The sequence below is a fragment of the Pituophis catenifer genome, unplaced genomic scaffold (genome assembly GCF_029215685.1).
Source record: "Pituophis catenifer annectens isolate HBS135680 unplaced genomic scaffold, rPitCat1.0.hap2 SCAF_6, whole genome shotgun sequence".
Lineage (NCBI taxonomy): Eukaryota > Metazoa > Chordata > Lepidosauria > Squamata > Colubridae > Pituophis > Pituophis catenifer.
The window spans coordinates 41,992,711-42,281,068 of record NW_027256886.1 but is presented as its reverse complement, the minus strand read 5'-3'; the positions used below and the strand labels follow the sequence as shown (position 1 = coordinate 42,281,068).

The following is a 288,358-nucleotide window of genomic DNA, read 5'->3' as shown; positions in this document are numbered from 1 at the left end:
GAACCCTCCACAATCTCACCTCACTTATTTTAAACCTCCTTGCCCCTATGCTCCTTTAATAGTAATTGAGAATTGGTGGTTCCATAAAAAGTGCTGGCTAATAGGATAGTGCATGGCAGAGGAATTTCCAGTCCCCTATCCTATTCCAAAGTCTTTGCTAACCTTAAAGCATCAGAATCTTTATAATAAATCAACAGAGCAACCGCATGCTTACAGTTTCTGCAAAGATATGGTCTAAAGTTGGTTCCTCAGCAGAATTCATCCTTTGTGCACACACATGCATGAGCACAAGACAAGCACAAAGCAAGATACAAGAGATGTATGCTTCAAGAAGCTAGGATTAAGATCCTTGAGAAAGCGAGAATCATTTGAAAAATGCACACCAAGTGGCATATTCTATTGATCTCATTATAATGCACTTCCACAAAAAGTGTGCTTAGAAGACGGCAGCCATGGACAGTTACTTCATTGACTGTTTCTGTCTTTTTTTACACATTTTCTTATTTCCTTTGCAGCATCCAACAGTAGCAGATTCAACAGGCAATTATGTACTAACCATAATTTTAGAATTTTCAGGGGAGATGATCAGATAATCTCCTCCGTTCCATATCCTATGGATTCACAAATAAATATTCTCTATGGAGCTACAATGTCCCAACATATTCTGGGTGTGCCCCAATACGTGTTCTGGTGGCCTTGGAGTAAATAATCCACATTACGCATGCACTCTGGCATTACTCTTAGGAAGAGGGTACAGTGCTGGTGTAAATGTGTAGTACTGTAACACTGCTTTTAACTATTCTCCTCCCACCCTATCTTTCTTTTGTTGTTGTTGTTTGTTCCACCTTAGCCTGTCTTAATTGATCCATTCACATTGACTAAAGTTTGGATTTAGAGATGTCCCTCTTTTATTTCTTGGGTTAATTGGATAAAAGTGTCAGGCATATATACGACCACTATGTTTCCTTAGTTGTTCCAGGCAATCTTCATCCCATCCACCCCCTCCACACCTAATATTGTATTGAAGCAAAAGTTGTTGCAGATAAAAAAACATCGAAATACACCCAAATGGAGTAGTTATATAAATTTTAAAGCAGATGAGTACCCTTATCCCATTTAATTTGGTCCCTCTACAGGGTTATGCAAAAGGACAAGTGGGAAGGGAGAGATTTAAAGCAGAGAATGGGTGGGCAGGTATGCGTGGAGCTCTACCTGGGCCTTTTCCCTTAAATTGCTTTTTCTTTCCTGAAGCTAGTTATTTTCAGTCATTAATGGCTAAAATAATTTCAAAAGGAGATTGAAAAGAAAGAGAGATGTGATTATGGGGGTGGAGAGGTTACATGCATACACACCTGCTCATGTTGTGCTTTGAATCCTCCACTTCCTGCTTTGTGAAAATTCAGCAGCATCTGCTGCCACATTTTTTTGGTTGTGGCCCCAGTGTTCAATCTATTTGTCCCAGCATCCCGGTCTGGGTGCCTCTGAGTGCAGCCATGCATAGACTCTTTCATTACTTAGCAGAGGGCTCTCCCCCCTACCCTTCCAGCCCAAGTCCAGAGCCCTAGAAAATTGCAGCAATGTCACTTCAGCCCTGCCGGAAACTAATAAAGCAGGAGAGTAACCGAGTGAATCTCTATACCTTTAATATGCAACATTAAAAGGTAATGGGAAAATCAATCCCAGCAACAGCAGGGTTCCCTCTGTTGCAAGTGCAAGACACAAGTAGCGTTTGTTGGGCCCTGCCAAGGGAGCTAGAGGGGCCAGGTGCTGTGTGTTTCAAGCTGTGCCAAGTTTTGTATCCCATGACTAGCTGGATGTTCATGTAGTACCACCCCTTCAAAACTGTGAACAATGAGGTACAAAGCAAAAAAACATGTACCCGTTTATCATTATTTTAAATGCAACTTTTTTCCCGTTTACCATCACCTGTTAAATGGTGGATGCCATCCTAAATTATACCCAGGGATGTATATTTGAGGGGGTAGCACTAACAGGTGTTTCTGCCTTTTTGGAGGCACAAAGCTCCAATTGCAGGGTAGATAGTAATTCTGCAATCCTGGCCAAAGTAAGGAGCTAGGTTCTCTTTACTCAGCCCACCTCCTACTTTATAAACTTAGCCTGGTTTTTGAGCATAGAAAGTGCCTGTCTGACTGCTGCTGTTTGGGAGCTGTGGTTAAGGTTGTTTATTGTTTAACAACTAGCAGAATGATACGGACTGAAAGTGGACCATTCATTTTTGCCAATTTCTTCCCAGAGAACCAGAAACTCCAAATCAGACATTCAGCAGTTCAGTTTCAGACTCATTCGAATTAGTGCAGAATTTAACCACAATGGAAGCCAGGATAAAAAGTGAATTTGAAATGAACAGGGGTGACCAGAATATTTTCTTTCCCTCTGTCAGTTCTCCTCTTCCCCTTGTAGGAATGCATCCATGTATCCTTGTGTCCTGACAAGCATTTGAAAATGCAAAGTTACAAAGAATAGGAAGTATATTCATCTTCCAGGAGTGAAGAGCAGGAATTGTTACTGTTATTACATCTTCCCTGGCCTAGAAGAATAGGCATCAGTAAAACTTCCCTGCTTAGTAAATTAAACACAGCAGAGAGCAACACACCAGCTAATATCGCCTGTGCTGGCTCCTGCCAAAATATAAGGCACAGCACCTGGTACCTACTGCTGTGTGCCCAGAGTGAAGCTTTTTTCTCCTATTGTGCATATTCTGTATATCCTCCAATAATATAAAGGAGTGTTAGATTGGCAATTCAAAAGAAATAATTGAATCCATCATAATGATGCTGTCTTTGTTGTCTCAGCTAGTTGCCTACTTAAGACTTGTTTGTCCCACCAAAGCGAAATTCTTGGAGGCATTCTGCCTATCCTTATCAAAAAATAGGGCAGGTGAATATCTCCAGCTTTGATAAATTGATTATGTGCCAGCAAGTCATTTTTAATTTTTAGCATCCATATAGATAGATTCTCTTCATAATGACCTGTCCCTAATCTGGTCTTTTAGGTCTTCCTAACAGTGCACCTAATACCTCTGTAACTGAATCCACCCAGCTTGCTGCTGGTCATTCTCTTGTCTTTCCTTTCACCATTCCCAGCGTTAGAGCCTTCCCCAGAGAGCTAAGTGTATGTACCATGTATCTAAAGCAGTGTTTCTCAACTTTGGAAGCTTGAAGATGGGTGGACTTCAATTCCCAGAATCCCCCAGCCAGCGCTGCTGGCTGGGGGATTCTGGGAGTTGAAGTCCACCCATCTTCAAGCTACCAAGGTTGAGAAACACTGGTCTAAAGGAAGGTAATTTGAACTTGGTCATTTGTGCCTCCAGTGAGAACTGTGAGTTGATTTGTTTGATGGTTCATTTGTTTGTTTTCTTGACTGTCCAACTGTATTCTCAGGAGTCTTCTCCAATCCCAAAGTTCAAAATGTCAATATTGTTCCTATCCTATTTCTTTATTCATTTCTATAGTGTGCCTCAGGGGACACCATAGTTTGCACAATTCTGATCTTTGTAAGTTTAGACATATCACAACATTTGAATGTCTTTTCCAAGGCCTTCATGACTGCTTTACCAAGTGCTAATCTGTGGTGTATTTCTTGGCTGCTTGTTCTTTCCTTATTGGTGATTGGTCTTAAAAGGCAGCAGCTATACACCACATGCCTGTAGCGATTCTCAGTCATCCAGGTCATGGTTATCCCAAAAGTGCTTTTTCAGGAGACAACTGGACTTTCTTATTTTTTCTTTGAAGACTTTTCACTTCTCAGCCAAGAAATTTCTTCCACACTATCCAGTCAGAGCTGAAGAAGCTTCTTGGATGAGAAGCGAAACGTCTTCAAAGAAAAAACAAGAAAGTCCAGTTGCCTCCTGAAAAAGCACATTTGGGTTATACACCACACTGACATCTTCATTATCAATACTAACACTAGTTCTTCTACCTATTGTCATTAGTTTGGTCTTCTTTATATTGAATTTAAGTCCCATTTATTTCACTTTGCTTCTTGATTTTTATTACTAGAGCTTGCAGATCCTTTGAATTTTTGGCTATCAATACAGTATCATCAGCACAGCACAGATTATTGATGTTTCTTCCTCCAATTTTCTTCTCATCTTCTCCAATCCAGCTTTCCTTAATATATATTCATTATAGAGATTGAATAAATAATGGCAAGTCTGCAGTCTTATCACACCTCTTTGCCAACCTGGATCCAGTCTATTTCACCATGTTTTCCCTGAATTTTAATTTATTTAATTTAATTTATGACAAAAATGACAAAAAAATTTAATTTATGACAAAACCCTGATTGCAAAAATATCGCACATTTATACCTATGAATTAAAAGAAATAAATATTTGACCTCTACAGGGAGGAGTCATAAAATATGGGTGTGTCTGGCTGAAGAGGTCCAAGAAGGCCGAAATAGTGCTATCCCAGTCTCCCATAAGTCTCAGAAGAAACAACATAAAATATCCACCATCCTAAGGAACCCCAAAGACAAAATTGAGTTAGAAAATCAAGGAGTATATGAAATCCCATGCACCGCCTGCCCCACTACATACATCGGACAAACCAACAGACGAATAAGTGCACGCATAGAAGAACACAAGAACTCAGTCAGAAAAGAGGAACCAACTTCTTCCCTGGTCCAACACCTTAAAGCCACAGGACATGATATTGACTTTAAAAAGACCAGAACTATCGCCAAAACTGAACACTTTAACAACAGAATAATCAGAGAAGCCATCGAGATAGAAAAACGCCCACACAGCATGAACAAACGAGACGATACCTCCCGCCTACCAGCCATTTGGAAACCCGCCCTTATTGACAAACGAGTCCCTAACACGACAAATGACACCAGACCCACACTCACGAGAGCCACACAGGATGTCACCACCACACATCCACGCAGAAAGCAGACTCAAACCCACACTGATAATGAGCCACGACCAAGGACCAGAAGCCAGACCGCAGCTGCATCATTAGCCACTTTAAACCCCTCCAATCCATACATGAAGCAGACTGACACCCACCATGAAGAGCTCGCACGGCCACAAACACGAAGCCAAACAACAACAACGCAGCTCACCAGCTCAAATCCCCCTGCAACTCAGACTAAGCTGAGCACAACCAAGCCCCCACCCAAACAGAACACACCCCCAGCCAATCAGAGCACAACCAACCCCCCATCCAATCAGAGCACAGCCAAGCCCCTAACCAATCAGAACACACTTCCACCCAATCAGAACACAGCCAAGTCCCCACCCAATCAGCTCACACCCCCACTAGCAGTTAAAAGGAAGAGACAGCTGAGATCTCACATTGCTCCTGGAAGCACGAAGCCGAGAACACCAGCCTGAAGATGACGAATGAGACTTCGTCGAAACGTCGCCAAGACACTTCCAATTCTACGTGGGAGAAGACCCGAATAACCAAAGACCTACATATTTATATATATATATATAAATATATATATATATTTCTCATGAGGACAATGAGATGTACTGGGATTCCCATTTTTCTGTGACTGGCACAATCAAGGGCCTTTCTGTGATTAATGACTTCTTTTTGGCATTCTTCGGCTTTCTCAATTATCCCCATGCATCGGCAATAAAGTGTCCCTTGGCCTTTTCTAAAGCCAACTTGAACATCTGGCATCTCTATTCCCATTTCCTCCTCTAATCTATGTTGGATGATCCTAAGCACTATTTTGCTAGCATATGAAATTAAAAATATTATATAATATAGGCTGCACCATCTCCAGTTTTACTTTAATTCATATCCAGAATAAATAATTGGCAACATTCCTGATAGAAAAGTGAATTGAAGTACAGTTGCAGAAAAGTATTGAACGGTGTTGGATACATGGGGCATGCTCAGGACTGTGATAATTACTCTTTCATTACCTGAGAGACAGATTAATTAACTTTACTGCCTCCAGGAAAACTAATATGTACACATCTTCTTATCAATAGATCCTTCGATTTCAGTGATCCAGTTCATTTTTTTTTAACACTGTTGTGTAACTGGACTGAACAGTTTTGGGACCTGACATTAGAATACTAAAGGACTTGTAATAACAAAGAAGTGGAGTTGTACTTGTCTATCCTCTCTGATGAGAAAGGGGAACAGGGAATAACATTTTACAATTTAATGATTTTTGACCTTAGCTACTGTCTTGCAATTGCCTCTGGTCGATGAATCAACAACATGATACAAGATTATTCTTGTAACACAGGAATAGGTCCAGTAATTAAGCATAGGTGGAGCCAATTCATGCTGGTTTCAAGGAGCATTAGGACTTTATGGAATCCTGGGCACTAGAGACTATCAGACATAATCATATAGCAGCAGCCCTACATTTTGCTTAGGACAAGATAATATCTCTTTCTCCACCATGCCACCATCCTTTCCTTATTAGTTCTGATGTGATCTTGTTGGCACCATTTCACTGAGGCTAAATACTGTTCTATAGTTGTGATTAATTTACAGTTAAAATTAATAAAATCAGAATTGTATAACACCAAACAAGAAGTTAATAGAATAAGAGCCAAACAATTAGTAAAATGAATAAAATTAGAAAATGAATAAATCAATGATTTCCAGTATTAAACCCGAAACCTTCTTGTGGCTATTACAATCACACAAACCTTGGCAACCCTCCTGCACATTTCTGAAGATGGTTCCACTAACAAGAAGAAATTTTTGCTTTTTCTGACCAACTAAATGATTGGCTAGCACAGAGGTCATTAATTCAGAGTACTAGGCTTGATACAGAGAACAACATATATGGTATCAATTGTCTTAATCCAAAGGGAGATAGGCAAACTTGAGATAGAATGTTACATAACTCCCTCTCCAAACCATTTTTATTTTATTTTTTTCAGGAGTAGGCATGAACACAGTCCCCCATTACCATAAATTATGTAGTCAAGTTTTTTCACATTTGGAGAAATAACATGGGTCGGCACACCCACATTGTAATGAATGAGTCTCAAATGGAGAAAAAAAACCCCTTCTTGTTCATGGTATCTCCCTTGTCAGCTAAGTATCTCCCCAATCATTGATGTGTAATCAGTGTAAACAGGCAATGTGATAGATCTACCCCATAGGCTGCCATTTCAAGTGCAAGAACTTTCCTTCTCTTTCACTGTAAATCTAGGCCAAGAACTTGTTTCTGGTCTCTAAACAAGCTCCCTCAAACTTCAGTATCATCAAGGACTAGGCTATATACCATAGTCATGCTTTGCTTCTAAGAAGAAACACATTTATCAGATAGGACTAGCTGGGCTAAAGATTCCTCTATAAAGGTTTACTCCATACTTTAACTGGCAAGATCTTTTATAAGTGTCCACAGAGGAAAAGCCAAATTGCAAGTGCAAAAGAGCACTTAACATATATTGGGGAGATACATAACACAGTTCTTGTGGATTGAATTACCTCTAAGGCTCTCATGTCATTATCATTATAAAAGCAGGACTACACTGCACAGAGCATAAGGCTCAACATCTTACATCTGAACATTTTGATTTCAGAATGATACCCACTACAGCTAACAAACTGAGTTATGGCATTCCAGATCTTGGGGCTTGAACTATTGTGGACCTAGACAGTTTTGGTTTCTTCAAAGTTGAGGATGTTTAGATGAAGGTATCTAGATATTTGACAAATCTTTGACTTGTTCAGTTCAGATACTATTATGTGTACTTCAGTAGTGGATTTCAAATCCTGGCGCTACTGGTTTGCTATTGGTAGCGTGCGAGCATGCAGTGCTTCTGTGCATGTGCAGAGTGTTTTTGATGATGTCTGGGTGGGCGGGCGGAGCCTCACACCACCGCAGCCACTACCAGTTCACCCAAACTGGGGTGAACCAGGAGCGACCCACCACTGGTGCACTTGTAAAAGCAGCTAGCTTGATTTTGAAGTTTGAACAAAACTTCTTCTGAAAGTGGGTGGTCAATTTTTCTTCATTGCAAATTGTTGCCAAGGTTGCAAGACAAGCTGTGGCTGAGACTCTTGTGTGTCAGGGATAAGATGCCTGCATCATCAGCATAGAGAAAGAGAGTTAGCAGTTTATTTTCTAACTTCCGGTGAAATTTATCATTTATTTATTTAACAAATTCATATAGCTGCCCAACTCACACATAGGTGACTCCAGGCATCTTACAATGTTGATTGACTGTAGTGTGCCATGACTGATTCTGGACACCTTACAGCCTTCCAAAATGATAAGGTTACAATTAAAATTAGCAATATAAGCATAGCAATCTAATAATATAACAGGATAATAAATAACAACTTACTTGCCAAGTAACAAGAAGGACTAAAATGATTCCTAGAGCCCCAAAAGGTCTGCTAAAACAGGCCTTAATGACTTTGCGAGAAACCAATAAGGTAGAGAAATGAAGTTCCAGAGAAAGGAGTCAGTGATAGGGAAACTTGGTTTTAGACAGAGCTTGAAGGATAGAATTGATAGAAAGTTGAAAAAGGAGATCAAGCATATCCTTAATAACTTTTCCAGTCGGTATTGCCAAACCTGCCAAAGGGGTGCTTCTAACCTGCATGTAAACCACGGTACTTTACGGTATATAACATTACAGTTCTTTCTGCCAATTTCAACCATACGTTCTCTGTAGCTATTTAGCTAAAGACTGCCTTCAAATTAATGAAAGTGGCATACACTGGGGTTGGCTAGAATACCCTGCTGAATACTGAGAATTTATCTGAAACCTTTTCCACAAAGCTCTTCTTGTAAACGTATATGAGATCTTATAGAGCCAGGTTAAAAGCCAGGTTCAGCTATACCAGGGGTCTGCAACTTAAAGTCTCAAAGAGCCATTTGGACCCATTTCCCACAGAAAAAAAAACACCGGGAGCCACAAAACCTGGGTGGGGGTGGCCAACTCGATGTCACTCACTTCCACCGGTCACATGACCCTGTAGCCACACCTACCCAGCCGGTCATTAGGGCAGAGAACCAATTGTTAAAAAACACCGGTAACCACAAAATCCTTTTGACATATCTCTTTCTCCCCTCCCTCCCTCTCTCCTCCCCTCTCTCCCTGAATCTCTCTATATATCTCTCTCTCCCCCCCTCTCTGTATCTCTCTGTCTCTGCCCTGGCTGCTTCTCCATCCCCCGCCGTTGCCCTTACCTTCTCAGGCCAGGTGAAGAGTGATTGGGAGGGGATGGGAGGGCGAGGGGTGGGGCAGCGGGGTCAGCCAGTGTTGGGATCACTTGACAGGGAGCCACAGCAGAAGGTCCAAAGAGCCACATGTGGCTCCGGAGCCATAGGTTGCTGACCCCTGAGCTATGCAGTGTTAAGTTAGGCAACTACCCCCTCTACAAACATTTCTCAGAGGAAACTGAAACTTAGTTCAGTCATAGAATATTTAGAAGACCAAAATATGCTGATAAACTTGGAAAAGATTATCCCCTTGTAAGGGGAACAAAGTTCTGGGAAAGCAGAAGAAAGTAACTTCCCGGAAGTAAACTATGTTCATGATATACTACTTCTGTGTTCTTTCAAAGCTGCAGTGCCTTTGTAGTTTACCCCATTATCTCATAGTTATACCTAATAGCCTCAAATGATACGCGTTGCCCAATGAAATTCCAGTTTGCTCTATTGCTCAATCACATGTATATTCTAATTTACATAAGATTGTAAGGAAGGACTGTCACTCCGCTTCTCTTTAAGCCTGTATTTGCCTCTAGGGCTGTCAATAAAGTTATTTGTGTTGCACTGTAATGTATCCTAGTCTCCAGTTCAGACAGAGATCATGACAATTAGATATTTTATTATAAAGGAAAGCTGAACTTAATCTCTATTTATTGGCATTCAATCCTTCTGACTGAAATATCAACATATTTTGGGTAGAGAAAAAGAGAAGAAGAAGCAGAAGCAGGAGGGGGAGAAAGGGTGGGTAGAATGGTAGCTACTACCGCTCATTGTGTTGCCTTAATAGTCTTCATTGCTCTACATCATATTTACCCTCACTGTTCCTAATATTATTATGCTTTTATTAATTGCTCTAGCTGAGAGGTGGGCTACCTATGAATCCTCTAAAACCCTAATTATTGGTCCTAAAGGCTGAAGTTGGTGGGAATCATAGATTAACAATAATTGTAGGGCACAGGTTTCCCAGCCCTGTTTCAATCTGAGCTGCAAGTTGTTCTTTTGTTTTTGTTTTTTTGGAGAGCCAAGTTTTTCCTTCCCTGCATAATTTGTATTCCAAATCTACAACTCACCCTCAAATGATGTACCACTTGTTTCCAATTATGGTAATTTAAAATTAGTTTACTGATGATAGAAAATGTAATTGGATAGGATAAGAGAAAACCAACATTAAGTTGCAATGTAGAATGAAATAAAAATCCAGAATGGGACAAGTATGCAAATCTTCTGGTCTGCTGACAGAGAAAACAGTGAAAGCTTGAATTTCTCATGCTGTAGATGCCTACTTCACTGCACTTCTGTTCCATCATTGGAAAGCATACAGGGCTTTTAACCAGGCTTTTGTTTTCAATTGAAATATCATCCCTGGATTTGTAAATGTTACCCATAGTACAGCCTTCCATTTCTTAGCTTCAGGTGAGTCTCATTGCTCCCTCGACTAGCACAAATAAGTCACTACTGACCTTCCTCTAGTATTCATTAGCCTGACTCCAGATTCTGTGAGACACAAACAAAGGTTGACCCAAGACATGGCTGCCAGAGGAAAGGACAAGATGATTTTCTGTCCTTCGATTCCATTTCCAGGAGACAACGACACTGGCAGCTCAATCAGAGTTCAACTCTAACAAAAGAAACGGATCATTCCCCACATCTGACAATGACAGCAGGCTATTTTAGGGGATGAAGGCTAGACCATGGGGCATACACTGCTTGGTGATCCAAGAGATGAAAATGGCCTAAGACCACAGAGAGGCCACAGAAGAATCACCTCCGTGGATTTCATTGTTGTCCTCCAATATCTGCCGCCTGAAGCAATAGTTTCACTTTGTCTAATGGCAGGATGAATTTAGAAGCAAGAATTCAGGACAAGCCTGTTAACATCTTTTCCGATTAACACAATTTATTAAAAGGCATATGTTTTTGTGATGCTCATTATGATAAAGGGAACTGCAAATTATAAAAATCTGTTGCTATTGCATGATGCCTCAGGAGATTGGCAATAGGACAATTAATATATTTATAAACTTTTAGAAGTGGTTGTGATGGAGAAAGGTTAGGGTAAAAAAAGCTTAGGTTTCAGAAGATATCCCAATGCATGTTGGCTTCTTTCTAGAGGCATCTGAGTCTCTGGAAAAGAAAATAACCCATCAGGGCATCAGCTAAGGCAGGCATTAGACCAGGATGCTGCCTGCCAGAAAGTTAATGAATTATGATATAATGACAGTTTTATTGCCTTCTCTTTGTGATATTTTTGATGAACATGCCAGAGAGTCAATCTCTTCAGAAACAACAGTCTGACAGTGATTCAAGAATAGAGGCCTAAGACAGGGCTGGCTCCTGACAATAAGGCAGAAATGGGAGGTGGCAATACAAAATACAGTCAAATAGATCATGTTCAATCTAATGGCAAACCAATATTGCCCATAAATTGATTTATGTTCACCAACATCCTAACACAGAGATTTTTGTTTAATTTTCACCTTAACCATTAAGTGGAAATGTCAATTAGTTTGAAATTTAGGACTTCATACTTATTACCATTTTTTTTTGGCCACAAATTATAGAGATTCTTATACCATGATGAGAACTAGGATTGTTGTTATGTATACATGTGAACCAGTGGTGGGATTCAGCCAGTTCGCACCTATTCGGGAAAACTGGTTGTTAACTTTCTAAGCAGTTCAGAGAACCGGTTGTTGGAAGAAATCTTATTTTGTTTATATCCACTTTACAGGGCTAATCCTGTAAGGAAGGCAGGAAGGAAACATTCTGGTGTTTTTTCTAGCCTAATCTTTATTGCCCTGCTTACAGAAACTGCCTCTCTGGTTAACCCTTATAACATTGTAATTGCTAGGCGAAGCACCTTGCGTAGTCCACACCTACATGGCCACATGACCACCGAGCCACGCCTACCCAGCTGGTCATTAGGGCACAGAACTGGTTGTTAAATTATTTGAATCCCACCACTGATGTGAACAAGCAAAATTCAAGACCAGTGCTTGTTATGCTGTTACATCTTTTCACAGACAAAAGAGAGTTGTTCTTAAGTTGAATTCAACTCCTAGCAACCCTATGGACACAAGCAGACAGTTTTCTTGCAAACAATCCAGAAATGGATTTCCATTTCCTGCATCTGGATTTTTTTTTACTTCCCAATCTAGCTGCAGCCCTAGAATTATTTTGACTTCCTTCTTCAACTGCTACCAGGCAAGCCCCAACTTCTGAACCCAGGGAAGATCAACCAGTTGCTGTCACTTCTTTTGCCGTAAGTGCAACATAGTTTCTGCTTTGTACTGGGCTGAATTAATCAAATTCCTTGATTTGCTGTCATTCCATTGGTATACAGTACAATTAGCTGCATGTTCTTAATGACACTGATTTTTACTTCCTTCAACTAAATCTTTGCAACAGATGAACTTCTATGATTGCCATTCCATCACTATTTGCATATCTTAAAATTTCTTTGTCAGTTTTCCCATATTTATTTCATATTGTACTCTGGTGCACAATTTCAGCAATTTGCTCTTGTTCTTTTTGGCACTATTATATAACATTTAATTATTATTTGCATTTTCTAGTAAAACAAAACTACCTTGGTCTTTGATAGGTTAATGTTCAGATTCATCGTTCTGCTTGCAAAAGCCGTGTGGCGCAGTGGCTAGAATGCTGTATTGAAGGCTAATTCTGGTGACTGCCAGGGGTTCAGTCCTAAACGACTCAAAGATGACTCAGCCTTCCATCCTTCCAAGGTCAGTAAAATGAGGATCCAGATTGTTGGGGGCAATATGCTGACTCTGTAAACCACTTAGAGAGGGCTATAAAGCACTGTGAAGTGGTATATAAGTCTAAGTGCTATTGCTATTGTTATTGCTATTATACATTTGTTACAAATCATTGAGGTTCTCAGATAATAATAACAATAAAATTTCCTGCTCGCCCCTATGGGTACTATATGTCTTCCTTAGTCTCAGGTCTTCTACCAGAGGTCTGGGAGTTTGACAGTTCTATGCCATAGCTTAGCTGTTCCTATCATTGCACTCTGCTGGACAGCGACCTCTCATGTGGTTCCAGGAATGTGTTGGAGTCACTCTCCCATCTTATGAATCATAGCCCCAAGTGCTCCTACTTCCTGATCTTGCTGTCACTTGGCATTGCTACATCTATCATCACCACAGTCTTCTGCTCTTTGTCTACTACCATGATATATTGCTAATTTGCCAAGCCTTCTGGATCTGCAATTTTCACAGGATCACAGCCAGGGGTGAAATGCTCCCGATTCGGACCGGATCGTCCGATCCAGTAGCGATAGCGGCGGGTCGGAGAATTGGTAGCAAAAATCCCTGGGCCCCCCATGCCCAACTGAGCCGCGCGATCATCAGAGGCTTTTTTTTTTACTTTCAAAAGCATTTTTTCTAAAATCTCGTTGGGTTGAGGTTGAGTCTTAGGCAACTACTTTATCTATGAGGAGCTAGTATTTTGAGCCTCTGGTGTGTTCTCAATTCCATTTTGAGCTTATACTGGCCCATGTAGTCCTAAAGCTTGGCCACTATGATGCCTGATAGGACTTACCATATTGAGGGGAGGCAAGTTATTGGCCAATAGATGGGTGATGCTGTTCTCTTGGGGGAGGGGCTTTAATAATCAGCTCTATCCTTCATTGGATTAACCAGTCTGGGTAGGAACCTGCTCTAGCACAGGTTCATCTTTGCTTCTAGGCATTTGTGCATTTGTGCTACTAGCTTCTTTATCCAGTAGATGTGAATAATGTCCAGGCCATGCTGTCCAGATCTTTATGTTCTTAATCTGCTCTTGGATGTCTGCTACTGTGAAGGTGACTGGTTCCTGTTCTGCGAGATTGTTGTAGTCTCCTCTCAGGATCTGCAGACACTTTGTATTGGTGTTATGTGTCTTCTGTTTCTCCTATGATTTTTCGGTACTTTTCAGTGCCTGCTGTTGGTGACTCTGTGTTGTTGTACTGCACTTGGGAGTACACCTTTGGGAAACAGGGCATTTATCTTCCTGGCCCCTGCCTCTCTAGTGTATTTCCTTAGCTCATAGCTGTGCTGTCTTTATTTAGCAGACTCTAGGGTTCAGGTGGAGTCAAGGATTTTTTTTCAGTAGCTGAGTCTTATCCTTAATCTTCACACTCTTCTATAATTCCACCATCTGATTAACCTCTCTCCAAGTTGCCTTCAACTTAATCTCTAAACTCATTTTCTGGGGAGGGTACGTATTGCTGTTTCTATTGATTGGGTAGCCAACCATCTCCAGAATAACAGCAACTGTACTGTATACCAGTTCATTGATTTGAGTTATGGTGGTAGTAGAGATTGTCATGAGGCCCCCTACTGATATCAACTAGCATACTATCTGATGGTACTTCTCCACTGAACCTTGGTAACCTGTCTCGAGAGTTGATTTTAGCTAGTTTATCCATGAATTTATGTCCCATGTCATCTGTGCTCTATAATGGAGAGGATAATAGTGATTGTCCAGCTTCAGGGGCTGGCTGTACATCTAGTTATCCTTCTGGATCTTCTTGAATATGGGATGTAATGTGTAGTTGGTCTATCTCAAGTTGTGAGAGCAGCTTCCTTTTCACGATGTTGAAGCATTAGATAACTAGCTGTTTCTCAGTTAGTGTGGATGCAGGTCTTCTGTCCATGCATAGTTCCTTCATACATTTCATATATCTCCTCTTGTTAGGTCTGCTGTTGTGGTAGCATTCCATAAATTCCAGGTTCTCTTGTCTTGTCCATGTGTGGTCTACTCAAGTAGTGCACTTATCATCAGATTATCATAGTTCCCCGATATCTAATACGATACTTGTTAATTTGGGTGATGTCTGAGTCAATATGACTCTCCTAATTGTATCACTTATATTTGAGAAAGGCAGGTAAAGTGTTAGGTCATCTTTACTCAAGGGCTTCTAGTGATAAGGTAGGTGCCAACTAGAATTTGAATCCGTCCCCTTGTACTCTAACCACTATGTTATCTATCCACATACAGTATTTCTGTAAGTGTGTGTGTGTGTTCATCTCTCCATTCAAAACATTTCTAATGTCATCACAATATTTTTTATTCATTTATCCATAAATACATTTAACAAACAGGGATGCTCCATATGAACCATTTGCTATGCATGCTACTTATTTTTGTGCATGATTTACTTCCACTCTATAGCATTCTTATCAAATTCTGCAACCAACCTTTAACTTTATCTTCATGCAAAATATTCCATAATTCAAGCCTATTTAGTTAAGCATACATTTTCTTCACAGAAATGGATATACAATGGAATGTCTTTCTTATATTCACAAGTTTCTTAATGAGCAGCAGAAGAGCAAAAAACTAGTCTATACCCCAGCTTGCCATTTAGCTACAATGAACGTCCCAAACTTTGCTCAATGATGCGGCTCATACCATTCTCAGGCATATTTAAATCAATTCCTGCCTTCCACCATATCGGTGAAATTACTTTCAGGTAAAGCCATGTGAGATAATGAACATGTGCTGAAATCTTACTAGCCATGCTGCTACTATTTTAAAAGCAGATCTGAAACTGAACTTAGCAGTGTAATATATGGTCCACAATCAATAATCATTTGCTAACCACCATATAAATAATAGTTGATAATTGTTTTCCATATTTAAATTATTTGGCTCTTTATGCATTTCTATTGCCTTTCTAATAATTATGCAGATTTGTTACAGTGTGCCAAGATGCTGACATTCACAAAATCTATTTTGGATTTGGCTCTTGTTCATTAAGTCAAATGTCCTCTCATGTTCTTTAACTCTTTAAGTCTCATTTGTCCAATGTAAGTGTTCCTACACTGACCAATTTATTTTATATACTCTCTCAGTTCTTAGATGACAATTTATCTTTATTAGAGATAACTGTTGTTATAGCTTGCCCATCAACCCAAATCCTATTGCTATACTTTTTTGTATAACATTTCTAATCAAGTTAAACACATCTGAGATGTGTGAATAGTTTGCATGCTGTTCATACTTCTTTGGCTAGTCTGATATTTTTCTTGCTCTAATAATGTTTTTAAGTGTATTCATTATTTATAAGGGCATTATACAGGTGTTGAATTTCTTTTGGTTTGATAGCTACATTACTTATTCTCAAATGCAAGTCATAATATATACAGCCAACTACAATGAAAACATTCAGAATAACAATAGCAATAGCACTTAGATTTAGATACATCTCAATAGTCCTTTATAGCACTCTATGAATGGTTTACAAGATCAGCATATTGCCCCCAACAATCTGCGTCCTCATTTTACCAACCTCAGAAGACTGGAAGGCTGAGTCAACCTTGAACTGCTCAGGATCGAACTCCCAACTGTGGGCAGACTTAGCCTGTAATACTGTATTCTAACCACTGTGCCACACGGGCTCCTACTTCTAAAGCATGACATAATCACCCCCTTCTCAAAGGATTCCTACAACCCATTTCAAAAACTGAGGAACAAGCATTATCAACTGTTCACATATTTCCAAGAAATGAACAGTAAGCTCCTCTATCTACATCACCCAAATCAACAAGAATCCTAAGATTCATAAATCTACCTTTTCCATTGTGCTCATTGTCAGCAACATCAAATCACCCATCTATAGACATCACTGTATATTGAGAAACTAATATCTATTTGGAAAATAGCCCTGCTTGTTAAAAAGAATAACTAACCAACCTCAAAGCATTTCAGCTATGTCTTTATAAAACTGAAAATGACAGTCTGGTGTGGTTTACATTCTTATTTATCAGCAGATTTAAAATCCCTGAGCCACCAGATATACACATAACAAAGATATCACACACTGGTAAAATAACACATTTCCCTTGGATGTGAAAAACGTTATGAACAAAAATCTAGAACAGTTGTGGGAATGCTGTTTTCACCAGACTACCAATGCCTTTATAGAAGATTTTGAACAGTTGGCTTGGAATGTAATGTAAGTCGTATTATTGGCTTACTGTGATACATAGATGATACTTTCATTGTCTGACAACATGAAAAAAAGAAGGTAATGAAATTTCTAGACCACCTAAATGAACGAACCAAGTCAATAAAATTCATATAGAATTTGAAAATAATGGGATTTTATTCTGGAATTTTTCTAATGAAGAAGATAATGATGGATATCAAATGTATGGAAAGGAGATACGTACAAACAATTGTTTTAATGCTTCAACACAACACAACCCTGTATAAAATGGCCTTTTAGTTTCATAAACAGCTATTCCCTTCCCTTCCCTTTTTATCATTTGCTATTTTAAGTCATAATTTTCCAAACATCATGCTTGTCACTGGATAAGCCCATAGATCTTGACTATTACCACAAATTATAGCTTTTGTTAACATAATTCTTTTTATTAAACTATGTAAAAAGTAAATAAAATTACAGCTTTGTCATGCCTAGATCATAATACCCAATCAGATACTGGAACATTTTGACTAATATGGCAGAAATGCAACGAAGGTCCAGTTTTACGCTAAGGAACTTCACATTATTCTGTTCAAACTAACATCTTTAACCTAAACACTATGCTTTACTGTATTGTGCACATCTCATCAACTGGGCGGAACATGCGGTATACTGATAAACCCAGGTATTTGGATATTGCAGAAACACAACAGTTATCTCTGTGTGGATACAAAATACATGCCATGTTATAGCAATGAAGGAAAAAGCTCATGTTGATTATCCCAAATTCTACGGGAAAAGATTTTGCTACTTGTGTTCCCAAATTAAGTGTTCACCAATTAACTGTCTATGGACATTTGATCAGATGTATTTACATAGTTTTCAGAATAGCCAATCGTCTATACATATACTGGATAAGCAAATTAGAGTATGAGACTAACAGTTTTAACATTGTTATTTATAACTCCCAGAATTTCTGGGAAAATTATATGGCAACTTTCTACTGACTTAATGACAAAAATCTTCTACCCAGAACCCTAACTATAGTAAGACCCTGACAGCAAATTTTTACCAGACATTATTTCTTTATCTTTCCTCCCCATTAGTTCTAGCTTTACTCAAAATATGTGCATTTTCAATTCGGTCAGTGTCTTGTTATCAGCACCAGCCTTCTAGCATTGGCATTTCTCAAGAGATCCTGCTGGTTGGTATTTCTGACATTGCAATGTGGTACTGCCATTCTTCAGTACCACATGAATACTCTCATCACAATCAGATAAGCAGCATCAAACAGACACATTCAGACAGAAAAGAAGTCCAGACAGAGCTCCTCTTCTGAACATGAATACCTAGGGATTTAATAACCCAGCTGGGTCAATCTTTTATATCCTGGTTTCTATCACCTATGCACTATCATGAAACTATCTAGACTGATTGCCTGCGAAAGACAGAACACCAGTCTTTGACATATAAAGTCAAAGTCACTACTCAACTCCAGCATCCAAATTAAAATCTCTCAGACATATGCTGCCTGATTATAAGAGAACACTTTTGTGAAGGAGAAGCAGCATTTCCTTGTGTAAGTAGTTCACTACCAAATTCTCTCATTATTAGGAAGTTTTTTCCCCTTATTATTCCACCTTTCCTTTAACTTCTCCATTATTCCATATCCTGAATTCTGGAATTATGTGGAACAGATTTCCGTTTGCTATATTCCATCCTTTCAGTTATTTGAGGATTGCTATCCTACTACACCAATATAATGGTGTTTATATTTGTTATCCCTCTCCATTCCTATACTTCCATATCATGTTGCTTCCACCATATCCGTACATTACCTCATACCTTGACATTTCTTGAGGATCTAATCAACTCATTCCAACAATGACTTTTTGGGTCTTTCCCTTTTTCTCAACCCTTTTTCCTATATTTCTTCTGAGATTCATTTGCTACTGCATGACCAAATTACCTCAACATACTTTTGGCCTGGTTAGTTACCTTTGTATTTAGTCCACATGCATTCAACACCCATTTCTGATTCTATATTTTCTTGTTCTGTCAGACACACTTCTTCATCACCCAATTCCCAGTGTACCCATCTCATATTTATATATTTTTCTGATATACCAACTGTCATCTTCATATAATGAAGTGGGAAGGAGCACATTCTAATACCAGCCATTTTTCTTTCAACAACATATTTCCTTGCAATAGACTGTGTAGTACTCACTATCTGTCTGTGTAATACTATCTCTAACTATATCTATCTATCTATCTATCTATCTATCTATCTATCTATCTATCTATCATCAGCATTTTCACTTTTTTATTCTTAGTAAGCATTCTACTAAATTAATCTACTTATTGGGGTTTTTTTTGCCATCCATATATAACTTGCAATTGCATTTTTCAGATCCATACTCTTTGTTGCACTATACAATCTATTCAACTTTTGCCACAAATAATTCAGATTGTTATAGGGCATCATTGGAATGGCATTATCTGTATACAAAAATATGTACATGTTCATGTCCCCAACAATGTATCTCTAACATTACACAAACTTTCCTTATACATTTATCCCTAAAAACATTAAACAACCATAGGGAAACAACCTTGTCTTATCATTTGCTCAATGTTCAACCATTCACTAAGCATTCCAGGTAATTTGATGCATGCTTTACTTCCATGTTATATTAACTTTATCATGTTCAGCAACCAACTTTAAGCTGCATATTTTATGAAAATGTTCTACAATTCAAGTTCATCAACAAATTTACAACAAATGATGTTTCTCATACAGATATCTCACACAAATATCCAAAAGAGAGAAGTGATAATAATATACAAAAAAGGAGTTTCAGTGGGATATCATTCCATTCAATTTCCAGCTCTTCACTATTGAAAGATTTCCACTGAAGAATATTCTTGATCAGCAAGTTTTTCCAAAAATTGTTAATACACAATTGTGTACATAAAATTATTCAAGTGAGAAATACATTCTTAATCCTGGATTTTTTAAAAATGATATAAAATGTAGTTTTAAAAAGCCATTAAAATGCAGTGAATGAGAAATCATACATAAATATAACCATAATTATTATCTTGCTTGCCAACAAAATGTAAAGGCTTACAGAAAGGTTGAAAGTCTAGCCTACCCTATCAAGATAATTTGAATTTTATTTCTACTTTACAGGGTACTAGCCATCTTGCCCAATTAGGGTCAAACACTAATGTGATAAGCAATCTGTCTACTGTACAACTTCAATAACAAGTCATTAAAAATGGTGAAGAGTGCAAGATGCAGGACTGAACTATGTTTGAAGATTCATTGATTAATATCTGAGTGTAATTTTTTTTAGCCGGATATGCATTACTTAGAATCACAGAATCAAAATGGTTTACTTTGGTCACTGAGTTCAACTCAGTTTAGTGAGAGAATATGAATATGAGGTACATATCATATAAATTTTAAAAAAATTCAGCAGATGGCTGCTGAATTTGTGCTTCAGTACTTCCAGTCAAGAAAACTCATACCTTCTTTGGAAAATTTGTTCCACTGTTGACTTGCTCTGTAGTGTGAAGTTTTTCTAACATTTTAAAATATTATTTAGAATTTTATTTTATTTTTTTAATAAGGAGGAAACAAAAGTAAGAAGGACTAAAGGTTTATATTGTGAGTGCAAGGTGGAACATAAAAATAATCAATATCACTAAAAGTAATCCCAGATGCTTGTTGAACTTAAGAGGATTCAAAGGTATGTCTCTAAATCATCAAGTTGAGCGATATGTGAATGCATCAATCTCAGTGTAGAGCAGATTAACCAAACGTTCTTCTGTAACTTGAACCATTGCAAAAGATATATCACAGAAAAGCATATTCACTTCGTTCATTTGGAAAGTATTGAGGCAAACAATAAGAGTATATTGAGAGCTTTTTAGCATAGATTGTCTCAACAAAACACAGCTGTTATGCCATTTTAAGATCTAGCAAAGATCTAGCAGTTCATCTATATTCCATGACTCAAGTCATCCAATAATCCTTGGGAAGAATAGAGGTGAAGCTTGGATACCAATAAAGGAGAATATTTGTAGCTCAGAGTTGAAATGAGGGATTCCTGAACTTGTCTGTTTTCTTCCAGATATTTCATTACCCAAACTAGATAACATCATCATTGCTAGTAAGGAGTGAAGTTTGCTCTCAGTATATATTCTACTATAGTTGCTTGGCCTGTCAATGCTGGTGGGGGTGGTCTTAGAGGTTTTTTAGTTGGGCTGTTTTCTGTTGCCTGTTTGGCAGTTCCTTGATTGAGGTACTTTTGATTTGATTGTTGGTCTGATGTTAATCTTGGAGTTAATGTATGCTCTTCTGGGTGCTGATTGTTGATGGGGAGGTGCTTTGTTCCCTTTTTGGTTTATTGATTGTCATTTTTGCATAGTATTTGGATATTATTTATGAGTCTATGGGTAGCTAATTTATCATAGTGCCAGGCATTTTTGGACTTAGTCTACAATGATCACAGTTTCCCAGTTGAAACTATGGTTACCTCTGTCCATATATTGTGAAATTAGAGTTTTCATCATGTCTTCTGACTTCTAGTTGGTGTTCATGGAGGTGTTCTGCCAGTCTTCTGCCTGTTTGCCCTACAGTGGCTATATAAGCTGATTCCATGTGGTTGCAGTAGTCTGTTGGTGGTTTCTGAGCTATTCTTGATGTGTTGTAGTGTTATTCTTTTTAGAGCTTGTGTTGGTTGTGCTGTATTGGGTTGAGCGCTCAGGCACTTTTGATAAAATTGTGTGGTTATCCATTTTGTTGGAAGATGTTGTATAGATGCTCTGTTCTTTTTCTTGCTGTTCAGAGTTACTGCAGTGAGTTTATACTCTTTAAATAAAGTTCTTACAGAGCACCTCTTCTTGGTACACTTGTGTTTCTACTTTGTGGTCTCTACTTTGTGGTCTCTGCTGATCAGGATGTCTAGGAAGGGTGTGAGTTGTTGTTTTCTTCTTCTCTGATAAACTGGATTCCTTCAAAGATGTTGTTGATGGTTTTGTAAATGTTTTCTAATTGGTCCTTTTTATTATGGTGAAGGTGTTGTCCACGTATCTGATCTGTATTTTGGGTTGCATTTGTGGAAATGCTATGGCTTCTAGATGTTGCATAATGACCTCCACTATAAGTTATCTTGAGGTAAGATGGGTAGCCTATAACTTTTATAAATACGGTAAATAAAAAAGTCCTGAAAGTAGTGACTTCATAGGTGTATCTTTAATTTGTCTGTAAGTTTGTCTGTCAAATTGGAACTATATACATAGTTAGGCAGAGGTTTATGAAATCCATAATCCTGAATGTTTCAATCTTCATGTTTTTGATTTAAGTCAAGTGTGCTGTGGAGCAATGTAGTCATAGACTACGGGGTTAACTGGGCTAACTGGATCTAGGAAAATGAAAAGGGCTATGACATCAAATGGGACTATGGTTTCGTCTCTGTTTGAAGGCACTGTAGTAGGGAGTTGATGAAGTGTTTGCTTCCTCTTATGAGGTGCCCAAGCTTTTTTGTTAATTCTTTTGTGATGTTGTAGGTAGGGGTTCTTGGTAATGATACAATTGGATGGAGAGGTATGTATCAGGCTTGTGTATTCTGGGACCTCTATAGAAGTGTGGAGGATGGATCCAGTGCTTCTCATCCATTGGTAATTTGGCCTTTCTTGGTGAGGTTGGATAGATCAACACTCTCCCACTGTCTTCCCTAAGAATCCATGTTCTAGGGGCATACTGAAGATAATGTGAGTTTCTTAAACAAAGAAAATGCAGGGGAATAAGAGGAGGTAGGAACAATTGCTAACTTTCAATTGATAATTTTTAATAAATTTGTTGAGTTCCTCAGCTTGTGATTCTGAATTCTACACTTTGGCTTGGGTTCAACTATTAGGAGAAAAATGCACAGAACATGCAATACTCATTTCAAAATGGAAGGCAAAGAATTTTTTTGTATGTATTTTCTATTTCACACGGGTCAAACAATGGATGGGGAGATAAGATGAGCTACTTCGGAATGTGTTGATGGCATCCATGCTATCAAATTTTCTCAAAATTAAAATACGTTTGCTGATTTTAGAATGTGGCACTTTATCAGCGCAAAATAAGAAATCGATCTTTTCCTTCCAATTCAGTTATATATGTGTGTGTGTGTGTGTGTGTGTGTGTATGTATGTATATGTGTATGTATGTATGTATGTATGTATTTCTCTTTAGCCAGGTTCTTCCTACGTAAACCAAGATTTTTATGCATCTTGGTTTACTTAGGAAGAACCTGTCTAAAGAGAAATACACATAAAGGCCTACAAAAAGAAAACAAATATCTATCTATCTATCTATCTATCTATCTATCTATCTATCTATCTATCTATCTATATTGTTGCGCATGTGCAGAGCAGAGAGCTTCTATTCCTACCACTAAGTACATAACGTTGGTAAAATTCAAGGACAAAAGCAGCCCGTAAACTTTAAGCAGTCGCATGGCGCGCTTCTTCAACAAGGTTAGATTATGTCCGATATTCACCGGATGAACGTCAGCGACTATGCAAATCCAAAAGAAGAATTTCTTCAGGCGCTTAATCGTGACTTTTCTTAGGACAACTAGATCGGGGAAAGATATTTGAAGGAACGCCAAATTTAAGAGGGTGACTCACGGTACTACATTTCCCAGCGGCCCTTGCGGCGAGAACGCATAAAACAGGATAGGGTCGGACGGAAGTAGTGAAGGCGGAAGCAGCTGCGGTGGAGTGGTCCTGTTTGTACTCGGTAACTCTTTCTTTTCTCCCCTTCCCGTGTTGGGCTTTGCAGATCTCTCTCTCTTCCTTTGCTTTCCACCCTCGTCCCTTCTTTTTCTGGTAGATCTATGGGGTCCTTAATGCCGTTCTCTTCCTTTTCGCTTGTTCCCCATAACCACAAATTAGTTGGTATGATAGTTGATGGTCCCCACCAATTCTGATGGCTTTTTTTGGGCTGGCGATGCTACCGCTACAGTAGTTCACATTCAAGCAACAGGTGGGCAGCAATTGATCTTTGGAAAGAAAGACGCTATATAATTTTCTAATATAGAAAATTAAAGTTCATTGTCAGATTACGCTGAAGAACCATGTCATAAATCAGGCTCAGTTTTCTCCAACTCCGCGCGACCCTGGTCTATAATTCAGTCTAAAGTACATTCGTAGTGCGGATGTGTTGTATTTTGAAAACATGCAGCATATTGTACAATAAAGGTACAATTAAAAAAAATATTTGGAATCCTTAACACTGTGTTGTTGAGGGTATTCCATTTTTTTGGACTTTGGGAACATTCATCCTTTTCCTACAGGGTGCATTTCTCTAATGCTAACGTTTTTCAGGGTAGTCTTAAATATTTTTGTTACATATTTTTATGACACGCTTCAAGAAGGATAACGCTTGTTTAAGGATTCCTAGCTGAACCACATTATGCATAAAATTTACATTGCTTTGATTCATTTTTTTAATCAACAAATTACCATCTTCCTTCCCTCTTTCAGTAGAACTAAAACTATAATTATATATAAGTTAATTGAAAAAATATTATGGTTTGATCCTGTGTGGAAACTTCTTTCCACTTCAGAAATGTTGCATGGCTTGTCAGTCTGCATGAAGCAGTAAAAAAAAGTACCGTATATTTGAGGGAAAATATTGAAAGACAAAGGGCTCTTAAATATATCTTTTTTAGGGTTTCAATTTTTAAGGGATGAATCCTGACATTCTGATTTCATTTCAAGGCCCAAACTAACTCTTTACTGTTACAATTATAAATATTGTTAGTTTTATTATTTAATATCATTTTTAAGAGTATTAATGCACAATGTTAGTATACTATCCTACATAACTAGTGCTTTTGGTTGCCAAAAGAGCCTTGCAAATACCAGTCTATACAAGAATTAGAGAGAAACTGAGTAATTTTTCTTACGGTTCAAGGATAAAACTTCAACTTTTAAAATTTGATGAACTTTTAACTTTCCATGGTTTGAAGGCTTGGTGACATACTTTATACATAAAAATAAAGATATATAATTCAAACTCAAGTAAAACACTAATAATGTGAGAAGTCTAAAATGCTTAAAACTTCCAATTCTTTTCATTGATTACAGGTATTCAAGTGCTATTGAGTTTTTAATTAATAAGTTCAAAAGCTGTGAAAACATGTAATGTTAAAATGCAAATTTAAGGAAATTATATTACACTTTTTTCTTAATATAGCTCAAATAACTAATAGTGTACATTTTATTAAAAATGGGAATTTTTTTTGCAATGTTGGCAATAGAAAATAGTATTATAAAACCTAACTCTACTCAGTGCAGATATTCAAGGTAAAAACTTTCAGACAGATGGTTATCCACCCTCTGTTTGAATACATTCAGTGACAGGAAAACTTTCACCTCCCCAGATAACTGATTCCCACATCAAATTGCATTTACTTTGAGGATGTATTTTCTAACATTGTTAAAAACTTTCTTAATGCATTATTAAGGGTCCTGCAACTTAAACGTATTATTCTAGGTCCTGCACCTTAAATTCAGTACCTTTCAGGTATTTTGAAAGTGCTATCAGATTTCCTTAACTTTTTCCAAGGACTAAATGTATCCCACTCATTCAATACCTTTTATATAGGTTAATTTCTATTACCCTGACCATCTTCACTGACATTCTGTGAACCTAATCCAGTTTTTCTGATTTTCTCTGTGTCAAAGATCACTGTTAACTAGACACAGTACTTCATGGTGGGGTCTGACCAGTTAAGTACTGTTACTTTCAATAACTTAATACAGCCTATAATTGCACTTAACATTTTGTACTCTTATCACACTGTTTACTTATATGTTCTTTGCAATCAATTACTATTTTATTTTTTTTCATAAATATGAAATTAAGTTCCCCATATCATGTTTTATTTTCTAAATAAAAACTTTGCTGCTCTCTTAAATTTTATTCAGTTAATTTCTCCAACCTATTAAATTCAATTTCAATTTTATTTCTGCTTTCTGGGGAATTGGCAATTTCATCCATTTTTAAAATTCAATAAATATTCCTTGGATCTCCATGTCATTGATAAAAATATTAAAGAGTATAAAGCCCAGAATTGTTACGTATGACATCCTATTTGATACCTCTCTTCAGTTTGATGAACACCCTATTGAGTATGACTTTTGAAACAGCTACATTCCCATTTAATTGTGATGCTATCCAGCCCACACTTAAGTACTTTGTTAATCAGTATTTATCAAATGCACTTCGGATGTCAGGATATATACTGCTCAAAAAAATAAAGGGAATACAAGCAGAAGACATCCGAGATCTGAATGAATGAAATAGCCTTATTAAATACTTTGTTCTTTACATACAGTAGTTTATACACTGCTCAAACAACTAAAGGAAACACAAAACTACTGTATGTAATGAACAAAGTATTTAATAAGGCTATTTCATTCATTCAGATCTCGGATGTCTTCTGCTTGTGTTCCCTTTAGTTTTTTGAGCAGTGTATTATGTCCACAGAAATATATCCCACAATCTGTTAAGGAACTTACCCACTCAAAAATGAGATAAAATTAGTCTGGAAAGCTGGGTAATATTGCTTTGATAGATAAGAACTTTGGAAGCAATCTCAAAGTAGCTGGTCTATAGTTTGCTGGATTTTTGTGAATTCTTGCTGCTTCAAAAAAGCCACAGTTTGCTTTTGAAAGGTATCCGCACCTAATTGGTTGGATGACCCATCCCATGGCAGATGTCAACAATATTGCTTTTATTTCTTCCATTAGTTATTTTAATTTAGATGCTCTCTGCAGCATTGTTAAGTTGATTTCTTTAGATTTCTGAGCAGAAGTTGACATTTTTAACAGATAGTGGAACTCCTCCCCTTTCTATAGTTTCTATTCCTTTTGAATAAATTGTTTTCTTTACTGCTCTTTTTCAGTTGGGAGTCACCCCACTAGGTCTCCATTAAAATTAATAAAGCATATTAGCTTTTCTATATCGAGAGTTCATACTCACCTTGCTTATATCTTATATTTTGAGTATTAGTGTATAGTCAATGAAGGTCATGAACTTCATGAACCAGTGATCTTGCTGACTTATTTGAATGGTTTAAGAGGCTCCATTGCAGAAACACTCCCACTTTCTATAGTGCATTTTTCCAGTTCTTTTACTTTTGCTTGCCATAGGATTCAGTTAAAACCCTTCTAATCAAGTTTCACATGCTTTGGACAAACACTCTTTGGAAATATAAAGCTTGTCTTGTAACAGTGGTTCATCACCTAGATTACTAAAACCATCATCCTGGAAACCAAATCTCTCCCATTGACCCAATTTGTGTAGCCAGTTATTGAATTGCAGTATCTTTCTTTCTCTCTTTCATCTTTTTTCCATGAACTAGAAAAATAGATGAGAATACCACCTCATCTCCCAGAGTTTTGTTCCAAAGTTTTCAAAGCCATTCTTTGCAATATTATTTGTCCCCTCGTGTATTATCAGGAAAAAAAAAATAATTGGGGGATTTTTTTGGTAGATCTTGGAAGTTACTGATTCTCACTCAAGGCAATTGATGGGTCCAGTTGGCATATATATGTTTCAGTTACTTATTGTGCTGAGTCTTCTGTTTGGCTTTTTACAGGATACAGTTGCGTCCTCTCTACCTTTTAACTTCCACCATCCTGTCTTCCATTCTTCAGTGTTTTTTTCAGCTGTAAGAATTTGAAAATGGTTACTGAGTTCCAGCAAATAGTACATCTTTTATATCTCTTGCTATTGCTCGGATCCATTGAGGTTATTCCTCTGTTTGGCTGTTTTCTTCATGGTGATTTGTTTCCACTGTCAATTTCTTTTGTAGCCTTTGAATTGATAAATCCTTAATTCGCTGCTCCTATTCTTTAAATTTTCCTTCAAGAACTGCTACCAGCTTGCGTTTATTGTTAGAAAAAGAAGGGGATACTATTTAATACTCTTTCCTCTTATATAAACAGCACATATTCTTAATATAATTATACCCTGTTAAAACTATACCCAGGTAAAATTACTTCTCTCTCTTGCATCTAGCAGTCCACTAGTTTGATACCATTGAAATAATGTCCCTAGTGAAAAGGCATTCTGTAGTTGTGATGAAAGGATCAAAAGTATCTGCTCATCCTTCAGTTGTGTTGTTTAATGGAGAGTGAAGAAAGAGCAGCTCCCTGCCCCCAGCAGATATTTGGTGCACATTAAGACTGGACCAGTTTATCTACAAAACAAAAGACCTCAGCTCCAGGGTGATGGGATTAAGACATGACCCTCCAGGACATAATAGGATTATCTAGCTCACCACATGGCACAACCAAGCCCCTTCATTACATCACCCAGCAAGGTTCAACCAAAGTTGATTCAGACAAACATGACTCCACATGGGAGTCTGCAACCAATAAGATACATGCCCTTGCCACAGGAACAGGAAGCTCAAGTTCAAAGCCCAAGAGGGGGTATAAATCTCCATTCCATGTGCTCAGCTACCCAGGACTTCAAACCCATATGGTCCTGTTCACCATTAAACCATCCTTCCAAGCAGCTTCCCTATTTTCAGTGTCTTTCTCCCCATTGGAACTGAACCCAGATGGGCATTTCTTCCAATTTAGGTAATTTGCAATAATGCATAGATAGGTGCAGATGTGGGCTCAATTTTTAAAGGCCTTATAAGCATAAATCAGTCTGGAACAATATTTGTACCTGGTAAACATGTAATATCACCTAATTAGTTTTACTTGAATCTTCTAAACAGTTTCAGGAATAAAACCATGTACTATGCACTATATGAACCAAGCTCAGTTTTCTTTACTTTTGGGCATGTGATACTTGATTTGTTGAAACAATCACTTTTTCATTCTATTTAAGTACACATACACACTCTGGATTCACTGGATAAATGCATTTTCTATAAGAAAGATAAATAAGATTCTCTCTTCACATTTTAGTAGTCTTAGATTGGTGTGCTATTTCCACAGCCTTGTGTGTTCCATTTTGTGTGGGATGTGAAAAGAGAAATATCTATGACCAGCTCTTGTAATATATTAGATGTAATGAACTACATCTTGAAAAAAATGTTGAAAATCTTTGTGTTATTTTACAGATTCTTCTTTTCACATGTTCTAATGAGGAAAGGGTTGAGACAACCTAGAAATATAGTAATTTGGAAAGTTTCTTTTTCTTTCTTCCTTCATAACATTTATAAAACAGTTCTCAATATGAATTGTTATTCCATTACAGGGAGAAAAACTTTCTCATTGGTTGCAAGCCATACCTATGTAACTGTTAGAGGATACGAAATGTTTAGTATAAGATTACATGAATTAATTAATCTATTTATAAATTGCATTTTAGGATTGAATCATTCCAAAGTGATACGCACAGAACAAATAAAATAGTGATATATTCTGTATTAAGAAATTACTTTGGCATATACAGCCATCCTAAGAAAGGGAGCAATAAAAAGTGAAGCACTGAATGTTCTCTTGGTCCTCTGCTAAAAGTCCTTAATAGAAAGGGATTGCACAGTGGGCACTGGCAGTGAAATTGTCCTGGCTCTGCTTGTGAACAGAATTGATTATTGATTACAGGCAAAAATATACAGGTGAAGTCTGTGCTTACGAATATCCTGAAACCAAATTGATAGTTCTTAATACCAACAAACTAGACGCTGTAACGTGCCTCTTACATAACTGGTGCAAATGGTTTGTTACCAAAAAATTTCAGAGGGGGCCACATGGTCCCTCATTGTTAATCCCTGCCCTAGTTTAATTTATCTGAGACAGTATCAAACTATTATCACAGGTTATGTAAAAATAATTTATATTCCCATCCCTGACCATCATGTCATGTGGCCTAGAGCAATTAAAACAAAATGATTAAATATAGCACTCAATAAAGAAGACATTTTTTTTTTGTAAAACTGACAAGCAAAACCTATCTAATAGAACATTATTTGTAGGACAAAATAAATTGTAACTATTTGGCAGAATGTAGAGGGCTTCCTTTGAATTCCAGTAATGCTTTATTGCTGCCCTCAGAATCTGGGAGCTGATGCTGCATTTGGGGAGGATCACTAGTGCCTACCATCCAGTAAGTCCTTTACTTGTGCATATTGGTCTGGAAAATTTATGTGAGCAGCAGTTGGAGTCTTCTGGGTACGATGGATGAACCACAGTAACTGCTGGGACTTTATTGAATTACAAAGAGATTCTATTTATCAGAATCCGTGCAGGGGGAGAAGTTATATGGTGTCCCTTGCTAGTGCTGTGCAGCATCTCCTTCCTCTCTTGGCATACTTGCAGTCCCAGGCACTTGACGCCTCATTAAACATATATCCCTTCATTTCCAGCCTCCCGCAATGTTTTTCACTATCTACTGCCAAAAAATGCCATAGCTGCTATTCTTCATCACGGTTGTTTCAATTTCCTTGCCTATGCGCATATTGCTGCTAGTGACCAATAGTGTGATGTTCACTTTGGAGCAAGAACAACATTTGTCCTAGGATTTTAGAAGGGTAGAGGATTTGGGGTAGGATTAGGAGTAAAATGATAGCTATACTTGAAAAAAACAGGCCTGGTGGCTCAGCAGACTAATAGCATTGTGATTAACACCAGCTGTCTGCAATTACTGTAAGTTCGAATCTCACCAGCCTCAAGGTTGACTCAGCCTTCCATCCTTTCTAAGGTAGGTGAAATGAGGACCCAGTTTGTGGGGGCAATAAGATGACTTTGTATAAATATACAAAAGTATGAAGGCTATTGCTTAACGCATTGTAAGCCGCCCTGAGTCTCCGGAGAAGGGCGGCATATAAATTATTATTTTTTTTAAAAAAAATGTTCTGTTCCTTTTACACCAGCAGCATATTTATATTATTATTTTATTTATTTTATTTTATTATTTTATTAAATTTGCTATCCATCTTGCCGCATACGATCCAGGTGACCCAGTTAACCAAGTAGTAACCATTTTTTAAGCCATTCTAGCTCTTGCAGAGGAAGATGGAGAACAATATTTTCTGGTTGTTAACTTCTCCTCTCTGAAAAATAATCTGCAAAATCCATATTGGTGACAATACCACAGCAGGCACCTCTTAGGAAGGAGGCTTATCTAATTCCACCCCTTTCCTCCACTTTTCTATCCTGCACGGAATTATGGAGGGAAGATTTGAAATGTAAAAAATACACAGAGTCAGACTTCCTAGAGAAGGCTTTTTTGTGGGACCACTTTGTCATCATATTGGCAGCAAGGTTACCTAAGGGACAGTTGGTTTGGGATTAAAATTAATCCTGTCCTTGCTACTTGACTGAGCTGTGTAATCATAGGTCACATCCTATGCATCCACATGCATTGGTCATGCAAACAGAGCCATTCTTCTTCAGTAGAGGAATTCACATGATTAGAGAAAGATATGAGAGTAGGAAGATTTTGGAAAATGTGAAGTGGGAGAAGTTGGAATCTATTTTCAGTTTTCTGCTACATTTATTTAAAGAGAATTTTTTGAATGCCAATAATTGAGAAAAGTTTAAAGAGGATGTGCTACCAGGATTTGGCATATTGAAAGCAAAGAATACTTTCTTTTTATTTTATGGATATAAATTATTTTTATGAGTGTTAATACTGAGGAGAGGAGAGCTATGCAGTCATTCTACCTCTTATTCTAAAGCCGGCTCTTTTCCCCACAAGCTCTTCTACTGATTGTATTATTTGCCCAGTTTGAGGCCTTTTGTTTAGGCTTGTGGTTTTGAGATATTTATACAGACCTGTTTACAAGGAGGTTTCTTCTTGAAGCACCTTGATTGAACATAGAATAATAGAGTTGGAAGGGACCTTGGAAGTCGTCTAATCCAACTCCCTGCTTGAGCAGGATACCCTATACTATTTCTGATAAATGATTCTCCGGTCTCTTTTTGAAAGCCTCCAGTGATGGAGCACCCACAACTTCTGAAGTCAAGTCATTCCATTGGTTGGTTATTGTCACAGGCAGGAAATGTCTCCTTTGTTTTTTTCTAGATTGTGGAATTCCACTTTGGATTGAATGGAAGGAATTGCGATCAGAGAGTATTGTTTATTATTTCCTAGACTAGAGGAAGAGTTGTTTGGGAGAGATCACGCTGCTTCTTTTGGCTTCTACTTAATTTTACTCCAGTGTCATGTCATCTTTTCTCAGCTCCAGCCAGGGTGCTTTGGGCAACTGATCTTCCTGATCATGGATGCATCCGGTCTGCCATTCCCCCTTCCTTTGGGGCGTGATATTTCTGCAGACTGAAATAGTAGCAGCTCTTTCATCATTGTCAGCTCATCTCTACTTTGCTCTCATCCTTTCCAGGTTTCTGTCCCTGTTCAGTGTCTGCATTTCCTGTCTCCAGAAGCTATGTCTTGCTTGCCTGAATTGTATTTTATTTCTAACTTCACTCACTTTCTTTGAATTATTTTCTTGTTCTCTCAGTTCTTGATGCAAATTTAGTATTATCTGCAAATGTAATTGCCAAGCATTGGAAATTAAAATTTGAAAAACTAACCTCAAAGATCAGTTGCATTGAATTGTAATGCTGCTTTTCTCCCCAGCATCATTTGATGGCAGTTTTTGATAAAGGCTTATACTTTTTAAATCCTGATCATAGATGATTCCTTCACTGTCTAGGATGAATGCAACCTTACAGTCTTATATTCACTTTTCCTGATATACTTTTTCTTTATAGCAATCCTAATTTGGCAGGAGAAACTTTCCAACTTGCATAGCTACAAATGCTGGAAATCAGACCATATTTGTGGACAAGCTGCCACAAAAGCAACCAAATCTACCCTTTGCTAAGTTTTCCTCACCAATGTCTTTTAAAATTCATTAATTATTCAGAATCAATATATTAATTAGTTAAACTTGCTTAGTTTACTCTGGAATGCTTATGGTTGTAAGTGGCTAGTTTTAGTAGCGTGTACATATATAGCGCTATTTTCTCAAGGCCATTCCTCTCATCTTTTTTTCCCTGGTTTTCAAGACAGATTTAAATAATCTTATTCCTATTGGACTCCTTGTTAATTTCATCTCTTTTGTTATTTATTGATGTGCTCTCTAGCAGGGCTTCTGCCCTTGATATATCTATACAATCCTGCCTAATTCCCTTAGTTCTTTGGTCAGACATTAATTCACTTTTTTTCTTTGTTGCCTTGTCTTTTTTCATGCAAGTTTAAATGAATATCATTGACTCCAAGCTTCCTCCTGGCATTGAACTGGTGTTAGGAGCTGTGCTTATTCCAAAGAAACTGAAATGGGAAAAAATGAACTGTTTCCTCTGTTGTATGTTCATATTTTTTTTAAAGTGTTATCTTTGCATGTTTGGAATTTCCTTTCGAAGTGCAGTTGATTCCTTGCTCTTTGTGTAGGTCTTTGTATTCTATTAGAGAGAAAAATGTTGTGTGAAAAGGTTTTTTATTTTCAAGAAGGGGCCGTAGAATTTGATATCCTGTAGTTATTGAACTGGAGAAGGGGTTATTGGTCAAATAGATGTGAATTTCTATGGTTATAAAAGATGAAGGAGGATTAGGGCAAGGGTGGGATATGGATTTCTTGCTATCCACCTGGCTGGATTCAGAGCTATTTACTGGCTTATGACAAGTGTTACAAGCATGCCTAAGGTGCAATTTCTTCTTTTGGTTTTACACAAGAGATGTGTTGAAGTTTTGAAGCAGCTTCTGAGAAGAGACAGAAGGACCATGGGCTGACACAGAAAATGAAAATAAATCAAATTTTGGGGTAGTGTTTAAAGAGATTAAAGATCAAGATTGTTAAAAGGAAAGGAAAGGAATATAAAGTTGATTTATTAGATCAAGATTAAAATATATATATTGTTGTTTCTGGTAACTTTTATTGGATTTTTATTGACCAGGCCTGGATGATGAGGCTGTAAAAATTTGTTTATAGACAAGAAGAGATATGGGAAGAAGAGAACTTTTATGGCAATATCAGAGAAAGTGATGTTACTAAAATTGCTTATGCTTGTCATGATGAAGAGAAAGTCATTTCTTTATATATCTCTTTTTTTTTTAGCATCAGGAGTTTTATCCATGCCTGTAGCTACCGACATCCTGGTACAGTGGCATATAATTGGCCTTGCTTTTACATCTTAGGGTTAAAACCATACCCCTACCTCCTAAACTGGAACATATTTTACTGTTTGGGATGATTTAGGAGTGAAAAGATACCTTTTTTGCCTCGTAACAACTCACAGATCCCATCTGAAATAATTGAACATATTGCTGCCCATTCTAAAACATGTTCACCGCCCTGAGTCCTTCGGGAGTAGGGCTGTATATAAATCCAATAAAATCAAAATCAAATCAAAATCTAGGCATGCCCCCATCCCATGCCTAATGCCCCTGGGAGGTCAAAAAGAATTAAACTGCAAACCCTGATTATAATACGTTGCTTATTCTTGGCTCACTGTCCCAACTTTAGATGTGTAGCTGTTTGGAGAACAGTCCTTAATTTGCAGGAGATGAGGGATCTGTGTCTGGGGAGGTAGGGTATGGGACTTACTACTTTGAGCTATATATATTATTGAGAACAACAGAGACATTTGGGAGACATGCAGTCCCAGTCATATTGTACCAGTTTAGTGTCTTGGTGGGGGGCGGGGAATGCAGATGGATTCTGGATCTCTGTTGGCAAAGTCTTCTATGGATGCTCTGCAGAGAGGGAGAGGCCCTGTTTTCATGTGCCTGGAGATAAATGAGTAGACCATTCTAATTCAAGTTGTTTGGAGTCTCCTTGCACCTCTCTCTTGTTACTAATACTGTTATTTTATAAGAAGTTCCAGTTCTACAGTAGGCCATAAAGAGTGACATTGCGTATGTATGAGTGCTAAATGACACATGGTGCTGTCATGCAAGGGCACTTTGCTGCTCCCTAAGCACCAATTGAGAGCTGTTCTCTTTGTGCAAAATGAGTGGAGGCAGGTGGAAGGAGAGATGGGGTTTTGGTCACTGCCAACCCCAGGGAGGGTGGAAGCTGAATCCCTAGGGCCAGGAATAAAATTGGCATATGCCCCACCTACGCAGTACTGTGGGGCAAAGATCTAGTGCTTTTGTCAAGCTAAACGGGTTGTTATTTCTCTCCTAAGTCTGAGGCTCTAAGGTAAATATGCTATTGATGGAGTTATGGATTGAGTGGAATCGGAAACCTCAAAAGCTAAAAATACAGTTTGCTGCCAGGAAGCAATACCAGCTGCTAGAAGCTCATAGGTGCCACTACAGCCTTTACTACTAGCAGCTGTGTTTGTGCAGTTATTGGAGAAGGGTTTTGTGCTCTTAGGGCACAAACTCTTAGAGCTCACGCTCTGACATCTCACTTGACTCTGTTTCCCTTAAAGGAATGGACACTTTACCCATAACTAATTGCTGAAGCCTTTCCCTGTGAACACAATTCATTTGACATGGCTGTTAAGACTAGAGCTCCAACGGGAACATATTCTAAAGTTGTCTATAGGAAGAGCCCAATTGCAGTTATAGTAAAAAAAATAAAAATAAATAAATAAAGGCAAGTTACATTTTGATGGATTGGCTCTTTTAGCACAATTTGGGGATATTTCCCCCTCCCATCTTTTACCATCATGCCACTATAATTGTTCTGGGTCTTGTTTCTCAGTAGGCTCCCTGTATTGCACTTTTTCTTGAATCAGGCAGAGCAACATCTGGATCTGAGCACTGATTGCAATCTTCTCTTTGACCCTTTGTGACTAACTGAGGGATCTCAGATTTCATTTGCTTAAGGTCCTTTCCAACCTTTTGTAGATACATCTAGAATAAGGCTTTAAGATGGAGGTGAAAATGCAGAATATCTAAGTTGTGCTTTTCTTTGTAGATTCAACAACATGTGGAAGAGTTGTTACCGTCTCTAGGTTTGCAGAAAATGCTAGACTAGACGAAATTGGAGCTCAGTTACTTACAGTTCTTTGTCTTGTGCAAACCTAGTTATTATCTTAATATATCATTGAACGATATCACATTAAGCCATAATATGGTTTAATTTGGGAGGTGGCATAGCATATTATGTAAATACAGCTGTCAAATGAGCCAGGTTTCCTGTTTAACCATCTTGTACAAACCCAGTTTCTCAATTGTATAAATTGCTAGAAAAGTGGTAATGTAATAAAATAAAGCAATGAAATAAAGATACACAGGGCGAGGGGAGCAGACATACTTTTGATGGTGGTGGGGAGAGAAGGATCCACTGAAGCATCTTTCAGACAAGGAATGAGAAGAAGAAAGAATAATGAGGGGACAGAGAATATCCTGTGGACTTGGGGAAAATTAATATGGAGCACTAGAACTTTATTTCAGGTGCAGAAAAAGTGGATAAAATGGTGTGAGAGAAATGGAAAGAAAATGAGGCTATGTGGGGAAACTGCAAAAAGAGCTGCATGCCTTGAAACAGAAAAAGAAGAAAAGCTAACAGATGTTTAAGAAATATAAACATGCAGAAGAATAGGAGAGCCTGCTGCACAATACAGAGAGGAAGAAGGACCAATAGATAGTGAACACAAAACATAGCTAAACTTGAAATCAAATCTTTGTGTCATACTTTGGCATTATTAAATCATTGAAAGTGTTCCTCAGAATAAACTAAATATCAGGTCCCTGCTCTAGAAGCTGTTATCTACTGATCTCTAGTCCCAGGCTTTTGTTTTTGGCTTGACATCCTGCCTAGTTTTGAAGTTAGATGATTCCTTGGGTTGTTTTTCAGTTTCCTTGTCTTGTGGTATAGATTAAGGGACTTACTACAGAAGTTAGAGAACAAGTTAGAAGTTGTGTTGTTCAGCATAGTGTGAAAAGGAGACACGCCAAGGGACACTGATTCAATTCTCTAAGCATGAAATGGATTGGTGCCGAGGCGTGGCGGGGGGGGGAGGCATCTGATGGAGTGTGTAATAGACTGCGGATACAAGGGAGATACAAGATCTTGAGAAATAAAATTTGTGAGCTGTACTTCCTCCTGTTCTTTTTGTTTTGCATCTTGTTCTGAAAAAAAAAAAACCCAAAATCTCTGCAGAGGCCGATGCAGTAGTTAGAGTCTAGTTAGACTTAAGATATCACAGAATAAAGCTTTTGAAGGATATCAGAAGTGGATCAGACTAAAGGCACATCTAGTCTTGTCTGTAGTTTGCAGTTCCCAGACATAATCTCAGAGACACATTAGTTACTAGTTTTTCACTATTTATAACTTACAGCAGCTGATATCTTCTAAATTGCCTTGTTCAATATTTTTGACTCTTTCAGTATCCTTGATCTGAGATATGTTAAATTATCTCTAGCCACCACAGCCATTGGTCCAGTTATGCTGTTTGGGAATGATGGGAACTTCAGTCATAGACATCTAGAAGCTATATGGGAAAGGTCGCTTTAGTCTTTCAAAGCCAAAGACGAATGCTACATCTTGTGACAGTGAATTCTATGAATAAAATGGCATGATATAAATAACTTTAGTGTGTTCTGAATCTGCAGCTAATTAATTTAATTATGATCAAATATGTCTATTCTTTCCTCGTCTCTGCAACTTTCAAACTCTTTAATTGAGTATTTGAGCATTAATTGCTCCTTGCTTGAACATTTTGTTTCAAAATTAAAAGTCTCATCAGTGAGGGTGTTTTTTATTTTGTTTTTTGCTGTTCGTTCCTGCAGTACCATTTTTTATATGTAACCCAGATAAACATCTATGTACTGGGTTGCCCTTGAATCCTTGTATAAGAGATACTTCATGTTTTACAATTAGGTTCATATTGCTTAAATACTATATAGTCTTAACAATAAAACTATAAGATGTAAATATTGTGTTATTCATGGGAACCTGTCTAAAACATGATTGAGTTAGATATCCGCACACTGGTAGACAATGTTCACACATAGCTGATGCTCACACCTTACATGGAACACCAGCATCCTAGCCACAACTGCATTTGCTGTAGAAAGTATGGATCTTCTAAGGGTGGCAAGGAGAATCAGAGGTTGTTGAAACGGCTGCAAATTTTGACAGCAAGAGAGGTTTAATAGAAAGTGTGACTGGCTGTGGCTTTTCAGACCGTGGCACAGTGCAAGTTGTGCTGCTTCATGATGACAAATTGTGGAAAGATTGTCTCGGCACAGATGAAGGATGGCTGAATGGCTGTCAAGGGAGGGTGGTGGAGTGGACACACAAATTGTTCTCAGGAAGACTTATAATTTTCAAATCCAGTCTTGCTCAGCACAGGACTTGTTGCTTCAAGAGTCTAGAAACTTCTTTTCCTTAAGGCTATATTCTCTGGACTCACCTTTCCAAGCCAATGCCCTGCATTCAGGTTGGAATTGATTATGATTGATTATGTACCATCAAGTCACTGTGAGGACTCTTAGCGACATGTATAGATTTTCTCCATGACAATCTGTCCCTAACTTGGTCTTTCAGATCTTCCAATAGTGCACCCATTGCTGCATAACTGAGTCCTCCACCTTGCTGCTGGTCATCTTGTTATCTTTCCTTCCATCTTTTCCAGCCTTAGGGTCCTTCTCTAGGGAGTTAAGTCTTCATGTAATGTGTACAAATCAAGTTGGAATATAGCTTCCATTTAAAGATTGATCATGTTAGCTGGGAAGACTGTAGTTCTGCACAAATGGAAGGCTCTAGTCTGGGAAGTCCATTCCAAATGATTAACTCATTTGGCTTCTTGGCCTCTTCATGCCTGGTCAATTAAATCAACATCATCTGGTAAAGAGGGCTTCACAAACATGGCACACGCATCATCAGATGATGCAATAATTTTAAGAGTGACAGATTGGCAGTGAAACCAGTACATCTGAAAGTTTTTATATTTTAATTTTTTTAAAAAAATAATACCATTTTGGCAATGTTCCTGGGGTCTTAAAAAATTCTAGTTCCATCTCTGCCTTCCAGAAGGTCCTTAAAACTTGGTTTTTTTCCCATCAACTTTGGGGATCCCATTGTGAGGTTTCAGGATGGTTATATGTTGTCAAATGATTGTTGTATTCCTGCATTCTTGGTGTTTTTTTATATATGTTCAAATTTTTTTTGTTTTAAATGTTAATATGTTTATATGCCACCTAGAATAACATTGTGTGGGATTGATGGCTATATAAATCTAACAAATAAATAAATGTTTGTTTTTTGTCAGTTCAGGCTGCCAGTGGGTTAACTCCAATTTTTGGAAGAGAAACTGTCCCTAAATTAATTAAAATCCTGACACAGAACCAGAGATGTAGAATATGTAGTTTATGTTTACTTGAGGGGTTTTTTCCAGGGTCCCTGGTATTCATTTTTGAGCAGTCAGATTCATTTAAGTTTCCCCCCTCCCCTCCCTCCCTTCCCCCCCTCTCTGAATATGATCATGAGCTAAAAAGCACTGAACAGAATCTGAGAACCTCTTTGTTTCAGCAACTGTGGTTGAAAGGAAGCACTGAAATCTGCAAATGTCAGCAGGTTTACAATAATAAATATCCCTAAATTTATTGTTGTCATCATGCTTTTGGACTCTGATTGGCTTGAAATCAAGCTCAGTAAACTTCCAATTCTAAAAATTGCAATTATATTTTTAGAAGCCAAATTGCATAAAACCAGTTATACATCAAACTAAGTGCAGGGTGGCTGAACAGTGAATGTGATGACATATTCTTGTGAGCAGATACAGCCAACCAGAATAACTTGTTGGTTATTCTGGTTGTGTTCTGTTTCTTTAGAGCATATCAGATATCCTAAGGTTGGTTAACCAAACAACAAATGCCTTATTAGCTGTTTCACTGATGAGTAAGTACAACTGGATGAATAGGGTATGTTTATAGTTTATTTTCATTTAAATGTATAACTGCTATTAATTTCTAAGGACAAATATACATTTTTAGGGATCAAGGCAACTTATGGGTGAAATTTTTACAATTTTGTCTGGAAGGCAACCATTATTTCATTGGAACTGCAGAAGAGGCACAAATGATAGGTTTAAGAACAGACGTAAGTTGCATAATGGGAAGTGCTTTAAGGAGGCTTCTTGTAGAAAAAGGAAGTTGCAGAATCTTCTCTGGAGGTTTGTCAGAGAAGGCTGAATATATATATTCCATGCATAGTAAGCTTCTCAAAGGATTGCTAATTGCAAGAGATTGATACTTGAAGCATTAGGTTATTTTGATTTTCTGACTACTCCTTATGGAAGATAGGATGAAGAAAAACTCAGTGGGCTGTATAATCCTGGAAAATATACGAAGGAAATGCAGGGATCTAGAGCTGATAAAAGTTTGAAGTGGAAGAAATAGAACGCTCTGGATATATCCATGACAAACGTTAAGACTTTCAGTTAATTAATAATGTGATATTCAGGAAGACTCACATATGTATTCATTTTGCAGGCACACTGGCAAGGGCATATTTTCAGCTTTCCCAACATCAGTCCAATTATCTTCACAGTCCTGCTAATTTTCTCGTAAATTGCTTATTGCAGTCTTCTCCAACCTTGCACCTCCCAGATGCATTGGACTATAACTCCTCCTTCCTTACCTGTCATAGCTGTGCTGACTATGAATGATGGAGGTGGTAACCTGACTTATCAAAGTGTAGGCTGCCAGGTTAGGGGACGCTCTTTTGTGGAGTCATCAAAGATACACTGGGAGAGCCTACCTGTTCTTGTGGTACTCCTTGGAGTCCCTATTTAACTTCTGTATTATTCTGTTTCCTTCTCGTGAAACTGCTGTTTACCATAATGCTGAGTTTACAGCTTCTTTTTATTGTAACATTTGTGATGTGTTGCTCTACTTTATACTTGTTACACACATGATATTTGAGAAGTAATTATGAGTGAAGCTTTTGTTTGCTGTCATTAGTGTTGTTGCCATGAGATACCTTGAGAGCACCCAGTTTGTGGAACACAATTCTTCCTTCACAGTGGGTGTGACTATTCTGAAAGAAATAGATTATACTTAGAGCTGAAAAATGACTCCTTTGGGCTGAAACTGTCTTGATGATACCTTTTCTTCTCACTGAGTCAATAATGATGAAGGGGATCATTCTGTTGGTTAAAGTAGCTTATTGGAGAATTTAAAAAAATGCAGTTGTTCTATCTGTATCATAGTCATGAAACAGTCTGTGGACTCTTTATAAAATTTGCCATGCATACCATGGTTTCTTAGAGCTTCAAATAAAACATTTTATTTTGAGGATGCTTTTCTAGTTCAAAACATTGGCTGGGCTCTATAGAGGAGAGCATGAGTAGAACTCTTGGCCCTATATTTATGCTCTTTTCTAACCATGGCACTCTGACAAAAGGCTCCTCCCCAACAACACAGCCCAGCTTCATGTTTTTAACCAGTTAGATATTTAATCATTTACCTGTCTGTGGTAGATTGCAATGCTGTTTCAGTAGGCATCATGGTTAATTTAGTAGCCTTCCTTCTATTCAATACAGGGATGTCAAACTTGATTTCATTGAGGGCCACATCAGGGTTGTGTTTGACCTCAGGGGGCCAAGGTGGGTGTGGCCATCTTAACATCAGTCATGTCAGGGGCGCCTGTGGTGGCCCGAGTGCTCTGCCAGCGAAAACAGGCTCCCAATCTCTGTTTTTGGCTGGGACGGCCTCCTGCAACCCTCTGCCAATGAAAACAGAGCTCAGGAGGGCCTCGTGGCAGAGGGTTGCAGGAGGGCATCCCAAACGAAAACAGAGATAGGGAGCCTGTTTTCACTGGCAGAGGCACTGCGGGCCAGTCCTTCGCTGCGGGCCAGATCTAAACACCCTGCGGGCCAGATGAGTTTCACACCTCTGTTCTATACCTTTTGAGGGCATCTATGTGCCTAGGTGACACCGAAAGGCTTTTCTTAGTTCTTTTGCTGCAGGCCTTTTCTTCCAAGCCCCATGTCATCCTTTAGGTTATTCTGGGTGAATTGACTGGTGATTTTATTGCAAATCAAGGATGGGGAGAAATGAAAAGAGACGAGCTGGGTGGAAAAAGTAAAAACAGCCTCATGTACCGGAGGAGCTTCGGAAATGAGAACCTTGGATGAATTTCTGGTGCTATTGATTGGTAAACAGTTTATACATCCTGACATTCATAATCTTGGTGTGCTGCTGATAGTCCAGATTAATGGACCCAGGGGCTGTCCATCCGTCACTTCCCATTAATTACTAGAGAGGTGTTTTTTCCAGTGATTTACCTGACAGCGGGCCATGATGAATACCCCTAAACCAAGTGGGCAGTGATTAATCATGTGGCCACACCCTTCTCCAACTCTTTCTTCACCTTTACCAGAGGACAGACCCTGAAGCCATCTGTCTCTATAAACGTGACCTGATGCATATTTATAGGGGCCTGGGGCCTAGCAGAGAGCAGCCTTGGCTGTTTGTGCCAAAGCTTATGAAAAATAAATATCCCCTGGCAGAAGGGGGCTTCAAGTACCTGGGGCTGTGGGGTAGCGGTTAGGTTTCAGGTTGAGGGGAATTGAATAAGAGGAAGCAAATATAGCTGTTTCGGTCTTGGAAGGGAATATGGATTTATGATGAAGGGAGACTGTATCTTGCATTTTTTCTTGGCTTTGAATCATGGGAAATTTTTTAAACTTAAAAACAAAGAGCCAAGATTGGTAAACCGAGAGTGGTAAACCAGCCTGCCGTAATCTGCTGCAAATGTAAATTTGGCCATTCATCCATGATTAAACTAATCAAGGAGAAAACCAACCTAGAATTGAGGAGAAATTTCCTAACAGTTAGAACAATTAATCAGTGGAATGACTTGCCTCCAGAAGTTGGAGTGCTCCAACACTGGAAGTTTTTAAGAAGAGATTAGAATCTCTTGGTTTGGAAATGTAAAGAGATTTTCTTTACATTTCCAATACTTTGGGAATCTTCAAAGCATTTATATTAAATTCCCTTCATGTCCAGAGTTCTTTGCTCTCTTCCTTGTTTGAAAATGGGTTTGATCCGGTATTCTTATAGATAGCTGGCAAATGAACAAGATTCTGTGTGGGTGTACACTTTATGATGAGTGTATTTCTAACATTTGTGTATGTTTCCAAACCTTCAGATGTAGCAGAAGGAATGGTAGAATCTGAGGGTGGAGTCAAAAGACGAATCAAGTTAGAGTCGCTACATAGCCACAAATGGACTAAGTCCAACCCCTCTTGAATTCCATTGACCCTTATCTACTGCCAAAATATTGCTAACCATTAGTTGAGTAGATTCCTGTGCATAGGCATGAATAGTAATACTCAGTTTAATGTGGACCTGGTCTTTTGCATCTGACATATCGTTTTGCGTTGGTATGGCTGGGATGAACTAAGGTAGGCTTAGACTATCACCACCTGTTTACTCTGAACTTTGTCAACAAAACGAGTGCAAGGGTAATTGTATCTTAGATAATATTGATATCCATTGATCTTTCTAAGAAGTTAATCAAGCAAGGTTTCGTTTATTTTATTAGTTCTTCACTATTCTCTAAAGAGCTCCAATTCTTTCTTGGAGGACTGATTGGGTTGGATTAGAAAACCTCCCCATTTTGACTGGGTTATGGTGTTCACATAACCAAGCCCTATGCCAAATAGGGATTTACAGGTGATAATCCAACATCTTGAATTGCTTAAACCAGAATAAACTCAGGGCTTGAGAGATTAAAATGAATCTCCTCCTGCCCCACTCCTTTCTGAGCTATAATATTCTCACAGCACACTTACCCCATTGTTGAACCAGAAAAGCACATTGTGTAAATACCGCCATCCTGCCATAAATCCTGTCTCGCTCAATAACTGTTGTTAGGAGATACAGATAAATGCATAAAACCAAGCTCTTTGTATACCTGTGGTATGTTCAATACAGTATCTTTGCTCTTGCCTTATTAATGTGTAAACCATCATTTAATACCATATATGCTATATATTTTTGGAACATGTGACATTTTATAGTCTGTCGATCTTTTGCTTAAGGGGCTTAGATCTGTCCCTTAGGAACCTGTCAGATTAGAATATATATACTGTACTTCTTACATATCCAGGGGAATGCAATTGCAAAAGAGAAAAGGGCACAGCAAAATCCCCTCCATGGCATTTGGAGAGGAGGAGGAGGGGAGGGGGAAGGAGGAAGAGAAGGAGGAGGAGAAGGAATACTCTGATTCCTTTTTCCTTTGTAAAGCTTAGTAGATTTAAGTAAGACTAGACTAGACTAGACTAGACTAGACTAGACTAGACTAGACTAGACTAGACTAGACTAGACTAGACTAGACTAGAATAGAATAGAATAGAATAGAATAGAATAGAATAGAATAGAATAGAATAGAATAGAATAGAATTTTTTATTGGCCAAGTGTGATTGGACACACAAGGAATTTGTCTTGGTGTATATGCTCTCAGTGTACATAAAAGAAAAGATACGTTCATCAAGAATCGTAAGGTACAACACTTAATGATAGTCATAGGGTACAAATAAGCAATCAGGAACAATATCAATATAAATCGTAAGGATACAGTTTCCATGTATGTTTTCCATGTTTTCATGTATGATAAGTATCCATTTCATCTCCATATTAGAGGCAGAAAGGATAAAATGTGTTAGAGACTGGTGCTCTTTTTAGATCCACACAGCATCCGAAAGCTTACACTTAGTTCTTCAGATGAAATAGGCAAGCGAGCCATGGAAAACTCCTCCTTCAACTCAAAGACTTATATCTTTTTCAATTTTTTATACAATACTATCCCGCTTGTATAACTTGTTTCCTGTTTTCCCCAAAGAATGCTGGATTCAATTTTTTTTTTTAAAAAAAAAACAACCTTGGGCAAGGATCTTCCATTGCTTCCTTTTCAGAAGTAGCAAAACAGGAAATTTAATCTGTACCTGGCCATTTTACACTGTATCCAGCCAGTATTGTCCACTGAAACTGAAGGGATACTTTTGACCAGAAGAGCAGAACTCTTTCCTATCACTTTCTGCATGCAAAACATGTAGTCCTATCATTGAGTTGTGGTCTGCCCCCTAGTCTCTTGGGCAGAAAATATAATAAGGCAGGTTCTCTATTGTTCCTGAACTTTGTGGGTGCTCTGTGTCATGCAGAATTTGGTAAATACTTCCCCAGCCTTCACTGACCCAGCAGAACATTATCTTATCACCCTCTAGAGATAGTTCTGCTTCCTTTCATTAATTGCTCCAAAATTTATACAATTGTCTATACATCTATAAAAGCAATTTTCTTCAGATCTACTAGTTTGGCCAGTCAGTTAATATACAACACATTTAAAATGTGAGAGGGTAAATAAAAAGTCTTATACATGAGCAAGAATTGGTGTATTAATTAATAGAAGAGAATCTTGACTGGAGAAGAGAATTCAAGATTCAAGAGAATCTTGAATTTTATCCTGGAGATTTGCACATATTCTTTAAATAAAGAGAATTGCCAGTTGTGCAGAGTATAGGTTAATAAATCTGGGTCTTTTTTTAAAAAAAAATTTTCGCCTCCCACTCTAGAGCAAAGACACTGAATGATATTTGCAGCAGCTTGAGCCTTGAGGCTAGAGACCAGAATTACAATATAGAATAAAATTGCATACCTATTTTACTTGCTGCTTCACCTATCCTAAAACATACTTTTCTGTAACTGTCTTATTCTCAAAATCTTTTTGAACAAAAGTATTAATGTGTATTTTAAATGCAACATAGAAACTTTTGGTTTTGGATAGAGTTTGGGGTATTGTAAGGATAGCTGATCTTATGACAAACACCATTGTGATTTCCTACAGGATAGTGGCAAAGCTGATAAAAACCCTGAGAGGAGTTTGATTAGAGTATGAAGCAGCTGGGATTAGATGCAGGAGGCAGCAGGTTGATGCTTACTTATACCAGTTTTTAAAAATAACAAGCTATACTAGGTTCCATCGGATGAGCATGATTTATATCTTTCTCTTTCTTTTTGTGCCTAGTGCAAAATTACTGTGGTTTATTTAAGCATGATTATCCTCCTTTCTTGAGAGCAATATCAGAAAATGTTTAGCAGTAAAGAAAGAAACCACAAAGGAGATCTGTTGGCCTCAAAATCTGATGCAAGACCTATAAGAAATGCTCAAGTAGTTCATTGATCAAAAGAATAATCAAAATGTCAAAATATTTAAGCAGTAGAGCTTTCTGTAGAGGAATGTCAGTTACTGATGCTGTTTTGTGTACACTATCGTGCACAACTAGCTCTGCTTTACTCTCTATGTTTTCCTTATCTCAGAACAATTTTTTTTAAGTACTACAACCTCAAATCTGCTCTGATGAATTCTATTTTAATTAGTACATTGTGCTAATTTACATAACTGCTGCTGCATTGAACTGATTGTCTTTCTCTCTTTCTTTCTCTCTCTCTTTCTTACAGATATTGATAACATCATGCAGCCAGATACAGACAAAACCAGGGTACGAGTTAGGAAACCGGACATGGTTCTGTATGTCCCAAGAGCAAGACGTGAGATGGCAGTCTCAAAAAGTGGCACTTCTGTGGCCACCAAATGCGGGAGGGAGAGTCACGGCTCCACCACAGAGAAGGAGAGTGTTAAAGCGTGTGAGGCAGGACAAAACCCTAAAACTAGGAAAGGGCTGCTTCAGAATGATCAGGAAAATGCGAGGTCTCCTCAGAAAGAGAGAAGATCTTTTCCCCAGGACTCAAGCCATAATGATGCATTCTGCCAAAGAAACCAAAGGACAAAGGCTCAGGGAGAGAAGAGTCCAAAGTTCCATCAGAAGGCCACATCACAACACTTGTTCCCTTCCTCCAGCTTCCCGGACCCAACTCTTACTGGAGTGAGCGAAACAGAGACATATGAGTGCTGTACTGTACAATCTGCTGCCTCAGGGGAAAGAATGGCAGATTTCCAGCCAGAGATTAGTAGCATCAACATCTCAAGGAAAAATGAGCATATCTGCCCATCAGAAAGGCAGGTCACCAGCAGGACCAAGAGGGCAGCAGTTGTGTCACAAGCAGTAGGACCAGGTCAAGGTGGTAGGCAGAATTCCTTGGAACAGAAAATGCTAAGCGAAGATAGTAAAGGTGGTTCAGAATTGACCGGAATAAGTGAGAACAGTATATCTGGAACTGCAGACCAGAAGATTCCAGATAACATAGAGACATATAAGGGTAGTTCATCCATCTGCACAGAGGAAGGAAACTCTGATTCAGCACACATAAGTAACTGTGATTTGCTGGAGCACATTGATAAAAGCAATCTGTTTCCTAAGGAGATAACCATGCATAATAGATGCAAATGTATAGAACAAAACAACTCCAGTCAAACAGCAATGAGTAACAATAGCATCTTAGAATGTGCTGTGGTAGAGCCAAAGGAATGTAGTAGAGTTGAAGATGCAAAGGAGAGTGTTCCTGCTTCAGCACAAGCAAGTGACTATGGCGACAAGAATGTGAGCTGTATCTCCCACCGTTCAGTTAACTCTGATCAGGTTGGAGTGGCTGCTGATAGTCGTGAGAACATTTTAATTCAGGTGGAGACACATAACATCTTGGAGAATGCAGAGCAACTTCCAGATAATTCAAACGTGTCTATAAGTTTTAGTTGTTCAGACAGGACTTCTGAGAAGATAGATGATCTACCCAATTGTGTCTTTAAGATAGCAGGTGATGAAAAGTTACAGGCAGGTGATAGTGAACACGATAAGGACAAAAGCCTGTGTGATGAGACAGGCCAGTATAAATTTGATACATTTGAGGCAAAGGCTGCACTGGCAACAGAGGAAAGCATTTTGGACTTGGTTGACCAGAGCCCTGAGAGTAGAAGTAGTGTGGAGCCAATTTGTCCTTCTAAGGAGACTGCCAGCTGGTCTCTGAAGTCTGCCTCTGAGAAGATGGCATCTTGTCCAGTAAGCATATTGGAGAGAACAGGAACACCCTTAGAAGTGACAAAGCCAGGTTTCGGGGAACTAGGTACAAGCTTGCATTATCCCTCTGAAGGCAAAGGAGAAGAACCACCTACAAATCGTGTGCCATCTAGTTCGGAAGAGACCACTAACACCAGCACTGATTCAGTAAGTCACAGTGAGGCTGACAACATGGCAGATGAGAGCTGGGATGCCCTGTTTAATGATGATGGGGATTGCTTGGATCCACAATTACTGGAGCAGGTGAGTATTCTGGATTTTTTCCCTCAGAGCTGAAACAAAATGGTAAGAATTGCATGCATGTCAGAGACATGGCCACCTCGAATCTAGAATCTTTGTTTATATCAAAGCTAACTCAGTCTGGTCACTTCCTGCTTTTTCCTGGAAGATCAAACCATAATCATCACACACTGAATTATCTGCTGAAAAATTCAAACCGTGATGCTCAGAGTAAAGTGGAAAACCATTCAAAATACATATGCATGGTTTTGTAATTTCATATTGTTTCTAAATCTTTTTTTTTTTAATTTTTGCATTATCTGCATGTTATTGGGAGGCGAAGAAGAGTTGATACCATTGGAAAATGGTATACGGGGGTAGGAAAATTGGCAATTGCCTTCATAGGAAGGAAAAAACAAAACCGGAGACCAATAACCCCTTTTCTGGTAGACTTTATTAGAAGGCATAGACTCATGCCTCGTAATAAAATATGTTAATTGGAAAAGGTGACTCCTGATTGTTTGCTGTCATATACTAACATGGCTCTCCTGCTGCAGTACCTACAAGAAGCAAAAGGAAATTCCAGAAATAATAAAAACTGCAAAGCTCCAACTCTGTTGGTGAAAATATACCCTATTTCTTGAACGTTTAGTAGAGGTTTGTATTATTTCCCCCATCCGCTGCCCATGAGGGTTAGTAGTTCACCCAGAAAAACTCTTATCAGGGATGTGCATTAAATAATATTTTCTCGCGACGTGCTTCCTGTTCTCTTTGATAAATTGCAGGGAGGATCCTGTATGGTCTGCAGTGGGAATTGGAAGAAAATTCTGCTTCCTGCATGGCTAGCTTGTAGCACAAACATTGGCGATGAAATCATAAAACAAAGAGAAGCAACGTGAATGATTATTTATAAATCCCAACACCTGCAGTGGGCTAAAGCTCAGCAAGGCCAGGCCCTGGAACGCAATAAAGAAATGTCCTCCATTGACAGTATATAAAATGCATGTAATCAAGCAGGAGGAAGTGCTGTGCGCGGGGCCTGCGTTGCCATCGAGCAGCTTCAGCATGATGAACACCAGGCATGGAAAGATGGACTGTGAAGCTTCATGAAAATGGCAGTTTTTTAATTGGCTTTGGCTTGTTAGCATATTGCCCTGTAAGGGTAGTGCTGAGTGCGTGGCGATGAGAAGCACAGCCCAGGGAATGCGCTGCCTTGCCGTCAGTTTACGAGGAAATCTCTGTGTTGGCTGGATGGCTGAGGACCCTTATTAAAGCTTAAATCAATATCACGGCCTTGTACTTTCGGAGTGACGCAAAGGTACCTAAAGTAACAAAGTATCCTAATATTGCTGCAAACGGCATATAGCCTGCTCAGGAGTCAGGGTTGATCTGAGTTGATTCAGCTTGCTAATAGCTCCTGCAAACCACTGAAATTAACTAAGCAGGCTCATTACCAAGGTTTAGCTCATAGGCCGTCCATATAATGGAACCTGCTAAAACTCTACAGGGCCCGCTTTGACAGGAAATGGCTGTGGATTCACTATTGCTTATTCCACTTTTTTACGGTCTAGAAATTAAATCTCTCTTACTAAGCAGGTAACCTACCAACCCAGATCACACAGGTGGCATATATGGCCGAAAAGAGCTCTCTACCTTCCTATGTTTTCAGCAGACATGACAGCATCTCAAGTGCAGTCTTTCTTTCTCAGAACTGGAAGAGCAACAGGAATGCAATGGCTGTGAACAGATCAGTGGCACTGGATGTCTGTTTCACAATATAGGCAGGCCTCAGAGGCACAAGGCATCCTTCACCCATGCCCAGCAAATGCAAATGAATGCTTGTGCAAGTGAGCATCTTACCGCATTTACATTTTTTCTGCAGCTTCTGTGATAGCTTGCTTGGTGCTTTGGGCTGAAAAATGAGCAGGAGAATTATTTGCATTCATTCATTCGTTCGTTCGTTCATTCATTCATTCATTCAATTACTATAGCCACCCATCTCAATCAATGACTCTGGACAGTTTACAGTTCAAAAATTATATTGCTACTGGTAGGCATTGGAAAAGGAAAAACATTTTAGATTATCTCTCCTAGGGTTATGTCCTTTGCTTTCTATAAGGCTTGGTCTGCTCTGTTGGATTTGTCAGAGGAAATTGTTGTCTACACTTAACCAGGAACAATAAGGGTATCTCTTGCTCCAACCACAAAGCTAGTGATCACTTTGCATTACTATGAATTCAGCATTGTAGAATATTTGTGCTTGGTTGAACGAAGTCTATGTCTGCTTTTATAAGAGAAATTATATCAGTACACATTGTGCATTAAATCTTAAAGTTAGGGATAGTTTCTTTTTTCCTACATCTTTCTTTTTGCTTGGCAGAAAGTGCATCTTCCATAGCTGGGAAAGTGGAGGTAAAATGTTCTTTAATATTTTGATTCTTTGATAAAAACTGGGCGATATAGCCTGTCAAGGAAGCAAGCTCTTGACCCTTTCTCAGTAGGCACCTCTTATAGCTCACAGATTTCTTCAACTCTAGTAACTACCATTGCACTCAGAAGAGAAAAGGCCCAGCAGTTCCATGTGCCACAGCCACTTCAAGGAAAAGCAAACCAAAACAGGAACATAATCTTTTAACCCTGAAGGCAGGATCCAAATGAAAACAATCCAGTGATCTTTGTTAGGAAGATCTCATAGGGGAATCTTATGAAGTCACTGATTTAGGGCAGCTTTCCCCCAAAACTCTGAATTGCAGCTTTCTATGACCAATCATCAAAAATGGCAGAGGGAGAAGTAGAGCCCAAAACATCTGGTTGCTGGAAGTTTGGGTTGCAGCTTATCCAGACCAAGATTTTTGTCACATACATATGGCAGTAAGTTCCACTGTGCCAGATCCACTCCTTTGAGTGTCTCTACCACCATTACTTGCTTACCAAATAGGCTATAAGTGTGTGCATGTGTATGTGTGTGTGCAGTTTGGGATTCTCATATTTCCTTTCATGAACATGGAGCTCTGTGTGTGATTGCATCAATAAGACACTTCCCCAATCCATGTTATTAGATTTGATTTCTCTCCCCCTCTGCTTACCAGAAAGGACCTTTCATCAGGCTTATGAAATAACAGGGCTCCAGGATCATGAAGCAGGTGGATTTACAAAGGTTCTTTTAAGAGGGCCTCACAAAAAGGTGCAATGCCACAAATTTACCTTAACAAAGAAAAATGTTGTGTTAATAAAAAGAGTGAATATGGGACAATAGCCAGAAAAACGAGTTCGTGTAAGATTTCTGTTGAGACCAATTACCCATAGTATCACTTTAATGAGGTACAAGATTTTATGTGGATAAAACAGGACTTGAGATGCACACAGTGACAGATCTTGGGCTGTGTGTGAGCTGTATTCCTTGTTTGTGTGGGAAAAATCAGTATTCAAGCATTCCAAAAATTCTTAGGGCAACCTAATTGAGCAAAGAGAGTTCACACTAGCAAGCACTACCTTGGTGTTATATTCATTGTGAGATGCGCCCCTACTTTAAATGAGTTTGCATATGTTACTGTATGAGATCTTTGCATACATTAAAATGCAATTCATTTAATCCCCAATGGAAATTTCCTGTAAAAGGTAGAATTTGGCTTTTCTGCAGCGGCTGTAGCCTTGTTAATGCAGAGGTGCATTTATTCATATCTTTCTGTTTGTGCTGAAGAAAGAATAAGGTGAGATAAAAAACAGGATGGAAAAAAAAACAATTCTTCACAAACAACTCATATCTAAATAAAGCAGGATCTGTGCTATTATTTGCCCCAGTGAGTTTTCTAAGGTCAGTCTAACTCATTTTGTTATATAAGAGCAAGGTTAGGGAGAGAGGGTTAGACATGAGAAAAAGAGAAAAGCGAGGAAATTTTGGCATATTCCAGAGAAAATATTTCTAATGTGATTATAGGTTGTTTCTTAGGGCTCTAATGTTTACACATGAAGATAGGAGCATCATGCTTAGTCTTCATCTTTGTGAGTATTGAAGTCAAAGGAAGGAACACAAATAGGTGTGTTTTTCTTTGGAGTGAGGCAGGAGGTATATGTGTAGGTGATATATGTGAAATTAGGATTTGTGCCCTGTACTTCTCAAACCTTAGCCTTTCCTATAGTATTGGATCACAGTTCTCATCATTTCAAGCCACTTTGCTTAGTAGCTGTATTGAAAGGACTGAAAGTGGGGACGGCTCATGTATGAGTTTAAAGGCTGCAGTGATCTTATCTGTCTGGTGAAAGCAACAAGATTTATTCACTTAATTTAGCATTTGGTAAATGTTTTCATTTAGCAAGGAAAATTAGGATTTTGCTCTGATATTAGACCACTTGATTCTTAACTCTAAAGTTTTGGGTGGATTTTTTAAATTATTATTCTACAATCTGCATTTGAAAATTAATCTAATCTTGTTTCTTTTGGCTGCCAGAAAATCATTTTTCCGTCGAGAAAGATAATTTATATCAAGTGATACCAAAATCTTTAATTTCCCAATGAGAGTGAGGTTTCTGCAGCCTCTGCTACTCAGTTCTTTACCCTACCCTTCCTTCCTTCCTTCCTTCCTTCCTTTTCCTTCCTTCCTTCCTTCCTTCCTTCCTTCCTTCCTTCCTTCCTTCCTTCCTTCCTTCCTTCCTTCCCTCCCTCCTTCCTTCCTTCCTTCCTTTCCCTCATTGCCTGAACATCCACCTTTCTCGCCACAGGCATGAGTACTCTTTGGAAAGCAGACTTTCAACCAAAAGCTGAGGCTGACTTTATGCGCAGTTAAGTTCACAGTTCTTTTTGCAATTCATGATAGGAAGTTCCAACACTAATGGGTTCACACTCTCATTATGTATGAAGCTTTTTAAACATACTTGTAACAATACAAAGCTATATACACACACCGCATTACCTGATGCACATATGCATGAGCAGCTGTCTGTCTGGCTCATATTTCGCAATTAAAATTGCAATTTATACACATGGAAAGTTTTAAGAAACTTTGTCTTCTATTTCCAGTGGTCCCTGGAGGCAAATTCTAATCTTCGCATTTTGTGAACTGTCCTGTTTTGACTTGTCATCCTCCTTGCACCCAGTGGTTTGTGAAGGGCAGGGGTGCTCATGCAGTATGCATTCCACAATCTCAGATAATCTTCTATGCCACTTGATATTATGAGCACTCTGCTCCATCAAGCATGTCTGAGGCCCGATCCTGCTGGGCTGTAGTGTTGTTCATTTGAACTCTGGATGCTCAGGTTCATGCCTTAGTTTTATTAAACCCAGCAAGATGCATCCTTCTTTATGTTCCTATTGCGACAGTTCCACCTCTTCCTCTCTGGATTGCCACCTTTTTCTTACTTGCTCCTACTGCAAATCCACTTTCCAGGAAGAATTATCTGAATTATTGTCTTCTATTGACTCAAGAGAGGTGAATTTATAGTCTCCCTGTGGAATCGTGGCTTGTCCTGGTACAGATGCTTGCAAAAACAGAAACCTGCCTGAGTTATAGTCTTCCTTGCCAACAGGGTATGTGCTGATGTATGCCATTAAAAACCCAGGACAAGAGTTCTGTCAACAGATCAGCAGCAGCAATAGTAATCAGCATCCATCTGTCAATCACAACACAGCCAAAATGACTTGGCATCCTTATTGGAAGAGACATGTCTTTGGAATAGAATGGAATGGCCAGAACAAGGCAATTTGGTGCAAGATCAATGTCCGTTCTGTTACCGTGAGGCGGGTTTGGTGGCCACATCAAAGATTTCCTAAGAAGAACCCTGCCAATTCAAAGGTGTTTGTAGAAGCTCTGCTTCCTTCCCCGCAGAAGTAAAAGTCAGGCTTGGATGACCTTTCTGATTTAGGGTTGAAAACCATATCAAACATGTGGTTTCTTTGTGAAATATAATCATTTTATGAATTTATTTACAAAACATTATTTTGCATTGCGTTTAAGTCCTGAGAAGATCACCAGGCAAAAATTAGCTATGATCGAAACTAGAGCGCATATAAAAAAGTAAAGCAAAGCCGATCAAATACAGCAGCAGGCAAGATTTTAAAACACTAAAGACAACTTAACTCTCTTTTTGAAAAAGAGTCTGCATTAGGCGTGGGCTCCATAGCCAGGTGCTGCCACTGATAAAACCTTGTAATGCATCTCTACCATTTGCCCTCTCTTGGCAGCAGAATAACTGGACTTGACAAGTAAGTGCAAGGATAACAAAGTGTTCTGGTCCCAAATCATTTTAGACTTGAAAGATAATAATCAGCAGTTTGTATTAGACCAGAAACAGTCAGAAGTCAGTGGAGTTTAAACAAGAACAGGACAATATTTTCAAAAAAGCAGGTCCAAGAATTTTTTTTTTTTTTAAATAGCTATACCTTCCAATTGCAAAATAAACATCTTGTGTTACATTTAATTACCACTGGCTGTAATTGCCATTAACTGTTAATGCATTAATGTGTTAATTTATTTGGACACATCTATTTAAAGATGTTCACTAGGACATATTCCAAGGAATACATGGGCTCAGATTTTCTCCTTTTGCCACAGTCTTTATTTAGCATTTTATCTCCTATCTATTCTAGCCATATCCAGTCACCATGCGGCTTGCCATAGTTGCTTTACTAACTGCGTTTTGCAACTATCTCAGGTATTGGTTTGGATGCAACTAATGCCTTCCTGCCGGATGGATGCTTACTGAAGCAGATGTTCATTCCAGCTTCCTCCTCTGGAAACAGTGAGGGAGAAATCCGCCTAGATCTAGGGAAAGAGCATGCAAGCAGCAGGAGGCACCTAATCAATAACTCCCAATCTCCCATGGATAATCAATCCTTTTCCAGAGCCGAGTCTCTAGCCCCATCAATCAGCTAGTGCACCCATTCCCAGGCTGACATAAAGGTTTGCGATGAGACAAGACAGAGGCTAACGTTTCAGGGTTGAGAGATGAAATTGGACAATGGAGTAGATCCCTGAAATGACATCTGGAATCTACCTGTGGCCAATCTTGCTTTCAAAAAAAGGATTGAAACAAAAGACAGTTTTGCTGTGTATCCTGCGCTTCGTGCTTATAATTAGTCTCTGCCCTCCCTCCAGCTGTCTACCTGCACTCTCCGTGGCACAAGGCTACAGGAGCCGCATTTTGATTATTACAACTATTCTCCAGCTGATCAGGACATGAGTGACTCTGAGCTGCCACATGTCATTGAAATCTATGACTTCCCACCAGAATTCCGCACTGAGGATCTGCTGTGTGTCTTCTGCCATTACCAGTAAGCAGTTTGGTTCTGTTTCTCACTTGTGTTTTCTAGTGTAGTCTATCCTCTGAGCTGAAGTGGCTGGGATGTAGCATGTTAGAACTGCACCCTTTCAATGACTTCTCTAAAAGTCACTGACCGACTGCTTGCTTGCTTGCTTTTATTGCAGCCACCCCTGCCTCAGGGCCATTATTATCAGCTTTTTCTAATGATGCTCAGGTTTGGTATGTTATTGCCACTCATCAAGGGAATATTTTATTCCTCCCATCCTCTAAGAATTCTTCCTGCCCTGCAGTGAGAAATTCAAGAAATTCAACACACTTCTATTTCCTAACTGTATATTTTCTTTGAAGCTGCACGTAATTTGATGGTTTTTGTTGTTGTTTTTTTGGATCACTGCCAATTTTCCAGCTTTGTTTTTTTCCTTTCATCAGGAAAAAAGGCTTTGACATTAAATGGATAGATGACACACATGCTCTGGGTATCTTCTCTAGTCCCATCACAGGTATGACCTGCTTTTGAGAACCAGACCTGCTGGGTGTGTCCTTGGATGAAAGATGCTGGATGACAGCATTTGTTGAGTGGAGGGACTCGGGGCTCCTGTCCACTCACTTTCATTTCTCATCTGACATTGCCTTTATTCACCATAGCACAGGATGCTCTCAATACCAAACATCTGATGGTGAAAACCCGTCCCCTGTCACAGGCTACACGAGCTGCAAGGACCAAAGCCAGAGCTTATGCAGGTAAGTCCAGAAAGATTCAAAGAATCGGCCAGGTTAACCTTTTTCTAGCTGCTGAGTCATACTTGTAATATATATTGTCTTCCTATACCGTGTTTCCCCAAAAATACAACCTACCCCGAAAGTAAGTCCTAGCCTGATTTTTACACGTGCGCTCAATATAAGTCCTACCCCCAAAATAACCCCTAATTAAGACCTTGCCCACTCCAGGGTACATGGATAAAAATTAAGATGGGGTGCAGCTGCTGCTACTACTACTTACCTTCGGACAGTTGCAGCCAAGCCTCGCACATCCCGACACCTGCCTTGCTGGCCTATTTCTTCTGCAGCCGGCATGGCTTTCCTGGAGGCCTCTGTAGCCAATAACAGCTTCGGATCGATCTGGAGCTCTGTTTTTGGCTGCAGAGGCCTTCAGGAAAGCCTTGCCGGCCTTTTGCCAACCTTACCAGCTGCAGAAGAAGTTACTAAAGGCCTCTGACAGCAAAAAGGAGGCCGGGACATCGCACGCACATGAGGTGAGTCAATGGATGACATCTCCCCCGAAAATAAGACCTGGTGCCTTTTTTTTGGTGGCAAAAAAAATATGACAGGTCTTATTTTTGGGAAAATACGGGTAAGTATTAAGTGAGACCATCTGATTTTATACCAGGCGTCAACTGTTCTATCCACCTTTGCTCTGCACATGTCATAGATTGATTAGCTCTGGTTCTCAGTGCTGATAAAAATGCCTCCTGATCAAGAAAACTGTTCCATTGGAAATATCCATCATTCCCTCTTAAACTTAGCTTTTAGAATCCTGTGCACGCTTCTCCAATGAAAGAGCTACGCTAACAGTCTATTCATGGTGTTCTCTTAGCATTGAACAGTGCTTTTTGTAACATTAACAAGGATCAAGCCTATGAAATGCTGGTCATCCTCTCTTGAGTTGCTGTTGGTTAAACTAATTCCCAAGACTCTTTTCAGGCAAATATGATATGCTGCTGCATGTTTTAAGTAGTAAACACAGCAAATATTTTTTTTAGTTTTCCAATCCTATGTTGTCCAACATCTGTGAGACTGAAAAGTGAGTAGCACAATGGTAACACTGCCATGTATCATGATCTGTTTTCAATACAGTATAATGGGGATAGAATTAATGGAACTGAAGAAACAGCAAATGTATAGCTCTGCTAGTAGTTGTATATTTGGCCAGTAGTTTCTTAAGTTCATTGCAACGTGCCCTCTTTATTATTCTTTTTTTTTTTTCTAGTTTCATGGGAAGGTCTATTAAAGTTGCTACCAATCTTTCACTCTGTCCTGTTATTATTTGAAGTAGAAAGGAATGCCTGTGTTCTGGGGAAGGGAGCCATATGTTAATACTTAAATATGCTCGTCTTCCCATCCTATCAATGGAAACAATAACTCCAGATATTGAGACATCTGCTTTTCCCTCCTCTTAGAATTCCTGCAACCTGCCAAAGAGCGTCCTGAGACCTCAGCTGCTCTGGCCAGGAGACTGGTGACAGGTGCCCTTGGTGTGCGAAGCAAGCAGAGCAAGGCCGAACGCGAAGCTGAACGCAAGCAGTTACAAGCAGCTCGAGGTAAGCGTGAAGGAGCAGAGACACTGCGGTGTTGGAGGTGTGTGTGTGTGTGTGTAAGAAGTCGGGAGAGATATGAATGGCTATTCTACTTCTAGGAGTACCAAGTGTCTAAGATGAAAAAGACGCAGTCTGAAGTATCATAGGTAGCAATGAAAAAAATTACATCATTTCTCTGTGTCTCGGTTTCAAGCTACCCTGCTCTCATTTACTATCCACATTCAGGAAGTCAATCTGGTCCAAGTGTCTGCTTCAGTGCAGAATGGTAAGTGAGCCAAAACATTTTTGTTATCACTCTGCCAGATCAACCTGAGTACCCTAGGGAACTTCTCAATGGCCAGTGATTTCCCTGTCTCGGGTTCAGCGGAGAAACTTAACTGTGCTCTCCTGAAATATACAGGGATAAACAAAAAAGAATCAACTGCACTTCAGTCCCCTTTCTTTAACGTTACTAAGGTACAGCACCTCACTCTCTGCCTAACCTTCATGTGCATCAACCAGAGAGCAGTGATAAAGCTATTGGCCTGGCCGGGGGAAGGAGAGTTTTTCATCCTATCTAGGAAATTGTAATGAAATCAACAAAGTATCTGTAAATTCCTACTGTGCCCTTGTCTGGTAGAAGTAGAAAGAAGAAAGAGAACCAGCCATTTGCTGCAGAATGGCTTGTGGATATTTGGAAATGAATTCCCCCGACCTGCAGTAGTGTAATCTCTTGAGTAAAAGGTTACTTTACTCTTTAGTTGATGTCGGTGTGTATGGTACTGTCAGTCTTCTGTTTATGGTGGGCATCTGGATGCATTTTAGTCTTCAAAGATTCTACCTAGCTTATCTTCAACTCCTCACCCTCCTGGATGGCCCAAAACTGAGATTGAACCCACATGTTCGACAATGCAGCTTTTTGCCCATAGGGATGTAAAGGACAAATCATGTTGAATGACTAGAAAATATAGCATAATAAATGTATTAGTTACAAAAGCTATCAGAAGTGTATTTCCTCTTGTGAAATGATAAATCTTCTGAACAACCTCTGTTCCATCTCATAATCACGGGCTAGAAAATTATGTAACCAGAAATTCAACCTGTACACTTGTTTTCAATTTAACCAGAGTTTCTGAGATTTTGGAAGAAATGTATTTATTTTATTTATCTGTTAGATTTCTGTCCAGCTTTTCCATAGTGGCTCAAATTAGCTTTCTTGGATAAATCTTTTCTGGGTTTTTTTTTAAAAGAAATTCTGCAAGCTAGATTGGACTGAGAATTAAATTTGATTGTGTGACCTGAATCCAGATCTTTGCAGTCTTAGATAGAACCACTGAGAAGGTGGTTTGGGTGGTTTTTTTTTGGCCAGAGCTGGAGGATATGGAAGGCAGAGTTGAATCTTGTCCAGATGGACCAGAAATGATAAAAAATGAGGATGAAAAAATTAAATATAGAAGCTATGGACTCCCTCTTGGAAAAGAAAGGGTAGAAGTTAGTTCTACCGGCACTGTGATCTTTTATGAAAGTGCTATATTTCAAGCTCACATTATCATTCAGGCAGCATTGAAAATCAGATGAGAAATGCAGGTCATTAACAATGCAAATATTTTATTTGTAGTATTTTTCTTTAACAACACACTTTGCACTTCGGGAATACGCTGACAATTTTTTGTCAGTTCAAATGATAAATCTCCAGGTGGTTCCATTTTGTAACATTGCCTCTTCTCTCTGGTAAACTCAACTCCTCTATCTTTCCTTTTCCGTACAGTCCCTCCCCTCCCCCATTTTTCTGTGGCATATTCTGAAGCAGCTATTTTGTAGAGTATTTGTTGACCTTCTTCAATTGTTCTTTTGAAATTGGAGTATAAGTATTGATTATTCAAGTTTTTTAGACATTCTTATTGTAATTAACTGTTAAAGATTGCTTTTCTCTACTGGTTTGGCTTTTTGAATAGGATATGCATCCAATAATCACTGCCATTTTTCCAGCAATAATATTGGGATCAGATATACTATGAGCTCCATGCAAAACACATTTTAGGGAGGGGAAAGCATCAACATTAAGCATGTGATGTCCAGGTTTATGTAGCCTTGTTAATTGAATGCCTTCATTGTACTTACTAAGGTGTGCCTCTTTGAATTCATGCAAGGACTAGGAATTCTTATTTTCCTATCCTTTTTCTTTAAGGGCATTGGAAGAGAACAAGGATTCCCCCGAGCAGCAAGAGCAGTTTATAGCTCTAATTAAGTGCCTTGAGGGAAGAAAGCTGTGGTATATTCAGTCCCTCTAGGAAAAAGATATATGGGAAATGCAATTGTGTCAGGTCTTCAGTGTTCACTAGTGGACACTAGGTGGTGCTCCAGTTCTGTTTACTGTACTGAACAATAGTACTACTCCGGAATACAGAACCTTGAACCAGGCTGAGCTTCAAAACAGTGAGAGCAAGCCGTGCATAAGAATAGCTTATTTTAATTTAATTGCAGCTACCAACTCAGTAATTTGCTACTTTCCTCTGCTGAGTAGGCTTTCAAACAGATTACAAGCAAATACTCTAGGCTGATCTCAGGTGAAATGCAGCTTCATAATATGTTTCATGGATGTGTAGGAAGGGATAGGATTCAGGCGTACTGTGCAGGGTAATTGAGTGAACACTTCCAGTGTGCAATGATGTGAGCATGTCCACAGTTTGCTGAGGTGGCTCTTGATCTCTGCACCAACTAAGCAGAGACAACAGCCTCCTATGTCACGAGGGATATCGAGAGAGAATGCATGCACGCCAAGGCTGCATTAAGGGTCACCAAAGCCCTGGAAGTTGCTGCTATGATCAGCTCTGTTTCATGTGACCGCTACTTCCCTAATTACATTTTGTCTTGCAGAGCGGAAGCTCTTGGAGGCCAAGCAAAAGGAAGATGCCTGGGAAGGTCGGGAGTGAGTCAGCAGCCAGTACAAGAAGAGGGAAGTTGATCAGGCCTGCTTGAAAACCTCATGGAGTGGAACTGACAAATGGCAGCTTGTGCTTACAGCATTGAGAGACTCTACCATCCCCTTTGGGGGAAGCAATAAGATATGGGGAGTTGGGAGTGCATTGGAGTAGCCAGACATGACAGGGTGAGTCATGTGAACCCAAGCTACTGGGTTGGCTGGAAGGCTGTGAAAGAGCGGGACTGGAGTCTGGCAGTACCACAGGAAGAGCTGCTGTATTGTTAACAGTCCTGCCAGTGCTGTTCTGAATGCCATAGAATGTTATCCAAATGCACTCATCACATTAGTTTAAAGCAGCCTGGATGCAGGGCCTATCTGTGCTCTGGGTCACTGAGTTATGTTGTGCTCAGTGGGATGGGACTGAACCGTGATAGCTTTTAGATCAGGCCCGCTAGGATGGCCAGGTGCCCAATGCTGAGCTTGCTATTAAAGTTGATTTGATTTTATATGGTGTCGTGTGATGCAGGCAGCTTTACTGCCTCCAAGTAACTCTATGAATCTTCAGCACTGGAAAGTAAGCAGAGGTATGACAGCAACTCAATGAGTTACTAAGGTTGGACTTGACTCAGACCTTCCTCTTCCAGATCCTTGAGAATGGAAGTCAACATAAGATGCCCAGAAGAAAGGGGCTTCTCTCTTACAAACCCATTCCTGATGGGATCCTCGTAAGTTCATCTGAAGAGTTGAGATGAAAGCAAGTTTTCCCCTACGGGGAAATCAGGCTCCTGCTGGGAGACCCTGCTACCCAATCAGATTCTGGACCTCCTAGCAGAACCATTTCCTAAGAGGCTCTATGCACTTGTGTGGGATTCCCCTCCTTATGGCAGGAATATGTTGGCAGCAGTCCTTGCAGTATGTCACTCACATCCTGTAAAAACAGGCACAAGTAAAAAGCAAGCCAGCTCTGGCCTGTTGGATTTTACTTTACAAGCATTCCTTCCCCACCACCACCACCGCCCACTCCCCAGGAATGTATCTCAAAGACTGGCAAACAAGGTCCTTTCTGTTCTGAGCAGCTGCATTACCACCACCCAAAAAGCAGGCAGATTGGCTGCTTCCTGAAAATGTACATCAACAACACACCTTTGCCAGGCTGGGCCGGAGATTCCTGTGGTCAGACACTCCCAGCTGTGTTTGGGGTCAAGCCCTCTAAGCTTGGACCAAGAATTTTGGTTGTCTCCGCTTAGTTGGTGCAGAAATCAAGATCCAAACACATCAGTCTGATCTTGCTACTGCACAGCAGTAGACACAATTGCTGCTCAAACTCTAGATCAACACAATCTGTTCTAGTCCAAGTTGTGGGTCAAGACAGTGCATCAGAGGTCATGTTGGAGGTGGCATTTTGGAAGTGGGGGGAAGCAGAGTTCACTAGGGGTGTGTGCCTGGCATACCACATTGATCTAGCCACAGGGAGACTGGAGATACTCTCTATGGGACATTCCGCTTGAGATTGTTTGGGGTCAAATCGCACAGAGTAAGCCAAGGCAGCTCTCAGAGCTGGAATGCTCTGGCAAGCTGCCTGTTGCTGGCCAGCCATACTTACAGCCATCTCCATACCTGGAACAGCAACCGGTTGTGTCTCCATTTGAGCAGGGTGGAGTGCTTGCCTGTGATGTGGGCAGTATTCTGGAATAGGAGCGGATGGGTAGTGACTGCTTTTCCTGGCAGTTCTAATAGTCTAATTCCCTACTCTGCCAAGCAAGTGATACCTGAACCAAGCCCTGTCTATTTGATCCAACTAAATACTCTCCAATCTGATACACCAGAGTGGCTAAATTAGGTTTCATTCCCATTTATAGTTTCTGGCAGTTTGCAGAGCCTTCCTGCGTGAAAGGCCATCAGCATTTGCATCAGAGTAGACTAGCCATCCAAGTAATTTCATATTTACTTAGGAACAATTGCATTGAAGCTTATTGAAGAACTGTATTTAATTCTTTTGTAAATGTGGCTTTAAGGCAAACATGCAGATCATTCTTTAAATTGGCATACCCCAGATCCTATGCTTAGCTGGTCCCATGTCTTATTCCAGACAGGATTTGTCTTTTCGATCCGTTATTGGCCTCTTTTCCTGTACTCTTGCCATTTCTGCTAGGATTGCACTGTTGCAAAACATGCCACAGAATTTGAGAACTATTTTAATTATTTCCAGAAACAGATTTAAGATTTGTCTCCTCGATGTTGCTTTAAAATCTAAACACCAAAAGCGTGTAGTGTTCAGTATGCAAAGAGGCTTCAGATCTAGCATAGAGACCCCTCTTCCCCCCTATCAGCAGTTCCTTAAAGGAGAAAGGTCCTTTCCTGGTCTTTCATACTAATCTCTATGCTCAAGAAAGAACATGAGTAAGTTGATTTCAGAAGGCATTAAAAGCATTTGTGAGCGCTCATGTTCTGGTGGATGATCAGGGCATATCAGATTCCCTGCCTCATCTGGCTTTCAATTTTTTTCTAGTATCTCTTAATTTTAGAAGAAGCATGCAGAACATGCTTGTATCCTTTAAGCTCATTAAAATAGTTCTGCTCTGGGACATTTGACCAGAAAGTGAGACTTTAAATGAAGATCACAACACACTCCAAGCTCAATTGCCTTTCCACAGGGGGTTGCAGGGCGGGGGGGGGGGGGTGTTCCTCTGGATTTCTTTTTCTTCTGCAGCCCCTGGCTTGATCTGGGTCATACTTGAACACAATTTTTCTTCGCATGTTTTATTTCCAGCACCAAATTATTTTGCTTGCTTTATTTCCAGCACCAAATTTGGCCCTGGTCTGTTCAGTTTTCAGTTAATTATTGTGCTGAGAAGATGCAGTAGGGTCCTGGGTCCCTCTGCATAATTTCTTTCCAATATTTCCATTGGATTGGAAATAATAAAAAGAAAATGGAGCTTGGTTCTTGTCTGTTTTTGTCTTCTGCTACTGATAAAAATCTTCTGTCCCAAAAACTTTTGCAAAGCCAAAAAAATTGAACAGTACATTCAAACACATGTCAGTGACCATTATACTGACCAATGGTAGCTAAATTAAGACAGGTTCTGCTCATTTTTATTAATCAGCAACTCTGTTACATAAATATGGCACAGATATACAGTATTATGTAGAAGTCATTCAAAGATACCACTTATTGGAGTAACAGTATGTATGCGCACAGCAACAATCCAAACTCATGGGGAGTGGAGGGGGGGGGAGGAATTGGCAGGCTAAAAAGAAACATGAGACATTGAGCCCTCTAAAGTACCAGCCTCCAGCATCATCTTTATTTACAATAATTCCTCTGGGCCTCATAGGCATTCTTAGAAAATACAAGTGGTGGGTTACTGCAGCCCAATGTTTTGTTAAAAGGCTGCCTATCTGGCCAGAGAAAAGGCTAGCTAAAAGCTACTTATTTATTTTGCAATATTTGTAAATCACTCTAATCTCCGACACTCTGGGAACTGTAGGAGTATCATGGGAGCTGGAGGAGTTAACAATCAGCAATTTTATAGAGTTGCCTTCTGGTAATGGGCTGTTTGTGCTTGCTATAACAGCCACTTGGGGAAAAGTCAAGTCCACCCACTCTTCTCCCCCTCACGGCAACCTGTGGTGTGCATGCTTGCAATGCACTCACAAAACTCATGCCTGGCTCTGACTCAAATAGGTTGGAGATCCCTGATATCAATTATGGGCTGGTCAGTTGGACATTCTTGGAAGCGCTAGAGGAACTTGTTGGGCTCTGACTCTCCGTCTCTTCTGATGGTTTAATACAACCTCCCTCAAAGGCTTTCCTCTGACTACATACCTGTTCTCACAAATTTAAGCCCACATTGATTCTTGAGGGTTTCTGGATCCTTTGCAAGATTCAGTGGCACAAAGCTAAAACTGCCAGCAGCCGATTTATTTTTTCTGGGCATTGATCATTGGTAACCATATTTAGATTTCACATGCTGAATATTCCCTCACTGCAGCCCTCCTGAAGTGGAGAGAGGAAGAGCAGAAATGTGTTAACAGAGAGTCAGTAATTTGGTTCAAAGCAAGAATAATTTTTAAAATGGCAGAATGTTTCTAGGTGTTTTCATATCAGAACTGCAGTAATCTAAGGAATACCTGACCGTATTGATTGCAGAATACAGTTATTGAATGTGTTTACTGCACATTTCAAGATAGAAACTTGGAAAATCTGATCCGGCCAATTCTGGCTTGGGCATCATGCCCATTCCCCTCTGCAGTGATCCTATTGTGACTCACGTACTTCTTTACCAGGAAATAATGTTTTAGCTAAATTCAGCCCTGTTGGGATTTTGAAAACATTTAATACTCAAAAGTAGTATTGAAGCAGTATCATAAAGGGCTATGAAATAAGTATCCTCTGGAGTGATATGTTTGATTCCTTCTTCATTTCTTAAATCCTCAGTTTAATTCAGTTTAGTTGGAATGAGAGTTTGGATTTTTGCCCTCTATTAAAGGAATCATTGTAATCCATTCCAGTATATTTCAGTTCCCCCTGTTTGTTGCGTGATAAATTTCCATTTCTAGTTCATCTGTTGTATATATAATCCTCACTTGTCTTTTCATGGTTGCATTTCTCTTGGGAAAACATGTGCATTTTCCAACTATTTAAAATGTAGTGCTTTCTTTCTGAGAAAAAATAAGTATTCTTTCCTGTCCAAATATACATATAGTAGTGTAGGAATTGCTTTTTGAGGCATGAAAGTTGGATGGAAGTTGCCTCACCATCCTAAGAACAGTCAGTGTTTTTCAACCTTGGCAACTTGAAGATGTGTGGACTTTAACTTCCAGAATTCTGGGAGTTGAAATCCACATATTTTCTATCTGACAAGGTTAAAAACACTGGTCTAAGTGTTCTTTGCAGAAGTACCAGGCACATAGGAACTTCTAGAAGAGATTTTTCTGCCTGATCAGCCTGCCACACATTCCAATTTTTATGGGACAATAACATCTTGTCTTCCACTAATTGTGGGTTTTGGTCCTCAGAAAATATATAAAGACGGAATAACTGTATGATATCTCTTGATTGGTAAAATTGGGAAGTATCTGGAAACAGCACAGATGTGACATAGTGTAAAGTTAATGACACCAAAAGACTCACAAACTTGTACTTTTGAAACAAGAATTTTGATTTTTGAACACTTCAGTAAGGGTCAGAGCAGCATCAAACATCTTCGGTGAAGCCATTCGGACAGCCATTTTGAGTCTGAAATGAGGTGTTTCAACCACAAATAATTCAGACTAGAAATCTTTTGCATACTCTAGTCTAATGCCTTAAAATGGAAAATTAAATGGGTAAGGTAAATGTGAGTGTATATAACTAAGAAGAGGCTGTGCAAGAAGTTTGGAAGTGAAGGAGAAATGACTGAAGAAGAGAGAGAATTTATTGAGATTATGGTGCATATGAAAATTTAGGGAAGGAGCATATTGAGCAAGTGAAGATTTGAGGTGCTAGCCTTTTTTTCCCCACATCAACATGAAAAATGGCATTAAATTAATAGATGAGGATTTTATGTCATAAAATGAATACGAACTCGTATGTTCTTCCATGCCCTTTCTGTTCTATGTAAGCCTCAAATATGATTGCCTTCTTGCCTCTGCACTCCATTAAACCATGAAGGTTCTTTTCAGCTTCCACTCTGTTAAATCTATCCTGCAGATTGCAATCAATTTCTCTTTTGCTTTTCCTGTTCCCCATGTTTCAGTTATTTCTGCTTCCCTTATGCCTGTCTGGTCCATCTAGCAGAGATATTTAATCTTCAGAGCGAAGATCACATAAATTACTTGATACAAATGATGACAAGGAGAAAAAAAATCAAAAGAGATGAGGAGTCTAAGAAAATAGAATCAGTCTCATATTGCAGAGTTAGCATAGCACTGAGTTGGAAGATGGAGGTCTGTAGTTGTACATACAAGATATTTCATGAAAAATGACTCTCCCCATGAATTGCGAGCTGGTGAGAAAATTTGCTGAAGAAGCTTACTAAGAATGTAATCACTGTTGGCCGCACAAATAAATATTGAACTTATATTATACTCACAGCTAAAATAATGTGTACAAAAGTGTTGAAATTGCTTTCCAGAAACTCCTGGAATTTCTCCATGAAAAAAACGGGAAAGATATACGTGTTTTCCAGGAAGAGAGTTTAGGTCTCATTTTTTACTGTCTTCTTCAGAGTTAAGAGAATTCTTGTCTGTACTCTAAAGAATAAAGACCATATCAAGAGTCTACTTGAGATGAAGAGCGTGATGACCCTTTTCTCCATTCCATACAGAAAGTATTTCTTCAGTGTGACAGCAACTTCTATAGTTTCTAAAGACACCAAAAATGCATACTTCTGTTCTATAACATCTTACCACTGCTTCCTGTCAAAGTACATGAAATGGATTTCTCCCTCTACCCAACAGAAGACTGGTCTTCATACTCCTTGATGCTGAACATTTTGGCTCCTTGGTACACACACACACAAATAGTTCTGGGACATATTTGAAGAGATTAAAGAACAAGATTGTGAAACATGAGAATAAATATAAAGTTAGTTTATTTGGTCAAGGTTAAAAAACATTTCTATTTTTTACATCTTTTTTTTTAGTTTGTATTAGCTTTTATCTTCTGAATTATAACATTTAATAAAATTATTACAATTTTTTCCACTCCATTTTCACACCCAAATTGAAGCCAACCTTAATTTTTTTTTTTCACTTCTGTTGGTCTTGAACCCCAGAAAACCCAGTGAACCAATCAGTTCTCTCTCCGGTTGAGAGTTCAGATAATGAGAATCAGTGTCCCACTGCCTGAATTGTCCCAGGTCCCAGAGAAATTAAAAACCTCCTGACCCTCCCTACTTCACCCAAAATAGATTACCACCAGCCCAGTAACATTTTTAAAGGAATTGTTCCAGAGGAGGAGTCACACTGTTGTGAAGATTCTGTTTCAGCTAAAATACACTTTTGCTAGTTGTGAATTTGGAAGAACTGTATATCAGCAGGTACAGTGTGACCAGGTACTTTTCCCAAGGAGTGGAACCTCTGATGGGGCATTAGAGGAAAAAGGGGTTGGCCTCTGCTAAGCTGTTCCTATCTCCCACTGCACCCCACATCCTTCCTCCACTTTTGAAGGAGAGAATGCTTCTCTTCCCCCCTGGTTTCCTTGGATTCATTATGAAATAAGCTAAACTCCATCACCAAGAAGGCCAGGCAGATTAACATATTTCTGGCTGCTTGTTAATCCATTGCAGGATTACCAGTGAAGTGAGTGCTCCAATTGAGCTCAGTTGTAAGAGAAAAGTAAGCTTGCTTTGGGGTGGGGGAGATTACAGTTCTAGTACGACTCTACTGTGGTGCTGGAGATCAATGGGGCCGTTGAGTCTTGGCTTTCCTGGGGGCAGGCATAAATCACTCCCATCCATTCCTCTTCCTTCCTTGACGTGAGCTTGAGAGATGCCCTCCCCCTTCCACAGTGCCTGATCTATTGCAAGCTCCTGCCTATAGCTAGGCTTTATTTGTTGCCTGGATGAACACTGCAGTGGGGCTGCTGAGGGAGGCAGGTGCCATTTTGTTATGATCAACTCTTTCTGCCTGACTTCTCCCTCATAGGCACATTGGCTTGCCTCACTCCTACTGGGAGATCTGTGGGTATTCCCTTTGGATTTGAGGCATTACTGCTTCCACCCATTCTCTGCTAGCATTATCCTCTGCTATCCTGAGCCAGTTTAATGCTGCTGCTTCTGAAGCAATGCTTCCCTGCTCCACACAGGTGGGCAGACAAACAGACTGGCCGTGTGCTGTTTCCAAGCTTTCTCAGCTGGACTTCATCATTGGAACTCGTAGCAAAAAAGTGGATGGCACAAGAATCTGCCCCTGATTTCTCTCATTCAACCATGAATATTATTATGTGGTTCAAAAAGCCTTTTATTGGCAGGGTCAAACTCTATAAAATGTGGTACAAAATGGCACTTTTTGTTTCTCTTGGGAGAGGCTTGTGATTCTTCCCTGAGCAAGTGATCCCCAAATCGTATTTTACGCTTCCTGAAAGCCACCACGGTTCATTGCACATTACTGACTCCATAGTTAATAATATTGTTCCACTTCCCTAATCTCTCAATATTTAAACTAATAGCATGGCCCAACTAATGCCTTCTTACAGGAGGGCTCATAGGTGCCTTTTCTGCATCCTTTGGTCTGACTTGAATTCTTGGATCTGGAGGTATCTGCATCCATGGCAGGACGAAGCTCTTCTGCATCAGAGGTAAGGTGGGTGTGGATGCTTGGGCCTACTGGCATGTTGCATGTGTATGCCTTTGTGGCAAAGGGGGGATATGGGGCTGAAAAGAATGATATATGTCTTGAGATGAACCAGCTCCTGAGATAAAAGCTTGTCAGCAGATAGTGCTGGCTGAGGTAGTTTTTCTGGGCTGTGCTACTCACGCACCCCTTCTGCCAGCAAGGCAAGAGCATGGTCCTTTTTGCCTCTGAATTATTCTCTTAGCTGGACATGAGAAAGACTGTAGTGTCCCCCATCAGGTCATTTCAGTCCCATATTTGACCATAGTTGCCAAGCTGAATAAATAGAGAAAGCAGACCAGACAAGCTGGACTGTGTAATGGAAGGCAAAGTAGTGATAGTCACAGTATGGCCATAAAGTCTGTATGTGGTGCCGCTGTGTGTGAAAATCCTGGACAAATGACCAGGAGGGAAGAGGGTCTTGGAAGAATCTGTCTGCAGAATCTAGTTCTTGTGCTAGCCAGCAGCTGCTTGGATTCTACCATAGCTCGTGTTGGGTTGCTTTGGGCCATGAGAAGATCTAGATCCAGGTCCTTGGGAATTCCAGCTGCTTCTGGAATATTTGCCTTAGACAAAGTTGGTGCTCAGTCTCCGTTGTGCTTCCTCATCCCACTCTATCCTGGCACCATACTCGTCACCTACAAACAAGACAGAAGAAGAAAGGAGAGCTATTAACCCAGCTGGCAATGCCAAAGGGCAGGATATATCTCCAGGCTGTGGTACACAGTTTATCTTCTGACCATAGTTAAGGCTTTCTGTTGTGTTTATACCTGTATGGCATCCATGCAACCAAATACGTTGTCCCTCATACTGGCACTGACAGCGAAGGGCATTGTTGGAAAAGTCAGACTCTGCTACCTCCTGCTTAGGGTTCACTATAACCTGCCAAAAAAAGCGGGAGAGCGGAAGGGGAAAGGATGGCTTGTAGTTCAGGTTGCTTGCTCTCTTCTCATCTTCTCTGTGCCCCTTCCCAGTTTTAGTTTTTTTTAAAATCCATGACAAAGCAACTTACAACAAGGGCCAAATTTATGCCTTTCTGCTAATACCTCTGTGCTCAGACCAAGTCAGATTCCTACCCAAACTTACCTGGAATATGTAACTCCCAGGGGGCACATCAGTGATATCTATCCACTGGCAGTCAATATCATGTCTGTATGTGTCCCAGCAGCCTACACTGACACCCTGCTCTCCAAAATTAGCACAGCCAAAACGCCGCTGCATTCCTATAGGGAAGAGAATAGACTAAGTGGGAGAAAGTAGGCCTTGTGTCTCTCACAATAGGCTTCTGATGAACATCTGTAGTATTTTGTACTGTTCCCTTTTGAATGTCATGAATTTTCTCTTACCCTCTGGGCAGTTGGTGTCCTCCAGACAGAAACTGGCCTTGTGTCCCTCAGCCACCTTGGATCCATTGAGTGTCAATAAGTCATAGTGTGTGAAAACCTCAATGCTGTGGAAATGTCTGTGGGATGATGAAAATGAGGAATCAGAAAGCTACAATAGGTCAGGATAAAACTACGGCTTGGAAGAAACGGGCTTGTCTAGGCAATAGCCAAACAGTCATTCTTGCTACTTGTGGCAACGAAAAGCAAAGATCTGCTGAGCCATGAAACAAAGCAAAGTAGACGAATTAAGTGGGGCTTTTGGCTCAGTTGCTATTATAGCTCTTCATCCATGCTCAACCATAATGATAGCTTTAGCATAAACATTGCTATTTTCCCAGATGCAACAAACTGAGCTCCCACCATAAAAGAGCTGGCTAGGGTGGATATCTTTCAGTGGGATACGTGAGCTTTAACTTACAGGGAGATGAAAAGGCTAGGTTTAGAAAAGGAAAAGTCTGGATGTGATTTTAAAAAAAAAATAAACAAAAATACCAACAGGAATTAACAACAGCTTTCCGTTGCAAAGTGCATCAGATAGAAATAGCACTTCATATGACAAAGAAGCACATATTACTGGCCATGCTGTGTCAAGAACTACCTGTGGCATTCATGCCATATCCATGCATGACGCCCAATTTTTGGAAGGAAGTCAGCCCGGCCCAGATTGTGAATCTGAGAAGAGAAGCGCAGCAGGCGTCGATACCCCTCTGGCCAGTTCATATGGTCAGCAGAGGCAGAAAGGCAGCCTTCCTCATGGGCACAATACAGCATGTTCAACGGGCGGTCCTCAAGATAAGCTGTCTCCTCTACCAGCTGGGCACTCATTACTAGATCTGGAGCATCTAAAAAGACAAGTGGAGCATGAAGTCTTAAACCCATACAGTGTGAATTCTAGGCCCATAATGATAGGCAGTTGATATCCCAGTCCAACTACACCACATTCTCCAGATTTGTCTATCATATTATATCCCAAAGGTGCTTTTTCAAGAGGCAAGTGGACTTTCTGGTTTTTCGTTGAAGATATTTCGTTTCTCATCCAAGAAACTTCTTCAGCTTCTTGGATGAGAAGCGAAACATCTTCAACGAAAAACCAGAAAGTCCACTTGCCTCTTGAAAAAGCACCTTTGGGACAACCATGACCTGGATGACTGAGAATCTCCATAGACATCATACTATATATTTTGCACTCTCAACATTTCTTTCTTCAACCTCAATATAACAATAAATAAATAAATAAATCTGTCTTTGCCCTAGGCAAAAAGGTGGCTCTCGTAACTGCTGTGATGCCTACTATATGTACAGGGCCGGATTTAGATGAAAAGAGGCCCTAGGCTATTCCACTTATGAGGCCCTTTCACCTATAGTGAAAGTGTAATTTTAATTTTGCTAACAATTTGAATGTAGGCCCCTCTTGATCTTGAGGCCCTAGGCTGAAGCCTAGTTAGCCTATAGGAAAATCCGGCCCTGTATATGTAGCTGCTCTACTATATGTGATCCCATTGTCTTAGCTTTAAACACCCTCAGGCCAGGCCAGGCCATTCCTATTTCCACTTACTCTGGGTGCAGGTGACTCCTGCAACAAAACGGCCTCCTCCATTTGGGCAATGCACGGGTCCATGGTGCTGACATTGTAGAATAGACAGTTCTGTGCCTTTACAGCGCACACCACTCAACACCACCTCAGAAGCATCTGTATTGCCCTGCCAGTACCATGTTTCCTGGAATAGGAACAAGGGAGTAGGATCCAAGTAAATACAGGCTCTGAATTTGAAATCCTTGTCTTGGGCTACATAAGCTCCCAAGCTGCCTTTAAACCCTTGCCCAATCATGATTAACTTGAAAGCTTGGGACATCAGGTACCATATTTGCAACTGAGTAAGCAAGCCAGAATTGTGCTGGTGCACTCAGTACTTAACATTATGAGTCAATAACATAGGCAATCACTTACCTGGAGAGCATGGCTTGCAAAGCCCAGCCCCATCTGTCGACAAACAACCATGGCCTCCTTGAGTCCCCAGTGTTCCCCACACACAGCACCCCAGCGGAAGGCATTTCCTCTGGGCACCAGTACTTCTACAACACCTTCCTCTGAAGTGCGTCCACCAGCCAGACGGATCTGAATGGATGAAAACTGACTTAATAGAACGGAAGAATAGTGATGTAATGCAATGCATGTTACATGTTATGAATCCAAAACTATGTCGGCATCATTAGAGTTTTTGACAATTTGGATACAAGTTTCCTTAGAAATGCATAATGGATTGTATGAAGGCCATTCAGATTGGTCAAGTGGCAGTGGCTTTTTTTTTTTTTTTGCAGCCTGCCAAGTTGTGGTACCCTATATTTTTCCAAGTAAGACATGGCCCCAACAACTCTTTATTCATTCCAGTTTACTCTTTCTTAGGTCAGTTACACTTTCTCTTCTGAGGTGTTTAGCAAAAGCAGCCCATCTCCTTGTATTATTCATTTTTCTCCCGGTTTTGGTTTTTAGCCAAAGAACTGGATCTTACTTGACGTTGGACATTTGTTTGGGGCACATTGCAGCGGACAGCAACATCATTGTCATGCCGGCATCCTGTCTGAGCTGCTTTTTGGGACCTGCAGTCCATCAGTGATCGTTCATGTCCCCTGCACCGCACTCTTGTTAAATGGATAGGACCTAGGCCTGTAACATGAATTATTCTTGATAGGATGGAGTCCCATCACATTGCATGTCACACACGCTACACCCCAAATTCTTCCCCACATGCACAGTTATCAGTCTGATTCTTTCTCACTAGGGATACATGGATCTTCCTAGTCTCCATTCTTTTACTTTAGTCCCACAACTCACTCTTCTCCAAATTCATCCTCTTCTTCCTATTCCTGAAATTTATCTCTGTTATTGCAGAACTCTGTCACCCTTTCTGGATTTTGTTTGCTTCTGAGAAACTCCATGAAATGTTTCTTAGAAGTAACTTATCCAGAGTCTTCCTTCTCCTTTCATATTTATCAAGGATGCAAATTTCCTAATTCAAGCCTTACGTCACCCACTTTATGATTTCCCTCATCCCTTCCACTCACCTTGGCCCAACTGTGCTCCTGAAAGAGCTTCTCGTGCAGTGCCATAACCTAACTGCCGACACACCACACTGGCAGCAGGTAGATTCCAGCCTTCATCACACACAGTGCCCCACTGGTTACCTATTAGCACTTCCACACGCCCTTCACCTATATGTGCACCTGCACGGAGACGCACCTGGGCTTCCTTCTGGAATGGAGATAGAGATTAGGGACCAACAAACAGAAGGGTGGGTTAGTGATATTTATGAAAGATGGACTTTTGTTCTCTGTCAACAGCAAAGAGTGAAACCAGTAGGCTTCCATCTAAGGTTTTTAACATGCAGTTCTCCTCTTTCATTCTTAACCTGTTATGAAAGTTCTAAGGCCACACAGATATCTTTCTGTAACCCTTTGGTCTTTCCACTGCTATTCTAGGATGGAACAACTATGGTATATAGGATTGATTCAGTGAAGCACTATGAACTCTTTGTCTGAAATCATCCTGACAGAGAATTAGACTGGTCCTTGCCCTAGTAGATCCTACAGTTTTGCTATGGTCAGTGCTCTTCACTGTGAATATTTTGAGCCTACTTGTAAAGATATATGAGCCTCTATTAATATTCTTTGGAAAATTGTCTTCTTTTTACCTGCTTAGGCTTGCTATGGCTGGTTAGCTTGGCTTTCTTGGGCTGGAATTCAGGACCTGCTATACAGCTGACCAAGGCATGCATACCATGTGGGCAGGCACTTTGATTCTGAGCTTTTGGAAGCACATGTAGTTTGCATTCACCCAAGTGAACCTCAGTGCCCAGGCATTTAATCTGATGGATCCAGAAGGTATTCTTCTTACTCAGTTTTTTTAGGCTGCAAAACAAGGGAAGAAATTATTGTCTTTTGTCAGATAATAATCCCTCTGGCAATCCTCCAGAAGGCTTTTTCCACGGCTGAATTGCAGTGCCATCCACCCATCCTTGAGTTCGCAGAAAACTGTACTAGCGTGAAATTTGCTGTCCTCACTTGCTATCCTGTTTCTATTGCCTTAGTTTCAAGTTACTGGAGTCACCTGACTTTGCTTCAAGGTGACAAAGCCTGGCAGAATTTATACAGCTTGAGTCGGTCCTTCAATGGTGTCATTATAAGGAAGAAAATAGTGCTTTAAAACTGACACATGACTTCAACCTGTCCCATTCATGGTTGGTAAAGAAAGGATGGCAACATTATTGGAACACAGCAGAAAAGGGCCAGGTAAATACCATCATTAGGCACAAATGGGGAAAGGCTTTGAAATTTGGTGAATTAACTGCTTAAAGGCCCAGGAAGCAATCATGCAAATAAATTCTAGAGGCTCCAGAATCCTCTTTTCCCAAATATTGACTATTTCAAGGCAATAAAAAATGAGCCCACTCCTTACCTGGACCTTGGATCCTTTAGTTTCTGATTCCAGAGTTTCCTGAAATAGATGAAATAGAAATTAGATTATCTAATATAAATGCACTTTGGCAGGAGCATTAAAAATTCCACTGCAGAAACAGTAGATACATAACTCAGATCCTTCACTGCGTGTTGACAATTTTTTTGTTGACAATTTTTAGATATATATATATTTTAAAAGAACTCATTCTGAACTCTCATTTCCATGAATTACCAAGTACACTGAAGTTATGGTCCTTCGTATTCTCATTTGTTCTTTTAGGAAAGGTGACAGCACTATCCACGAGAACTAAATTACCTAAAGCCCCTGCCACTCCTGAATCAGTACCTGCACAGATGTTCTCATAAATAAACTGCAAGAGCTATGGCTATCATCATAGAAAAAAGAGAGTACTTGACGATGATGGAGACCAGAGCTTTAAGTACATCTTTACCTATGTGGTCAAGAAAAAAAATGTGTCCACAGATCCTGTTGGCATTCAGAGAACATGTTCATCTTCCTCAACCTGAGCACTCTGCCACTGCCCCATCAAACATGGCTGTGCTTGTGATCTAACACTTTGAGAGGACACCGCACCAAGTTAGGACAGTCTAGACATTGACCCTGGGGTGCTAGTCCCACAGCATTGAGGCATAAGCCAGAGCCAGAAAGTGCAGGTTCTGCTCAGTCTCTGAGAAGCGCAGTCTTCACTATATAATTACCCCACTGCGGTTTGGCTGGACCCCATGGTAAAATGGCCCTGGCATCCACAACTGCTTATTGCAGGACTGTATTTAGCAAGAGAATAGTGGGTGGAGTGTAGAAGATGGACAGAAGGAAACAAGTACATGGAACTACCAGTCTGTGGAGAGAAAAAGAACCCACAAAAAGGAATTGGGACAGGCCTCTTCATGAGAAACAAAAGGAAATTTTAGACAAGACAAACAGAAACAGCCCTGTTTTCTTTACTAAAGAACGGCCTGATGCTTATGCTGAGCCTTATGCTGCCGTTAAAAGGTCGACCCTCCAGTTTATATTTATCTCTTTCTTCATCGCAAATATAACATTGCACACATAGCCCTTGTACTTCTCACTTGTACCTGTAGAATCCTGTGGCCACCTGTCCGTCATAGGGGAATCCCAGCATCCCACACAGTACACGAGTATTGTTTCGAGTCCAGCCAGCATCGCACACCTGGCGCCAGCGCCCCTGGAGCTTTACTTCTACCGCACCTTCTGTGACCGGGGAGCTCAATTTGGCCCGGGCCAGTATCGGCTTGATTTGTACCTCTTCTACCTTTGAACCCTACCCAAGAGAAAGAATGGATATTACTCCGTTTTGGGATTGCTGTTAATGAAAAGTGAAATCATCACATGCACATGCTCAGCAACGGCGCAGGGACAAAACCGGCTGATCTTCATTTCACCGTAAGATTACATTCCTACGGCCATTGATCTCAGCAGGGCTTCCAAATGTGCACACATAGGATGCTCCAGATTATCATTATAGAAAGGAAACAGCTCCAGACTCTAATCAGGTCCTCACCTGCAGCTGGATATGTGAAGCAGCAGAATTGAGTCGGCGGGGCCCTGTGCACACCACGCCGCTATCTTCATTGTGGTTGCAATCAGTCACCCCCCAACCATTGGAGGCACATTCAGCCAGAGAGCTTTCAGTACCTGAGCAGCGCATATTGTCCAGCCAGATGGGACCTGTAGATACATAAGATCAGAAGCCCTGGTTGCTCTTTTCAGTGTTTCATTTTCCCCAGCCTGATCTCACTGCCTTTCCTAGGAAATACCATACTATTTTCTGTTTATACTTTGCTAGTCTTTCAATTTAAACATCACTTGTAATATACATGGAACATTTTGAGAAATCAAGCAAATATTGTTACATCAGAACAAATAATTTTACTTCTATATCACCAAAAAGAACTTCTTGTTAGGTATATATTTGGTGAGGAATAGGAGAAGTGTAAGAAAATGGGGAACATCTGGATAGAGATCAGACTAGAGTAGTCTTCCCCAACTAAATACCCTCCAGGTGGAATACAATCCCCATCATTCCCCATCAGAACAGCTAATAACACTCGTATTCCAGTGTATCTGAAGAGCATACATTGAGGAAGGCTGGATTGGTAGACAAAAAAGCCCAGCAAATGTGGGGAATCTGGTTCCATGAATTCTCATCCTAAATACAAATGTATTTAATTTAATTTACATTAATTTAAGATGAACTCACTATGGCCAACATGTTACTTTTTATTAGACTTTGTCCCTATCTTCTTTTGGCAATGTTTGGCACTTACAGATTTTCACCTGAAGTTGAAGTGAGCATAGCCCAAAGTACCCACAGTATTGTAAGACCCCCACTTGTTATACAGAACTGTTTTGCTATTTCTTGATGGAAGAGAAGAATTATTGTGAAATGTGTGGGATGCAATCTCCCCCATCTTTCAATTAATGGTGGTTTTGAGCCAAGGAAAAGTAAAATCTGGCTGGTTCACATAATCCCAGTATTTAGAACAGGAAGATACATAGCCCACTTACTTGAAAGCTACTATAGAGCTTAAAAACCTAGACTAACAATTTGAATGCTTTCATAGTAAATACCACCTTTATTAGTGAGTTTCCAGCTCTTGCACTGAAAATGGGTGTTGCAACTCAGGTCTGCATTAAAAACTACTTGAGATGAACAGAATTCTCCATTCCTGCCCGTCCTTACCATCTCCTGAGCCATATTTGGCGCTGTGAGCCCAGTTTATGGCCTGATCATAGCCCAGCTCTCTGCAGGCCACATTTGCCACGTGGATGTTGAAGTCATCATCGCACACTGTGCCCCACTGTCCTTTGTACAGCACCTCCAGACGCCCTTCACCTGCTTGGCTCCTGGGCCCCACCAAGCGCAGCTTAATTTTGGGGTGCTTTGCCCAGCTAGGTACTTGAAGACATAGGAGGAGGAAGAGGAGGAAGGTAAGAGGATACACCTGCAGAGGGAGCATCTCTGGTCCAGTGCTGGTGGAGATCCCTGGGAGGCAAGGAAATTTGATAAAGGAATATAGGAAAGGAAAGGGTCAGTGGCACTTCTTATCAGAGGATTCCTTTTTTTTTTTTAAATGGACAAGACAATTTATAACAACAATATAAAAATAACCAGGAGGAAATGTTTTCTTTTTTAAAAAAAAATCAGCAGTAGCAAATAATAATGCATTGTAAATTATTCATTAAGCACTTAGCAATGTGGACTCATTTTAAGATGACCCAGGTTCTTCCCCCACCCCTACCTCACCAGAAGGAGAATGACAAAGGGGGAAGCAGGCATAGACGAGCCTGCCAAAGGCATAGCACAGCAGCCCAACAACCCACAAGAGTAGGATGGGACCTTGCCATCTCCTCCAATATCCTGCCACATCAGTAGAGTGAAATGATTGGTTGCTTTTCTATATTTGTGACCAGGATTTTCTGAGAGGCTGCAGAGGATGTCCAATTTCTACCTGGACACACTGACGCCTTTCCATGCAAAGCACAGCTTATGAAGAGGGGACAGCCATGCAGGCACAAGTCCATCACCATCTCCCTGTGCCCACTGATCTCAATCTAACATACTTCACTGAGGGATTTGATTTATCCATTCCACACTGCTGTGGACTGTGCTAAAGGACAAACTGGGCCCCTTCCTCTACATTCAGTGCCAGAGGAGCTCCAGGGGCACTTAACCAGGGCAAGTCAGAGGTGTAGAGTATTTTATCAGTATTTAGCATTTAGTAGCCTTTTTTAAACGGGTTTTTTTTTTTTCCCTTGGGAAGGGGAGGGGTATCTGTTTTACGATTCTAGCCCATCTTCAACTTTTGACTCAGTCCTTCCAAGTTAAAGAGATTATGTGAAAGCAGACGCCCCCCACTCTCCAATTCCACCTCCCTGCGCCCCCAGACAGCAGCATCCAGAGTCGGGCTTGTAGTAACTTACTCACGTGCAGCCGCTGAAGGTGGGGAAAGAGCTGCTCTCCGGAGCCCGACAACTTCTTGTCAGGAGCTGGACCTCAGGGGGAGGGGGAGGCTGGTCGCCCGCTACAAAACCCTCTGGCTGACAAGAGACCCTGGCGAAGAAAGCGGCCAGCGCGAGTTTTGCCAGCAGCCCGTCCCGTCCCACCCTTTTTATCCGCGGCATCCGCCCTTCGGCTCTGGCTCCTGCACGAATCTGGGCAGGGCGGGCGAGCGCCTCACAGTACCCGAAAGGACGCCTCCCCCAGAGGGTGAAAAAGGGGCCCCCGGCCCCTCTGCTTTTGGGTATGCCCGGGCAGGCTTCTCTTCCCCCGCCACCCTTCCCCAAAGGAGCCGCAGAACCTCAACAATAACGCGATCCTATCGCTCTTTACCGGGGGAGGGGGTTCAGCAGGCTTCACCTGTTGGGTTTCTGCAGTACTTAAAAACGTTAGCAGCAGGAAGGGCAAAGAGGCATTTTGCAAGAGGAAAGGGTAGGAGCAACGTTGGATAGGAGGGACGGTTCACATTTCAAGGATGGAAGATTTGCAGGATGCAGGTTCCCCGATGGGTGGCCCTCAAATCGGGGACCTCATGGGCTGATCAGGCCATCAGAAATACAAAATGGATGGTGAAAGGCTCTGGCAAGGTTTAGAAGATGAAGAGACGGCCTTCCAAGACGCAGCCACCAGATCTGAACTGCGGAAATCTAGATAACCACCAGAGGACATGAAGCACTACCCTAGTGGTTTCTGGACCTCTTTGCTGCCACCTAGGGGTCATCTGGATCCTTACGTCTCTGATTCGGTGGATCCGGTGAAGTGCTTCTTTTCAGCGACGCTCTTGCACCCAAAGAGTGTCCAGCGCTTTGCATTATGGTCTGAAACAGCTCCACTTCCATCTCCAACTTCAACTCAATAATGGAGGATGAAAGTTGTTTTCAAAAACCTGTGGGAGTGTCTTGTTCCTCTATGGCAGTGTTTCTCAACCTTGGCCGCTGGACGATGTGTGGGCTTCAACTCCCAGAATTCCCCAGCCAGCAGAGCTGGCTGGGGAGTCCACACATCGTCCAGCGGCCAAGGTTGAGAAACACTGCTCTATGGTCTTTTCAATGGATATAGTCCTTAGTTTGTAGTAGTAACCTGTAGTGGTCCATCCCCACCATCACCATCACCACCACCTGCTTTTCTGGTGACTTACAATGTTGTGCAATGTTCAGCCTGTTTGTTACATTATTACTTACTGGATAAATTCAGTGTCATGGAATTCATGTAAACACAGCTATACTTATTCTCCTTAACAAAGAAAGTTCTGTCATCTGTCACTGATTTTTCTTTTCAAATTATATCTTGCCCCATAATTGAGGAAGTCACACAACTAACACACAATAGATATATTTGAAATAGGTGTGAACTCTTATGGATTTGTTTTTGTTTGATCCTGAACATCGAATGTGCACACTCATAAGCATAGCAATGATAGCTGTACTTCTTCGGAAATTGGAGATTGGTCACTAGACAGTTAAGAACCACTAAATAAAGGATCTGAGAACACTGATATTCTTTGTTTAATTCTTGCTAGCAACTTTCTTCTTTATGCTGTTGTTTGGTATGAACAACTCATCTTCAACAACAATAAAAATTAACCACAATCTGTACTACAATCAATCTTGAAAAGAATTATTATTCCGCTGAAAGGAGTGGCTATCATTTGAACCATGGTTTGCATTTCTCAACCAAAACCAGCAAAGATGATCCATGGCATCTGTTCTGTATCAGGATGAAGCTTGTTTCTTTTTAAATGCATTGAGAAAAACTTGAAGAAAGAAAAATGTAGACAGCTCTGTCATCTCCAATCCAATCAGAGCCTGTCTTGCCTTAAATAGAACCTGTTTAGGATAAGAAGAGGCCATCATGCTATCCTTCAAATATTTTAGCCCCCATATTCATTCAGCCTTATCCAGAAAGGCCAGTTCATGGAATTACATGAGTTATAGTCCAAAACATCTGGAGGCTCCTAGATTGCCTACCATCCCTTTAGTGCATGTACTGTTGGTGCCATCCTTTCCAATAGTACCACCAGGAAAGGGCTCTGAAATAGATGTCCAAGCAAAATAAGCAACCCAACAATTTTTTGGCAGGCTTACTGAGATAAAGTCATAAGCAACCATCAGGATATTTTGGTTGTGTTTGAGTTAGTATCATGGGCAATAATTGGATATTTCCATGATGTTACTGAGATGTCACAAATGCATTCTAGCGTTAAGCAGAGCTTTTTAATGCTTTGCTAACATAAACTGATTTGCCTATGATGACTGGAATTCTCCTTAATTGGTATATTAAAAAATATCTATCCCACCCACAGCAAATATGTCTCTGGAAAATATGGTTAATTTCCCCCAATCTTCAGTTTCTTGGAGGTGGTAGTATTATTGGGTGCAACAAATATTTTTAACATGCTAAGAATATGTGTGGTTCAGTGGCAAAATGTAAACTTTGGATGCAGAATATTCCAGGTTCAGTTTCTATAATAATTTTGTAGGCATATTCAAGTCTCTTCTCAGATTCTCAGAGAGCTATTCTCAGTTAATGTTAACCATGGGTAAATGTGTCCTGTAAACATGGATACATTTAAGTTCTTTTTGCATTGAGGGATTTTCTGGTTATCCTGCTGAGTGAAGCCCTAAATTTCAGGTCTGACATTTAGCTTTAATGGCATTGCTGCCTATTCTCTCCAGGTTTCTCTCTTTTTAGGATCAGGCAAATGATCAGGCTGTAGCCACTACACCGCCCTCAACCTGCAACCTGCTAGATGAGTCAGTCTTGCTCCACATTCCTTGACCTTGAGTTCGTCCCACAGCTCCCTGTAATCCAGTTCCACCTTTGCTGTGATTTGTTGGACTGCTGACTCCTCCAAGTAGCAACACATTCGCAGCACCTCCTGGACACCTGCTACTGGCTCATATTCTGTGGCCTCATCCTGGCAGCAGCTGCTCCCTCCCCACTGCCCAGTGGAGCAACGAGCAGTAAACAGGAAGCTTGTTGCCTTGGCTGTAGCCCGCATCCCAGGCAAAAATGTGCTAGTGGCAACTGCCTGTTTGCTTAGAAATTAAAGAGTAGGTTGCTGACATGAAGAGCCGGACGGAGAGAGGGAAGCCTCAAAATAGCCCTGAGCTCATCATTCTGGCAAGTCCTTTTCTCTCTCTTTTCAGGGAAAGACCCATCCGGGATGAATAATTTTTTACCAGTCCCAAACTCTGCCTTCCAACTTGAGTTCCCATAATTGGAGTTAGCCCCACCCATCTGCAGGGCCCAGCTGAGCGAAGATGCCTTATAGGATGAGGCCAGGGAACTTCTTGATTTCTTTCCTGGTGAAGTCTCGGGGGCTTCTCTTGTCAAGCTAGAGCCCAGCCACACAGAGCTCTCTCTGCTTCTCTCCCCAGCACATGGCTTATGAATAAATGATGTCAGGGGACTTAGCAATTGCCAAAGTACCAGATTTTTCCAAATGTATTGCTATGACCCAGAGCAGGCAAATTATGATCGATGGGGCAGACTGAATCATGAGAAGAGCTGTTACCTTCCCAAGAACCCTGGAAGGGCAGCTTGTTTTCAGGCCACAATGTCAACTCTGGAGAGATTTGCCAGGGCAAACCAGCGCATGGAGATTTGTAAATATTATGGTTCCCTCTCCTGATCGAACTGAGCCAGCACATTTCTTATAATCAAAGGCCCAACCTCTAGGTGTGATTTGAAGTATGGAAAAAATAGAGTAGATTAATCAAGTTCAAAATGACACTTTAATGTACTGTAACTGCTTTCACTTCATCACTTATTTATCCAAATAAAATTTGTTTAACACAACCTTATCCAAATTAGCAGCTTTCAAATGGGACTGCAGTTCCCAGAATTCCTGTGCTGAGTTAGCGCAATTAAGTTAGTAACTTAGTTATAGTTAAATTTGGAAAAAATCGAGGAATGCAAACAGTATCCATTGCTTTGCAATTCAAGGAATTCAAAGCTCAGTTCTCTCTCTATCCCCAAAAAATTATGAGACAAGTTACACTAAGTGAAACTAACTGGTCCAATATTACATTGAGAGCTTTGACAGTAATTTTAGATTTGATCCATAGTCTTTCAAGTCTTGGCCATATTTTTCCTGATGGTATGTCCAAAAAGTTAGATTTTTTTGAATAAACAAAGGGAATAATATAAATAAAGGAATGTTTATTTGGGAATATTAAAAAAAATCTAAAATTATAAATACTTTAGTTTACTTGTGCTTACAATTAATTTCAGAGATAGAAAAAAAATGCCAAAATATATTATATTCAATGTTACAAGAAGACATGTTTATATAGCATTTTTTTTCTCCTTAGAATGAGTGAGAGGAATTTTGCCCACTGCTGAGTTAAATTGCTTTCCATCCATCCTTGAGTTTCTAGCATAAATCCAGCATAAAATTATACCCCATTGCTGATCCCTATCCTGCCTCTAATGTATTCCAAATAATGCTGTCCCGATTATGTATATGCAATGCAGGCAATAGTTATGGCCAACTCCTCCAGCTTTGCCATCCTCCTTTTCAATATGCCATCACACAGGAAAAACATCTGCCACCCAGGGCCCTGCAGCAGAAATTGGCTGGGTCCAGCACCAGGATTTTGCCAGGATCTCCAGACGGCATCATCTGCTGCTCCCTCCTAAGCTCCATTCTGTCATCATAAAATCAAAAAAACAAACCAAGTATCACAAATGGAGTCAAGTTGCTGGCAGAGGTTGTAAGGGAATATCACATTCATTTGAAATTTATCTCCCCCTTCTCTCCTTTTTTTACATAGTAACGGTTCCTTTGTGTTCTGGAAGTGAATGCAGAAGGGGGAAAGAGGGAGGGCAGCATTTCACTCTTCCTATTTCAGTCTGTTACACTATTTCATGTTATATTATTTGGGCAGCAGCAACATATCAAGTAGGCTTCATGTTTTGTGTCCAGGGAGTGATTGGCAGAAGACTCTGACCATGAACCAGCAGAAAAGGGATGCACCTGCATCAATCTGGATAATAAGCTCTTTCTGATCACTTATTCTACTTTTCACCTTCCTTTGCTTCCATGTTGCAACTGGAGAATTGTAACAGAAAGAACACGTCTTGAGGAGGAAGCTGGACGTAAGCCTGCCTCACTGGTGGACTGGGAAACAAGATGAAGGCAACGTGGTAGGGATGAGTGAGAATGATTGTTGTCAAGGAATGACTATCAAGTACAAGTAGGGACAGAAATAATTTCTCGGTTCAGGTGTATTCACTGAACTTAAAAGGACGTCCTTTTCTGAAAAAGTGGTTCTTTTTCATGTCTTGGAGATCCATGCATATCTCACAGCACCTTGTTCTTTAACTAAACATATTTGGTTGGGGGGGGAGGTGATTAGAAATAAGAATTATGGTGCAGCAGCAGGAAACTGGGGTGGGGGCTGAGATTAATCTTTTTTCCCATGTGGATGCCTTATTCCAAATTCCTCTCCCGCATGCTATTTGTTTGGGGGAACATCCATTACTGTAATACTTTCACCATGCTCTACTTTTCTTCCTTCTTAGAGCCAAGAGCCCAGGGATAAGGCCTGCATGGGAGTTGTGGCAAGAGAGTGGGAATTCATCTGTAGCCTATCCCCAAATCACTTCTTTCACCCACAGCTTCTTTTCATCCAAGGAAAGAGATGGGGGAGGGGGTTAGATATCAATTTACTCACATCATGACTTGTTTGGACTTGACGTTAAGAGCTGGTATCAACATACTGTACATTTTAGTCATGTGCTCTAAAACAATATTAAAGGTAAAGGTAAAGGTTTACCTCACACATACGTGCTAGTCATTCCCTGACTCTAGGGGGCGGTGCTCATCTCCGTTTTTAAGCCGAAGAGCCAGCGCTGTCTGAAGACGTCTGCATGATTATGTGGCCGGCATGACAAACAGCACGGAACGCTGTTACCTTCCCACCAAAGGTAGTCCCTATTTTTCTACTTGCATTTTTACATGCTTTCGAACTGCTAGGTTGGTTACTGTGACACTAGGGATTCGAACCGCCAACCTTTCCGATTGACAAGCTCAGCGTTTTAGCCATGTCCCAAAAACAATATTGGCTATGACTAAATGGTCACCAAGAGTAGGCCTGCACCAAGTATCATAAATAAAAGGGTGGTTTCAAGTATATGGTTCAGATCAGCAACTTGGTTTCAGTATCAGAACTGAATCCCTCATCTTTCCCAAAAAAAGATGTCATTCTGCTTTCTCTCAGGTGTCCTAGTTGAGAATATGAGGGAGCCACTTACGAACTCATCGTGCCTCACATTGCTATGCCCAAGCCTTCCCTGGGAGTTATGTTGAGATCCTTCCCACGTCTGCTTTCAAAAAAGGTCTTCAAATCTTCCATAATCAAGACCCTCCTTTTCAACCAGGTCCCTTCCCTCTAAGATACCCTGAATAATGGTTTTTAACACTTTTCCTTTGTTTTACTTTTTATTGTTAACTGTCTTGAAGTATCCTAAGGATAAAGGTATTAATCACATAATCAATCCCTATCAGCCTTCTCTCTCATTTCTTAGAAGAAGTGAACTAGCATTAATCAAACATTAACAGGTAGGACAGAATGGGGAAAATGTCTCTAATTTGGTCAAGAGGAATATCAAAGCAATAGGAAGAAAAATAAATCTTGCTTCCTCCCTACCCTCCAAAACAAGCCAGGTTTGCTGCTCTGATCCCATCCATCAAGAGCAGACATGCCTGCACCAATGCCCATGCAAAGAAAATATCTTGGGGGCCCAAGTAACCTATGGAGTTCTGCCACCCCACTGAATTGGTCCACTTAATTTTTTCAGGCAAGGTATAAAACGAGCCTCTTTCCTCCCCAAGTCGCTTTTTGTCAAATGGGCGACCCGGCACCCCATTGATCGCCAGGATTGATTCGGCTGCACTCCCCAACTAGAATCTCCAAACCAGTGGTGGGATTCAGCCAGTTCGCACCACTTCGGGAGAACCGGTTGTTAACTTTCAAAGCAGTTTGATGAACTGGTTGTTGGAAGAAATCCATTAAGGCAGGGAACCGGTTGTTAAATTATTTGAATCCCACCACTGCTCCACACAAACTCAGGCGCTATTGGGAGGATCAAGCGATCCTCCTGCTTAATGAGATTTTTTTCACTGGCTCAATTATGCCACACATAGCGGCATCTGTCAGGCTTTTAAGGGGAGAAAGGACTGCCCCTGGACGGCCCTCCGATCGGAAACGTCGAGCCAGAGCTTAAAGCTGGGATTTGCCCTTCCAGGCAGGCGGGAGACGCCGACAGGGGCGAAGCTGCTCTTCCTTTCCTCCGGCAACAGTTTCTAGCCTCTCCGTTCTTCTGCGCAGTCCCCGACAGGCCCGTGGCCCTTCCTGCCCCGCTGCCGCCTGCGGGGGCGGGAGGCTGCCCTGAAGCGCTCGCCTGGACCCAGGGCCATTCGCCCGGCCGACGTGGCAATGGGAGAGGAGCAGGCGCTCCTCCGCCTTCCGAGCGCCAGGCGCAGGGCGAGCACGTGTCAGCCCCTCGGCTCGGGATGCATCCTGTGGTTAAGCCTGGGGAGCAGTTCAGGCGGCGCTAAAAACAGCTCAGGCGGGAGCTATTCTCAGCCCGTCAATATTTATATAGCTGTCTCAGGTGCAGCACCTCGCGCCAGGGAAGCTTTTATTTAAGGGCTGGTGGGAGTTCCAGCGGCGGGGGCGACGGGCCGGAGCGTCACACGGCGGAAGTGGCTTCGGGGCCGAGCTAAGGTGTGGGAGCCCCTGTTTCGCCGCCGCAGCGGGGAAAAGTGAGGGGGCGAGGGGGGGGGCGCTTGCGCAGGTAGGGTGGGGCGCCGACGAAGGCGAGGGAGGGGAAATTGGCACTAGGGGGCCAAAAGAGCCCCAGGGCCAAAAGCCAAGAAGGGGCTCATATCCAACGCTGCCCCTCACACCGCTCTTTTTCCCTCCGCTCTCCAAAGCTGCCTTTTAGCGCAGTGCTTCTCGAACATGTCATCTTTTAGATGTGTGGACTTCAACTCCCAGAATTCCCCAGCCGTCAGTTTCAGAAAGGATGTTTTAAAAATGTGCTGCCTGCGAGTGTATGGCCTTTCGGATTAGTAGCCCAATCCTCCGGGAATGTGTCCAGTTCCCCTTGAACGGGATATATAATATATATTAGCAGCCAATACCAGATCTGATTGCAGTGAGTTCCACAGTTTTATTATGCTACAAGAGGACTTTCATTTATTGGTTATGGACTGCCTGCATTTATTTTTAAGGTGTAATTCTGCTTTCTAAATTATGACTGAGCGTTATAAAAAGCCTATATCTCTCCCCCTTTTCCTTAATTCCTGCATATATTCCTCTAATCTGCTCAAACTGTAAACCACTTAGAGAAGGCTGTAAAGCACTATGAAGCGGTATATAAATCTAAGTGCTGTACGCTAATGAAAAGTGCTTGAAAATTATAATATTACTTTGAGATAGTATGTGGTTTCTAACGGAAGAGAACACTTTCCACGCTACCTCTCACACTGCCAATCAAATTGCAGCCCAACCTACTGCCCGAAAGGATGCAAAAAAGGCAGATTAGCCAGATTAGGCTGTAGTTTCACCCTCCTTTTTGTCATAAGATTATGACACTTCCTCCCTCCAGAGTAATCATTTTCTTCCTAACAGAAGCTGGGGGTAAGAAAAACCTTTAAGTCTCTGCTTCTTACTTCTCAACCAGAAATGCCGCATTAATAGTCCATCTGTATTCATATCCATCTATCCATGAAGCATTTCTGGATAATGTTGAACGTTTATGTGCTAACACTGTGACTCTCCTCTGCCACCATCACTGCAATCAGAGGAGGTCAAACACATGAGAAACCCTTCAACCTGAAGCAGAATGCCAGGACAGTCTCTTGAGATTGGAAGAAACCTGGCAGATAACAAAATGGATAATCTCTGGTGTGTATAGTAAACGAACTGGTGCTGCTTTTAATTTTTATTCATTGTCCCTGGCGAAAGAGACTGCCCCCCCCCTCTAAATGGCATGTGCAAATAAGAAGTCTCAAGAAATACACAAAGGGATGAAAAATCAGGAAAAGCCTCCTGTTTTCAACCTACTGGGTGACATGACCAAGGAACTCTGGCTGCACTCATGAAACTCACTTAAATTGGTGAATTCGTTTTATACGTTGGGACAATATATAAACTACCCAAAGTGGCTGGATTTACACATGTTGAGCCACAAGGAAGCCTAACCAGTGATAAAATTTGCCAGCTTTTACATGATGTGCAAATGCAGTTATTTAAAGCTTTAACAGACCTGGTTAAGCATGTTGTACAAACACAGCAGTGGGTTTCATCACCCAGTCTGATTTGGAATGGGAAGGCACAGGGAAATAATTGCTGCTGTCAGCTACCCTCTTAAGCAGCTTCTTCAGAAAACAGCACGGCCTTTTGTTTCTAAAGGGAGGGAAAATTCCTGCAGAGTGCTCTGTGCATTGCTGTGGCTGCCTTTTTCAGCCTTTCCAGCAGTCAGCTAAGAAGCTTCTGCAAATGCAGTTTAACAAAAGCATATGCAACAAACCACATGTCATCAATAGCAGCACAGTGATGCAAATATGACATATATTTGCCTCAGGGTGTGGAATGCAAATAGAAAATTCCATGGTTTATGTCAGGGGTCTCCAACCTTGGCAACTTTTAAGACTTGTGGACTTCAATTCCCAGAGTTCCTCAGCCAGCTTTGCCAGTTTTGCTGGCTGAGGAACTCTGGGAGTTGAAGTCCACAAGTCTTAAAGTTGCCAAGGTTGGAGACCCCTGGTTTATGTGATTACAGCATCTCTCCCTCTCCTGGGATGCCAATGGCAAGTAGGGCAAAATGAAACACCTTAATAAAGCACTTAGGTCTGTCTCCATGCCTTGATGAAACTGACTTGCACAGGCCTGTTTTTGTCCTCTCTTATACCTGTGCTATTTATGGCAAGAGCAGCACGAGGGATCATAGCTCAAAAACAAAGCTGACCTGGAAGTTCTGGATTCAACTCTTGATATCTCTAAGATAAAGGGATCAAATCAAAGATAATGAAAAAGATGTTCTCTGCCAGAAACCCTGGAGAGTTACTTCCAGAAGAAGTGAAGGATGACACTTGAACCTGGTGTATATTTCCTAAGTATATTAAGATTTTCATCTTCATGGGGCAAAACTGAAGGCAAAAGGAAAATATATTTAGAGAATGAAGTCAGACATTGCTGTGCTTTATAAATCATGACTCGGGGTTTATCATACTCTGCACTAACCAGTTATGTAATTACTAAGCCGTCATTAGTCAACTCATGGCTTAGCAGTGTATGTAAACAGATATATTCTGGGAAATGTACTGACAACTGGATTTTGCTTTTCCTTGGGACATCAGCACCAACTATTATTTTCCATTATAAATGTTTCCATTATTAGCATTTTCTGTTTATGGAAAAGGGGTGATGGCAGATGACCCATGTTTTAGCTCAGGCTAGGCCAAATCTCATATGTTGCAAGCTAGATGGCATGGACACAGCACTGCTAGATACTACCAGTAGTACCAAAACAGCTGTGCAAAATGTGAACATGACACCAACAAATGAAAAATACAACTGCCTTAGTTAAGACTATGGAACTGCATTAAAATAGGGCTACTCTGCCCTTGCTCTTTTAAACCCTCTTAATTTAAGCAGCAATAGTTCCCTCTTGTGGCTATCATTGGTCTAGCCAAAAAAGGAGTTCCACAGACTGTGGTCTGTTGGGTTATGATGAAATAATAGTAACTTGTGTAAAGCAGTGATGAACTTTCAGGCTGAATGACCTTAGGAGCTGTGCCATATAAGTTGTGTGAATCCATCCACTTTCAGTTTATTCAATTAACTGTGGTTAAACTAATCATGACTTAGTAGAAAAACGAAGCCCAGCTTTTGATTCTTTCCACTGTGCTGTTTGTTCTTGGTTCAATTCAGTTCTGAAAAGTTCCTCTGCTAAAGCACCCACTCTTGACCAGATACCACACAAGATGATTGCCACAGGATACGATATAAAATGGGGCCCTTTACAATCTTCATATAAATGAATATTTACAAACTCATGTTACTATGAACCATCAAGAAAAGTGCAGGAACAAGAAATTGTTCCTGCACTAATTCCTGTAACTGCAGCTACTGCGATATACAGGACATTGGGGGGAACTTAGATTTAACAAGGAAATATTTCCAATGCAAACCATCAGGGGTGATAATATAAGGATTAGTTGCCCTGGGTTGCATTACAACCGAGACCGGATATTTGGGGTTGACAAATGTTTGGGAAGTAGAAGGCTCTATTATTTTATGTAACATGCTTCCTGTTTCCTAAGAATAAAGCTGATATTTCATCATTTTGTATGATGTCTCAGAAATTATGTGGCTTTACATAACTACTTTGTCAGCCTTTGACAATTTCCTTTTCCTTGGAAAAATCTACCTACTGCCGCATACAATTTCAATTTATGTCAGTCGATGTTTGTGCCAGTTCCTAAGGAAGTCACATCGAGATGAATGGCTGTTGCTCATAAACTGCAGTTGAGAAAGTGTGAGACCAATGGCAACCCCCATCCACAAACCCCACAACCAGCATTGTCTGTGCTTGCTTTGAATCCGGCAGCCAGTGACTGATGTGCTCCCATAAAACAAGAGAAACATTACAGTACTACAAAAGATGATTGGAGAAAGGAAGGCGTTTTTCAAACTCTTTATTAATCTCTGGATATTTTCTAGTAGGCAATGATTTTATCATCAGTTCTTCATATGAAATTCATTCATCACATACAGGGAGGGGAGCTACTGACATTCCTCACTGTGTCAACACATTTTGCTTGTAATCCATGTGGAAAACTGAGGTGGAGTATTAGATTTAAACTGATTTATTCCCACTGATTTCAATGGAATGGAACGGATAGCAGCCAAGTATTCTGGCTCCCATGCTTTGTGACTGAGATTAGCTGGTGCAGAAAATCCAACCGAGGCCGAATCAGCAAGGGCAGCTGGCTTCTGGCCATTTCCTGACTGGATTTGCAGTCAGATTGCAGAGAGGTGTTTGCAAGCAGCTGCTTTTTGCTAGTGAGAAATATGACTCTTTGGGACGCTGGCTCAGTCAGGCATATCTGGCTTTGGATGGGGAGCACAAGGTTAGATGACATGAATGGCAGCAGACTCTCCTTAACCCTCTGCTGAGGTGATTTTGTAACAACCTGGCCTTGGTTTTGATCTTCTGGAAAACATGACTCATCATCTATGTTATAAACTGGTTCTCAGGAGCAGCATTTCAGAATGGCCGTATTTTCACAGGTCAAGAAGCAAAAAGCAAGATAAATAGCACCGCTGGGAGTTTTGGAAGAAAAGAAATTGCTAAAGAGCAGTCCAAGACAATCTGAACTAAACGAACCTCAGTATAATTGGCTTATTCAACCGGAGAGAAAGCTACCCCGTGGGTTCTCCTTCCTGCATGGTCTAAGCGTTCCTCTAACTACAGGAGAACTATAAGCTGTGTGCATTCCTTCAATGATCCAAAGAAGATGAATAAGTTGTTGAACAAGATAGAGGGACAAACTCCTGGTTAAATAATACAACATGGGAAGCATGTTAGTTGATTATAAAGTTGAAACAAATTTGCCAGAAAAGCTCAGCCATTGTGTTCATAGCATGTTTTGTGTCCCACATGAAACAGCAGTGGCTCTTACTTGCTTAGTGACCATGCTACTCCAGGAGAAATGTATCGTAGTGGTATATTGAATAATTTGTGATGAAAAAATATGAAAGGACGCTAGTAAAACAGGCCCCCAAATGCTAAGGTAAGAGAGTTCATTTCAAAGGCTTGGGTTGGAGAATGCCCAGATTTCTCTCTTTTTGAGCCAATGCAGTAAATCGTCTTATTGGTTCAGAGATTCTTGAAATCCTCCAAGGCTACTCTAGCAGCATTGCGTCCCACTGCTCCCATCACACCTCCTCCTAGGAAGAAAATTGAGGCATTGAAGGAAGAAAGAGGCTTGACTACAACAGAAAGTAAAATGGTAACTTGGAACGGTTCTTAGAAATATTTCTGTTGACTACAACAGAAAGTAAAATGGTAACTTGGAACGGTTCTTAGAAATATTTCTGTTGACTACAACAGAAAGTAAAATGGTAACTTGGAATGGTTCTTAGAAATATTTGTGATTGACAGGTAGGCCTGAACAAATGACCCCAAACTCTTTCAGCCCCTTCCAGGACTATATTGCAGAAATCAAGGTTCCCATAATGACACTATGGGCAAACACCTTTTATGTCTTTTTTTTTAATTGCAGCCTTGCATATATCATTCACCCCGCCCCTCCCAGACATACCAGGATGAGCACCGCTTCCACAGAGGTATAGGCCTTGGATTGGAGACTGGTAACTGGAGTAAACTGGCACTGGTCGGGCAAAATATAACTGATCCAAAGACATGGCTCCATGGAATATATTCTGAAAGTCAGAGGCAGTGTCAGATGAGACATTGCTGAAGAGACAGGGGTCCTTGACCATTTCCCAGGGCAGAGAAAGGGAATGGCTACCCTGTGGCATTCAGAGTCTAAGAATAGCATATAGGATAGATTTCCAAGACTATTTTACAGTCAAAGGCGGAAGAATAAAAACAATCCTTATGGTAATTTGTAAGTGGGTGGGTGGGTTTTAGACAAAGTTACTGTGTAACGATCAAGCTATACAGTCTCTTAAATTGAGGGGGGAGGGGTGATTTTCAGGAAATACATACCCCACCAGGTAGGCCAAAGATCTGCTCAAGGTCTGGAGGTGTTAAAACATCTATGCCAATGATGGATGCCTTGAACCCAGGTGCATAGGCTTCAACACTGTCAAATACTACAGAGAGAGAAGACATCTGGTAGGGACCGTAAATCAGGAGTAGAACAGAACTTCCCAACATTAATCTCTGGAATGTCCAGGTTGAACTGGAGAGCCTCTATCTTTAATCTTGGAATCTCCTCCCAGTTACTGTTGAAGACACTTAAACAGTTGGATCCATGGTCTGATATAGTATGAGGCAGTCTTCTCATTGGCCAAATAGAATAAAATACTTGTTTCTTGGTTCAAGGCAAATCAATCATTATTTATCTAGGTGGCCCCCCAACATCTACCTTTTAGACAGGTTGGAATGCAAACCTTCAAGAACATAAAGCTAGGGATGCTCTGTGATTAAATTATCCTTCAGTTGCTGCTAGGCTCCTGTTCATTCCAAGAACTTCCCTGTTCATCATCAGGAAATGCACTTGGCTGTTCTCAGAGGTTTTCTCTGTGTACTGATACAGCAACTGAGAGCAATAAATCCTTCTAAAAGAGTAAGTAAATTAACATTTTATCAAGGAAAAGTGATAAGGTATACATGAGTGGAAAGGGAAAGATAGTCTTGCAAATGGTAGATACTCCTTAGGTAAATGCAAGATTTGCCCTTTATACCAAGATTATTCCCTGCCAGGGTTTAGCCATTGGCTGTACCTTGATTGGCATAGTCCTCTCGGTCACGGGAGTCCCACTGTTTTTCTTTGGCAAGCAAATAGGGGGTGTATTGGGTAAAAAGTGAAATCACATGGCAGCCTGGTGGAGCCAGGGTAGGATCCAAGACCGATGGAATGCACATCTCAATCATGGGCCTAAACAACAAGAAAGAAGGCAGCTTGTGACTTTTATCCCCAGAGTCACTGGCTGACAGTTCTCTTTCTGTGGCTGCTAAGATCATGTCTCAGTTTTATACTAACACACTGGACTTGCCCTAATACAATCCTGCCAACCGCTTCCAACAGAAGGGAACTAAATAAGGTACTTGGCACCAAGCCAAGAAGATAGCCCAAGCCTTGAAACAAATCTTTTGAGAAGACCTAAAGTCTGCTGAAGGATAACGTGACAGGACAAAGTCCTACTTGTTTCGTAATATGTACTGACTTTGCAAAAACTCGCTGAAAACAATACACATAAATCCAGGGGTGAACAAGAAGTAGCACTCCAGTTCTTGCAGAATGTCAACTTCTAGCATCATCTTTAATCAGACTAGTTGGGGTTGCTGGGAATTAAAATTCAGTAACATGGGGAGCAAATACATGGCTAGCAACATTCCTAGCAAATACTAGTAGCAAATTCAGCTCTTCTGACCAATAGAAGAGGAAACCAGAAGGAAATTGGACAAATGACAGATTAAACAGAAAAGATTGGTCAAGAGCACTATCCAGATATTGTTGGTTCTGGATCCCATTTGCTATTCTCATAAAACCAAGAAAATACAAATTTGAAAAAGGCAATTTTCATTATAGATAATAGATACCATCTTATCTGAAGTATATGATTTCCAGCATGAGGCCTAATATTCCAATTTTATTTATTATGGGGTTGAAATAGTATACCTTAACCTAACAATGCAATTCCACATACAATTTATTTGGGAGTTGGCCTCAGTAATTTTCATGAACTTAATTCTAGTGAGTAAACAACCATATAATTGGGCTGTTAATTTTCTTTCTACACAAAGCACAGATTGAGTGTCAAGGTGAATTACTATTCTGGATTTTAAATGGTATTGTGCACTTAAAACTGTTGAATAAATGATAATACTGAGAGATGAAAAAAACAGAAAACACCAGCAAACTCTTTGTTGTTGCAAAGATATGGCACTGGAAGATCAAACCAGCAGTGCAGAATGTGCATCTAAATTAGAATTTCTGCACTACATTCATAACAGGAACAAAAGCCTGACAGATGTTGCAGTGCCTAAAATAGCTAATGAAACTGTGTAGATGCATATGAAATTCACAGTCATATAACTTACCAGAAAATAATATTTGCTTTGCTACAAAATGAGCTACCAGGATTAGATCATGGTAAGGGTTTTAGATTAGAAACTCTGGAGAGGTGAAATTTGTGTTAACAGTTTAAGTCTGTGCTCTCAAGTGTAGGAAAATAGTAAATTTAACTGCAGGGCACTTCCAGGTTGAGTACTAGGACAGCTACCTAAAAGGATAGCTGGGAGCAGGTCCAACCATAACAGTTTTAAATATGTATTAAGTAATAGTAGCATATATTAGCATATATAATTTCATATATTAGAATTGAGTTGACTTCATTCTCTTCTGTAACTGATAGGACAGGAAAAGGTTGTCTCCCTCAAAGCTAAGAGGACCTCAGTTTACATAATTCTCAATCACCATTCTTTGCCATGTTGGCTGGGAATTATAGGAACTGAAATCTAACTTAACTGGAAATATGCAGGGTTTTTTGGGGGTGGGCACTCCATCCCCAACTCAGGGGTGAAATGCTCCTGGTTCAGACCGGATCGGGCAATCCGGTAGCAATTGTGGCAGGTGGTTCGGAGTACCGGTAGTGATGGTGGCGAGAGGCTCCGCCCACCTGCCCAGATGTCGTTACTTCCTGCTTTTAAATGGTATAAAAAAGGCTCTGACGATTGCACGCCACATCATTTTTTTACAACCTATTCACCTGAAAAAAATGCTTTAAAAAAGTTAAAAAAAAATTGGCCACGCCCACCGTCACATTACCCCACCACCACTAAGCCACGCCCACAGAACCGGTAGTAACAAATATTACATTTCACCACTACCTCAAATCTATTGAAGCCACTCAGAAGTGCTGACCATACCTTCTCGAGGGCCTCCCACTGCAAGCATCTTCAAAGGCCTGGTGCAAGGCATGAGTGTTTTCACAATTGAGATGGATGGAGCATTGATGGTGGGGCAAGGGGTCGTTGCTGGTAGTGTTTGAGACTGCCAGAAAATTGGGCAACCGATCCACAGCCACTGGGGATATGCGTAGTAAAAGTTGATGTTATAAACAACGCTAGGCAGTACAATAAATTTCAGTTCTCCAGATACTTAACACAGCATTCAGGAATTTGCTCACAACAGAACATAGATAAGTCATTTATTGCAGATAAAATGGAAGCCATACTTATGAAGAACACCTACCTACTGCAACAGAAATCAAGTCCGACATAATTTCTATTTTAGGATTTAAATTCTGGGCCTTTTGATCCTACCTTTTCAAGTCTACAAAAAAATTGTTGTTTTCTTCTCTGCTTTGAGATTGGGACATATGATCAGTGTTCGCAAACTGTTCTGTGTAGCATGAGAGCCATTGGTTCCCCACTTTGTCAACATTGTTCTTTAAATCACCAGCCCTCTAAAGTTGGGGTGGGGGGGGCAAATAAAAATAGATTTCCAATTATCTGAGCAATTGAATTGGAAGAACAAAAGATAATTCCTCTTTTTTTTTTTTTTGCTTTTTCTATTCTTCACATGTCTTTTGTACTATCCAGTCTGAAGAACAGAAATCTGTTATCCGTTCTGTCATGTTTCAGTTGGCCCTATTAAATTTACCCAGTATTAGATAGGGAGAACTCTGCCTGTTGTGCCCAGGACCATGGAAATTATTGTACCACTAAGAACTTTTACATGGAAGCTTCTCACCTATTCACTGCCTTACAGTCCTCACCATTGATCTTGGTGACTGGAGAACGTGTGTCAAACTGTGAGATTCTTTGTACAAACTCCAAGGGCAGATGCTCCTAGAAAGAAGAAACACAGATGCTTGGTTCTGAAGCAAATTGGAAAATAGTTTGGAGTTTAACTGCCCAAACTCACTTTTCTCATTCTTCATATATTTTATACTATGTAAAGAATGCATACATGATTGGCACTCTCAGTCACTCACCCCTGTATGCAGTTGCCAAGAATTCAGATTTAGATGGATACAGTATGACAACTGTCCTAATGGTAGCAGTTGATCAAGTAAGCCTAGTTGATCAAGGATCATGATTAAGTGCCATATCACATATTTTGTATGGGAAAAGTCCCAGTTTCACAGGACCATTATTTCATATATAAATGAATTAAAAATACTAAAAGGTATCTCAGTTAGTACCCACACCTCAGATAGGGCAGTTCATTGACAGAATAAGGACTTTATGCCAGAGAATATGGTACCCTCCATTTCTGGAATGCAATACAATTGGAGGTTCAGTGTTTAATATGAAAGCAATCCACTGTTCTGAAAAAAAGTATTAATCAATACAAACTAGAATTAGAAGAATCTTAAGATCTCAGTTGCACTCTTTTAGATTTGCCTGGCATTAGGTAGGAATTCTGGAACAGGAAGATGGAGAAACATATACTGGGACCACATGGCTCAGTCTTCTCCCCCTTTCCCTTTGGAATGCCTTCCTCTTTCCAAACATTTATCAGTCTTTCTCTTATATCAATTGAAGGAACTCTCAACAATCTTATTTGGCTGAGAATCCGTAGTCCAGTTCTCTTCTAGGCAAATTATAGTCCTTGCTTTCTTCTGGGTCTTGTTGCAAGAGATGCACATTGCTTAACCAGAACTAGAATGCAAATAAACCCATCAAATATTTGGGGCAAGTTCTAGGCATCCTGGTTTTTAAGAGAAGGAAAAAAATAAGGGTAATGGTGATGGTTTTCTAACAAGTCTCCCTGAGGCCTTCCCTGTTTTGTCAGAAAGCTAAACATACTTGTGGAGTCAGCTCCAAAAAGGTATGATGTGGAGATGCATTGGACAGCACCAAGCGGCTCTTCACTTCAGTTCCATCCTGGAGACAAACTCCTTGAACCTTCTTATCAGAACTCAGGAGAATCTGGGAAACTGCCTGAGGAGGAAAAACAAAACAATCAGCAAGTAAGTATGGGTTCTCATGTGATTAGTAAAAACTGCCTACTTAATCTGGTGGTAGAAGGGATCTTGACTTCAGGCTGTCCCCTCCATAAAAACCCAAGTTTGAATATCTGTGTCTTGCCCTGTGGATCAAAGATAACAGCAAACAATTGCATTTGCTGCCTCTTTTCTTGGTTCATTGTTCTTTGCCAGTGTCCTCTTTCCTGGAGGCCTTTTTGTTACTCCTCAGATCAAGATTTGATAAATCGACTCACCTTATCAGTAAAGATCTCAGCCCCAAATGTAGTTGCAGCATGAGCCAAGGACCTGGAAAGTGCCCCCATGCCACCAGACACATAACCCCAGGCACCCTTGCGCCCCTCTACTCCTCCCATGACATGGTGCAGCAGAACATACCTATGAGAAAGGACAACAATTAGGGACTGCCGAGTAATATTATGAAGGCTGCAATTTTATTTTTAATGTAGATCAGTGTTTCTCAACCTTAGCAGTTTGAAATTGTGTGGACCAACTCCCAGAATTCCCCAGCCAACATAGCATAACATAGCAGGATAGGGAATTCTGGAAGTTGAAGTCCACATATCTTCAAACTGTCAAGGTTGAGAAACACTGATGTAGATCCTGGCAAGCAGCTTGGGTTTGTCTTTCTGTATACCTTTTTCAATACAAGTCTTCTGCCTCAAATACAACTTAGTCTTTATAACTGTATGCATTACAGTGATTGTGTGCATTAGAATAATAACACTTCACTTCCCAAGGGCTTACAAAAATGTAGAGTATTATAGAAATAAAATGTAATGATGCTTGGTATAACTTACTAGCTATTTTCCTTGAGTCCAGCAATGCTGGTATATAGAGTGCTGTTGATTTCCAACAAGATATAAAGGCTGGGGATGAATATGAAAGGATGAAAGAAATGTATGTGCAGAGATAGGAGGAAGAGGTTAAGTTGTAAAACAGCAATAAGAATTAAGAACAATATTATTACCCACTGCCTGGTGTGTGTGGACCAGCCATGGCACCAATCACAGCATCTGTGGCCAATGTTGCTTTTAAGGGCTCTGATTCAAACCAGAAATCCAAAATCTGCAAGAAGAGAATGAGAAACAAGCCTTGTATGTAAACCCTGAAGGAATCTATATACATTCTATGTACTCATTGCCTTCCTCTGACCCACAGGTGCTAGGCTAACCTTAGGACCCTTTTACAGTTCAAATTAAAGTTATCCAAAATGTATTATTGAGCACCTACTGAATTAGGGAGATAGTACAGTTATACAATAAAAAGACTATGCAAACAATCCCCCTATTTCAGATTGACCAGGGCCATTCACCTTGGAAATGGGAGCTGTGAGAACCTCATAATACTGTGGAAGTTGTTTTCCCAAAGCAAATCCTGGCAAGAAGAAAACAAGGTTATTGTTTGCCCACCCCACCCCAAGAGTCATGTGTTTGAGATGGACAGCTATAGAAAATAAATAAACAAATAAATAAGGTGATTCATGCCTTTCAAATATAGAACCAAAAGGGAAACTACTCTAGTTAACATCCCACACAAAGACAGACTTATAGCTGCAGAAGATCCCCAGTAAAAAGATCATACCAGGAAAATTCCTCTCCTTCCTCCCTCCCTCTCTCTCATCTTCCACTGCTGTTCATACACAGGGGATATGCCATGCATGCTGCTTAAACACTTTTAAGTTCACATTTCTTGGTTAGCAGCACCCCTTTGGCAAAAAAATCTTCACAAACTGCTCCATAGGTTATTACTGTTAGTGCCAATTTTCAATTTATAAAAATGTTGATTTCAACAATCAAATTTAGGGAAGATGCAAAGTAATCTTAACTGATCTAGCATAGTCTTCTTCTTGTATGTGTATTCTTTGGGCATTAGTGCACACATGTATTAGTACAACTAAGTGTGCAAATGAGTGCAGCCCTCAGTTTATCAGCCAATGTAGTTTCCAAGGGATATAGTGGTTGTTTTCTTGTTCCAAGATAGAAACAAGTAATCTTTTGTTTAAATGCTTTTGGGCTAGATAAGGTTACACATGTGGGCGAGGCTAGGTTTTATTTTAAGGCCAAGGCTAATGTCCACGTGTTTCCTTCTCAAAATTGTTGGAAACTGGGTGCCAAATTTTAGTAAACATGATCAGAAATTCTTTAAGGGCTGCAAAAAAGAAGTCTAGGGAAGCGTTAGCGAACCTTTTCAGCATGAAGTGCTGAAATGGGAGTGTGTGCGTGCATGCACGGGAACACCGGAAACTGGAAGAGCAGCTCCCCAGTGTACATGTGTGTGCCGGGAATCTGAGCTTACAGTTTCCGGTGTGCACATGCGCGGCGGTCACCTGGTCTTCCGGTTTCTGGCATGCATATGTGCGCAAAGACCAGCTGGCTGGCGCACATGCGCATGCCGGAAACCAGATGCTCAGCTTCCCGGTGCACGTATGTGCCCCAGGGAGCTGCTCTTCCGGTTTCCTGTGCTCCTGCACACGCGAACACCAGCTGGCCAGCGTGCATGTCCACACTGGAACCCAGAAGAGCAATAGGCAATGGCTGGCGTGCCTGGAGAGATGGTTCTGCATGCCACTTCCGGCACGCGTGCCATAGGTTTGCCATCCCTGATCCAGGATTGCATTTACTCCTTCTTACCTTACAGCAAGGTAAGAGGAGAGAATGTTAATTCAAGTACAAAGTCTATGTGGTTGGGTGAGATTCTGATCATCTATGTAATTCACCACAACAGCCACTGTAGAGAAATCTGGATACGTATCACAAATGGTGGGGCCTGGGCCACCCGTCTCTCACCCGCACGGAACAGGGCTCTCAACCCCACCAAGGCCCTGAATCGCTGGCGCAAGGAGCCCTGGGTGAGCGCAGCTACATCCATTGGACAGATATCAAGTAGAGGGTCAATGGCTGTCACCAAGCGGTTCATAAACGCCTCATACTTGGGAAAAGACTGCAAAAGTAAAGGAAGAGAAGCTATTCAGCTCGTTTCTAGAGCAAGCCTTTTCTTACAAATCAACACCCCAAGCACTCACAAATATTACTGTATTTCTTGTATCATGTGACTGTGATATGTTCTATGCTCCTTTCCCCTCTGCCTTCAAGATCAGTCCTCCCCAAATACCTGGGCATCCTTTAGGGAGAACTGGGCAATCTGTTTCTGTGTCTCAGCCATGTTGTTCCCCAGCAACAGCGAGCGAGGAACTTGCCCACCCTGGCTGTCCTCCAGGATTGGAGTGAAGGAATGGGGGTCACGTAGAAGCACTTTTAAGCCATGTTTCTGCAAGACAGAATTATCACACACATGCAGTAGGGAGATTTGTGCACAGAGCTCAGACATATAGGTGACTATGCCAAAGCGTATGTTATACAACAGCCCCAGAATTACTCTTTCCTGGCATACAATAGAAGAATGATCGCTTTACACCACTAACAATTGTACAAATGGCCACCAGCTAATTTAGGCTGCAGTCTTTTAAATACGTTTATATGTGGAGTAAACTTCATCAAATATAGTGGGACTTAATTCCTGGTAAGCTCCTCAATATGAAGAGGCTCCTTTTTTAAACCTATTATCTGTTGGTTTCTGATTTCAAGAGTTTGCTTCCTTGATTATTGAAATGTTAATCAAATGTATTTATTTTATATATATTATATATTATACATCTATGTATAATAGATAGAATCCAAGATGTCGGTGCCTTCCGCCGTGCCCTTAAAACTTTCTTTTTTCATCAAGCCGGGCTGGCTTAACATATTTTTAAATTTTAAATTTTTAATTGGTTTGTCATTTTAAACTGGGGCCAAATTAATATATATTCTGTTAATTGTTCTTAATGTTTGTATTATATGTTTTTATCTGGCTGTACACCGCCCTGAGTCCCTTGGGAGAAGGTGCGGTATATAAATTTGAAATAAAATAAAATAAAAATAAAATAAAATACACATACCCATTTCACAGAAAGCAACTCTGAGCAGCAAACAACAACCAGATAAAACAATAAATAAAAACAAAAATGTCCAATATAAAAAACTTTATTAACAAATACCATAAAAGAAAAAAATACAAATAACAGGAGTGGGAAGAAAAAAAATGGCCACCTCAATAATAGAGTCATCAGAACAAGTTCCAGTTGCCTGGGAGACCCAGGCCTGATAATAGTCAAAACTTGACGGATTTCCAGAATGACCATCTCATCCCACTGGGATTGGCCTGCCCCACCCATGCCAGCAGAGGAGGCATGCTGCAGACCCTGTCAACCCGAGTATTCAGGCTGGCAGGGTCCAGGAAAAGGGTCTTCTCTGCCATTGCACCTGCCCTCTGGAACATTGTGCCTCCCTCCTGTCCCCCTGAAGTTAGCTCCAATCCTCCCGACCTTCCATAAGAGCCTAAAGACCTGGCTCTGCCAGTTAGCTTGGAACTCCATTGGGAGAGCATCAAAATGGAGGTGGTTGATAGATTAACAGCAAATCCTATCTCCCCCCATACTGCTCCTGCCCTCCCTATCTTTTAATTGGGCCGCAGTGTTTGGCTTTTTGTATTAACTTTTTATGTTTTTAATATAATTTTAATATAGTTTTCTTTTATGATTGTAAACCTCCCAGTTACATTGAGGTAAGACAGGAGGCCAATAAATTTTACAAATATAAAATAAAACAAATACATGTCAAAAGGGATGGAGCTAATCTAAATTCAGGGGGAAGAATAATGTTCCATAAGGCAGGTGCTACAGCAGAGAAGGCACATTTCCTGGGAACCACCAAATGAAGGTTCCCAGTCAATGGTACCCACAACATGCCAGATCTGGGATCAGGATATAACAGGTTTCAGGAAAAAAATGACAAGCACAATTTGGAAAAAAGATATGGAACAATACCAAATATTTCCAGGTGCTACCCAAAGCACAATCCATACCTTCAGCTCCAGCTCAGTGTAAATCTGGGGTCTCAGCAGACTGAGCAGGTAAGAGGCTCTGGAGAAGTGAAAGCCTGCAGAATAGTGGAGATCAGGTGTACCAAGGAGCAGAAGTTTATATGCTTGGGAAAGGGAAGTATTGGATCAGTTTAATTCTTACCTGGGATGACTTCTTCAGTGACTGCAGCGCCTCCCACAACATATCTTCTCTCCAGCACTACTGTTTTCAACCCTCCCTTTTGCAGATAAGCAGCCTGGAAATGCAGTGAGTATTAACTTGGTCCTGAATAGTTCCACCCGCTGCCTTCCAAGAATCCCTGCTGCGGAACCTCATAATTATAAAACCAAATATCCCCAGCAAAGAACAGATTCTCCCCAAGTACAGATTAAGCACCTGGGACCTGTTCTAGCCGATGTAAGGTGTCACCTCTTCTCATCACCCTCAGTACTTACAGCTACTAGTCCATTGTGTCCTGTAAAGAGATATCCCAGAATGAAAAGCTACATCATATGCTTCTTCTTATATAGATGCACATATTTTATTTATACAGGCATTTTTTGTCACCTTTCTCAACCCTGAAGGGGTCAAGGAAAAAAGATTCATTTGAAAAGTTATAATTTATAGTACAATTAAGAACAGGTTATATGAAAACATTTAAAATCAGCAGTAAGGACTGCAGATGCAAATGGATTGCCATGCCCGGCCACCCACAGCCAGCATGGTCAGGAATGAAGATGCTGGGAATTATAATTCGGCAGTATCTAAACCAATGTTTCTCAATCTTGGCGATTTTAAGACAAGTGGATTTTACTCCCAGAATTCCCCAGCCAGCATGCTGGAGAAACACTGATCTAAATGATCAGAGGTTGAAGGTCCCTGTATATGTTTGGCACAGAATTAGAGTATGTCTCCAAACAATGCTTGATTTTTAAGATTGCATTAACCCTTTCAGAGAGTTTTCTTAGCTACTATGAGGTGGCTTTTTAACATTCCAGTCTATCCTGACCTTTTGAATGACCAAAAGTGACTCTGCTTAATTGAGATCAGCCAAGGTTGCTTAGATGCTATACCTAAAGGGCAATGCAGAACTCCAGATAAATATGCAATATTGGCAAACATTTGGTTGGGACACTATTAGAAAATACCTGGGAAGTAGAAAAACATCCTAGAAGGCAACATTGGCAAACTAAGTTTATACTGTTCTCAAAAAAATTGCAGGACTCTCCTAGGAAGCTTTACTTTTTAAAGGGCTACAGGACTGCATGGCCAATAGTTTTTAATTTAAAACTTCAAGGCTTGATCTTTGCATGTGAAGGAAGACTCTTGACGCCAAGATAGACACTGATTCCAAACCAAGGCAATTCTATCTGGGCAGTGGGCCATCTCTATTATCTGGCCATGGGGAGCCTCCTTCGCTCCCATATGTGTTAAATGGGCTTCATTCATCTGAGGCTCACCTGCCCCGATCACGACAGCATCGTACTCCCGCTTCAACGAGGCTGCAGGCCGCGAATGGTTTGCCCTGCAGCCCGGCAAAATCCGGGGAATGCCAGCCGGGCCCAGGCGCCGACAGTGCCTGCTTGCCATTTTACACGCACTGAACTTTGCATTTGGGATCGCACTTTCGGGGGAAGGAACAGGGGAGGTCCTACGAGCTTTCAGGAAGGCGGGGAGGAGGAGGGAGGGGGAGTGCCCGGAAACCGTCCCGAATGCACAAGTATAGAGAGAGGGGAGACTCGTTGCTTAAATGTTTCCGTGTTATTTTGCTTCACCAACAACGCGATGTCCCAGCAAAACAGGCCAAAAACTAGGTGTGTTTTGTGACATAGTCCAAAGCAGAGCTGCTTTCCAGCTCGAGACTCACATCAAGTCCACCAAATCAGTTTGGTACCTGATTCAGAGCATTTCAGAAACACCTTTCGCCCCTCCCAGCATTACATAGTAATAATTGTGGATAATTAACGAGTCTCTTTCCAAGACCTCATATCACCTTACGTGCTCCGGAAATGTGAAATAACTGGAAAGTGTATTCTCAAGGGCACTTTAGGTACCCACACACAGGGGGTTTTCTTTGACCTGGGACCCTTCTCTTTCGGCCCCATTCAGCTCCTAGATTTTCCATCTAGCGCACACAACCTGAAAGAAGGGCTGTTTTCAAGGGACAGAGAAAGCCCTAAGGATAAACTTAACTAAGTGGCAGAAAAGGTGGTGTACTATGCACATATTAACATGAAATCAAAATTTTGAGAGGCCTTTGCTTGCAACCAAGCAGAAGACGACCTGATCCAGGCAAAACTGGAGCATCGGCCCTCTTACGTTTCTCAGCAATGCAGATCACTTGCCCTCCCCCAAGCTGGATAATCACAGCCATTGCCAACATTTGCAGGCAGCTGAGATTAAGAGGGCTTCCAGTCAAGCGTTTAAAGAAATAATTAACTTCTGATTTCTATTGGTATAATTACATCTTCCACTCGGCTCGCCTGGCCGTCTTTCACATGCTTCATCTGTGTTATCAGTCCCCACCCTTTCTTCTAAGTGGTCAGAGGAATATTTCTGCTTTCCAGCGTTAATGAAAATCTACCCACAAAGGGCTTTTTTCCCCGTGTTTAAAACAGATTGTTTACCCACAGATGCCAATGCAGAATATATCCCATTGCTTTATTCTTGTCAACTTTTAACTGCAGCACACTTACATAAGCAGTCCCTGTCCTAATGTTTTCTTTTATTCTTATCCTTTTCATGTGTTTATAATTATGCTTACACTTGCATCTGTCATAAAATACATGCTTGACGAAATAAATAAATATTTCAGGAGGAAAACCGGAATCAAAATGTTGCATCACATTCAGAATCCCAGTTACTGTATTTCCCCACACAAGACCCTTTTTTCTCTTCCTCCTGATTTACTATTCCATCTCCTTCCAACACACTGAATGTTCTAAGTTGAGGCTGCTGAGCGTGCTGTCCTTCCTGGGTTCTTTAGAGTGGGGAGGGCACTTTCTTTTGAGATCTTTTCTTGCTAAAGATTGCATTCACATCCTCAGGTTTCCTTTGCCCTACTGCTAGACTTCGCTTGGGACTCATTTGGTTACACAGCCCAGCTCTCTTCATTTGCATCTTGTACCGACACATACTTTATTCTGCACTACCCCTATCAAATGGCCTTCATCTCATTGTCAGCCTATGTACAGGACAGCATTAAGTGGTGCTCAACCTATAGCAGTTTCCAGACGTATGAAATCTGACATGCTTTGCTGACTATCCTGCCAGCAGGTCAGGTGATTGTAAGGGGTGAAGTAGCAAACACCCATTAGCAACATCAGGCTTGTGTAGTTGTCACCACCTAACCCCTCAGGTTCCAGCCTTCTCCTCTGCCACCACTCCTTTGTTCCATTTCCTGGCAGCAAGTACTGGACACACTTACAGCTCTGCTCATGGACAGCTGATTGGTGGCTGGCAGAGCTGTGGGGTGCAACTGCTTATTAGAAAGCTGCTTCTCCTGCTTTATCACATGAGAGGAAGAGGTGACTGGGTTATCAATGTCACCTGCAAACTAGATGACATAGTTGATAAAACAGGAGACGGGGGTCAGTGGTCAAGATTTGCTACCTCCTGAAACCCCCACCCTGCCAATGCTTTCCTGCCAAAACATGAGTGTGCAGGAAAGCCAGAGGATTTCACTAGTTTGCCAGGCTTAATATGACCTGCATGTGCAATATCAGGATACCACTGCTTGGCAATAAGCCAACCTAAAGGTAACAGATACAAGACAGGGCAGCGTTGGGAATAGTGAATTTTTAAATATCAGTAGTTTTCTGCCAGTTCTAGAACAGGTGACTATAATAATTCAGGTGTGAGAGAAAGCACTGTAGAAGTATTTCATTATTAATAAAGAAATCCCCTGCCAAGAATTATGAATAAACCTTGGTTCTCGCTTTCTTATACAGTAATCCTTATAAGTATAATTATCATTTTTTCTGGATAAATAGGCTGTCATACTGAAAACTGTTTCCAGATAAACATGAAACAGACAAAAGAAAATAGCTGCACATTATGTAGAAATTTCATCTTCATACCAGACACAGACAGAGAAATGTACTCATCTATCTGGTTATAAAATAGTGTAAGAGCGTGTTCTACGGAAAATGGCAACAACAGACATGGCTAAGAATCGACAAATAGCTGTTTTCGATCAGACCTGAAATAAATTAAGTTCCATTGTAACCAGTTTACCATGTTCCAGATGTGCTCAACTTCAACTATAATAATCGCCTAGCCAATAAAATAATTTTTTTGATATTTCTGCCTTCTGCAACTGATTCCATATCACTGGCCTGTACTGAAACAACAGTAAAGTAGAGGCTGCATGAGGATTTTAACCACAAATACAGTCAGCTTTGCCAAGTTGCCTCAATCTTTATTGGACAATTAGAATACTGAAAGCTGATATGGTATAAACTATTAAAGCTGAGAATCCTTAGCTCTTTTTCTATGGACATCATTTTAATTATGTTCATATCTCTTTTTGCACACAAGTTTTACAAACATTTGTAAACCAAAGAGGGAGAATATGATGCTTGTGTATGTGGTTCTTGGACATCTGAAAAATCCCTGCCCATCTTTTTGAAATTGTATTTAAAAGAATAAAATAAATACATGGGAAGCTAGCATGCTGCAAAGCAAGACGTAGACCAAAAAACCCACAAAAAGCCTCTGGAGATTTTTTTTTTAAATATGCCCCAAGGTCTTCTATGCCTTTAGGGGTAAAGGCCAACTGATGCCCTAAGCATAGCCCAACATGCATTACAGTCCTTCCATTGCTTAACTTACGTTATGATTGACACTTTTTAACAATAGTCAGTCACCATGCAAAAGGAAATATTTTTAATAATACAATTAAAGTTGAACATGGTAGGTAGATAATTGGGAAAAAAAAAGAAACACTGAATTGAATGTGGCAGTGAAAGAATTAAGGGCATGATAGCTGGGTGAAAAAACTTTGTGGCATCCCACTCACCCCTTCCATTGGGACCCTGAGCATGTACTTAATTTGCTTAAGCATTAATCGAAGGCTGTCTGGGCCCCATAGGCATTCTTAAAAAATGCTTAAAAAACCAGAATGGTTGCAATTTAGGACTCTCATTGGATATGTAGACACTTACAAATAGGATTTTAAAAACTGAATTGGAGTGATAAGAGACTGATAGCTAGGATCTAGCCAGGGTGTTGGACAGCACTCTCTTGGTTCACTTCTGTATTTTATAAGAGGCCTAAAATGTTATCTTTTCTGCTCTAAGTTATTGTATATTACATTTCTCAAGTCTAGGATAAATATTTAATGATAATGAAGTGCCTAACAAAATGAGGCATATACTAAACATATAAGTTTACAAGCTGTGCCTAATGGGCTTCTGAGTCAAAATTCTGATGTGCAGTTACAAGAAAGGAAGTCCTGCACTGCAAGTTCTCCAACAGAAGTTCACACCAAGGGCCAATGCTATGTCAGTAGCTGTGCTCTGACATGAATCGCTTTTGGTATCCAAGACGGAGCTCTTCAATGTTGTGAAGGAAAACAAATGAACACATTGATCTCCTAGCTCTGAAAATCCAATGGAGGTCAAGTTAAAACATTACCCAAGTTAGATCTGTCCCACTGAAGTAAAATCAGCAGAAACCTGAGATGCAACATAGTCCAGAAAGAAGAAAACAGCCAAATTGCACTGAGCACCAGTCAAGCCCTCTAAAGCAAGGGGATGCGTGTTGGCTCCCACAGTTGCTGGGCCAAGCTGCGTGCCTGCTGGATCATAAGTTCATTTGGCATGATGCCCAGATGGATGGTCAGCAGCTCATAGCACTTCACCACTTCATTGGCATGTTTCCTGCCGAAATAACGGAGCAGTTTCCTGTATGAGAGGGTCAGAAAATGGGTAAATGTGGGTGGTGGTGAAAGAGTGAAATTAAGAAAGTTCTACAAAGCCTCAGTGGTCTTTCCAGTAAAAGACAAAAGCCCTGGACTTCAACTATCAACAGGCTTACAAAAATTTAAAATATAGCCATACAATTTTAGGCAATTTAAAGATCTCTCCCAATGTTATGCAAAGTAAAAGATAAAGTTGCAAGAATACTGATTGTTACAACACCTTTCAACTTCATATTATACAAAGATAACTACAGTATAGGTTTAGACCTAATGTTGGAGTCGCACACTTCAAAGTTGTGAATTATACCATTGCTAAGAGGAAGAGGCAGTTAATTAAGCTGTAAACATGTCCTTTTCATCTAATCACAGAGCTTGAATCAAATCCCTTCTGCACCCATCAGTATCTATGGAGTCAGAAACCTTGCTTACCTGTAATAATCACCTGCCAGTGTCCCAATGGGAACTGAATCATCAGAAAGCACTGGCACTTCCATAACCTCCAGCTTATATCCCTACATGGAAACAGAAAGAAATTGTCAGGGAAAAGATGTTTTGAACCGAAGCAGATGTATGTATTTTTAGCTCATGGCTAAAGAAGGCATCCTCATCTTAGTACTCTTCAGAAAGACTAGACATCAGTCTGTACTATCTTCCTGTCGTCAGTACTTAATTGCCACATTAGTTGCTCATCCCCAAAGCTGGGAAAGGCCAATACCTCATCAAAGATGAGTAAATCCGGCTTTACTGGTAGGTATCTGAAAGACCTGCAATAAATCAGGAAGGGTTTCTGATTCCAAGTTGTTTAAGCAGCAGCAGGAGAAAAAGAGACTCTCCCTGGCCATAAATTATACCAATTAAATAAAAGAAACTAAGAGTAGCCAGTTGTGGATTTAATGGAGAAGGATTATGAATTTAATTTGGGTATAACAAAGCAAATCTCTGTATATCATTTGCACCACATTCTGAAGAAAGGGTCTTCTGTATCAACCACTTTTATATACTAAGTTGTAAAATAGCATCCTGCCCCACCCTTCTCCTCTGAGCTCCAGGTTCCTCCACAATTACCAGCTCATTCTCAAACCAGAGGAAGTAGGTACAATAGTAGTCTCCATCCCGGACCATCAGTGTAGTGTAGCCCTTCTGCAAGTAGCTTCGAGCCAAAGCCACCAGTGACCACACCTGTGGACCAAAGGCAGAAAAAGGAAGGTAAAAGTTTCCTTAAGAGTCAGCTCAAATCTCAAATTCAAAATCTCCCACTAAAATTATGTGAATACAGACACATAATCATTACCTTCTTCTTTATAAATTCAAGCAGAGGTCCTTTGCCTAATTCTGAAGAAGATTCCTCTGATATGCCAAGTGATGGAGCCACCATTTGTCCTACTGTACGATCCACATAGATGAAATGCACAAGTCCTGGGAAATTTTCCAAATATGTGGATGAAAGTAAGTTAAGAACTTGGTTAAAGATAGGCATCTTTTCCATTTTGACCATGACCAGCTCAAACAGTAGACCTAAACATTCACTGTCTACAACAATATTTAGACACTTCATAGAATTTTTGGAGTCAAGAGCCCAATCCTTATTTTCTAAAACATAGAATTGAATGAATAACAGAGCTATCATTTAATTTCTTTAGAGTTTAATGTTTGTCTAGGAGTATGGGTACTTTCTTGCTGTATTTCTGTTATCCTTCAACACAATGTTTTTATGGCTCTGTTCCAAAACCTGAGAAATTTAGGAACTGTGCTCTTCTCTTCCTGTTCTGCCACATGCCTAAGGGAAACACTAAATAGGTTTTGTGCATGTGAAGATGGAAAAGAAATTCTTGTTTTCAAGGCTGTTTTCCCAAGAAATTCCTTCTCTGTCAAAGTTGCTTCCATACTTGTTTCAAAACAGTATTTTGCCCAGTGCTTCCCTCTCCCTTCTCTAGAGCCTCTCTATTTTCCTATAGATCTTCCAGCATTCCCCACCAAAATGGAAAGATGGGGAAAAATGGTAAAAATCAAAGGATATGACACCATGGTGACATTACGCTTGCTCTTCACCAGTAAGAAGTCTTTCCAGTCTTGGAGCTTGTCCCTGACAATACAAGATGGAGAAAAATAAATAAATAAAATGTTAATGTTGTTTATGCACACAAGTCATGAACAACAGTGCTTCGCACCTACAAATCCTGCAACCCCCCCAGACTCTCAGCTGCAATTTCATCTTTCTGCTCCTTCTCACTCACTGTGTGAATTGCTGTACCCGTTCCAGCAAGTTCTGAGGCAGGCCTTGGGCCCCTGGAGATCCAAGGAAGAGAAGCCGGTATACAGCACAGAGCTGCCGCCGGACGTTGCAAAATGCCTGCAAAAGCCTGAAACAAAATAAATATCAGTATGTTTTTAGAACACTCACTCTAAACGTCACACCTGATTTGGACTTGCATTTTTTTTCTACAATTACTTTTTATAAGGAACATATCAGCAACCCAGGAAAAATAATTATCCATATGGAATTCTTTTCCTTTCCTTTTCCTAATATTTGAGTATGTTTTCTGTATATTTTCTGCATGAAAGTATTAGCTGAAGTACTGCACTCTTTAACTTTAGGGAGGACACTGGACAAAACAATCTCTTGTTTTGTTTAAGTTATAGCATTCTGATTTTAAGCTTTAAACTAGTTTTCATCTGCTTCCCACCTCAGGAAATGGTCTCCTGTCCCTCCAGTTTTTAGCAATCTTAATCAGTTGGAGCTCTGAAAGCAACAAGTTGCCCACTCCTGCTTATTCTATCTTTTACATTTTAGTTCTTGCTATATGCTATATATAATTTTGAACGTCTTTGTTTCTTCTTTGTTAATTCTTTTAAACAAGATATCTATTCTCAATACTCACAGGTGCAAAATTTAAGCTATCCCATAAATGTATTCTGCTTGAATGGATGAATTTATTTGTGCATATCAGTCAGCAGATGTGATAATTTTGACTAATACTCACTCCAAGGAAGTCCCAGGCTCACTTCGAGAGGAAATTTTGTTCTTTAACTCCTGCCAAGTATTCTGCAACTGAGGGACATAGAGAAACAAGCTGCATTCAGAATCCATTGCATAACAAAGTTCAGCTCCTTTCTTATCTAGGAGGTCTCATTATCATTCCCAAAGCAAAGTGGGATTTCAACCATGGTAAAGGTCTACTCAATTCTATCTCATGCTGAAGGATTAGATTTTATCAGTAATTAGCCCAGCCCTCCTCATATTTATTTTATTTATTTATTATTGCGATTTATATGCCGCCTTTCTCCCTAGGGACTCAAGGTGGCTTACAAAATGACAAATTCCAATACAAATCACAATGAAATAAATTAAAATCAGCAACCCTATTAAAAACAGTTTAAAATTATGACAGTGTATCCCCAAACGGATCAGTTGAGTTGACGAAAGAGCCACCTCTTTAGCTCGCGACGGAAGGAAAGAAGGTCGGGGGCTATCCTGAGCTCGGTGGGCAATCCATTCCAGAGGGTCGGGGCTCCCACAGAGAATGCCCTCCTCCTGGGGGCCATCAGCCGACATTGTTTGGCCGACGGCACCCTGAGGAGGCCGACTCTGTGAGAGCGCACAGGACGGTGGGAGAGCGGCTGGAGATGGTCCTGCAAGTATCCCGGGCCTAAGCCATGAAGGGCTTTATAGGTGAGCACCAGCACCTTGAAATGTATCCGGAGCGCCACCGGCAGCCAGTGCAACTCATGCAGGAGAGGTGTTACACGGGAGTATCTAGACGCCCCCGTAACTACCCGCGCGGCTGCGTTCTGGACTAGCTGGAGCCTCCGGACGCATCCCAAGGGCAGCCCCATGTAGAGGGTGTTACAGTAGTCCAACCTAGAGGTAACGAGGGCATGAGTGACCGTGGCGAGGGCATCCCGGTCTAGAAAAGGGCGCAACTGGTGCACAAGACGCACCTCTGCGAAGGCCCCCCTGGTTACGGCCATCAGATGGTCCTCTAAGGACAGCCGAGAATCCAGGAGGACACCCAAGTTGCGGACCCTATCAGAGAGAGCAAGAGTTTCTCCCCCGATCGTTAGAGATGGAACCTCCAGATCCCAGGATGCCGGCATCCACAGCCACTCAGTCTTGGAAGGGTTGAGTCTAAGTCTGTTCCTCCCCATCCAAACCCGCACCGCTTCCAGGCAGTGGGACATCACAGAAAGGGCACCCCTAGGGTGGTCAGGGTGATTGAGCAAAAACATCCACTAACACTACTTGTTTTCTGTGTAGATGAACTTAATTTTTACCTGTGACTCTTGTCCACCCAGCTTCTTGACAAATTTGTCCATTCTATGTCGGAGCTCCAAAAATAATGGCTGAGAACGCAGAGGTTGCCGGGTCTCCTGTCCCTCTTTCAATTTCTTTTCTATCATCAGGATTCCATCCAGCAATTGATAGAGAGAAAGGGCTACTTGGGAACTGGGGTTCTAGAAGGCAAAGAGGGTGGACATTTAAAGGGTGGACATTCAGAAACCACCAGTCTGGGGGGTATCAAATGAATGTCTGTGGACTCTGTTCACCTTTGTGAGGAGTACCAGCAAGATGCCTGGCCAGAGTGAAAGGCAGTGCATTGTGTGTGGCATCATGGGGCAGTAGCCTTCTTTCAAGTTAACATCCAGAAATATTCTCCGTGGATTTGTAGCTTCTGACTCTGGGGATTCTACAATATGCAGCATATCCTCAGCCAGCTAGGAAGAAAATGTACAGGTGTCATGGAATTAAAATAAAATGAACTGCAGTATATATTCAGATTAATGTTCCAAGACTTGTTTCATTATGATTTAAGGATGTGCCAAGATAATCCGCTATTACTTTGAATTTGTGATGGCAATGTAAAGCAACAGCTCCAACTACTGACAATTTGAAGAAGCAAGTAGGGAATATGTAGAGAGCAGATCACAAGGAGGCACATATTCGTCAGAACTGAGTTCTAGGAAGCTAACTTTCCCACACTTTCCCTCACACTTGAATAGGACACTTACTCAGAGTTTGTTTGTTTGTTAATTAGGATGAGGCAACTTATTCAAAGCTTAAATGATTCTTCCAGGACAAAAAAGAACTAGGTTGGAGGATGCTTATCAGGATAGGTAGACTATCCATCTATATTATGCAAAATGGAAGTTATGTATTGTATCACAGAACAAGCCTCCCCAAATCCTCTAGCCAGGAGGATTGTCTATATTGGTTGAAGATTATGGAGATTGCAGTGTAATGCATCTGGGGGATACCAGGTCTGGAAAAGCTACTATAAAGAAAATCCCTTGTTAGCTCTTCTGTCTTGAACTCTTTGATTCATTATAGAATAGTCCCTAGCCTCTCTCCATCTTTTACTGATGAGTTTCTCTATGGCTGCATTTTATCTTTTGTGGAGTTTTATAGAGTTTGAGAGAGACAGGTGAACGCCAGCCTATGCTAAAGGCTTGGCTCACAGAAGGGCAGTGAGTGGATGGGTGGTACCCTAAAATCATTTCTGCTTTGGTGATAAAATAGGTGAAGGTTAGAGAAAAGTGTAGGAAAGAGTAAATCCCCAAAAGATGAAAGTACAAAAATGTATTATAACACTACCAACCCTAATCCAAGTACTTACCAAGAAATCAGCAGAATTTACCTCTCCATCACTCTGTGAATCCACACCCTCAGTCCAGGCACTTCCTTCAGATAGCAGAAAAAGAGAGTCTAAGAGTGCTTCCAAACAGAGACTTCTTATATTTTTGCCCCTGCCTCAAAAACAAAATTTTACTGACATGTTCAGTCACAATCATCTTCCACTTGGAGCCTCTGTGTTCTCACATATTTTCTTTTTTCCACAAAAATCCATTAAAAATAAATGTGGAATAGCTGCATAATAACTACTGATTGATGGACCTTATAAGCACTCAAGATACCCTTACCTCCAAGAATGGAAAAGAAGTAAAAAAGACGGCAACTAGCACAAGAAATTTTGACCATCGCTATCTAATCCAAGCATCTGGAACAATACCTATCCCTTTTTCCACAGGTTTTCTCAGCTTTAGAACATTATTTTTCTTATGTCACAATAGTAGTAGAGCTCTGTCCCTAGCAAGCAAGCAAGCAAGCCAGCAAGCAAGCAAGCCAGCCAAGATAATAGCAGTTGCCATTTACTACAGCCAAGTAATATGCAACCCACTTCTTCTGAAAGAGTCCTCCTCAGAGCCATAACAGAATGCCCCTCATTCTCCATAATCTCATCTTAATGTTCTCCACAATTGATCCCAAACTCACCCGTGCTCTGTTGGCTAGGGGAAGCCTTGGGGGTGAAGAACTCTTCAGGCATAGAGAGATCATCCGCTATCTGAGGGAAGGCGGAAGGGAACTGACTCAGCCAGAGTTCAACATGGCTTCCTCCCATATGACCCTGAAGAAATTCTTATAGTGTGCAACAGAGATTAACCAGTCGGGGCAAAGAATGGATCTCATACAGTTTGTCCCAAACCTCAGAGAAGCTTTCTTGTTTTCTAGCTATTCTAATTTTTGAAATCCAGTCCACATCCAGCATCCAAATCCCAAGCCACGATCTGAAAGATCGGACCAAAGACTAGCCAGTACTCACCTGCTCTTCAGAAGTGCTGTGGTAAAGGGGACTGTTCACTGGAATACTCTCACTGCTTTGAGGTCTCTGAAGACTTATTTCTCCTTCTATAGGCTGAAGAGACAGGTTTGGCATCAGCATCCAGTTCCACTATAAAAAGCTATTTTTCCAGTGTTTAATTTTTCACAATACCTAATCATAACTTAATTTTGTGGCCCTGTGGGAAATTAAAATAGTAGAAAAACATGGGAAAATAAGCATTTACAGAAGCTAAGACTATAAATAGAAACTGTCACATTCATCCCATTCTTCTTTTAAAGAGCTTAGGATAACATATATTGATTACATCTTTCAACTTCATTTTAGATAGGTTGAGTGAATATCAATGACATTTACAGATGATGAGGATTTCAACTAATCTGAATTCTAGTTCAACAGTCTAATCATTAACTAACAATGTCATTCAAGAAAGACTCGAGCATTCGGGCATTTGTGCAAAACTCATAGAGCCAATGCTGTTTAATAATTAAGATACTAGAATTGAAGAGAAGCTGATTTAAGTTCATTCTCAGCCAAAAGAGCTCACCAAAAGACTTTTGATCAGTCACTATTTTGCAGCCTAATTCCTTTTATTGTTAAGAGAAAAACTGGAGAAGGGAGTGCTTATGCATGTTGTCTTAAGCCTCCAAAGGAAAAATGGCATATATCTCTATATTTGGCACATACATATTTATATGAATAAAAGTTCTTAATTCAAGATTCCTATCACAGAATTCTGTTTCTTCCTAATTCTACTTTGACATTCCATCCCAAAATAGTTGTCAAAGGGATTCTCAGACAGAGAGAGGGAAGAAGAGGGTGATAAACCAAGAGATTCTTATTCCCTTTATATGGAATAGTTATTTCTTTACCTGGGCAAGCACTTCGGGAACAGGCTGGTCCTTAAAAGAGCTGGGATATAGATCCTGCACAATCAGGAGCAGAGTGAGCAAGTCAGCGGGTCGCAAAGAGCTGGCATTCCGGCTGGAAACAAAGCACCCCCAAGAAAAAGAATGTAATTGTTAGGGAAGCCATATACTAACTTCTCAAAGGGACAGAAAAAGCAAATTGGAGGCCCAGACAATGGAAGGTATCAGAGGAGGAGGCCCAGATAGTGGGAAGCATTAAATATTTTGTGGGGAAAAGTGGCACCTGCATTAGACAGAAGATGACTGAAGAGAACTAGGATTTTACCTGGAGTAAAAGGCAAGTAGTTTAGTGTGTATGAGCAGAAAAGCATGCACTACTTCATGTCCAGCACGTTCAGTGTTGCTATTGATGTATTGTACAACTTGGCGCTCCAAGAATTCAATACACTGTTCACACAACTGTGGGTGGATCAGCCGCTCTACAGCCTGATAAAAATGAGCAGAAGGACATTTATATTTCAAAAGACTCTCCACTCCTACTTGTGGGCCTTTGAATTCCCCTATAGGAATAAAGTACATTCCTATTCCTCTAAACAAATGTAGGGTAAATTCCTTCATCCCATCTCCATTCTTAAAATGTTGTATCTCACAAGCATTTCAACAACTCCACTCTACTTTACCTCTACAGCAAAACTCTGGTCTTCCTCACGCAGCTGGTTATAAGTCTGCAGCAAGCTCTGAAAAAGCCCCCAGATGTGAGCTCGTTGTTCAGTTTCTACTGGGCGAAGTCTAAAAGAAAACCAAACCCAGCCAATCAGCTGAGTACAGCCACTGTTAATTTTCCCTTTCACCACCTTCCCCTCCATACTTTGCCATTGGTCCCCCTTTCTATCTAGAGTGGAAAATGCTACTGCACTCCAGAGTCATTATCCTTAACCCAACTATTCAGTCTTCCTTAATATATCAAGCAATACAACAGTTCTTGATAAGTACCATAAGCATACAAGTCTTTATGTTGCTGTCCTTGCCTATCAATTATAAATAACCCCAACTTTTCTGTCTCAGAAAAGAGACCAACTCTTCTTATGACCAACTTCTAACACATAAGTGATATGCATTAGAGAATATATTAGATTTTCATGAAGCTGGTATTCCCAACATGGAGTACCTGAAAATTACAATGCCTAGAACTGCCATTGGCTAGATCAGTGGTCCCCAACCCCCGGTCCGCGGACCGGTGCCGGGCCGTGGAGTACCTGGCACCGGGCCGCGCAGCGGCCGGGGGACATAAACACTGCAGCGCAAAGGCTCCTGGGCCGTGCGCAATGGGCCGTGCGCAAAAGCTCCTGGGCCGTGCCCTCACCCCTGCGCGCGCTCAGCGGGCCGCGGCGATAAAAAGGTTGGGGACCACTGGGCTAGATGGTTGTATTACACCAATGGTTCTCAACTATGGCAACTTCAAGACATTTTGTTGTGGCCCGTCAGCGGCCTTTGCGGATTGTAGCTGATTCTGACAGCGAGGAGGCTGGTGTGGTGTTGCGACAGCAGCCTGTGCAGCTGGCACCCGAGTCAGACAATGAGGAGGCTGGAGAAGATGTGGTGCCAGAGGCAGGGATTCAGCCAAGGCCTTCAAAAGCTCCTTTAAGTGAAGAGGACGAAGAGGAGGAGCCTCTTCTAGATGCACGGGCACGCAAAGCGGCCAAAAGGCAGGAGTGGCTCCTCAGGAGGAGGTCTCCTCGAGAGTAAGGCTTGGGGCTAATTGGCCACTCCCTTAGCCTATTTAAGGAGGAACGCCGACTGAAGCAATTTGTAGGGAACAACTTGACTCACTCGCGTCTAGATTCTCTGCAAATTGCTTCTGGGCTTTCTGCCAACCTTAGTAAGATTGTGATTACTTTATCTTTGGTTTCTTGTTGGCTATTAAGAAAGTTTCTTAACAGCCTTTGTTTTGAAAAAGACTGAGTTATTTTAGTAAATTAAGTTTTATACAAACTTTGTGTGTGCTGTGTTCTTTGGGATCCGTAGCTGGGGCAGAACACATATGGACTTCAATTCCTATAATTCTCTAGCCAGCCTCCTGGCTGGGGAATTTTCATAGTTGAAGTCCAACCATCTTAAAGTTGCCAAAGTTGATGAACATTATATTACAGCAGTATGGCCAGGATTACTAATGTATACAACATGTATACAAGTCTAAATTCCAAGAGTGAGAAAAATGAAAGAGATCTTGCCCTCGTGTCACTTAGCACAATTACAAAAGAGGAGCTTAATGTTAGTAGAGCTGAACAACAACATATAAAAAGGTTGATGTTCCATGCAAGAAAAGGCCACAATGAAAAATCCAGCAAAACAAAAATCCCATCTTCACCCAGTCACTCACTCCCGATGGAAGAGGTGGCTGTCCAGTGTGACTAGACCAAAGTGAGCCTCAGTTAATCTTCTGAGCACATAGAGCTGACGGCGCAAGTCATCCTCACTCTCACGGCCGTCTCCATTCATGGCAATATACAGGCATTCGCCAAACTGAAAAACAAGCAAGACACACCCACAGAACTGCATCAGGTACAAGGACAAGAAAATAAAATCAATAGCATACTACTGGTAACATTTACCATAAAACTAACATTACTTAAAAGCCCTTTTTACTGCTCCAAAACTCTAAGCACATTTTTATTTTTAAATAAACCATGTTTGAAGTCAAAGGCAGTTCATTGATGATGGTTAAAATCACTGAGGTCACTTTAGAGAACATTGTCTGAGACTTATCAAAAAGTGTCCAGTCTACAATATACTGTTTCCAGGGTGCATTTGGCTTGTGGTTGACAAAAAAAAAATGACATTTATAAATTATTTTTATAAAAACCAAGTTTAGTTTCAAACACTGAAACCAAAAGGAAAAGAATACAGATAGTTCAGTGATCACTCATTTAGCAACTGTTCAAAGTTATGACATCATTGAAAGGACTGTTTCTCATAAGTGCAGCCATTGCAATGTCCCATGGTCATAAGACCGTGACCGGCACTTGGCAATCAGCTCACATTATGGTGATCACATCTCATGGTAATTTGATTGCCATTTCCAATCTTTACTGCTGGTTTCTGGCAAAGCCAATGGGGAAGTCAGCAGGAGGTTGCAAATGATGATCACCTGACCACAGGACACTGTGACTATGCAGATTTGCCTAACAACAGCAAATACAGCAAATAGCCCTGGACAGCCAACTTTAAGAAAGCATGTATTCAACATCCTCCCACACCAATTTGATCTTCAAGCAGGATGTTAGAATAAAGTTATTTAAAGTGCTTCCACCTAGACCTTTCACTTGCTCTGCAAACAATTATTAACCTCTCTGGCATTGCAGGCAAGAAATCCCTTTTGGAAAGCCCTCTCCTCCCTTCAAGTTTGGATCTAAGAGGAGTTGAACTATATACTGAAGGATGATTCTCTTGGGATTTCATATGCACATATATAGATACATGTGCTTTAGATATCCATGGTACCTAAGTTATCAATTAAAAAGTCCAAATTGGCTTGAGGCCACAGTCATTAGGCTATGACATCCTCAGATACAAATCTGCCTGCGACTGAAAGACTCAAAACTGAGAAGATTAAGAGACTCATCAGCTAAACTTAAGAAAAAAATCTGGTTGGCTCTCCTTTTTGACTGAAATACTCCCTTAATTGTGGCTAAATGATATGTGAACTAATGTTTATGAAAACTAAAATGCAATTCACATAAGAAGGCCCCCAGGTCAGGGAAAGATATTGTAATCTTTACTTATTGCTGTTTTAAGCTATGTTGTTTAACACCATTTTATTATTATTATTTGTTGATTTTTTAAAAAGTCAAAAGTTGTAAAGAAGATTCTATTTTGCCTAGAAACAAAATTCTTTTGGGAGAAGAGAGAAAATATTATTTCAAAACTGGACAGTTCATTTCTGTCCTAAAACAAGTGGCACATCCAGAAGATATTTATCCCCTTTGTGTTAGAAGTTCACCAATTACTTGAAATACTGAGCAGTGAATAGTTACCATATGCAGCACATAGAGATGCTTGCCATTTTCAGCAGAGAAGCAAGTGTATGTGTCTCCTAACTTTTCTAGCATAGTTGCACAGGAGATGATTATGGGGGCAAACAATGTGTTGATACTGTCTTCCACAGAAGGTATCTGTGAAAAGAAGGAAAACCAGCAAATATTCCTGTCTTCCAATTAGCACACATATCTTGGACTAGCAGAAACCCAATATCCTTTCAAGAAGTTATACATGATTTCTGAAACAGGAACATGTAACTATTAACATACCTAACCACATTAAGTCTTGCACAGCAGACCAAAAAGCAATATATCAAAAGTTTACAGGGCAGCTACTCCTTTCTTGAGTGATTTGGCAAGGCTTAAAGGACCCATTGTGCTCTTTAATCCCCTGAACTACAAAACATATACTGTAGAAACAGGCCTGAAAATATTTGACTCCATCTACTCGCATGGGTCTCTGGGGCCTGCAAAAGCTGGCAGACTGCCATTTTGGCATCCAAAGAAACCTTAGGTACACTTGCTCTAATGCTTCAAGAGTTACAATTTCTAAATGGAGCCGAACCCAAGAGCATCAATCTCCTGCTCCTGCATTTGTACTAATTCTCTCTTCAGATCTTACTTCATCACCATTCTGATCCTGGATTCCAAATCGCTGCTGTAGGATTGCCAAAAAGTCTGGATCTGCCCAGTAGAAAAGGACTTCGGCACCCTCACTGGAAATGAGGACACACTTCATCTGTAAAGAAATACAAACGCTCAGCTTTCAAGGTGGTTATCTAAATATAGTTCCCGTTTATGGGGTGGTGAAAAACAAAGAAGAAGAAGAAAAGACCAGTTTTGGATCTAGCAAGAAATTTAAATCCACAAAAGGGACAGTCAAAATGGTAACCACTGAAGAACTGAGCATGGGGTCAGTAAGCAAACTCAGGAGCATCTATAACGTGGCTATCGGCTGATGGTGCTCCAAGGGAGCCTTGTAGAAAGAAGGAAGCGCCAAGAGCCTCTTCTCCACGGCTTCGTATGCGGAAATGAAACTTGTTTCTACAGTTGGCAGAGGAAGAAGGGAAGGAAAGAAGCAACAACCAAACACCCCGCTGGAAACCCACCGGGACTAAGCGGCCAGGATGTCACGGCGATTTCCCCGGAAGGAGGAGAACTTTTTTCAGGCCAAGACGGGCCCGTTGCGCCGAACTGCCCTACCTTTCCCGTCCTGGGACACGCCTCCAAGCGAGGCAGGGATCGGCTGCGGACGTGGAACCGCGGGGTCTTTTCAAATGCGTGAGCCGAGCAGAAGGAGCGGCCCTGTCCCAAAAGCGGCTCTCTCTCATCCACTCCAGACCGACTTGTGCAAGACAAGACAAGACAAGCCCGCGCGCCGGAGAGCGGGCGCGTGACTCTGCCCGGGAAAAGACGCGGAATCAGCTCCCCCTGCCCGCCCGCCCGCCGTTGCCGCCCTTTGGGCGTTGCTGTTTAGGGGTTCGGGGGTTTTGTTTGAATCAAGCCGGCGGCGAGTCTGTTAGGCAGATGGCGGAGAGGAAGGAAAGCGCCATTGCCTGGCCTATTTCCTCACCACTCGGTTGGCTGTTCGGCCGGTTCAGTGAATCGCGCCGCTCCGCCTTTGAGAGGAGGCAGGGCGGGGCTCTTCGCCAAGGTGCTGGCGAAGGACGGCGAGGTGGAAGTTGGTTACCCGAGGTGAAGAGGGCCAGGGCACCCCGAGCGACCCCTCGGTCCAGCAGGGCCGCAAAGGAAGGGGGCACAGTACGGTTTGGCCGGCTGCTGCCTTTTTTCTGGGGAGGGTTTCCACTTGCATCCGGCTGCTTCCCGATCTCCCTCAGCAAGTCCTTTTTCGGCTGTGAGTTGATGTCGCGGACTTCATCTCTTCCCCAACCAGTATCCGTGGCAGCCTTAAGCCTGTACTGATGTCAAAGCAATGTCCACCCCCCTCTTCTCCTACCAAATTTCGCCATGGATTCAAACTCTGATAAGCTTCACTGACCAAAGTGAAAAGCAAAGCTTCGTGCTGTCAAGTGAATTCTAGGAGGTGTGGTGGTGACTTTGGGCTGATGGAGCCAGGTCTCCTCTCTGCGTCCTAGCCAGTGCCTCCCAAAGTATTTGCTTTAAGTAGTGAAAATCCATCAGGAATGATCAGCATCTGACCAGAAGTAGAGATGTGGTTAGGGAGTGGGCTGCTTATTGAAACTAGAGTGAACTGTCTCTCTGCTGCTTTGTGGCACAACTAAGCCTGCACTTATCAGCTGGTGTTCAGGATGCTTCTGAAAGTGGGTTTGGCACTCTTCTGGAATAGCACTAAACTTGGAAGAGCTCCTTTTGGACATGAGTTTAATGCTATTCAAAAACATATATCAGCTGATAGTCATGCTTCCATGCATGCACACAGAAAACAGTGAATTTTTAGCTAAAATTCCTGGTCTAGTCATCTGTCAACCTCTTCTCCTCCCAAACTCCAGCCCCAGTCCACTGTAGGAACAATCTATCCTTAATGTGCCCTGTACAGCACAACAAGGAGAGCACCATTTGTTAGGAATCACTAGTAGGAAAATTAAAGTTTATCCTGGTATAATTTTATGCTGGCTCAAGTACTGGTGTATATTATTTAACTTGGCTGTGATTATTCCTTTCATTGAAAAATGTGGTACCAATAAAAGAGAATATTTGTAATTCAGGGTTGAAATGGAGAGTCTTTGGTGCTCTCTGAGCTTGCTTGTTTTCTTGCAGCCATTACCTAGCTTGGATAATGAAATGTCTGCAAGAAAATAAGCAAGAGAGCACCAAGGGCTCTCCCATTTCAACTCTGAGCAACCCTCCATTGAAAAATGTCCCACCTGTGAGTGTGTGTGCAGGTGTGTGCATGTATGTGTGTACACATATCCTGGCTCTCCAGGTACACTTCTTCCCCTTACCATTTTTTTCTAATCCTAGATAACTGTTTGGACAGTGGCACAATCGAAATCTTGAAATTTTGTTGTGCATGCTCATTTGTAATAGTTTCCCTCAGAGGACCTTATTAGAAGTTCTACTATGGTAGCTGTGATGAGACAGTAAATAGTTTTCCAAAAAAATTGCTCTTTCTTACTGCTTCTAACCTAAAGAGTACTCTGCTATCTTGTTTACTTTTATTCTAGACAAGTGGACACATTTTGAATAACAATTTTGTAAAAAAAGATGACATAGTGTAGTGTAAGGGAGAGTGGTGTAGTGGCTAAGGCAATAGGCTAGAAACTGGGCAACCTTGGGAAAAAAGCCAGTTGGGTGAGTTTGGGTCAGTCACTGTCTCAGTTATAGGAAGGAAGCAGTAGCGAACCACTTCCATAAACATTGCCAAGAAAAGTGCAGGGACTTATCTTGGCAGTTGCCAGGAATCAACACTGACTTGAAGCCCCCCCCCCAAAAAAAGAGAAAAAGATGCTGGCAACTTGTTATTTTCTTAATTAATGTTGTTTGAAAGAGTTTTCCTCCAAATTTCAGGTTGGGCAGGAATATCCACAATTCTTGGAGGAAACATCCTATCTAGATCCGTTCCAGTCGGGTTTCAGGCCTGGACACAGCACGGAAACGGCATTGGTCGCGTTGGTTGATGATCTCTGGAGGGCTCGGGACAGGGGTTGTTCCTCTGTTCTGGTCCTGTTAGACCTCTCAGCGGCTTTTGATACCATCGACCATGGTATCATGCTGCACCGGCTGGAAGAGTTGGGGATGGGGGGCACTGTATTACGGTGGTTCTCCTCCTTTCTCTCCGACCGGTCGCAGTTCGTGTTGGCAGGTGGGCAGAGGTCGACCTCAAGGCCTCTTATATGTGGAGTGCCTCAGGGGTCGGTCCTCTCGCCCCTCCTGTTCAACATTTATGTGAAGCCGCTGGGCGAGATCATCCGTGGCTTTGGGATGAGATACCACCAGTACGCTGATGACACCCAGCTGTACATCTCCACCCCAGGCCACCCCAACGATGCCCTTGAAGTGATGTCCCAGTGCCTGGAGGCTGTGCGGATCTGGATGGGGAGGAACAGGCTCAGGCTCAACCCTTCCAAGACTGAGTGGCTGTGGCTCCCGGCATCCCGATATAGTCAGTTGACTCCATCACTGACTATTGGGGGCGAGTCGTTGGCCCCCACAGAGAGGGCTCGCAATCTGGGGGGAGTCCTGGATAGGCAGCTGTCCTTGGAGGAACATCTGACGGCTGTAACCAGGGGGACCTTTTGTCAGGTTCGCCTGATCCGCCAGTTGCAGCCCTTTCTTGATCGGGATTCCCTGTGCACAGTCACTCATGCCCTCGTCACCTCTCACCTTGACTACTGCAACGCTCTCTACATGGGGCTCCCCTTGAGGAGCACCCAGAGGCTCCAACTGGTCCAGAATGCAGCAGCGCGGGTAGTGACGGGAGCAGCCTGGCGCTCCCATGTAACACCGCTCCTGCGCGAGCTGCACTGGCTCCCAGTGGTCTTCCGGGTGCGCTTCAAGGTGTTGGTTATCACCTTTAAAGCGCTCCATGGCATAGGGCCTAGCTATCTTCGAGACCGCCTGCTGCCACCGACAATCTCCCATCGACCCATGCGCTTCCACAGAGAGGGCCTCCTCGGGGTGCCATCAGCCAAACAGTGCAGGCTGGTGACCCCCAGGGGGAGGGCCTTCTCTGTGGGGGCACCTACCCTCTGGAATCAATTGCCTCCAGAGATAAGGAGAATCCAAGACCTCGGTGCCTTCCGCCGTGCCCTTAAAACCTTCCTTTTCCAGCAAGCCGGGCTGGCCTAATTTTTTTAAGTGTTTTTAAGTATTTTGTTTATTGTTTTTAATTAATGGGGCCAAATTTATATATGTATATTTTAACTGTATTTTAATATTTGTACTTGATGTTTTTACTTGGCTGTTCACCGCCCTGAGTCCTCAGGGAGAAGGGCGGTATACAAATTCAAAATAAAATAAAATTAAAATAAAATAAATATGGGTGATGAAAAATAGAGGAACCATTTTCGGCACCACTTTGTTCTATTTATATCAAAACTGCTGTTGTTCTTTCTCCCTAGCCCTAATTGCTCCCTTAACCCCACATCTTTCTCATGTGTCCTTTGGGCTTCTTGTTGATCTTTCCCACCTTCTGTATCAATCCTCTCATTTGACTTCTTTCATGCCCATCTTTTAGATATCTCATTTTACAATTCCCATCACTTCCCATCAGCCTGACTACTCAAGGGTGTAACTGTATATTGTTTTGTACTTGTTATTGTTCCACAAAGTGTCATGTCCACTGATTGTGCTATATAAATAATGTTAATTTTAAGCCTTGCCAGCGATCTTGCTGCAGTCAGCAAATTTGCTAATTGCTCTGTAAGCAGCATGCCATGACACAGACTGAAGGATGTGCAGACAATTACTTTCAGTGAAGAACTCCAGTAGTAGGCTTCAAGAACATGAATTGAAAACAATTCCCCTTTTCTTTTGGGAATCCTTCCCTCCCTTGTCCTGGGAAGCCTTGTGATACTTGGCTACATGTTTCACGTTTGACTATAGAGCTGGTGGACATAAGATAAACTTGCCTTCCCCAGGCTGAGTGCCCTTCTCCCAAATGGCTAGGCTTCAAGGCAAGACTGCAGCAGCTAGTGAAAAAAATGTGATGGCCACTCTTTTGGAGATGACATAAAAGAGATTAAAGACACTATAAACACTAAGTGCTAGATTATCTCCAGCTGAAAATAGAATCTCTAAATGAGAAGACTGTGGGAAGTCTGTGGATATGTCTGCAACTGATTTATTGAAAGCTGATAAAATCCTTCAGGGTGAAACAGTGTTGCTGGAATTCCACTCTCACTGGGCCAATTTATATGTGACTGAAATTGCAAAAGAAGATTATTATATTGGATCAGGACTCAGAGCTATCTTATTTTTATTATTTTGTTTTATTGTGATACTGGGTTATATTATAAATGATTTTGCTTTACCTGTTGCATGATGCAAGGGCCAAACTGTACTGCATGGCACAGTGGTTGGGCTATTGGAGTAGGAGCCCAGAGACCTAGATTCTAATAATCCCTTTGACACAGAAACCAGCTGGTTGACCTTGGGTCAGTTACTGTCTTTCAGACTAAATCAGGATCCATTTCATCCCACCTCTTGAGGAGGAGGGGGATCTTACATGTACTCCATGTTCTGCTAATGTGCTTTTACCTACAGGATTGTTTTTTTCAATGTCATCCTAATTAAAGAATTGTTTAATTATGCCTGCCTACAAGGTATTCACTATCGTAACAAGGATCATTGAAGGGCTGGATCCCCCAATTAAGCACACTGTAGAATAGTGTTTGCCAAGTTAAAACAGATGTGGACTGAACATGCTTTTCTGCAGGAGACTCCTAATAGAAAGCTTGAGAAGGAAAGTCTAGGTCAGCAGTGCCAAACTCGCGTCGTCACAGAATGTATCAGGACTTCTTTCCCAGTAGTGGGTTTCAAAATTTTTTACTACCGGTTCTGTGGGTGTGGCTTGGTGGGCATGGTGTGGCTTGGTGGGCGTGGCAGTAAAATCTCCATTCCCATCCCACTCCAGGAGAAGGATACTGTAAAATCTCCATTCCCTCCCCACTCCAGGGGAAGGTTACTGCAAAATCCCCATTTCCTCCCGATCAGCTGGGACTCGAGAGGCAGAGAATAGATGGGGGCTCAGAATAGTCAGAGGTGGTATTTACCAGTTCTCTGAATTACTCAAAATTTCTGCTACCAGTTCTCCGAACTACTCAAAATTTCCACTACCGGTTCTCCAGAATTGGTCAGAACCTGCTGAAACCCACCTCTGTTCTTTCCCCTTCGCTAAACCAGGGATGGGCGTGGCCAGCACATGACGCATCCGGCCTGTGGGCCATGACTTTGACAGCCCTGACCTAGGTAAATGATAATTCTGTTTTCCAATTGTAATTTTGTTTCATTACAATTTTTAACCCTTTTAAAATCAAATACTCCCAATTATATCCTTGGTTTTGTAAGATTTTTTTCAGCATTATGTAAGAATTTTAATGGATAGTTGTAGTTCTGTTAATCCTTCTCAACATGAATATGCTTCAGTTTTCTCTGTACGTAGAACTTTTTGAGTGTAACCTTAATCCTTAAGGTGCATTGCTCCTACTCTGAGACAAAATGAAAATATACTGATATAAAGACTGCTGCTCTTCTTCAGCCTATATTTTACTATGCATATCTCAGCAATGAGAACAGTAATGTGGCTGTCTTCACGCAACTCAGTGTTGGTAATTTTAAGGCACCGACTGGTAAGACCTTTTCATCCTACTCCTTGCTGACAGCTACATCTCGGGTTGCTCCTGCAATGACACTACATAGGGGAATGGGAGCACAGAATGGGACTTTTAGACTCCTACTGTTGGCCGCGCCTACTTCTCCCCCATTGGCTAGGGTGAAAGGATGGGGGCGGGCCAGCCAAGGAGAAAAGCTGGTGGATAATGCATGGAGGCAGAACCTTGGAGGAGAAGCAGCGTGGCCAATGGTAGGAGCCTAAAAATCCTAGACCCATGGGAACAGCAGCAGGAGTAGTCACAGCACATCTCCAGGTACTCAATAGATGCACAGTTGTGTCTACAATTGCATCTAAACACATTCATTTACATACTGTTAACGTGCTTGATTGCCATTTGAATCTTTTACCCTGCAACAGTAGCATTTGTTTGTTAATTAAATTTCTGTGCCGCCCATCTCCCCTACAAGGTGACTCATGGTGGCTTACAAAATATAAAAACAAGTGAAAAATAGTTAAAAGATTAAAATGAACTGGCCTTAAAATACTATTAAAAACTCCGTTAAAAAACACACCTACAAGAGCTGAGATGTGTGATGTAATAAATAGAAATAAGTATCTTTAAATTTTACTTTGCCAAAACTAGAAGAATCTGGCAAAGAAAAATCACATGTGCTTCAACTGTTTTTTGTGCTAGAGATGGCCGTTTGTGCTCCTGTTTACTCAAGATCTACATAAGTGTAATGAAGCTTCAATTCTGCTTTCCTCTGGGCATTTCTGTGTGCCTTATGAAATATATATCGGCAGGGAGAGGTAGAAACAGAAGATGACAAAGGCAAAGCCCAACATCAAAGCACCACAGGCCCCCTGATCCCTGTGCAAAGAAAAGAAGGGTCATAAGAACTCCATGGCTCGCACATAAGCCTATACACACAGAGTACAACAATTAAATAGTAGCTCCTGGGCGCAATGATTGGTGGTGCATTTGTACTCTGCAGCTTTTTCTCTCCCCTGCCTCCCCACCCCATTGAAGACATAAATTATCAGATGAGGCTCTGCTGGAAATATTAACTTCATAGAGGACCTACATTCCTTTCCCACTAGGGTACTATTCCCCTGATACATACCATTGTAATATCCGCTTGGCAGGCCTTCTGCTGCAGGAGTTGGGAAAGCACTGATTTCACTGGAACACCTTGAACCTTCAATAGCAGGTTGTCTACAGGATAGACACTCCCTTCTGAGGCTGTATCTTCAGAAAATGGTATGTGAGGCTTCTTTGCATCATGATAAGCAGATGATGTTCTTAGCCCTTTTCCTGTTTCATATTCCTTGGTATTTAAAGTTAAGCCAGGATGTACGATTTCAGATATACATCAGATAAAATTAATGTACAATTATGTTTTTGTGAAATTTATAACCTTATTTGACAATACATTACTTATATCTTTTAAGTGGTCCTTAAGCGTAACTTTGTTAAAGCATTAAGGTTTAATTGAACAGGTAGAACAGAAGATTATATCCCCCCGTTATACCGGTAGGGACTAGATTACATCACTGTCTCTGATATGGGACATTGCCAAAGCATTTATTTGAAGTGAATTACTGCATAATGTTCTTACAAAATTGAGCAACAATTAGTTAAAGTTAAATCCTCTCAGAAAAAAGTTAAAGAATTATTAATTCTTTATGGATTTCATTCAACCCTGAGTAATGTAAATCTTTGGTGTCTGCTAAATGGGAGTCTCACAAGCTTTATGCTTCTAAAACAGATTTTTTATTACATTGCACCAGGCAACAATATTGGGAAAGGAGAAAAATCTATAAGCTAATGGCCTTTAGACAGAAATTAAGCAATGTAGTATTGTAGCATTTATTCACATGGGAAACTATACAGATTCTAGATCAATCAACACTTCTAAAAATTATAAATTGTTTAGGTCCAATTCATCAACAAATGATGAAATAGATTTCTTTTAAAAAGCGCACACAATGTGAGATTACTGCAGTTATTATAGGGCCAGGTCATTAATTTTACTTTACCACTTTTACTTCAAGAAATTGTCACTGCAGTTAAATCTAAAACCAGGAAAAGCTCCTGGCCACTGGCCTTGATTGTTTTCCCATTGACTGATATAAAATATACGAGTTTATATCTTTTATTTTCTTGGAGGTATATAGTAAAACTTTTTCAAATAAATTCCTATACGTTTAATGACTAAAATAAAACAGATATTTCCAAGTAGGGAATTATATACTGTATGTTTTAATTATAGACATATTTTCTTGATGAATGTGGATACTAGGTTTTTAACAGCAATTTGTCTTGTACATTGTTTTTCCAATTGTTATGCATGCAGGTTTGATTGGATTTATACCAGACTGTCAAGCTTTTGACAGTTCTGGTGTTTTGCCTCTAACTCAAAATGGGCAGATTTTGGTTACTGAGAAAAGGAGAGGCAGAAGGAGGGAGATTTTTTTGAGACAGATTTTGATTTATCTGGGGTTTCTCCAGAGTTATATAGTATGGATTCATGTGATTTATTAGACCTGTAAATTAACAAACTTCATGAAATGGTACAGATCAAAGATGCCTTCTTTCTTATATTCTTTTTAAGATGAGTTTTTGTCTGTGTTAATAGAAATTCTAGAAATATTAAAAGAATACATACAAAGATGAGGGGCAAATGTACAAATGGAATAGTATGTTTTAAACCAGATATTAATACTGAATAAATGATACTGAATCAAAAAGTGGCTTTATTATACCAAAATTTCAGGCTTATAATTTGACCTTTATTTTAGTTTTGGTTATTGTCTAGAATATACATTTTCATCTTCTCTTTGGATTTAAGTTGATACCGTAGCTGATTTTTTACCTAATTAAAATTCTGGTAGGTATAATGATACTGTTTCATGCAGGATCAGTTTCAATACACACAAATTACCTGTGGCTGGCTGGCTGTGTCTATCTATCAAAAACATTAGGTTGCAGATATAATTTTTACCCCTTTTAACTATGAAAAGTTTTACTTCCATGTATTCTTACAAGAGGTGAAGAATTACTAAGTTTGTACTTGTGATGAAGATCAGAAATCATTTCTTTAAATGTTTTTTCTCCTTTTTTTTGCATTTTCTATTCTGTATTTTTCTTTCTTAGTTTTCTTTTTTCACTATTTCTTTTTTACTATTTTCCTGTTGTTTTTTTTTACATTTTTCAATAAAATATTTTTTAAAAGGGAAGAGGGCCTTAGTTCAATTTCTACAAATTATAAATTAAAATAATGTAATTTTAATTGTATATTGCACTTTATTTTGCATGACTAATTATTTGTATAACTTGAAATATGCATTATTATCAGTATGAAATAAAGCTGCTATTATTATGGCATGCTGGAATAACTGTTAACAAATAGTTGATAAATCAATTGTGTAAATGAAGTTTCTTGGAAGGTGTTTTAAAGTTTTTTAGAGTTAAAAACAGATTGATTTGATTTATAGATTTGAAGTTTATAAGTTTAAGGACTACATACATACATACATACATACATGCATACATACATGAAAGCTACAAGAATTTAGTGTCCTTGGACCTTAACATTAAGTTAAGGTCATGTTAGTACTCAGAATGTTGAATATGCTTTGTTGCAACTGCCTAGTTGTTGGATTTGCAGTTCAGGAACTAAAATGTTAATGCATATAGTATTATCATCTATATAAATATATACCTTTCTGTTGTCACATTTTGAGATAAAAGTCACAGAATTGTTGAGACACATCAATCACTGTGTAAGCATGCTTTTCTCCTCCTTGGCTATATTCCCAGGGTATTTGGAATTTGTCAAGACATAAGAAATGTAGACTTTAAACATGGAAAGAGGAAATCTATGCCTGCTCTTGAATTAATACTGTGTCAGTATATGCTACTTGTCAACATTTGCAAATGAACACGACTTTCGAGCTGTTTGTTTATTACATTATTTTCAAACTGTTGCTGCTTTCTCTTTATTTCTATTATTACTGTATCATTATATTGTATTTTTTTCTGTTGCTAGTTAAATATGCATCCACATTAAGACATATACCCATGTTATAATCCACCTATCTCCCTCAGATTGGAGCTGCTGTATACTAAAGATGGGGAATCATTGATCCAGAGGCTATTAAATTTCAGTTCTCAGCAGACTAGCTAGCACAATCACAGATTAGAAATAATGGGAGTTGATGATCAACAAGAGTTAGAAGTGCAGAAGTTCTCCATCCCGTATTTAGCTAATGTCTATATACAAGTATTAGTTACTTCTAGTTCACTATTGTTCCAATAGGACTTCTTGACTGCAATAATTCGTATATCCTTACTTGAGACAGGAACATATAAATGATGCCCATGGGCACTGCTATGTCAAGAGATAACTCCCACTGCTCCTACAGACCATCTTTTCTTTTTCACAGTGGCTAGGAGTGCTTCAGCCTGAAGAGTCGGCCTATAGCCACCTGCTATTTTTACACTGGAGAATATCTCCAGGCTTCAAAAGACCCCAAAATATCATCTATGGAGATTCTCAGTCATCCAGGTCATGGTTATCCCAAAGGTGCTTTTTCAGGAGACAACTGGACTTTCTGGTTTATTCTGAGTATAAATCCTTCCATTTCCCACCATCTAGTCAGAGCTGAAGAAGCTTCTTGGATGAGAAGCGAAACGTCTTCAAAGAAAAAACAAAGTCCAGTTGCCTCTCGAAAAAGCATCTTTGGGACCCCAAAATATCCTTATGAAATAAATATTGTGGCAGCTGAAAGCCATATTTTTGTTGTGCTATAACTCTCCAATCACATAGAAAAGTGGTCAACCTCATTGTTCTTGTTAAAGGGAGAAGAACATATAAGTGTTATTCCATCAGTGGGAAGAGGAAGCAGTGCAGAGGGACAAAACTGAGAAAGAAATGAGCAGTGAATGAGTGGAACCTGAATGGGGTTCAGTTATTGTGGGGGTGAGTGGATTATTTATGGGAGAAATAGATTTTGTATTATGAGCACTTAGACTATGAAAATCCAAGAGATGTTCTTGAAAGAAATGTAGTTCAAGGAATTGTGTGTATGTGATTCTGTCTCCTCACTGCCAACATGTATATTACCAGCATAATTTTGCAGACATAAGGATGTGACCATGCTCATCACATTTGGGGAATGGCATATATCTCCATAACACTACTTTGTGATGACACACATGACATATTACTCAGATATGAAATGTATTTAATTACATTTTAGGCCATGTCATCTAGCAATTCTGGATAACATACACATTTCTAGGATTTCTTAAGAAAATCTTAGGATTACTAGGACTGTAAGCAGTTGTGCTTTCTGGTACAAGATCATGGAAGCCTCTGACCTGGAAGATAATGCATCCTCCCAATTACAATCTAGAAAATAGTGAAAATATTTGTGTTCATACATACTGAATTGGGGCCCATGCATGATGGTCAAATAATCAAAATAAGATTTTTCATCTTTTACTTGGATACTTCTAAACTTTTTATACTCTTCTAGATTGGTTCACACACCATGGTTTGTTTAATTATGATTCACTATATACAGCAAAATGGCTAAGTTCATATAATATGTTAAACCAAGAACCAACAAACCACATTATGAATTAGTACAGTGTTTATACTCATTCTTCATTTTATAAAAATTTAGTCAAAATAAAATGCATTTCAACAATAAGTGATCTGAAATGAAGTGGTAAGAACACTTGTCTTTGGGGAAAGAAACAAGGGTTTTTCCATGTTATGTTTCTGTCATTGAACAATGTAAGGACACAGTTGTGATATTTAACTCACACCTAAACATTTAGACTGCTCAATCCAATTATACCATATTCAATCTTAAATTGATAAACAAAGTGGATTTTTTACAATAATTGAATATCAAAAAGTGATGTGATTAGCAAGGAGGCACTACTTTGGATACAAAACCTACATGGAGAAAGTAGTCCTGTTTATCTTCAGATGGCTGTCGATTAACAAGCAGATGCTGCTGATGGCAGAGCAGAAACCTGGAAATGCCTGTAGAAAAACAATCTCTTAAGAAATGGAGCAGCAAGTGATAGAATTATCTTGATGCACTACTGCCAGTGCAGAAAAGGACCTGGGCCACAGGAGGAATCCCATAGAAAATATTGGCCCAACATTCCCAAATTGCTATGATTTTATGTGATCAGGAGCAGGCCACAACACAGTGCTATTTCATTTTGCTGTTCAACAATTCTATTTTGTTGTTATTTTTTTAAAAAAACACCCCTAAATTCTCCACAAACTCTTTTTGTACAGTTTAATTAGAGTAGGGATATTGTGTACTGTCAAAGGATGTGCATATTATGAGGTTAACCAATTCCAACTCTGGAATTTTCATATAGAGATTGAAAAAATAATTATTCAAGAGATTGTCATATTTGCCCAGGGAACAAATATAAGACAAGTATAAGCTTTAAAATAAAAGTTTTGCAGCTCAGGCTTAAAATACTGATGTCTAGTAATGGAAATTCACTTGTTAACCTGGAGAACAAGAAGTTGAGTCTATGGGTTTCAATTGACTTATTAAAATAGAAGTTGATTCCCGTTCTGCTGAAGAAAAATCAAGAAAATATGCTCAAATTCTACTGCAACTGCGCTACTCATATATGCTAGCTGTTGCATTACTGTATGTACAAGAATTCTGATGCTTTTACTTCATATCACTGACCAACCTAATATCACTTTAGTTAACACTTAACAGAGCAGCTGCAATCTTCAAGTTTCCAACACACACATGCACGACAGCCACCTGGTCTTCCAGTTTCTGGTGCGTATGCGTGTGCGAAGACCAGCTGGAGGAGGACATGCTGGAGCAGGAGCTGCCATCGGGGAGGCGAGCTGCCTCAGGAGGGCTGAAGGAGAGTGCAGTTCCTCACACAAGGAGATGCCCCGAATGCCTGGCTTGCTGGAAGGGGAGTGGCTGCAGGGGCCGGCCAGTCCCTCCTGCCACTGCTGCTGCTCTCCTGGGGCACCTGAACCGGCCAGGCACTCCAAACCATGGATGCGCATCGGTGCCGTGGGCTGGAGGGCTGGGGCCGCACAAGAAGCCTCCTCGGGTGGGGAGGGAGTGAAGCCTCACCCGTCCTGGCCGACAGCTCTGCTCCCCTAGGAAGTAACTGCCGGGATCCCCTCTCCGCATCTTTGGGCACGCAAGTCATCACCTGTTGCTCTTCTGGGTTCCACCCAATGGCCAGCTGGTCTTCACGCACACGGGAGCTCCGTAAACCGGAAGAGCAGCTGCATGCACACCGGAAAGATGATCTTCTGGTTTCTTGCACATGCATGCGCACCACCCAGCTAGTCTTTATGTGTGCATGCGTGCCAGAAACCAGAAGACCAGGCGGCCGGGGTGCATGCACACGCCAGAAACCGAAAGATTATCTTCCCAGCATGCGCATGTGCACCGGGCGGCTGCTCTTCCAGTTTCTGGCACTCCCGTGCACGTGAAGACCAGCTGGCCAGCACGCCAGAACCCAGAAGAGCAACGGGTGACGGCTCGTGTGCCTGGAGAGATGCCATAGGTTCGCCATCATGTTCTTGCCTTTGCTGTGTATTTACTCAGGTTTTTTCAAGGCAGGTTACTGCTTCTTAACTTCTTTTGCAATATAGAACTAAAAATGCTGATCTATCTTCCGCAATTATTGTAATGATTAATAATAATAGCAACAATAGTATTAATTATAGCATACCTAAAGTAATTGAAAACTCTAAAGCATTACATAAATAATATGATTCGGATTTAGTTTGCTTTATTCCTGGCCTTGCATGCCTAAAGACAACATTGACACTTTTTTCCTGTAATTGGATGTTGTCCTAGGGGAAATTAAATCAATCATGTACATAGCAAAATAATTATGAGCTAAAAGGCTCAAGAAAACCAGTTTAGAAATTTTCGTTCTGTAATAAAACCTTTAAATTTATATCAAAACTATTTTTGAACTTGAGAGGCCATTAAATAATTAGGCAAGTTATTTGGTGAGGCCTGTACTTTAAACACTGATAACTAAAGTATAAAAGAGTCAAGTACTATTATTAGATGGCATTTGTGAAAAGTTCTTTCTTTTGCATTTCTTCTAGTTCCTCTCTCTTCTTCTTTTTCTTTTGACAAGAAGTATATATTAACATCGTGGAAGCTTCATTTTTTATTTTAAATCTCGTTATCATTTACATTTAATGTCAACCAAAAAATCCCAAGACTTTATATCTGAATTATCTTCCCCCCCAGGCTAACTTAATTTAATCTTGAAGAACACTGTATAGATCTTTGCTCCTTTTAGTAACATTTGAGTTAGGTGAAATGAATAGAGATAAATAATGTGGGGTGGACTGTATCTAAAAGGCTATTGTGCATGGGAGTGTAAACAATAGAATGGATCCTCAGACTGGAAAAGTGTGCAGGATTATTAATAACATAACAGATGTCTGGTTGCTCATAGTTGTGACATCTAACTTAATATAAACACCACTTTTAGAAAGTGCAGGGATAGAGCTACTGGTTCTGGTTCTGGTTTGTAAAAATCTGAATGACCACTACATGAAAGCAAAGAGACACAGAAGATTATTGCTCTTTGCTGCCATACAGAGTTTTGCAGCCCAGACTTAGTACGATGCAGAGGCTTCAGAATATTGAAACAGAAATATAATAGATGTTTTTAAATATTTACAAGCCTTTCTGTCATTCTTTCATGCACCACCTGATACAATTGATTGTGCTCCAAGAAGTAGAAAACTTTTTTAAAGCCTCAATTTCTCAGTTCTTACAAATATTTTTTTCAGCTTTTCAGAAAATATAATTTAATAGTTAACATTTACAACAAATGCTCCCAAGAGGCAGCATTATTTACAGTGGCCAAGACCAATCCTCTTCTTTTCCATCCAACAATGCCATAGGCTCAAGCAGTTATAGACACTCCAGAATTTCATGTCTGGATTGTTTTCTGCAGCATAACTGGGTGCTTAATTCTTCAAGATACAATTCTGGCTCTTCTAGATGCGTTTTCCTTGCTACATTGCTTGTTCTGTTGCCACTTGCCAGTAGGGGGCACACCATCCACAGGGATAAAACTGAAATATTAGATTCTAAGCCTCTTTCTGCTGATACTTTTTTGGTAGCCTCTGGTGTGATGGATGCATCTTGACTTTCCACTTGCTGAGCACAGAAAACCAGGAACAGTTCTTCATATTACAGCTTCTTTGTTGCCCACAAGGTGGCACAAAGTTCCCACTCTATGATAGTCTATAAGAAAATTGCAAAGGGTTTAAAATACTGCTTATTTGGAAATCACCATAGCAGGTGGGGATGCTAGGACCATAAGAACATGTGAAACATCAGTGGATAGGCAGCATTTTCCTGGAGGCACTTCTGTCCTCTTTTCCTGGTGGTCTGTGCACACCCCTGCCAAGAAGTGCCCCAAGAGGGTCTCAAGGTCTGTCCTTGGCAGTGGGGTTTGGTAGAGCTACCGATACCGGCATGCCAGGGCATTAACATTTTTCACCACATAGAAGCTCATAGTAAGCGGTGGAATAACAAGGGTTCGTCCAGGACGAAGGGGACGAGGCTTCAGATTTGGCAGGGTTCCATCATCCAACATAGTGAGGAGCTGTCCATTAAGCTGCACAGACCTGCACAGACCAAACGCATTTTTTCAGTCAAAATGTAGAGGAGAAAGCTGCCCCTTTCCAGATAATGGGGGAAAGGTAGAATTTAGAGATAGCATAGATGTTCTTCTATGAAGACTTCAAGATAGATGGCCACTAGCTTTATCTTTACATCTCTGCTATGGAACCTAAAGATCCTATGAAGGATGAGGCTAGGACAGTGACTCCATTGTCAGATAAATTATACCAATACTAGAATCACATGGATGGTGAGAAGGGCTGAGAGTGTAGAATTCAGGACAAATAAAAACCTTTAACAAATGTATGGTTAATCTAGGGCGGGGATTTTCAACCCTGGGCCATTATTTATTATTTATTTATTTATTTATTTATTTCATATTTTTATGCCGCCCACTCTCCGAGGACTCTGGGCAGCTTACAACAATCGACAGTATACTAAATAGCATATTGCCTCCAACAATCTGGGTCATCATTTTACCCACCTCGGAAGGATGGAAGGCTGAGTCAACCTTGAGCCGGTGAGATTTGATCTGCTGATCTGCTGAACTAGTAGTCAGCTGAAGTAGTTGCAGTACAGCACTCTAACCACTGCGCCACCTCGGCCATGGCCCACTACTGGGCCTTGAGCTGTTTGGAACCGGGCTGCAGAATTGGCAGGTGAGCGCATGCATTCCCACTTGCGTGAGCAACCCACCACTTGCACGGAACCATCCCCTCTTCCCTCCACCCGTCTGCAAAGCTGAAAGTTTGGGGAACTCTGATCTAGGGCATGCATGATGACAAGGTGCAGTGATGAACAACAGTCTGGAAGACTTTAAAAGCAGATTGGATAAATTCATAGCATACCATTAACTGATACCTAGTTATGACTCATGATGCTGGAATATAATTCCAAAACCAAGACAGTACGTGACTCGATACTACTTGCTGAGAGAGAGAGGCCTACTGTGCTTGCATTCCATTTGTGGGTTTTCCACAGGCATTTCATTGGCCATTAGGAAAATGGAATGTTAGACCATATAAGCCTTGGTACAATACTGTACTTCTTTTTATCTGATTTTGTGTGGAGCACCATAAATAAATGGAGAATAAAGCAAGAAGGTATATCTGGATAGTTTTCTTTATGGGGCCTGGAAACCTCTGATCAAGCGTGGGTGGAATTTTTGGGAAAACAACATTGCTGGATTCTCCATCAGTATTTTAAAGCTGGATGGAATTAGACACAGTGACAAGTTCCAAAAAAGTAGCCTTTTTTGTTTACAACACAAAAATACATGGTTTCTTAAAAGTGAGCGTTATTCACATGATTTTGGGACAACAAAAAGATGGAAATTAAATGGCAGGTAGCATACCATATGTACAGATGAATAAATGGAGTACAGTGCTTAATATCAATGCTTGGTCACTAAAATGTTCCTTTAATGGGTTCTCATGATAGTGGCCTTGAACTGGACAATAGCACTCACCTTGACTGAAGTCCTTCCTGACCATAGGGTTGCAGCACATACTGATGGACAAGTTTGTCCCGAAGGGTCCCCACCAACTTGATTTTCTTTCGTGACCGATGCAAGTTGATAATATAAATTGTGATAGAACCACGGACATAATTATGGCTGTGACAAAGATAAGAGCTTAAAGGTGAACCATTTGAATAATTTTTAGTAATAATGTGTTAGCTCTAGAATTAAAGATTTTCACTATTATTTTCCAATCCCAACATGAAATTCTAGTGATAGGAACCCCATTTTGGGACTTATTTAGCTTAACTGCCTAACAGCAAGAAGCATTTCCTCCAATTCAATCCAGGATGTTCTTCTGTCATATCAATTGTCCAATTCGTCACTTTGCAAAGAAAGATTTAGCTAAAGGATACTCCCAACATTTTCTGCAATAATTCCTTGGTCTTAATGAAGGACATGTGTTTTCAGAGCAGCTAAGGTCCTATGTTTCCAGTAAGGTAGGACAAGATAACATTTTTGCTTCAAGATCTAGCCTGGTGTGCATCAACTGAAGTATCAATATTTTCTCTTGGAAAAAGTTAATATCCATTAGTGCAGTAAATGTAGCAGTTCTCTGTCTAGTTAAATGAATAGGCTTCCAACCCTACCATTGTTTAATTACAAGTGGCTATGAAACTGAATAGGAAACTGGCATGTGAGACAGATGCAGTTACTGCATCTGTGATGAATGGATGAGAGTGGGCTTCAGGTTTTTAATATTTGTTGCAGGCAGCAATAGGACGATTAGGCCCTTACAAGTTTAAGTAAAATCATCCTATTTAGCTGTAATTTGCCATCATGTACACTACATGTAGAAATGCTACCTGCCTAAAAAGCAATATTTTATAGGTCAGAAGAAAGCTATACTGTATGCTAAAGAAAAGTCCTTTGGGGGGAATATTTGAAAGCTAATAGAATTGTTAGAGTCCCTGGTTGGGAGTCCCTGGTTGAAATCTCAGCTAACCAGATGAATTGTTTTAGTGGCCTTTGGTAATCTTTCAGTCTACATCTCTTGCCTGAAGGGTGATGATGATGATGGTGTGGTTAACAGCACTCTTTTATTATAGGATGTTTATACAGATGGGATAATGCAAGGCATCTGAAGCTTTATACATATTATTTCCTTAGGCAGCATTTATAAGGTTTTCAATATTCCTGCTTTTGAACTAAGCTTAGGCATGAATATCTCCAAAGAGGAGAGAGTTAACTTCAGCTTCTGCACAGGTGGCCCCCATTTACAGTATTTGCCCTGGGCATGGAAAGGAGCCAAGGGTCTGCTGGCCTGTGCCTACCCTCCCTTTCCCATCTCTCCCTGTTTCTGTTGCCAGTTACCTGTCAGTCGTTGGCCAAAGTTCCCTCTAGGAGGGGGAGGGGGAGCCTTGCTGAAAGCATCTGGGTGATGTGAAGTAGCAACAATAGGGACCTGTGTCTTTAGGAAAGTCCCAGGTCCTACACTCCTAAGATGCTTTGAAGGCTTATCGTAGAAACTCTAGCTAGGCTAGGTGCCCCAAATGGGAAGTGGGGGGAGAGAAGGAACTGAAACCAAACTATGGGGCCTTTGGGGAACTGTATTCCCTTGATGTCATCCACAAAGGCTCCCACCACAGTCCCAGAGATAGGTGAGCTTCCCTATCAACACCAACGTTGTTCCTCCCCTCCACGATCTGAGAAAGCCACGTTGCCAAGTTGTACACAGAGAGGGGGAAAAAAGAGGAGGCAAAAACTTATGCATGTATTTATATAGGGTTTTCCCCCTAGTCCACTACTGTTCAATTAATGAAACTCGTTCTTTAGCAGGTATAATGACACATAGCTCTGGGAGTCTGGAACATAGAGTTTCATCTGAATTAGATAACATTTTCTTTCTGTGGGTGTAGCTCATACTGATTAACCACATTTGGGTCTGCTGGTCTTCAGTGCCCAATCTCCATTTTTTACTTCAGTAGTTGCACCTGCTCTGAGATAACTCACTTGTAGTAACTGGTGCAGTGAGCATAGATCCGTAACTTATCACGAATCACCCTGCCAGGGCGAGGTTTTCTCTGCAGTCCAGCAACATGAACAGCAAGTACTCTGGGTCCGACAAGTCGCTTATATAGCAGTGAGAGCCAGTAGTCCTGTCAAAAAAGCCAGATTGATTATTCCTAGGGCAGAGAGGCAGTATAAAGGATTATGAAGCATATTCTAGTTTGCTGCAGTCCAAGAGTAACGCTACGCATAAAGAATTATGCTTCTCTATGTTCAGAAATGGACTCCAGAGGATGGTAGAGGAGAGGAAAGCCTGGAGTTATCCATGAGGTCACAATGGGTCGGACACGACTTTGCAACTAACAACAACAACAACAAAATGTTCAGAAAATATAAAATAGATTTTTTTTCTACTTTTAATAACTACACAATATGGGAGAATGTGGAATATGTGTTTTTCTTGTGTTGAGAAACAGTACTTGCACAAATTCTTCCTTTCAGAATAACTGTCAAAAATGTTTGAGCTCCATCCAATGCTGAACCTATTACTATAGAATTTAAGTTTCCTTTTCTATGGAAAGTTTGTGACATGACCCCAGGGGTTTCTTATATAGGTGTGTTTAGAAAAGGAGGTATTGGAAAAAACATAAATTAGATGGCCTTTTATACAATCCTAATAAGTAGACACGGCTGTCTCCTAGCAGAGACTTACAGGATACATTCCCAGGGGCCCCGTAGACCTCTGCAACCAGATCTGAGCTCTAAAACTATGCCCTAACCACATGGTGAAGAAATACTGCTTGTAACCTGACAAATAATTGCAGTATAATAGACCTTCTACTCCCAGTTCTCTGAGAGTTATTGTTGTAAAACCCAGGACATAAAATGCCACTTGTGGTTCTGCTCTCGTCACTTCATGTTCTGTTCCTTCCAGTGACAATTGTACACGCGTTTGTCAAATGAGATGCAGCAGAACAATACGGGTGCCATTTACCACAAGTATGAGAACAATATACCCTTAGGATTCATGTGCAAAGCAGACAGAGTATTTATTCTTAGCTAAGGTGTAAACACAATTTGGTGCCCCTATTCCACAATATTTTAGAGTACAACTTAGAGCTGTCATAGTTTTACAGAAAAGACTATAAAAATCTGGGGATAAGAAATTCTTTCTTAGATATTTTTCATGAAGTCTCACATTTAGAATATCCTCTCCAGTAGCTACTGAGCCTGAAAAATCTGTAAGCATCTCATAAGATATGCTATTATCATTTGGAAGTTTTCTTACATGTTTTAATGTTTGTATCTTAGTTGCCTAGGATTTTGAATAAATCTTTAATTTGCTCCAACTGAGCATTACTTCAAGTAATAGTAAGGACCAAAATTATTATCTAATAAAGTAAATGGCAGTACACACTGAACTGCCATTTACTTTATTTGTAAACAGCAGTTCAGTATCTGCCAAAATGCTCCAAAAATTATAAAGAACCTAGCTAGATGAAAATATCTGGAATATCATATAATATATATGTCCTTCCTTCAGCAGAGAATCTCTGGAGTTAGGGCTAGATATCATATAATATATATGATATGGATAATATTCCAGAAGTTGAAAGACATTCACTTTGGCAAACTGAATTAGTCTAGACCTCAGAACTGTTTTCATGGGTACCACAACAGCTCAATTGTCTTTCCTTCAGCAGAGAATCTCTGGAGTTAGGGCTAGATCAGCCATGGCATGGAAAGGAGAGCAATTGAGCTCTTGCAAGGCACCTAGCCAAAGCTTGTCGCCAGCTGATGGGCAGCCAGGCCAAGGCAGTGATTGATGGCATGGCTTCTCTCAGCATTGGAGGGTTTGCACAAAGGAAAGATAGCAAGTCTTCGTCAATGAGTTAGTGGGAGGATTCAATTTCACATCCCAGCAGTCTTGCAGAGCCTCAAACACCCACTTTCATCTCCCTGATAGCTCCCACGGGAAAAAAGAAATGGGCACCGCATCTCAGCCCAGCTTCAGAGTCTGCTGCGGCTGAGCGATGCCATTTTTGCCTGTTCAACAGACTCTACCTCTCCACCCAAAAAAATCACCTGTTCTGGATAGGAAGAAAGATATTAGCACTGAGTGAGTTTTACTCAAAAGAAGATGCATGCATAATATGTCCTTTTTTCTTAGCTCTGTATGCTTAATTTAGAATGTTTGAAATCCTAGAGGAAGCTCTGCATAGGATTTTTGATTTTTCTAAGGCCCCCCAACTGCCTTTTTGGTATAAATGCTTTGGAGAAAAGTATTTACATGTTGATACTCAGTTAACAGCAGATCTTGGAATTGTAACATAAGTCTGTGTCTCTGCCTCTGTCTTTCAGTAGCCTGATAATTATCTACACCGCATTTTCATCCATCCCTACTCCCTCTCCCCTTTTCTCTTATCAGTCTATTTATAAAGCAGTGTTTTTTTTTTAATTAAACCTTAACTTTATGAAAAAAAGAAGCATTCAAGAAGTATCATTTTTTAAATCTGTCTGTGTCATAAGAACTACAGACCATGCATATCTTTGTCTTTTTCTAGTATATGGAAGTTACCTAAGCTGACATTTTGTGAACATTATTCTGGAGATGTGAGGCATAAGAATCATGAATCAACAAATTTTTAGCTAGGAGAAAATTTCAGAAACCAATGCTTTCCTAGAATCTAATTGCAGAAAATTTCCTCTTCATTACAGGATTACTCTGCTTTTGTAACTGCTCTTCTGCTTCCCAAATCTACATGCTGCACTCCAGGGTCTTATGGGTAGAGTGCCTCAGATGTTACCAGACCTGTACATTTCTGGCCATGGAGATTCAGAGCTTTTTGATGCTGCCAAGTTTCACTTACAAGGTGTAAAATTTACTAGACTGAAATGGAAGAAAAGAAAACCTGCTATTTTAAAAGATTAACATATGTTTTTCTTATTAGAACCCTGTACACTTTCAACAGTGAATACTTCTGTCCTTTTGAAGAACTGCAAATAAGAGGGTTTGCATTAAATTGCAAGGAACCACCCTGCTGTGTGAAATTGTGAACTTCTTTCACCTTCATTCCTATAAATTTAAACTTTGTTCAGCTCCATTTTCCTGCCACTTTGCTTTTTCCCTAAGGATCTGGCTGCCTTGGGTTTGGTTGTTTTTATTGTATGTTTTCAGGACCTATAACTCCCCTTCTGCCCCTCCTTCCTCCCTGCTATGGCTTAAATGCCCCTCCCATAAGAAATGCCCTGATTCTCTTGGTCTTGTGCAACCCACAAGGGTCCCATTGAGGCTCTCATAGTGGACAAAGTTATAGCTCCAGAGGTAACCCTGCCCCATCTGCTTTCAACATGTTGTACTTGACATTAACTAATGTCTCCTATTAGCATTGAAAGAAACCAATCTGGAAAAATGTATTTTCAAGCCGAGTTCAAACAGGCCACAAAAAACAGTAGATTTTCAGCTGTGTGTGCAAAATCTTTTCTTAAATATATATACACACACATACACACAGTATATCTGGGTATGAGTGCCTGCTTGTCTGTGAAAGCCAAGAATTTGAGGAACAGGTCAAGGGTACAAAGTCATGCACAAATCCTCTGATTTACTGACTGGCAACATGAAAAGAAGAGAGAAATTCAGACTGATTCAGCAGAGATAATATAGAGCAAACAAGAAAGAAACAAGCAGAAAAGTGAGGTGAGAAATGAACGGAATTACTGTTGAGCTATGTGCCTAGTAAGAGCGAAAAGAAGAGAGAATTCTGGCTGGAAATGACAGAAAGAAGTTGATGAAGATACAGCATGTGAATAAGGTTGCTACCATGCTATATACCTCTACTAATAGGTGAAAAATGCTGCCTTGAAGTAACTCTTACAAAATAAGCAATGATAGAGAAACAGTGTTTGGTTGTATATATACAAGAATGTAAAATATAAGAAAGGCCCTGTGTTACATTACACATATAGAATATACAGTATAATATGTAGGACAGAGGACCAGTAAGAACAGAGGGATGTTAATGCAAATTCAGAAGATACAGTACTGTATCATTCACCTACCGGCAATGGGTTAAAGTTCTGGTCCACAAGATGGTTGTGCCCATGATCAAAGAATGAATGTCTCATTACCACATCGATGCCCTGGCTCGCTAGCATCCCAAGAGAGTTTAGCCACCTAGCAATTTAGAAGACAATTGATTAGCTTTTAACCAAGAATAGCAGGATAGATTTCCTCAATCTAGGTTGTGCCTTAGTTCCATATATCAAAGCTGTCTTGTCTAACTGATACCTCACAATTCACCATAGCGGTCAGTGATTTAAGATGACTGGAATTATATTCCAAAACATTTGGAGGCCACTAGTTTGGGGGAAGATGTCCCTGGTGCATTCTCTTCTTTTGAAAGGTATTAACTTGCCATCCAAGTAAGATATGTTCATGAATTAATTATTCTGCTACTTCACTGAGAAATAGCGTTAGCAGTCACCATAGAAGCCTCTAATTAAGAGGTACTCAAGATCTTTTCCAAAAATGACATATTTCAGAGTTAAATTATGGGAACTTTTTGGACTTGAAAGTTGAAACCCAGCATAGTCAGATGATATAAATTGCTATTGTGCACAATGCAGCATGTTTTCAGCAATTTATGATGGAAAAAAACTTCAACACTAAGGGTCAAAGATATTTCTACAATTATTTTTACTGTCTTCCAACAAGGGCAATGGACAAAATGCCCTATATTGTCTCTGTACATTAGATAACTTTGAATATTAGCATATGTGGATTTTGAATGAACCAAAACTACAAATTTATTTTTGTTCAGAGAGAGAGAGAGGGAGGGAGGGAGGGAGGGAGGGAGGGAGAATAAAAACATTCTAGCAGGTCTGCTTTCCCCCTCCCCCACCCAAGACAATCCATTATTTGTCTATTATGAATAAAACTTAAATTCTTTTGAACTTAAGACAGCCGGTTGATTGAAAGGGTGTCTTGGCAGCTCTCCTGCAAGGAGGTGGATATGATATTACCAAGATTCTACAGGGAAAAGTTGGAGATTTATGTGAAAATATCCCAAGAGAACTTCCATAAATTGTCCATGGAATAATTATAAGAACTGAGTGAAATATTGGGGGAAATTGAATTTCTATTGTTAAGGTATAAGGCACCACTAGACAAGAAAGAAAGAGAGAGATGATTCTCCCTTAATTTTAATGAGATATTCAAGATGAATGTGGAGTCCTGATAGGTGTGATGAGATGAGCCCACCACCACAACAGTGCATTTGATAAGGATTTGAATTTATGAGCAATTTTAATATCTGCTCAATGAGTAGGTAGCCGCTGTGGCTAGGAGTGCCTCTGTGCAACTTTATCTGCTGCACCAATTGTGCCCTATCTAAAATTGGAAGGTCCTTCAGACAGCCATTTATACCCTGATCACTTCATGGCTTGACTACTACTGCATGTCCTTGAAGACCACCCAGAAGCATCAAACTGATCCAGAACACAGCAGTGTAGGTATGTTCATGAGCCATACTGATTCCCAGTTTGTTTCTGGATGTGATTCTGGTTATTACCTATAAAACACTATCACAGACCTAGTTATTGAAGGACACCTTCCCCTATAATCTCTTCTCAGCTGATTTGATCTGACAGGATTAATACTCTCTGGGTCCTTGAACAATACCTTTTGGAACCATGACTTCTTTTCATTCTCTTTTTATTTTGTTTATCTTTTCTTAGAAATAGCCTAATAACACAACTCTTTTTAATGTCCAAAATAAGAAAGCTATCCAAATCACTCTTTTAGTTGAGATATATACATCCAGTCACTCTTCTGATTTACTATTTGTGTGTCCATTTTAGAAATTAAAATATCAGCTAGTTTCGCTTATAAGTCCTGTATAATTTCTTTGTCAATATAACTCTTGTACTCTGTCAATTTTAAATCCATATCTAAAACGGACTGATTCTTATACAGGTAGTCCTCGACTTATGACTATTTGTTAACAACAGTTCAAAGTTACTGTGGTGTTAAAAAAGTGACTTACAATGAGTCCTTACATTTACAACCATCACAGTGTTCGTGTGACTATGTGTTTAAAATTCAGGTGCTTGGCAAGTGGCATATATTTATGAAGGTTGCAACATCCTGAGGTCATGTGATTATTGTTTGCTATCCCAGGGTGCTTCCGACAAGCAAAATCAATGGGGGAAGTGGATTTACTTAAGGTCTGTGGCAAAAATGTTGTAAAATAGGGTGCAACTCATTTAATGACCACTTTGCTTAGTGATGGTAGTTCTAATCCTAATTATGGTCGTAAATTGAAGACTAGTTGTAGTAACTGATACTCTTAAGAGAAAGTTCTAAGAATATTGCTGTCAAAATACTTTTCTCATTTTTCAACTCTTCATCTCTTCTCTTAAACTCCTTTCCAAGTTTAGTACTTTCCTTCAATTTTAATACCATAGCCTATCACTTTCTTTAAAACCATAATAAAAGTTAAATGTGTACTTGAAATAAACAAATGAATGAATAAATAAATAAACAAATAACCAAATAAATAAATAAATAGTTATTTGTTTTCACACTTCTGTAAATAGGATGTAAATTCCCATGGAATAATTTAAAACACAATCAAATAGAAATGGTTAAAGGAATCTTATCAGCAGTCTTCAACCATTAAACTTACTTTATTTCCATCTGCTTTTTTTTTACCCCAAGAAAAGCTTGAGGCTACCTCATTTTCTTTTGGGCAGAGATTCTTATCTCCAGTGGGGGAGAGAAACAGTGGAAGGGAAGTTGCCTAGCACAATTTTTAGCTAAGTCAGACAAAACACGTTGATCGCCTGCTGTCAGTGTATATAAGCAAACTCTTTTTTTAAGAAAGTGGACCCCTATACTAATTTCTGTTGATTAACCTGATTTGACCATGTGGATCTCCATAGAGCACCTTCTATGAACTTAATAACTTGAAATTTCCCATGTGATTTCTTTGTTTTATTTTTATAAATGAGTTGAAAAGTTGCCAGGATTGTTCTTTCCACCACCACCTGGATGACCTATAACCCATGACATCACTTTCCCACACACCATGAGGAAAAATACTAATTTTAAAAATGGATTTTAATGACACCTACTAAAAATGATCAAACAGAGCTTCCAAGGGCCTTGTGCTAAAATATGAATTTTGCGTATTTTCATAACATAAAAACGAAATAAAAATCATTAACTTAAAGCAAAGACAAATGGAAGAGAAAGGGAGGGAAAGGGGAACTTAAACTAATTAGCACTGTGCTCCTAAAAATGGTTGCATTTCAGTGATGGGTTGCTACCAGTTAGCCCCAGATTGGGCGAACCGGTAGCGGCAGCGGCAGCAGGAGGCTCTGCCCACCCGCCCAGACATCTCTGCGCATGTGTACAAGTGTTGCGTGCGTGCGCAAGTGCACGCACGCCCACGAGCAAACCAGTAGCAACGGGATTTGAATCCCACTACTAATGCACTTATGCTTAAAGTATAAATAAATCTGCTATAATAATGTGTTAAAGAGTTCCGAGAGGCACAATATTCTTTTCCATTCGTTAGCTTATCTTAATCAGTCACTTTTTTGGCATCTGAAAATTCAACAGATATTACTTCTTATCTACCGTTACCTGTGGATTCATGTCTCTGTTGTTTTGGCACTAGTTGTTTCACTAACCATTTTTAAGCAATGTGTCCTCACGATAGGAAGTAAGTAAATAAAGCTGAAACAAAAAGGAAATCTGTTCTGCATAAATCTTTTGCTCTTTCAAACTCCTTTAGAGCCAGTTTGGTCTAGTGGTTAAGGCACCAGGCTAGAAAGCAGGATGTTCAAATCTCACCTTAGCCATAAAAGCCTGTTGGGTGATTTTAGGCCAGTTGCTCTCTCTCAGCTCAACTCACCTAGCAGGGTTATTGTTGTGGAGAAAATAGAAGGAGGAAGATGTGGTGGATATGTTCACTGCCTTGAGTTATTTGTAAAAATAATAAAAACACACAATAAATAAATAAATAAATAAATAAATAAATAAATAAATAAATAAATAAATAAATAAATTTTAATCTCTAGGGAATTTGGCAGTAACAGGTAAAGTTTAACAAGTGTGGCCAGAGCCAAAAAGTCTTTGCTAATATCATTTTTGCTCCCTATCTAATACTTTCCCTACTCTTCCTTTCCCTTCCCATCTCTGGAACAGCCCTCACAATAGATTGAGACAGATAATTCTTGTAAAAATTCTCTGGTGGTTATAGGTCCATAGACTGTGCGGTGGTATGATAAAGCATTAGAGCTAATTAAATGTTCCCTTTCTAATCTGCTCACAGTATGTCCAGTTTATACATAGATAAAGGTGGAGAAGCTACTACTTTAAGATACCTAGCTATTGCTACCTTAAAGAAATAGCTTCTTTTATTTATATGTTATTACTAACATATACATATCGTCTCCCATTGAAACAGAAAAATGGATGGATAAAGTCTAATAACCATTAATCCAATGATAGTACAGTATCCTTGATTTTAGAATTGGGATTAGTGTGTTTTATAGACAATAAAGAAGCCAATTAACCATTTTGTGCACTTACTGGTTTTCTCATAAACATATCACTACTTCCATCCTTAGATTAACTTACAGGAAGCTGGCAGCATAGGAATCTGAGAGATTAGTGATGCCTCCTTCAGAAGCAGCCCCGATACCCTCTAACCAAATCCTTTTTCCAGGCATGTATGCATTGACCACCTGTAGCCAAAAAAAAAAAAAAGAAGGGGAAAGCAAAAGTGGTGGTAAGAACATAGGAATAGCCCTGCTGTTCAACAATTGGCTATAGCGGGTAACTTTAAAACAGGTATTATTACAGGCTAGCATAAATAATACTGATTTGTCAGTGACTAGTAGGGCACTGAAATAATGAGGAAAACAAAAATAAGAAGTGGATGGAAAATATGTTAATCTGAACAAAACTTTATTTTCTTCTTTTATGATCACTGATCTTGCTTTCCTGGACCATATCACTCTTTGCTGACTTCCTATTTGTTTACCTCAGTGTGGGCTCTCTTAGTTTTGTTGTACATTCAGTGATTCCTTTCAGTCTCTTTGTGGTGTCTCACATGAAGTAGCAGACAGCAGGCTAATCAATAAAATACTTCACTCTTGCAAAATGAAATTGCCCGTGCCTTCAAAGCCTCATTTCTTTATGAAAACAGAAATTACTCACACAATGTAAGATATTTCCATTATCCAGATCAGACCCTTATGTAAGGAAAGATTCTTTTTTTTACTTATACTATAATTTTGCTTTCCAAGACATATATCACAGTACGCTGCTATACCATATGGCAACACCATTAACTTTTTTTATTCCTACTTACAGCAGAACTTTGTATAAGATCTCATTCTCAGTTTTTAAAATAAGTACAAATTGACCTCATTCTCAGGTTTTAAAAAGTTAGTATTTTTAAAATTTCCACAATGGTATTTTTTTCCACATATATACACTTTGTAGTTTGACTACTGCTTGCCGCTGCCTAGTTTTGAATAGTTTTATATACAGGTAGTCCTCAACTTACAATCACAATTGAGCCCAACATTTCTGTTGTTAAGCAAGACATTTATTAAGTGAATTTTGCCCCATTTTATGACCTTTCTTGACACAGTTGTTAAGTGCATCACTGCAGTTGTTAAATTAGTGACACGGTTGTTAAATTAATCTGGCTTCCCCATTGACTATGCTTGTCAGAAGGTCACAAAAGTTGATCACATGACCTTAGGACATTGCAACCATCATAAATATGAGTCATCTGAATTTTGATCATATGACCATCTTGCAATGGTCATAAGTGTGCAAAATGGTCATGTCACTTTTTTCAGTGGCACTGTAACTTTGAATGGTCACTAAGGAAAAGTCGAGGACTACTTGTAATTTAAAATGTACATTTATAAATATATATGTTCTTTTAGTAAATACTTCTTTTCATATATGATTCAGTTTATGCACCATAAAACTGGAAGCTGTGTATATATGCAAGTGTATACAGCCTAATGAGAAACAACATGCTTGTTAGATTAACATGTAGATTGGATGTCTGATTGTTCAGGATATGTTCAGAATCTACATTAATATACACTGCTCAAAAAAATAAAGGGAACACAGCAGAAGACATCCGAGATCTGAATGAATGAAATAGCCTTATTAAATACTTTGTTCGTTACATACAGTAGTTTTGTGTTCCCTTTAGTTGTTTGAGCAGTGTATAAACTACTGTATGTAAAGAACAAAGTATTTAATAAGGCTATTTCATTCATTCAGATCTCGGATGTCTTCTGCTTGTGTTCCCTTTATTTTTTTGAGCAGCATATAAGCCTATGGTAGTTTCTTTATAAATCCGAGCAGGCCTCTAAGCTAGTTTTCAATAAAAAACAGGCATTAGTAGCAGTTACAAAGCTATTTCTTACTTTAACTATACTGGTGCCTTTAATGAGAGTAATCAATGTCTTGGAGCATACTGTATGTTACTAAGCCCAGAACCTTGTCAGAAACTGGCTTAACTTTTTCCTATGAAACTGCAGTGGCAAAAAAGAAGTATAAAAGAGAAGTATGTACATGGCACTAGAGACCCCATTGTGAGAAAGCCCCTGTAACATAAGACAAACCTTGACAGCACAGACATGTCAAGGACGTGATGGTGCCAAAAAACAAACGCATGTAAGTGAACACAAGGTCTAATGATGTCAGTTTACAACTCTTGCTACCTCTGGATAGAAATCTGACAAGTGCCTGAAGGTCTGGTCATTCACTAGACTTACTTGAAGGAACCATCTCAAAATTATAAAACAAAGAATAGGAAAGCAGGTAATAAATTTAATTAGGGCATCTGTAAGCTGATATCTTTGGGTTCTCTAATGAAGTAAATCTTCCCCTGTTAGGATCTATCTGGCAGTGCAGCTAAAAATTCTTTTTCTATTAAGAGAGAAAAATGATCCATAATAAAGCTGTTTTTATAGCTTTCTTGGTAAGTCAAAACATTCTGTAAAAATGGACCAAACATTCTAGTCAAGTACCTTACAGGAAATAGAGCTAGGCATAATGAGTTCATAGAAGTGGCCTCTTTTCCCTTGATATACATTAGCCGAAGGAAAGATTCATCACCTTTGTTCTCCAAAACTAGCATCTCCTCCCCCACTTCCTGTCCTGCATAATGACTTTTGTATTATTCTTACATGGGTTCTGAAATTAAACTATTTCAGTCAATAACAGCTTTCCCAATATCTCTATCAGGACAGGGTTTAGGATATTTCACTGTCCACAGAATCTCTCTCAAATATTCTTATACTTATTTTATCTAGCTTATTTGTCAAATTTGCTGGAAGTTACAGTGGACTTGAGTTTGCTGGAAGTTACAGGGTCTTAAAGTAGCAAAGTAGAAACCTTTGCTAAACCCGTCTGGTACTGAGCACTTGTCAAATTCAGACTCAGCACCCTGAAGTACTTGAAGCTCCCCACCTTTGCAACACTCACTCACTTTCTGGATTTTCCTGATCTGGTCAGAGAGTGTGTCTAACAGGCGTGTTTTCAGGAAGTCCGTCACCTTGGCCACTCGGCCATCAAGGTAGTAACTGGAATGAAAATGAGAAGGCAACAGTCAGAGGGGCTGCAACTATGTGCTCTCCCTCACCTTGACCAAGGACCGCTGCTGTCCACATTTACATTTCCCCCAAATATTCTCTCTGTTCTGCACAAGGTCAGCTGCTATTGGTGACCTTTGCTTCTTTCGTCTGTTCTTTTTCTGTGCTTTTGCCACATGCTTTTCCCTGGGCCCCAAACCCCATTCTTCTACAAGTTTCTCCATGGTGATATTTTTTCTTAATTCTTCTTCTTAAATCACTCTAACTTTACCTTTCTGTACTTTTATGCAGCAATTTGTAAGTCCTAGATAACTTTATTCAATTTAATGAAGAGAGAGACCTCAAGCCAGGAACACATTTCTACATAATGTCTAGAACTATGATAAATATAAACAATAATGTCTATAAAATAGTAATAATAATAATTGATTACAAAGTATGGAAGTCCCCTCAGTCAATTTTCCAGACAGATAACATTTATCAGATTTGTAAATAAATTGACAGACCAAGTATAAAAGAATTCTAAACAACAAAAGCAATTCATTTGTTGGAGAATAAGAGGAGAAAGATATTTCATGCTCTATTTGTCTTAGATGTCCTATGTTTGGTCATTGCAAGCAATAAAGACGGTATGATCCAACCAAAAGTTTAGAAGTCCTGTATTGGTATGTTAATTGCCATCATAACAGTTCTTACTAATTAATCACTTTGATCTTCTCAAGTAATGATATGCACTGTACTGTAAATACAAAAAAAATCACATACGTGAGATAATAGCTAGGCTAGATTCACTGCAGAACCAACAATCTCAAGTAAAATAACAATGTCGGCTCAGGATCATAGCTGAAATAACCTTGGGAGGATATTGGTTCTGTTATGTACTTTGGAATCAACTTCCTAAACGTTACCAACTGATTCCAACTTATATTTTCTTTTCTTTCATCTTATTCTTTGTTCATCAATAAATAATTTGCTGGATGGTACATATAAGACAGGTAAAAGAGAGTTATCCTGCTATAAAGTTGGATCTCAGAGACTCGTGGTAAGCTAGAAACTGCTTACCTTTAAGTGGAATATATTGATGGATTGTCTGTATCTAATTTAATATGAAGGAGTCAACAGTAAAATGCAATGTTAGTAAATTAACAAGTTATGTATAGTATATTCAGATGTAATGCTACAATATCTGTGTTGCTATCCGGATGTGGAGACACAAGCTTAAAAATCAATCCTAGAAAAATGAAATGGCTATGGATTAGGAAACCATCCAAAATGTTCTACGGAAATTCACTAAGTAGTTTTGCTTAGGTTTACTCCATTCCACATGGTTCATAATTTCTTTTGATTTTCAGTTCCTGCTTAAAGAGGAAATGGAAGTAGCGATAAGGGCCTTTGCACAACTCCATATAGAACCTTTCTTGGAATGAGAGAACCTGGTCATAGTCATTCATGGCTTGGTCATTTTTGGTTGGAGTATTGCAATATATTCAACATGGGGCTAGTTTTGAAGAGAATTCAAAAATCACAGCTGGTCCAGAATGCAACAGCTTGAATAGTTATGGATGCATCTCCATTTTTCCATGTTTTCAGAGCTGCACTGGTTACCACTTTGCTAGTAGATACAATTAAAAATCCTGGTTGTCACTTTTAAAGCCCTTCGCAACTCAGAATCTGGTTGTCCTCATTATTGCCTTCTTCCAATAGGTTGGTCTGATAATATCAGAAAGGGTTCCCTCAAGGTATTAATGCCTGTATTTTCCAACAGGGTTTTGGGATAGATCTGTTATACATCTTGTTCACTCTTCTAGTTGTCTTCATTAATGCTAGCCATAAATACAAGAAAGGCAGGGAAATACTTATTTTATTATTAATGGGTTAGGTTCAGCCTTAGTCAAACTTAGTCAGCTTAGAAAAGATCTAATCAAATCAATACAATAGCTGTGATTTCAAGAAGGGATTCTCTCAGTATAGCTAAGACCAGATCCAAACCACTGTAAGCGAATGTGTGACTGCTTCAAAGTTGCTATTTTAGTTCTTTCAGTTCTTTTTCCTGAAATATTTTAATTAGATTTTATTTCTTGGTTTATAAAAATCATAGAACCACCATACTACTAATAGAGTGATTTTCCTATATTCTCAAAACACTCATGTTATATTGCAATCTAGCAATACTTAGCAGAAAGCGCAAGAGATGCATAGATTAAATTAATGTTGCGTTAATTAAAAAACCTTGACCTCAAAAAACTTGGTTTCAAGTAAAATTTGAGTGAGCACTTAATAGTTTATAATAGATCCAGATTTTAACATCTATCATACTGTAGCATGTTAGCTGTCTCACAGCAGCACATTCTAAATATAACTATGCATAAATCCAGCATTGGTTTGTCAACCAGATCTATTCTCTTAAACTACAAGGAGATATGCAGCATTGACAAATGAGAGCTCTGGAACACATTATCAGGCACGCCAATATCTAATTGTCAGATAGTAATGGGTGGAGAACCTAATAGGGAACAAACCAGAGTGGGGAGTGGGAGAATGTCATTCAGGATGTAGATAGACCTAATTACAGTAGCTGCTCCACAGACATCTTGTCTAGCAACCCAGGAGAGGTAAGGTAATTTATGCTTGGTTTCTTGATCAGTGCCTTCCTGATCTATTCTGTTTATCTTCTCTGAAGACTTTAGCCGTTGAGTCTATTGTTCTGTATTTCTAAACTAGGTATTATATTACTATTCTCAGTAGGTTCAGAGACCTACTGCTAAGCCTTATAACATTTTCACATAAGTCTTAAGACAATAGGAGTTAATGAATTCAGTGCTTTTGTAGAATTCCCATCCAAGCCAATTGGGCACAAACAAAAGGCATTCCCAGTACAGTAGATCAGATATGCCTGCCTCTTTTGATAAATATGTTTGCTGTTGGAGAACTGAAGTGCCATACAACGGAGAGCAAATGTTGTTTCTCTGTCCCCCAAGAGATAAAAAGAAGGATCTAGGGAATTATAGACTGGTCAGTCTAACACTTATACTTGGAGAAATTCTAGAACAGATGATAAACACTACTTTGAAAACAATGAGGTAATTACCAGAAATCAGCATGGATTTGTAAAGAATAATTCTTGCAAGATTAATTTTATGACTAAGTAGATTGCAGAAATACTGTAGACATAAGATATCTAGATTTCAGCAAAGAATTGGGCAGATTATTGATAACCTACTAAATAATTAGTCAATTAAAAGTGATATGGATAGCATGACAATAAAGTGAATTGACAATCAATCATTCTCAAATTGTGTGTCAGGGTTCCAAGCAATACTTTTGACACTGTGCTCATCAGTGGTCCCTCATCTAATTCAAGCGAGATGATGAGATATCACAAGATTTAGTTCTTAACCCTCTCCTCCTTCCGTATTTTCATTAATGATGTGTATGAAGAGATAGAAAGTATGTTATCAAATTTTTAGCCACAACAAAATTAGATAGCTAATAGAGATAAAATTCAAAACAAGCTTGGTAGCTCAGAAAAATAAGCTGAAAGAAACATAATTATATCTGTATAAGGGAGGTACCAGAATGGGAAAGCTGTCTGGTAATTCTATTTGAAAAAAGATCTTTGGCATAGTAACCAATTGCAAACTTACTATGAGCTAGTGATATGATTGGCTACCAAAAAAGCTCTACATTAACAAAAGTACAGTTTCCAAATTATGGGAAATAGTACAGGTAGTCCTCAACTTACAACTACAGTTGAGCCCAAAATTTCTGTTCTTAAGTGAGATATTTGTTAAATGAGTTTTGCCCCACTTTACGACCTTTCTTCCAAAGTTGTTAAGTAAATCACTGCAGTTGATAAGTTAGTAACACAGTTGTTAAGTGAATCTGGCTTCCCCATTGATTTTGCTTGTTAAAAGGTGATATGTTCACCTTGGGATACAGCAACGGTCATAAGTATCACCCAATTGCCAAGCATCTGAATTTTGATCACAGGATTATGGAGATGCTGCAAAGGTCATAAGCTTTAAAAATGGTCATAAGTCACTTTTTTCAGTGCCTTTGTAAATTTGAACGGTCACTAAATGAACTGCTGTAAATTGAGGACTACCTGTAATTCCACATTATTCTACTTTGTTCAGAAACCATATTGAGTATTTTGTCAATTTATGGGGACTGTACAACAAAGAGAGGCAGTTTGCTGTAGTGGTTAAAGGGATCAGGTTAGATACTGGGAAACTCTGAGTTCTAGTTCCTCAGGTAAAAAACAAGCTGGATGACTTTGGGCCAATTATTCCCTCTCATCCCAGGAAGAAGATAATGGAAAACCATTTCTGCAAATCTTGTGGAGAAAACTGCAGCGATGTGCTCAGACAGTTGCTGTGAGTCTACACAAATTTAAAGGCATATACACACACATATACTTTAAGAAGGACGTAGATAAACTGGAACAGGTACAGAGAACGGAACAAGAGAACGGAACAAGGAATCAAGGGAATAGCAATAAGTCCTATAAAGGCAAATTTAAAGGAGCTGAAGATGTTTAGACTTGGGAAGAGATGAGTGAGGAGAGGGTGTGATAGCACACTTCATGCCCCACTTGTGGCAGAGAATGAGATCAAGTCCTCCCTCACTGAAGAGTGATTTCCTTATGATCTGCAACCTTCTTTTCTGGTTCATCATTTTTATGCTTTTGGCACCCTCTGGCCTAATTGGCTTAACATGATATGTAATGTTGACAATTTTATCTTTGGTCAGGAGACTGGACCAGATAGACTTTGATCTCACTAATTACACTCTGAAACTCAATCTAAATTGTTTTGCCCACTTGTCACAGATGTGACAGTGCAGTTTTGCTCTTGCTGGTGGAACGCCTTTTCATTTGCAGCAAATGGATTCCTATGCCTCTTGGGAAGTATTGTCACAAAGATCAAATCAGTTCTGTGCAATTCAGACAATTTTCACTAAGCTTGATTGAAAGGACTCTGCCTCCACTCTGAATGCCACATTAAGGCAAGAAAACAAGTTGCATCCTGAACAAATGAGGCTTTCTACCTCCCATCTCAATATATATCACAGTATCATTTGATTTATTTATTTTATTTATATCCCACCTTTATTATTTTTATGAAGAACTTAGGATAGCAAATATATCTAAACTCCTTCCTCCTATTTTCCTTACAATAACCCTTTCAGATGAGTTGGGCTGAAAGAGTGACTGGCCCAAGATTACCCAGCTGGCTCATATACTGTCCATACTGTGCTTGTTGTCTAAATGCATGCACAATAACCAAGTTTAGATTGCCACATAAGCCAAACTGAAGCCTCTTCTGCGGATTTGTATACTAGCCATTTCCTTCACTAATATATCTTCAATACATTTTTCCAGCAATATACACAATTAGCTGCTCAGACCCATTAGTCTCAGACAGGATATAATGAACAAAGTTGGATGGCTTCAGCACAGCTGTTTTTATTTTACTCCAATTTATTGCAGAGGAAACTTTGCTCCATTATCTGACCCTAACTTTTACTTCAGTTAATGGCATTAAGGCCACTTCCCAACACTCAGGAATTTCTAGGGAGGTCTGCTTGAAATTAGATCTGTATCACCTTTTCTTTCTCCATTCCAGCTTACCCCAAGCCTGGGTCTTGTGTTTTTGTTTGTATGGTCCACTGTCCCTTTCTCAATATAGATACTGGATCTAATTTATGGGATGTTTATACAAAACTGGGTGCTTCAGTTCTGTTTGTGTGAATCAGTTACTAAATTCTCAGATGTAAGCCTAAACCTAGTATTTTCCACTTTGCTTCATCAAAGTAACATTTTGGTTATCCAGGCAGAGAAGGGAGGGAAGGCTAGCATGTGAGCTGATAGGAATTTGCACCATAAAGAAGGCTGATCTGTAAAATAATTGCATCAAACTGCATTCTTCTGCATTATCTGAGATATTCTCCTGCCTTTATTGTACTACAATTAACCATTACTGACATGCTATGCATCCACCAACTCCAATTGCTCAGTTTCAGTTTCTGACTTCTGTTTTTCTCAATAATTTATTATGAAAACATGTGCTGCATGTATACATGCATACACAATTTTCAAATAAAAGCCTTCACCACACAGCAACACCAAAAACCACGGCAACAGAAGTTCTGATAGGATATGGATGGGAATATCGTTTTCCAGCAAGGACAGGAGTAGTAATTTCCAGAAAGTAGATGCTCTCCCCCAACCCTGCACCAAATTTCTTCCTAAATCTATATATAAATATCATACAAATAGGACTTAATTAAGATTACAATTTGTAGAAAATTGTAGCAAATAAGTTCATGTTTATATTTAATCTAGAAGCATCCACTGCCTTAGTCCAACCTGGGCTCCTGAGAAAAAATACTGACTGTAATATCTGGATTATTTTGATCTCAGTGATAGGGTCATGGCTGCAAACCACCTTGACATACAGACTCATCATATGGAATATTACACATTTTGCTTTTTCTTTATTTCAGTCCATGGAATCTCTTATTCCATTGATATAATGTAACACCTACAAAATTCATGATACATATTTCAAGAGCAAATATCTCACAAATGCTCTGCCAGTCACCATAAACCATAAAACATGTGATAGTCGCAATAAGTAACAAATCAGCATGTGGCCAACAGCGACATTTTCATTATATCCAGGCTTATTCTCATTATATAGATGCTTTGTCTGTTTCTGGGAAAGTAATCTGTATTCCCATATTTCTGAAAGTTAGGAAGAAAAGTAGCATAATGAAAAGAGTTGCATAGTCTACAAGAGTCTGAACCTATATTATCCTAAATTACCATAGTGCGTTATGAATATAACTGTGATATTATTTGGAAAATGCTCCCTTCAGAGGGCAATAACCTTGGAACAGCATTCTGGCATTTGTGCTAGTGATAGTTTAGATGAGATTTGAGAACACCTTCCATCTACCTGATTTTATTATGCTTTATTTTCTGTCAGCCACAAGACAATCATCAACAAGACTTGTTGCAAGTAAAATTACACTGCTTGAATAAAAGTATTTGTTTTCTCTGTATAAGACCTGTTGATGACTACTGGGCATACAGTGAGTTTATGATTTATGGATGATATTTTCGCTATCATCAGAAAACATATATGGAATCCTCGAAGGACATGATTTATTAAAAATGTGCAAGGCAACACCTTTTTAGTGCTCATCATTCTGAAAATATCAATAATGCTAGCAGCCAAATCCCTAGAATCAATGACCATTGTTAGTTTTCAGAATTCAATTTATAACTGGCACTAAAGCCATTTTGGTAGGCAGAAGAAACACCAAACATTAATCTCAACTATTTTTCAAGGGAGCTACCCCAACTAATAGGACTGCTACAGCAAAATTCCTATAGCCAGGCTTTCTACTATGTACTAATTCAATCAAACTTTCTTCAGTAACAATAATCCCTTCAGTCTTAGTAAATGCTGCACATGAGAGTTTCCAAAAATACCATGTGTTATCACTGGATAGTGAAACTTGATTGCTCAGATAAACAATCCAAAGAGCAGAAATTGCTTCTTTCCATCTGCTTTTTTCTGAAGCCCACTGGCTCAACACTGATTCTACATTCAGTCAGTTCCCTGCAAGCTGTTCCTTACAACAGCAAGTAAATGTGACTCACCTGCTGGCCTATAAAGCAGTGTCCCCCAACCTTTTGGGCACCATGGATTGGTTCCGTAGAGAAGGATTTTTCCATGGACATAGTTTTCCATGCTGCCTGCATCCCATGGATGGGGCTTCGCTTGTTTGTGCCAGTTGCTGGCATGCTGCGGATCAGTGTTGGTCCATGGACCAGGGATTGGAACTCTGCTATAAACCATTAATTATTCAGGAAACTAAGTTGACTTCCAATATGAACTTTCTTCAGAATACCATCCTACCTGAATATGAAGTACTCCAAGGGCTTGCTAGGGCTTTTTTAGAATAACCTGTTTTAAACTTCATGTCAAGTCTCTTTGCACTATAGTCAAAATAAACACTAAAAGAGAGGTGATATCTGAATAACAATGCTCAGCAGTCCCAGCTAGCAATACTAAAGAAAAAAAAGGTTGAAAGTTATTATTCAGCTTAATGACTGCAGATTATCTACACCAGTGTTTTTCAGCTTTGGCAACTTTAAGATATGTAGACTTCAACTCCCAGAATTTCTGGGAATTGGTCCACATGTCTTAAAGATGCCAAGGTTGATCTACACCTATGGTTTAGGAGGTTCTGCTAAACTACAGGAATATGTAATCCGAAGTCACCTGCTGAATTTCTTTGGCTTTACATAATTAGAAGAGTACCTCTTCCTTTTTTTCATGCAAAAGACTGAATTCTGAAGAGCAGAATGAGGATACATTTCTGAGTTCTCTCTTGTCTGAAGAAGACCCTGTCAATGTTAGGTTCCCTTTTGTCCTGCATCCAACCTTCTTATTATGATCATCCTTTTATAAACATTGAAAGAGGAAAAAGAGAGGAAAAAATACCTACTGTTGCCAGGTAACTGCATCTACTATGTTCCCTGCCACCTTCATGAACCTGTGAAATACAGAAAGCTGGTAAGTTTATGGGCATAAGAGAAAGGCATACATGTGTACACGTGCACATGCATGTACACACACATCCTACATATGGAATAAGTCCAAGAATGTGATAGTTTTTCTGTCAAATAAACCAAATGACTACACTTTTGTGAGAGCCATGCTTCAAAATAAACGAGCCAAATGCAGTATGGAATAAATATTCATGCTTACTTCAGTTCTGAATGCACTTTTTCAATGAAAGAAAAATCTAATCTAAATAAATTTAAGACAGTAATCCTGATTCAATTAGTGCTATAGTATTTAAAGATCTGAACCTCTTAAAATAGTTTTCTGAACATGGCTTCTTTTGAATATTTTGGAATTGCAACTCCTCAAATTTCCACCAAATATAGTTTAAAACAGGCACTATTTTTAGAGAAAGGCAAGAGAGACAGAACTCTAGCAGTTGGCTGGGAAATGTGTATCAGATTATGAAGTGGGCAAAAGCAATATGTGCAATACTTAAGTGTACACAAGTGTATGACGCCATGACTATCTAAAATATATGGAATGATTTGATTTCACAACTAGAACTGAAAGTGGGCTAGCATTTTCTCTTGCTGATCACAAAACTACAACGTCTAATTTTGGAAGGGAAAAGATACAGTTTCAGAAGAAAAGATTCCCATTTCTTTCCCCAATGCTGCTGCACGGATTAAACTGGCAGACCCTCCCAATTGTGTTCCATTTAAAAATTGTTGGGAAATCTGCAGAGATTCCAGACAAGCCATTTATTACGCAATCATAACATGTAGTTCATGGAATTTTATAGCGAGATCCAGATGTTATTGTCTTCTGTTTATAATCCACCAGTGTTTTTTTCACTATAAAGAATCCCTTAAGAAAGAAAAGATGGAGCAATTGCACAACATGCACTGATGGATAGAATTACAAATAAGTCTGGAAGCACAGCTAATCATGGGGAATTCTTTCAATTAGTTTAGTCATGTAATACAATCTCAGTAACTGTGAATACTGAGAGTGACAACGTAAGAAACATGCCATAGTGAGTTGCACTCATACTGTGAGTCACAATGTTCCAGTTCCAATGGAAATTTGAACATGACTTGCTAACCACACATACATTTATTCATTCCAAATGTGATATAAAATTGTTCTCCTGAATCAGCAATAACATCATATTGATAAATTTATTCAGCACAAAAATATTAAGAGTACTAATCCTGCCTCATTTATAGTTTCAGCTTTGCTAATAGTTATTTAGATAGTAGATAATTTACTTTTGTGGCATGCCAGTCATTCAACCTATCACTATTAAATTCTAATTCATATTGATGATACTGTGCTGTGTGCCATCAATGGGTATCTTCCTGCAGTTTTATGCAGATTTTAAACAAGAATAGATAGAGTAGATTTCATATCTTGCCTCCCCCATCAACACTGACCAGAACCACACCCAAAATGAAGTGATTCAGGCAGATTATTAAGAGAAATTTCATTTTTCTTTTTTGGCATTCATGACAATGGATATGGAGGGGATTGTGAAAGGTGGTTGCAATGATTTGGAAAGTTTGGTAGTTTCAAGTCCTGGGACAAAAAAGAAGGGGTTTCCCAACCTTCAATAGACCAACACAGTTTCTGCTGGTCTTATTTTTGAGGTCTCTAAGTGAGTGGTCGGATGATAAGAGTTTTCTCCAAATATCTTGCAGAATGGAATGGCGGGAATTGCCTTGGTTCTAGTGTTGGACATTGGAGTGGTACCATGTTTCCCCAAAAAGAAGACCCGGTCTTATTTTCTTTCAACCTCCAAAATAAGCGCTAGGCCTTATTTTGGGGGGATGTCTTAATTTCCCCCCATCCTTGTTTGTGCTGTTGCGTGCGCAAGTGGCGGATCTGGCACAACAAGCCTTACGGCGTCCTGCCACAAGCAGCTGCACTGGTGCAATGAACCTCGCAGGACTCTGCAAGGCTCATCGTGCAGTGCCGCTGCTCTTGGCAGGACGCTGCGAGGTTTGTTGTGCCATTGCACATGCAAGCAGCATAACAAACCTTGTGGCGTCCTGCTGCAAATGGCAGCATTGGCGCAATGAACCTTGCAGCAGTGCCACTGCTCACATGCACCAACACAAGGCTTGCAGTGTCCTGCCACAAGTGGCTGCACTGGCGTGATGAGCCTCACGAAGACCCATTTCTGGCGGAGTTTGGGGGAGAGAAACAAGCCAGGGTCTCTAGTGCATCTGCTTTTCTTGCTCCATCCCCCACCCCTGCCCTAGGTTTTTTTTATGCCTGCCCCACCTCATACAACCAGACGGTGAACGAGGTTTAACTAGGCCTTATTTTGGGGGTGGGACTTATTTTAGGTACAGGCATAAAAATCGAGCTAGGGCTTGTTTTTGGGGTAGGTCGTATTTTGGGGAAAACATGGAGTTGGATCAACAAAAAGAGGTAGCAGAAGGAGCAGTGAAGACAAAGCAGTGGTAGAATTGGAATTCTCATTCAGCTGTTACCAAGTGCCATCATTCAGCTGTTTTGCAGCATGTCCATCATAGTAGAGCTGTAGAAGATCTATCCCTTCTTTGCTTTTTTCCGATATCAAATTAGAGTTCCAGGAGTTTCCACATATTTTCCTGTGCTCATTCAAATTTATTAACCATATTATTATCATTGGATCATATTATACATTGTACCCCTTTCCAAAGAGTGATGTTTTACTCTTTGGAAAGTTCCCTAATAATAATCCATTTATAAAATTAAAAAATAATAAAAGCAGTATTTGGAAGGGGAAAGCCATATCAAATAGTCAACTTGAACCAATTGTACCAGCACTGAATTAGGTGATTAATTCATCTAAGTCTTGGTAATGCAAGTTTATAAGAAAATAGGGAACACCAGTTCAAAAAAGAACACAATCTACCTTGCATCAGTGGTGAGATTCAAAAATTTTTTACTACTGGTTCTGTGGGCGTGGCTTGATGGGAGTGGCATGGCATGGCATGGATGGCTTGGTGGGCATGGCAGGGGAAGAATACTGTAAAATTTCCATTCCCTCCCACTCCAAGGAAGGTTACTGCAAAATCCCATTTCCTCCCGATCAGCTGGGACTCAGGAGGCAGAGAATAGATGGGGGCAGGGCCAATCAGAGTTGGTATTTACCAGTTCTCCGAACTACTCAAAATTTACTGGTTCTCCAGAACTGGTCAGAATCTGCTGAATACCACTTCTGCCTTGCATATTTTATATCATTTATTTTCTGGCAAACTTACAGAAACAGTGGTACCTTCCAACCAATCTATAAAATTGGGATAATCTATAGGCCAGATCCACTTGAAATCCTTCCCGATGAGATATAGGTAGTCCTTGACTTACAACTATTTGTTCAGAGACTGTTTGAAGTTAAGGTGGTGCTAAACTAAGGAATTTATGACCAGTTCTTGAAGTTACAGCCATTGCAGTGCTCCTGAAGTCATGTGATCAAAATTCAGGTGCTTGACAACTCACCCACATTTCAGGAGCACTTCACTTCCCCCACTCACATATCTTCTCCCCATCTATGCCCTTTTGGCACCCTGCATTCTTCCCTAACTGACCTTTGCAGTCTTCTTGCTTCTGCTACTGATCAAGCAGGCCAAGGCAGCTCCTGGTTACACAAGAATTTCTTCTTTGCAAGACCTGGGAACGATTGGTCAGTAGCTGGGGAGATGGAGGCTGGACTGTGCTGGGGTGGCTGAAGGTTCCTGAGGCAGCTGCGGGTTTTGTGCCATATTGCTAGGGCAGCTGCGGCTTCCAGGAGTAACTGAGGCTTTGGGTTGTGCTGCGGTTCAGGGGTTTCTTCTATGTAGAACGATGTAGCCAATTGATTTAATTTCATTTGACTTATCTACAGTTACATTTATAATCTTTGGCACCCAAGTATAAATGTGCAGTACTCTGTAAATCTTCATGTGCCGATTTCAGTTTTTAGTTTTAATCAAGCACAGATAACCTCAAAACTGCAGACAAACTTAAGAAAAGATGCCAAGTAGGGAAGTTAAACAGAGTTCTTAAATACTGGTACTGAGATAAAAGCTACCCAATCTCCACCAATAATTGAGATTATTTCAATTCTTAAAAGAGTTTTTAAGGATTATTCCCTATGTGCAAACAGCAATTCTAACCTCAGAAAACAGAAGAGCAGTAACAAGAAGTCAGCCTAAGACTGTTCAAGATATGGGTTAATCATAGAATATTGAGAAGGGTTTATAATCAGTTAAAACCTTCAAAGCCTTGATTATAATTAAGAAGATACGGTATATATTATATCAGTGCTGCATGAACTACATTGGTTACCAATTTGTTTCCAACACCGATTTAATCTTGAAAGCTCTACATGGCACGGAACCAGGTTATTTGAGGAACGGCGTCTATCTAATTTCATCTGCCTGTTCCACATGATCCAACAGAGTGGTCATTTTACGGATTTTGTTGTCTAGGAAGCTCCATCTGGTGAGCGTTAGGTGGCAGTCTATTTTTGCTATGACACCTGCATTGTAGAATCTTCTTCCATCTGATGTGAGAATGGCCTCATTGCTTCTAAGCTTCTGAAGATCCCTCAAGATATGGTTATTCCCCAGGGAACAGGTGAATTTATGAAGTGGCTTCATATTATTAACATTCCTTCTTCTATGTATTTCTTTGTTCCAATTTTTTTTTCTATTTTTAAAAAAATAATTGTTAATGATAATTGATTTATATATGTATTGTTTTAGTCTTGTACGTTGCATAGAGTCATTTGCTTTATGAGATGAGTGGCTCATTTAGACAGAAAATAAATGAAATTCTTCCAATTTTTATTTTGTTCTTCTTGCTGTTCCATGATCCATGGAACTGTAAAATGATTTTTACAGTTAAGGTGTATGATATCTATGATATTGGCCAGATATACTTGAAGAATTCCCTGCCAAAAGTCTGCTAGATTGGTTATACCTGTTGTCATTTTCATAAATCTATGCCAGCTACTAGCAATTACCCTGTTTTCCCACAGGTGCTTAAAAAGATTGATTTATTGTTCATTCTAATAACTTCCAGGGTATAAAAGTCAAACTAACTAGTCTATAACTCCTCAACTTCTCCTTCTTAAATATAGATGTCACATATTTGTCCTTCTCCAGTCTTTTGAGTTTTTTTTTCTTCTGCAAGAATCAGAAGTAATGGCTTGGGCTCCAAGATATTTCTCCAGCATTTGATAGTTATTCTTTGATGTGTGCTTTTCTTTCCTGATCCACATCTGTTTTCCTTCCATGTTTGTCATATATCAACATTCTGCAGCATACAGTATATAAAAAATGGGCTCTGAATTACCGAATGGTCAGAGAACTATCTCAGAACATATCTGAATGTCTGCAGTGTCAGTCAGATCTTGGGAAAGAAATTAATGGCAACCTCTAATATCAATTGCAATATGTAAAAAACAAATCAGCAATGTTTATATAGTATAATGTTTGTTCATATGAAGGACAGGTAGAGTCAATTTTATGTAACATAAAGAAAAAAAGAGTGAATCTCACACCTTATAGGAATAATAAACATGCACAGATGACAGCGTTCATTTATTGTTTTCTATTAAATTTAACTGTTCATGAAAAGGACTTTCCTAGAAAAAATCATAGCTTTAGAGCGTGTATTTTAGGCATGTTCAAAAGCACCACATTTTTATCTCTAACTCTCTATCTGATTTATATCATGCTGCTCTTTTGGTTGCCCACAATGACACACAAAATATAATAATATTCAAAAATACGTATTATAAGTACAGCAAAATAAAGCAAAACAATTCCTGGCATCAGACCCCAAAGACACTCTGGGATAGCTCTGTTTTCAACTTTTCCAAAAGGCAGATGGGAAACCATTCCAGAAAGCCAGGCCCATCGCATAGAAATATTTCCAGGCTTCAATCTCTCAAACCTCCCAAAACTGGGGACAACCAGCTGCTTTTGCTTGGCTTAACCAAATTGGTCAGGCTGACTGTGGGGAGATGCAGACCTGCAAATAATTTAGTACTAAGCCATAATACAGGTTAAATGAGGAATCTCTGTTCATTTTTCATATCTGGTAAAACAACCTGCAATTCATAAAAACAGAAGTCTCTAGAACACTGCCACAGGATTATTTCTGTGTGACAGAAGGAAAAGTGTGGTCTATAAACTGGTCTGTGTCTGAAATTAATTTTTCTTTAACTATAGGTGCTTCTAGTTCAGGGCTATCAAATTCGCGTCATCATGGCATTGTCACATGACATATTGGGATATTTTCCCCCTTCGCTAAACCAGGCAGGGACATGGCCACTGCATGATGCATCTGGCCCACAGCCCGTGAGTTTGACAGCCCTGTTCTAGTTACTGTTGTTATTCTGCAACTCCCCTATTGTGTTAATGGAATTTTATAGGGGGTTCATATGACATTATTTCTATTTAAAACCTCTCATGATTCCATTGCTTCCTCCATATTTTTTTCTTAAAAGATGAAATAGTTGCACTTTATCTTTTAATTGGTAATATTAGTAATCTTCCATCTGACAATACCCAATGAAGATTAAGGGGAATGGGGCTTAAAAATAAGCTTTTTGATTTACAATTATTTTCTGTGTTTATGGGGCAAGAGGCAAATGGTTTCTAGCTCCAAGGACATGCATAATCTACAATACTTTTATTGTTGTTGATGATGTTGTGGCTTTTTAGGGGAGAGTCCTGACATAACTAGTTACCCCAGAGAGACTTAAAATCATAAGTTTAAGTCAACTACAGCTGTTCCAGATTTAAAATAATATTCTTACTCTTCTTCCAATTCAATTTTTACCATTTAAATGGTTTAGCACACTTTATCAATGATGTAGTTCAGGGGTGTCAAACTCAATTTCATTGAGGGCCACATCAGGGTTGTGTTTGACCTTGGGGGACTGGGGTAGGCATGGCCAGGGTGGGCGTGGCCATCTTGACGTCACTCATGGCAGGGGCGCAGGTGGTGGCCCAAGCTCTCTGCCAGTGAAAAAGGGCTCCAAAGCTCCATTTTCACCTGTGACGGCCTCCTGCAACCCTCTGCCAGTGAAAATGGAGCTCGGGAAGGTCACACACAACCCTACCGAGCTCCATTTTCACTGGCAGAAGCATCGCAGTCCAGTTCTTTGCTGTTTCCAGGGTGGCCCTGAGAGCCAGATTTAAGTACCCCACAGGCTGAATTCAGCCCCTGGGCTTTGAGTTTGACACCCCTGATGTAGTTGATGACTCAACCAGAGGTTGGGACCTGTCCTACAAGCATGACCCTATCCCTCTAATTGCTAGACGCTACTTTTTTAGTTTGAATTACAGGGGAGACTGAATTCTTATCTTCTGTGAAAGTGCTTGTCTATTATTCCAGCTCCTTATGTAAGTTTTTAAAATATGTAAGTTTTTAAAAGTTTTGAAAGAGCATTAGTCCTGTGACGAGAGACTGTTGAATTAACCCAAGAAAGGGAATCAGATTTTACCATTGTGTGTTGCTTGTTTTGTCACTGATGTGTGCATTACAGGATTTCATATGTTTTTACCAACATGGGGTTTCATGTGGCTGTCTTTTGGAGTGTTTATTATTTTAGACAGGGGGTTCATTTTTGTCTACTCCATGGCTTTGAGTGCTGATACCAGCCTTAATGCACAATGGAGGTCTATAATGCAATAGTAAAATGTATGTTATTTGTACACTTGTACTTTTTCTAGACTGAAATATAGCACTTTGATGCAGCAATCTGTCGTGTCCCAATTCTCTCTATTATTTCATTCTCAAAATCCACGTTTGGCTGGAGAAGGAAAAAAACACTTCCCCATAAAGCAGTCTTCCCCAACTTCTCCATCAAACTATGGGAGTATAACATAGAGAATATTGCTTGAGAATTCTGGAAGTATTCATCTGGAGGACCCAAGGCTGGGAAAATATGTCTTAGATATACTTATTAATGCAGATATATTTGTGACAATATATGATATAACATGAATTATTTGATAAATATTAAAAATAGCAAGATACCACAGAAATGCACACTTGCACAGCTGAATTAAAAGGAATCTGTTAAATTTTCTAAATATGGTGACTTTTAGAAGAATTCAGCTATAAGATATCCAGTCAGTAAGATAATAGCTACAGTTTAACAGAGATTGGGACTGCAGTTCTAAAGCATGCAAAAAAAGATCATAAACCTGTAAGGCTGAACATTCCCTTCAAAGGAGGCAACTTAAATCAAATAAACTGTCAAGGTAGTCTGCATACCTATCTGACAGCACAAACTATAAAGATGATACACTTATTTCAGGGATGCATAATGTTTTCTCTCGAAATCCATTTTTTATATGTGTTCATCTTTATTATATGGTCAAACATCAATAACACAAGAAAGTTGGCAATGTACTTCACCCTATTTTCACACTTCTAAAGTTTTTTTTTATTACTTTTACTTCTGTTGGTAGGAAAGCCCACTGTTTGATGCAGATACTTCAAAGGAATTTTTGGTTATAAGGTCAGACACGTAAGTTAGGAAGTGGGTAGACAGTGTGACAGCAAGCTGAATACTTTGCTTCATTATGTTACATATTTTACAAAAAGTACATTCACTGAGAAACTGACTGAAGAGCCTTTCTCATTATATATGGGCGCACACACACACACACACACACACACACACACACACACACACACACACACTGTATGTGTGTGTGTGTGTGTGTATGCACTGAATATACTGTATGCATGTGTGTGTATACACACAAATACATACACACACACATATATACATACTGTATGTGTGTATATATGTATGCACTATATATACTGTATGCATATGTATGTATACAAATACATACTCTGTGTGTGAGTGTGTGTGTGTGTGTGTGTGTGTATTTGTGTATGTGTATACGGTGTACAGTGTACATACACACAAACTTTTTAACCATTAAGGAAATGGTTACCATCTTACCACAATAACAAAAACAAGCAAAACAAGAACAAGAAAATAAGGAGAAAAATCTGGAACACATCTCATTTCAAAGAGTGTATGACTGTTGTGATGGCGGGAAGGTTTAGGAATCCAAAATCTTCCAATTCCTTCTAAAATGTACAGCCTGTTCATATTTAAAATTCTCAGCCACAAAATATGGTTTATATTTTTATTCAAGTGCAAGTGTTCCAACTGAAACCAAGAATAGAGCAGAATAGGTAAAGAAATTACCTAGATACAACGAAATTTGACCCAGCAAAAAAATGCAACTTTAATAGGCCTCTTTATTGTATTTACACTCCCACCCACCCACCCACCCACATCCACATACAGATACATTTGTACTTTACAAGCATGCTTTCCAGCACTGTCAGATTTGAGCTACAGGAAACTATTTCTGTTTCAACTGATGCAACTGAATCCAAAGTTGTGCTGTACTGGTTATCTTCTAACACTGTATATACTACTTTCAGCTCTTTGAAACATCTTAACAGTTTTTCAAATTTTGAACCCAAATCTCCCCCCACCCCCACCCCAAAAAAAAGGTTAGGCAGGAATTACTAGTTATTCAATTGCACAAACTTTACTTTGCAAATCAAAGTGAATAATCTGTTTAGAAGTGAAAATACGGTGTTCAATTCATTGATACTTTTGTCATAAACAAAATAAATAGCTGAAGCCAGTGTCACTCTAAATAAGGCACATAGCATGGCCAGTCCTTTTTAGAGAGTATACGTTTTATTCTCTAAAAGTAAGCAGTATGTGGATCACCAGCAGTATGTGGATCGAAAACTACCAGAAGTACAGGCAGGATTTCGAAGAGGCAGAGGAACTAGAGATCAAATTGCCAACATATGCTGGATCATGGAGAAAGCTAGGGAGTTCCAGAAAAACATCTACTTTTGCTTCATTGATTATGCTAAAGCCTTTGATTGTGTGGATCACAACAAATTGTGGCAAGTTAAAAGTCTTAAAGAGGTGGGAGTACCAGACCATCTTATCTGACTCTTGAGAAACCTATATGAGGGTCAAGAAACAACAATGAGAACTGTACACGGAACTACTGATTGGTTCAAAATTGGGAAAGGAGTCCGGCAAGGCTGTATACTGTCACCCTGCCTATTTAACTTATATGCAGAGCACATTGTGAGAAATGTGGGGCTAGATGGATCAAAAGCTGGAATTAAGATTGCCAGGAGAAATATCAACAACCTCAGATATGCAGATGATACCACTCTAATGGCAGAAAGTGAACAGGAACTATAGAGCCTCTTGATGTGGGTGAAGGAAGAGAGTGCAAAAGTTGGCTTGAAACTCAACATTAAGAAAACTAAGATCATGATATCCGGCCCTCTCAATTCCTAGCAAATAGATGGGGAAGAAATGGAGGTAGTGACAGATTTTATTTTCCTGGGTTCCAAGATCATTGCAGATGGGGACTGCAGCCAAGAAATTAAAAGATGCTTGCTCCTGGGGAGGAAAGTTATGGCAAATCTAGACAGCATACTAAAAAGCAGAGACATCACCCTGCCAACAAAAGTGCATATAGTCAAGGCTATGGCTTTCCCAGTTGCAATGTATGGCTGTGAAAGTTGGACCTTAAGAAAGGCTGAGTGCCAAAGAATTGAGGCCTTTGAACTATGGTGCTGGAGAAGACTCCTGCGAGTCCCTTGGACTGCAAGGCGATCAAACCAGTCAGTCCTAGAGGAGATCAACCCTGACTGCTCTTTAGAAGGCCAGATCCTGAAGGTGAAACTCAAATACTTTGGCCACCTAATGAGAAGGAAGACTGGGAAAGATTGAGGGCAAAAGAAGAAGGAGAAAACAGAGAATGAGGTGGCTGGATGAAGTCACTGAAGCAGTAGGTGTAAGCTTAAATGGACTCCAGAGGATGGTAGAGGACAGGAAGGCCTGGAGGAACATTGTCCATGGAGTTGTGATGGGTTGGACACGACTTCGCAACTAACAACAACACCTTTACTCACCATTGTTTAGACACATTTCAGGTTTTTAACCTAGGCTGCCTGTTGGGTATGGTTAGACATAAAAAGACATTTATTCCCTAGATCCCCCCTTTTTTAATGAAATGCACTGATGTACTTTTTTCTGTAGCATGCAGCCTTCTTTCTTCTCCTTTTTCATAATCTTTGGGGTGAAATAAATGGATTCTTTCCATGATTTAGATATGTATCAATATAATTATACATGGGCAAGAAAATTAACTGCATGTTATTCTTTATTAGTATAAATTGAAATAGGACTACAATTCTTCAAAAAATCAGCAGAATTATTAGTGATTGGAAACAGTTTTACAGGCAACATGTTGGAGCTTATTCTCATAAAATCTGTGTCCAATTTTTCTTATCTTGATCTCTGGTTGCTGTTTCTCTAAAATTCCCTAATAGTAAAAATCAATATATATTTCAAAGTCTGGACCAAACAAAGCAAAAACAAAAAAAATTCTGTCCATCAAGCAGAAGATATTGAGGAGGAAAAAACTAATTATATGTAGTTCTCTTTTAGTGGCCATAATTAGGAATGACAATTTGGTGATTAGTGAAGTGCTCACTAAATAAAACTGAAATTATGCTTATGATCTTGATTATAGCATGTATAAGACCTTTAACCATGCCCCAGAACATTTTTACAGGGACTGAAACATCTTAACACCTATGCCAAATCATAGGTGCTCAATCATCCCATAAGTCCTTCCGTCAGCTCTGAGACATGGTGCACAGGATCAGCTTTGACTCAGAAACTAGCAGTTCTCCTTTCTTTTAGATTTAGTTGCTAAAACATATATCACAAAACTAGAAAGGACATAATTAATCTTTTATTCCTATTACAAGAAAATATATCACATTCCTATTTAGATACTATTAGGAAACCCTGTGTAGTTCAGGTGCTTGCTGTCATCTTAACATGTGGTTTGTAAGCAGATATGGCAAACACAGCAATGCCCAAGGGATCAGAAAATATAAATTTAAAATTTCTAATGTTAAAAGGGTAGTACTAAAAGACTACTTTAGATTCAACAGGCTAGATAAATTCTCTGTGGGGGCAAGGTCATAGAACATATGTTGGTATCACAGGTCCCTGAGTTTCTTAAGGAATGATTACTGAACTTATTTCTACTCTCAAATTGTTACTGAAATTGATCGCCATGGAAGTCGATGGGGGAGTGAATCCCTTTTGGTTCTATTGGACCTTCTTAGCCAATACTACCTTTGAACACGGCATTGTCTAGAGTCCCCTGGAGGGCATAGATCAGTAGGGCATTGTCTGTGATAGTTGAAATCAGCATGATGTGACACTTTGTGAGGCCTGTTTTTTCCTGCTTCACCACACAGTAGCAAAGGAGAGGCTAGTCAGCCACTTGTTAAAATTCAGAATTTTCCCATCCTTGCCCCAAATTACATCAGTGTTTTGATTGGTGAATTATTTCCTGCCACCTGTAATGTTCAGAAAGACACAGGGCATCAAAGCCAGAAATATTAAGCAATCACTATGCTTAACATATCCCAACACGAGAAAGCTTTAACAGAAGTAATGATGCAGGATAGGAATTGGCAATAAGGTCGCCAAATGTTATGTCAATGTAGTTTCCTGTTTCAGGATGGGTGAGTAATAGTTGGAAAAGCATGACCAGTTGCCAGTCCCCTCACATTTGGCGATAAGATATCTTGGAATGGTTCTGATCTCTCATGTCTAATGGTGAGGGAGCTCTTTACTAGGCTGTGCATTATTCTCTCAGCCTACAATGAGCAATTCAAAGCTTCCCTATTATAAGAAATAAGAGATTATATAGTAATTCTGAAGATAGGTATTGCTTCCCAGGCTAAATGGAACCAGTGCAGATTATATCTCACAATAGAAAGAGGATCATAATAAACTGAGTAGATAGTTAATAGTTATTTTTTAGCTTTCTGCATTGTTTGTCATAATCACTTACCCATCCAAGAGAGTGACAACATTTTTTCTAGGTCTCCCAATATTGGGCCCATACAGACTGGCTCGGGAGTAGGTGCGGATTAACTGTAGCAGTCTCTTCAACTGTGTATAGTCCTTGCCGAACTGAGTGCCATTCACTGCTCGTCCTGTGAGGGTTCGGTAATTATTTGGTTCTGTAAGAAAACAGAAAAAAACATTAACCAACCTTGACAACATCTTGACAACTCACCTGATAAACCTTCACCAGTTTAGACGCATTATGTGTAGTCCTTGACTTATGACCATTCATTTAACATTGGTTTGAAGTTACAACAGCCTTGGAATAAATCACTTATACTCATTCTCAAAGTTATGTCTGTTGCACCACCCATATGATCACATGACCTCAATTTAGTTGCCTGGCAACCAGTACACATTTACAAACGGTTTAAGTATCTTGCAGTCACATTATCATGGTTTGCAATCTTTCCAGCTGGTTTCTGATAAGCAACTTCAGTTGGGGAAGCTGGATTCACTTATTGACAGGAGTAACCACAATAAAAATGGTTGTAAAATCAGGTCTGATCACATGATGATTCACTTTTTGACCTCACTGACTTAGTTGAGGATTATCTTTATGCATAAGGAACATATCTCTTTACAAGGCATATCCCTTAGTTATCTAGCTATATCTTGGAATGAATCTAATTAACTCAATTCTGGATATAAGGATGTAAGATTGCACTGTAAATATATTTATCCCTAGGTACTCGCAAACCTTGTTTATATACTTGGTCTCACATTTATTGCACTAATGAATACCTATTTTTATTCAACTCATTTGTTCTATTTGGATCCCTGTAGGGATGAGTTGCACTAAGATTCCATACAACAAAACTTCATTGAGAAAAGTTCCGAAAGTAGTGCTTCTTTGGTCCTCCCATTCCCTTCCCTTCTCCCAATCCCCATCCTTAAAGTTCACTTACCATTGCCCAGCTCCCAGGAGATATTGTACTTCTTGCTGGCACTGTACTTGAGCAGACTGAGGGCATTGGAGCTGTTCCAGGAATTGTTGGGATTCCGGCGTAAAGCATTTAGTGCAAAGATGAGATGCAGGCCAGAGCAGTCAGCAAAATTATAAAGTTTGTCTAGAGACCTGGCTGGGGAAAAAACAAATCCAACCTGAAACTCAAATGCAAAGAGGAGCCCTCTTGGCTATATTGGAAAATGCCTAGGGGTAGGCCTATATCAATCGGTAGGACTATGCAGCCCTCATATTTTTCAAAATCTAGTTGTTCTAGAGTTTCATTACTACGTAACCCTTCAATACAACGATATGATCTGTCATAAAAGGACATACTCAGGAACTCACCTAATGATTGTTTCATTATAGCAGTTGGAGGGAAAACACAAGGATACATAGAGTCTACCTTACTATTGTAAATCTTCCTTGCATCTCTGCTTTTCTAATGCCGGAGCCCTTCATAGCCTTCAGTTTGCCAAAGAGTTGTTATTAGTTACTAGAAGAGGAGAGCGGCAATGATAGTAGTACAATTTTAGAGGGGAGATAAACTTGTTGAAAAAAGACCAGTAAATGCTAATATTATTATGGTTGGTTGACTAGCCAACCATAGATGTTTAGGATAGATTTGGCATACTTGTCTACTTATTGAGTCCTTCCAAGGACCTGGGATAATCAGATGTTGTTTGATAATATTAACGGGATTGCTGCAGGATATAAACTATTCCAAGTAAAGTTATCTTTTGCAATTGACTGATGGTAATTTTGCCAGTGGTGATGGAATTCAAGTTCCACATGATTTGGAATTTCACCCAAGATGCCAATTACTATTGATACTATCGTTTTGTTTTGTTTTTTTTGTTTTGCCACAGACATTCTACTTCTATATGCAGGTCTTTATATTTTATTATTATTATTTTGATTGGTTGCATAGTCAGCCAGATGTTTATATAGACTGGATTTGGCATATTTATCAACCTATTGAGCTCTCCCCAGGGATGTGGGGATAGGCAGATGTTGTTTAATAGTATTAAAGGTACTGTCATAGGACATAATTGTTGTCTCATCAATGTTGTTGTTCATAAATATTGTTGTTTCATGGTGTTCAAAGTATTGCAAGATGTAAGCTGTTTCAAGTAAAACTGCCTTTTTCAATTGAGAGTTAGTGACTGTCAATTCTGATGGTGTTCAAGTGATGCTCCAGTTGTTCTGAGATTGCACTCAAGGCGCTTATAACTATTGGCACTACCCTTGCTTTCTATTATTATCAAGATTTTGAAGTAGTGACAGACTATTTCCCTAGCCCCCCCCTCCCCAAAATTCACCTAACAGTAACAATGAGCAGAAAACTATAAGAAATCTAGTTACAGTGCAGAGAAATCACTCTTTGGCTTTCTGAACTGTAACATGTGATTGTGAAATCTGAATTATCAGAAGCATTGATGCCTTTGATTTATGGTGCTGACAAAACTGATTGAAAATATTTTGGATTGAAAGAACATAAAATTCAATACTAGATGAAATAAAGCCAAGCTATCCATAGGAAGCTCAAATGATGTAGCTAAAGCTTAGTGATTTTAGACATATAACATGAAGGCAGAAATAATAAGATTGGCAGGAACATGTAACATGAAGGCAAAAGACCCTGATGCCTAGACAAAGGGAAGGCAATCAAACCAGAGGCCAACAGTGGGGTGGCTGGATACTATCAGTGTAATACAGGATTATGATACATGCATAAATTTATAAGATGTCAAAGAAACAACTATTGACAAGTGATCCTAGCAAAATGATGACCACTGGGTTGTAAACAATTGGAAATGACAATGAAGTAAGATTCATGATTCCTTATTAGTTAGTGGTTGTGAATTCTCTCAGCATATTACATGTTTTATTATGCAAGCTTCCATACTCGGTTCAGATGCATTGTACATAAGAGAATTTTTTTCTGTGAAAGCCTCTTTATCATACTTTGAATATGCCCTCCTCCTCATTTTTTAAAAGCTTTATTACTTTTATTACAATTAAATAATGTTATTATTGATTTGCTTGGCATAAAACCATATTGGAAAAGATATATACTGTATACTGCAAACCATATTGGAAAAGATATATACTGGCATACTGCAAAGATATATATTTTAAATTAAATAGCAGTAAGGATATCCCTTCCTGTAAATGTATCCTATTTATTATGCTTCTGGTGTTAGATTGGGCATTTACACTATTATAAAATGTGAGAGACCTAAATGTGTGTGAATGTCTTTCATAGTTGAGTGCTTCCTAAAGAAAGCCATGACACTGAATTACATAATGACATAGTCTATTTATTTTCAGTAGAGCTTTCTTTCTTTGTAGGCTCTGATCCAAAGTACCAAATACCAATTGAAGAGAATATGCATAGCTCAGAGTTGAACTGTAGATGCACTGATGATATTACCTAGTCAGATAATCAAACATCTATAAGCAAACAACCAAACTCAGACACCACCAAGGACTCCACATATTACCAAGTGTATATGTCATTGTGACCTCAGAGGGTCATATTTTTCAAAGAGAAATAGGTTTTCCTTTTTCAAAAACAAATGTTAAAGATTGAAAATTATTTTTTCAACAGCTCTTACTTGAATAATCTATTTTTTCAACACTTATTAAACTAAAAACAATAGGTAAAATCTTGGAACCAGTGGAGTTTGTTCTGTAACTCTTCTAGAAGTGACTTCAACTTACAGGAAGTAAATCAATGTCACTCTGTCTTAGAGACTAACACTGTACTTTTATTTGCAAAGCTTATTGAAATTTTTTTCTTGTTTTTAAATATCCACAAATATGGATAAGTCACTATTCTATGCTGCAGATGAGAATCTGAGCCTAAAACATTATATAGGAAAATGACAATAATTCTTGTCTTGCAAACTTTCAACTTTTTCTATTTATTCAATCTATGAAGGATGAAAGTAAGGATAAGCACAATCATCTGTATCACTCACCATTAGTATCACTCAGTTGGAGGTGCAAAATAAGAAATTTCTATCTAAGCACCTTAACACAGTTCTAGAACTTGAATTTTAAGAATTAATTGCAGAAACAATTCTTTGCTTTAGAAGTTATTCTTCCAGTTTGAAGATTATGATTGGCATAGAATTAGTATGCTGCTTCACCTACTGTGTTGATTAAACCAATAAAATAAAATAAAACAAAATACCTAGACAGAATTTAGATCTAACCAGTGAATAATGTGGAACTTTTTCTTTTTTTAAATATCGATAAGTAAAACTTACTGATTACTTAGTGAATACTGAAGAAACCACATTACAATATGTATTAGAAATCCTCCTCCCACTCCCCCCAAAATAATTCATGCAGAGAGAAACATGTCCATATAGTCATTCTTTGATGAATTTGCAGATATTGATGGAGCTAAACTGATATCAGAAGCAGCCATAAGAGTCTTTCTGTGCTGAAAAGCAAGTTTGCACACAGCAGGCAGTCATGGGAGGGGTGGGGATCTCTAAGATGAAAGGTCATGGATGCTAAATAGGCCCAGACGGCTCGTGGTTTGTTTTTTATGGGGCCAAAGACTGGGTCTTCTCCCCTGGGGGAAATCTGTTGTCTCTCAGGTCTCAGTCATTCCTTGTTACACTAGCCCCCATTCTGTTTAGGTCATGCAATTTCTGAAGAAACCTTGACTTTTGTAAGCATCTTGGGGCCTCCTGTTTGCATATGCTCATGTTTTAGTACAGTCAGAGCCAGCTCCAGCTTTTGATAGAAAATCCTACTAAGATTTTTCCCAGCCCAAAAACATTATTTTTCTCAGAGAGTTTCATATTTTCTGGGGTGAGGTGTGGGAGTAAGGAGAGATGCTGCAAGCTTTAAGTGGAATCAGGTGCTGTTTTCCTGCAGGGACATCTGGAAAATGTCAAGGTCCTTGGTGTAACAGGTACTGGCAGATGAGCCCACTGCTTCCCACACAAAGCAACCTCTTTCCTTCTGGAATCATACATCCTGTCCTTTGTCCCTGGAACAGAGATCCTTGAGCTGGGTTAAATTACCAGCCACATGCTGAAAAATCAGCATCCATTGGCAGTGCTAATAGGAACAAAAGATGGCATTTTTAAGAAAAATGCAGGCTCAGAATGAGTCACCCCAAGTATTCTGTCGAAGAACAACTGTATCACTTTATGACAAGGCTCCACCTGCTGGGGCCAAGAATCATTTCTGAAGCTCAGAGGATTCCACCTGTGAACATCTAAGTGCTGGGGGAATATACATTGCCATAGAAATCTCTATTATACAGTATTTCTTAAGAAAGAAATAGTGAAAGAAAAAGCAGTGGTTGCAAGGAGAAGCTGTATGTGTTCAGCATGGAGCTTCTTTACTTGCTCCATTCTTATGCTGATGATGTATATAGTATAGAGAAATATAGCTGAATGCAGCTTAGATGGTTCTTTTCCCCTTGGATGCTATGTTGGTGCTTTCTGAAGATAGCATTAGTAAAGCAATGACATATACGAAGGGACCGGGCTTTTCTAGAATAGGATTATCTCTGTCACATCTAATCATATTCCACCCTGGTTTTTCTTTCTTCTAAAGGCTTGCATCAGAATAGTCTTGGTGACTCAACAAAGTTAAAAAATGTAAATATAGCCTTCAGAGAAGGGGTCTAGGATAACTCACCCTGGCCAACTCACCATAGCAGTCTCACTGCAGCCAACTCACCGGAGGACAATTCAATGTGGGATAACTCAAGAAAGGGACAAGTGAAGTGTAGCAGGCCTTGTCTTGCTTTAGGTTTGAATCTTCTCAAGTTAGAAGTCCTAGGGCAGTGATGGCTAACCTTTTCTGGACTGAGTGCCCAAAGCGGGCGTGCGCGTGAATACATGCATGCATGCCCAAACCCCCAAAATGCAATGTGCATGTGCCCCCACAAATGTCCCCCCCAGACAAGCACGCATTGCCCCCGCACGTGGCCCACCCCCATGCATACACAACTGAGACCCGACAACCAGCAATGGGAAGTGCACACGCATGCGCGGCAGAGCTGAACTCGGGTGATTGCTCACGTGCCCATAGAGAGGGCACTGCATGACATAGGTTTGCCATCACAGTCCTGGGATGAGGCTGGGGTGAGCCAGGGCATGACCCAGTCCAATGGCCAAGTCGTGGAGCAAGCCATTGAGCAAGTGCAGCACATCCAGATAGTCCCTGCATATATAAACAGTATTTTATATACTTTTTTACTTTGTTATTCCTTTCCAGAGTTGTTAGAAATTGGGATGTCTATAAATATTGTAAAATATTTTTAAAAGAAATATTTATCTTGAATGCCATAAGTGTATTGTGTTTGATTAGTTTTTCCTAAAAGTCTTATGTCTTTAATACCGACTGAAGAGAAAATGCTTTTCCATCACTATGTTCTTGTGTTGGGAAAACCTGCCTCTGCCTTTTATGCAGCTCTCTGAAGGCAATGAAACCCTATACTGTCCTTTTCCTAGTGCCCTCCAGATATGAGGAATACAACATATATGCAGGGGGCTGGATCAGGAAAAAAATGTTGTATCCAAATAAACACTAACATTCACCTGTACGTCCCTTAGAAACTGGATTTTATCCATTCTACTTCTGTAGTTTAAAGATACAGCTTAACCTAAATTGTTCTCTTGTTTCGTTCCCACTTTTTCTTTTAAATAAACTCCAGTTTTTGTATTTTTTAAAAATAAACTTGCCCATATTTTCATGAAATAAGAGGACTGATAGCCATTTGCACTATTTTGAAGTTGAATATTCTACTTCTTTCATGTATCTCATGATTGTTAGGATGTATATCTAAATAGCTCTCTTGATAATAAGATAATATCTTATCTAAGCTGCAAGTAGAGGAAATAGGATGCACTATAAAATATGACATAGACATTTCTGGATACACATATCTTTGTATGTTATCTGAGAAGTTATTGAGAGAGCCATAGATTCCACATCTAAGGCGATTATGGTCCTATTATAAAAACATTATTACTATTACCGGGCTGTGGCCTAATCGGAATTGAGCCCTGAGAATGGCTGGCTGGAGTGCGCGCATAGCTCAACTTGCATGAGTGGCAGGCTGACAGGCACACACACAAATGTGCACACTTGCCCACCACTGCAGCCTGGTTCCAATCTCCCCCCCAGCCAAGCCAAGCCGCAAAGATTGAGGACCACAGCTTTAGGCAATTCTTGCTTTGCTTTCTTTAAAGGCAGTACCTCTCAGTAGGAAGATCTATCCATTGCTATCCAGGCTTGTGCATTTTTTTTAATGTTAAGCTTGATTCTAAAAGTCATTGCCCTCCATATATCCTGGGATGTTTCATTCAGTATTTTTTGCTTAATTAAAAAATAGTGTGCTTGCAATGATATGTCAAAATATAGAATCTGTTTGTTGTGTTTTATCTGATGCCTGCTTCACAGGAAAGTTATTACTCTGATGTTTCCTTTTTAACCCTGAATGAAAAATATGAATATGTGAATTAATTCAGCCCTAGGGTTCTACAGGAAATGGAAAAAATAGCTTAAAAGCAGAAGAAGCCAATTCTCCTTTTATATCTGGATGCAAAGAGCTAAATGGTATGCTTTGAACCCACTTCTTAGGAGGAGTTCCTTAGTACAGAATGGATTCTAACCCGAAAGGGCAATAAGAAATAAGTTATATTTCTCTCACTTTCTCAAGGACCTGATATGCGGATGAATAGGATATGAATGTATCAATTTTTTTCACCATTAAGAAGCTGAATTGGCAAATGTAATAGTGGACACTTTCACTCACTTTTTTTATATTGATTCAGAGTAGCTCTGGATGCCAGCATTCTTAGAACACGGTTGTATTTGAAATCAAAACCTTAGTTTTCTGGTTCCACATTATCTGAAATTGAGCAAAACTGCCCTTTCCTTTATAACAATATAGACTGTTTTTCCATTAATGGGAACTTCTCACTCACCAGCATCCTGGCTCTGAACTTCAGCATCTGTTCCTGCTCCTGTCTGCAAGCACAGGATTACACATTTGGAAGTGCTTCAAAAACAAACATGAGCACAACACCTCTCTGCTATTTATTAAAGCATGCATGTCTTTTTTCAAACTATGTGTAAACCTGAAAAAAGACGGATCTGCTTTTAAAATCACATTAAAGATGCATTGATTTAATTATTAGCTTAAATTAGTTCTTTCATTAAATTTGCTTTCATGATGTCTGAAGCATTCCTGTGGAATCATTTTGGAAGAATGTATGTTTTGATTCAATTCTTTTAGTGGTTGTTACACTACAGAGATGGTTTAAACCCCTTTGGATTGGTCCTGCTTTGACACTTCATGAGGAGGAATGCATCATTTTGGCACTCAACATGAAGACTGAGACAGATTGCACTGCTTTGCACAGACCTAATAGGAGCACAAATAAACAGTTGTTTCAAATGAACAACTGGAAATGACTGTGGCAATGGAGAAGTATCACACAGAAACTTTAAAAATGGAAATTAGAAAGTAAGATACATAATATGTAATTAATTTTGCTTACATTAATTACATCATCCATAATTCCAGTAGCTTGATCTCACCACTCACTATTATTCATCACTGCTAATTATTCAGAACTATAAAAGAATAGGTTCACCAAAAGCAATGAAATTACCATAATGTGCTAGTTCCAGGATATAAGATTCTTATCCTACTAAATATAGAATTATAACAAAACTCTGATTTTAGCATAAGTATCTATTTTCAACTAGATCCAATCACCATTAATTAAAGAAAGCTACGAAACATTTGATTAAGAGGTTCTTGCACAACCTCCCTATGTTTTTCCTCTATACTGAGGCCAGACTAGGAAATAATGTGTTGCAAAGCTACTGCTCTCTTGCCTCTACATTCACAATTATTCTAGATATGCAGTTACCAAACAATACTTCTAAGATGTCAGGGTTTGCTCGCTTGCTCTCTTACAGAATGACTGGTTTATGTGGCTGTAAGATCTGCTGTCTGAAAAGCAGCAAAATCTATTATGTGTTTCTAAGCAATGACAGCTGGCACTGCAGTGCTACAGTTTATGCTGACTCTCATATAGCTTAGATCAGCCGCTCTTTTCTGAGCACCTTGGTCTTTCAGAAAACATGGTTTTTGGAATGGTTTAAAAGCATCCCCAAGTACACAAGAAGTATTGTATCTGCTCTTAAACTTATAAAGGTATTTATAAGGAATAAAAGTACAATCTGAAAATAACAGCCTTCTCTGGACCAAGGCTTCCCTTGATCAAGACCTATACCCAGGTCAGAGCTACCTGACTTAGTGTCCCAAAGAAAAGCCAGGATTTTAGATTCTTCCAGAAAAACTGACTCACCCCAATGGGATTGGCTGGCTGTTAGCAAAAGGGGCATGCTGTGGAACCCATCGGTCAAGGGATTTTGACTAGTGAGTTCCAGGAGAAGAGCCTTTTCTGCCATGGGTCCTGCCCTTTAGAACATCATTCTCCCTGAGGTGAGATTTGTGTCCATCTTACTGACCTTCCATAAGGGCCTGAAGACCTAGCTCTGCCAGTTGACCTAGTGCCCCAGCAGGGGTGCACTATTCTGGAGATGGCTATCGGACTAAGAAAACCCTCCACCTTTCTCCATTTACTTCATGCTTCCCTTCTCCCCCTCTTTTGACTGTACTTATTTTATTATTGTTATTTATTGTTTCATCATTTTAATGTCTGTTTAATGTTTGTAAGCCACCCAAAGTGGCCTATAAATGAGACTGACAGCACATAAATCTAATAAACAAATAAACAAATAAATAAATAAACCATACCAAACTACTTCATAATTTGCAAAGAATTCTTATCAATATCAATTCTTCAAAATCATTATTAAATTCAGGATTTGCTAAATTCTCTTATACATGAAAAGACTTTTTATTGTAATATTGATCTTAGCAATGACAGTGAAACACTTGCTACCTTCTGAATATCAGGTCAATATTATTTAGTGAATAACATTCATAGAGTGATAATGTTTATGCAGATTGGTCACTTAATTTTTACTTTTCTGCATCTTCCTACCAGAATGAGTGACACAATCTTCTAATTCTAATGCAGATATTCCACAGCAATCTGAATCACAACTCATGCAATAAGGTTCTAGTATATGGTTAAATTTGAAAAGAAAATACCTTCTTAGTAATTGATGACACAGTAGCAACAAAAGTCTCCTCACTGATTCTTCCATGCAATTAAAAAAATAATATGTATCATTAAATAAGGGACACAACTGTTTTCAATTCATCCTGTTCCAGGTCACAGTGTTCATGTCTCAGAAGCATTTTGTATATATTTAATTCTATGTAACTTTTATGTAACAACAGCATCTTAAAAATTTCAAATTAAGCAAAACGTTGTTCAATCCTTCAACAACAGTATTGAAGAAGGATTTGTAACTTACAGTCCTGTTGCAAAATTTCCAGCGTAATTTCTTTAATCATAATAAAATACTCACCAGCCTCCATAAATTAGCACATACAAATGGCCATTTCTCTTCCAGTCTTGCTGCCCACAGGGAAATAATTACAGAATATATTGCAACTGAAATACATAACAGAAACAAACACAAACACACACACCGCACACATACACACAAGCAAAGTGATGCCATTGCCGCCCTCTCGCGGTGCCTGGAGGCTGTGGGATCTGCATGGGGACAATAGGCTACGGCGGCGGAACCCTGGCAAGACTGAATGGCTTTGGGTGCATGGAGCCTCAAGATCCAGGACTTTACCCAACTTAGTTCGGGATGGGATACTATTACTCCAGGCAGACCCAGCTTGCAGTTGGGAGTCTACTGCACTCACAACTCCTGCTCAAAGAGCAGATGGCAGTTGCACAATTTTGGTTGATGTACCAGGTGTGACCTTTCCTGAATCAAGAGTCCCTGTGCACAGTCATTCAATAGCAATGGCACTTATATACCGCTCCATAGTGCTTTACAGCACTCTTTGGACAGTTTACGCCAGTATATTGCCCCCAACAATCTGGGTTCTCATTTTACTGACTTAGGAAGGATGGAAGACTGAGTCAACCTTGAGCCCCATCTGGATCGAAGTCCAGGCTGTGGGCAGAGACAGCCTGCAATAGTGCATTCTAACCACTGCACAGCCACGGTCATCTCACATCTGGACTACAGCAATGCTTTCTACATGGGGCTACCCTTCAAGAGCATTCAAAAGTTTCAGCTGGTGCAGAGTGTGGCAGCGCGGGCAGTTCTTGGGGTCTCTAGGATGACCCATGTTACACTACTGCTCTGCGAGCTGCACTGGCTGCTGTTCTGCTTCTGAGTGCAATTCAAGGTGTTGGTTATTACCTTTAAAGCCCTGCATGGCATGGGTCCAAGCTACTTGAGGAACCCCACTGGGATTGGACTGCCCTACCCACGCTGGCAGGCTGGGCATGCTGGGCATGCAGGCCCTCTCAGTCAATACTTTCCACGTTCTCTGCTGTGGTTCCTGCCCTATGGAACATCTCCCTACTTTATTTATCATTAGAATAGATTAACATTAAAGATATAGATGGCTGAGCCTCTGGTGTGTTTATTGTTTATATTTTTTGTTTGGAGAAGTCAGCTGATGTGTTGACCAGGCAGAGAGGGAACACAATTCTGTTGCAAGCCAGCATGTGCAACCCAGGCTCAAAGAGCCTTGGTGGTGCAGTGGACTAAGTGCTGTTATGTAGCACTTAGCTGCCAGCTGCCTGCAATTAGTGCGAGTTCAAATCTCACCAGGCTCAAGGTTGACTCAGCCTTCCATCCTTCCGAAATAGGTAAACTGAGGACCCGGATTGTGGGGGCAATAAGCTGATTTTGTAGAAACACTGCTTATGGGGGGCCAAAAGCCCTAATAAGCAGGTATATACAAAAGAATGAAGGCTATTGCTATAGGTGCATTGTAAGCCACTCTGAGTCTTCGGAGGAGGGCAGCATATAAATTGAACTAATAAATAAATAAATAAATAAATATATCCAAAACCAAATTGCTATCAAAACTAGTTCCCAAGACTGGGGCTATTCTATGACAACTTTTGCACTCACAATCATGACTCCTGCCATAGCCCCACTAACATTCCTGCCTCCTATTTTCCCCACAACAACTCTGTAATGTGGGTTGTGCTGAGAGAAGTGATTGGTCCAAAGTCACACCTTTAAATTTGCATGCCTAAGTGAGGATTAAAATTTCTGGTTTTCTAGTTTCTAATCCAACCCATTAAACTCAACACCAAATTGACTCACAATCTATAACTAGCTATTTTAAAATTTTGATATTCATGAAATAAATTAAAAATATACCTTGCTTGCCCCAAATAATTTTTAAAATTCTCCTCTGCAACTGGAAACATAATAAACTATCTAACTCTGGCCAATATGAGCCAACTATTGTTCCCATTTAAGTCATTGTCTTTTGGTCAGATTCTGACAATATTATACACGTGATTTTATCCAAGAATCAACACAGAATGTTGCTGGGGGTTTTTTACATTTCTTTTGCAATCTTTGAAAATGGGGCATCTGGTATTTTTCAAAACTCTAAAACATTTTAACTGGAAACTGTCCTTAGGAAAAACACACACATACATAAAACCGGAAATGTTTCGATCCGAAATCCTTAATTAAAAACATGTTCTAAATACTAACTTAGTATTTGAAGAAAAAAAAAGTTAAAGAAGAAATGTCTTTTTGCACATCCTAGGCAGTGTTTGAAGAGCGATGCCAAGAAAATGCCATTCTAGAGTTAAAGCGATGGCCTCTGATACATAAATGTGTGGCTTCTGTGCTGACCTGCCCCAGCTGCCTTATAACTTAGGAAATGATGCATACCCAAACCACCTCATTTTGATAATCATTCTATCAACTTTTCTTATATTTTGATCGTGCAAAGAGAACTAAAATGAAGTATTCTTCTGGCTTTTTAAATGTATTCCAAATACAAGAGATATGCATTCATACCATAGATGCACATGATGATATTTACTATTGGGCAAACAATGTTATACAGAGCACAGAATAAGTAGTAGTATAGGTGAAAGAAATTAATGGCATAAGTGGGGGGAGGGAAGGAAATCAAAATCTAGTTTACATAAACTTCATCAAGTATACCACTCATACCTATTTATTTTCTCTCTTTTTTTTTTTTTTAATTTTTAAAATTTACTCTTCTTTTTTTGTAAGATCTGGTGCGGTATTATTTCATTCAACTGGTTTACAATTTATCCAGGAAGTTATCCATGCGGGAATGCCTTCTTTCAGCCCTTTCCATTTGCGTGTCTCGCTGACCACTTGACAAGGACGGCTGGTGCTGCCGAAGGGATCCCCGGGGAGAATCTGCCAGTGATCGAAGATGCACTGCAGGAAAGCCTGGCCTCCGGTGTTTATTTTATAATTTTATATATTTATTTTATATATATATATATATATATATATATATATATATATATATATATATATATATTATAGTTTATAAATATACCTGTTTATTCTCATTTCCACTACGTTCAGACACTGATTCACAGATTGCCTTTTGTTCTTCTGATTTCTTACTTCTCTCTTTCTGAGGTTTTCATCAGTTCAACAGAACCTCACTACCTTAGTTTTCTTCCTCCCCTCTACCCATTCATTCTTTTTTCATGTATTTTGCACTTCAGTCTTCATTCTCTCTATATCACTAAATTACCTCAACACACTTCCTTCACACTACTCACTTAACTTATGTGAGCAATCAAAAATCAACATCCATTCTTTCTGGAACTCATCTCTTCTTTTGTAATACAAACTTCTTTAATAATTCATTGCCATTGTATTCAATTATTTTTATGTTTCCCCTGACATATTTTCATTTCTATATAAGTAGGTAGCAGAAGCATGTATTTATACATAGCCATTTTCTCTTCTTTCAACATCCATTCATTCTGTGCCATATATTACTTGCTTAATTAATTTTCAGATCTCTCATCATACAGTCTTTGAAAATCATCAAGTTTCTCAGCTAAACTATTCCCTTGTCCGCATACAGAAGTACAGACATGTTCTTATCCACAACCAATACATCTTTAATGTTGAAAGCAGGTATGATGTTGGATTACTTTAAGGAAATCCAGATTTTAGTCCAGCTTCAGTCACAAAAGATTCCTGATCACTTTTGGCCAGTTACTGTCTCTCAGCTCAATCTATCTCACAATGCTGGAGAAAAATGGGAAGAGAGAGTATAATGGATGCTGTCTTGAACTCCTATATTAAAGGTGGAATTGTTCTATAAGGATTTATGGTGAGACTAATGTTTTTTTCTGATGAAAATTGGTGTTTAATGTGAGTTTGGAATGGAATGTTTTCTTTGTTTTGATGGAAAATTTAGGGCCTTTGTACTAACAAAAACTTATTTTTATTTATTTATTTATTTATTTATTTGTTTGTTTGTTTGTTTGTTTGTTTTTAATTTGATTTATATGCCGCCCTTCTCCGGAGACTCAGGGCGGCTTACAATGAGTTAAGCAATAGCCTTCATACTTTTGTATATTTATACAAAGTCAGCTTATTGCCCACACAAACTGGGTCCTCAATTTTGATCAGAATCCTATGAGTTTGGTTCATAAAACAAAATTGAAGTTTTTTATATTGAGACTAACTGAAATGTTGCTACAGAAAAACACAATTAAAATAATTCTTTGAAAATAATTTAGATAAAGATACAGATTTAAAAATGGTTTGAGATGGAAGCAAAGTTTTTATCACAGGTTATTTTATACAACACAAGAGTGAACTTAAAAAGAATAGGTAAGAGAAAACATAAGCTATTTTGGATGAGACAAAAAAAATTAAAGGAAAATTAAAGGAATTACCAGAGAAGGTACATCTCAATCAATTAAGCTTTCCTAATGACAGTTAATGTCATGCAAAGATAAAAACTTTAAATTTGCAAACAAACCAGGAAACCATAATGTATGGTTGACATATACATTATGAAAAAATAACAGAAAACAATAATACAATAGAGAGATGTTATATTAACAGATAATGTGGCTTTACAAAAAGTATTTCATTAATATTATTTCAACTAGTATAAAGGACAAGGCATTTCTATGGAGAAAATAAATTAATACCTAAAGAAACAAAATTTACCAAAGACTGCAGAGGAACAGAAGCAAATTATGATGGATCTATAACAATAACAGAAGTTTGTAAAGCTACAAAAAAATTAAACCATGAAAGATTCCTAAACCATACAAATAACCAGGTTCTTATTTTGAGGATGAAATTTTACAACCATTACAAAACATGATGAATTCTATTTTATAGGGAAGAAAGATATCAAAGAGTTGGGAAAAGGTCACTATAGCATTAATACCTAAATAGGGACAAAATCTGACTTTAACAAAAAACTATACGCTAACATAGTTATTGAATAATGATTACAAGTTGTTTACAAGATTTTATCTGATAGGTTGAAATTAATTTTTCAAGAATTTACTCATAAGGATCAATGTTTGTTTTTCTTTACTTAAAAGAGAGTTAAAGGTGAATATTAGAAATGTGTTGGACATTTTGGAATATTTGAAGCAATGTAATGAAAAACAAGCCACACTGATTTTCTTAGATGCAAAGAAGGCCTTTGACAATTTGAACTGGGACTTCTTGTTCAAAGTTTTAGAAGAGATAAGCTTTGGAAAGAACTTTATAAAATGGATAGTATCTGTTTATATGTCACAAAAGCACAAATAATTGTTAATGGAGATCTAGCAAAGCCCTGAGAGATACAAAAGGAATAAGACAGGAATGTTGACTGTCTCCTATTTTGTTTATTTTAGTTCTTGAAATACTGAATAGAAATAGAAGGCAAGATGAGAAGTTTATGGTAAAGATTTAAAAGGAGACTTTTTAAAGTTAAAAGTTTTTGCAGATAACCTGGTTTTAGTTTTGGAAGATCCTTTAAGGGAATTGAAATATTAATGGGCAAACTAAAAGAATGTGGTACATTAGCAGGTTTTATGATCAACAAACAAGATGAAAATATTAATAAAAACATGAAAATAGATACAAGTATAAGTTTTAAGATTGAGAAGAAAATAAAATATCTGTGTATCACCATGACAAATATGAATTTCATCTCCCATGTCAGCTGCAGATTCCACCACAGATAAAATGATATCATCGAAGGATATAAGACTGAGGATTTGAAGATAGTTTTCTACAGAAATCAATTATATGAAATCTGGGCCAGATGAGTTTCCAATAGAATGGTGGAAAATATAAAGATAGCTTGGCCCCTATATTATTACAGATATATAATGATGTTTTGAGTTCTTACCATATCATTTTACGAAGCCTATATAATGTAATTTTGAAACTGGGCAAACACTGTAGATTGTGTGAGTTATCATCCAGTATCTTTTTTACATGTAACAAACTTTCTAATTACAAATTTAGCACATAGATCAAAGAACCTGCTACCAAAAATAATACAGCCTGCACAATCTGATTTCATTAAAGAATTTCAAACTCTGATAGTATTAGATTGCTAGTGAATATTTTAGAACTTCAGCCTGAAAATCTTGAAATTGCTGTAGTGGCTCTGCTTAGGTGATGACAACTCTAATTATTTCCTCATGAATTATGATGCAATGTGGAATGCATCAAGAAATTGTATATAGGGAAAAATAAATGTAAAAATGAGTACAACCTAATGAGTAATACATATTTTAAAGGAATGCATATGTTAATTCCATTTAGATGCTTTAGACAAATATATACAGTAACAATTACAATCCTGCCCAATTCTGTAGAATGGGCAGAGTCCTAGTTTTTGTCTCCCATGTGTAAATTGACACTTTAATTTTCCTGACTTTTTTTGTACCATTGGGCTTACCTAGTAACATCTATTATTTTTTAAAACAAAAATGAGATTGCAAAGGTAACTAGCATCAACAGAGAGAAGTATGGGAAATTATAATGATGAAAGCAGCATTGTAGCAATATCTGCATGCCCCATCTCTTTTCTACATGTGTCATGATATTGCACACATGCCTCAAAGAGACAGTGTTTGTGGTAGAACATCATAATTGTGTTATGGACGCTGCTAAATTATGGTCAGTACTGGAGACTTGCTATCTGGAATATTTAAAATCCTAGCATTTATTTCATTCTAATTTATTTAGAATTAAATTTTATTTCCAGCATTAAAAGCAGGTAGAGATATTTGGATACTACTGGTGAAAAAAATATAAGGTTGATTTTTGTTCTCATAAACAATAGACTCTCTAAACTAAAATATTAGGAGGAGGAGGAGGAGGAGGGGGAGGAGTGCTAATAGAGAAGAATAACTGTGGCAAAAGAAAGCAAAGGTAGTACCAATATTAATAGGTCCCTTGGGTGCAATTCCAAAACATCTGGACCACTTGAACACCATTAGCATTAACAAAATCACTATCAGGCAGCCTTACTTGTCCTGTGACAATTCCTTTTAATATCATCAGACGTCTGCCTATCCCAGGTCTTTGGAAAGGACTTGATAGGTGGATAAAAATACCAAATCCATCCTAATCATCTGTCTAACTGTGTAACTAACCATCATAATAATAATTATTTATTAAATGTGTATGTCATCCACAACAACTCTGTGTGGCTAATAAAATAAAAAATGTAATAAAATCAATAAAAGATAAAGATAAAAGATTGCATGGATAACGAATCAGGATTAGCTTATTAATTCTATTTTATGGCTTGATCCATTAAAAATGAGTACAATCTGCAAAAAAATTGCTTAATGTTAACAAAGAAGATAATTGCTAGTGGACATCATCCATGGCAGTGCTGACTGAGTGCCTGGAGGCCATAAGGATCTGGATGGAGAGGAACTGACTTCGACTCAACCTGTTAAACCAGAATGGCTATGGGTTTTTTGCCCCAAAGGCTAAGATGATACTTCATTCTGGACCAGGTGGCATTTTCTCAGACTTAGCTGATGCCCAATTTGGGAATTCTCCTGGACTCATGGCTCCTGCTTGTGTGACAGATGGCAGCAATGGTTGGGAGAGGTCTTTGCAAAGATTCATCTAGTACATTATTTGCATCTTTTCCTGGACTAGGAGGTCTTGCTCACAGTCTACTCATGCCTTGGTCACTTCCTTTTTGGATTAGTGCAATGCACTCCACAAGGGGCTTCCCTTAAAAACCACTCCGAAACTTCAACTGTCCAGAATGCAGCAGCACACACAGTAATAGGGACCCTATTATAGAGGGAAGACCTGCAGGAGTGGAGGCCAGGTACCAGCGCCTGGAGGCTCAGCAGGCTGAGATGGTCAACCAGTTTCAGGCCATGATGCTGCTCCACTGGAACAAGACCCTCTGGCTCTTCACCACCAGCGGCACTGCCCTCCAGCCTTCACCCAAAGCCCCTCACCAGGAGGCTGAAGCAGACCCCAAGTTGGAATTTCTGCCCCCCTCCGACCCAGAAGGCGGAGACCCAGAAGGAGGAGACTCTCTGCAGCAACACAAACGTTCATTGCACGTATCCGGCCCAGGGCCCATAGTTTGAGGATCCCTGATTTAGTGCAATATAGAAAATGCAAATAATTTTTCTGTGGACCACCAAAATTTTCTCGCAGACCACCAGTGGTCCACAGACCATAGTTGATGACTGCTGGATTAGATGACTGCACATCAGAATTTTGACTTGGCGCCAGGTTTTTGTTGTTTTTAATGTTTTAATGTGTTTAGTTTTATGATTTTAATATGGTTTTATATGTTATTTTAAATTTTGATTGGTTAGAAGATAGGTAGCTATATAAATGTTATAAATAGATAAAAACCATATTAATATACTGTCAGCTGTGGAAACTTCTACAATTTTGGAAATATGAAACAGTTTCTTTACAGGCAAAATGAATATAAGCATAAGAAATACATATAACCAGGGGTGAAATGCTACCAGTTTGTTCTGCTTCAGGCGAACCGGTAGTGATAAAAACTACCGGTTCAGGCGAACCTCTACCAGTTCCTCCAAACTGGTATTTCTGATGATCAGCTGTGCAGTGGGGTTTAGCTTTGCTAGAAAGCTTCTAGCAAAACTAAACTATGCTGCACAGCTGATTCTCCCCGCCCCCCGCTGTTCTACTTACCTTCCCAAGCAGTGGTAGGTTGCCCCCGGTTCGGACTAGTTTGCAAGAACCGGTAGTAAAACCGGTGGGAGGTTCCGCCCACCGACCCGGACATCATCATAGATGATCTGCACATACGCTCCCCATGTGCACTCCCGATGTGAACCAGTAGTAAAGGTAAGTAGAACCCATCCCTGTTCTCAAGCCTCCTTTTGGTGTGTACTGTGCATGAGCACATGCATGTGCACAGCATACACCAAAAGGAGGCTTGGGAAGGTAAGTAGAACAGCGGGGGGGGGGGGGAATCAGCCGTGCAGTGCAGTTTAGCTTTACTAGAAAGCAGAAAAGCAGGTTTGGTGCACACTTTGCATGCACGCATTTGACGCACAGTGCGCATGTGCGGCCAGCGAACCGGTAGCAAATGGGTTTGGATTTCACCCCTGCACATAATGCTAGGTTCCGAAAATCTTCATATATAGACCTCTGCCTCACCATCTAGCTCCAATTTGATGAACAAATATACAAACAGATCAGGAGAACAACCATGGTATTCATAGCAAATACAATAATGCAATGATTGAAAATAATAGTATTCCCACTGATATAAACTAAAACATGGATCTATTATGTGAATGTTGCCTTTATCATTATCTAAAAAAGATTAAGTAGAGAATATGTATAAAACTAGCAACAACGTATTCCATGGAATCAGATTCACAAGAGAAGAAGAGAACAACAACAGACTACCGTTCCTGGACATACTCATCAGCAGAGAAAACAATGGCAAATTAAAATCCAAGTATACCACAAGCAACCCAAACCTATTAAGTTCTCAAATATCTTATGGCAGGAGACCCACTACTGTGTCCCACATGCATCCCCACTTGTATGAGCAGCAGGCATGTGCGGGCATGCTCTATTTGCACAAGCAGCAGGCACACGTGTCTGCCGCTCATACAAATGGAGCTCCCTGTGCATGTGCTTGCCAGCCTTTCACAAGGAACCATCCTTCTCCCCCCATCTCACCTGTCCACAAAGCTGGAAAGGTTGGGAAACTAAGAAGCTGTATACGATTTGTCTTCCAATGAGCAAAAATACACTGCATTGATGTTCCAAACGAACATATTCAATTGGTTTATGACAGAAATGTCTGTCCATGCAACCAATTTTATTTATTTGTTTTTGTTTATTTATCCAGCAAACATATCCAACACACCTTCTCCTGCTATTGTTCTCACAACAACCACCTTGTGAGGTGAATTTGGCTGAGAGAGAGTGACTGGCCCAATGTCACCCAGTTGGCTTTCATGCCTAAGGTGGAACTAGAACTCTCACAATCTCCCAATTTCTATTCTGGTGTTTTAACTACTGGACCACTGAGATTATTGGCTCTCAATAATCAATATCTTTGCAATCTCCACAACCCATGAAAAAGGTTCTACAACTCTTACTATATATCAAAAACATTCTTGAATTTACCTATTGGTAAAGCCCTAGGCCTTATGATAGTCAAGACAACAAATTTATTGAAAGAATTCTAAGCAAAAACAAAATCCAACAGCAAAAAACAAAAACAAAATATATCTATACTATAAGAATTGTGAAGACTACCATAAATAACAAACAACAAAAATGGGAGAACACATTTATGAACATCAACTGATAATAGGAATACAGAATGAAAACCTCTTAATCTTACAACACACTAAATTCAATCATAATTTCACTTGGGAAAACTGTAAATACTTTGACCAAGCCAGATCAACATAAAAGAAAATGGATGACTCTGTGAAGACGGATGCAGGAATGGGTACAAGTAGCACACAAGTCACCAGTTCTTCAACAACAAGGATTCCAAAACTGTACATCAAGGGCAAGTGCAATTCCATGCAGAGCCAGAGTTGGGAAATCCCTGGAAACAAGTCATTCAGATGCCCAAAGCCCCCAGGCATTGCAACAAATCTTGATAGCATCGGTTGGTTGGTCTTAAGTCAAGATATTCCACTGAATATTGGCATGTTGATGGTACTAGATCCCATGTTGTCAGATGCCTTCATTCAGCAGATTCAGGTAATTATTGAAATGAGATATCAAAGTGTCGAGTCCTGAGGAACCTACAGTAATATCCTCATCCCCAATACTGATTGAGACATGTTCTAAAAAAGCATAACACCATGGCTCCCATGCTCATGATTAATAGTATTGAAAGCTCCTGAGAGATTGAGAAGGATGAGATTAGTTGTATCATCATTGTACCAATTCCACCACAAGTCATCTACAAGCACAATCAATGCTATTTGAGCACTATTAATATAAGGCTAAATTATTTTTCCAAATTTGCACTGGGAATTGAGTGGTATAAATTAAAATAATAATAATCTGAAGAAACAAGTTAGCCTTATTAAAAGTATTATTAAACAAGTTATCCCTAGTTGGTTAGAAGATTGCACAGACTGCCTACAGTACAAAGAAATGGCATGACAAAGAAGCAACAATGGTGCATTGGGATATCTACAAGAAATATCATTTGCCCGCATGCAAGAACTGTGGGACCACAAAATAGGCAAAGCAATAGAAAATAAAGAACTTTAAACTTTAGAATTCAAGAAAACAAGCAGCTACCATACCTTTGCAACCAATATTTATTTGTTCAATTAAAGCAATAAAACAATAAAAAATATAATAATAACACTTGAATAGTTGGGTCTGAAGCGGAATTGGGGATGGGAGTGTATGCAGGAGAAGGAAGGTGACGTTATTGTAATTATGATGGGCAGAGATAAATATGGCAGAAATGTGAGGGTGGGCCATATTAGAAGATACTAAGAGCATTGTTTGAAAGTATTTGCCCTCTGTACCCTGTAAATAGATCCTTAATGGCCCTGGGCTCTGGGTGTTGTGGAATGCCAGGTCAGTGCTAAATAAGGGTGCCCTTCTCATGATTTGATTTTGGATGAGAGTGCCTGTATAATTTTCAACAGGAAACCACTGATGTTCTCTTGAACCTAACAGAGCATTCATTCACACTCCTTCGTTGCCATGGCACAAAGACACCCAATACCTATTGCCAAGGAAATGTCCTGCCAACTGAGTTTCTATCTCAGAGCAGCCTACTGTTGAAAGGAACTGAATTACAGGATGAAATTTGTGTTTTCCACCCCAAACTGGCAGAATACCTCCCATGCTGACATTCTAGTTCACATTAAAGCAATTTTCCAATTTGCATACTGCAGGCTTTCCTCTTCCCATCTGGCTGCTGGGCTCTGTGCCTTCACGGTCATTTTTGCTATAGCTGCCAGAGAGACTAAACACTGATATTATCTATTTTTGTTATTATTGTTATTGTTGTTGCTGTTTGAAGGATGAATGTCAAAATAGATTACCAAAAATAAAGAAACAGAAGAAATCAAACTGAATGTCAGAATAAATTGGATTTTGTTAAGAAATGAAAAGAAGGCAAAGCAAAGAAAGACAAAAAAATTTCTGGAAGGAACGTAAAAAAAATTTCAGAGTTGTTAGGAAAGACAAGAAGCAGAGTTATAACAATTTTCATAAAGACACATGAGATGGAAATGATGTGGAAAAACAAGGAATGTTTTCCAAAAGATCTCTGAAGGAAGTTCCAACTCAAATTGGTATTCTAAAGGATAGAAAATAATAACTGATTCAAAGAAGATTAAAGAAAAGCAGGAGAATACTGGATTACTGTACAGTAGAGGTGTCACCTCCAAGATCTCTTAGCAATAATCACTATTTACAAGAACCTCTACTATGAGAAGATGGAGTTAGATCATCACTCCAGTCCTCTAGAAGGCTACAGGAACCGATGGAAGACTCATAAATATGGCAAACAACAGAAGGAAAATCAATAAAGGTTCTAACTAAACTGTGCCAGCAAATCTGGAGAATGACACAGAAGCAAAGAGATTGGAAGGCACTGATCCACATTTCAATAGCCAAAAAAGGAGACCTTTATAAACTATGGAACAATATCATTAATTTCACATTCTAAAAAATAATGCTTAGAATCATCTAATGCAGATTAGAACCCTCAAGAAAGAAGAGATACCAGATGTTCAAAAAGTCTTTTAAAAAGGCTGAGGAACACAAGACATTATTGCTGGTGCATGCTGAATAATTGGGAAAGCCAAAGAATAACAAAATGAAGTCACTATGAGCTTCATTAATTATAAAAAAAAACTCCTCAATTGTATTGATCACATTAAGCCATGGAATATACTTAGAAACATAGAATATCTCATTGTCCTCACATGAAAATCATGTAGAGAGCAGGAAGTCTCAATATGGACAGAACATGGTGAAATACTGACTCCACATTAGCAAAGTAGTAATTGGGCAGGTCCTCACCTTTTAACCTTCTGAAAAGCACTTAAGACCTGGTTTAAGTGCTGGGATAGGGTGAGTTTGATGAGATGAACATCTAAGCTGCATGTGAAAGTTTAGCTATGGTAGCAGGTTTTATTTTGGTTTTGACTTTATACTTGTGGTTTTAATATTTTTATTCTATATGAATGTTTTATTTGTTGGCTGCAAGCCACCCAGAGTTTGGTACAAGATGAATATTTATAATAAATAGTGAATTAATGAATAAATATGCACTGACAAAGCAAAAAATCAGATAGTTTTAATATGTTCCAAAAAGGAAGATTAGTACTTCATGTTTAGGATTTATAAAGGTAGTCCTCAACTTACAACAGTTTTTTTAGTGACTGTTCAAAGATATGACGAAACTGAAAAAAGTGATTTATGATTGTTTTTCACACTTACAACCATTGCAACATCCCCCTGGCCTCATGATGAACATTTGGATGCTTGGCAACTGGTTCATATTTATGACGGTTGCAGTAGCCTGGGATCATGTGATACCCTGACAAACTGTGTCAATGGGGAAGCCAGATTCACTCAATTATTATTATTGTTGTTGTTGTTGTTGTTGTTGTTGTTGTTGTTGTTGTTGTTGTTGTTATTATTATTATTATTTATTTATTTATTTATTTATTTGATTTTTATGCCACCCTTCTCCAGCAAGACTCAGGGCGGTAAACAGCCAAGGTAAAACATAACATACAAAATGTAAAAACAGTTTAAAAGATATTAAATGATTTCGGCCCACAATTTAAAACAGTCCAATTAAAATCAATTACAAATTAAAACTGAAAGGATGGGATCAAGCCAGCCCGGCTAGATGAAATAAATGAGTTTTAAGGGCCCGACGAAAAGTCCGGAGGTCTGGTATCGTGCGTATCTCTGGGGGTAGGTCATTCCAGAGAGCAGGTACCACCACAGAGAAGGCTCTCCCCCTGAGGGTCGCCAGCCGACATTGTCTGGCCGACGGCACCCTAAGGAGGCCCTCTCTGTGTGAGCGCACTGGCAGGTGGGAGGCTATTAGCGGCAGAAGGCGGTCTCATAAATACCCCGGCCCTAAGCCATGAAGCGCTTTAAAGGTGGTCACCAACACCTTGAAGTGCACCCGGAAGACCACCGGGAGCCAGTGCAGCTCGCGCAGGAGAGGTGTCACATGGGAGCGCCCCGTCGCTCCCATAATCCCCCGCGCGGCCGCATTCTGGACCAGTTGGAGCCTCCGGGTGCACCCCAAGGGTAGCCCCATGTAGAGAGCATTGCAGTAGTCCAGGCGGGAAGTGACGAGTGCCTGAGTGACCGTGCGTAGGGAGTCCCGATTCAGAAAGGGACGCAACTGGCGTATCAGGCGAACCTGATAAAAAGCACCTCTAGCCACGGCCGTCATATGCTCTTCTAAAGACAGCCATGCATCCAGGAGGACGCCCAAGTTGCGAGCCCTCTCCGTGGGGGCCAATGACTCGCCCCCAATAACCAGCGATGGCGCCAGCTGGCTATATCAGGACGCCGGAAGCCACAGCCACTCGGTCTTGGAAGGGTTGAGTCGGAGCCTGTTTCTCCCCATCCAGGCCCGCACAGCCTCCAGGCACTGGGACATCACAATAACTGTGGCAAGAAAGGTAGGCAATATGGTAAGAAATGGGGCAAAACTCACTTAACAAATGCTTCACTTAGCAACATAAATTTTGGGCTCAATTATGATCATAACTCAAGGACTACCTATATTGCATCAAATTATTCCAAATTTTCAGAACAATGGCCAGATTTGTTAAGTCATAGTTTATAATTATAATATTTCATTTTTATTTCCAAATGCAAAACACATAAAATGAAAAGTCTTCATTTTCTTCTGTTACTGACAGAGAAAACATTTAGTCATTCAAAGAAAAACAAAACTGGAGAAACTTCATGGAATAAGAAGGAATGGGGAAGAGAAGCCTAGCAAGGATATCTGACAAATGCAGCAATGCCCTCTTTGAGGAATACATGAATGGATACATGAAGCTCTCAAAACATTATCAATCAAGACCCAGGACATAGCTGCAAGATGTTTTGGTTTTTGAGTTGATGAAAAGTGTCAGCTCCACACTTTTGCCTACTTCTCAGCCATATTATTCAACATAAAAAAGTTGAGGTCCAATCGTTGACATCTGCCATTTAGTTCACAATCAGCGTGAAAGAAAAATCTCACAATTGTTTAACAATGGTTGGAAATATGGGATTGCAGAAAAAACAGATGAACACTGAATGAAAGGAAAGAAGAAAAGTTCTCCAATAGAACTCTTATTGACCAATAGTGGGTAAAAGCAAACTGCAGGCAATAAGATGAGGAGCAAAGGCATGTGGGAGTGTTCTTTTTTTTTCACACAGAATTCACAACATTCTTTTGAAAATTCAATTTAACCGTCCTGTTCTCATTTGCTAACCAGAACCAATTTAATTTTAAATCTACACGCAGAGACTAAAAAATGGGATGGGGTGGAGTGGGGGAAGAACAGACAGAATATGTTGCAATCACTCTTAGCTCCCAGTTCAAAGGCAAAGTGCAACTGCTTTGGATCCTGCTGCAGTTGTTTTCCCATCTTCTTCAAACCCAGGGCAGATATTCTTTGGTCTGGATCACTGCAAAATAATTCTACATGGTTTATGCAAAATAAACCAAGAAGGATCTATTTTTTCAAAAGCCACAAGAAAATCCCATCTAACCTGTCTGCAAATTATATGAAATATAAATCTAAAGAAGAAACCATTTTCTATAGTCAGTGCTGATTCCCATCAGTCCACACCTATAGCTACCCCACAGTATGAGGCCACTTTCAATAGCTTCAGAGAAATGTAACTGATTATATCATGTACTTCAGGGCAGGAAGCCAACTAAGCCATGTTTCCATCACTGCCCACTTTCAGGAACATATTGCCAATATGAGCATGTACAAGGGTTCCTTGGTTTCATGCCTTGTTGTGACAGTTTAGTAAACAATTTGATAAAATCAAGCACTTTTCAAAGGAAAAGTCATTGCATTCATACTCACTGACTCGTCTGGTTCTGCTTACCATCTGCATGGGCTTATTTGGAACAACAAAACAAATTTCATTTCCTGGTCTCCTTCAATGTAAATAGGTCCATTAAGCTATAAGGGTGTTTACATTCTGGAAGATAGTTTCAGCTTTTCTTCTGATTACCCACAGCCCATAGCTAGTATTTCAGCTGCTCCTCTGCAGTCAACTTTCTCTGTTACCTCATCCTGGAAAAGATGGAGCCTTGTGGATCTACAAGCACATACATAATAGAACCAAAAAGTAGGCTATATATTTAAAGAAATTAGTACACACAAACACACATATACAAACACACTCTCCACCACATGATACATCAGCAGCAAACTATTTCAGCCAGTCAGAACTCATTCTGATAAAAATATATCATAAAATAACTTTCCTAATAATCGTATAATCAAAGATAATATTTTTGAAAATGTCACACCTCTAAAAAGTAGGACTAGCTAGGAAAAGTTGAAATGGCCAGGATTTATACATAGAATAACAATCGACAATTAAGGTAGCATGAAAATTTAGGGGAAAAAAGAACAAAGTAACGTACTACAGTTCATAATTATACAGGGTGAAACTCAATCCAAAAGTTGCTTTAGAAATGCCACAAGGATAAATTTATTTGCCACTTCCCCATCTCCAAAAGAAAGGGACAGAGCCAAAACCAAGTGGATTTTTTTTTTGTGGCAAGCCAAATTGGATTGAGCCTACAGATGGCAAAAGAATTTAGAAGTTATCTGTGCTACAAACAGCTTTTAATATATACCAGGTCTATGCATAACAATGTTATTTTCCTTGTTGAGCTCTTTTGTTTAAATGCTGAAGTTTTCCTGCAATTAACATTCATTTTGAATTTATTTTTGTGTAGAAGAGTAAGAATTCTTGAGTTTCCCATTTGGAAACAATAATAAATGGATAGGGCTGGACAACTAATTGTTCAAGCCAGGTCACACTCATTTCCATTTTACAGGATACACAGACCTTTGGAAAGCATTTTCTCAGAATTAAGTTTAACTTGGTTAGAAAGCAAAATGTTTTGAAAAGACATTCTGTCTCACAAAATGGAAGAACATATTAGCAGAAAACTGACATAATGTCCATCTTATTCACCCCAGGCTTTTATGTTCACTTTATAGAATTAGGTTGGCTTGGAAATCTTGCCTTGACCCTTCCACCTCCTCAATTTAACAAAGCAACAAGGATTCTGTCATGCAAATGTTTCTGCTTCATAGACACCATTTTATTGCCAATTTTAGTAGAAGAAACAAATATTACAACTGTTCTGGTTATGTCTGCTCTCTCTTCTGCTTTTGTTTAACTTAGGAAAGATTTTTAAATGCTTTCACACAGAATGCAGAACTACTTTGTGACAAACTGGATTTCAGTCCTGTGAATCCTGGAATCCTCTGCATTCTGCAGACAACAAGTGTTCATAAGAGAAATTTATACATATATGATTATTCACCCAGACTAGAAGGATGAAACATACATAGCCAAAAGATTCTAAAACAAACTAAAAATAATAGAACCCCAAAACCAATTACAATTATCTCCCTACCATAATTTGAATTCCAATGTAAATTATTCTTCAAAAAAAGGAATTTAGTTCACTTCATGTCTTCCAGCCTGCTACTGAACAGCTAAATATTAATACATTTAGTGGAGACTAATTTAACAAATGAATTAGATCAATTATTGTGAAGACCTACAAAGGAAAATGAAGTAATAATATTCTTAAAATATACAACAGACAGAATTGGATGAGAATAAGGAGAGAGAATCTGAGACTAGTCTAGAAAAAATATTAGTAACATTAGTAAGAAAGTAACAACAGCTTCATTTTCTAATGGGCAAAACACTACATGAATCACATCAATCTGCCCTGGTGTGTTAGACCTCAAAAAAGAACCCTACTAATCTGATTGTAATAAGAATGCAATTACCATCAGCCTAGAAATAGTTCTCTATTTTCAGAGTAGTACTCTGAAAAACTTCCAGAGAATAATTTATCAAATTGGGGTAATATGTTGCAGGCATTTTGGTAGTATATCTCGTACGTCACTTTTTTTATAGAAAGCAGTTTGGGACATTTTTTTGTCTGTTTTGTTGAATGATATAGATAAATAGAAAACCTTCCTTTACTCTTCTGTGTGGTATGTAATTTTATCCATTTTAGAATATCCGAGAATGTATGCTTACGATGTCCTCTCCCAAAAAGCTTTTTTGTGTTTTCTTTATATTTTTTCCAGTTTTTTGTTCACTTGTTTGTTGAAATGAGCTAGAAAATAATTTAAAATGTGACTGTTTTCTATTTATTGATCTATTATACAAGAAGATGTCATTACTGGCACATCTTTTCCACTGCTAGTCCACAGTTTTATTTTTTACCCTCTTTGTCACTGAAACCTCTGTACTATAATCTTAGGAAAATTGCACAATGTTCCATTGTTGTTGTTTTTTCATTGCAGAGCATTTATACCAGTTTTTCCCAATCTGGCAGTCTCCCCATGTAGAATGGGTGTACTTAGCATGAGGTTACTTTCCTACTACAGTAGCTGCTCACAGCATCTTCCAGCATTATCCAATTATTGCTAAGGTGATATACAGTAAAGCTTGCCTGCACTGCTGGAATATATACTGACACATCAATGGCTAAATGACCCCAATTATACTTTAATTGACAGGTGGAAATGGCCTAATCCTCTAAAGATCAATATGCCTGCAAAAGCTACAATGCTCAGTGTAATGAATCTCTCCCCCTTTTTCCTCATCAAGATAATGAGCTATTTATTGTTTCTTTTTCTATCATAATAGAGAATATTTTCATTTCCCTATTAATATATTTCTTGCGTATGCCCCATATTCAACTATTTTTGGCATACCTACTTGCTGAGGTTGAATGAAATTCCTTATCAAGACATGTATTAATATGGGTATATATGTTTAAATATAATTTATCAAGGTAGGTCACATAATTTTAATTTGAAAGAACATAATAAAACAAGCTTATAATGCGGAATGTGAAAGAGAAGTAAAAGTGGCATAAAACAAAATAAATTTTTGACCTAAATGTTTATTTGATTTAAAGGCTTTCTCAAAATGCTCCCTTGGTACTAAAATAATAATAATAATAATAATAATAATAATAATAACAACAACAACAACAACAACAACAACAACAACGATAATGATAATGATAATGATGATAATAATAATAATAATAATAATAATAATAATAATAATAATAATAATGACAAGTCACTAGACAGTGAGGAAAAAATTAGAAATGGGATGTTATCACTGAGAAAATTATCTTCCTGGTTACTTCCCCGCACATACATATCATTTGAAGATTTGTTCAGAAAGGAGTCCCTGGAAATGATTTAGAAGTATAATCTAGCATATTTAGAAGAAGGTGCAAGTATGGGTTTAGGATATATTTAGGATTTAAATATCAACATATGCTGAATTGTGCTCAGAAACAGGCTCAAAAAAAATACAATAATTTGATGATTCAGGTAATAAAATACACTTGCAACACCCAATTCCAATTAGCTTCTCAGAATTATGATTTGAACAAATAATCATTTTCAGCCCATCTAAAAATACCATAGCATTCTAATGTAATACAGAGGGACCAGATCATAAGTACGGCTAGGCTATTTATGCTATTTTTCAGAGTAGCTTTAGTTATTGTGGGATTTATAGGTTGCTTATAAACTCCATCTGGGTTCTTTTAGAAAAGGTGAAAATCCTTTAAATTTCTTGTTGATGTACTTGTAATTGTCCGCAATTTTGGCCAGATCAAATTTCTATCTGTCAAAAATTGCTTTTACATTTTCTTATCATATACTCTACAAGCCAATTACATTTATCTTCAGATCATCAAGCTATTTTTTCATTTGTCTTTTTATACTAGCTACAACTTTCTTTTGTTTTCTTTTTTTTCTTTTCTTTTCTTTTTTTTTTTTTTGTCCTGTTACTTTGTAGAATTTAGCCCTTCTCCAGGTTTGCAAAACTTTGTATTCTGGATTCTTCAGTAGATTCAAGAAGTGAATATGTTTTACTCCATTCTGTTTGTCCAAGTTTGTTCTAATTTTAAATTAAAATAGTGATTTATATTGTCAACATGCTGCTGCTAATCCTCATTTTCTGGATCCAATTTCCATAGGTTGTTTTTGCTTTTTTTTTTTCATCAGCATTTTACATAGAAAATCTTTTTATATATATAACCAAACAATACTCCTATTCACTTTATTTGAAGGCTAAGAAAACAAGCAGCTTATTCTGGGACAAACATGGAACAGAACTAAAAAAAATATCTTTCTCTGAGATTTAATGTCATATTTAACTGTACTATGGTCAAAGTAGTATAGTTTTGGTTTGAACTGTTAGAATGGAAATAGTAGCAGTAGAATGGAAATAGTATCAGTAGAGGAATACTCTTACAGTAAGATCCAGTTTCTGCAGCCCTAATGGGTATGGAGTTTGTTTAGTATTTATCATTCTCTATCCCAAAATTTAGCTGCCTTTGCAACCTGGTTAAAGGCTTTGGAAAAATGTCTTGCTTAAGAACTGATAATATGATGGCACTTTCAGAACTTCCACTTGAAGATGGCACTCATTGAATTACTTTTACAGTCTCTTATTGGTAGCTAGACAGAACTGTTTCCTTTAGCATATTTGCAGTTACCTCAGCTGGAGTAAAGATAATCAGTAAATCTCCTTCAAATTGCTTTGGAGGGACTAGGGAATGGAAATAGAGCCATCTGGAAGTGTCTTAAATTGGCTTCAGGTAATTAAACTCATTCTGTGGAATGCATTGCCCTGACAGCTCAGCAAAACACATTTTAGTATCATATTTTCATAGTGTGTGATAAATGTTATTAATACTAATAACATTTACAGCTGAGCTGACAGTTCATGAATTGAATAAGCAAAACAGATGTAGAGCACAAGATTACAACATATAGTAAAGCACAAGCAACACCACAAAGTAAACAAGTACTCTCCCCAAAATTTCATTTTCTCTGTATCGAGAAATTGCCACCAAATGTTATCAATGGATTAAGGTTGTAGGCTTTTTCAGATGATCTGGGAAGGAAATTTAAGCTAAGTAGAGTTTCAACTATATGAGATGCATATGCATATTGCTCTCTTTGAGATTATTTTTGGCAGAGGTGTCCATATTATTATATACAAATACCTGAAGCAGCAACACTCCCAACATGATACTAGTTCCACTTCTTTTGTATGTGCATTATGACATCTCACACACATATACAAAAGGAGCACAGCTTAACAAAAACAGTGGATCCTGCAGATGCTTCATGTCATAATACATTGACATAAAAATATTTAGAACTGCCTCTTTAGATTAAAAAAAGATATCAGAAATATTTAGGCAGAATACTGATAGTAATATTCTAGTGCTAGAATATATTTACAACGCAAACTCCTTCACTGGACAATAAGGATTGCACGGTTCCCATTAATTTGTGTGGTTCACTTCCCCTTTTGTCCCATCATTAATAACAGAATAATTATTTCCAACAATTTTCTGAAGTAGGTTCTGACAAAAAGCAATATTATGTAAAATCCCTCAGCCTACCTAATAGTTTTGATTCGATAGTCTCATGTTGATCCTAATGAAATTTGAGGCAGCATTTGGGGATTCTTATTTTGAATGCTGATATTCATTCAAGCTCATTGAGGGAACATCCTCACGTACCCTAACTGTGGCAGAAATCAAGCAAACTGTTATGCCTTGTCCTCATAATGTTGCCCTTATTCATAGCTGAAGCAGCTTAAAGTTGATTTTTGATGTTTCAATGTACTGTTTTCCATCATCTCCAAATATAGGATTTACTGTGAATATGACTTAGCATTGTATTATTAATGTGTTTGTGGTCAGGGGTTGGAACTTGCCCAGATCTTACTGATTACTTCAAGTTGTTATGGTTACATCTCTTCCCCTATAAATTGTTTGGCACTCCCTCCATGGACATTTAGGGTTAGAGTGCAGGAGAGACGAGACACCTAGTTTACAAAAAGCTTTTCCTTGTGTAATGCTTCACTGGCACTTTTCATAGTTAGAACTGTCACAAATGCTATGCAGGCTGTGTATAAATGGAATAATGCTCTTTTGAAAGAGCATTAGATTAAATTATTAAATAGAAAGTACAAGTCACATGCTGTGTACAAGGTCAATTTAAATAAAGAAAGAGAAGAGTTTTGCCATCTGTGTGTTGTTGATTCTGCCACCATTGGTTATATTGTATGCAGTTATGTTCAAATAAACCTAAGCAAAAGGAAAAGTGGTAACCTAAGGTAAATAAATGGATAGCTAGAGAGCATTTCACTATCAAGAATAAATTTAGGTCTCCAGGAACAGACCAATTACAGTCTTGACCAAGAAGTCACCTTTCAAAATGGGGAAAAAGGAAGTCCTGAGTAACTACAGACTGATCAGTTTGATGATGATATTGGACTAAACTATGGAAGGAATTAAGTAGCTATTGGGGATGCTGCAGTAGTGGGCCACCTTGAATAAAATACATTTAAAAGGTGGAGTACAAATTTAATTATTATTATGGTTGGTTGCACAATCAGCTGGATGATTAGAATGGAATTGGCATTTTGTTCACCTATCAAGTCGTTCCCAAGGATATGGGATAGGCAGATATTGTTTCATGGTGTTAAAGGTATCATTGTAGGATGTAAGCTGTTTGAAGTAGAGACCTTTGACAATTGACTGATGGTGATTTTGTCAATGGCGACAATGTCCAAATGTCCAAGTGGTACTCCAAATGTTTTGCATCCAAGGTGCCTCTTACTATTGGTACTATCTTTGATTTCTTTTGCCACAGTTGTTTTACTTTTATATACTTGCAGGTCTTTGTATTTTGAGATTTTCTCCAGTTCTTTCTCTCTCTTTAGATACTGAGCTGAATAAATGTATTGGTAAAGCGGCCACCACATTTTCCAGACTTACAAAGAGAGTATGGCTTAATAAGAAGCTGACGGAACATACAAAGATCCAGGTATATAGAGCCTGCGTCCAAAGTGCACTCTTGTACTGCAGTAAGTCTTGGACCCTCTACGCACGGCAGGAGAGAAAGTTGAACACCTTTCATATGCGCTGTCTCCGACAAATTCTTGGCATCACCTGGCAGGACAAAGTTCCAAATAGCGCAGCCTTGAAACGTGCTGGACTTTCTAGCATGTATACACTATTGAAACAGCGACGTCTACGCTGGCTGGGGCATGTCGTGAGAATGGCTGATGGTGGGATTCCAAAAGATCTCCTGTATGGAGAATTAGTGCAGGGAAAGCGCCTCAGAGGGAGACCACAGCTGCGATATAAGGATATCTGCAAGAGGGACCTAAAGGCCCTGGGAATGGACATTAACAACTGGGAAACCTTGACCTCCGATCGTTCAGCTTTGAGGCTAAAGACGCAGCATGGCCCTCTCCAATTCGAAGAGACACTTGTTCGGCAGGCTGAGGCAAAGAGGCAATCCCGGAACCAGCGAAATCTGGGGGCTGGGCAGGGGACAGAATGTATCTGCCCTCAGTGTGGAAGGGATTGCCACTCTTGAATTGGCCTTTTTAGCCACACTAGATGCTGTTTTAGGACCTCTTTCCAGAGCATGATACCATAGTCTCTTGAGACTGAAGGATGCCAATGAACTTTCTCTTCTATATTGCTGTTCGGAATATAGAATACCGGATATTGCAAAAATCTGCAACATCCAGTATCGAGACTTTTTTGCCTTTCTTATTAACAATGGTTAAGTCTGATGTGTTATATGGCAAGAGTTTTTGAATTTTAAAATCCAAGAGCACTTTACCTTCTGATTGTCTATTATTTTGTCTATTTTGTGATCTCACCAATTCTTGCTTGCAAACAAATGGTATTTCTTGCAGATATTCCAATGCACCATTGTTGCTATCTCATCATATTATTCTATGCACAATGTGAAATCATAGCTACCAGTTCTTTAGTTGGTCTTAGCCTTCGTATCCATATTCTTTCCAAGTACCTAGGATGTCATAATGTATCTATGTAATATGCTTGCAGATCCAAACAGTATGGCTTTCATAATTGAGAGATAGAAATTTTGGCAAAGTTTGGATTTTCTAAGTGCTATCTAAGATTTTCTGGTACATGGCACCATGGCTGATTTTTGCCATAATCTTTCAACTTTAATTTTCAGATCTTGATAATTTATGATCTTTTCCAATTCTTTGTCTTCTATTCTACTATGCCCTGTTATTTGTATATTAATTATCCACACTTTCTTCTTTTCAATCAGTTAAATTTGGTATGTTATGAGCCAAGAATTTGGACAAACACTGTAAGAATTTTAAGCACAGATAGCAATGGAATTTGGCCTAGAGAAATGTGCTACATTAGCAATAAATCAGGGCAAAATCAAGAACAGTAATCTTGTACAACATAATCCTATACAAAAACAGTTATCCTGTACATTAGTGCTCTGTGATGTCATCCTGGCTACATGACCGTGGAAATATCTTCAGATAGCGCTGGCTCAATAGCCCGTGAAACAGAGATGAACACTGCCCCTCATAGTTGGCAATGACTAGTAGAATAAAATCCACAGCGACCCCTTTACCTACATTCAGTAAATTCTAATTTTTAACTTGTACCTATGCTTGTTCTTGGGTGTCTTTTTTTAAAATCAGCCAATGGATGCTTTTCTTCATTAATTGACTCCAGAACAGAACAGAATAACAAAAGGGACTTTAGAGGTCTTCTAGTCAGTCCAACCCCCCGCCTAAGCAGGAAACATACACCACTTCAGACAAATGGTTATCCAATATCTTCTTAAAAACTTTTGATGTTGGAGCATTCACAACTTCTGGAGGCAAGTTGTTCCACTGATTAATTGTTCTAACTGTCAGGAAATTTCTCCTTAGTTCTAGGTTGCTTCTCTCCTTAATTAGTTTCCACCCCTTGCCCTCAGGTGCTTTGGGGAATAGCTTGAGTCCCTCTTCTTTGTGGCAGCCCCTGAGATATTGGAATAGTGCTATCATGTCAACCTGGTCCTTCTTTTCCTTAAACTAGACATACCCAATTCCTGCAACTGTTCTTCATATGTTTTAGCCTCCAGTCCCCTAATCATCTTTGTTGCTCTTCTCTGCACGCTTTCTAGAGTCTCAACATCTTTTTTACATCGTGGCAACCAAAACCGGATGCAGTATTCCAAGTGTGGCCTTACCAAGGCATTATAAAGTGGTATTAACACTTCACATGATTTTGATTCTATCCCTCTGTTTACGCAGCCTTTTTTGGCAGCTGCTGCACACTGCTGGCTCATATTTAAATGATTGTCCACTAGGACTCCAAGATCCCTCACAATTACTACTATTGAGTGAGGTATCTCATATACTATACCTGTGCATTTTGTTTTTCTTGCCTAAATGTAGAACTTTGCTTTTTTCAACCACTGAATTTCATTTTGTTAGATAGTGCCCAATGTTCAAGTCTGTCAAGAGCCTTCTGTATCTTAAGCCTATCTTCCGGAGTGTTGGCTATTCCTGCTAGCTTGGTGTCGTCTGCAAATTTGATGAGTTCCCCATCTATCCCCTCGTCCAAATCATTGATGAAGATGTTGAAGAGTACTGGGCCTAAAACAGAGCCTTTGGATACCCCACTGCATACTTCCCTCCATGTAGATGCAGTTCCATTGAGTACTACACATTGAGTATGGTTGGTCAGCCAGTTACGAATCCATCTGGTGGGGATGCTAATCCACATTTTTCTATTTTTATCTAGTAGTAGTAGGCTACTTTATCAAATGCCTTACTGAAGTCCAAGTAAATTATAGCGACAGCATTCCTCTGGTCCACTAATTTTGACACTTTGTCAAAGAATGCAATAAGATTAGTCTGGCATGATCTGTTTTTGAAAAACCCATGTTGACTTTTGGTTATTACTTTGCTTGCTTCTAGGTATACACTAATTCATTGCTTGATTATCTTTTCCAGAATCTTCCCTGGTATTGAGGTCAGGCTGATAGGTCTTTAGTTTCCTGGATCTATTTTTTTTTCCTTTTTGAAGATGGGAACTACATCAGCTCTTTTCCAGTCCTCTGGCAGTTCCCCGGTGCTCCAGGATCTTTGAAAGATATAGTTCAGTGGTTCTGAGATCTCGTCTGCCAGTTCCTTCAGAACCTTGGGGTGTATCCACCTGGTCCTGGTGATTTGAACTGTTTTTGATAGATTGGACTGTTTTTCCCTTTGTGTAAAAACAGATGCAAAATTTTGGTGCTGGAAAGAAGCAGGTTGTGTTCCCCAGTGAATAAGAGAGTACTTGGTATTTTGCACACAGGTAACTGTTCTATTCAGTAGCATCAATTATTTATTTTCCTCTGTTATATCAGGTCTAAATTCTATTCTTAAAATGGTGAGGATTGGTGCTCTTATTTTTGGCTAACTTTTGGATAAGGTTACATTGTGATTTTTAATCCAGGATCAATTTATCCAGATTTACCAAACAGTAAGTGGGGTTATCAAATATACTTTAATTCTCCTATTTATCTTTCACTAGCTGCATGATAAATCATGAAAATCTTGTCTTTCATCCAAAAAAATCTACACCAGCCTACAGAAATAGCCTGGGAAAAGAAAAGGGGGAGTCCTAATGACTTTGAAACCACAAAGGAAAAACAATCCTATCTCATACTTCATTTGCTCAACAAAACCTTTCCTGAACCACCTTGCAAGAATACTTTTGGACAGAGAGGTAAACCTTCATAAACGATGCCATCTTATCTATAATATGGCTTGTCCTTATAGCAGTGCCAAACATTCTACCAAGAACTGGTGAAAGAAAAACTGCGAAGTTTTCTGTCATTGTTCTTGTTTATATGGATTTGTCTGAAATCACATTTCGGCAAAATAGTAAAAAACAATCCTATTAATTCCTCAATAAAATCTGTGCCACAGTGTGAGCCATTGTTTGCCTTTTTTAACATTGCCTCGGAAGAACCTTCTGGTTTTAATAACTAATACTGCTGAGTTAAATAAAAAACACTTAATTCAATTTAAACTAAACTTTGATTAATGCCAGCTTCCTCAGGAATTTTATCTTTGCTTTAATTTGAGTAACCATGAAAAGAAGACAAAGGGGGAAAAAGGAGACAGCAAAGGACAGGAGTCAATTAATTTCTCTGCTCATTTCTTGGCAAGAGACTGAAAAGTGGAAGATTGACAGGTAAATGGCAAGAGTCAATTCCTTGTCCTTCTGAGCAGTTCATTCACAGAGTATCTAATGTTTTCCTTAGTTTGGAAGAAGAAAAAAATAACACTGAACAGTTCATAGTTCAATTTAGAAAATAAAATACTCCAAGACCAATTAAGATCAGATTTCATTCATGAAAATATATTGCGTTTAACATGTTAATATTTCAGAGATAAGCTACTGTATAATTGAATACAGAGAACTCTTTAATAATTTAATATTTAAGCAGATAGACTTGTTTATAGCCCTGAAAACAGTTACTACACTTAAGACAAAAACATCTTAGTGGGCTCTTTCCCCACTATCTATCACAAGTGCCACCCACCCATGCTTAAATCAGCAAACAAAATCATACTGGTTGAAATTTGCTGACCCCATTGCTACTTCCTTGTCTGCCTCTATTGCCAATCACTGCTGTTTCCTAATTTCTGACCAAGTTTATGGATGCATGGACCTCTAACCAAGGTTTTTTCATTTGTATTTAATCATGATCTAAGCATGGCCAGCAACATGTTCCTCATCCTCAGCCTATTTGGAGTTTTATCAGTGTTAAATTAGCAGTTTCACATTGCAGCAGTAGACCCCTTAGGGATCCCTAAGGAGATACAGTGAGGCAAAAAAGTATTTAGTCAGTCACCAATTGTGCAAGTTCTCCCACTTAAAAAGATGAGAGAGGCCTGTAATTGTCATCATAGGTAGACCTCAACTATGAGAGACAAAATGAGAAAACAAATCCAGACAATCACATTGTCTGATTTGGAAAGAATTTATTTTCAAATTATGATGGAAAATAAGTATTTGGTCACCTACAAACAAGCAAGATTTCTGGCTCTCACAGACCTGTAACTTCTTCTTTAAGAGGCTCCTGTGTCCTCCACTCATTACCTGTATTAATGGCACATGTTTGAACTTGTTATCAGTATAAAAGACACCTGTCTACAACCTCAAACAGTCACACTCCAACTCCACTATGGTGAAGACCAAAGAGCTGTTGAAGGACACCAGAAACAAAATTGTAGACCTGCACCAGGCTGGGAAGACTGAATCTGCAATAGGCAAGCAGCTTGGTGTGAAGAAATCAACTGTGGGAGCAATAATTAGAAAATGGAAGACATGACATACAAGACCACTGATAATCTCCCTCGATCTGGGGCTCCATGCAAGATCTCACCCCGTGGGGTCAAAATGATCACAAGAACGGTGAGCAAAAATCCCAGAACCACACGGGGGGACCTAGTGAATGACCTGCAGAGAGCTGGGACCAACGTAACAAAGGCTACCATCAGTAACACACTACACCGCCAGGAACTCAGATCCTGCAGTGCCAGACGTGTCCCCCTGCTTAAGCCAGTACTTGTCCGGGCCCGTCTGAAGTTTGCTAGAGAGCATTTGGATGATCCAGAAGAGGATTGGGAGAATGTCATATGGTCAGATGAAATCAAAGTAGAACTGTTTGGTAGAAACACAACTCATCGTGTTTGGAGGAGAGAGAATGCTGAGTTGCATCCAAAGAACACCATACCTACTGTGAAGCATGGGGGTGGCAACATCATGCTTTGGGGCTGTTTCTCTGCAAAGGGACCAGGACGACTGATCCGTGTACAGGACAGAATGAATGGGGCCATGTATCATGAGATTTTGAGTGCAAACCTCCTTCCATCAGCAAGGGCATTGAAGATGAAACGTGGCTGGGTCTTTCAACATGACAATGATCCCAAACACACCGCCCGGGCAACGAAGGAGTGGCTTCGTAAGAAGCATTTCAAGGTCCTGGAGTGGCCTAGCCAGTCTCCAGATCTCAACCCCATAGAAAACTTTTGGAGGGAGTTGAAAGTCCGTGTTGCCCAGCGACAGCCCCAAAACATCACTGCTCTAGAGGAGATCTGCATGGAGGAATGGGCCAACATACCAGCAACAGTGTGTGCCAACCTTGTGAAGACTTACAGAAAACGTTTGACCTCTGTCATTGCCGACAAAGGATATATAACAAAGTATTGAGATAAACTTTTGATATTGACCAAATACTTATTTTCCATCATAATTTGCAAATAAATTCTTTCCAAATCAGACAATGTGATTGCCTGGGTTTGTTTTCTCATTTTGTCTCTCATATTTGAGGTCTACCTATGATGACAATTACAGGCCTCTCTCATCTTTTTAAGTGGGAGAATTTGCACAATTGGTGGCTGACTAAATACTTTTTTGCCCCACTGTACATGTGTGGGACCCAGAAGAAGGGCCTTCTCCGTGGTGGCTCCCTCTCTCTGAAGCATCATTGCCCCAGAGATTAGACTGGCCCCCACTCAATACTTTTTAAAAAGGACCTGAAGACATGGTTCTGTCAGCAGGCCTGGGGAACCCAGAGTGGGATGGAGCCCATTAAATGGTTAGTATGAATATGTGTTGTCTCCAGGGTAGGGAGTGCAGGGTTATTATTTTATTATTTTCTTTTTATTATTTTTATTTCTTTTATACGATGTTTTTATATCTTTGTAAGCTGTGTTGAGTTGCAATGTTGTGAGTAGGTGACAATATAAATTTTCTAAATAAACAAACAAATAAATAAAGCATATATTCTTATTTAAGGGCAACTTCAAGATGGATAAAATTTGTTAGCCCTGATAACACACACACACACACACACACACAGAGAGAGAGAGAGAGAGAGAGAGAGAGAGAGAGAGAGAAAGACAAGAGAGAGAGAGAGAGAGAAAGACAAGAGAGAGAGAGAGAGAGAAAGACAAGAGAGAGAAAAAGAGGAAGGGAAGAAAAAGAGCCTTTTGTAACTTACCCTGCACAGGGATCAGACAAGAGAGTCTATTTCTCATTTATTCATCTTTGATTAACAAAAACAAAAGAATAAGTAATAGAATAGCAATAGCATTTAAACTTATATATTGCCCCATAGTGCTTTACTATGGCCAATTTACAATGTCAGCATATTGCCTCCAACAATCTGGCTCCTCGTTTTACCGACCTCGGAAGAATGGAAGGCTGAGTCAACCTTGAGCTCTGTCAGGATGGAACTCCAGGTTGTGGGCAGAGTTTGCTCGCAATAGTGCATTTTAACCACTGTGCCACCTATCTTGCCTCAAAACACTTCTTCGTTTAGATATTTTTCTTTCCAATATGACTCACAAGTAACATCAAATATAATACTTTCAAAAGCACTGATTTCCTGTTTTAAAAGCTATATCCTAACATAAACAGCAAACATGATTTCTTATATCTGTTTTGGGCCTCAGTAGTTTTATATTTGCATGGAGTTGTTTAAAAGGGGAATATATTTTTTTTTAAAAACTTTATCTGCCCTTTAAAATAATATGTATCATCAATTTATTCTACCACATGTGGAAAACAGACCAAGTAATAGATGAAAAAATAGGAAGATACCTATGATACTATCACAACTTTGAAATTTCCCTCCTAGGATATCTAGGAACTGGTATCTCCTTAGAGTGAGAGTGGACAGACCATTGCACTACTATATTTCCACAGCACTCTTTGGTGACCCCTACCCCAAGCACCTCTGAAAGGAGCAAGTTAGAAAATATATGTATGCTAAGAGGAATTTTTGAGATTTAAGAGACAAAATGTGTCAGTTATTTAAGCCATATTGCAGAGGTTACAAACCCGTTTCAGTCTTACAGCTCCCCCCAAAAGCCCCCTGCTATTTTTCTCATGATAAGAGTTAAAAAACTTAAGTACTTTTTTCCCTGTTACACATTGCCATCCCATAAGTAAAAATAGTCTTACTTATTCAATGTGAATAATAATGTGACTTTAGTATTCATACTTCTCCAGCCTTTACATATAAGTTGTTTTTTAAAAAAGGAAAATGCAAAAAAATGTTGCCTTTTTATAGATTGTTTAAAATACATAAGCATGTTATAAAGATGTCATACTTCATTTTCAATTTTGATCCTTCAATGTATTTACTTACCTTTCATACAAATTGAAAGTTTTAGAAATCATAAATGCCAGTTCATTTTCTAATTGGTAATTCTAATTCTGATTTTTCTATTTTGTCTACTCATAATAGTATATTCTACTTTAACACTAGAGCTGTTTGTTTATTCAAATATAATGAACAGGGAAGTAGTCCAAAATTATTCCAAAACTTTTGTTATACAAAGTTGTATCTTTGTAGACCAAACTATTTGCTTTCCTTCTTTCATAAAGACAGCTGGTTCTTGCTTAAATGAGTGTTTGTAGCCTACTATCTGAAGTCAAAGAATATGTCTGAGTCATATGTCTTCACCACAAACGTTTTATCCAAGTCAGAGTTTGCAAGCATTTGAACCTAGAGCAGTATTTGTCTAATGGCTCCAAATCCCATCTGGCATTTTTCAGCCCTGAAAAATCTATCACGCAAATCCTTTTTTCATACATTAGTGATAGGGGATATCAAAACATTAAAGTCTTTGATAAAGCATCCCCAGTACTTTGCCAGCTCAATAAAGGATTGAACTTCTTTCTTGTCTTTGTCTTCCTTCCAACCTAGTGTCATTTGTAGGGGGCCCAAACCATTCCCATTTGGACACTTTGGCAGACTGCCATTTTTTTTAGAATAGTATCATGTGTACTACTCTCATAAATTGCTAAATATAGCATTCTATTTCAAATGTTCATGCATGACTCTAATAAAGCCACTTTTTTTAGGAGCAATATTCTTACCAATATTCTTTGGGAATACAGCTGTGCGCTTTTTCTGTATTTTGAATTCTAGTGAGGTTTGAGAAAAGATTCAGATGAACAAAGGATAGATCTGAATATATTTTCTACCTTTATGTATTAACAATCACACAAATCTTTAACATGAGGATGAGATATATTTGGAACGCCTTTATTTTTCATCATAGGAGTTTAGTTTCTTCAAACCTTTTCCCATCAACAAGTAAACTATTTGTTATATTATTGACACTGCATGATAATTTAAGCAAGTACATTTTCATAACAATAATGAACATTCAGTCCACACATAGGAATGGGCAGAGAATAGCCTAGGAACAGAGAAATTAGTAGTATTACATTAAAAATAGTGGTAGTGGGAAAATAATTAAATTATAAATATATGAAAACATGGAAGTGGAGTGGCTTATTATCTTTATCACAAATAATGTTCTTTAGGAATCTGTGATGTTTTAAAAACAAGAGTAATAATTTGAAAAATAATTAGTTGGAAAAATAATTATTTGGAAAAATTACTATATATCAAAGCACAACATTTGGTGTTATTTTACATTACACTGAATAGTTAAAAATGCTACTTTCTGCAACAGAAGCACATTTCGTGTAAGGGAAAACAACAAATGAGAAACAAATGTACATTTATTTCACAACATACTGATTGTGTAAAAAGCCCTTAGAAGCCAATACTGCCATGGGCTATCTGACTATCTTATTACTTTAAGCCTGATCATATAGCATAGAGATTGTTGTTGTAATTGCTGTTTTCATGTGTGTGGTTCTTGAAATGTTGTTTGTCATGGTACTATTCCTTCTGCCAAACATCTCCTTTATATAGCATTCTTTTTACATTAAACCATATTGGAATGGGCCTAAACAATCCTAAAAGTTGATATTTTTGTGCCAATTATACCAGCTATCTAATTGACTTTTAGTTAATAGATAACAATATAGGATTGCTTATATTTGCTAGATTGTATATTACTGTATATACACAAATATACTCCAAAAGAGAACCCAGTCCAGAAATATGTACTGCTAATTTCTTAAGACTCTTTAAGTATATTTAACTTGGCATTTTAATTTCTATATTAGGATCTAGAGTTTTGTTTGTTTATCAGAGCATTATAAATTGTATCATAGAATCATAGTGAATTATATTAGTTGATTGTTTATTCGTATCAGAAGCATCACAATTAAAATAAGGCTTCCTATATGATATAAAATAGTAAGCCTTATTTTAATTGTGATATTTCTGACACGAATAAACAAACAACTAATATAATTTACTATGGTTCTATGACACATCTTTAAAATATTTTTTAAAAACTAATATTTAAAATATTAGTTGAAACACATTAAACATGTCCTAAAATTTGAACATCATTATGGCAGTTTTATATTTGTTTATGTTTTGGGCCTCATGAACAGTAATATATCAACCACCCATTATAGCTTGAAGATGTGCAGTCAAACCAGGGGTAAAATTCAGCAGGTTTTGACAGGTTCTGAAGAACCGGTAGCAGAAATTTTGAGTAGTTTGGAGAACTACCACCTCTGGCTGGCCTCAGAGTGGGGTGGGAATGCAGATTTTGCAATATCCTTCCCCTGGAGTAGGGTAGGAAGGGAGATTTTGCAGTATCTTTCCCCTGCAAATGCCCACCAAGCCACGCCCACAGAACCAGTAGTAAAAAAAATTGAATTTCACTACTGAGTTAAACCATTATAATTTGTATATCAAGACATGGTTTAAAATGTTATTTACAGTTGCTCATATATGTAAAAGTGAATGTGGATGCCACTGAAAATAACACAAGATGACTTCCCTTCCTGGTTAAATTTTCTTTAACTCTTAGAACCCACATAGACTCTTTAAAAAAAAACTTCACTACTTTTAATCAGACACATAAAATTAAAACCAATATCTTGGTGTGAGGGCTGTGGTAGAACTAACTATATACTTCTTTTCAGACCGTGCATCTCTTTTGGAGTGTGAGTGACATGACACGAGCCACTCCAACAAGTCAGGATGAATAAGTGAACACACTAGGTTAAAAATCTATGTCTGGCTTTATTTACTGTAGTGAATATGGTTAATATGGTTACACTCCTTCTGTCACATTGAATACACATTCAGAGGTAACTTTCGGAAGGCTCATGAAGCTTGCAACCCCACACAAAAAGTACCCATATGGCCAGTAGATGACTTGGGCATACCCATACATATTCATTAATATTAGAGGTCCATCTCTGTGTCCCTTCATTGTCATAAGTACTATTAGATGGGATGAGAAATAGATGTTTGACAGCTGTGCCATTTAGTTATGTTGAAAAGTGAAACTAATTTGACAGAATATTTGCCTATATTTTAGGAATAAATATAAGGAATGGTATTTCAATTAGTGAAAATGTTTAGTATGGAAACACCCTACATATAACTTGTAGAAGCTCACAAGTTTAGTTATACACTTTTCCAGGGGGAAAAAAAGGAAGTGCCTATTAATCTTTCCATGCTCCTGAATTCAATTAAATGTTTTTCTAAGGATATCCACAGGATTGGTCAATTGCTTCTCAGATTCCTAATCAGAACATGGCATTTTCATGCAGAGATTATTTCCATAAACAGCTGTATATTACAGGACAATAATTTTCAGCTTTTTTAGACACAACAACTTTTAAGTTCATTATATATCATGGGATTCCTTTATACTTTTTTGCCATGTTGATTTTTTACCCTTTCCTTTTTCTTTCTTCTTCTCTCTCATATTATCTCTGTAAGCTGTAAACAATGAATTGTAGTGGAAGCAAAAAAAATTGAAAATAGTGACATTATACTGCCTGATTCTTTTATCAAACATTATCAATAACATATGAAAGTAAGATTATTTGAATCAGCAGCAAACAAATATACAGTTTGATCTGAGTGAAGCCTAGATTCTCAATAAATTTCTATGACTACATAGTGCTCCATATAGATACTCCCAGGTTGTGAGTAGACTACATCTACTCACAACATGGTACACTATCTAATCCAAATTTTTACTCCCGCTGGAAAAAGCATGGAAATATTTCCAATATATGTCTTAAGACCATGGAGAAAATATATCACCTAAAGCTATAGGGGAATTTTGTCCAAGACACATTAAGCAAATAATGTAATAAATCATTTTATTTTGACAAGAAGCCAATTAGATGTTAACAGTGCTCTATAGATCTTAAAAGCATATTCAGTTACATCCCTATAAAGTTTTCAAATGCATCATACTGTTTTCAATAGGTCACAGATGCCAAAATTAAGGGCCAAATTACTAATCTGGTTGAAATAAAGTTTTAGAAAAGTTAAACATATCAGGCAAATTAGATGACAAATAATTTCATTAAAATGCTAAGGAAATACTGTTAAAATTAGAGAGACAGCGTCAGCTGACAGATCTATCATATTGGATAACAAAGATTTTGCTTCCTGAATGCTTTTAGGTGTATCTTATAGATTCGATTGCTAATCATGAAAATAACCTGTAATTTAACCTATCATGTACCATTTTATAGAAATCTCCTATTTTTACACAATAACAATATACACCCTTCAGTACTATTGGCAATGGTGCACACATGAAAGAAACATATGAAAACATGGAACTGTTGTTGAAGCACATCCAGTACACCAAATATAACTGGAGTATCTGCGGACATTTAAAAATAGTGGCTCTGCTGCTTGAAATGCAGTTTAGATATACCAAGTACTCTTATTACATAGGTGAATGGAACAGCCATGACCGAGAATTGCATTACATTAAAAAGAAATGACCATCCAAATGAATTTGGTTCCAGGAAAAAGCATGGCACATGAACCACTTGTTGACCCAAAATATTTTTGCTCCCACTTCACATAAAACTCAAACTGATGAAAAGTTTTGTGAAAGCAGTGAACAGTGAAAGTGAAGGTTTTCATTATTTGAGACAGATATTTCCAAGAATAACCGATGCCAAGATTAAGGAAGGAATTATTGTTGGTCCACAGATTAGATACATCATCAATGACAAGTGTTTCAAAGATCTTTTAGTGGGGCCAGAGAAAATTGCCTGGAAAGCATTCAAGGATGTCATTAAAAATTTTCTTGGCAACTACAGGACACCAAATTACATTCAGGTAGTTGACAAACTTCTTACAGCATACAAGATCATGAAGTGCAACATATCACCATAAATTCATTTCCTGCATTTATAATTGGACTTCTTTCTTGAAATCTACGTGCACTCAGTGACAAACATGGTGAAAGGTTTCACCAGGACATTGCCACAACAGAAAAACTGTATCAGGGCAACTGAAACTCATCAGTGCTGACTGCCTATTTCTGGCCACTGCAGCAAGATGCATGAGACAGTGAGTACAAATGAAAATCACAGCAAAACACCTTTAGCCCTGTTGAACTCATGTAGCGTTATCAGAAACATTATGCAATGAAATATATTATAGGTATTTCATATTTCTCAAGATTCCTACATGATACAGTCATTCTGAAATTATATTTGTGTTCAGTTTGAAAGTGTCTATCATAATCATAAATTCAATAATAAATAAATAAATAAATAATCACCAAAAGTTTTTCAGGAAGCAAAATTTGTTGTCCAGTGATCAGAAAATGTTAAGCAGTAGTGAACTGAGGACAGCTTCAAGAAGGTGGAGTCAATGACTGCAGCAGAAGGAATAGCTGGTAAATAAATTTGCTCTCCAAACTCCTCTTTGGATTAAGGAGAGGACCTGGGATACCATAATGCTCCATATAGGTCAGTGATGGCTAACCTTTTCTGGACTGAGTGCCCAAAGCATGCACGGGTGCCCAAACCCCCACAATGCAATGTGCATGTGGCCCCACACATGTGCCTCGCCCCCACACATGCGTGCACAGCCCCCTGCATCCACCCCACCTCCTGCGCATGCACATGCCCCCGCACCATGCCCCCCACCCCCATGCATGCTCATACACTCCCCACATGTGCATCAGAGACCCAAAAACCAGCTGGCCAGTGGGAGGTATTAGCCCATGTGCAGCAGAGCTGAACTGGGGCGATGGCTTGTGTGCCATCAGAGAGGGTACTATGTGCCACCTCTCTGCCATAGGTTGCCATAGGTTCGCCATCACAGATATAGGTACTCCCAGCATGCCATAGGTTCGCCATCACAGATATAGGTACTCCCAGCAATGACATTGTTAAACACAGCCTCTGTTGGGTTTTAGAACTCTGGAATTGGAAGAGTTAGCTTTGCCCAACATGTGGTTCTGAGCCTTCAAAAGGACACTCACTGGGTTTGCTCACTTCCTCTCTTAATAACTTATTGAAGATGGCTTGTATATTGATTATTGGATACTAAGAATCTTCAGAAGGACATGTTTTATTACACTGGGTGATTTTCCTTCAATCCTCAGCAAAATAAGTTTTATGTATGTTTAAGAACTTAAAAGAAAAACTTTTTTGTTTGGATATAAATGACAATAGGGGGATTTTACAACCTTTCTTGCCACAGCTGTTAAGTGAATCCTTGCACTTGTTGAATTGCTACTAACACAGTTGTTAAGTGAATCTTGCTTCCCATTGATTTCACTTGTCTGAAGGTCACAAAAGGTGATCACATGACCCCGGACACTGCAATCATCATAAATATGAGACAGTTGTCAAGCATCTGAATTTTGATCATATGACCATGGTGATAAGTTACTAAAATTGTAAGTCCTGACGAAGGAGGAAATCATTTCTTTTTATGATTGTTCCTTTTTTTATTTTTATATATACTTTCTCTCCCTCCCCTCTTTTTTCTCTGCAGTTTTTACTTTTACATTTTTTATATTTTTCTTAGTATTTTTTATCTTTGTATTTTAAACTTCAATAAAATATTATACATAAAAAAGACTGTTTTTCCTGACACTGAGAAGTTAATAAAAGTGACTTTTTAGACAGTCGGCATTTATGCCAAAACTAAAATAATTGGAAATTGGAATGGAAAAGCTGTTCTTTAAATAAAATTTAAAAATATTGGTGGAATGTGCTTTTTTAAAAAGCATTATAATGGAATATTTACAAAGATATTCCTTCTAAATTAGATGGCACTAGCATATAAGTATGCACTAAGGAATGGTGACTTGGCACAATTACAACATAAGGAGACTTCCTGTTATCTGTCTTCCTGACCTCAAGGTTACAGGAAATGGATTAAAACAATCTTAATGTAATCGGTCAGTTTGCTGCTCAGAAATGCTAAGTTTGAAAGCAATGTGTTAAATGCTTGCTGAGCCCTGTACTTCAGTATAATGACAGATGAAAGAGGAGGTCAGATTTACTAAGTGCTGAGGAGGTGTCATCAAACCATACATATTACTTCAAGATGTGCTTCTACCAGCAGTGGGGCTATATTAGATCTTATAGAATAAGCTTGCTCCAATTGTAGACTGCTTTATCTACTAGGAATTTAAAATTTTTAGAACTGCTGGAAAAACACCTCCAGCTGATATGTAACTGGCATCAGAAACTATCTACAGGTTACACTAGGAGTGAAAAGCAATTACTTTTTGTGTGTTGCTATGCATATATTTGTTGCCTTGAGAGACTAACAGAAAAAGTGGCAAATAAAAGGAACAGGGATGGTTCCAAAAGATATTAATATGAACCATCTGTTTTCCCCCATTCGCCCCCCTCTACCTGACTGGGACTTCACAGACAATATAATCATAATGCGTTGAACCTTTTTTCTGCCCTTTGAACTCCCATGAGTCATGGCACCAAAGCTTGGCAGCAAAACACTGAGGAGAGGTGAATTTTCAGTTTCCAAATAATTAAACAATTTTTAAGACTTAATTTAGGCATAATACCCTTCTTCAAAAAACAAAAAAAACCTGCAAACAAACTTTGAAAATTCCCAGCAAAGCCATATTAAGATGAAACTCCAGGCCCACCTAACTCTTTGATATATTACAATAGTTTTAATTTTTATAAATAATAATTGTACATATTTTTAAAAGTATCGTTCCTTTCTTCCTCCTGTTCCAATGAGCACAAGGGTGAGATTTTTCCAGCTTCCCAGAAGATTTTTCCCAGTCAAACTCAAGAGTAAGGCAATATTAGATCATGTATCTGCAAATCCTACACATATTTCAACTGCTCTGGTACTGATTTTATTTCCCACTGTGATCTTTTGTATCAGATTGGTACAAATGTCTTAGATAGGAAGGAAAAAGTAACCTGAAAAGCTGACTGAAAGGCCTGAACTAATCCAAACTTTTATAGATAGTAAGTCCTCAATTTAAATAAAAGGGGTGCAGTAGCTCAGTGGCTAAGACACTGAGCTTGTCGATCGAAAGGTCGGCAGTTCAGCGGTTCGAATCCCTAGTGCCGCGTAATGGGGTGAGCTCCCGTTACTTGTCCCAGCTTCTGCCAACCTAGCAGTTCGAAAGCACGTAAAAAATGCAAGTAGAAAAATAGGGACCATCTTTGGTGAGAAGGTAACAGCGTTCCATGCGCCTTTGGCATTTTAGTCATGCCGGCCACATGACCACGGAGACGTCTTCAGACAGCGCTGGCTCTTCAGCTTTGAAACTGAGTTGAGCACCGCCCCCTAGAGTCGGGAATGACTAGCATGTATGTGCGAGAGAAACCTTTACCTTTACTTATGTAGTGTGTTAAACAAAGGTTTTATTGTGTTTTCTAAGAAAAAATTGATCCACTTGAGAAAAATCACAAAAATATCAACCCAGCAATAATTGACAATTACATAACATTTATAAATAAAAATACTTTTAACAAATGAAGATACTCTTCAAGACTTGCACCTCAAATCAAAGTCAAACATCAGAACCCTCAATGAAGAATGCTCACTAGAACTGTAGAAAGAATATCTGATTAAGAGACTTGAGTATCAAAATTCTGCTATACTAATCATAATATTTGGTCTAATAGTTAAGAGACCATGAGTTCAAATTCTGCCTTAGCCATAAAAACCAGCTGAGTGATCTTGGGCCACTCACTCAGCCAAATCTACCTCACAGGGTTGCTGTTGTGGGGAAAATAGAAGGAGGAAGGTGGTTTGTTGCCTTGAGTTATTTGTGAAAATAATCAAGGCTGGATATAAATAAATGAATAAAAGTAAAAAATGTATATAATTAACATAACTTTATGTAGCTATGCTACAATCCTACTGCTCTTTCAGTTTGCTCTTGCAAACTTAAAAATACAATACATTAAATATTGTCACAATCAATCTCTACTGTGTGCTCGTCTCTAGTTTAAACTATTGAGGAGATTTGTGAAAGGGATTTGTTCTATAGATGCAAACAGAAATAGGCAACATATAAAAGATCATTAAATTAAATTATGTTCAATTAAAAGAATAAGTAAATATATAAAAAGAATTAAACCAGATGTTTTTGCCTCTTCCTTTAATATTAAATATTTATATTTATGAAGATGAATGTACAAAAAGATCTGATCAGTGGAGAAGTAACTCAGAGAAAGAGAGAGAGAGAAACCTTTTGAGAGTTTCTCTTCAGAATTAGTCAGAATCAGCTCTGTTTCATATATAATGTACTTCTAAAAGAATTATAAAAGATGGAAAAGACATGACTGAATTTGAAAAACTTACAACACAAAATTAGGAACATTTGTTGGAATTTGGGGTGAAATATGATTCATAAGCTACAGAAGTTAATTATTTTATGACTAAATAAACACGGATTTTAAATTGGACATTTGACATACAATGGGAATAGCAATGACAAATATTGAATTCAATGTCAATGTTACACTTAAAGGAAACTGTTTAAAGATATTTGATCAATTGTATTAGAGTTGATTGCTAATACAGAAAACCCATTTTCTAAAAATTGTAAATTCAATGATCAAATAGAAACAATCTTTTATAAATGATGGCAATGTTGTAAAACATTGCCAATGTTGTAAAAAATGGTTCTGAAATATTGTTTACTGTATCATTCTATAGAATGATCATTCTGTATCATTTTACATAATAACTATATACATATAATTATTCATTACAGAATGAAACAAACTCTAAAGCCTGAGTTCCTTATGTGATATTTTTGTTAATTGTGACCAATTCCCACAAAGTACACCAAGTTGATTTTGTATATGAACATTTTCTGCTTGTTATTGGACATTGCAGGTAATTTCCTCCATAGAAGAATGGTAAATTAAGTTTTAGGTACATACTTTCATGTCAAAAATAATATCATATTTGAAACAAATCTGATACCAAGAGGATAACCTTGACAAACAGAGAAGACCTTTTAGCAAGGCAACAAGTAGGTAAACATTGTTTAAGCCCAGATGAGGAGGGAAGGGTTTGAAAATCTCTCTCTCTCTCTCTCTCTCTCTCTCCCCCTTCCTCTCTTTCTCTCTCTCTCTCCACCCACTCACTCACTCACTCACATACCGAATTCACGAAAAGAGAAAAGAGAAAGAAAAAAGAAGAATCATATTCAGACTTGCAAGATTCCATTACTTTAGATAATGTTAATAAAGGCAGTTTTAGTACTTGTGGCATCTGTTTCTTGGTCTGATCTACTTTGTAAGGCTGACATACACAGAATCCAATTCAACTTGGAAATTTTTCAAGGTTTACAATTTTACATATGGACTGTGTGCCACATTCAATGTTTAGGTTTTTCACATCTAAGAATTTGGTTGGTTTGCTAAATAAAAACAGAATTCTTAAATTCCGCATAATTTCTGTAATTCTTTTGACTTATAATGGATATAATACTATTTAATTATTGGTTATTGGTTTCAATGATGTTCTTAAGTTCTTAACAGATACTTTAATATATAACTATTTTTACTTTGATAGTTTTATTTAATCTTATAATGCTTACTAATCTCTTTCCTACTTATTTTTACTTATTTTTCTTTTTTATTGTTTACGAATTAAAAAAAATAAAGTATTAAGCAAAGCCAAAAAAATTAAGGATTTGAGCTACCACTATAGACAAATATTTTGCTATGAAAAATAAAAATTTGAAGAAAGGTAGAAAATAAAGTATACTCAATTGGATCCAGATATGTAAAATGTGCACAAGCTGGTAGCTACTTTAACACAATGGCAATCTGGAGAAGACAGTAACAATCTACAATAACTATAAAGAAAGATAATGTTTCATATGTACATGTATGTGTGTATGCAAGTTTATACACATATATACATGCATGTCCCTTCTGCAATTGACTTGAAAGCATTTTTCTTCAAATGGAGAAAGCTGGCAAGGTATCTGGAAGAAAAGAAATAAATAAAAAGATGATGCAGGTTGATAACTGTTCATTTCAAATCTAAGAATATTCATGGAATTTCTCCTTAATAGGCTCAGACTTTATAACATTTAGCAGATTCATGATTGCCAAAATTGATTCTGTTTGTCTAGCATGAACATTTGGGAGGGGGGATTAAGGGAACTTCTTCCTTGCAAAATTCATGTGATGTGGACCCCATGATGACCATTCTCACTGGTGGCCCCTCCTTTATGAAATATTCCCTGGAGTCAGCCTTAACTTCCTTTAAGCAAACAAATGGTGTGGTACTCTTTTGGCATACATTTGGCCTTTAACCAAATCTGGGGCTACATCATGGAGTGGGAGAAGGGTCTACTTTGCTATTTATTTATGCATCCATGCATACAAAGACAGAACAGAATACAGTAATTAGGGCCAGAAACTGCAGAAATTTAGAAAGCTCAAAACAATTAACTTATTATAGCTAAGGTTAGGTTTGAAATGAACATTTAATGTCTCTTCTCACCATTTTATATTGTCTTTTCGTTGGGTAATGGAAAATTTTAAAGGGACAATTTTCTAGTTTAGAATAGAATACAGAACATAGTATTCATTCTCTTAATTAATTCTATCCAAACATATGCTTGAATCACTTTGAGGGAAGAGAGTTGATGCTCCAAAAATAATTTAGAGTTCAGCATTCTCATGCTTGAAGGCTTTTATTCAATAATCTCTAGATAAGAAATATATGGGTCTTAATGTTCATGGTTCTACAGCACCAATCAAATTCACAGCTTACTTAAATTATCTTCATTATGAATGATTAAGCATCCCTCACATCATGCAAAGTCTGAAGTTCAGCTCTGCTTCTTTTGCTAGCGAAGCCACGGAATGCATATTGCAGAATTTTCTTAACAGAAAGGGTAGATCCCATGCTAGAGAACTCAGAATTACAGTCATTACAATTCCAGATTTGCAAGTCAGCTACAGAAGGATGGGAAACCGAAACACAGTTGTTTGATTAGAGCGGAAACACAAAGTCCATAGGTACCCAGTTAGAAGTGCTAGGAGTTTTTAAACTACTAGATTCTTTCTGTGTGTGCACATCTTTGAATTGCTTATAGTCTAACAAAAAAGCAGCTCTTTTTGTTGGTTCTGGTAATATCCTTCTTTGGCCACACTTTTATGGCAGTAAATGGCCAAGCTTTGTCTTTCTAATTATTAATGAGGGTTTTTAAATAAAAGATTAAATGTTTTTAGTTAGACTATTTATGCCTTACTGTCTCCTTACTTCAATTATTGTTACCACAGGGAGCTTCGCTCATACACATACCCCAAATGATAGGTGATATGCTGGACATGCAATCCTGTATGTGTTTATCTATGAAAGCCCACAAGAACAAGATACATAATACTCAGCAAATATTAAAAGAAGCCATATTCCCCAATTCTGTGTAAATTCCAATATAAAGGTATAATATAAAGATTTTCCAAAAGAATGTTGCCAAACAGTGTGTGGCAAACATCCCTTGTAAAAAAGATTTGTAAGAGGATGAGAAAAATTGGAATTGAAAAAAGGCTTTTTATTGGCTCACCCCAGTGGTAAAAAAGATAGTGAGCTACTGAGAGATTCACTTGCCATTCTTATACATCTGTTGTTCAGTTGAGCTGATCTATAATGATTTTGTCAGATCCTGAAAGTTGACTTGTAAAGAGATATCCTCAGCATTCTAGCAATCCCAGAAGCCTGCATGGTAAGATTTTAAAGCACTTCTTAATGCTGTTTTTTTCCTTGAGAATAATACCTCAATAAGTAATACCTATTGTTATTTGAACCATGCTCCATGTTCAAATCTCTTGAGGTAATTTTGAATTGAAATTTTATCCTCTAGGATATCCTGTAGCCTGGTGTCAAGAGCAAAATTAAAAAACAATCCCTCAGTTCCATCCTCTAGGATAGGGGTTCTCAAATGTCATGGTACCACCATGCCTCATAATGGTAAATCAAGCCTTGTGATATTCATTCAACCCATAAACAAAGCAATTTTGTTTGAATTAAGACTAGGAAAGAAATGAACATACCACCCACCCTTGATAATTAAATTTCACCTTCCACATTCTTGGCCCTACTCCGTGCACCACTCTCCACAACAATACAGCCTAAGGCAGGATCCCTATGCTGGATTCCTGCAAGATGTCACTCTAAGCCTTGTCTCTGACCACTATGCCCATACAGCAATCCAATTCTAACCATGTACACTATGGTACCCCTCAGCTGGATCCCTATAAGATTGATATGTCCATACCATGGGCTGGACTGAGCTGGACTCTTGCTGGATCATGCTCTTGATCTTCCATTTTTATCACACCTGAATAGTGATCCAGCCCTGAGTGTGCATAACATGAGCATCTAAGGCTGGATCCCTATAATACCATCCATCCATCCATCCATCCATCCATCCATCCATCCATCCATCCATTCATTTATTCAATTTGTCGAACATGTACTAGATAACAGGTATAAGCATAAACATGGACATGAACTAGGAATGAGTACAAGTAAATGGGGACAGTAGGACAGGGACGGTAGGCACAATGGTGTGTTTATGCATGCCCCCTTTACAGACCTCTTAGGAATGTGGTGAGGTCCTCGGTAGACAGTTTAAGGTTAAAGCTGTGGGGGTTAGAGGATGTAACAACTGAGTCAGGTAGAGCATTCCAGGCATTGACCACTCTGTTGCTGAAGTCGTATTTTCTGCAATTGAGTTTGGAGCGCTTTACCTTGAGTTTGTATCTATTGTTTGCCCGTGTATTATTGCGCCAAAGAATTGAGGCCTTTGAACTATGGTGCTGGAGAAGACTCCTGAGAGTTCCTTGGACTGCAAGGCAATCAAACCGGTCAGTCCTAGAGAAGATCAACCCTTACTGTTCTTTAGAAGGCCAGATCCTGAAGATGAAACTCAAATCCTTTGGCCACCTAATGAGAAGGAAGGACTCACTGGAGAAGAACCTAATGCTGGGAAACATTGAGGGCAAAAGAAGAAGGGGACGACAGAGAATGAGGTGGATGGATGGAGTCACTGAAGCAGTAGGCGTGAGCTTAAAGGTACTCAAGAGGATGGTAGAGGACAGGAAGGCCTGGAGGAATGTTGTCCATGGGGTCGCGATGGATCGGACACAACTTCACAACTAACAACAACAACGTCAGTGCTGAAAGTTGGAATGATATATCTGGATGCACTACTCTTTGTGCTGGCTTCTGGTTGATGCCAACATTAATCAAGCCTATCCAGATCTCTGCAACATATAAACAGCATATAAACATACTGTAGCAATTTTTGGACAAATTACTATGACCATAAAGGAGGCCATTGGTCACTCGTACAATTGAATCATGCTATAAATTCACAGGGAACCCACACAGGAACAAGCTGTGAGAACAGCAGACAGCTGTTTCATTTCTGTTTCTCATAGAAAAAAAGTATTTCCATGAAGTGTAATGTTTGGAAAACATCTAAGATCCTGGATCACACAGAAATGTTTAAAACAGTGGAAAAGCAGCATTTCTCCAACGTTCCTATAGCAATCTCATAAGCAATACTCCTGCATGAACACCCCCTTTTTAAAACTTCCTTATAATTGATGGTGATGTTACCTAGTTTAGTAAAGAAACATCTGCAAGAAAACAACCAACCTCAGAGAACACCAAGGACCCACAGTTTCTTATTATTCTCATGGACTACGGATATTCTCAGTGTAACAGTACTAAATTAGAATTAGAATTATTTATTTATTGGCCAAATGTGATTGGACACACAAGGAATTTGTCTTTGGTGCATATGCTCTCAATGTACATAAAAAGAAAAGATACATTCGTTAAGAATCATAAGGTACAACACTTAATGATAGTCATAGGGTACAAATAATCAATTAAATCATACTAGGAAACAATCAATATAAATCGTAAAGATACAGCAACAAGTTACAGTAGCAGAACAAGAATATCTTACAATGTATTATATTCCATATACCAAGGGTTCCTTTAAATGTGACACTGTCTTACTTGCATGCATGAAATTTCCATGTATGAAAAACATGTATGTTGTATGAAATAGTAGCATTTTTTGTGATGTATACAGATGCAATACATAGTACAGAAAATGTACTATGGAGATGGCTAATAATAAAATAAAAAACAATATATTAATTTGCCTGGGTTTTAAATACTACTAAAACAGAAAAAATGTGTTTTGTTTGTTTTGGGGCTAATGCAGTATGTGAATAACCCATTATGTCCCAGGTCTATGAGCAAGACATTATAACCAAACCAAGTCCCATTCCCCATGACTTGCTTTAACTGTGATTAAATATTTTAATATGTATTTTCTACATAGAGATTATTTGAAGTAAACACCACAGGAAGTCTATGGAAAGAAAACCTTGACTAATTTTATATATTTTCATTTTAAAAATAATGGAAAGTCTGAACAGAAGATTGCTGAAGAATATATAAAAAAAGATGGATTACTATAAGGAACAGCTGAGATAGCAGAAGCAATGGTACAGATCGCTCTGTCATGATGCGTCTTGCTAATTCTCTCAGACTGGATTGGCGCTCCTGGGAAAGGTATACCTTGGACTCCACCATATCTATGGTTGCTCCCAGATGGAACAGTCAAGTCATGGGGACTAAATGGCTTTTGGACAGATTTATAGAAAAACCATGGTCTTGTAGAACCTAAATTGTGGTATTCAGGTCCTTCCTCGCCTGGTTTCCGAACTGGACTGAATAAGGATGTCATCCAGATAAAACTGGATCCTTATTGGTAGAGTCCGGAGATGGCCTGCTAGTGCAGCCATCAGCTTGGTGAATACCCTGGAAGCGGAGGACAGACCAAACGGCAAAGCCTGATACTGGTAGTGTTTCCCCACATAATGGAAACAGGGAAACTGTCTGTGGGCGGGTAGGATGGGGACATGAAGGTACGCTTCTGTCAGGTCCACTGACGTGAGGAAGTCACCCTTTCTGACTCTCTCTAAGGTAGCGACTGCATCTTGAACCATCAGTAAACAATGTGATGGTTCAGAGTCTTGAGGTTGAGAATTGCCCTCCATCCCCCTGAGGGCTTCTCTATTACGAACAGTCAGGAATAAAACCCCTGTCCGTGTTGCTCCCCTGGAACTGTCTGGATGGCCTAAATATCTAGAAGATGCTTTATGGCTGATTCCTGAGAAGCCATCAGCTTTATGGCTGATTCCATGAGATCCCTTGACAGAGGACAGCAGACGAAAAGTCTTGGGGGGGGGTGGAGAGGAATTCCATGGAGAGGCCTGACCTCACCATCTCCCTGACCCAAGCATCCGAGGTGGTGTCCTCCCACTGGCCGGCAAATAATGCCAGACGGCCCCCTATGGGAGGGTTGGACTAGCAGTCATTTTGAGCATTGAAAGGAATGACCCCTCCCACCCTGAAAGGACCGTTTGGGTGGATACCTTTGTTCCTGCCTGCCCTGCCTGTCCTGCAGTTGCCCTTGTCTGGAGGGAAAGGATCTTTGTGAACATGGCATTTCAAATCCACTGTCCGACCCTCAAAAGGAGAAAGGACGAAAATAAGGTGCCAGGCATGACTCCGCCCATTGGGACATGCTTAGCAGCATTTTGTGTTTGTCCCTGGACTTCACTAAAATAGGGTCCAGGGAGTCTCCAAACAATTTATCCCCAGCATACGAGGAGGATGCCAGTCGCCACTTATTCCTGGCATTGGCCTGCCACTGGCATAGCCATAGAGACGCGAAGTTGCTACTGAGGAGCTGATGGCTTTGGCTACAAATCTAGATGCATTCAGCATGGCATCCGCTAAGAATTCCATCGCCGCCATTATTTTATTGAGGTCTTGTGGGACCTTGTATCGGTAGCTAGCAGTCATTCTTGCAGTTGCCACAGCCAGAGCAGTGAAGCTCTATTAAAAAATGAGGCAGCTGAGGATGTCTTAATGGCCCAGGCTGCTGCCTGATAGGCCTTTACCAACGACTGCTCCGATCTCTGGTGATCCTGTTAAGACCGACTGCAAGGACAGGGCCACCACCGGGGCGTCAACAGTCGGAACCTGCAGGACTTTAACAAGGTCTGTGCCCATGTTGTAAAAGCACCTGTCCAGACTGCTGGGATTTGGCCCTGATCCGGGGAGGTCCACTGACTCTGCATAATGTTCAGGAAAAGCCTGGGAGCTGGTACTTCTTCTGATTCTATAGTAGGCTCTGCAAATAGGGGGTCTGCAAGATCAGCCGACCTATTGCAGTGTGTTGTGGCCTGTCAGTGGCCAGTGCAGATTGTAGCTGATTCCGACAACGAGGAGGCTGTGCAGCTGGCGCTCGAGTCGGACAGTGAGGAGGCTGGAGAAGATGTGGTGCTAGAGGCAGGGATTCAGCCAGGGCCTTCAGAACCTCCAGAAGCTCCTTTAAGTGAAGAGGACGAAGAGGAGGAGTCTCTTCTCAATGCACTGGCACGCAGAGCTGTCAAAAGGCAGGAGTGGCTCCTCAGGAGGAGGTCTCCTCGAGAGTAAGGCTTGGGGCTAATTGGCCATTCCCTTAGCCTATTTAAGGAGAAAGGCCGATTGCAGCAAGCTGTAGGGAACAACTTTAGTTCACTCTCCTTCGCACCTGGATTCTCTGCAAAATTGCTTCTGGGCTTTATGTCAACCCTAGTAAGACTGTGATTACCTTATTTTAGAATTCTTGTAGGCTGTCAAGACAGTTTATTAACAGCCTTTGGTTGAAAAAGACTGAGTTATTTGAGTAAAATAAGCTTTGTATAGATTTTGTGTGTGCTGCATTCTTTGGGGTCCGTAGCTGGGGCAGAACACAGTGTCTGGAGCTGTTTGGACGGTGCCCTGCCAGGTAGTAGTCTTGGCCTTATGTAGTAAAGATTTAAATAGCTGAGGATAAATAGCCCCACAAAGACAGGCTGGTCAGGCATAAGGCCTTCGTTGTCAGACAAATCTAGATCTTGCTGCATCTCTTTTCCTGACAAGGAAGCCTGGCTGGAGGAGGAAGCTGAATAGACCAGATCCTGGGTTGTTAGGGCATTACCCAAAAGTTGTGGCCCTTGACGATATTTCTGGGGCCTGATGTAGTCAGAGGATACTGATGCCGCCCTCTGTTGCAACCTGGCTGCAATGCCCTGCCTTATTGCCTCAAGGAAAAGCCTGGGAGATCAAGGCATCCATGCTGGCCATGAATTGTGGGTTACAGTGCTGCTCAGGCCAAAGGCCTGCGGCGGTGGGCATGAAGATTGCCTCAACTGAGGAAACTCCTTTCAAGCATAGGGGGGAATTTGTCACTCGGTCTCTCGATCCCCACCCTGAGGTGATTAGAACCTCCAGGCCTCTGGGCCCAGCGTTGTGGAACTAGGCTCATGAATGCTGGGCCTGATCCAAATGGCTGGGAGCTGCTGTGCTATGGCGCCTTTCACTCCTATTGCGTTCCCGGGTTGGCGCAGTCTTACCGTATCCAAGCAGCACGCCAACGATCAAATTGGCACAAAACTGTTTGGCTGCGCCTTGCAGGCTAGCACTGCAGAGCAAGCTTGTGAGCGCTGCCTCCACCCTCGGTGCAATCAAGCAGCTCCTCAATGTCGGGCAAATGGGTTTGAAGCCTCAAAACCCCTCTCCGTCAGTCAGCAGTTCGGAGCAAAACTTGTGAGCTCTGTCCGGGAAGATCTGCCAGCCAGCAGTCTTCCTGCCACCATGTGGCCTTCAGCAGGCTCAGGCTGACTCACCCTTCATGCTGGAATAGAAGGGAGGCTCAACCAGCAGAGCTGGGAACCATCCTGAAGTTTTAAGATAAGTATGTCCAGAATTTCCTAAGCAGTCAGGAATAGTTAAACTCAAAGGATCACATCTTGTCCAAGCTAGTCTGAGTCTAAAAGCTGGGGAAGAGGTGTGGTTTTCACAACTTGCAGACTCAGTCCTATCAGCTGACAGAAGGAGTTAACCCATTCCTGGTTGCTGTCCCCACCGCTATGGAGAATGGAGGAAAACCAGAAAATCTTTTTAAAAAAATAACTACCAAAGAATTACACAACTCTGAGCAAAACTATGCAGGTATTTCACCACTAGTTTCCTCAGAAACATCTAAAAAAAATACTGTTAAGTTTTTCAGAGCAAGAATCAGACCAGAATAAAATAAGCCACAGTGAAACAATGTAATGGTAACAGCCTAAGCGTTTGCTGTACTTAATGCATTGTGTACTTAATGGCCGCTATTCTTTCCTTCAGGATAGAGTTCCTAATGAAATGATTTGTAGGAAAATCCTTGCCAGGAACACTAAAGGTCATTCAAAAGGCTGAACACTTGAACAGATTGTCCATATTTCCTATATTGCAGGCCTATTCCAAACTTTAGAGCACGTTCTTTGTTGGTAAAAGTAATTTATGAAGCAGAACTGACTACCAGAATCTTTTTTGGCAGGGTATTGAATATAGACTTTATGGACTCCCAAGATAAGCAGCAGACAGAAATAAACAAGAGGTCAAAGAAAAGGAAAACTGGAGAATTGCCTAAGAGCAAGGAATAAACAAAACACACGTCTATTATGAATGACAGTAGTTCTAGATATAAATCCAGCTTGGACAGCCTTGGATTTGGATTTGAATTTACAGTTTCTCTCTCAATTTCACCATAAGTGTGATCACACAAAATTCCCAAGAAGCTTTGTTTATCAGGAGTGCTACGCTAACAGGAAAAAAGGAAAGCCTCCCAACATATGCAAAAGTCTAGCTGACAACCCTGACTTAAAGAAGGAAGTAATAACATATAAACATTAGAGAAGATCCATAGCCAAATTCACCTCACTTCCATATTAGGTAGTATGGGTGAAAGAGATTGGTCTCAAGCCAAGTTATGGCCTTACATCATATCAGTTCCTATCTGGCCATGTTGTACATTAAAAGTATATCAGAAATAGGATCTGAAGAATGAAACAGTCTGAAACTAGGGCACTGTCAGTTTCTTCTGCTGTAAACAGGAATAATCTTACAGTAAAACATTTACTTTAGTGAATTGACTCATAAATTAATTTGAATATTATCTTCATATTAGATATATAAAGTTAACTGCTTTCTGAAAAAAAATAATAACCTCAGAATTTCCTTGATCTTTAATTTCCAGATATGTTTGGAAGGAAACCTCCAAAGAAATCAGTATAACTTATAATTATCACCATATCCAAAATATTACATTGAAAGCATGATTTAAAAAAAAATGTTTACAACTAATTTTACAAAATCACAGGATTCATGCAATGACACTTGAGAGTTATAGAGAAAAAATTAACAAGCATTTGTGACTGTCAAGTGGAAACATGAGAAGAAATTTCCAAATAGGTGCTGCTAATTACCCCAGGCTACTATACCTGAAAGAAAGAAGGAAAAACATTTTCTTCTACAAAATGTAAGAAGGTAAGAGCATTTTTCTCCTACAAATGTAGATGCTTACAGATAGTAGGAAATGCTCAAAGCTTTCAAAAAGTGTTTTCTCATACAGGGTACCTGGTGTGTGACAGCTGCTTCTTTGTAACTTTAGGGAACTGTGGTTTTTCATTTGTGAAAATTCTAGTAAATCTATCATTGTTTGGAAAGCTACTATGTCCTGGGGTTCTCAAATATCTTTATAGGTTAAACACTTGGAAAGAATTCAAGGCTCCAATCAATGGTAGAATATGGGGAAGTGTTTAACAGTATATAAAATAAGCTATGTCTGTGCTTGATGATTATTTCAGGATTGACTAATGACTTGTCCTGCTGCCAGACACCTCCAAAATGGCTCAGGAGGCTTATTTTTAAAGCTTGTGTCCATGGCATTCCATCAAATGGAGGCTTTTTTTTCTGCAAAAGCCCTGGACTTGGGAATTCAGAGCCAGAAGAAGCATAAATGAACTGCTGGATACTAAGACTAAACACTCCTAGATGTGATCATGCAATTAAATCATCTAGCATTTCCATATACTACAGCCAACAGTGGGAGAAACAACTTTTTAAAAGGAAGTAAAATGTGACCATGATGTCAGCTGCAGCTTTCCTTAGTGATTCTTGAATACATGCCAAATTGTAGTTAGCTTTTTCATTCCACAAGCCATTCTTTGCTAAGTACAAATTTCAGAATCAAGTTTAATATTACCTGCCTACAATTGCTGGGAGCCAGGCTGCATATACATATATATTTATTTATTATTTATAAATATATGTATGTAACTTACTGTTATTATTACAGTATTATTACAGCCAAAGGTTGTATCTTTTCCTAAAAGAACAAGCATATTATGTGCATTGAAAAGAATTAATTTAAGAGGTATACGTATATTTAAAAATACTAGAAAATCTATAATTACTTTATAATTATTTTAATTTCTATTTAGAACATATAAGTGTATCAATAGATGATAGGTGGAATTATGTTTCAAGTGGCAGTGGAATATAGCTTAATCCTGAACAGCTATTATTAAGAAGGAGGGAGTGAACCTTCCAGGAAAAAAACCACAGATCATTCTCATCAGCTAATAATGCCTGAAAAGAAGATGATGATAAAATAGACAATTATAACAGTGAAAAGAAAAATCAATTGGGGAGGGGGAAGATGTTAAAAAAGGGGACAGTTTTTATAGTACCTTGAGGGTCATGTACAAAGTATACAAATTAATACAAATTGTGGAGAAATATTTCACATAGGTTTCTCACAAAATATGCTAATAATAGAGATACATAGGATTGAAATATTATATTCCATACACTATTCTATTCTCACTTAGGATATACAAGCTAAAGTTCATGTGTTTTTGTTTCACTACTGTTCTAAGATTGGATACTCTGAGACCAGTGGTGGGATTCAACCAGTTCGCACTACTTCAGGAGAACCTGTTGTTAACTTTCTGAGCAGTTTGGCAAACTGGTTGTTGGAAGAAATTATTAGGGCAGAGAATCGGTTGTTAAATTACTTGAATCCCACCACTGTCTGAGACCAATAATTTTTAAATGCCAGTTTCAAGGCATATTGTTCTACATGGTAAAGATAGCTACTTTCTACACATGCCCAACACTAAATGGAAAAACAAAACTAAGTGATCTATAAATCATAATAGGAAAATAAATAAATAAACTGGGCATTTCACAGACACAGAAAGAGCTGTCCACAGCTATTAAATATATGGAGAATAAATGAATAAATAGGCTGATGTAGTCAAAAACTTTTCCAATAGTGAAAAACACTGGTATAATGTCAATATTATTCACATCACAAGGTTCAAACCACAGGTGTTCACATTAGGTAAATGATAAAACGTGTTGAAATGTCATGATACAAACACCATTCTTTTGTTATAATATACTCATGTTGTGAAGTTATATGCAAGTACATATATGGTAGAGCTTGCATTCTGGGATCATGTTACATGTTTTCTCATTCTAGTAAAACTTTCTATTAGTGCAGATGCCCAAGTTCAAAACTCAACATCCATTTTGTCATAGATGTGTGTATGCAGGTTGGTAGAGGAGTTTTTTTTATATATATTTGAGTCTAGTACTGAGAGATAGTAATTGACCCAAAGTCATCTAGTGAGCTTTTGTGTCCAAGGGAATACTAGAATTCACTGTTTATAATTATTCTTTATAATTGCTCCACCAAGCTAACTGGCAAATTGACTGGTCAGCTAGCTAGCTAACTAGCTAGTTATGATGTAAGGAAGAAAGAAAAAGGCAGTTACCTACCTTACTATACAGGTAGTCCTCAGTTACAACCATTTGTTTAGTTACAACAGCACTGAAAAATGTGACTTATTACCATTTTCCCCACTTACTATTGTTGCCGCATCCCCATGGTCACATGATCAAAATTCAGATGCTTGGCAACTGGCATGTATTTATGACAGTTGCAGTGTCCTGGGTGATCAACTTTTTGCAACCTTCTGACAAGCAAAGTCAATGGGGAACCCAGATTCAGTTAACAACCATGTTACGAACTTAACAACTGCAGTGATTCACTTAATATCTGTGGCAAGAAAGGTTGTAAAATTGGGTAAAACTCACTTAGCAACGGAAATTTTGGGCTCAATTGTGGTTATATTGTGTTCATGATATTAGCATTTATCATTATGGAATTGTTTTCTAGAAGAGGAGCGGTCTTCAAATTGAATATATAAATGAATCAATTAAAAATTTAAATAAAAAAGAAGTGAATCATTATAGGAATTTATTTCAGGATTTGACAAATCCAAAAAATATAAAATTCATTTTTAAAATATTTTTTAAATGCTCAAAATCTCATATCTACATATCATAAAATGCTTATTCTCAGCTGAGATTACATGAGCTTTTATCTTTTGTAATCTTTTAAAAATGTTTTCAATTTTTATTTTTTTAAAAACTGGCACCCATAATTTTGTTGAAAACATATAACAATGCCCACAACCTAAAAACATTACTGATCCTACTCTATGTTTCTCAGTTCTGTCTCTCTCACCAAGCTCACTAAGATAACTCCTCTGTTCTAAAAACAAATATTGTAATATACTGCAGCACTCAAAATTCTGCAACTGATTCCCCATTCTTGAATATTGCTAGAGAACTAGAGCTAGAGAATGGGAAATTTTTTTAAAAAATGATTTATCTATATATATTAATTTCTCACTAGATATCAGTGATGCTTTAGATATGTCCCATTAACTATTTCTTCACCAAATATATGGAGGAAAGATAGCTTAGACCACCCAATATCTTGGGCTAGTGAACTTGTACAATTTCTTTGTTCTGCATTTCAAAATAACCTTTCTACATCCACATGAAAACTTTTTATTCTGTTTCCACCTCCTTTCTGCTTGCCAGTTGCGTCTTCCAGTTGGGCTGGCTCAGAGGTATCAACTTTTTTTTTAAACACGTGCACAAATAGTGACATTGTCATACAAGACAAGTGAAGATTGAATCTGAGGGCTAAAAACCAGATGTTTCCAAATATTCCTCTGTAAGCCATATTTTATCTATAGCTTGTCACTAATTTATAGCCAATGAAAAGATGTTACTACATTAGCTCATGGAGGGGGTGGATGATAAAACAAGGGAGGAAGAGACAGTCAAGACCAAAAGAAGCTATCCAGAGCACTGCAATTGGAGAAGCGTGACGAATGGGCAGTGTGGCTGCTGCAGGCCTCAGCAGAAAGGGCAGATTGCCTGGCTAGGAGTGATTGGCCACAGCTGGAGGTAGCATTGCAGGCACCATCTGGAGTCCCTTAAAGAAACTTCCTCAGGTAATCCAGTTTTAGAAGGGTCCAGCAGAATGAAGAAAAGGAGCAATTGAGGCAAATCCAGCTCCAGTGCCCGCTCTATTTATTTAATGGAATATGTTTCCTCAAATCTGCTGTTCTTGCTTCCTTGCCAGCAAGTTCACATTTCATTTCTAAAATGTTTTTCCCCATTTTTGTCTGAAAAATTCGGAACGTGCAAGTCATGACATAAGAACCCACCAAATGCTGAGAGGAATAAAACTGATCTATTTATCAAATCCATTTCATTTCAGTTTTATTTAAATATATTTCTAGTGAATGTGAATATCTGTTAAAGCTTGTACAGTTCATTAGTAGAAGTACATTCCATGCAGTTCTAGAATACCGGTAGTCCTCTACTTACAACAGTTCGTTTAGTGACCATTTGAAGTTACATCACTGAAAAAAGTGACTTATGACCATTTTTCATACTTACAACAATTGCAGCATCGCCATGATCACATGATCAAAACTTGGGATGCTTGGCAACTCGTTCATATTTATGACAGCTGCAGTGTCCGGAGTCATGTGATCCTTTTGCGGTCTTGACAGGTAAAGTCAATGAAAAAGCCAGATTCACTTAACATGTTATTAACAACTGCAGCAATTCACTTAACAACTCTGGCAAGAAAGGTAAAAATCACTTCATCTCACTTAACAATACAAATGTTGAGCTCAATTGGATCATAATTTGAGGACTACCTATATATGACAGTTGTGATCATATAATTTAGAATCCAAGTCCAAAATGTATATGAAATACCCCGTTTCCTCAAAAATAAGACATCCCCTGATAATAAGCCCAATTGGCTTTTGAGCGCATGCACTAAAATAAGTCCTCCACGAAAATAAGCCCTCCCTGAAAATATTTAAACGCATGCAAAGCCGGTCCCCGCCATTTCCTCTGGTTAGGGTTAGGGAGACAGAACTGGAAATCAGGTAAGACAGCAAGAGGAGCCCCGTCTTGCTCCAGGCACCCCAAAATAATAAGACCTCCCTGAAAATAAGGCCAAGCGTTTATTTTGGGATTCAAAAAAATATAAGACAAGGTCTTATTTTGGGGGAAACACGGCACCACAAACATATACACATATACTAATTTGAATATCAGTCCACATTTATCTAAAAATAGTATGCAAAGTGTTTTACTCTGTCCCAATTCATATGCCATAATAATAACACCCAGAAGGGAAGCTATGTTATCCTTTTTTAACAAAAAACAGCCAAGAATATTTATAGTATAACTATGAGCTTATGCCAGAGCTTATGCCATAAGATAGAGCTTCTCTAGTTTATTATCCTCTAGAAGTGCTGGCAACTTTTGGGAATTGCAGTCTCAATACATTTGAAAATTCAACAAAGCTAGTCTGCCACAAGGTTCTTTGTTATTTACACTGAAGCCTGCCTTACAGTTTAGTCTTATGACCAAGCCTCTGTACTGTCCACTTCTCAAGAACTTCAGAATAATACAAGCTATAGATAGATAATCATACCTTCATCATTACAAGCATAATACCAGGACTCAAGTATATTCTAAGTATGTGCTGGATTTCTAAGACATGTCCAATCTATACTTATGTAGTAGTGTTTATTTCTTTGAAATCTTAGGGCAGAGAGAATCACAGCTGCCTAGAAATTCTATTTATTATCCTGACCAAATTAAGGATAAAAGGGGGAATATCAATAAAATAAGCTCTGTCCCTTAACAATCACTAAATCAGGATCTTGTTTTCAATTGACTGTGGTAGGAGTGCAGGAGGAATTGCAGGCAAGCAATCAACAGGGGAAGTGGTTTGGTTAAACTAAGCACTAGCATCAGATTGTATTCCTAACAGCAGGCCATGCCCCTACTGATCAGAGCAACCCTTGGGGCCACTTAAATAATAATCCAGATGTACACTCACCCACTGTTCTGTCTTCCTTTGCTGCTGCTTCTAAATTGCAGAGGAATCTTATTCCAGCAATAAAGAATTGATCTGTCATCAGGAACATGTCCCTCAAGGTACAGATGAAAGAATGAGCAATGACCCTATCAGCAACTTGACCACAACATTCCTTCTAACTTTCTTCCCAGGATCTTTAGCATCACATATATGTATAACTTCCACAGCAGCTCACTATTCCCTTCTTTTAACAAAACCCTATCTTTCAAGATTGCCTGCTGGGTGATATCCTCAGTGTCAACTTCCTCTAATGCAGCACTGTCCACATGTGCTAGAATTCTCATCATCTTCAGCCAGCATGGCCCTCTAGCATATCTGGATGGCACTAAATTGAGCAGAGACACAATGTGTTAAATTTCAAGACTGAAAACTCTATGAGTAGTAGTATATCAAGGCTGTATTATTCATGATTTCTGAATTCAGTATCCAAACTGTATCATAGGAAATAGAAAACAAAATTCATTTTGTTTATTTATATAAAACTAAATAGAAATGACATTTTTCTAGTATAATGTACTCAAAGCATCTTACATTTCCTTTGTGATTCTCAGACTTGTTAGGGTGTGTGTAAAAAGTATTTGTTGCTTGTGCAACGCGCAGAGCAGAAACACACAGGGAAGGAGATAAACGTCCAGCTTGTGTGAGAATAATACTTTATAGATAACAAACAGTCTCGGTGTAAGTAAAACAGTCCAAGGTCATAAACAGTAATATCAGTCCAGTAAGTATCTTCCCTTACCAAAGCAAACAGACTTTAGTAACTCTTGGTATACAGTACCATACGCAGTAAGCAACAGGATACAATCAGGTATCAATCCGGAAGAAGCAGGAAGAAGCAGGAAGAACGAACGCTTCTCTGTGCTGCTTATTTATGCACTGTAGCCTAATTACAGGGTTCAGCAAACCCTGATTACGTGGCTCAGTTGTTTCTTAAAGAAACAGATATATTGCCTGACCAACAAGTTAGGAGTAAGCTGCAAGCTGAACCTAACATTCTCCCCATTGGGCAGGACAATATACACAATAGATACAGAAACAAAAATACACATCCAAATCATACATTGTACAGTGGTATCAGTTACATTTCAGATTCTTAATCCAAATCTTTCACAACAATTGGTGTGTTTAATGGCACCTTGCGCTTTGGTAAAGTTGTCGGCAATATTGTCCTCTGATGCGCAATATTCCAATATAATCATGTTATCCTTAACACATTGCCGAACATTCAGATAACGTATATCAGTGTATTTAGTCCTTGTCTTTACAACAAGATTCGTTGCCATTTTAATGGCTGCCTGGTTATCCTCATAAACCGTAATAGGATAATCCATTTTGAATCCAATATCTTCCATCAACTGTTTATAATAAATCAGTTCAGTACATGTAAGTGATAGACAAGAAAACTCCGCTTCCATGGTAGACAAACTGATGTGTTTCTGGCGAATTGATTTCCATCCAATCAGGCAGTTATCCAACATGATTGCTATTCCAGACGTAGATTTTCTGGCAAAACTGGCATCAGCATATGCCTTTAATATCATATTGGCATTTGGTTCTAAATACATAGCAAAATGCAATGTTCTTTTAAGATACCTAAGAACACGTTTAGCAGCCTGCCAATGCCTATCAGTAGGCTCTGAACTATATTGTGCTAGTTGATTAACACTAAAAGCTATATCAGGCCGTGTCCAGTTGCTCAAATACGACAAACTGCCTATTAATGATTGATACAGTTCTTTACTGAACTGTGGACTCTGCAAACTATCCTGCTGGAATCCCTGTGCCATAGGAGTCTTGGCAGGTTTACATAATTCCATCCCATATTTTTTCAACAATTTGCAGATCTTATTAGATTGTGATATTTTAAATCCTCTAGATGTTTTTAGGATATCCAGCCCTAGATAATGCCGTATATGTCCTAGATTTCTAAGTTTAAATTTTGTTTGCAACTGACCGATAATCTCTCTGGCCTCAGCATCAGTTCTGGTAATTATGGCAACGTCGTCTGTAAAGAGTAACAAGAATGAAACACATCCATCCTGTTCTTTTTTAAACAGACATTTATCTGCTACGCCCTCATAGAACCCAATGTTATGTAATTCCTGCACTATACATTGGTTCCACTCGTAACCTGATTGCCTTAAACCATATAGGCTTTTTTGTAGCCTCCAACACTCAGTTCTATCCTGTGTATCATAACCAGGAGGTTTCTTCATATATATTGTATGCCTCAACGGAGCGTTCAAATAAGCTGTCTCGACATCTATATGAGTAATAGAGCATTTATTTCTAGCTGCCCAAACAAGCATCGTTCTCAAAGTGCTTGCTCGTAAACTTGGAGCAAAAACCTCATCATAGTCTCTATCTGTCTGTGAGAACCCTTGTGCAACAAGCCGAGCTTTATGGGTTACTACCCCATCTACACTTTTCTTTACCTTATAGACCCACCTACAGCCTATAAGTTTCTCATTTGGTGGTATTCTTACAACTTCATAGACACCAAGCCTCTTCAAAGAATCAATTTCTCTATCCATTGCCTCTTGCCAAGCTTTTTGCTCCTTTTCTGGATATAATTGTATATCATGATAACTGGATGGTTCGATATCTACTTGGCAAACCACTGTGGCTTTATAGCGATCTGGTGGATGCCGGTCCCTGGAAGATCGTCTAGGCATAACAGGACTAACATCAGGTATATTGGGTTCATCCTCCCTAACCCTAATTCCTGTTCCTGTTCTTCAACCTTAATAGATGGTTTATCATCCATCTCAGATGAACTATCATCAGGAATATGGTCTATCCTAACATCCACATCTGTAAAACCATAGTCTGCTTTTTCTAACCTGTCCCAGCCTTCATGTTCTAGGAATTTAGCATTAGTGCTACACAAAACTTTTGTTGTTCCGTTTTCCCAGAACCTATAGGACCTATGGTTAGCCTCATAGCCAACAAAAATCATTCTCTTTGCTCTCTGTTGGTCCTTCCTTCTCTGACTAACTGGTATATGCACCCAGGCTGGTGCACCAAAAGTATGTATATAACTTAAATCAGGCTTCCTGCCGTGCCATAAAGTAAAAGGAATTTTTCCTGTAGAGGAGTGCACCACATTATTTAAAATATGATTGGCACATAGTATTGCTTCTCCCCATAATTTATCAGGTAAACAAGCATCAGCCAGCATAGTCCTAGTCATAGCTTGTAGGGTCTGGCCTCTTCGTTCAATATATGCATTATGTTCTGGCCGAAAAGGGGCAGAACGTTTATGCTGTATCCCAGCATCCTTCAAAAACTTAGCAAACTGATGGTTAGTAAACTCAGTTCCATTGTCAGTAACAATGCATTTCACCTTAAACTTCTGCTTCCTTTCTACAAAACGAAGCCAATTTGTGATACATTGAAACGTATCACTTTTGGACTTCATAAGGTAGCAAAAACCATATCTAGTAAAGTGATCAACTATACTCAAAATATAGCATGCTCCCCCTAAACTGGGTTTCTTTGGCCCTATTAAGTCTAAAAAGACTACCTCCAAAGGTTTAGTTGTTTTAAACCCATTGCAGCGGTTTGCAGGTGAGCCATCATGTCTCCTCCTTTCTGAAGATGTAAGCGAAATAGTTTCTGTGTCAAGTAGATATGGACACCCACAGAGTCACGAACGTAGAGCTTCTTTAGCTTTGACCAACACCTCGCAGCAGACTCTTCGCCCCGGAAATGGACAAGTTGCTGGTCTCCCAGTGTCAGGCCAATGATGCATAAAGCACGCTCGTTGTCCCTGTGAAACTTCGCTATCTTTTTGACATCTTCTTCGTCAGCAGCATTCAATGCAGTTATGTCCGGTGGATTATTAACCATGTCCCACAGTCCTTCTTTTCGCAAAAGTAGACAGCATTTTGTGGACCAGGTAACATAGTTTGTACCATCCAACCGTACCTTGCTCAAAAGCCATCATCTTGACTACTACACCCACTGCCTGCACTTCTCACTTCCACAAAAACAAATTAAAGAGCCCTGGAACGTTCTGGGACCATAACCAATGTTAGGGTGTGTGTAAAAAGTATTTGTTGCTTGTGCAACGCGCAGAGCAGAAACACACAGGGAAGGAGATAAACGTCCAGCTTGTGTGAGAATAATACTTTATAGATAACAAACAGTCTCGGTGTAAGTAAAACAGTCCAAGGTCATAAACAGTAATATCAGTCCAGTAAGTATCTTCCCTTACCAAAGCAAACAGACTTTAGTAACTCTTGGTATACAGTACCATACGCAGTAAGCAACAGGATACAATCAGGTATCAATCCGGAAGAAGCAGGAAGAAGCAGGAAGAACGAACGCTTCTCTGTGCTGCTTATTTATGCACTGTAGCCTAATTACAGGGTTCAGCAAACCCTGATTACGTGGCTCAGTTGTTTCTTAAAGAAACAGATATATTGCCTGACCAACAAGTTAGGAGTAAGCTGCAAGCTGAACCTAACAAGACTAATGGAGTTTATAAAATAGTCAGATAAATTGTGGTTTTGTTTGCTTGTTTGTTTTTAGATTTTTATCCCACTTTTTTTCCCATATACAATCCAAGCTAATATTGTAGCTTGGAACCTAGAAAGAATGACTTATGTAACATAACATGATTTAGCTGTTTACAGAAATAACTCATTTTCTGCCCTGAAATCATAAACCAAATGGCCTGAGATTATATAGTAAGCTACAGGAGAAAAATTATCTAATAAATGCAGCCATTATTATTATTATTATTATTATTATTATTATTATTATTATTATTATTATTATTTATTAAATTTGTATACCACCCTACTCCTGAAGGACTCAGGGCGGTGAACAGCCAAAAGATAAAATACATATAATACAAATGTTAAAAAACCATTAAAATACAATTAAATAATTTGGCCCAAAAAACAAAATTTAAAACACCCCAAATTTATAAGACAAATTTAAATTTTAAAAAATTTAAAAACAGTTTAAAAAAGAGGTTAGGCCAGGCCAGCCTGCTGGAATAGGAATGTTTTGAGGGCACGGCGGAAAGCGCGCAGGTCTGTAATCCTCCGTATCTCCAGGGGGAGCTCGTTCCAGATGGCAGGTGCTCCCACAGAGAAGGCTCTTCCTCTGGGGGCTGCCAGTTGACACTGTTTGACGGACGGCACCCTAAAAAGCCTCTCTCTATGGGAGCGTACTGGTCGGTGAGAGGCTACTGGTGGCAGAAGGCGGTCTCGTAGATACCCCGGTCCTAGGCCATGGAGTGCTCTAAAGGTGGTAACCAAAACCTTGAAGAGCACCCGGAAGACCACCGGGAGCCAGTGCAGCTCGCGCAGGAGGGGGGTCACATGGGAGCGCCACGTCGCTCCCATAACCCACTAGGTTTGTAACTGATTTGGTTAAGAATATTGTGTAAACATAACTGTGGAGTTTATGTTGACCATTCTTGTCTCACTGTTTTGTGCCATTTCACTCCAAGCAGCAGGCCTTTAATGCTGTGTATCATTTAAAACTGCATCTATAATGTTTGCTTCATTTGTAACAGATAAAATCCCTTTTTAGAATGTAATCCTTCTCCTCCTAGTTGTATAATTCTGCTTCTATCATGCCAGTGTGAAATGGTCATATAAAATGACTTTTTATTCATCAAAATGTCAAACAATCGAACTATTCCAATGTTCATTTTTCTTTAGAATAGTGATTAAAAATAACAGAATAGAAAATTTGCTTTTATTTTAACTCTAAAACATGCACTAAAATGTTTATAGCACTTCACCTTGGCACTGTCAAATAGAGTAATTTTTTCCACTACAAACTCTCTCTTAAAAGTGCTTAAGATTATTAAGCCCAGATAATAGAAGGAAAAATGCTTTTAAGAATGTTAGAAGAGAGGAAATTTTACCAGGTGTAGTATGATTTCTCCATCTTCTCCCATCAGCACTGCATATACAGGTAGTCCTCAACTTAAAACGTAAGTTCATTTAGTTACTGTTCAAAGTTACAATGGCACTGAAAAAAGTGACTTACGACCATTTTTCACAGTTACAATCTTTGCAGCATCCCCATGATCATGTGATCAAAATTCAGACGCTTGACAACTGACTCATACCTATGGCTATTGCAGTGTCCCGGGGTCATGTGATCATTTTTTGCAACCTTCTGACAAGCAAAGTCAATGGGAAAGCCAGATTAATGGCTTACTAATTTATCAACTGCAGTGATTCATTTAACAACTGTGGCAAGAAATGTCATAAAATGGGACAAAACTCACTTAATAAATTCTCATTTAACAATATAAATTTTGGGTTCAATTTTAGTTGTAAGTTGAGGACTATCTGTAATGGAGTAAAAAATATTTTGTTATATAACCATGAAAATTACATAAGACAATTCAAAATGAATGAAGATGAATTTAATTTAGGAATCCTAAACAAGTGGTTCCCATCCTTCCTAGATATGTCTATTTTATTTCTCGTTTACCATAGCAATGGAATCCCTTAAATTTCTCAAGTGGGAACCATTATCTTTTAGTAGCCAAGAGTAGGTAGGAGAAAGTGCACATGTTCTTCCACAACAAGGCAAGATCTTGTTTATTCCTACTAGCCATGGATGCCCACAATATTAATGTTATCCAATCTTATGAAAGTATGATGAAGTTGCTTTGTTTCCCCATTTGTCTTTCAAGTACACTGTTGCCTGATATCAGTTCCCTCCCAACCACTCCACGCTCAAAAAAGCTTCAGGAAAATATATTTTCCAATACTGACATTATTGAAGTGGAGGCTTAGGGATTTAGTATATGTACTTTTTCTTCCCCAATAAACTTTGTTTAGAAGCTAACAAAGCTATAAGACTAATTTGCACATACAACCAATTCTATACATGCATTTTCCCAGAATAATCACCACAGAGAATCTTTGTCCTATCTATGGCAAATTCAAACATAATATTTGCACTGTTTATGCAGTTTGGACATTCCTTGGAGACTTTAAATACTGAGGGGGCTTTGGTACTCTCTAAGCTTGGTTGCTTTCTTGCACGTTTCATTACCCAAACTAGCTAACATCATCAGTGCTAGTGACTAGCATCAAGGACCCCGCATTTCAACTCTGAGCTACAAAATATTGTCCAATATTAGTATTTTAAATACTGAATGATACAGTGATGCATATTCAAATATGAATTATGATATCATAATAGCTATATTAACAGACTAGAAGATGTATCTTTATCAAAGACAAAAAATCAAAATATTAGGAGAAAACTATAGAATTATATCCTACTGACTAGCAGCTCCTTCAATATTGCTGTTAGTCTGGTATTTTGCAAAGACTGACATTGGGGCTGGTCCCTGGCAAACAGGAAATGAGTATATGAATCATTATGTTTCCTTACATTTCAAACAACTTTTAAACAAGATAATTTAATGTGCTTGTAGAACAATCACACATATACCTTATTGAAAGCCAGTACTATTATATGTCACAAAGCTTAACTATACAATTTGTCTCACTTCATAACAATATGCCGGTTGATTTAAATAAAGTCAAAAAAGCTTACTAAAGGAGACTAGAATGCATTAGAATCTCCTTAGACATGTTCTGTGCTGTTCCTCGGTCAGCTCCAGACATCACCATAACTTCAGCTATAGCTGAGCTGATATTTTTCTGACTCTGAATCAGTTTATCACAGTAAAGCTTCATCCCCTCCCCCCGCCCTCCGACACTAGATTTGGTGACCAGTCTGTTTTGCTTTGGTTGCTCAGTGCAAACAAGATCTTGGTCAGCATCTACTGCAGCTAACTGTGCCAAGGGCAATTGTATCCGCAAATCCCCTTCACTCCTTATAGTCAGGTTCACTTTCAGAACACTAGTTTCTTAAGCTTGCTTAAGCTTGTTTGCATACCCTTAACTAAACAGCATGCAGCAAACTCAATGTCCCTCCTCCCAAGTTCTAGATGGCAATCTATAACTACATTTAGCATGAACATAAAAAGTGTCTGCCTAATTGAAAAAATACCACCATGCAATCTTTTAGTTGGCAACTCATGGCTAGCAAAAGAATAATGTCTTCACTGGCAAATGGCTTCCTTCTTAACAATTTACCCATGCGCAAATGGCCAGACAAATGCCACACATGAATTACAAACATAAAAGGCAGGGGCTAGGAATTCATTTTCTTTTCCTTTTAAATAGTCTATGGTTGAGGAGGTTTTTGTTACTTCAAGAATTGTGAAAGTTCAGCAAATGAAACACTGTTTAAATCCCTTTTTCAAAAAAACCCACAACCTTTTAGGTCCGGGGTGTCAAATTCGCGTTGTCACAGTGTCGTCATATGACGTATCGCAACCTTTTTTCCTCGTCGCTGTGTGGCCAGCGCATGATGTATCTGGCCCATGGGCTGCGAGTTTGACAGCCCTGTTTTAGGTGAAAATCTGAAGGTAGTGGATTTTGTCTTCTTCATAGGGTAGAATAACACATTTAGATAAAATCATGAAAATTATATTTCAATGATAACAAATATCAATATTAGTTAAAATAATGGTCTTCCCAGTAGTAATGAATACTGTACCTGTGACAGTTGTGCACTGAGAAAATAAGAAAAGAGTTCAAATTACAGATTTAGAGACGCTAAGAATATCACAGACTGCAAGAACTAATCAATCAGTCCTAGTCCAAATAAAGGCTAACTGCTCTTTTGAGGCACTGAACAACAACTCGTATGCTTTGGGCATGTGTTCTGATCAGATGATGGACTAGAAGAAAATATTATGCTTGGCAAGTTTGAGGGAGCAAGACAGGAAAACATAACCAATAAGGTAGATGGATGGGGAAAAGAGATTATTGGAATGTTCTTGGGAAAGTTAAAGTTATTACTACAGTAGAGACAAATCAAGATGAAGTGTTCATGCAGTTGCCAAGAGGCAAACCTAAATCAATAGCAATTACTAACTAATTATTCATAAAATGGAGGGATAACTGACTGACTCATGATGTTCCTTGCCTATTTTTAGCAGTTTGTGAATATTAATCTGCTTTGTGACAGATTAGAGAGAGAAACAAATGGAAATTTTACAGGAAAGTGCCTCCAATTAAAACTGACTTCTTTTGAATAGAAACTTTGGCAAGGCTTTAAGGATTTTCCTATTGCTGAGTTAAGATATTATCTGCTTTCAGTCAGCAGAAAACAATGTCACTGTCAATCACAGTTTTATCTCTACTACATCTGTCTGAGTCATTGTCAAATAACTCCTGGTCCCTAAGTGTGCCACTCAATATAGTAAAAAACATTGGTTTACTTCAATGGTGGGATTCAAAATTTTTTACTACCAGTTCTGTGGGTATGGCTTGGTGGGCATGGCATGGCTTACTGGGTGTGCTTGGTGGGCATGGCAGGGAAAGAATAATGTAAAATCTCCATTCCCTCCCCCTCCAGGGGAAGGTTACTGCAAAATTCCCATTTCCTCCCGATCAGCTGGGACTCAGGAAGCAGAGAATAGATGGGGGCGGGGCCAATCAGAGGTGGTATTTTCCAGTTCTGCAAACTACTCAAAATTTCCGCTACCGGTTCTCCAGAACTAGTCAGAACCTGCTGAAACCCACCTCTGGTTTACTTCTCTGCTTTCCTGCTGTCTCCTTTCAGTAATTTATCAGCCAGCAGGATGGCTGATATGAGAGCATTGCAGAAGGAATTGGGGAAGGACATACTTGGATTTAAGACTTTGCCTTTTCTACAGTATGCTGGTTTTCCTATCTATTACTATTTTCTATTACTCCCTAATCTGGGCCTTTAAAGAAACTTCTTTTGAAGGCACATCTTTCCTTTGTTTGTCATGTTTTCTGCTTAATTTCATGAATCTCCATGTCTGTAAACAGTCAATTTAGCTCCACAAGGTTTGCAAATTTTAGAAAGCTAGAACACACCATAGATAAATAGCTAGACATAAAAAACAACAGCATCCAAAATTACAAATTATTAATAGATAAATGATACATAATAGGGTTTTTAACCAACCAAAATTTGGAAGCCACAAAGTGACTCTTTTCCATGATTAGGAAAAGTGCCAGCTGATATCATTCTTGGCTGCATTTTTCCAACAATCCTTAGTAATGTGGTAATTTCAAAGGACTTCAAGTTAGTTCTAATTCAAGTTTTGTTTTTCAAAAACTGGTACTCTTCAGATGTACTATTAGAATTCAGTTGTCATAATTCCATCTTCCTATTTTACAAAAGAGGGCAGAAAGGAATGATTTTTCATGTGTTAAAATATGAACAAAGGTGAAAGGATAGATATCATTTTATTTGCTACTAATCCCATACAATATCGGCTTGTGATCATTTAGTAGCTGTTTGGGATAGTGTATTAATATATATTTAAAAATCTTTAAATACTAAATATGTTAATGTAATATTGAATTATATTTGGATTAGATGCGGAATATGACTTTATCAGGAACTGTAATTGTATCAATCATAGGTAATGGCATAAAGAATTATATTAATAAATTGGAAAAGTGGAATTATTTGAAATGTCAAGGAATGTTTATTTGAAATGTGTGTTCTGTTTGTTACTAGAAAGCCAATACTTTCTATTAATCAAAGGATGCAGCAATATGTGTTAGTATAGCAGAGATCTGTTATATCTTACAATAATATCTTGCATTGTTCATATTATAGTACAAAACACATTAGTAAATCGGTGACTATTAATAAATATAATAATATAATAAATAATATAATAATGTAATAAATAAGAGCCTTGGTAGTACAGTGGTCTAAAGCACCCTGTTATTAAGAACAGCTGCCTGCAATTACTGCAGGTTCGAATCTCACCAAGGCTCAAGATTGACTCAGCCTTCCATCCTTTCTAAGGTAGGTAAATTGAGGACCCAGTTGTGGGGGCAATAAGCTGACTTTGTATAAATATACAAAAAGAATGAAGGCTATTGCTTAGCGCATTGTAAGCCGCCCTGAGTCTCCGGAGAAGGACGGCATATAAATCAAATTATATATATATATATATATATATATATATATATATATATATATATGTATGTATGTATGTATGTATGTATGTATGTATGTATGTATATAAAATATTTTTTCTCTTCTCCTTCAGTTTTATTTTTTTTTAATTTTTAAAAAAAATTAAAGATTGTTTTATTACAAACAATAAAGATAGATGATGGATGGATAGAGAGGGAGAGAGGGAGAGAGAAAGATCTATAGAAAGACCATATATAGGAACAATTAGGTAAACATTGCTAATTTTAATACTCTTGAAATACCCTGAGAATTAATTTTCACTCAGGAATTGCTCTTTAACATAGGTATCATCATAAACAATTTAGAGCCCACTTATCTCCTCCTTCTCCCTCTTATTTTCTTGTCTATTTATTTATTTGGCAAAGAAAAAGCCTGGACTCCACTGCCCACCTCTTCTTTTAAGGGAAAAAAAAATCTACCATTGTTATCTTGCCTTCTTTGTTTTGTTTTGCTTTGTTGCCTTTGTGTTTTTGTTCGGGTGTATTTGTCTTTGTGCATAGTTCTCTCAAATTCATCACACAACCAATACATAGAATCCATCATCAGAAAGAGAAATATTTACATGGCTCTGACTAGTTAGAAATAAATATTATGCTTTACTTTCTGAGAAACTAAGGCTCAGATACTTTTGTGAAATCAGAGATTAAACTTCCTAATCATTATCAGACTATATATGTATGCCCCATTCAAGGAGTTGGGATATAATTTCCCAACTTTGGGTAAGTTATATTTTACTTCCCATTTTGTCCATTAACATAGTGTAACAGGCCAAGACACTCCAATAACCAGGTGCTTTTGGGCAACAGGTCCAAGGAAAAATGTGAACAATGTTCTAGGCCTCTTTGAAACTGCTTTGGAGAACAGTGTAGGAGGGAAAAACTCTCTCTTTGAGGGTCAGTTTATTTACTGGAGAATAAGCAAATTGACAGGGGAGATTCCAAGGGCTCAAGTACAGTTAAACAGTCAAGAGGATTTTGCTAATGAGAATGAGAAATGACTCAAAGAGATCCTGCCCTAACATCTGCCAGGTGCAAGTCTAGGCCTCTATCACAGCTATATCTCTTCCTCAGAAAACTGATATGAGACTTTAGCCTCAGGTGGTTTCTGTTTTCTCTCCACATGGTAGGATGCCATGTTTATCAGAATAAAGTACATGTCACCACAATTCAGCATCCATGCAACATTCCTTCCACTAAATGACAACAGCCCTGGATACAGCTTGGTAGGCTTTTCAGTATCACTCACTTGCCAGAGATAGGAAAACTGGATCCTTCCCTTCTCTTCTGTCACTGACAGGGCAGAACATATCCAGTTTACAAGCACCTTGCATCTTTCTTTCACAGCCTGTCAGTCATTCCATGGATTTAATGGATAATTCAAACAACACCCATAATAGAAACAGCCACTCTGCTCCATCTGGGCCATTATCTCTTTTATATTTGCTCGTTAATATTTACTGGGTTCACACAAAGTGCACATGCTCCTTTAGCTTCAAGGACACCAAATTTAGTAATTTCTGCATCTCTTTCGTTGAAGCAAACGAGAGCAGGGAGAGAGGACGAATCTTTTATTTAAAAACAAAAAATTAAAAAACCTTCTGCACTGCTATTTTCAGTACTGCCAAAATGCTACAAACCGCCTTGATTCACTTTGTGTAGGCAAAGGCACATGTAAATGTCTATAAATTTCATTGTACCAATCATCCTCTGTCTCTGCAATCGGTCCCTTTAAAAAAAGAAATAATGATTAACCCTTTAGAGAAGCAATTTCAGTGATATCTCTCTCATGAAAACTATGCTGAAAAATAGCTATAATTATTATTTTTAAAAATAATAATTTATATCAGAGATTATTAACTGAAAATCAAAGTCACTCTATCCTTCACACACAGATCTCAAAAGTTTTTACCATCTTACAAGTGACTGTAAAAATGTTCTATTTATTAATAAGATAAAATGTTTTAACTGCATCTAGATTTATAAGTTATCTAATCTACTTATCCCAAGATTGTATTCTGAAAATAAGCCAACATTGAAAATAAATAAGGTATGTATTTTTGTGTTAAATCTAAATATGTGAAATAAGGGATAATTCTTCAAAATGCAGAACATTGATTAAAGGGTTTTTAAAATAGAAATCCAAAATGTGTTTGGAATATATCACTTGAGCCAGGTGATGCAGGTCTAGGACAATTTACCATGGCCAACTCACCACAGGACAATTCAAGGCTGTATTAATTGTTTCATTTAGTTACTTTTATTATTGGTGACCACATTTTTGTTGAAATTATTGTAACTCTTGTATTTCTGAATTGACTTAATTTTATTATTATCGAACATGGTTCTATTGAAATTAATTTATCTTTTTTTATTTGTTGAATTGTCCTGTAGCGAGTTGTCCCGCGGCGAGTTGGTCATGATGAGTTGTCATGCGGTGAGCTGGCCATGATGATTTGGCTGCAGTGAGTTGGCTGTGGTGAGTTGTCCCATTCTGTTGTGATGCTGTCACTGCCCTCTCATGGTGCCTAGAGGCTGTGGAGGTCTGGATGTGGGACATCAGACTTTGGATGAACCATGGTAAGATTGAGTGAGTTTGGGTGCATCCCAGGTTCCAGGACCTTAACATCTTTAATTCTGGATGGTGTTGCACTACCCAGGCAGACCCAGTGCATAACTTGAGGGTTCTCCTGGACTCGTGAATCCTAATCGATGAGCAAGTGACAGTCATGGCTAGGAGACTCTGTGCAACTTTATGTTGTGCACTAGTTGCACTCTTTCCTGGATCGGGAGTCCCTCTGCTCAGCCATTCCAACCGCCGGTCATCTCACTGCTGGACTATTCAATGTGCTCTACATTGGCTATCCTTGAAGAATATCCAGAAGCTTCAACTGATACAGAATGCAGCTGCATCATCAGTTTTGGAGGCTTCTAGGGTGGCTCACATTACACCATTGTTCTGCGAGCTGTACTGGCTGCCAGTTTTCTTCCTGGTCAAGTTCGATGTGTTGGTTATCACCTTTATAGCCCTTCATGGGATGGGTCTAGGTTATCTAAGGAGCCACCTCATTGCAAGAGAATTAGTCTGTCCCAGGCTGGCAGAAGAAACATGCTGAGCTTCCAGTCAGTAAAGGAATTTCAGCTGGCAGGAGAAGAGCCTTTTCTGCCAGGGCACCCACTCCCTGGAACATCCTGCTCCCCCAAGATGAAGTCCATATACCTTTCAGGCCTTCTGAAAAGGCTGGCTCTGCCAACTGGCTTGGGGCCCCAATGAGGAAGTGGTGTTCTGGAGTTGGTTAAAGTTGGATTAGACAGACTCTACCTTCTTGCCAGGCGCATTTTGCTTCCTTCCTCTCCAGGTTGGTCAATTGAATTTTAACTGAATTTTAAATTCATGGTCTTTATATATTGTTTTAATGTTTTATATATTTTTATTGAATGACCATAAACTGACTAGAGTCACCTTGGCAAGACAGGCACCATAGAAACTTAATAAAATAAATAATAGTTCCAAAAATATGTAAGTTTAATATGAACATAAAACTGAATTTCTGGTGCAATTATACTTTGCTTTCATATTTAAATAATGATCAACAAGTCTTCCTATCATGGCTCCACTAAGGGAACTCAAGTGATAGCCAAAGTTCAAATCTTCCTGTTACAATGCCAGGAGAAATTGTTAGGCATCCAAGCCTATTATGACTAATGTATGAGTTTCTCCAGATAGGAGAATTTGCCTCCTTATATGTCCTTTTCTAATATCAATTTTCTACTATATTGGATATATTCTCTTAGAAATATTCAAGTTTCCAGCAAAGTAAGGAGGCAAACTCAAGACCATATTTTAATGTGTACAACGTTCCAGATGGCTTTGTGCTATCTATACAGAATCTTCCCATGGCCCCAAAGCTATAAATTCTCTTTCAAGTCAAACTTAACTACTGCTAACTTTATGGATGGATCCACTCAGTTTTCTTGGCAGCAGAACAGAAATGGTTCGCCACTGCCTTCTTCTGGAGCAGTTTTCAGCTTTCCAATCTAGCCTAGTTCTCTGATATTACATGTCAGTCTGTCATCAATAGGCTTTCATTAACAATTTTATTTCTCTTTTTGTCATGAAACATGAACACTTATATTATACTACAGTTTCTATGGAATAATGATCCTTAGCTTGCAGCCTTACCTGTAAGTGTGAGATTTGTGTAGGTGTTAGAGAATTGCTCCTTGAGAAGAACCAGGTGCATCTGAGCTGCCTTTTCTCTTTGTAATTCCAACATGATGTCAGGATGCTGGGCAATCTTACAGCCTTTTTGTTTATCCAATGCAATATCACTGCGAATAATGTCTGCAGCACAAGTGAAAAGAAAAAATATGTCACACAGTCAACTTCCAAACTTACCAAAGGAGCCAAGATTTACTCTAAAACCAGATAATATTATTACTGTGGATAATTTAGTCTTATAGCACCTTGCACATCTGAGTTTCTTTCCAAGTAATCTTTTGTATTAAGCCTATTTAGACTTATTTCCATGAAAGACAACCTGGCCACTTGCCACTCTTGACTTTTTTCTTATGAAAAGTTTGCCTAAAACAACTCTTAATATGATCTGTTCCACATCTGTACTCTGTCCTGTTAAATTTTCCAGTGACCTATTGTTGCATAACTATAAAAGCAAGAAACATAAGTCACAAAATAGGTTTTAAAAATATTCAAGACATGAACTTGTAGATTATCCACTTCTCCACTTCTCTCTATATACCAATGACTGCATCTCAAAAGGTCCCTCTGTTAAAGTATTGAAGTTTGAAACGACGTTATAGAGCATTGCACACCAGAACAACTAGACACAAGGACAGTTTTTTCCCACATGCCATCACTCTGCTAAACAATTAATTCCCACAACACTGTCAAACTATTTACTGAGACTGTATTACTATTATTCTTCTCATCCTTCCTATTACCTATCTCCTACTACTTATGACTATAACCTTGTTACTTGTATCTTTACGATTACCGTATATTGTTTTATTTAGTATGATTTTGATTGCTTATTTAATATCCTATGACTATCACTAAGTGTTGTATCTTATGATTCTTGATGATTGTATTTTTTATGTACATTGAGAGCTTATGCATCGAAGACAACTTCCTTGGGTGTCCAATCACACTTGGCCAGTAAAGAATTCTATTCTATAAAGATCTTGGATTGGGACTGGGAGGGCAAGTTCAATTTTATTCTAAATCATGCAAACTCAGTAGCTGATATTGGGCCAGTTACCATCTGTCAGCCCAAACTATCCCTCAGGACTGAAAGAAAAACCAGGAGGAATGGAGTGTTAGATATGCTATTGTTCACTTTTGGATGAAGAATGGAATATAAATCTAATCAATACACATTGAAATAATATGTTTTAGAAGCCAGTGAAAGAATATTTTAATTTGCTGTACTGTAATGCTTCATCCATTTAAATGAAATCTTGCTGCCACTGATGCATGGAGTCAAATAGGTTGGGGTCCCCTGCTTTAAATTGATCTGGCAAAATCCATTATGGGTTAAATGGATTCCAACATTTGGAGGTTTTCCCAGTAATCTGAAAGCCAGTCTCAAAGAGTGCCTAATTCAGGTCTGAAAAACAAAGGTAACCATAGCATTTCACAAGCAGAGCCTCCTTATTTGCTGGTCTTGTTTTACCAAATCAGTAGACTAGAAGCAAATTTGATCAGAGAAGAATTTAAGTTCAAGCCCGCATCATGGTGATAATGGCCCTTAAACTATCTTTCTTCTTCAATCTTATTGTGTCAACATACAAAGCAGCATCTTTGTTTAAGATTATTTTCTTCTTTCTATGGGGTGAAAAATGGAAAGTTTTGCCAGCATGTTGCTATATGTAGTCCTTGACCTATGGCCACAATTGAGCCCAAAATTTCTGTTGCTAAGCAAGACATTTGTTAAATTAATTTTGCCCCATTTTATAATCTTTCTTGCTACAGCTGTTAAGTGAATCACTGCAGTTGTTACTTTAATAATATGGTTGTTAAGTGAGTCTGGCTTCCCCATTGACTTTGCTTATCAGAGAGTTGCAAAAGAGGATTACATAACCCTGGGACATTGCAAATGTCATAAATACATGCCAATTGCCAAACATCTGAATTTTGATTATGTGACTATGGGGATACTGCAATGGTCATAAATGTGAAAAATGGTCATAAGTCACTTTTTTCAGTGCCATTGTAACTTTGAATGGTCACTAAATGAACTGTTGTAAGTGAAAGACTACCATAGTTTTTGAACAGCATTTAACAGAAACTGAGGCCCTTCATCTAAAACTCATAACTGCATCAATTCATGCTCATATTGTCATTTGGAACTGGAATATGTTGTAATTAAATGTTTCCATCTCTTTCTTCTTTCCTCAGCCAATCTTCCAAGCAACTTCATAATCTTGATCTGACAGGGAACTTCAGGAGCTGCCTTTTTGGAGCACTGGACCAAGGCCTTTATTCATATAGTAAAAATATATAATTTATAGTAAGTTCCTTAGTTTGGACAATAGATAACTCTTTCTTAACAACTGATGATTTGTGAACATGCCCTAAAGTCACATGGGGATTTGTGCTGGCATAAGAAAAATCAGAAAGAGCTATGCAAATAATTATGCTTGACCTCATCCTATGCTCAAAGACATCATACTTCCCAATAGTTGTGAATATATCATTTCTACTTTTCCCTTCCCTTCAAAACTTCCCCACATGTGCATTATTCTACTTCCACATAAAGCTAAGAGAAGGAAGAGAAGAAAAAACATGTGATTTAGAAATGGAAAGCAAATTAATATGTGTGTTTTCTCATATCCAATTCTGTGTTGCCTATCCCTATTTTAAATGTTGTACACATGGACAAAAATATGTACAAGAAAGCATTCATATTTTAATAGAACTACAAATCATGCACAAATGAGAAGAGATTTCCATATGCCTCTCTTCACAGTATAACCTTAGAGTTATTTTTGACCCAACCAAAATGTTTGAGAAAGATAATTATCAATCCAATGGGAGTAATATCTAAGACATGTTTGGCAAACCTGTTGTCCTCCAGATATATTAGATACCTATTATCAAGGATGATGGAAGTTACAGTCCAGCAGATCTGATGGACAATAGCTCAGAAAAAGCTAGTATAGCTAAATGAATTTAGCTTATACTTTCTTCTAAAAACAATATTTTAAATACTCATGATAAAATGCCCATGGTGAAGAAATAGCAGTAGTATGATATAATAATCAGGTAGTCAAATTTCACTCTATCAACTAATTACAGGGTTACATGTAATCCTCAAAATAAACACCAATATACATTTTGTTTAGATTGTTGTATAAATCTATCCAATATGTGAATAGCAGATTATGATTTAGTAAAGTCTTTGCATAATCAATAAATCATAGTTAATAGTTAATATGTCATGGATTACTATGTTTTGGGATTACAGTATGAACAAACTACAGCTTTCTTAAACTGTATAACTACAACTCTCATCCTCTTTCATTATGCCTCTGCTGACTGGAGCTGCTGCATGTTGCAATTCAACATTTGAAGGTTAATTCTGGTGCTTTGTGAACAAGATACAAATCTTTGAGTCTATTTTTTCTTCACAAATGAAGGCAAATATACGTGTCCCCAGGATAATGCTGCAAGGTCCAATCTGGGTCAGTCATCAGGATCAGAAGTTTAGTCTTCTGAGTTTTTGGACTCATGCTGGAGCCCATCCTCAGGGAACTTCTCTCTTCTGGAATATGGGTTATATTTGGGTTATTCTATGCATCGTGCTTTGGGTTAGGCTATGCATCATATTTATGTGGTACATAAAAAATTTTCTTCCCTTTTCTTGAATTTTTATGATTCTGAAATTTGAAAACATCATTCTTTTAAGCAATGATTTCAGAAACACAACTTGGTTCTTGTTTGTTCTCAATAATTAAACCAAACATTTCTTTTCCAGGTTTGGATGTGTCAGACAATAGTTTTGCCTTTAAAACCAAAAATGGATACTTTCATTCTCCTCTAGAATGCATACACAATATCCTGAACTCATTATCCTCTTATGCAACAATTTGAGAAAAATAATATGGATTTACTTCTATAGACCAGACTGTAGAACACTGCTGTTGGATTGGTTACTATACTTTTGAATAGTCAGGAAGACTATGCACAATCATCCTTCTGAAGCTATTTGTACTGCAGATTCATAGATGAATATGAAGGGAGCACACCCATGTGGCAGGTAGATGAGCTGCGGCTAATTGCAGGATGCAAACCCAGCCTTCGTAAACTGGAAAAGTGAAAGGCTACCTAGTACAACTCTAAGGCCAGAATAAGAAAAAACAGTAAGGCATTCTGTTCAAAGCTTCTCATATTACTTTGGCATTTGAGACCTTCGCAGTGAAACTCTGGAAATTTTGTCCATTTTCAGCAGTGATATAAACAATTTTCTGCACTTTTGCTAGAATCGGTTCTATATCTTCCTAAAAATGTTTTATTTGAGGATCTCCTTTTCAACTGAGATACTTCATTCTAGTACATCCCACATTAATGTATCTACATTTTTTGAACTGGTGTTGGAACAGAACAAAATTTAGTTTGAGATAAATACATTATTCTGTTAAAACAACTGCTCTCTGGAGGCAGAGCTGTCCATTCCTTTGGGATGGCTACAATTATTTTCCAGGAATTATGATAACTGCCACAAAAACCAGCTTGAACATTTCATTGAATCTTTTAGGAAAAATATCAAATGACCAAAAGAAATATAAATTACTTTTCTTATTGATCAGAAACCTTTCTACTTATGAAAATACTGGAAGTTATTTTATTGCAACACCAGAACTGAGATATCCAGCTGAGGTCAAACTTACTCTTTTAGTCATCAGACAAGATGGTCAGTAAATGGAAAGTTATAAAACTTTGAAATAGCCAGTTTAAAAAGTTATAGCCATTAAATATGTTTCTACAATTGTGCCCATGTGCCTGGCCAATTTTGTTAGAGTTCAGATTTTGGCAAATAATCAGATAATGCGAGTTCTTTGCTTTAAGTAATGCTATAGTAATTATCTTAATATAAGGAGCATATATTTGTTTTGGTAAATGTTCCCATCTTAGAACATGTAAAATGCTTAGAAACCAGAATTAATGCAAGTTAATATTTTCCTGAATAAAGTAAGTCAGTTTTATCTTGCCCATAAAAAAACAGTTCTTTCTCCTATATTCATTATTAAAAGACTTCTTAAAAATAACAATCATACAGTTTCTAAATATTTTGTCAATTTCTTTGTTCAGTGTACCTTCTGATATGCTAATAATGCAAGCAAAGTTTTCCTCAAGTCATACTCAACTCCTGATAATTTTATGGACAGAAGAACAATATTAATCAGCAGTACGTATATTTGTTTGTTTCCTTCTATTCCTATAACTATCCACAAGTACATGGGAAATTTACAAAGATTAAAGCAATATAACAATTAAAACAGAAATAAAAACTTCTTCCAATAAAATATTGAAAGAAGAAACCATCATAACAGAGCACTTTGTATCTGGAAAAAGACTGGGGTGTCTTGGTGGATTACAAGAGCCAGCAACCGGATATAGTTGCAAAACAAATCAACCAACAAGCAGTCCAAATGCAATCTTAAAATTTATCAACAGTAGTGACAAGATCAAGAGAAGTAATTCATGATTTGCAGAACAGTGTGTAAGTTTTTTAATTTTCAAGACTACTTCATCTAGCAAGATAATTTATAAAGAAGGCAGGTATGAAAATTGTGACTAGCCTGAAGTCTCATTAGACTATTTTTTCCCAATTCAGATGCAGCTGAATTCAGATGCAAAATAAATTACAATTTTGTACCCCGTCATTTTTATTTCTTCATGCCTGATGAAAATCCCTAAAAATTAAAAAGCTTACATCTTCAATGTATTTCGAAAACCCGAGTTTAAATAAACAGCTATGGCCAAAGAAGGCTAACATTATTAAATCCAGATTATTATTTTATCATTCAGTTTTAATATTATACCTTATTTAGTCATTTATTTGTTTGCTTGGTTATACAGAATTAAATATTGCAAGGTGGCTAAAAATTACAATATAAAATACAGAACAAAGCATTTCAATACAATAGTGAAAATAAATATTAAAAGTAATTACTTTTGGAAATTAAATGGGTCAGTGTGTGTGGATTGTTGGAAGCCATTACTCCATGGAATCCTGAGGCCTTTCAAAAGCAGCAACATTCTTGGATCAACACGGCCTTTGCATAAGAGGCTGAATTTAAATAAAAAGCTATACTGTACCATAAACCACAATGTACTACAACTGTGTATATAAGCACCCTGAAAGCTTATCTGAGCCATTCAATTGCCCCATTGCCAGAATGGCCAGGCAACTGTTGTTGGAGGGAAGAAATTGAAGGCATTGCTTCTATTAATCCCCAACTCACTATCAAAGTAACTGAAGTACATTTTTAATTCCATTTCCATTGTATTCTCTTTCACGTTATGGTGCCTCCGAGCGTTCCTGCCTGTTTCAGTTTGTTGCGGGCTTAATCTTAGCAGTTCCCTGGCTAGTTTGCAAAAGAAAGAAACTTCAACTGAGTTAACACTTACTATGTTCTCTAATATGTTTTTAAACTGTCTTTTACAATGAATTCTAAAATGGCAAAATGATTATTTCCTTATAAACAAGGGATTTTTTGAATCTTGCCAAAAATATTGTTATTTTAATTATTTATTTTTCGTTCTCTGAGCTTCCTATTTGTCCTATGCTTTAAAAAAAATCCCTAATAATCATTATTCGAGTGACTTTAGGACATTAATAGGCCATGGTAATTCTAAAAGACATTTAAAAAAAGTAGGCTGGTAAATTTTAAAAGAAATAAACTGCTTATTGTCCCTGCATGTATGCATTTTTAGACATTTACTTTGTATATATACATCTAATGATTTTTTTGTATGGAGGCCCAGCATTTACATATACAATAGAACCTCTGGTCACAACCATAATTCGTTCCATAACTTTGGTAGCAACCCGATGTGGTCGTGACCTAAACCTAATTTTGGAAATTTGGCATTTACAAAAAAAATGGCGCAGAAGGGGAAATCGGCTGCGGAAAAAAAAGTTGTGAATTTTTTGGTCAGAACCCAATTTGTTCGTGGTCAGAAGAGTTCATGACCAGAGGTTATACTGTACATTGCATTTTACTTGTATATATTTATAACTATAATTCTACCTACGTATTGTTCATTGCTTTCCTTTCTAGAACAGAAAGGTGGGAGGTCAGAGCAGCAGGGCAATTACTAGTACTGCATGGGAGAAAGTGGTAGCCTACTGTCCAAAGCCAAATAAACCATGATTAAAACCAAACGTAATGAAGCCAATATTAGTATAAGAAAACCAACTATAATTTTTTTAAAAATATCGTATCTGTCTAAATTATCACAATTTTGGATTATCCAATATCTACCATGAGCAACAACCAAATAGCATACATATAAAACATTTCTTATAGTTTTCTTTTCTTTTCTTTTTGCTATCCAAGCCCCATGAAGTCTATATGCATATTTGATTGTGGTTTGCCCAAATATTCCCATTTGCAAGCTCTAGAGTTTCTGAATTCTTTAGAAAGAGATCCTGTTCTCACATGAATGCTTTAATATAATTTTATTAGTTTAAAATATAATTGTTAAAAAGTTGCATATTTAAAAAATATTATTCTCTAGTTCTATTTCTCATTCACAATAGCCGAGGGATATTAAACCTAACATCCATTTACAAAAGGTTAGCTTGATAGTAGAGTCAGCATAATGTTACAGGTCAAATCTCTGCAATATATCTTAAGAAATTGGCAGCTAACAACTGTGAACAAAAGAAATTTCTGACTGAGATTCTTGACTGCTATTTGCAAGTACGCCAAGCAGGAGGTGGAATATAGATTGGGATTAACTAACAGATCTCTGGATCATTCCAGTCAGTTATAAGAATTTCTGACTCTATTATTTTAACAAAAGCAAAAACAAAATGATTTTTTCTACCTAATTAGATTGCTAAAATCAAGAAAACAGAGTAACTAGGGGTAGATTTTTGTGTGGAATGGATTACAAGCTCAGTTCAGTTCTGTTATTGGAAACACATTTTTGGTTCAAAATGTATTCTTTTTTTAAAAAAAATCCTACTTTTTCATGCTAAGTGTATATGTATATATATCCTAACTTTGGATGAATATTCTGGAGTACTAATAAAAACTTGAGTGATTTTTAAAACTGATACCGGTATCATTCAGTCTTTGGAGTAAATTATTCCACTGCTAGATAGCTTTATGTACGGTATTTAAATTTATCTGACTAAAATCTGCAAGGTAAATATGACTCTAAAATATTTTCAGACATCTGATGTGTTAGAAAGTATGTTTTAGAATTAATGGAACATTTTATTGGTCATAAATCTAAATCCTGCCATTATATTGCTTTTATTGTATATTGTTGCCTACATTGCTCCCTAACAGGAATAGTAATAACACATTCACTTTTATCACACAATATATCAATATCAATGATCTGCACATTATGGATAAAGGTATTTTCAGGAATTAATATTTCCTTGAAATTTTTCACATTTTTGGGGAAGAAACAGAACAAGAGGCACTTCAGGCAATTCCACACTTTTGTCTCCCTGCTTACTCTGATGCTTCAACAATCGAAGCAACAAGGAAAATGCCGTTCTTTGGGTCCTATCTTTTCCTGTGTAGATAGTCTTCAATTTATGACCATAATTAAGCCCATAATTTCAATCGTAAATTGTGACCATACCCAATTTTACAATATTTTTTTCAGTGGACATTAAGTAAATACCACAACCATTAAGCAAACCAATTGTTTGCTATGGGGCAGGTTTTGCCAGTATCTAACACCAGTTTCTGGAAAAAAAATATCATAAATCATGGTCATTGGATGCAGCAAATGGGCATAAATGTAGGCCAATTGCTGTGCATGCCAAATACAGTCACATGACTGCATCGGAAACCAGCCCTCAGAACTTTGAATCTGAATCATAAGTCTTTTTTTCAGAATCTGTTGTAACTCTGAACAGTTACTAAGTGGATTCATCATTAGTCGAGGACCATGGAAACTTTGCAAGAAGGAAGGACTGATAATTCAGTTTCATATAAACAAAAAAGCAACATTAAAAACAAAAGGAAAGGGAGAGAAACTTTGCTGTACTTCGTGCAAACAGTGGGAAAGCAAGGATAGAACACTTTACCCAGCCTGAGCAGAAAGCAAAAGGATGCCCAATAGAAGATGAGAGGTTTGAATGGAGCATGAGCTTCGAAAGTTGATAGTTCACTGACTTAAGAGGCCATAATTAGATAAACCACAAGATTGTTTTTAAAAATGTAGAGAACATAGCAGTAAGGGCAGTGACCAGTTGCTGGTTGGGAGAAGATAGGCAAGAACTGCAGCTAATTGGAGGTGGGCCTGCTACTAGAATGGAACAGAGTCCTGGACGTCATTTATCCTGAAGAGTTTAGGATGGCTCAGGTCAAAAAATTGCCATTTTAAATCAAAATTGGAAAACAGAGAAAGGGGATACATTTTCAACCAGTTGTGATTTGGAATAAGATAGCATCATTTATTCCGGCACTCAGGAATCAATGAGTGGCCTGAACTGGTGATGAGATTAGCAGAAAGCATGGATCTGCTTATAGTTGATATTTGCATTCATGGAACTTGAGACAAATATTTTACAAAAGACACTTTCCTGATTTTGGATAAAAATGGCCTGTTCGTTTGCACACTTTTCAGGCAAAATAAATAGACAAGATGGCTATGCTCTCTCAGAAAAAAATGTTTTTAATAAATGACATCACAACACAAGGTTACAACTCAGAGTAGCTTATGAATCAGACCTACTACAGGCAATCTACTGGGTTAAAAAAATAACTTTTAGCCTTGTTTACCTCATAAACAAGCCTTGTTTACCTCATATACTTCCTATCTACGAGAATGTTCAAACTTCTCAAAAAATTCCTTTTCAGTACTTTTCAGAAAAAAAATAAAAAATACCAGCATGGAGCAAAGAGACAGAATGTTGACTGAGTAACAACTACTTAATTTTAGCGCATAATCTTTGGATTTGCAAGAATCAAATATGTTCAAACCCGTGGGTATCAATGGGAACATATGTCTCTTTTCCAATCAACAGAACTCGTAGTTAGCTTTGTAAATGAGGTTTAACAATTCCATCAGAATAGTTCTAAAGAATAAAACATATACAAGCTCCATTGTACATGATGCATTCTTACCTCCGAATGAGAGAATGGAAAAGTAATTGTTAGACTGCGCTTACTGCATTCATGCTGATGTTGAGTCATTGTAAGGATTTTAAACAATCTGCTACTCAGTTAATTGGGTGCTTTTTGTAAACAGTGAAAACGATTTTAAAATATTTAAATCTTTTTGACAGAGATCTAGATAAATCATATCTAAGTTTGACCAGAAAAGTCACACTATAATATGCCATTAAACAAATCATCCAAGGTGTTAATGCAGATAAAAATATTGTATTGTGTATGATCATTTGTATGAAAACTTGGCAAAAGCATCAATAAGAGATAGAAAGTAAAACACTTTTCCTAACAGATATCAACATATTTGATTTTTCATTACTGGAAGTTAATATAGTACTCTTTAAGAAAGGGGGGAATATCAACGTCCAAATATTTAGCCTTTTCAAAAGGAACTTATAATATTTCCACTACCACAGTTTCAATTATCATTTCACCAATTAAAGCCCCTACATAAGATACCAGATTGATTTTAAATTGAGAAGATCGCGATAGGAATTTTGACCTGTTTTTTAAAGCAGTTATATTATAATGGATTACAAATAGTCGTCAATTTATAATTGAGCCCAAAATTCCATTGCTGAGCAGGACAGTTGTTAAGTGAGTTTTGCCCCATTTTATGATCTTTCTTGTCACAATTGTTAAGTGAATCGCTGCAGTTGTTTCAGATTAAATATTTTATTAGTTTATCAAAATATAAAATGCAGAAGTATAAAAAAATTAAAGATAATGGGGAAAAAAAATATAGGATAAAGGGGGAAAGAAAGAAAAAAGCATTGACTTCAGATTCCTTTTTGTGCAATAGAATGAGGTAATAACAAAATCTTGACTTTTTACTTTTATATAATAATATACATTTATTTCTATAACAAAATTCTATAACAACAAACCTATCTAATCAGCACAACCCAAAGTTTCATTTTTTCCCACCTCAAACTCAAAGTCTAAAACAGTTTCCAATTAGAAACAAAATTAATTGTATCCTTTTCTTTAATCAAAGCAGTTGATTTAGCCATCTCTGCTAACTCTATCAACTTTTGCAGCCATTCGTCCATTGTGGGAATCAAAGTATCCTTCCATTTTTGCGCATAGAGCATTCTTGCCGCTGTCAGCATATATAGCATCAAAGTTCCATTTTTTTCTCAAGTTCTTTATCCATTAACATAAAAATATAACAGCTAATTTGGTATATGAAATCATTTACTATCTTATAGGTAGGCAGACTGCTGCCCACTCTCCCTGAGATGTAACTGAATCCCTTTTACATTGCACTTTCTTAAAAGTTCATCTTTGTTTTCTGCAGCTTGCCTATTTCTTTTCCTAAATACAAGCACAAATGGAATAATAATTCAAAATATAATTTACCAACTGGTATGCCAGCTATAGCCCTATGAACAAAATATTACCTTGTTTCAAATATCTATGCCCTGTTTGGCTCCTATTTGGAATTCTGCAAATAGGAGCCAAATGTGTTGTATGTGGAACTGCCTTTCCAAATGGTATTAAGTATCTGCTGGTACAGAATCAGCTGCAAAACTTTTAATAAGGATTTAGTAACAGTAACCCATTATACTACTACTTTAATATCTGCACTGGATTCCAATTCAAATTAAAATCTTTGCAGACTCATTTCTGAGAGGTGCTTTTAAATTTTATTTTCCCATATCTTTTAGATGACATTACAATTTTGCTTTAGTGTGGCGAATCTCATTTCTCTGCTCTTCCTTTTTAATGTGCATTTTGTACAGTATATTTTAATCAACTTTTCTCAATACTTGTGATACATTTTGACCAACTATGTGTTTAATTTTTTTAATCTTATGATTCTTACTCATTTTTAATGTATTACTACATTCATAAGCTATCTAGACAACATGTTATCAAGTGACTTAAAAATTAAACTAGTTCAATGGACTTGTGGCAGTATGTCTTAAAAATCCAGATTCTTTTTCGTAGAAGAAAACATACAACAATATATATTCCCTGTATACTTTTTACTATAAAGAAAGGAATATTTTTTAATAAAGAAATCATAAAATGTTCATAAAATAGTAAACAGCAGAAGATAGATTATAAACTATCATAAAACTTGCATTTCCAGTACTCTAGGAAGAATCTCTAGATCTTGTTCAGTCTGAGAATTCAGACTAATGTCTTACCTTAGGAGCAACAAGACATCCAGACTTACATAAACAAGTAAAAAGGAAGCAAAGAGATAACTATACAGAACTTCAAATGCTTAGGTCAGGAAAGGTAGCAGTAGCACAACAAAATAATTCAGGTACATTTTCATTGGATGTTATGCTTAAAATTTGGTGAACTCACGGTTCATAATCCAAGATCTTCTGGCTTCCAGAAAAATGTTATAATTTATTTATTTTTTTACTTGGCTCTTGAAATTTAAGAAGCTGACCTTACTAATGCCATTTCCAGGAAAAAGCTGATCAACAAATTCATATATAGCATAATATGCACACTTCACACTTTAACAATGGGTTTAAGAGTAGAAAGCAGAATTTGCAATAGCCAGACAACAAAATGGTAGAATATTGGGTATGTTATCTTTCCTGCACTTCCGCTATTCATTCATGGGAAGAGAAAACAGCGATAAATAGATCCATGCTTGCAGAATGCAACCTAAATATTAGACTAAGTCCAGCTATTGATCTACATTTTATTATTACATGATTCTGATATGTTCATGTCTATAAGTTATTTTGTTATAAGACTCCCAGGATTTTCCAAAATTATCAAATTCTGTGTCTGTGGAAAATCCTGCTTGTAACTCTTGGTTTTTGTACAGAACATCCAGTAAGAAAACTTGGCCTGTGGGCAGGAAATCCCCCTACCACACCTTTCTGATTTACACTGATTCCTGATACACACCACATGTGTCCCCTCCCTCCTCCCCCCCATTTGCTAAGGTTCTGTTCCACATTTAAGTGATGAAAAGTTAAGACCTATGGTTACAACTTCTATGAGAAACTTCATTTTGAAGGGCTGCTACATTTCAAGTTTATTGCCATGAGGAAAAATGAAGAAACAAAAGGCCACAGTCACCCAACAGCAAAGAAATCTGGGTGAAGACATTTAGTAAGTGTAAGTTCTCTACCAAAACTTGTTGAAATATTGACCTCTGGACTGAATGAATATTTATTTCTGAGAATCTTTAATATGAATCAACTTCAGTTTCTTGTCTAAGAAGTTTTATGCTACAGAGAAAGTTTTCCCTTTAACTTTTAAACCATAGCAGCTTCAACAAAACAAGTTGGAGGGGGAAAGGGGGGGGGAATAAAACAGACAGAAATCTGTGTGGAGAACGTCGCACATTCTTTTATCAGGTGAAATTGAGAGGGTACATGCAATAGGAATCTCAGCCTGTACTGCCCTTGCTGACCAAGATATCAATATTAAAAATAACTTCTATAATTAAAAAAAGAAATAGAATTGGAGTATGCATGGGCAGTTTGAAGTTGTTTGACAAAAGCAGATAAAATCTCCATAAACCACTTAAAGTCAGACAGACTGAAATGGTATAGAAGTTATACTTAGTAAGCAACTAAATAATAAAATAAGATACTTTCTCTTTTGTCAATTTATTCAGCAGAGTTTGTCTGGGATTAATTGGTTTCCCTGGTAATGGTTTTTAAAAAACCAAACAGCCTCCTAGATCAGGTAGCCAAAGAAAGTCTAGAAGATGGGTATGTTTCTATGTCTACTACTTTTCTTTTGAAATTGAACTCATGCTTGCTTGTCTCTAATCATACATTACATTGTTTATCCCAAAGATGACATTCATAAAACCACCCATGTTGGCACACAGCAACTCTTTAAAAGATCGTCTATTTAAAATATATGGTATAATTGCATTAATTTGGACATTCATGTTAAGTTTCTAAGAATAAAAGTTTGTATTTATTGAGATCTGGATTAAGTTATTATTTAATGTATTGAAGATTCCAACTTGTATCCTGCACATACTTAATAGTAATTCAGTAATGTGCTCAAAGGAGTTTACTCTCATGAAAAGATACGGAGAATCTGTACAAAGAATATAGCTTTCAGATTAACATTTAAAATTTAGAGATCACCTCTTACAACTTTATCCGGAAGAATATACTGTCTTCAATAACATAGCAGAGTAAGTAAACTATTTCATACATTGAAAATTAATGTTCCATAGCCTTCCAAAGTACCAGAGTGTAATTACAAAACATTTAGGTTTATCAGTGAAATCTCAGTATGGGTTTATATCTCCCAGTCCTGTCCTCCATCCAGCTATAATGTATGAATAATAATACAATGTTGGATTATAAGAATTGCTGTTATTATGAAGGCTTTTTTAATATTTAGGAGATAATACTATGTCCTTGATGAAAAAAATCATTGATATGTTCCATAAGCTAGGCCCACTCTTCTGGACATTAAGTGAAGTGAATTTGAGAATATATCAGAAGACACATCAATATTTATCATGCAGGAGAAGTGCTAGACTAATTAAATAGAGCTCTATTATTGTAGGACAGTGATGGCGAACCTTTTCAGCACCGAGTGCCTAAAAGGTCGTGTGGAAACGTCGCACACGCACACATGCGCTCGTCGGGGCCGCGCTCCGGAAAAGCCGAACTTCCGGCTTCTGGAGCATATGCACACCCAAAAATCAACTGGCCAGCATGCATGCGCACCCCGGGTTTTCGGCACTGCTGCACATGCGAAGGACAGCTGATCGTCATGTGCGCATGCACACCAGAAACCCAGAAGACAAACAGGGAAGGCCGCGCGTGCCAGGCGACATGGCTTCATGTGCCACTTTGGGCACATGTGCCATAGATTTGCCGTCAGGGTTCTAGGTTATGAGACTGCCAAAAGACTCTCAAGGATAAGATTGATAACTTGATTGCTTTCTTTAAATATGGTAGTTACTGAAAAAGCAATAAATGCCAGTAAATATTACAGTATTGCAGCCAGAATTAATTTTGAATATATTTTATTGGGATTAAGGCAAATCTTCAATCCCAAGGAATCAACTAGCACATACTGACTCATATTTAACTGCTTAATTTTTAATTCAGCAGTTTAATAAAATCCACATCCTAAATATAGTACATTGCTTTAATTACCAATTGATATTGGTATTAGGAGATACATAAACATGCATTTAGAGTAAAAAAAAAGTTGAACCAGTCATTTGAATTCTGTAATCTAATCATATAAGTACACTTTTAATCAATGATTAAATATGCCTAAATATGCCTGCAACATTGAGAAAAGTGTATGTGACAGGCCTTATCTTATTATTCTGTCAAAAATCCATTAGTTTTGTGTTGGGGGAGTAATTCACCTTCATGTGGAAGGGAATTTCAGTTCATCCAAATACAGCTGTGGATAGAAAATAAATAAATATAAATAAATAAATGGTAAGAAAAGTAACAAATATAGTTTGGTCCTAAAGCTGCTTCTAATGAAGGGAACATAACTGGGATGATTAGGGTTAGGGTTAGGGTCATGGAAAAACTTTTAAGAACTACTTTTTTAGCACAGTTTATTTCCGTTTTAAAAGCTGTAATGTCTTGACTCCAAACAGATGCTAATGGATGGCGGTTAGATAGGTAGAAAACACATTAGTTCATTATGGTAAATCATAGGGCTCAGCCCATATATCTGGAACAGAGAAGGGGATTTTAGAAAATTATTTTCTTCAATCATTAGAAAGAAAAGGTAACTTCAATATATGGTAGGAAAAAAATAAAAAATGAAGGAGGTCTGGGTGGAGAAGTGACAAAATTTTATTGCTGATTTAAGTACAAAACTGTTCCATTTCAAAATGACAATTAGGACAGGAATAGATGCTGTTCTCAGTTTTAGATGAAATGCCCTCAGGTTCTGTTCTATTTATAGGCTTTCCGTGAAGATAAATTATATAATATGAAGCATTTAGAAAAATAGGAAATGGTTGTTTGATTGTAATTAATGTAGCATTTTTCACTCTCCAAGAACAGTATAAAAAGGGATAATATAGAAAGTGATGCTTATCAATTCTGTTATCAGAAAAAGAAAAGCTCCTGATATTAATAGCAGCCTTCAACTAGCATAGGTGGCAGCAGATGGAAATATGAGCAGACTGAGTGCCTTCCAAAATAAGCAATTCAATTCCACTACAGTTCCACTGGTAAAGTATATTCTACGTACAACATGTTAACTAAAGTACAAAATAGGAATTAAACCACTGCTTGATTCTGAAACATTTTCCTTTCAGATAAATTTTCAATGGAAAACATCTGCTTTATTATAATGGTATATTAATATTACTACCTCACTTTCAAAAAAATGGCAACACATGAAACAGTGTCTTTACCACTGCCAAATGTAGGTTTTCTCTAATAATTTTTCTTCTGGTGCCATCATTGTCAGGTACACTGGGACTTCCATGTTTCCTTTCCCTCGTTGGTGTTTATGGGGGAATGGATAAAAAACTAAGAGATTACAGCACATTATGATCCAAACAGGAGAATAAATGTGTGGGGATTTTAGTACACAATCCATAGCACCAATGATGCCTTAACAGAACCTCCATCTATTCTCATCATAGTTCATACTGAGAGACTGTGTCATGTGACATTATTTCATTCAACATATCACAGACTATTTCCTGGAAAGTATGTATTTCACTTCTTTCTTTGATAACAAATCATCCCACCATACATAGCCATCGTGTTATTGCATTTTGGGGTAATCAATGGTAAAGCACAAAAAAGGAATATGAAATTGTAAGTGAAGGACATTGATATTAGAAAAAAGAGGAAAAATAACTCAAGCTACAATGCCATTCACCTTTCCTCTCCATGTCTTTTCACCCTTGCAAGCCACCCTTGTTTTCCTTTTATCTATGCCTTGATTCTCACACAGCCTTTAAACTTTTATCCCTTTTGAAGTCTTGCTAACTCCAACTATAACTCTGTCATCTTCCCCATCCTCTCCACCCATTCATTCTTTTGGCATATGTTTGTTCAATCTTCATTCATTCTCTAAGTGACAGTTGGTCACTCATCTTCGTATTCAACCTCATTTTAATTATCACCATTCATTCTTGATCACATATACTTGTCTTTTATTGTACACTTTCTTAAGCAATTTATACCTACTATATTCTACTTAGTTCTCTGTGTCTTCAGACATGCCCTACTTATTAATCACAGGACTCTTGGTGGCTCACAAAGTAAACAATAATAATATAAAGCAATATAAAAGCAAAAGGCAATTAAACCCCAGACACAACATCTGGCATCAGATCCAGGAAAGTTCTGTCTTCAGCTATTTCCAGGGGGCAGACAATGTTGGAGACTGCCACTAACAAATGGAGAGAAGCAAATACTTATATAACAACTATTTTCACCTCTTTCAATTAACAGCCATTCCTCACAACAGACCACATACTATCCACTTCTTTAGTATCAACATTTGCATCTCTTTCATATTTCTTCGTGAATTTTACCAAACATTCTACATGGTATAAAGATTCTTGTGCTTCTTCATCATGTATGTAGGCAATTGTTCATTCCACTATCTCTGTCAGCCACAACTATATTGGCTTTTAATATCTTAATTTTCACATTTCTGCTCCTCATCCACATTTGGATTTGCCATTCCAGTAAGAAAGAATTATCTGCATATAAAATATGCATTCATATCCCAACTACCACATTTTTAATCTTCAAAAATGTCCTTATTTGTTTATTCATATCTATTTTAAATCTCTCAAATATGTTCTAGTAGATTAGAAATGCTACATATGCAGTTATGTTATCTAACATAATATGAAAGGCACTGAGGCAAAGTTCTAATGAGGAGTTAACATATATTGGAATATTGGTAATGAGCCTAAAATGCCTACCTTTGTAATTCTCATTTGTTACTCTTTCTTTCAAGTTACACTTTAATTGCATGCCTATAGAAAGCATAAATTATAATTTGCCTTTACTGACCTGAATTAATTATTGATCATAGATCCAGAAATAAACAATCAGCTTACTGTCAATAATTCATAATAGCAATTAACTTTAAAAGAATAATAGGTCTATACAAAATCATAGTGAATTTAAAGTTATACATCATCTAGAAATGTTTTTTTCTTTGAGAAATGGAATATAAATATTAAATACATTAATAAAGCGTTTATACATTCTTGTTTGAACCAGTATGTCTATACATACTAAAAGAACAAGGAAAAATCTAGGTTGTCAACCTCGTCCAGCATGTCTCTGGAATACCTTGGATGAGGGACATAAGAGGTGGACCTTGATTCTACAAAATAGCTATTGTGAGGACAGCACTCTCTTCTTAATTGCCTGGTGTAGTTAACCCCAGAAATACAAATAACTTTTGTCAATACAACCTTTTCACTGTCTATCTAGCCCAGATATTTCCAATATGTTGGAAGCACACTGTTGTGCTTCTTCCACAAAAGAAGGCAGCATATTTCTTTATATTTCCACTTGTACAGAAGCTTTTTATTATTGACAAGCTCCTTGGGGCTCCTTGGGAACTCAGTCATAGCATCCAGATTTCCCACAAACTAGTTTTTACCCCTGCACTTCCCCAATGCCAAAGTTGCCCCCCTTGCAAGAGGCCTCCCTCAGGATGTCTGTCCTTGGCCTCTGGTGACCCAGGCGTCTTTCTTGCTCCTCTCCCAGACTCTCTGAGATTTCCTCCCCAGATCCATCCTTCCTTCCTGCCTGTGGCTCCCCACCCTTCCCCCGAGGCCTGATTCTCACCGTCCTCGTAGTTCTTGAGGTAGTAATCCGGTCCCGGTCCACCACGGCTCTTGGCTGGGTTCTTCACGTTCTGGAACTGCAAAAAGTCGGTCCTTTTGCCCGCGAAGCGGAGAAAGGCGGGCGCCAGGCCACGCGCCAAGGTCACCAAGCGCCGGGAGCTGCACAGAAAAGGGCTGAATGAGCGAGGACGAAGAGGAGGGAGCGAGGCGAGCACGACTGCGACGGGCTGGGCGCGGCGCCATCGCGGCTCCGGTGCCCGTCAAGAAACGGCTCGCCAAGCCGGAAGCTATCAGCGCAGCTCCGGGAGAGGCCCCAAAAGCCGAGTACACTGGCTTGAATTCCTGCACCAGCTGCTGGGGGAAAGCGCCCGAGAGCCAAGTATCCCTTCTCCAAAGATTGCCACAGGGACGGCGGCGGTTCTGCGCCACATGCGGGCACCAGGAGAAGCACAAGGGACGGCGGCGCTTCGCCCATGAAGGGCACTTGCGCTTTCCCGACGGAGCTGGCGTTGCCCTGGGTGCCACCTCCTCGGACTCCGCGGAGGTCCCTTTCTCTACCTACACAGACACACACACACACGCACACACCCTCCCCACGTGCTTGGGACAACAGGCGGCGCAGCGATTGGCTGTCGGCGGGGAAGCCCGTGTTGTCCTGACCAGCGAAGCAGAAGGACCCGCGTTTCTTTCGCCGCCGGAGGTGGGCAGATTTTTCCAGCGTTCCTTCGCCATGGCCACTTGTGGCATCGCCCGAGGCTCCTCTCCCGTTTTCTCTTCCCGGATCCAAATCGCCAGAGGAGACGGGAAGGCTGGCTGGGGCCTGGGTACTGCCCTGGGGGCGCCTCGCAGGAGGCAATTTGAGACCCCCTGCAGACCTCTAAGGATGACATCCGCCCGAGCAAACCTCCGGAGAGGGGCGGGGGAAAAGACAAGCAGCCAGAATTTTTCAGAACAGCGATACGTCTCCGAGATGCTTTCTCCATTACAAACATGTGCATCTTAATAGGAACCATGGCCCGGCCTCTTCGCCGCGGCTCTGCGGGCCGTGGGAGCCCGGAGGGCGCATCGGTCTCTAACCGCAGTGGGAGCCACGAGGGCTGGAAGAGCTAAAGAAAAGGCGGCTTGTGGAGAGAAAGCCCCTTACCTGAGGAAGTCCAGCCAGCCGTCGTGGAGGATTGAAGGATCCAGTTGCAGCGAGAGGAAGTTCTCGCTGGTGACACGGAGGGAGCTCCTGGTACTCACGTCCAGGAGGATGAGCGTCCTGCCCGGGGTGCCCTGCGGGCTTGTCCTGGCGGGAAGGCGCTTCACCCCGGCCTGAGAGGGGAGAGAGAGGTGAGCCAACAGCGCCAGTCCAGGGGCCAAAAAGGCCAAGAAGCCAGAAGGGCCAGAGCCGGGGCAGGGCATGCTGGGCCGAGGGGGGCTCCCCAATTAAGTCCCGCGCCGGGCACAGCCAGTCACGGGCAGCTAATTGTCCGGAGTGCAAAGCGTGGGGGCGCGCTGCCTTTTTTCCCTCCCCCTCCTCCCCCCCAATGTTTTGGTGCTGGGGGAAGAGGGGAGCTCACGCCCCTGACCAGCCTTCCCCGGGGCCGGTGCCAAGACGCCTTGTTCGCCAGCGCCGCCCCTAGAAGAGTCGCCGCCTGCGGACATTTTCGCGTTTCTAAAGGTAAAGGAAAATCGTTCCTGTTTAACAACTCTCGGCCCGGGATCCCCAAGGGCCCAGGCTGGTTCCCTAAAGGATGACGGCTGCAGGCAGCGAATGTTTTTTTGCCAAAGGCCTTCCCCCTCTTTGATTGCTTGAAAGAAATCTATGCAGAAAGTGCAAACAATCCTTTTGCTAAGGGTAGTTTTGCCACCGGAGCCTCACCTGGGTGGGTCAAGCAGAGCCCCGAAATAGATTGCATTGTTCAGCCGCAATAGCTCACTCGCAGAGACAGTGCTGGCAGTTCTGCAGAGATCTGGAGCCCATGTAGAGAGGAAGGCGGGGAGGGGTAGGTCGCGAGGGTGGGGGGGGGGGGGCGAAAGAAAAGCATTAACTTTGGTCTTTGCTTGTTTCCTGATTCTTCTGCGTTCTTACCGAGAAGTCAGAAAACCAAAAGTGCTAGTGGAAGAATGCAGGGATAACTAGCAGCAGTTTAAACAGCCACGCTGCCCTAAAGCCGAGAGAGAAGTCCAGAGCCGGAGGCCGCCGAGAAAGAAGCGCTGGGGATTAAAGAGGAGCGCTGCCCTGAAAAGTAGAGCTGTCTTTGCGAGGACGAAAACCGAAACGAGATGGAGTGGTGAGTCAAGCCGTCTTCTAGGCCAGTAATTTTTCCCATATTGGAAAAGCAGCCTTTCCCTAACAACCAAGAAAAGTTCTGCGAAAATGCCCATCTTTGTACCCCCTTACCTCTGCTTTCGGCGCAGTCGCCTTCTGCCTTTTCTTGGGAACCTTTCTCTTCGGCTGCAAAGGCAGCGCAGAGGTATTTTTCCAGTCGGAGGTGTTGGGAACTGAGCTGCCATACCGGGCAGACTGGGGATAAGCGAGGCGGTCAAAAGAATTGGTCCAGTTTTGTCTCGTATACAACTGAAAGAGGCGCCTTAACGCAAATAATCGCCACTCCCCCCTTCCTTGGGAGAGATTCACTATGGGGCTTGGGATAACTCCATTTCAAAACAAGCCCCCAACGGCGCTCTTAGTGGATGTTGGTATTCCTTTTGACGTGCTGATCTGACTTTTCTGAGTATAAAATCCATATGGAGCAAAGGAAAATTGGTTCGGAGTAAATCTGCGCGACCGTAATCTCCCATGGAGTACTGAACACGAAATCAACTCCAGAGAAATGCAGACCCCTCCTTTTCCAAAAAGAAATATTTTCGTTGGAATTAGGTTGCTAAACAGTTGCAAGAGCTGGTCTCTCCGAGCCTTGTTCATATGCAGCCTGCTGGTGCCGCGGCTGAAACAGCTAGGCAGCCCCCGCAGAGTGGCGAGCAGCATTTTTTTTAACCTCTGCGCCGAGACAGCCGGTACTTCAGATCGTCCTTGTCCATTCATCTCCTGTCCACAGCGTTTATGGCCTAAAAAGAGGAACTTCAATCCACCTTCCTTTGTCAGTATAAACCGATTATTCAACACACACACGTGCGCGCCCGCTCACACATACACAAAAGAAACGTGCCTCAAAACGTTAGGGACTGTGGATGAACGATCAGAATTCTGCAGCTTTTCCAATATCGGATATTGTCTTCAGAAAGTGGTTTTCTGCCGGGGCTGTGTGGGTCCCAGTCATGTCTACCATAAAGTAAAAACGACTGGGTTTAGTCGACTTCAGCTCTAATTTATGGCTCAAGAGACTAGGATTAACTTCACTTCCTCTCACTGGATACTGTACTATAGGAAGCGCCTCAGTGAAATGTGAGAGGTGAATCGGTTGCACTTTATGGATATTAAGTCTAAAAACATTCCCACTCACGAGTAAGTTTCAGGTACCAGGATTTTCTTGAAAGGGTATCTGGTGCACAAGACAATCGCTGATTATTTAAATCTTTGCGGACATCAGATCACCCTCCTGTCCTGTGTATTTTTAATTAAAAAAAATAAATCCTACCAACCCTATTACTCCTGAATAAATAAGTACTATATAACAAGAATGCAGCCACGGTAATAATTATTTGACCGGCAAGCCTTCATCGATTTGCAGTAGGATTTATCCCATCGCAAACTACAAACAAAACGATTACTTAACAGAGAACTTTTCACGGGTTTTGACCGGAGGAAGACGCTCCTTATTCTATGCTAATATTTCCAAATGATGAAATATGCGCTTTTGCAATACATTGTCCTGTTATAGCCATTTATAAACAAATACCTTGCTGTTAAGGTTCACTAGAATGGAGGTGCTGCCAGGGTGTTAAAAAATTTCGGCCAGGAAAGGTGCTGTATCTGATCTCTGCTTAGAATCAGGGAGAAGCAGCAAGAGCGGAGGAATACGTTACAGTAATGCTAAACTTACCCGGCCCAGAGAAATATATGAAGTCTCTTGCCTCGCCTTGTCTCCTCCTCAGAAGATGGCTGCCTAATTGAACTGAGCCCTGAGTTTGGAAGATCACACTGAAAGATGGGGATAATATTGCTCTTCCTTTATGAATGTAAATCGCTCTCCGTTCTGAAGGTAGCCCAAGGAGTCCTTGAGCCCAGTAGCCTCTTTTCTTCTACCCTCTCACCCTCCCCTTTCTTTTGACAGTATCCAGATCCAGTGCTAGGAAACTTTAAGACTCTGAGTTGGGTGTGTAACTGCTAGATTCTTCACTGCTACGTGGTGGAACATTTATTAAAGCAAATGACCGTCTCTCTTCACATTATTGGTCATTCTTTTTCCAGTACATTTTCCAATTATATTAAAAGGCATCAAGTTTCCAAAATTTCCAATATTGCTTGCTATGAAGTGTGGTTTACCTGATTATTTAAATATAATTAAACTCTGGTTTTATGCATCTTTCAGTTCTGCAAATTAAGATATCCTAAAATAAACTTGGGAAAGCTGATAGGAAGCATCTATTCTATTTTCTTTGAACTGGATATCTTTCAAGTACAAGATAAGCTACAGTAAGATTGGTGAAAAGGCATAGTAAGCAACTCTTTTCAATTTATTTTAAAGCATTGGTGGTTTTATGAAATAATTTCTCTTTTTTGATACATAGAGAATTTAAGTATGTTAAAATCCTTGTCATCACCAGGGATTTCTGATAGTCTTATATTTCTCTCCAAATTAATATTTTAAATATCCATCTGAAAAATCTGGATGGTTCTTCACTGTGTCATTGATATCTGAAAAGCTATGAGGGTGATACTGTTCTTTAAAAAACCCTACTATTAATAATATATTAAATGTATATGCTACCTGCACATATCCCAATGATCTTATACTTATTATCAGATTAAATTTGCTCATCTTTAAAGTATCACAAGGCCTCTGTCATTTTCACCTCCTCCAAAGGTCCAAAGTTACTTCTATTGTTTTGATAGCTGCTGGAATCCATTGAACAACATTTCTAAAGATCCCTTTGAAATGTCTAGCAAGAGCTGGATTGGAAGCAGCAATTATTGCAACCAACTCAGAAATGCCACTCTCTGTAGGACTTCTCTCTGCAACCTGAGGAAGAGCTTGTTTTCTTTCCATTATAATAAAAGATGAAATGTGTTGCTGACCATTTATCTCTAGTTCCAGTATAATTCTACCAGCTAGAACACTGCAATCCCAGTCTGTTTACTACAGGGAAGTTCCACTGAAAATATCTTTTTGGAGTAGGTTAAAACATTTTCTACCCTTATGTGCTTAAATGGTGCACATGCTCTAATTATAGCATTGCCTATGGAAATAAATTCCCCTAGTAGTTATTTACTAGCATTTGGACTCTTTCTCCAAATGAATTACAGTAGCATGTATCAATTCTGTCTTTCAGCTGCTGTTTTCTAGCTTGCCTGCCTTTAGAGGAAGGACATCCATCCTCCCTCAATTTTATACAGGTCTCAGAAGTGAGAGGCATTTTTTTAACTGTTGAAGAATGCTGAATACTACTCCCCACTGCATTTTTGGGCTTTTGTCATTTTTAATTTGGTTTAATGAGGAGGTGAGCTAATGAGCTGGTTTAAGTACCCAGAAAACCCATCTTATCCATGTTTCGTAATACATCCATTAGGTGTGTATAAGAAAAAAATTAGAATCACATATAATGTTCTTCTGTTTCACACTCTTGAATATCTTTCTGGAAACAGTTTGCTCAACTTGGACTGATTCAATGCTCCAGAATGTAAAATTTATCAATTATTATATTGTTTCAATATCTGGCCATGCATGTTCCAAGGCCAAAATTTCTAGATAAATGCAAAAGCTGCAAACTTAGCTTTAATTCCCCTAATATGTAATTTTTAATGCATTTGCCTGGTACTATTTATCAATAGTATACTCTGTTCACTAAACTATAGTGCAGAAATAGTATACAATTAATGGAAAATGCTAAGTTCACCCTACAAATGAGTATGTTCTAATTCAATTCTGCATCTCTACCCAGCCTGGTGTTTCCATTCATTTTGATCCTGGAAACCTAAGCAAGGTCTGTCTTGCTGGTTCTTGGATGGGAGACCACCATAAAATTCAAGAACTGTGGACCAGCCAGAAAAAAACATCCCTCAAGGTGGTAATGATAATTCTTTTTTAGTGAAGAAAACTACAGGGACTTATTCAGGGGGTCAATAGGGTATGAGCTCCACTCAAGAATATCTTTACCTTTTTTAATATATCCGTGTATGCAGTAGATGTAGAAGATTATCGGTGGTGAAATCCATTTTTTTTTACTACTGGTTCTGTGGGCGTGGCTTGGTGGGCGTGGCTTGGCTTGGCATGGCAGGGGAAGGATATTGCAAAATCCCCATTCCCACCCCACTCTGGGGCTATCCAGAGGTGGTATTTGCCGGTTCTCCGAACTACTCAACATTTCTGCTACCGATTCTCCAGAACCTGTCAGAACCTGCTGGATTTCACCCCTGAAATTTATAGGTGAAAAGCATGAACTATCAGTGGTTAGACTGAATTTTTCTTGTGTTTGGGATCTATATTGAGATGTCCTGGGCGTTAATAGGGATGGGAGAAGAAGTAAAAAAGGGAGGCAGAGAAACAACAGCTTCTCTCAAAGTTTCGTCGCCGCTGAACCTGCCTGGAGAAAGCAAAGAAAAAAAATCTGATTTTATCAACTGTAGTATTCGGCAGAGGGCGCACTACACAGAGCTTCTGAGGCTTTAATTTGCCTTCCAGTAACTACACTATCTGACGTTGCTGTAGGAGCGGCCGTTCCCTGAGTGCCTCCTGGCGGCCGAAATTCAGGTCAGTGCCTGAGAACTAAAGAGGAGATTCTTAAAATGCAGGCGAGATAGCGAGAAGGAGCGGGGTGGGTGGGGGGTATTAAAGAACCTACAGCACCTTCATAGACCCTTCCTCGCATCTTGGAACGCTGTGAAGCTGCAAAGAGAAGGCAATCTGAGTAGACTTTGCTCCCTGTCTCTGCCGGTCAAATGAATGGACGGTAGGTAGCTAAAAAAGCTCTCCGCTGTCTCCGGCCGTATGAACTAAAATTCCGTGTCTGCATTAATTGAATGAGAATGAACACAGATATATCTAATTGTGCACCCTCTCACTCTTGCCTGCCTGCCCTTGTAGTTACATTACCCGTGGCGTTCCCAAGAAACACGATTATTGTGCTCCCTGGTTTACGGTTTCGTTCAGAACCCCTTTGCCAAAGAAATATCTGATTCTGTACCATAAATGAATGGATTTTTGAACTGTGAAAGGTTTCTGAACGTGCAGTGCCACGCTTCCGCTGCTCCAGGCAAGCTGCTGTTGCCAAGGAGGATGGAATCTCTGGGTCGATTTGGGCTCCCTGATTTAAAATGTGGCCCATACATAAACTCTGGGAGATGTCTACCACTCAGGCTCCAGCGCGCATTAATGCCCACCAAAGATGCTTTCCCGAGAACCTGCCTAGGACCTCTTCCTTTTGTTCACGTCTGTAGACAGACGTTTTCTCCACCTCGCTGTAGATTGGCAACTTGACACGTATATTTGCCTTCTTTCTTGACAGGCTTCTCATTCTTCTGATCTATAAAATCTAGATTGAGCGATGCCAAGTATATCAATGATCTGTCCAGGGAGGGGAAAAGGTTCCTTTTACAACGCTCATGAAACTTCTTCCAGGGGACAGAATAAGAAATGTATGAGTGTTAAAATAAACGGAGCAATATAATAAACCGTAGCCAGGAGCCAGAGACCTACACCTGGCACCTGTAGCATCTTTAAGGGCGATCTTGATTTCTCTTCGGATCCTTGAACTTAACCTGTGCGACTGCGCCTGGCTTTAGGGCTCCTTCCGGCTGACAATCCGACCCAGCGGAAAGCGCAAGAGATTTAAGGAAAGGGATCCCAAGCTCTCACTCCTTCTCTGGCGAGGAACGCTGCCCCCCACCCGCCCCCGATCCCCACCTGCTCATTCGGTTCTTTACAGCAGATTCTACGGCAAAAGTAAGCAGATGATAAAAACACACTATTCTGTAGCCAGCCCTGCCATTACTTTATAGAGAAATCTTGTGATCATCTTCAACTTTGCCAGGTGAACCACAGCGCCGTCATGACTGCAGTAGTGGTTTGCAAATAGGGGTTCATTCTTCCCGCGAGAACACTCCTCGCGCCATTTTGTTGGAACACGACACGTGTATGTCGATAAAAACTTACTAGCCTAGATATGTGACGGTTCAGCAATCTTCTCCTCTCGCCCTGGGCTATGTAAAATTAAAACTCAAGGCTTGTAATCTGGACTGAATCTGGGTGCTCGTTTGCCGCCACTCCCCCCTCGTCCTCCGCCCCCTCGAGGTGGTCATTCCGGGCGGGGTAGAGGCAGGTCCCTGATCGCCTGTGCTAATAACCTCATGCGGGTAGAGAACAGGCTTTATAGCAGCGACAACGTCACATATACAAGATTCAAGAGATATAACCTTGGAGCCACGTAGGCGCCCCTGGAAACGGCGAGGAGGCCTCGGCAAAAGTGAACCTGTGCGTTTCCCATCCAGCCCATTTGGTTGCCCGAATAAACTGGCCGAGAGAGAGAGAGAAAACAAAGGAAGCTTTTCCTTGATTTCAATTTAAAAAGAGCTCCGCAGGCAGCGGCCAGGAAGATTTTCTGACCTCGACCTATGAATCAGGCAGGCCTGTATAAATATGTAGAAAAACAACCGGTTTTGAACGAATATCTATCACCGCAGCCTCCCCCCACCCCCAAGCTTCAGGACCAGTTTCTCAAAGGAATGATATTTTAGTTTGTTTGCTTGGTTGGTTTGGATGTCCCCCTGCTTTAAAGCTTTGGACTGGTTTAATTTATGCAGATTACATTTGTACTTGCTTGGGCTTGAAAATCCTGTGGTCTAGTTTAGTGGATGTACATAGATCAAGTAGCAGTTGGTATTTTTTAACTAGGATTAAGATCAAACAGAGATGGTGTGTCTTTCTTAGAAAGTAAAATCAAGTAGAAGGTGAGTGCTTATTCCTGTCTTCACTGCCCTGCAGAAATTAGTCCCTGAGAGCAAAGAATCCCTGGACAACTATTTCTGAACTTGGTGCCTTCCAATTGTCTGTCTAAAACAGAGGTCAGCAACCTGCAGCTCTGGAGCCACATGTGGCTCTTTCATTCCTCTGCTGCGGCTCCCTGTCACTGGTCAGCTCCACAACTGATAGGGCTTTCGGTTAGGATAAGTAGAGGAAAAAGGACAGCATGCTAGGAGGAGACTATGGTGGGGGAACTGGAATTCCGGTCGGCTCCAGAATTGAACGGGGGCTTCTGGTTAGGACCTTTGTGGGTCTTTGAGTGTTTAAGGTTGCCGACCCCTGGTCTGGAGAGAAAAGAGGAAAGTTATCAAGTGTCTGGCAGGCAACAAATCCCAAATATGAAAAACATGTCCTTGTTTGATGATGGTGGTGATGTGCATCTGACTTGCCTTGCCAGGTTCCACTTTCAAAATAACAGCCATCATTTTTCTAAATTAAGATAAAATTAAACATTTTCCAGATCTTTTGTATTTGCTGTTATATGTTCAATTGGATGGACTCAAAGACAGAGACATAATCCAATCAGTTAAAGCACTTTTTGGTCCTTTCTACTTAAATAGGAAAATGTGAGCTGGGGCCTAGATAGAAGTCTTCTAAAAGTAGTTGAACGTTTTCCAAAGCATGCTTAAGGTGAGCATTAATAATTGGCCATTGAATGAGGACTAATGTTTGTACATTCTTTATATCACTACCTCCCTTCATGATACAAATAAAAATAATATGAGAATCCTTTCTTTTGGCTTTCCTTTTTGTATATATATTTAAATAATTTTTCCACTGAGATCAAAGAAATGTGTTTTAGCTTGGTCCTAAACAGATTCCCTCTTAACTTTTCTGCGAGCATTTTTTAGACGCGAAAGGAAACATATATCCCAATTAGATGCATGTTTCCAATAGAAGAGAATATATTTAGCTCATGATGTTTCATGAAACACTTGCAAGCAAACAAGCTCAGAGACCCCCCAAAGACTTCACAGATGCATGTTTATTGTAAATTAAAATAGTCTGAGCAAGCAATTTCAACTGAGAGTAAGATTAAATTAATTCATTGAGATGGCTATCTGAGTCATATTCTACCAACCACACTTTCAAAATATCTTACTTTGTTGAGTATAGCAATATGGTAACATCCATCCATCTATCTGTTGAAATATCACCTAAGAGCATGATGAAGAATTGTTTTTAAGCAATTTTTTTCTATGTATATGTATATCAATCTTTCCTTGCTTCTTCCATGCTGACTTCAGAATTTTAGCCTAACAGAGAAACAACAATATCTCAGATATATAAATAAATACTTTAATGGTAATTTAAAAATAAATTACAACAAAAGCAAAGCAATGTCACTGTAGACCCTATAAATATAGTGTTGGAGATGCCTTTCCAAAAAGTAATCTGAAAATTGGAGAAACTGCCAGATGTTTGGTGGAAAGAATGTAAGAAGAGAAAATATACCCCAAACAGAAAAAAAAACAGAACAATCCTTATCACATTCTGCTGTCTGACTTCTAAGTTTGTATTTTATACACTCTTTTAGATGTAGGTCTGATCCCAAGAAATCCATGTTCTAACAGAACTATTTTACATAGTAGTCAAAATAAAGCAGTCTATATTTCTGTTCTGCTCTGTTAATTGTCTCTGACAGTGTTTCCAATATGTGTGCTGAGAATTGCATTTGGAGCTATCCACCAAAGTTATAAGCCTTAAAAGTGCTTAATTGTGGCTAAATCATGTTCAGAGTGTTTGTATGATCTCTCCCTGAAATGGAAAATTTGACTAATAATTTCTCCTTTCCAGAGATTATACACACATCTACATCTTGAGTTAGAAGTTAGCTCTGAAACAGCAGACTTAGGTGCTCAGCCATAGCTGGCTGAGTCTGGGAAGCAAAGTGTTGCTTTGCAGAAGAAAGAGATTTAGCAAAAGCAGATGATGTAAGGGAATCCTGCACATTATAACGTAACCATCCGGTCTATACGCTTCTGCCCCAGTGGAGACTGCTGCACAGCCTTTGATGAAGTGACATTCCCTTGCAGCCCAGTTCTGCTTCAGATAATGTTTCAAATAGGCTGATGAAGATCTTTTTGCCTCTTTTAAGATAAATAAGAGAATGCTGAAATAAAGTGTCTTTCCTTATTTCTTTCCTCTGCTCTATGAAAGCCAGGCCAGGTGAAGGGGAGGAGTGCAAGGCCAGAGTGGGACGTAGAGTCAAATCATGCGGAATTAAACAGAATCCAGCTTTGAGTTAGCCTCTACAGTAAAGTTAAATTAACTGCAACAAAGTATGTGCTGGAGAAAACCTTTGCAGAGAACCTGGTTCCCAAGGCCCTGATGGAATGAGAAGAGCCCCTATGCCAGCATTCCTCCCAATGAAACTATGCCATTGCTTTGCCTGGTTACAGCCTTGCTTAGATTGCCACAAATCAGAACATGACATGGCATAGGAACAGACTTTTGAGAGAGTCATTCACGTAGGCATGGAAAGGGCACTGCTTTATCAACAACCTCAGTTCTGACACTTCTTGACTAGCTGCACGACAGAGAAAAATCTGTTCTAGTAAAGACTAAGGTCTCCACATAGTAATGTGCTACAATGTTAGTTGTAGCACAACTAAGAGGTTTAGTATAATATATGGCTTAGTACACCTAAAAGCATTATCCTTTTCAGAGAAAGCCAAAGCTTGAACAAATAAAATAATTACTTTATGGATAAAAATCTGGAAGGTTATAAAGATTATATTCAGAGCGAGCAGCCCTCCTTGCCTTCCACCAATTCTCCCACAGCAACAAATGCAAAAGTTTACTGTGGGCAATGAGAAATAAATCTATTGTTTGAAGCAGATTCCAGCTGCGTTGGCAAGGTACAGTGAAAAAAGGACATTTTCACCTTCCAGGCAAAAAAATATATATGCCAGCATTTAAAGTCAAAATCTGCATGACCCATGGCTAATTAATTTCTTCCTGAATTGTATTTGTTTATAGTTTTTACCATGGAAGCAATATATCTACATTGATTTGGTATATACGTCCGCCTCCTATCCTCCAGGAAAAAATAGCTTTATTGGATGACTGCCCTACAGCCTTAGAGAAGCTATTTCTTCTATAGACCTTGTATCAGGTTAAAAGAATTAATGATGGAATAGGGATGGTAGGTTAGCATATTCTATGCTAATGAGTAAGAAGGAAGCATTGCACCAGAACCAAAATTTAAGAATATAATTTCAATAATCTTATTTTTCACTCAGGAGTATTTCTAAAGGTTTGAGTCCTCAAGATAAGTATAGAAATTCAAATACATCATGTTATAACCTGTACTCAGAGCTGCCAAACTGAAGTCTGCCCCAAGATAATATAAAGCTTACTATCAAGGATAGCTAATTTCTTTGCCTTGATTAATTTCTGTGAATTTGACTTTATGTGTTTTTGTTTT

The 288,358-nt window shown here is 39.0% G+C and overlaps 5 protein-coding genes and 1 non-coding gene across 8 annotated transcripts; 1 reads left to right on the top strand and 5 right to left on the bottom strand.

Annotated features, from left to right (window-relative positions):
* Positions 1–6,886: 6,886 nt before the first annotated feature.
* On the bottom strand, positions 6,887–7,054 carry LOC139318952 (U1 spliceosomal RNA). Its single transcript, XR_011600600.1, has one exon. It is a non-coding gene; the product is annotated as a U1 spliceosomal RNA (small nuclear RNA).
* A 16,819-nt stretch (positions 7,055–23,873) lies between these two features.
* On the top strand, positions 23,874–61,244 carry R3HCC1L (R3H domain and coiled-coil containing 1 like). 3 transcript variants are annotated; one of them, XM_070946022.1, is made up of 7 exons: positions 23,874–23,921; positions 46,528–48,284; positions 55,352–55,527; positions 55,947–56,017; positions 56,163–56,258; positions 57,695–57,835; positions 60,689–61,244. In XM_070946022.1, exons 2-7 carry the CDS (start codon positions 46,542–46,544, stop codon positions 60,742–60,744), a joined length of 2,283 nt encoding a protein of 760 aa, XP_070802123.1. In that variant the 5' UTR covers positions 23,874–23,921; positions 46,528–46,541; the 3' UTR covers positions 60,745–61,244. The 3 variants fall into 3 exon arrangements, with proteins under 3 accessions (XP_070802123.1, XP_070802124.1, XP_070802125.1); XM_070946023.1 differs by lacking the exon at positions 60,689–61,244 and having other exon boundaries at positions 56,168–56,258; positions 57,695–57,818; XM_070946024.1 differs by lacking the exons at positions 55,352–55,527; positions 55,947–56,017; positions 56,163–56,258; positions 57,695–57,835; positions 60,689–61,244 and adding an exon at positions 48,818–48,912.
* An 8,373-nt stretch (positions 61,245–69,617) lies between these two features.
* On the bottom strand, positions 69,618–77,893 carry LOXL4 (lysyl oxidase like 4). The gene is made up of 14 exons (XM_070945277.1): positions 77,617–77,893; positions 76,435–76,601; positions 75,989–76,194; positions 74,889–74,927; positions 74,125–74,341; positions 73,499–73,685; positions 72,946–73,100; positions 72,384–72,551; positions 71,991–72,153; positions 71,034–71,277; positions 70,397–70,512; positions 70,137–70,273; positions 69,821–69,932; positions 69,618–69,688 (listed from the first exon to the last, which is right to left on the bottom strand). The coding sequence occupies exons 1-14, from the start codon at positions 77,891–77,893 to the stop codon at positions 69,618–69,620; spliced, it is 2,259 nt and encodes a 752-aa protein (XP_070801378.1).
* Positions 77,894–90,633: 12,740 nt separating this feature from the next.
* Positions 90,634–104,136, bottom strand: PYROXD2 (pyridine nucleotide-disulphide oxidoreductase domain 2). Its single transcript, XM_070945921.1, has 16 exons — positions 104,007–104,136; positions 103,002–103,021; positions 102,709–102,802; positions 102,549–102,622; positions 100,758–100,913; positions 100,433–100,586; positions 98,959–99,020; positions 98,614–98,711; positions 97,880–98,021; positions 97,465–97,599; positions 96,429–96,501; positions 95,578–95,734; positions 93,429–93,583; positions 92,689–92,795; positions 92,279–92,399; positions 90,634–91,904 (listed from the first exon to the last, which is right to left on the bottom strand). The coding sequence occupies exons 1-16, from the start codon at positions 104,134–104,136 to the stop codon at positions 91,834–91,836; spliced, it is 1,749 nt and encodes a 582-aa protein (XP_070802022.1). The 3' UTR covers positions 90,634–91,833.
* A 3,260-nt stretch (positions 104,137–107,396) lies between these two features.
* On the bottom strand, positions 107,397–121,329 carry HPS1 (HPS1 biogenesis of lysosomal organelles complex 3 subunit 1). The gene is made up of 19 exons (XM_070945028.1): positions 121,193–121,329; positions 120,612–120,728; positions 119,987–120,124; positions 118,333–118,475; positions 116,633–116,741; positions 116,278–116,438; positions 115,956–116,067; positions 115,066–115,158; positions 114,738–114,807; positions 114,082–114,146; positions 113,015–113,182; positions 112,742–112,921; positions 111,451–111,518; positions 110,704–110,829; positions 110,488–110,552; positions 109,761–109,906; positions 109,535–109,648; positions 108,899–108,981; positions 107,397–108,452 (listed from the first exon to the last, which is right to left on the bottom strand). Exons 2-19 carry the CDS (start codon positions 120,726–120,728, stop codon positions 108,290–108,292), a joined length of 2,121 nt encoding a protein of 706 aa, XP_070801129.1. The 5' UTR covers positions 121,193–121,329; the 3' UTR covers positions 107,397–108,289.
* A 14,089-nt stretch (positions 121,330–135,418) lies between these two features.
* HPSE2 (heparanase 2 (inactive)) lies at positions 135,419–277,207 on the bottom strand. Its single transcript, XM_070945185.1, has 12 exons — positions 276,948–277,207; positions 275,805–275,962; positions 256,829–256,990; positions 174,531–174,704; positions 173,567–173,738; positions 160,564–160,611; positions 151,938–152,031; positions 149,051–149,157; positions 144,463–144,577; positions 140,404–140,549; positions 138,400–138,546; positions 135,419–136,936 (listed from the first exon to the last, which is right to left on the bottom strand). The coding sequence occupies exons 1-12, from the start codon at positions 277,205–277,207 to the stop codon at positions 136,771–136,773; spliced, it is 1,749 nt and encodes a 582-aa protein (XP_070801286.1). The 3' UTR covers positions 135,419–136,770.
* Positions 277,208–288,358: the final 11,151 nt, after the last annotated feature.

Coding starts and splice junctions, on each gene's coding strand:
- HPSE2 (XM_070945185.1), bottom strand. CDS start 277,207: ATGCCCTGCCCCGGCTCTGGCCCTTCTGGCTTCTTGGCCTTTTTGGCC. Junction 256,991..275,804: donor CCTCAAGAACTACGAGGACG/GTGAGAATCAGG, acceptor CTTGTGCTGCAG/ACATTATTCGCAGTGATATT. Junction 136,937..138,399: donor CAGGAAGGACTTCAGTCAAG/GTGAGTGCTATT, acceptor TGGTCTGTGCAG/GTCTGTGCAGCTTAATGGAC.
- LOXL4 (XM_070945277.1), bottom strand. CDS start 77,893: ATGCTCCCTCTGCAGGTGTATCCTCTTACCTTCCTCCTCTTCCTCCTC. Junction 70,513..71,033: donor ATATGGCATGAATGCCACAG/GTAGTTCTTGAC, acceptor ATCATCCCACAG/ACATTTCCACAGCATTGAGG. Junction 69,689..69,820: donor GTTGCATGGATGCCATACAG/GTATAAACACAA, acceptor TCTTGTTTGTAG/GTGACGAGTATGGTGCCAGG.
- PYROXD2 (XM_070945921.1), bottom strand. CDS start 104,136: ATGGCAAGCAGGCACTGTCGGCGCCTGGGCCCGGCTGGCATTCCCCGG. Junction 102,623..102,708: donor CACTGAAGAAGTCATCCCAG/GTAAGAATTAAA, acceptor ACTATTCTGCAG/GCTTTCACTTCTCCAGAGCC. Junction 92,796..93,428: donor AGAGGACTATGCCAATCAAG/GTACAGCCAATG, acceptor CTCTCTCTGTAG/TATTTGACAGTGTTGAAGCC.
- R3HCC1L (XM_070946022.1), top strand. CDS start 46,542: ATGCAGCCAGATACAGACAAAACCAGGGTACGAGTTAGGAAACCGGAC. Junction 55,528..55,946: donor TGTGTCTTCTGCCATTACCA/GTAAGCAGTTTG, acceptor TCCTTTCATCAG/GAAAAAAGGCTTTGACATTA. Junction 57,836..60,688: donor GCAGTTACAAGCAGCTCGAG/GTAAGCGTGAAG, acceptor TTTGTCTTGCAG/AGCGGAAGCTCTTGGAGGCC.
- HPS1 (XM_070945028.1), bottom strand. CDS start 120,728: ATGAAGTGTGTCCTCATTTCCAGTGAGGGTGCCGAAGTCCTTTTCTAC. Junction 110,830..111,450: donor GAGCCTGGGACTTCCTTGGA/GTGAGTATTAGT, acceptor ATTTTGTTTCAG/GCTTTTGCAGGCATTTTGCA. Junction 109,649..109,760: donor TTGAATTTATAAAGAAGAAG/GTAATGATTATG, acceptor TTTGGTCCACAG/GTGTGGTCACTGGTGGCTTT.